Consider the following 225851-nt stretch of genomic DNA (forward strand, 5'->3'; position numbering starts at 1 on the left):
TTAGAAACTCAGACAGTAAATTTTTAGCAACCAGGATGTTTCAAATTCTGTGGAAACTTAGAAGGATAAAGAACAGCTTTCCAAGAGACATTTTTCGCGTGCTAGTACAGTCCCAACACACATGGACTATTGCGATGGAAAAATACGCCGGCTGCAAAGTAGAAATCCTGAAAAAGCTTCAAACCACACAGAACACAGCAGCAAATCACGCTACGATAAGGCAGCACCATTACTACAAAAGCTCCACTGCAACCCAATTATGGAATTTGAACCCTGATCTACCGAATAATCCATGGTATGGCCCGACCTATATGAGAAACCTGATTGACCTTCCACTCAGAAAAGTAAAAATAGGAGCCCGAACATATTTCTTTGGATTTGGGTTCCTGAACCTCCACTACCCAAGATGCCAGAAACTTCTTTACAAGACCATTCATTCAGCAGGCTTCTCATACCAAGGCAGGAGCCAATGGAACACCCTACCGAAAAACTTAAGATGCAATAGGTCAATACCTCGATTTTCACAGAGCATTTTCTTTAGAAAATTATATTATGAGGACCACAAATAATCTCAGGTTAACCCAGATTGATTGTTCTCTCAGTACCCGTCATGTACATTGACATTTGACCTTTCATGCCCCATCTTTATGAAGCTACCCGACTATCACTTAGTACCCCTCACTGCATATACTCTGCATATATGTCTGATGATGTAAGTTGGAATATTGTGGGGTACAAATGTTATTATAAGTAAATGAATGTGCAGCAATGCCTAAGAAAGTAAATAGAATGTTAGGAATTATTAGGAAAGCACTGGAGAACAAAAAGGAGGATGTTATAATGTCTTTGTATCGCTCCACGGTGCGACCGCACCTCAAATACCGTGTGCAACTCTGGTCCACAGCATCTCAAAAAAGACTCCTAACCACTGCTCACCTGTCCTGTCCTTTTTCCTCACCTCTTTATTCCCTTACCCTTAATTGTTCTGTCTGTCTGTCTTATCTAAATTGTAAGCTCTTTGAGCAGGGACTGTCTTTTGTGTATGGTGTACAGCGCTGTGTATGCCTTGTAGCGCTATAGAAATGATAAGTAGTAGTAGTACAGAGAAGGGCGATGAAAATCATAATGGGGGTGGGACGTCTTCCCTATGAGGAAAGGCTGAAACGGCATGGGCTCTTCAACTTGGAGAAAAGATGCTGAGGAGAGATATGATAGAGGTCTATAAAATAATGAGTGGAGAGGAATGGGTAGATGTGAATCACTTGTGCACTCTTTCCAAACATACTGGTTTTGGATCTTGCCATGTACTTGTGACCTGGATTGGTCACTGTTGGAAACAGGATGCTGGGCTTGATGGACCTTCGGTCTTTCCCAGTATGGCAAAGTTTAAGTTCTTAATGATCTTTAAATAAGGACTAGGGGCATGCAATGAAGCTACTAAGTAGTAAATTTAAAACAAAACAGAGAAAATATTTCTTCACTCAATGTGTAATTAAACTCTGGAATTAATTATGTGGTAAAAGCAATTAGCTTAGCTTAAAAAAAAGTTTTGGACAAGTTCCTAAAAGTCCATAAAACATTATTAAGATGGACTTGGGGAAAATCCATTGCTTATTTCTAGGATAAGCAGAATAAAATCTGTTTTACTCTTTTGGGATCTTGCCAAGTAGTTGTGACCTGGTTCGTCCACTGTTGGAAACAGGATTGTGGGCTTGAAGGACCTTCAGTCTGTCCCAGTATGGTGATGCTTATAGACTTATGTGCTTCTCCCTTATGACGTGAAGCTTCTAGATAACCCTCTCCACATCTGGCTACATACTCTCCTTTAAGTGTCTCTTGCGGCAGGCCTCGGTGAGCCCCCAGTCCTCTCCGCTCCGTACTGAGGTGGGTTTTCTTAACATGCTTGGTTCTAACCACAAGCCTCTGTTTCCTGAAGACTGTAAATGCCTTGAACATTTCTTCCCTTGGTAAAGAGCAGCAGCAGTGCAATGACAGGCTGTCGTGCCAGCCTTCCCCAGATGTTACTGGGAGTAAGTGTCAGGCTGCAGAAGCTGGGTGGGGGGTGGGCAGTGCTGGATTTTTTCTTCTGGATTTCCAACATTATGGAATATAGAGAGCACTTGCATCACTGCTGGGAAACTTTATGGCATGAGGTGAATCTTCTCTCACCCTCTAATTTACATTCTTAGCTTCTCTGGAAGGAAACTTACTTTGGTTTGGCTTGTAATTAGCTGACAATCGCAGAGCTAGAAGTGACCTCGGTTAGCAGCTAAAGAAGGGTTATCTCCTTAAAGTTATAATCACTCAGGAATCAGAGCTCCACCCTGGTAGAAACAGAACTTGGATGCAGTTCTGAAGCAGCGAAGAAAGAAAGCAGACGGGTTCTCATAGGTGGAAGGAATCAGCTGGCCTGTAGGCTTGAAAATATTGGCAAATTGTTCATTTGCAGAGCTGGAGGAGGGGCAAGGCCATGTGCCTGGGATATTCCCTTTGGACATGAGAGCTCTGATAAACAGATGCACAAGGAGAGAAAGGGGGAGCCAGGCCAGGCCCTACCTGACAAGTTTGGCTTAACTAAAAGGACCAGTCGTTAGCTGAGTGAAACTCCTGAGTACAGCCTGGGAAAAAAGGCTGAAAAGAGCAGTGGCGTAGCCAAGGGTGGGCCCATGCCCACCCACTTTGGGTTCAGGCCCACCCAGTAGCAGCTGACCTATGATGTGGCTGGCAGGGATTCCCAAGCCCCACCAGCTGAAAACTCCCAACAACTGTCCCTCCTGCATACCTTGTAAATAGCAGATCTTCACCTGAAGGAAGCAGCAACTGATACATACTGCTCGCACAGGCCTCACAGCCTTCCCTGTGATGTATGCGGAAACAGGAAGTTGCATCGGTGTGAGGCCAACATGAGCAGTGTGTATTAGTTGCTGCTCACTGCTGGTGAAAACCTGCTATTTAAATGGTATGCGGGAGAGGGTGGATGTTTGAGAGACCATATGGCATGCAGGTGAGAGAAGGAGAGACCAAATCACCTATGGGATGGGGCAGGGTTCTTCTGCCCACCCATCTTGGGCCCAAGCCCACCCAAAATTGGGTGTCTAGCTACGCCCCTGGTTCCATCCCCTTTATTATTTTGGTAGTCCTTCTTTGACCCTTTTTTAATTCCGCTATATCCTTTTTGAGATTCGGCAACCAGAATTGAATGCAATACTCAAGGTGAGGTTGCACCATGGGCCAATATAGAGGCATTAAAGTATTCTTGGCCTTATTTTCCATCCCTTTCCTAATAATTCCTAGTATCCTGTTTCCTTTTTTGGCTGCCACCGTACAATGGGCAGAAAACTTCAGTGTATTATCTACAACAACACCTAGATCTTTTTCTTGGGTGCTGCCCCCCAAGGTGGACCCTAGCATCAGTTAACTATGATTCAGATTCGTCTTCCCAATGTGCATCACTTTGCATTTGTACACATTCAATTTCATCTTCCAATTTCCTAATGTCTTCTTGAATTTTTCATAGTCTGCATGTGTTTTAACAGCCTTGAATAGTTTTGTTTCGTCTGCAAATTTAATCACCTCACTCGTCGTTCCGTTTTCCAGATCATTTACAAATATGTTAAATAGCACCGGTCCCAGTACACATCCCTGCGGAACTCCACTATTCACCCTGCTCCGTTGAGAGAAATGGCCATTTAACCGTGACCCTCTGTTTTCTGTCCAATAACCAATTCCTAATCCACAAGAGGACATTGCCTCCTACCCCATGACTCTTTCATTTTCCCAGAGACTTTCATGAGGAACTTTCTCAAAATCTTTCTGAAAATCTAGATACACTACAACTAGTTCACCTTTATCCACATGTTTATTCATGCCTTCAAAAAAATGAAGCAAATTGGTGAGACAAGACTTCCCTTGGCTGACTCTGTCCCAGTAAACCATGTTTGTCTTTGTGTTCCGTAATTTTATTCTTTATAATATTTTCCAGTATTTGGCCTGGCACTGAAGGCTGGCTTACCAGTGTAATTTCCCAGATCACCCCTGGAACCCTTTTGAAAAATCGGTATTACATCGGCCAAGAAAACTCCACTAACAAAAACAAAAAAAGATAACTTCCCCAAAACACTGATTTGATCGTTAAAACTGTATTACAAGTATATCCAGTCACAATAGTAATTATCCATTCAAGAATTATTCAACCCCGACTTTAAAAAGAAAAGCATAATAGCATAATGTCACTTATCTTTTCAAACTTGCCCTTCAAATTTCACACATCTGAACTGGATTCCTGTTTCGCAATCCAAGATGGCTGCCTCAGGGGAAGATCGGAGCTGTTATTCTCAAGACATCCGTGGCTCACAAAATGGCTGAAACAGAAAAGCTGACGTTTAAAATACAATGTCCTCAGGTTCCATTCACGTTCAACCACTCATTTTCTTATCATCGCAGCAGATGCGTTTAAACCCCTATGTATCACTATGTTTAACAAACCCAAGGTCTAATGCTACCTCGAACTTAAGATGGTATTAATTGCTCCAAAACTATACCTCAAAAAGAATTAAAATCATGTTTGTACTCCACACAATGAGCTACCAATGGTTCTGTCAATTTTTCTGTCCGAATACAGTGTCAATCTTCAATGAGTCTAATCTTCAGTTGTCCAGAAGTCTGTCCAACATAATAGAGTCTACATAGGCATCGCAACAGATGGATTACATTTTGCAATAAACAGGTGGTATTAGCCCACAAGGAGGGGCATAATCGAAAGGGACACCCAAGTTTTGCTGAGGACGTCCTCGCAAAACATCCCGGTAGAGGGGAGGGGAAACCCGTATTATCGAAACAAGATGGACATCCATCTTTCGTTTCGATAATACGGTCAGGGATGCTCAAATCCTGAAATTTAGGTCATTCTTAGAGATGGTCGTCCCTAGACTTGGTCGTTTCTGAATTTTGGCGATAATGGAAACCAAGGACGCCCATCTCAGAAACGACCAAATGCAAGTCCTTTGGTCGTGGGAGAAGCCAGCATTCGTAGTGCACTGGTCCACCTGACATGCCAGGACACCAACCGGGCACCCTAGGGGGAACTGCAGTGGACTTCAGAAATTGCTCCCAGGTACATAGCTCCCTTACCTTGTGTGCTGAGCCCCCCAAATCCCCCCCAAAACCCACTACCCACAACTGTACACCACTACCATAGCCCTTACAGGTGAAGGGGGGCATCTAGATCTGGATACAGTGGGTTTGTGGTGGGTTTTGGAGGGCTCACATTTACCACCACAAGTGTAACAGGTAGGGGGGATGGGCCTGGGTCCGCTTGCCTGAAGTGCACTGCACCCACTAAAACTGCTCAAGGGACCTGCGTATTGCTGTGATGGACCTGAGTATGACATTTGAGGCTGGCAAAAAATATTTTTAAAGATTTTTTTTAGGGTGAGAGGGGGTTAGTGACCACTGGGGGAGTAAGGAGGGGTCATCCCCGATTCTCTCCAGTGGTCATCTGGTCAGTTCGGGCACCTTCTTGTGCCTTGCTCGTAAAAAAAACAGGACCAGGTAAAGTCATCCAAGTGCTCGTCAGGGACGCCCTTTTTTTTCCATTATGGGTAGAGGACGTCCATGTGTTAGGCACGCCCAAGTTCCGCCTTCGCTTTGCCTCTGACACGCCCCCATGAACTTTGGTCGTCCCCACGACGGAAAGCAGTTGGGGACGCCCAAAATCGGCTTTCAATTATACCGATTTGGGCGACCCTGTGAGGACGCACATCTTCCGATTTGTGTCGAAAGGTAGGTATCCTTCTCTTTCGAAAATGAGCCTGAAAGTGAAACACTGAATTGAATGCACATCATCTTCATCAAATTAATTTGATTCTAACATAATATTGCAAACAGAACAAGAGCCACATTTTTTATGACTACCTGTGACCTCCCTCCTCTTCCCTTCTCTGTTAAAACATAATCTACATAAGTACATAAGTATTGCGGTACAGGGACAGACCAAAGGTCCATCAAGCCCAGCATCCTGTTTCCAACAGTGGCCAATCCAGGTCACAAATACCTGGCAAGATCCCAAAAAAGTACAAAACATTTTATACTGCTTATCCCAGAAATTGTGGATTTTCCCCAAGTCCAATTTAATAATGGTCTATGGACTTTTTCTTTAGGAAGCCATCCAAACCTTTTTTTAAACTCTGCTAAGCTAACCGCCTTTACCACATTCTTTGGCAACAAATTCCAGAGTTTAATTACACGTTAGCAAAGTCCAAATCAAAAATACATAACATGCAAAGAGCAACCGAGGGAAAACTCATTGCTCTAACCTAAATAATACATAAAGCAAATCAGAATCAAAGACTTTTCTTCAAAGGTCTTCTTAAAGGGTTCTTGATGTCCACTGGGTTTGCCAAAATCAACCTGACAAAGGGTCCCTCATTTCGCTACTGCTGCATCAGAGTATCCACATTACTTTTCAGACAAATATGGCGTGACAGGAAGAGAGTAAAATGTTGAGGTCACAACAGCCAATTACATTCCCCATAAGTCCCACGTCATTGATGTCCCACATTCTTACATTCTAACATTATGCACGCAGTGAGGCAAAATGGCAGGATGTTAATCCTACTGCATCCCATGTTGTACAGGATCCCAGGCTCAGCCATGAGGCCCCTTGCAAGAGTTCAGATCATGCTGACTGCTTTTTCGGGCTTTTTTCAGATATTTTTCAACATTTCTTGCATTTCCGGGTAATTTTGTTGCTTGGTTTGTTGAAGGGAATTTTAGTAGATAAGAGACTGTTTGGTTCTGGTTTTATCACTTTAATATTAGAAGTTGAAAGGGCATGACACAGGGATCAATGGTTTCATAAGTAATACTGAAAAGGGGCGAGGTTTGCTTCTTCGTAGGCAACACCAAATTCCAGGGTAGGCACTGTGGAAGATGTGGATGAAGAGAAATTTAGCAAAGCTTGAGAAATGGTCTAGAGTTTGACAGCTAAGATTTCGTGCTAAAAAAGGCAGGGTCATGAATTTGGGCTGCTCAGATCGAATGGAGTGGTTGAGTATAGGGAGTGACATTCTTCTGAATACCTGGAGATGATCGTATCTGATGATCTTAAGATGGCCAAGTGAGTAGATAAGGTGATGGTAAAAACCAGAAAGATATTTAAGTGCAGAGGGAAAGGAATAGCCTGCAGGAAAAAGGAGGTGATAGTTGCCTCTGTATCAGTTTCTGATGAGACCCCATTTAGAGTACTGTGTACAATTCTGGAGATCACACTTTTCAAAAGATATAAACTGGATGGAGTCAATCCGGGGGGGGGGGGGGGGGTGGCTGCTGAAATGTTGAGCGATCTTCATCATAAAGCGTATGGGAACAGATGTATACTTTTGAACGTGGTGAAGGCGGTTAGCTTAGCAGAGTTTAAAAAGGGGTTAGACGGTTTCCTAAAGGACAAGTCCATAAACCGCTACTAAATGGATTTGGGAAAAATCCACAATTCCAGGAATAACATGTATAGAATGTTTGTATGTTTGGGAAGCTTGCCAGGTGCCCTTGGCCTGGATTGGCCGCTGTTGTGGACAGGATGCTGGGCTCGATGGACCCTTGGTCTTTTCCCAGTGTGGCATTACTTCTGAAGAAAGATGGAAGAAGGGAGATGTGACAGAGACATTTAAATACCTCCATGGCCTAAATGCACAGCAGGTGAGTCTCTTTCAATTGAAAGGAAGCTCTGGAACAAGAGGACATAGAATGAATGTGAAAAGGGACAGACTCAGAAGTAATCTAAGGAAATACTTTGCCATGGAAAGGGTGGCAAATGTGTGGAACAGCCTCACAGTAGAGGAGGTGGAGCTGAAAACATGGGACAAGCATATGAGATCTCTGGGGGAGAGGAAGGGATTGTAGAACTGAGCTGTTGGCGTGGATGGGCAGACTGGAGAGGTCGCATGGCCTACATTTGCTGTCATCTATGTTTCTGCGTGAAAGGGCCATCCTCCTCCACTCATAGCTCAGATCCCTGCACTTGAATATCTTCCAAAACGACACTGGGAATGATACTTCACATCCCTCCGCTGGGGGCTGCAGAAACGGAGCACCCTATCTTTGGAATGAGCTGTCTGAGGGGTTTGGTTCATTTCGTTGCTGGCGTCTAGGAGCTTCACTGGACTCTGCATCTTCCATTGGCCTGACTCCAAGACAAACAATCCCCCTGCCGGATTCTGTAAACAGGTCATTTTTAATGCTGCCTGGGAAAAAGAAAGCCCTAGCTGCCCTCTCTTTGAAAAGAAAGTTTATGGTCAGATTCCAGGTCCCTTGTGTCAGTCTCCATCAAACCCTCCCCCTCCAGGAATCGCTCTTGACTGCTTGTCTTGCAAGATGTTGATAAGTTTCTTCAGCCACAGAGACAGTCCTGCCTCTGAACAGGGTTCCAAACCCTCCTGACACATGCATTCTCATCATAGTAACATAGTAAATGACAGCAGATAAAGACCTGAACGGTCCATCCAATCTGCCCAACAAGATAAACTCATTTTACATGGTATGTGACACTTTATACCCGAGTTTGATTTGTCCTTGCCTTTCTCAGGGCACAGACCGTAGAAGTCTTGTACTAAATGTTCTGAAGCTAACGTCGAAGCCCCTTAAAATTTACACTCCAGCCCATCCCTATCTATTCAGTCATGATCAGGGTGTAGACCGTAGAAGTCTGCCCAGCACTGCTCTTGTACTAAAAGTACTGAAGATTCTGGAATCCCAATTAGTAGCAACATTCCATGTAGAATCCAAAGGAGTAACATAGTAAATGATGGCAGATAAAGACCTGAACGGTCCATCCAGTCTGCCCAACAAGATAAACTCATTTTACATGGTATGTGATACTTAATACCTGAGTTTGATTTGTCCTTGCCTTTCTCAGGGCATAGACCGTAGAAGTCTGCCCAGCACTGTTCTTGTACTAAAAGTTCTGAAGCTAACATTGAAGCCCCTTAAAATTTACACTCCAGCCCATCCATACAGTGGGGGAAATAAGTATTTGATCCCTTGCTGATTTTGTAAGTTTGCCCACTGACAAAGACATGAGCAGCCCATAATTGAAGGGTAGGTTATTGGTAACAGTGAGAGATAGCACATCACAAATTAAATCCGGAAAATCACATTGTGGAAAGTATATGAATTTATTTGCATTCTGCAGAGGGAAATAAGTATTTAATCCCTCTGGCAAACAAGACCTAATACTTGGTGGCAAAACCCTTGTTGGCAAGCACAGCGGTCAGACGTCTTCTGTAGTTGATGATGAGGTTTGCACACATGTCAGGAGGAATTTTGGTCCACTCCTCTTTGCAGATCATCTCTAAATCATTAAGAGTTCTGGGCTGTCGCTTGGCAACTCGCATCTTCAGCTCCCTCCATAAGTTTTCAATGGGATTAAGGTCTGGTGACTGGCTAGGCCACTCCATGACCCTAATGTGCTTCTTCCTGAGCCACTCCTTTGTTGCCTTGGCTGTATGTTTTGGGTCATTGTCGTGCTGGAAGACCCAGCCACGACCCATTTTTAAGGCCCTGGCGGAGGGAAGGAGGTTGTCACTCAGAATTGTACGGTACATGGCCCCATCCATTCTCCCATTGATGCGGTGAAGTAGTCCTGTGCCCTTAGCAGAGAAACACCCCCAAAACATAACATTTCCACCTCCATGCTTGACAGTGGGGACGGTGTTCTTTGGGTCATAGGCAGCATTTCTCTTCCTCCAAACACGGCGAGTTGAGTTCATGCCAAAGAGCTCAATTTTTGTCTCATCTGACCACAGCACCTTCTCCCAATCACTCTCGGCATCATCCAGGTGTTCACTGGCAAACTTCAGACGGGCCGTCACATGTGCCTTCCGGAGCAGGGGGACCTTGCGGGCACTGCAGGATTGCAATCCGTTATGTCGTAATGTGTTACCAATGGTTTTCGTGGTGACAGTGGTCCCAGCTGCCTTGAGATCATTGACAAGTTCCCCCCTTGTAGTTGTAGGCTGATTTCTAACCTTCCTCATGATCAAGGATACCCCACGAGGTGAGATTTTGCGTGGAGCCCCAGATCTTTGTCGATTGACAGTCATTTTGTACTTCTTCCATTTTCTTACTATGGCACCAACAGTTGTCTCCTTCTCGCCCAGCGTCTTACTGATGGTTTTGTAGCCCATTCCAGCCTTGTGCAGGTGTATGATCTTGTCCCTGACATCCTTAGACAGCTCCTTGCTCTTAGCCATTTTGTAGAGGTTAGAGTCTGACTGATTCACTGAGTCTGTGGACAGGTGTCTTTCATACAGGTGACCATTGCCGACAGCTGTCTGTCATGCAGGTAACGAGTTGATTTGGAGCATCTACCTGGTCTGTAGGGGCCAGATCTCTTACTGGTTGGTGGGGGATCAAATACTTATTTCCCTCTGCAGAATGCAAATAAATTCATATACTTTCCACAATGTGATTTTCCGGATTTAATTTGTGATGTGCTATCTCTCACTGTTACCAATAACCTACCCTTCAATTATGGGCTGCTCATGTCTTTGTCAGTGGGCAAACTTACAAAATCAGCAAGGGATCAAATACTTATTTCCCCCACTGTATCTATTCAATTCCAATCAGGGCAAAGACCGTAGAAGTCTGACCAGCACTGGTTTTGCTTCCAAATTACCAGCATTGCCACCCAATCTCCGCTAAGATTTTGTGGATCCATTCCTTCTAAAAAGGATTCCTTGGTGTTTATCCCACGCATGTTTGAATTCCATTACCGTTTTCATCTCCACCACCTCCCGTGGGTATTGGGGATACAGACCATACAAACCAAACAGGTTGACCTTATCAAATATAATATTTTGGGAATAGGGGGACCCTCAGGATGTCAATGCAGTCAACAGACACCAGAATTAACACAAGTGTCAAACGACTTCTTTCACAAGAGCACTGACCCAAGTTAAACTGTATAGCGCTGCGTAACCCTAGTAGCGCTCTAGAAATGTTAAGTAGTAGTAGTAATTATACATACCGTGCCTGCTCATGTCACACCATCGTCGGATCATCCTGTGTGTGATAAAGTGTTTTATAGTGTAAGTGAATTCATAGTCAAACAATAATGAAAAATGGTCTCAAAATCCACATTGGAGAACTGCATTCATTAAAAAATGCCCACAAGGAAATCTTTAAACCTGGTAAAAGCTAAATATTATAGTTCATAACATCAAAAAACTTATCTGAAATGAAATGATCAATGAAGTCATAAGGACTGCAGGGTTCTACAGAGCTCCGTTTCAGGAAAGCCCCTTCTTCAGGGACCCATATGACAAATATCACTACTGAAGTCACAAAACTGCGCTTAAGAGGTGGTAACAGCGCCATTTGGCTACAATACCACCACATAAAGAAATAGGAAGAATATACATTTTATCAACACTATTAATACATGACTGCTCATAACTGATAAGCAATACCTACAGTGGGGGAAATAAGTATTTGATCCCTTGCTGATTTTGTAAGTTTGCCCACTGACAAAGACATGAGCAGCCCATAATTGAAGGGTAGGTTATTGGTAACAGTGAGAGATAGCACATCACAAATTAAATCCGGAAAATCACATTGTGGAAAGTATATGAATTTATTTGCATTCTGCAGAGGGAAATAAGTATTTAATCCCTCTGGCAAACAAGACCTAATACTTGGTGGCAAAACCCTTGTTGGCAAGCACAGCGGTCAGACGTCTTCTGTAGTTGATGATGAGGTTTGCACACATGTCAGGAGGAATTTTGGTCCACTCCTCTTTGCAGATCATCTCTAAATCATTAAGAGTTCTGGGCTGTCGCTTGGCAACTCGCATCTTCAGCTCCCTCCATAAGTTTTCAATGGGATTAAGGTCTGGTGACTGGCTAGGCCACTCCATGACCCTAATGTGCTTCTTCCTGAGCCACTCCTTTGTTGCCTTGGCTGTATGTTTTGGGTCATTGTCGTGCTGGAAGACCCAGCCACGACCCATTTTAAGGCCCTGGCGGAGGGAAGGAGGTTGTCACTCAGAATTGTACGGTACATGGCCCCATCCATTCTCCCATTGATGCGGTGAAGTAGTCCTGTGCCCTTAGCAGAGAAACACCCCCAAAACATAACATTTCCACCTCCATGCTTGACAGTGGGGACGGTGTTCTTTGGGTCATAGGCAGCATTTCTCTTCCTCCAAACACGGCGAGTTGAGTTCATGCCAAAGAGCTCAATTTTTGTCTCATCTGACCACAGCACCTTCTCCCAATCACTCTCGGCATCATCCAGGTGTTCACTGGCAAACTTCAGACGGGCCGTCACATGTGCCTTCCGGAGCAGGGGGACCTTGCGGGCACTGCAGGATTGCAATCCGTTATGTCGTAATGTGTTACCAATGGTTTTCGTGGTGACAGTGGTCCCAGCTGCCTTGAGATCATTGACAAGTTCCCCCCTTGTAGTTGTAGGCTGATTTCTAACCTTCCTCATGATCAAGGATACCCCACGAGGTGAGATTTTGTGTGGAGCCCCAGATCTTTGTCGATTGACAGTCATTTTGTACTTCTTCCATTTTCTTACTATGGCACCAACAGTTGTCTCCTTCTCGCCCAGCGTCTTACTGATGGTTTTGTAGCCCATTCCAGCCTTGTGCAGGTGTATGATCTTGTCCCTGACATCCTTAGACAGCTCCTTGCTCTTAGCCATTTTGTAGAGGTTAGAGTCTGACTGATTCACTGAGTCTGTGGACAGGTGTCTTTCATACAGGTGACCATTGCCGACAGCTGTCTGTCATGCAGGTAACGAGTTGATTTGGAGCATCTACCTGGTCTGTAGGGGCCAGATCTCTTACTGGTTGGTGGGGGATCAAATACTTATTTCCCTCTGCAGAATGCAAATAAATTCATATACTTTCCACAATGTGATTTTCCGGATTTAATTTGTGATGTGCTATCTCTCACTGTTACCAATAACCTACCCTTCAATTATGGGCTGCTCATGTCTTTGTCAGTGGGCAAACTTACAAAATCAGCAAGGGATCAAATACTTATTTCCCCCACTGTACACTAGTAGCAAAACATGTGTATAGAAAGGAAAACTGTAGGCCAGGAGGGTTTGGATTTCTATTTAGTTCACACCTTTCTCAGTAATTGCTACATTCAGGCACATTAGGTATTTTCCTGTCCCTTGAGGGGCCATTATCTGCGTTTGTACCTGAGGCCAAAGATCACAAGGAGCTGCAGTGGGATTTGAACTCTCCCTGCAGCTCTTATCATTAGGCTACTCCTCCACTCCTGGTGAGATATTTCATGGGAGTACTTTACCCCAATAAAAAGGTATTTACCTCAGCTCAGCTGTGGACCTTTAGTATGAGGTATCTCAGGAAGGAGGGGCTGTCCCTTACACCCCCCCCCCCTTTTCTGAGATAGGACTGCATCGGAGGGAGGCATCTGGACATCCTCTCTTTCTCGGGAAAGTAACATTTTATGATGTATACACCAATGTTACTTCACCTATAAATATATAATAATATATTCAATATTATTCAGTTTTTGCAGTCCCAGGTTTGGAATCTGGATCTAGGAGTGGTCTAGAGGTTAACAGGCTGGCAACCAGGAGACTACAGTTCATTCCCTGTCAAACTGGTCACTTCACTTTCTTTCCCGTTGCCAATGTATATCAGAGGGGGAGGGGGAGATATCTTAAGGCTGAGACCAAGTCAAATGTCTGTTAGCAACATTGTTGGATTGGGTTTAATCACGTATTGACAATGACCGTGACTATACCATGGGTATGGACCCTAAAGTGACTGACTGGGTTAAGAACTGGTTAAGTGGAAGGAGACAGAGGGTAGTGGTGAATCATGGAGTTTGCTCCGAGGAAAGGGATGCTATCAGTGGTGTACTGCAGGGTTCGGTCCTTGGGCCGGCTCTTTTTAACATCTTTGTGAGTGATATTGCGGCATCTCTGGTAAAGTTTGCCTCTTTGCGGATGATACCAAACTCTGTAATAGGGTAGATACCCCAGAGAGTGAATATTCATGGTTAACGCTTAGAGGATAACCGGCTATAACTTGCAATATAGCCGGCTATCTACTAATATTCAGCGCATCACTGGCTAAGTTTGGTGGCCAAATTGGGCTGCCAAAATAGCAGGCCTATCTTTGGCTGGTGTCAACTGACCAAAAATAAACCAGATATTCAGTTCAGCATTGAATATCCAGGCTCAGCACCAACCACGGAAGTTAGCCAGGTAACTCCCGCAGTCTGAATATCAGAATAGGGGAAGAAGTCTGCTACATGTGCAACTGCAAATTAATGATTGTTAACGCCAATCATTGGTAGTTTTCACCAAGTATTTTCCAAGTTAGTATCAATTAGTTAATTATGTACTGCCCCTCTCCTATAACTGCAGGCCCAAGTGTACGTTTAAGTTTGGACGTCATTTTTAGAATTGGGGGAGTATGTACTTTTTTTGTAAAGAATCTGTTAACATTTTAATCCCCAAAACTTTATTGCTCTACAATTCAAGCCACTTTACTTTTAGTAAAACTAAATTTTGAAAATGACCGTCACTCATGTGAGTGTGCTTATGAGTCTTTAATCCACCACAGCTAGAAAGGTGTCCAACAACTGCATTATCAGGAAATGGATTGTTAAGTCTGATAAAAAGTTCCTTCAACTCAGGCCAGGCTGTAATGTTACTGATGCCTTTTAACTGGGTCTACAGGTGTGGGTCATAGGAATTTCTGTCTGAAACATTAAGGGGTCCTTTTACTAAGGTGCACTGAAAAAATGGCTTGCGGTAGTGTAGATGTGGGTTTTGGGCCTTTTAAAAAATGTTTTGCCAAAAATGGACATGTGGCAAAATCAAAATTGCCGTGCGTCTATTTTGGGTCTGCCACCTTACCACCAGCCTTTGACCTAGCAGTAAAGACTCACACGGTAACTGGGTGGTAATGACCTACGCGCATCAAATGCCACTTGGCGCACATCCGATATGCATGTGGCTCTTGCGGTAATTTCATTTTTGGCGCGCGTCCGATACATGCCTCCAATTAAAAATTATTTTTGGATACGTGTATCGGACACGCACCAAAAATGAAATTACCGCAAGAGCCACGCATTAGCCGGGTGGTAACTCCATTTTGGCCCGCTTTGGGCGTGTGTAGACCCTTACGTGGCTTAGTAAAAGGGCCCTTTACTTCCTTATAGCAAACAATGCTTTGTCATCATCGTTGTCGTTATCATCTGGATTAATAGCAGTGCTAATTCATCACTTGAATCTTCATCTTTGCTATCATTGTCTGTCCAATTAAAGAGAAGGCTTTCATAAAGTTGAAATCATTGTCTGTGGTCCTATTTTTTGTCTGATGTCAAACTCTGAATATCTTAGAAACATAGAAACATGATGGCAGATAAAGGCCATCCTGCTTATAATCGAACGAGAAAAATGCCCAAGTTCCGACCTAAATCGGGAGATGGACGTTTATCTCACAAAAACGAACAAAGCGGTATAATCGAAAGCCGATTTTTGGACGTTTTCAACTGCACTCCGTCGCGGATGCGGACAAAGTTAATGGGGGGCGTGTCAGAGGTGTGGCGAAGGCGGAACTGGGGCGTGGTTATCTGCCGAACAGAGATGGGCGCATTTCACCGATAATGGGAAAAAAGTATGCGTTTTTAGCTAGAATTTAGGACACTTTCCTGGACCCTGTTTTTTCACGAATAAGGCCCCAAAAAGTGCCCTAAATGACCAGATGACCACTGGAGGGAATCGGGGATGACCTCCCCTGACTCCCCCAGTGGTCACTAACCCCCTCCCACCACAAAAAATGAAGTTTCACAACTTTTTATTTTCACCCTCAAATGTCATACCCAGCTCCCTGACAGCAGTATGCAGGTCACTGGAGCAGTTGTTAGGGGGTGCAGTGGACTTCAGGCAGGTGGACCCAGGCCCATCCCCTCTACCTGTTACAATTGTGCTGCTTAATGCTTATTAGTCGTCCAACCCCCCCAAACCCACTGTACCCACATGTAGGTGCCCCCCTTCACCCCTTAGGGCTATAGTAGTGGTGTAGACTTGTGGGCAGTGGGTTTTGAGGGGGATTTGGGGGGCTCAATAGACAAGGGAAGGGTGCTATGCACCTGGGAGCTCTTTTACCTTTTTTTTTGGTTTTGTAAAAGTGCCCCCTAGGGTGCCCGGTTGATGTCCTGGCATGTGAGGGGGACCAGTGCACTACGAATCCTGGCCCCTCCCACGAACAAATGCCTTGGATTTATTCGTTTTTGAGCTGGGCGCTTTCATTTTCCATTATCGCTGAAAAACAAAAACGCCCAGCTCACACATTGTTGAATAAAACATGGACGTCTATTTTTTGTCGAAAATATGGTTCGGTCCGCCCCTTCACGGACCCGTTCTCGGAGATAAACGCCCATGGAGATAGACGTTTTTGTTCAATTATGCCCCTCTATATGTCCCATCCAGTCTGCCCATCCTCTGTAACCCTTAATTCTTCCTGTTCCTAAGCGATCCCACATGCTTATCCCATGCCTTTTGAAATTCTGGAACAGTCCTCGACTCCACCACCTCCACCGGGAGGCCATTCCACGCCTCCACCACCCTTTCTGTGAAATAATACTTCCTTAGGTTACTCCGTCCTAAGCCTATTCCCTCTTAACTTTGTCGTATGCCCCCTCATTCCAGAGCTCTCCTTCATTTGGAAAAAGGCTCTCTTCCTGTACATAAATGCCCTTGAGATATTTAAACGTTTCTATCATGTCTCCTCTCTCCCTCCTCTTTTCCAGCGTATACCTGTTGAGGTGCATAAGCCTGTCCCTATAATTTTTTTATTCAAGACCGCTTAGTAATTTCATATCTGCAAGAATGTCAAATCTATGGAAACTCTTCAGTCTCAAGGCCAGACAAGAAGACTATCAATCCAGTAGACTGTCATGCCAATGTAAAATTTTCTATTGGATGTCCAGCTTCAGCTTCATCTCCGCATCAAAGTGACCAACCTCATCACTCTTCTGATTGGAGAGTAGTAACCAATTCAACAAACATGGGCAACCCCCTGAGACGATCCACTGTTTGCGTGAGCGTGAGTGACAAGGTTTGCAATAGCAACATCCTGTTCCAGGTTTTGCTGTTTCATTTGGTTTACTGAGGAATCATCATTTAGGTCTCTCTGCCACTTTTACTTTTTACTTTGAATTATAAGCATCAGATGTAACTGAGTAAAAGTAGTAAAAATTGGTGAAATTATTACTTCGGTAAAAGTAAAAATGTTTCCTGTACTTCTTTACAAGTAAAAGTAACTAAACTTTTACTTAAGTATAATTACTAATTTTGATTTTTGCTGCATGTGCTGAAAAATGGACTGGCGCGCACGCAAAACCCACGCCTACACTACCGCAAGCCATTTTTCAGTTCACTTTTGTAAAAGGACCCCTTAACTACTATACAACACTGGGTAAGAGAGAGATCAATCTTGGGGGTTAAGAGAGAGCGGGAGGGGAAGAGAGACAGTGGGTTCCCTGGAAAAGGGCGAGTAAGAGGGTTGAGCCAGGAAAAAGAAAAAGAGATGGGAAGGAAGAATTGGGATTTATGCTGGGGGAATTCAGCACAAAAATAAAAAATATATATAAATTCTGTCTCTCTGAGTAATATTTTTTTCTGTATTGCATTTGAAGTTATTACTCAACCACAACGATTACATTGTGTTATTTGGGCAAATCAAGCATACAGAATTTAGCAACATTTTTAAGTACCATAATTTTTAATATTTTTGCCCAGAATTTTAAAATTTGTGTAGACTTTCCCCAACCAGTAAGAAATGCACCGCCCATGTAATCCTGCTGCCCACCCCCTCAAGAAATGTATTGTGGGATGGTATAGTGAGTACATTTTGCCCTTGACAGGTAATTCCCGAACAATGGTGATAAGGAGGGGGTGCCGGACTGGGCAGTGGTGCAGGGAGGAGGCCTTGCTGTTCAATTCTTGTGGCCCTCAAAGAGTTCAGACTTTCAGGCCTATGTTTAATCTAAGAATCCAGTTTGCATATAAAACACTGGAGGTGAGAACCATGAGATCCGAAGGACAAGCCCTGGAGCTCTTCCAAGTCCAGGCTTGGGTCTTTGAACATTTATTAACCTAACAAAGGTACAGAACAGCATCTACCTCACTGCCTTTGTGGGTTGTCTTTTAACTGGCAGTAATTAAATCTTGTTTCTGAGGCATCTTCCGGAGGAATGTGTGTTTCCTGAGATTCCTAAAGGAAGGCATGCGAGAGGAATCCAGGCTCAGTGACCCCAGCAAATGAGATTCCTTGAGCTTCACCATCCACAGCTCCCAGACATTCTCCATTAACCTCCACTGCCTTGACTTTGAATACTTTTTTAAATTTATTTATTGGGATTTATTAACCACCTTTATGAAGAGATTCACCCAAGGCGGTGTGCAGCAGGTACAGTTTAACATAAAACGTACATAACAATAGTAAAATAACCACATTGAGCCTGCAAATTGGTGGGAAAATGTGGAATACAAATGCAACAAATAAATAAATAAATAAATAAAATGACCAAGAATAAACATAAATACAATAAGAGGTCCTTTTACAAAGCTGTGGGAAAAAGGCCCTGCGGCAGCGGTGGGAGCCGTTTTTCCCTCGCGCCAGGACCTTTTTATCGCAACGGGTAAAAAGTCTCAAAAAAATGGCCTATGTGGTAAGATAACCCTTGCCGTGTGGCCATGCGGAGGGAGAACCCACTGCCACCCAATTACCACTGGGTTAGCACCACGCTAGAGAAAAAAAATTTTCTGGAGCGCCGGAAATGATGTGTGCTCCAGCTGGAACCACCACTGGCGACCACGTTGGGCCGGCAGTAGTCGCATTGGGCTTACAGCCACTTTGCAAAAGACCCCATTAATGAGGTAAACTTGAAAACAGTAAATTGAAACATAATAATGGAACTACCGTGAAACAGTATCAAAAATAAGAGTAGCCATACTGGGTCAGATCAATGGTCCATCTAGCCCAGCATCCTGCTTCCAACAGTGGGCAATCCAGGTCACAAGTACCTGACAGAACCCCAGTGAGTAGCAACATTCTATTCAGAATCCCAAAGAGTAACACGATTCCAGAATCCCAAATAGGAGCAACTTTCCATGCTACCGATCCCAGGGCCTGCAGTAGCTTCCCCATGTCTTCGTTTCATGGATGTTTGTTCTGCTTTGAATCCCTGGGCGTTAATGCCGTTATAGTACCTGAGTGTGTGGACAAGTTTTACAATGGAGGGACATGTGTTGGCCTTACTGAGGCTGCATCATTTTATGAGACAGGGTTTTAAAACATGTCCAGAATGTGCTGTTTGGAACAGCGCGGGGTTTTGATCATCTGTCTGTTAGGTACTTGTGATAACCCTCATGCTTTGGATTGATGGTCTGATGTTTGCAAAGGGATGAGTTGGATCTGAACATTATGTCCACCAGCCGCCATCTACCATTACAGAAACTTTCCTTTTCTGTCCCAGTTAAGTTTCAAGTTTATTTTGGACAAGCCGTGAAATCAAACATCCCTCCCTTTTCACCCCCTGCAGGAGTTACTGGGACTGAAACCAGCTAACAGCGGGATGAATTAAACTCCATCAAAGCGTAACCTCTAATGGCTTTCTTAGAATCTGTTGCCAATAAAATCACATCAGAGATGAAAATGGGCAGAGACTCAGGAGAACAGCGTTCTGGGTTCTGAGGATTCATTCTAAAGTTATGGATAGAATACAGCATTCAAATATCTGGAAATATTCAGACTGCGATTGCTGCTATGGGGAGTGGTCGAGCTAAGACGAGATTCTGTTGATGGTGTAGAACTTGTAGCACCCATGTCTTTGTATCTGAAGGATTTTACTGCGGCCCTTGCAGTAATATCTTTCTTCTGTACAAACTTGTCACTATGAGTGGGTTTGGAGATTTCATCAGCTCTCCTTATTAATTCCTCATTATTCTAGGTTCCTACTTTTTGTCCATTAGATGTGAAGTGATTCTCCATCATCTTTTTAAGGGTTCTGGGGATCCAAAATGAGAGTCGAGGTGCAGCCACTGTTGATTCAGATTTTGCAAGCCAGTGTTGATTTAATTCTAAGTAATTTGGGAGCAAAAGTAATTTTAAGAATAGAAATTGCATCAGATTCCATGACCAAGTTCTAAGCTATGACCAACCCCTGAGTCTGTGTCCAAGCTGGCGGCCAGTGACCCACCCCTGAGCCCGTGTACAACCTGGTAGCCAGTGACCCACCCCTGAACCTGTGTCCAAGCTGGTGGCCAGTGTCCCACCCCAGAGCCTATGTACAACCTGGTGGCCAGTGACCCACCCCTGAGCCTGTGTCCAACCTGGTGGCCAGTGACCCACCCCTGAGCCTGCATCCAAGCTGGCAGCCTCCGGCCCATCTCTGACTCTGTGTCCATGGTCTCTGCTTGATAAGGACAGCCTGATGTCTTTTGTCCTGTAGTATAAGGCTGAGGGCCTCCCACTATTTTCATCACGTGCCCTAACTGTACTGCCTTCTCAGGAGGAGACAGAAAGTGTGAGGACAGTTGGTCCTCAGTGTCACCAATGTATAAGCAGGGGAAGATGCTCATTGGCCTCTCTTGTAGTCCTTGTGGGGGCGGTGGGGGCTGCCTCTTGAACTTTTCTGTTCTATGTCCTGTTCCTCCTCCTGTGAGTCTGCCATTCCCTGCCCTGGATTTGGGCTGACAAGCCAAGGGTAAGTGTTTATTTGTTTAAGCTGTAGTCAGTGTGTTCTGGGAAGGCCTCCCACAGCCTCAGAAACTTTAATAAGGAGCTGATTTGTTTTGGCCTGGAGGCTGGAGCCTGTTTTGCATAGTTCAGGATTCTGGGAGCCCGAGCTTTCTGTACACCGTGTAATCCACCTAGAATGAATGCACAGAGTACATTTCAGACCAATAAACCCCCTCAGAATAAATGCAACTGTACTTAGGAAACACTGCGTTATGCTATGAACATATTACATGCAGTGCATCATGTGATGTACTTGTGTGTATGCTAGATACCCATGACACATTGTATAATCTGGGCAAGGTAATTGGTTTTCTGTCGCCATCGCTGGGCCAAGAATTAGACATTCTGTGATCCATTAACATAAATTAACATCGGTTTCATATTTCCTGATGTAAATAAACAAAGAGCCTTTACTGAAAATCCTTCTAATTTTGAACTTTGTTTTGAAAAGTGAGTAGTGAGTGGTTTTTAAAATACCAGCTGTGGCATTTTTAAAAACTCGCATAACTTCAGCCCGCTGTCCTCAGATCGAGCAGTGCTGAAAGTACACGGAGCGCTGGCTCTGCTCTCCGTATTGGCTGTACAGTGTAATATGTTGAGACAGCCTGTTTTGCAGGCCTCAATTAATCTGTGTCTGTACCGACAGCGACTGAACATTGGTAACTGTCTGGAGAGTGAAGTGGACGTCCCTTCTGTGCCCCCGCTCCACTTGGCACTGTCCAAATAGTCAAAAAAACTAAGAAAACATCCACACTTATAGCATAATAAACTCAAAGACTGTCAACACGCACACAGCTACTGTAACTAAACACCCAACCCAGAGCATCCGGCTCCTACCGCAGGGCTACAGCCAGCATCTACCATAGGCAACTATGGTGTATAAAGCGGAGTGGAGGAGTGGCCTAGCGGTTACAGCACCAGTCTTGCAATCCAGAGGTGGCCGGTTCAAATCCCACTGCTGCTCCTTGTGATCTTGGGCAAGTCACTTAACCCTCCGTTGCCTCAGGTACAAACTTAGATTGTGAGCCCTCCTAGGACAGAGAAATAGTGGAATTGGAAAAGGTGCAGAGAAGGGTGACTAAAATGATAGCGGGGATGGGACAACTTCCCTATGAAGAAAGACTAAGGAGGCTAGGGCTTTTCAGCTTGGAGAAGAGACGGCTGAGGGGAGACATGATAGAGGTATATAAAATAATGAGTGGAATAGAACAGGTGGATGTGAAGCATCTGTTCACACTTTCCAAAAATACTAGGACTAGGGGGCATGCGATGAAACTACAGTGTAGTAAATTTAAAACAAATCAGAGAAAAGTTTTCTTCACCCAACGCGTAATTAAACTCTGGAATTTGTTGCCGGAGAACATGGTGAAGGCGATTAGCTTGGCAGAGTTTAAAAAGGGGTTAGACGGTTTCCTAAAGGACAAGTCCATAAACCACCACTAAATGGACTTGGGAAAAATCCACAATTCCAGGAATAACATGTATAGAATGTTTGTAATTTTGGGAAGCTTGCCAGGTGCCCTTGGCCTGGATTGGCTGCTGTCGTGGACAGGATGCTGGGCTCGATGGACCCTTGGTCTTTTCCCAGTGTGGCATTGTGTACTTATGTACTAAATAACCAAAGCAACTGGACTATAAAACCCACGGGGCAAGGTCTGAACAGTATGCCCAGCTCCAAAACCAACCCCAAGCTTATCTTCAGGGTTCCACAAAGTCCTGAGGTGTTTCCAACAGGTGCACCAAGAATACCTGACAAGGGCCCCTTTTTTCGCTATTGCTGCGTTAGGGGAATAGGCACGTTTATAATGCTTTGGGGTTGTCTATGGTAGATGCTGGCTGAAGGCCTGCGGTAGGAGCTGGATGCTCTGTGTCTTTGAGTTTGTTATGCTGTAAGTCTGAATTTTTTCTTAGGTTTTTCTTTATTGTCCTGCACCCTCTTGACACTATCCAATCAGAGCCAGGATGGTCTGTAAAGAGCTTCACAGCGCAGGAGTGCCAGGGATAATCGGGCAGGGAGGTGTCTATTTGATGAAATACCAGCGCCGTTGTAGCAGTAATAAAGCCCACCTTAAGGTGCCCGAGAGCAGGTCTAAATGTTGGCGCCTAGAGGATGCAATGACATGCGAAATTAGCATATTTTTAGAATCACATGAGTGCTTCGTGACTTCGTCCGCGCTCTGCCCAGACCCCACTTCCAGCTGTGCCCACAGTGAAACCACATCTGTTCCCACCAACTGGTGCACTTTTCACCTGGCACAATTTTCTAAAAACCCTTTTACCTGCCTCTGTTTCTGTTCATCCTTTTGAATATCCTGCCCAAGATTTTGCTTGGTCCAGTCCTTTAGTCTTTTTTTTTAAGTTTTCCTTTGAATTTTCTTCCTTATTTTCTGTTTGTCTACATTTCATCCCTTTCTTATCCCTCGCACTTTCACCACAGCCTACCTCTCCCTCCGCTTTTGTTCGCCTCTCACCTCCCACCACTCCCGCATCCTATTCTTTCTTCCCTTCAGAAGTCTCACTCCCTCAGCTGTCCTCCTTTCCATCCATCTCTGAACGCCTCTCCTCCACTCTCTCTCCCACCATCTTGTGACTCCTGGCCTCCCTCCTTCCCACCATTCCTGCACTCTGTATCTCTTCGCTTGCCTCCACCACCACGACTGACCTCCTTCTAATGCAGCTCTCGGACTAGGTGGCCTGTAATACATTTGGAGTGTCCTTTTGGGATTGTGGTGAACTACGTAGAGGCAGAATGGGGCGAGACCACCTGGACACTAGTTTGCACAGCATTAGAATCTGCAGGAATTCTGCATCAGTCCAGGAGTTCTCATACAGATACATAGTAACATAGTAGATGACGGCAGGTAAAGTCCTGTACAGTCCATCCAGTCCAGACGTTTGTTGCTCTGCTGCCTCTGTGTCCAGATTCTGTGTCATGTAGGGGTTACAGCACCAGGTGACATAGTAGGAAACCCTCTGGTAGAAGAAATGTCAGAAGCATCATGGCTCACGCAGTGAGCAGGTGAGGGAAACCTGTTCGTACATTAGGTTTGCACAATATATCATTGCAAGCAGCGTGCTGGGAAAAAGTTAAATGGCTGATCCCACATATGAAAGGAAACCTGCTCCACCCGAGTATGGGAGACCTGCCCTGAATCCTAAACGCATTCAGTTATTCTGTACGTGGAAGGTGTTTGTCTATGGGACCAGCCCAGTCAGACAATGGACTTTGTCTAATGGTGGGAAAGCAAAGCACCATCCACGTCTCAGACAAAGTGCAAGCACATTTCATGTCATGACACGTAGAGCCTAGAACCAGCCTATACCTTTCAAGATACAGAGCCGAATCTCCAGCATGCCATGTACACACAGACGGCACATACAGCCTGCATTCATCAAACCGTAAAAGGTTAAAAATTGCAACATTATTCCAGTAGCCTGGGAGCATTGGGTCTCAAAGACGCAGCCTGATGCTCCCAGGCCCGATGGTGTTTCCCTTGACCCCCTCCCCCACTTCCCCCAAAGGGCACCTTACCATTATGGTGCTCCTAAAAGCCCAGAGGTGTTAGGGCAAGAGTGATCCCAGTCGCTCTTGCCCTGCCGGCACCGTTTCCAAGTCAGAACTGTTTAAATCTTTTGATTTTTAATCTAAATCAGATCAGAGGGAAATGACAACACAATACATCGGGAAGCACAAATATAAGTATGCTATAAATTAAAATCTCCATCTGTCAGAAGCTAAGTCTTATTTCTGGAGTGCGTTCAGACATTCTGCACCTGGAGTAGCTGCTACACACACTGCACAAAGGACTTGATTTGAGTTTAACCACCCAACTGACTAGTCTATACTACCCATCTGGTCTCCATCTATAGGTCTACACTTGGCCCCTCAGCTATATTGTAGCATTAGCACCATAGCTCTGATATTTGAATGTTCTAATGCATATTTATTAGGTGTTTGATTGGTATTATACTGGCATCATATCCATTATTTGCTTGTTCTTCCATGCTGTCTATTATGGTATTGTACCGGCATTGATCATATTGATATCGCCATTACCCGAGCTGCAAAGGTCTCAGACACAAATTAACCTACGCATCAAACTTCTCCTACATAAGCACACAACTATGGAATATACTTCCAAGGACTGTGAAATCAATTTACAACCATCTAGACTTCAGGAGATCATTAAAGACCTACCTATTCAGAAAAGCATCCCCCCCCCCCCCCCCCCCCACCAATCAAACCTAGATGCCTCCAATCTGCAACAGAGCAAATCTCAAGCTGTACTGGACAATACATATTACTTCCTATCCTTTATCCCTAGGCACCCGAATATACTAGTTTTACCCGACCCTAAAATCAAATTGTATTTATTTCCACACCGGTTTAGGGGATCGGTAAGATGTAACCCACATTGAGCCTGCAAATAGGTGGGGAAAATGTGGGATACAAATGCAACAAATAAATAAATAAATATTTATGGGATGGGACTTAAACTACTTTCTGTGTTTTTAATTTTTTGCAACTACATTCAAAGCGGTTTCCATATCTTCAGGTACTTATTTTGTACCAGGGGCAATGGAGGGTTAAGTGACTTGCCCAGAGTCACAAGGAGCTGCAGTGGGAATCGAACCCAGTTCCCCAGGATCAAAGTCCACTGCACTAACCACTAGGCTACTCCTCCACTCATTCCACCAATAAGAGCCAACCTCATCAGTGATGTCACAATGGCTCGATTGCCCAATACTTGGCTCACTTCTGATATTGTGATGTCATAAGGGAAAGGGGGAAAGGGAAATGGGACTTGATATACTGCCTTTCTGAGGTTTTTGCAACTACATTCAAAGCGGTTGACATATATACAGGTACTTAATTTGTACCAGGGGCAATGAAGGGTTAAGTGACTTGCCCAGAGTCACAAGGAGCTGCAGTGGGAATCAAACTCAGTTCCCCAGGATCACAGTCCACTGCACTAACCTCTAGGCTACTCCTCCACTCATTCCACCAATAAGAACCAACCTCATCAGTGATGTCACGATGGCTTGATTGCCCAATACAGTTCCCCAGGATCAGAGTCCACTGCACTAACCACTAGGCTACTCTCCACTTCCTGCCTCTTGAGGGTTTTTTTTGTTTTGTCTTGTTTTTTTTTTTAATACAGTTGAATTGTTTCAATGGATGTGTACGTGGTTTGGTGTTTGTAAGTGCATACCATGATATGTAATCCACTTTTCGGTTCAGGTGAAGCATTTCTTGTCAATAAAAGTAGCCACAGGCCCTTCCCTCAGGCCTCAGTCCCTTCACCACTGTGCCAGATTTATACTCCAAATGCATCAGGAGAAAAATCTCACTCTTTAGGATGGGCCAACCTTGGCGTCTCTACACTCTGGTCCGGCATTTTTCCTCCTTTCCCTTCTCCATTGGCTTCCTACCCCCCCCCCCCCCCTTCCACCCGCTCCACTGCTTCCAGCAAAACAAATAAACACATAAAAAAGCAGTATAGGTTGTGGAGCTGCTGTCTAGGCTCAAAGCTGATGGCTCCGATCGAAGGCCCTGCTTCTTCTGTCATGGACTTTTTTTTTAAGACGCAGAACCAGCAGAGTCATCACCAGCGTGACCTAAACAGCCTCAACGCCTTTATACTGCATTTGTTTCAGCAGAAAGCTGTTTGGCTAGCAAGGGGTTAAGGAAGCTGTGCTGCTAACCCTGGGGTGAGGGACCTCCAACCATTAAAGTTTGCCTAGGATCCCATAGGTGGTTAAAGTAGCCCTGGCCCCAAAAGCGAGATCTGAAACTCATTTTAATTGTAATGTTCCGTGTTGATCATCAGAATGAGATCTCAAAAGGCTGGCATGGGAGACGGGAAACCTAGTGTCTGAAGTGATGGTCTACTCTGATTTCTTGGTCTGTGTGGAGAACAGGACTAGGAGTTTGGTGGAGTTGCCCCAATGTTCTGGACTCTTTGCAGGTCTGCGATACTTCTTCCAGAACCAGATGTGGTCACCAGGAGCCTGACTGACTTAAGGGTCATGAGTTCCCCCCCAAAGCTACAAGGAACTCCTGTGGGATTTGAACCTGGGCCTCTTGGTTCACAGACCACTGCAGTAACCATTAGGCTACTCCTCTGCTCTGTGATACTTCCTAGTAGACCAATATTAGAAAACCCAAAGATGGTGGGATACTATAAACATTGGCTCTTCAAGTGGAGAAGGTGAGATCTGTCTTGTCCTGGAAGCTTCTATCCAACATTCTCTTTAGATAAATACCTTGTTGGTCTAGAGGGAGCCTGCAGAATCCGATTTCTCTACCACCAATGAGAAAGCAGCTCTGAATGAGGAGTCATAGGATGAGGGTGAAGGGGTGGGGGGGACTCAGGAGTAATTTAAGGAAATATTTCCTTAGGGAAAGGGTGGTGGGTATATGGAACGGCTTCCCAGCAGAAGTGGTGGAAATGAGGATAGATTACAGATTCAAGAAAGCATGAACGAAGCACAGAGCAGCTCCCCATAGGAGCCAACTTTTCAAAATTATTGGGGGTGCTAAGTCCAGTGGAAATAACCCTTCCTTGGATACATACAAGGAATTTTCTCAATATTGGGGTGCTAAAGCACCCACAGAGTCGGCTCCTATGCAGAAAGTGGTTTCAGAGACTGGGCTGCTGGTTCAGCTGGACTGACTGGATGGACTATGGCTTCCTGCTGCCGTCAGTCATTTTCTGCTTCTAGGTTTAAAAAAAAATGTATCATGACAACCTGAACCTGCTCAACAGAAAACCCAACCATTGGTCTTTTTTTTTCAGTTTGCAGATTTATTTCTGAATGACAATTTCTGTGAAAGTGGAATATGGTTCTGCTTCATCAATAAATATAAAATAAATTATTATTAAGTTTAAAATAAAAGTATAACACTGAGAGAAGAGCAGGAGCCTGTCCTTAAAGTGGAGACAGTTTAGGAGAGGGTGAAAAATGAGGCTCCAGAAGGAATAAATTAAATATGGGAAGAGACGGGTTTTATAGGCCACTCAGGGGCCAGAACTTGCAACACACACGATTTGCATATGTAAAGGCACTGATCTCCCCTTATAAAAATATTCAGATTCAAAACACTTTCCCTGGCTGCAGTCAGCTGTCTTTAAAATGACCTGCAAAAACAGTATACGTGAACTGCTTTATCTACAGAAAGACGGGGTACAGCCCAGCTGCTAAAGCTGAGAGGCAGGCACCCCCCCCCCCCCCCCCCCCCGTAAGTGCCCTCCATCTTTGATCTGCCCACTTCGTCAATGGCTAAGTCAGGGGAGCTGCAGGAACCCCAGCTAGCTCAAGGCCTAAGTAGCTACATACTCCACCGAGGTTCATTCAGTTACTGCTTGTTGGCAGTAGCCGTCCTCCTGCCTCCCCCCTCCACCGTCCTTAGGACACCACCCACGTAGCTGATCCAGGCCCAAACACACCCTGACAGATCAGAGATCCAGAACCACAGACCAGCCCCATTTGGGCTACCAGAAACATCTTTACAGGGAAAGCTTTCAGGTCCCCTAAGGATTTTTTTTTTTTGGGGGGGGGGGGGGGGGGGAGGGGGGGTAGTGATTTCCAGGCCCATTTGGGTTAGTACAGATCTTTGCCAGAATCTTTACTTTAAGGCACAGTGAAAGTCAGAATTCTGCACTAAAAAGGAAATTTTAAAAAAGGCACCAAAATTTCACATTTTTTTTTGTTTTTTACATTCAGAGTAATTTCTGATTTGGCCATTTAGAACAGTAATTTTACTGCAAATTTTAGCACGTTAAAACTCTTCCTTCATTGGGAGGAAGATTAGTGCCGGAAAATCAGAAGTAAACAGCCCGCTAACGGACAGCAGAGCCTCTCACATCAGCCCTTGAGTGTGACCTATTAAAAATGCTTCCGTAGGCAATAAGTCCCTCTGGCTGATGGAGGTTTTCCATCTAGGCCACTGGGCTCAAGATTCACTAATTCTTTTCTTTTTCTCTTATCCCAAAATCTTCAGGGACTAACGGTCATGTGTTTAGGGTGGACGGAGTAATTATGGGTAAGGGGGGGCCACTGTATCCCTAATAAGTTGGAGGTACATTTGGTCTAAAGGAAGCAACGCCTACGGCCCATTCTGACTCAGCCCTGATGGGGAAACGCGCCTGCGGTTGGGAAGATTGCAGACGCTGCTCACGGTACCGCACACGTTTTGCCAAAATGTTGAGCACCTTTGCCGCCTTTATGAGATAGGTGAGGCCCTGGAAACGCTCTGCACGGCTCTGGCATGTTTCACGGCAGAGCTGAAGGATGCGTAAATACACAACAAATAAGAAATACATTGCAATAAATAAACATCCAGTCCATGAAAGATATATAAAAACTGCTGTACAATCTATTCACAGAGAGGAGAAGGACCTCCTCGGAAGGCAGTGCTGGTGACCACTCTCGAGCGTTCCTGGCTCTTGGTTCTCCTCAGAGGCTCAAGGCCAACAGCCTGTGTAAACCTCCAACTATTCATTTCAAGTATTTCTTGTTCTTTTTAAGCATCCGCCTACGAGTCTGTTGCCACCTGGGTCGTGAGATTCCTTCGTGCTGATCCTCAGACGGCGAGCCCCATGGCGAAGGCCTGTTCCTTCAGGCCCAGGATGCTGAAAGCAATTCGTTTTTGATGTCCTGGTAACCGGATACCGATCTTCTTAATGTCCCTAGAAACCAAACACACAAGAAAAGGGATCAGACGTTTCCGAATGCCGACCTCAGACAGAGAGCTAGCAGGTGCCCTGTGCCAACAGTTCACTGTAACCTTAAGATAATCCTAGAAAAACCAGGGTCGAGCTTAGCAGGACATTATTCACTTTCTCTGTGGCCTTTATCCGTACACCTTCTCCTCTGGCCCTCATCAGGAGCCATTGTATATGCCTTCCCCTCTGGCTCTCATCAGGGAACCACCAGGTATTCCACCTCTTTACACTTTCCCCTCTAGCTCTCATCAGGGAACCACTGTGTGTGGTTTCTCTCTTTAAACCTTTCCTTCTGGTTCTCATCATGGAACCATTGTGACTTCTCTTTAGCTCTTCCACTCTGGCTCTCATCAGGGATCATCCACTAGTAATTTTCCCAAATGCTGCTTATTCCCAGCCTCCTCCTCTCCCAATGCAAACTCTGCTGCCTGTCTCATCTTCCGCCAGGGTTGCTTTACTCATACTACCCCTCTCCTCAAGACCCTTCACTGGCTCCCTATCCGTTTTCGCATCCTGTTCAAACTTCTTCTACTAACCTATAAATGTATTCACTCTGCTGCTCCCCAGTATCTCTCCACACTCGTCCTTCCCTACACCCCTTCCCGTGCACTCCGCTCCATGGATAAATCCTTCTTATCTGTTCCCTTCTCCACTACTGCCAACTCCAGACTTTGCACCTTCTGTCTCGCTGCACCCTAAGCCTGGAATAAACTTCCTGAGCCCCTACATCTTGCCCCATCCTTGGCCACCTTTAAATCTAGACTGAAAGCCCACCTCTTTAACATTGCTTTTGACTCGTAACCACTCGCCTCCACCTACCCTTCTCTCCTCCTTCCTGTACACATTAATTGATTTGATCTGCTTACTTTATTTTTTGTCTATTAGATTGTAAGCTCTTTGAGCAGGGACTGTCTTTCTTCTATGTTTGTGCAGCGCTGCGTACGCCTTGTAGCGCTATAGAAATGCTAAATAGTAGTAGTAGTAGTAGTATGTCTCCTTCCCTCCCACCCACTCCTCCCCCTCCATTTTTCACATCCAATTTGTGGTAGAACCAGAAGATTGGCAGTTCCACCTACGTCTGGAAACCATTTCCACCACGTGAAGGACTGCTCCCCTCCCCTGACTGAAAAGAAAGGTTCCCCCCTCTGATGGGTCTGAGTCCAGCACTGCCCGCTGCCCTGTTTCTTAACCTCAAACCTCCCAATCTGGAAAGAAAGGAAGCTGCGAATAAATGTTTAGACTAAGAGCCACCCACGAGAGTGTTTTACCCGTGAGCATGCCAACGTGCCATAGCTGCATGTAAAAACCCACTTAACCTACACAGCGTGTATTTGCAAAGAGGAGTGAACGCAGGGTACAGCACGGGCAGGACAGAGGCAGAGCTCCCTTACCCGCCCTGGAGCCTAAATGTCAGGTGCGTTAATACCTCGTTACACTAGAATTCTACCGTGCTCCCTCCGAATCTCTAATTCTAGGCACCCACAAGAGGTGCCACTCATTTTTTTTATTCCAGAAAGCATAACCCCATTGCCAATACCAAGTCCTAACCTTCCTCACATCGACTATACCCGCCTGACCACCGACTGTACCTACCTCGTCATGTACCCTTGTTCCAGCCTCATGATGCACCCTAGTCTTATCCCTCCCTTTGATTCCTTGAATCTGTACCCTCCCAGAATTGTATCCTTTTGTAATTTTGTAAGCCACATTGAGCCCGCTCTTGTGGGATAATGCGGGGTAGAAATGTACCAAAATAATAATAATGTCTCTATTACGCTCAGCTTAGAACCTCGTCTGGTGGAGAGAAACAGCACTGCTCTGTACACAGGCTGCTCTTTCTTACAGCTGGCTGGGGGTAGCGAGAGGGGGGGGGGGGGGTGACAGTGCCACTCTCTACACCAGCTGCCTTTCTTGTAGGCCACTTGTTGAGGGGTAGATGGAGCTTCTCTATAAAACTGTTTTCCTGCAGAAAGATTGGAGCTGCTCTTTGTACTATCACCCAGACAGGAAGTTTGGAGAGAGGGTCGCTGCTGGACGCTGCTAAGAATAGCAGAACCCACAAGGGGGGGGGGGGGGGGGGGGAAACAGGCTGCTTTTTAGGCTTCCAGCCCATACACGGGCTCTGAAGCTGCTGAGGGACGTGCTTGGAACCGTGAGCTCTTACTCTGACAGGGCCTGTGTATCATCGTCCTCCTCCTTCTCCTCCGCTGTGCTATGATGTGTTCACAAGCTCATTCCCAGCCACATTTCCTGGTAGTTTATTTCTATATTTTATTAGCCAAAAATGACGGTGTAATGCCACCATATTACGAGAGTAATGCGCTGACCAGGGCTCATCCATTTGTCCTTGATAAATACCTTGCAGCCTCTAAGAAGAAATTAGGTCTTACCTGATCATTTTCTTTTCATTACTCCTTCCCACCATTCCAGAAGCCGTGGGATAGTTGTGTCCATCAACCAACAGGTGGAGACAGAGAACTAAAAACTGAGCTGAGACATCTCTCTCTGCATCCAGTCCAGCTCGGTTGATGGACACAACTATCCCACAGCTTCTGGAATAGTGGGAAGCTATGAAATGGAAAATGGCTGTTGGCATGTCCAAAGGTCCTGGTCTTCCCACGGCACTTCCACTATCACCCATTATAGTACCTCACTTTCAGTTTATCCTCGCACACCTCGGTGACCACATGTCCTCCAAAGACCCAGGTACCAAAGCAAAGGGAAGCGTTGCCTTCTCCCTTCATTACTACATCCTTGGAGGGAACGTTTGCTAACTCAGTTTAAGAGGCGATTCACCTTTCCTGTTTTTTTAAACTCTGGTTTTGTTAGGACCAACATCCTGAGCAGAATGCCCCAATTGTTCACTGCTTACACAGTACCACAACAAGATAGGGGAATGGGGAATACTCACTCATTGCTCATCTGGATCACCTTCTCAATGGTTTTGAATGGAGAGTTCATGAAGTGCTCAGTATACTGCTGCATCTTAATGGACTCCAGCCACTCTGAAATGGTCCGGAAAGGCATCCCCTCCGACCCACTGGTACTAGGCAGACGGATAGATATCCTGCAACGCAAAGCAAATCACAACGTGATGAGGACAAAAGGCTCCTCAAGTCATTCATTTGTTTATTTGGATTTAGCGGACATCTTTTCAGTTGTAGTTCAAGGTAAGTTACACTCAAGCAGGTGAGGTTTTTTCCTAGTTGGGCCAATATTCAGACCGGGGAGTTAGCAGACTAACTCCCGCTATCGACATGAATGCTAGATATGCAATGCCAGGCCACTTCCGGTGACTGGCATTGAATATCCAGTTAGAACTTAACCAGCCAAGCCGATATTCGGCGCTGGCCAGTTAAATTCAAACTGGCCAAAAATATACAAGCTATGCATGCAGTCAAAGATGGCCGCCAAACCCATACTTAAAAAAAAAAATCAGCAGATAACCAGTTATATCACACAATATAACTGTCTAGCCGCTAACCAGAGATATTCAGCAGGAGATGCCAGTTATCCCCTGCTGGATATTGGCAGATAGCTGATTTGAGGGCATTTAACTGACCAGATGCTGATCCTAGACCTGCAAAGCTCAATTGGGGACCAGTTGACCAAGTGGACCAGGAGCAAAGCACTTGGAACCAGAGGCTAAAAAGTGTGCTCATCTACCTGCTGGAGAACCGAGGAGCTGGACTGGATGCCAAGAGAGATGTCTCAGTTCAGTTCTCTATCTCCACCTGCTGGTTGATGGACACAACTATCCCACAGGTTCTGGAATAGTGGGAAGCTACATAATGGAACAACCCATCTCACAGTGCGGACAAGATACATTGAACACTACTCCCCAGCTACTGCAGCACAAGATGGCTGCTCCCACCAATGACATGAAATCCTCCCCCCCTTACCAAAACTGCTGCAGTACAAACAAGATGGCCACTCCCACCAAAGAAAGCACCCTCCAACTGTTCCAGCACAAGATCAAGCTGCTCCACTAACATCATGACCCTCCTCCACCAAGATGGCTGCTCCCACCAGAGGCCTCTCCGATTTAGGAGAGCATCCAATCTGCTCAAATTAACATCTTAAGGTCCAAACAGAACAAAATAAGCTTCAAAGTTTTGGCTGCTATGATTTGTTAACTAGACCAGTGGTATTCTAGTCTTCAAGTGCCATAAATGGGTTGGGTTTTCTGGACACTCTAATGAACATGCATGAAATAACTTTGTATACAATACATATTCATCCCAGTATCCAGAACACCTGACCCATTTGTAGCCCTCAATACCACTTTCTACCCCTCCTCGCCTCTCCTCAGATTCGGCTCCAAACAAGGATGCCTACTGCAACCCCCACAACAAAACCAGCCCCCCCAGTCTAAACTGAACTGCAATGATTTTGCTGCATACTGCCAACAAAATTAAAAGTCTCCACCAGGATTTACAGGCAATCCCACCCAGTGCCAAACCAGTCAACCAGGGGTGCACAAACTCGCCCTAACAGAGACAGATGGAACACTTTTAACCTAATGACAGAGGAGAGCCTTGACAAACTCCTAAGAGACCTTCGACCAACTACCTGCTCCCTCGATCCCTGCCCATCAAAGATAGTGCAGCAGGCAAATATGGGCCTTATAGAAGGCGCCACAATAATTGTGAACACCTCTCTTTCAAAAGGGCAACTACCAACAGCATTAAAAAGGGCAGTGGTTCGCCCTCTGCTGAAGAAAAACAACCTTGACCAGGACAAACTTGAAAGTTACAGGCCAGTATCCAACATCCTGTTTCTAGGGAAACTCAGAGAACAAACAGTCTGTGTTCAACTTAATGAATGGCTAGAAAAGAGTAACTGGCTAGATCCATGTCAATCTGGATTCAGACCCGGTTATGGAACAAAAACGGTCCTCGTATCCCTGCTATATGATCTTCGCCTCGATGTTAGTACTGCTAGATTTCTCAGCAGCTTTTGACACTGTAGATCATGATATCTTGCTAGCACGACTGACAGATACAGGTGTCAATGGAACAGTACTTGCCTGGTTCAGATCCTCTCTACCAGACAGGTAACAATCCATAATGATTGGCAGCAACTCATCACCACCATGGACACTGACCTGCGGGGTACCACAAGGATCGATACTGTCACCTATACTATTCAATATCTACCTCAAGCCACTAGCTGAGCTGATTCGGTCAATGGACACTCAGTTCTACATCTATGCGGATGATGTGCAGCTACTCATACCCATTGAACTTGACTTACCTACAGCCCTGAATAAACTGATTAGCTAACATCAGTTCAAGAATGGGCTAAACACAACAAACTTTGCCTGAACCCAAGTAAAACCAAGCTTCTCTGGGTCCCTAACACAAGTGGATACATACCTGACATCAAAATCCCTTTTGGGAAGTACGAACTCCCCCTCAAATCACAAGTCAGGAACCTTGGAATACAGGTAGATTCAACACTTACTCTGATTCCCCAAATCCAAGCAACCTTCAAGAGCTGCTTCTACTATTTGCGACAGCTACGCTGCCTCTCTCCTTACATCAAGAAGGTAAATCTTATCCCAGTTGTGCATGCCATGGTAACATCAAGACTGGATTACTGCAATGCACTATACAATGGTCTGACTACACAGGGCCTGCACCAGCTCCAGTTGATACAGAATGCAGAAGCAAGACTCATAGAAGTGCAAGCGACGTGACCACATCACACCTTTTTTGCAAAAACTTCATTAGCTACCAGTACAATACAGGGCTAAATTTAAAACTCTATGTCTGATCTTCAAGGTCCTGAAAGGAAATGGCCCTGAGTATCTGAAGAAGAGGATGATCCTCCACTCACCGCCAAGGACACTAAGGTCCTCCCAAGGACTTTCACTAACTACACCCTCTCCAAAAGACATTACACAGTGTGATACCCACAAGTGAGCCTTCTCCGGAGTAGCCCCCACACGCTGGAATGCATTGCCTGAAAGGCTCCGCTTAGTAGTAAATTTAAAACGAATTGGAGAAAAGTTTTCTTCACCTCAATGTGTAATTAAACTCTGGAATTCGTTGAACGAGAATGTGGTAAAGGCGGTTAGCTTAGAGGGGTTTAAAAAAAAGGTTAGGCTGGTTTCCAAAGGAAAAGTCCATAGACCATTATTGGACTTGGGGAAAATCCACTATTTCTGGGATAAGCAGTATAGAATGTTTTGTACTTTTTGGGGATCTTGCCAGGCATTTGCGACCTGGTTGGCCACTGTTGGAAACATGATGCTGGGCTTAATGGACCTTTGGTCTGTCCCAGTGTAGCAATATTTATGTGAAAAGCTTGTGTTCTCTCTCACATCTGCCCAAAAGAAGACAAGAAACCCCAGAGTGCATTCACACTCAATATCATATCAGGCAGAGTGTGCAGACTTGGTCTTTATAGAAAAAGCTGCCATAGAAACAATTGATCCCCCCTCCCCCTGAGACTAACACTATGCAATGTTCCATAAGAGGACAGGGAATAAGTCAAATTACAGAGCAATCATACATAAGGTTTCATAAGTTTCAGTTTTTCATATAATCCTCATCACCCTTCTCTTACACATCCATGAGTTTCAATGACTTCGCCTTTCACCAGCCTCACACACGCAGCTCACTCACTCAATCCTCTCCTCACACACAGAGCCACGAGTCTCACTCATTCCTCCCCTCACCAGCCTCACACACGCAGCTCACTCACTCAATCCTCTCCTCACACACAGAGCCACGAGTCTCACTCATTCCTCCCCTCACCAGCCTCACACATGCAGCTCACTCACTCAATCCTCTCCTCACACAGAGCCACGAGTCTCACTCATTCCTCCCCTCACCAGCCTCACACATGCAGCTCACTCACTCAATCACAGAGCCACGAGTCTCACTCGTTCCTCCCCTCACCAGCCTCATGCACGTGTCCAACAATTTTCAAAGTGAAAGTATGATATTTCACGATGTGCTCAGACTTAATTGATGTGCATGATTTTGGAAATAAAACCTAAGCAAGCTGTTACAGTCCCTGCCCTAACCCCCCCCCCCCCCCCCCCCCCCCCCGGGGGCAATTCCTAAACTCAATGTGAGTAAAAGTGCTGGTCTTGGACTTTACCTGTAGGAAAGCTGGACACTTTTCAAATAATCCTTTTATTTGGCTGAACTAGCTTAGATTGGTTTAATCAAAATGTCTGTACAGGCTTCCATATCTATATCGAAGCATTTTAAAATTATAATACCAAGAGAGCAAGGGAAGCGGGGACAACAGGACACTGATTACAAGGGACAAATTCCTCCCTCACAGACTGGATTTTGTAAGAGTATCTCCACGTGTTATTATGATCTTTGCACATTTACTTTGTGTATCACTATAACACTAATTGTGTATTTTTGGTTTGCTGTAACTTTCCTTGAGCTTTTTGGCGAGGTGTGTCCTCAAAGTAAAGAAATCAAATTGCCTTGGAAAAGGAAACCCTGTATGGATGGACCAGGGTGTCAGGGCTGGTCCCAGCATGCTGAGAGGCCGAATTCCGTTACCTACCTCGGGTCGAAGTCCGCCAGAGTCTTCAGAGAGTCTGGCGCCCGGATAAGCTTGTCAAGAATACTGACAATGTCGGTGAACTTGGGCCTCCGGCTGCGATCCTGCTGCCAGCACTGCATCATGAGCTGGTAGATGGCGGACGGGCAGTCCATGGGGGTGGGAAGGCGAAACCCTTCATTAATAGCCTTCATCACCTGGCAGGGAAGAAGAAAGAGTCTGAGCTTCAAGCAGACAAAACCACAAGTGAAAGATAAAAACCTGGGCAGCACCAGAAACTGCAGAACCCAGAGAGAACTGCCCCACACAATAAGGACCTTCCTGCCCACCCTGGCACAATCCTACTGCAGGTTGAAGTGAAGGATGAGTGGCTCTTGGTGGTTCCTGCAGCTGTCCTGCATCAGATGGAAAAGCAGCCTCATACCCCGGCAGTGCTTTTCAGTGTGGATCAGACCCTGACGCAGGGGCGTAGCTACATGGGGCCACGGGGACATGGGCCCCCGTAGATTTGGCCCTGGCCCCCCTCGACCCCCCTCCCGCCGCTGGGTACCTTTACTGGTGGGGGACTCCAACCCACGCCAGCCGAGGTCCTCTTCTCCAGCACGGCTGATCTGCAAGGCTTCGTTCTGTTTCTGTGAGTCTGACCGACGTCAGACTCACAGAAACAGAATGAAGCCTTGCAGATCAGCCAGTAATGTGGCCGCGCCGGAGAAAAGGACTTCGGCTGGCGGGGGTTCCCTGCCAGCAAAGGTACCCGACGGTGATGGCGGGGGAGGGTTGGTGGTGGCAGGAAGGGGGGAGGTCGAAAGGGTTGGCGCCGGGGTGGGCTAAAATGTGCCCTCTCACCTCGGGCTCTGGACCCCCCTCCCGCCCTGACGTAGCATCATTGTACCTCGGGGTGCACACACGAGTGTAGAACAGATCTTACCCAAACTGAGTGCAAAATGCATGCCGTTCTATTCTCAAATACATCAGAGACAAACTTTTTGAAGCCCAAATGCTGTGCACATATGGCTCATCAGAAGGAAAGGATGATGGAAGCTGCCCTGCACAGGGCGAATGGCTAGGCATTCCCAGGCATGCGAGTGCATGCTCATTTGTGAGTACGTTCATGCCAGAGTAGACACTGGGGAGTCAGCTGGAATGCTAAATAGCATTGAGGGGCAGTGAAGTCTGTATGTTTACAATAAAAAGAACAAATTTCATTTACTGGGGTCAGAATTGCCTTGCAATTAGCTTAACTACGGCCATGTTTCCTGCCAATGCATTCCTTGCAGCTGCTGCTTGGCTGGCACCGGGTCTACACAGCCCAGACTTGGTTGTTGAAAGAGGCAGCCAGTTCATCTTCTCCCATCTTTCAGAGAAATCTCCCCCCACTGGGAGCACAGCCACTGACACTCTGGAGACAGGCCACAGTAGACTGCCCAGCAGTGTACAAAGGACTGGTACTTTCAGTGTTACCACCGGGATACAATGCTGGGATGCGAGACGTTTGGAGATAGACTCTTGCTTCTTGCCACTCTTTTATATAAATTTGGTGCTGCTGCACTTAGAGGAGCTACATCAGCAAAATACGTTCCTGAACCATTCAAAAGCCAGAGCAGTGTCTGAATTTGCTCCAGAACAGATTTTCCTGTTTGAAGTATGTAATCTGACAATCTCTCCCCCCCCCCCCCCCCCAACCATGAAGCTGCTGTATCACTGGTCAATAAGGTGCTGATGTGCTGTTCATGATCACTTTCCCTCTCCTGGCTGGTACAGCATCTCACCACTATATGTACAGGAAGATTAAAGCACCGGGAGCAGAAGAACAGAGCCTGTATGACCTTTTTAAAATTATAAAGTGGGTATAGATGCTTTGCAGAGAGCAGAATATCCAACTAAATTGCTAAGGGATCGATTACCAAATAATCAAACTGGTTCATTTCAAGTCTTAGGAGATGAAATGATCCCAATTAAAGTAACAAACAGAAATAAAGCAAAACAACAACAAAAAAAACAGGATATCATCTTTCTTACTAGACTAACGTTAGCACACGTTTGACTAGCTTTTGAAGGAATTGCGTTCTTCTTTGGGTCAGAAATAAACATTAGAATATACAAGTGAAATATAAAAGGTCTCTCTGGACAGCTGATGCCTAAAGGTGATTCAGATGATGATACTTTCCCCCATCTTGATTACTGTAATGTATTGTATTTGGGGTTAAGTTTTAAAAAGGTTCGACTTCTACAAAAAAGTGCTGCGGGATTAATTTTTGTAAGTGATTAGGTTTACTAGCATTTTGAGTTATATATTGGCGATGTTACATTGGCTTCTGGTAGCCGAGTGGATTTCATTTAAAGCTCTCTTGTTTATTATTTCAGATCACCTATGGTTCCACTTCAGAATCACTGATAAATATGGTTTCAAAATCCTTATTTGGTCGTTTTCTTAGGCTTATTCTCTGTCCTTTATCTTTTGATAAAACATGATTTTTTTTTAGGATACTTAATACCATCTTTGCTGTTATTGCCATAACCTTTATGGAATTCTCTTCAATTATTAGAGTTGAGAGAATTTATTTATAGTTACATAAACTGTTGAAAACAATATCTTTTATACTTAACTATAACATTTGTTATTACGCTAACTACTATGATATGCAACCTTAGGGCAGATTTTAACAGTACATCACATTGAGCCCTTGTTTTAGGGGGAACAGCAATTAATAAGTTCGACATTGACAATATAAAGGTCAGACCTGACTGTTGTTCTGAGCGACAGGAGGGAATACTAAGAAAGGAAAGACCCCTCGAATCCTCCCCCATCCTCTCTGAGGCAGTCACCCATCCCATGCCAGGGCTTGCTAGAACCCTCGTGTTCACCGAGACCTGCCACTCGCCGAAATGCTCACCTCATGGTTGGACAACTCCCAGTAGGGTCGCTCCCCATAGGACATGACCTCCCACATGACAATTCCATAGCTCCACACATCGCTGGCCGACGTGAACTTGCGGTACGAGATGGCTTCAGGAGCTGTCCATCGGATGGGGATCTTTCCGCCCTGTGAAAAGAACACAGCGTCTTTAGACCTTCTTCTGTGGATGGAGAAATATTCATGCCATAATATGGCTTCAACGGGATTAGAGTCCCATCGTATAAAGCTTCTGCGAAGTTATCATGCTAAGAACATGCTCTAGCACCATGAACACAACACAGACCCATTGGAGGATGTTGTAAGCTAGAAAACTGCTCCCCTACACGTCTCTGTCTTCAGACACACACATGCCAGCTCTGTACAGTGACTTGATGCAAGCTTCAGATCTTTGTTCTAGGTCCCTCCACCCTGTCCTACCCGAGACACATCTGCCACTCAGTGCGCTAATCCACTAGATACCAACACTCTGGTTTGGACGGCTTCCTGAAGGAAAAGGCCATAGAATGTTGTTAAATGGACATAGGGAAAAATCCACTATTCCTGGGACAAGCAGTACAAAATGCTTTGCTCCGTGGATCTTGTCGGGTGATTGGGACCTGGATTGGCCACTGTCGGAGACAGGGCGCTGGGCTAGATGGACCTTTGGTCTGTCCCAGTGTGGCGATGCTCATCTCTTCCTGTGTGAAAAGGATTCTGGACTTACTGCTGGACTGGTCACTGCTGGAAGCAGGATGCTGGGCTAGATGGACCTTTGGTCTGTCCCAGTGTGGCGATGCTTATGTCTTATGCTTGCAAATTACAAACCCTTTTAGAAAAGGCTTTCATGCTTGCAGCCACGTTTTTTTTTGTTACATTTGTACCCCGCGCTTTCCCACTCATGGCAGGCTCAATGCGGCTTACATATTGTATTCAGGTACTTATTTGTACCTGGGGCAATGGAGGGTTAAGTGACGTTGCAGAGTCTAGGGCATAACAGGGAATGAGTGGGTATCATGGTGCCCAAAAGCCACGTGCACTGCCACGTAGAAGGTCCCCAGTTCAGTCCCGAGCTTCACCACTCCAGCTGAGCTGGAATTATGGCTGCAGCGACAGCAACGAGATGGTACCAGAAAGAGAAAGGAGGAGGAAGCTGCCACTGCTCTGCTGTCAGTTACCCCAGGGTTTAGCTCTTTTGGTTAATACAACAGTTCAGACTTATCTAGTTTCAAAGCTTTCTGGGGCTTGTAGTCCTGGATTTTATAAGGAGAGAAGCAGAACTCTAAATCCCAGAATCCTTTGGGTTTCTGATTTCCAAACCCTGTCATTCTGAGTACCTGGGCCAGAATAAGAAGTTTCCAGATTGCGGCACCTCCCGTGACATCAGCAGAGTAGCACCACATTCTTACAGCCAATCACTGTGCAGAATTTGGTGACACTTCAATGCCTCACACCTTTTTGACAAGTCTGACCCTCTGAAAAGATGTTTCACTTCACTTGGGGTTTTTTTTTGAGCTTCCAACTGTGTTTTGGAAGCACAGCTGGGATTTAGCCTCAGTCATCACTTATATAACGAAAAAGCCATTCCATACAGCTGTGAGCCAAGCCTTTCCCCAGACCCTCCCCCCACATCATAGGCATATGCAAGTCACTTACGCTGGTGGTGTAGGTGGCCTCTGGGTCGTCCTCCAAGACCCGCGACAGGCCGAAATCGGACACCTTGCACACCAGCTGACTGTTAACCAGGATGTTGCGTGCGGCCAGATCCCGGTGTACGTAATTCATGTCTGAAAGGTACTTCATGCCGGCAGAGATACAACGCAGCATGCTCACCAGCTGGGTGACGCCAAATTCACTATCGTGATCCTGCCGAAGAGAGAAAGCGGAGTTAGATACAGCATGGTGGGTGTCCACTTAGCAGCAACTGACATCTCCTGCCAAGGAACAAAAGAGGTGCAGAAGCAAATTTGCAAGAGGAAGAAAAAAAAAAAAAAGTGTTACAACAGCAATGAGAGGCGAAAATGGTCTATTTTAAACTTTAGCTCTTTAAGTGTGACTTTCTGTGCTTCTGCAAGTGAGATGTGCATCTGTCTGGCTACAGGGAAATAAAAAAACTTTTAACTACTGCCCGCTCTGTATCACACAGCTCTGTGAAGGCAGCTCAATCCTACGAAAGTATTGCAATACCGGGACAGACCAAAGGTCCATCAAGTCCAGCATCCTGTTTCCAAGAGTGGCCAATCCAGGTCACAAGTACCTGGCAAGATCCCAAAAAAGTACAAAACATTTTATGCTGCTTATCCTAGAAATAAAGCAGTAGATTTTCCCCAAGTCCATTTTAACAATGGTCTATGGGCTTTTCCCTTTAGGAAGCTATTCAAACCTTTTTTTAAACCCCGCTAAGCTAACTGCTTTTACTACATTCTCTGGCAACAAATTCCAGAGTTTAATTACACGTCGAGTGAAGAAAAATTCTCTGATTAATTTTAAATTTACTACTTTGTAGCTTCATTGCGTGCCCCCTAGGTAGTATTTTTGGAAAGTGTAAACAGACGCTTTCCAACTCCACTCATTATTTTATAGACCTCTATCCTATCTCCCCTCAGCCGCCTTTTCTCCAACTGAAGAGCCCTAGCCGCTTTAGCCTTTCCTGATAGGGAAGTCGTCCCATCCCCTTTATCATTTTCGTCGCCCTTCTCTGCACCTTTTCTAATTCCACTATATCATCTTTTTTGAGATTCAATGACCAGAACTGCACACAATATTTGAGGTACAGTCGCACCATGGAGCGATGCACAGGCATTATAACATCCTCATTTTTTGTTTTCCAATACTGACACTCCCTCCACACAGATCTTTGAATGTACCTCAATCCTGATCCTGTGTTCTAAATTTTACAGTACTGAGACTCTCCTCACATAGCTCTGCCAATGCACCTTGGCCCTAACCCGCAGCACTCTCTTATTTTTCCAACACAGACTCCCCCACACCACTCTGTGAATGCACCTCGGTCCTGACCCGCAGCGCTCTATTTTTCCAGTAGGGAGACCCCTACCTCACACACATACAGCTCTGCCAGTGCACCTTATTCCTGCCTCAGAGCATCCCATTATTTCCGTGCAAAAGACACATACAGCTCTGCCAGTGAATCTCACTCCTACCATGCAATGAGTTCTTTAAAATTCCCCTAACTTGGTTCCTAGTTTGAAACTAAACTAAACGGGCGTCTAGGGCTGAAAGCATCTCACAAAGATAGACCCTACCAACTCCACTCAAAACTGCCCTTACGTGGAGGTCATTCACCGAGTGCACAGTCCACCCTTCAGTACCTGCCCCATGTGACTACAGTGTGAGAAGGCTCCATACACACCCTTAAGAACTTGTCCAGAGCACCGTTCTCCATGTATTCAGTAATTATCATCATCGGTTTATCTAGAAAATAAACAGAAAAAGAGGGGAAGTTGAAAAGAGAATCAGCCTCCAGCTGAAGAGTGTGACGGGGCCACCAGGAATGGAGTCACTTCAGAAGCTCCTGGGGCCCTGCACAGGAGTGAAATGAGGCGTAATGAAATGCACGTCATGTGTGAAACGGATCTCAGTAGGAGTACTGTCCTGGTCCTCCAGGATCATGTAACAAGCAGTGGACTGAGGCCATTCTCCCTCCTTCAAGCAAGCTGGACAGCACTGGGACGGGAAGGGAGGTCAGGCGATGCCTTTGGGGTACATATCGTGAAAAGGACCGTGAAGGAGGAGAAGTATTAATGTTTGTAGAACAGGAGAGAAATTTTCGAGCAAGCATATCAGTTGACCTCATGGCCGGGCTGCCAAGAAAGACAACCGAGCCCGGGGCAGGACCCCCCCCCCCCCCACCCATCTGGACTGCCACTGCGTCCACCTCCCCCACTCAGACCTCTGCTCCCGCCCTCTTACCTTCCTGTGTCTGCTCCCATGTGCCAGGATCTGGGTTATTGCGTTAATGCAATCATCCGGGTCCTGGAACAGGAGCAGGAGAGAGACAGATCTGGAAGCAGGCAAGGAAGAAGCTTCTGCTCCCTTGAAACCTCTCGGCGGCCCTGTCTCAAGGCAGGAAAGCTGTGGCCAGGGTGAGAGGAATACACAGAAAGAGACACAACCAGCCCCAGGGACGACTTTGCAAAAGGATAAGATTTAGTACAAGCAGTCTAGAAAATTAAGCCCCTAAATCTGTATACCCTGGACGAAAGGAGAGACTGAAAGGATATGACAGACAGACATTCTCATCCCTCAAAAGGTTTATAAATAATACACACGAGCCAAATCATTTTTCAGTGGAAAGTTCTATAACAAATGGTTAGGACGTGAGGCTCAAGAGTGAAGGAAATATTTCTTCACGAGATGGGGATAGATGCATGAACAATCCCCCATGAAGACCTGGGATCCCGAGTCATAAGGCCCTGAAGATAAAGTCAGAGATGGGGTAAGGTCTTTGATACATGGGGTAAACATGATGATCAAAAGGGGCTTTACCTGCTCTCAAATGCAAAATTCTTACACTAGGACAAAGCCTGGAGGGGATCAGTAGTTGGACAGAGAGAGGGGGAAAGGACGGGTATATTTGGAAAGCTTTTTAGGGAAGGGCTGTTCTTTCATTAGGACCAAAGCTGAGACAAAGCACCTCTCACATTTGAGCAGCTACTCGGGAAGGGCTGGTTCTCCCCGGTAGGCCAGATGTTGGGGGAGGGGGTGTAGAAAAGCGGGTTCTTCCGGTAAGCCAGGTGTTCTTACATTTGGAGATGACGCCCTCCAGACGGATGATGTTCTGATGGCAGAACTGTCCCATGATACTGGCCTCGCTCAGAAAGTCAATGCGCTGCTTCTCCGTGTATCCCACCTTCAGCGTTTTGATGGCTACAGGCACTTCCTTCTTCCCAGAGAGCTTGAGGACTCCCTTGTACACTTCCCCAAATTCACCTGCCAGCAAGAGAGAAGGATGAAGAAGGCCAGTGGTACAATGTTAACTCTTGAGAGGGCGATGCAGGTTTTTACTCTGTAACGCAGACTCTTATTCCCGTTCCCACGCTGCCATTTCGAAAAAAAAACGGCAGCATCTGACCTCACCTGGCGACTCCTGGGGTATCGCATGGGGTCAGGTAAGGGGCCCACAGCCATCAGGGTCATCTATGGGGTTGGGAATCATGGGGGAGGGGAGTGAGAAAGGCTTGGTGGGTCTGGTGTGTGTCAGCCAATTCCCGTTCATACGCTAATAGAGAGGGAGAAATTACTCACTATGCACCAAAAACAGCGGCATTTTACTGCTGTGGTGTCGCTATATATATATATATTTTTTGCACAGTTTTTATGTTTCAACATTTTTTTTATTAAAGGTATCGCAAAACAGCTCATCAACACATTCCAGTTACAACATAGTTTCAAAGCACTATCTCTAAACAGAGTGGAGGAGTGGCCTAGTGGTCAGGGTTGTGGACTTTGGTCCTGAGGTCACTTAACCCTCCATTGCCCCATGTAAGCCGCATTGAGCCTGCCATGAGTGGGAAAGCGCAGGGTACAAATGTAACAAAAATAAAATAGATACTATTGGAGCTTCTACATGGAATGTTGCTACTATTGGAGATTCTACATGGAATGTTGCTACTATTGGAGATTCTACGTGGAATGTTGCTATTCCACTAGCAACATTCCATGTAGAAGGCTGCGCAGGCTTCTGTTTCTGCGAGTCTGACATCCTGCAGGACGTCAGACTCACAGAAGCAGAAGCCTGTGCGGCCACATTGGTGATCTGCAAGGGCCGACTTCTACATGGAATGTTGCTAGTGGAATAGCAACATTTCATGTAGAATCTCCAATAGTAGCAACAGTGGAGGAGTGGCCTAGTGGTTAGGGTGGTGGACTTTGGTCCTGGGGAACTGAGGAACTGAGTTTGATTCCCACTTCAGGCAGCTCCTTGTAACTCTGGGCAAGTCACTTAACCCTCCATTGCCCCATATAAGCCGCATTGAGCCTGCCATGAGTGGGAAAGCGTGGGGTACAAATGTAACAAAAATAAAATAAAGTGTAATAGTGATAACCTCATTTTTTCGTAACATTATACTTCCTAACCCATCCCTCCCCTACTCCCAACATTGTTCCAACAGCTCTATGTAGTAAAGCCAAACGTATCAAAGAACATGAGCAATCTCTTTATAAAAGAAACTTAATAGCAAAACATACAGAATCACGGGACCGTGGCACCCTCTGTGCTGCACATTATTAGACTTCCAATTAAGGTACCATGCCGATGGCTTTGTTTCTTATAGCTGCCTTTCTCCCGGCTAGACCATATATGTACAACATTACCTTATATGGAAAACACTGCATATCCATCAAAAACGTCTTTTAAATTACATTACAGATCTAAGTTACCACTATACCCCATATACTAAAACTCTCCCCCCCCCCCCATGTCCCCCTTTTGCACAATTTTTGATGCAGTGCTAATTTGCATGCTGCTTCTTTAGGGTGGGGTGGTTGGTGCAGTGGTTCCACCCCTCGGTTGCACGCTGCAAGGCTCCCTGCACTCCCTTGCAGCGTGCAACCGAAGGGTGGAACCACTGCGCCAGGGGAGGAGGGTGCGCAGCGGCAATACGCCCTTGGTGGCTACAGACCTAGGACCACCACTGTTGCAGAGCAAAACCTTTGGGTTACACGTTAGTGTTAGAAACAGTGCACTGAGCTTGGGCTCACGGCTCTAACTGCTCAATAACTGTCCAGACACATTACACGACTTCCTGCTATCATCAGCCTGGACTACAGTAGAAGGCGTAGTGGCCTCACCTGCCCCGATGACTTTCTGTTGCAACACGCAAGATGGCGGGATCTCGACTGTGAACTTCAGCACAGCCTGATTGGGGTCTTCATAGGTGTGGGGGTCGACGTAGGTCTTTAGTGGCTTCAGTTGTTCTGCAAAGGAAAGGGGGAAGGTGTGGACGGTTATTAAAAAGAAGGGGGTGGGGGTTAGGAATGAGGTCAAAATAAGCCAATCACATTCCAGCATTCTACTCCAACCCTGTTCCCTACATAACATATCCAACCTCTGTATAGTCTCATCATGGACCACGACATAGCGATAGATTTGTTCTTTCTATTCTTTGCAATGCAACAAAGGGGGGGGTCGAGAAAGGCTGTCTGGGGGGGGCAAAAGAACTGTCTACAAATTTAACAGAATAGGATGAAAGCATGAGGGAAAATACAGTAAGAAGACAAAGAGTTTTAAAAAATGGGTCAGAACAGGCTGTAGCAGGGAAGTTTATTTATTTATTGGGATTTATTAACCGACTTTATAAAGAGATTCACCAAGGCAGGCGGTGTACAGCAGGTCCAGTTTAACATAAAACTTACAATTTTGTTAACAGCATAAACAATAGTAAAATAACCAAGAATAAAGATAAATACAATAAATGAGGTAAACTTGAAAACAGTAATTTGAAACCTAACGATAAAACTACCGTGAAATAGTATGAAATATTCGACTTACCAGACTTAGAGAAATAAACATCTTCTGAAGACTGCCGAGCTCGAGAACCTCGTTTCCTGTGAAGGAGGAATAAAGGAAACCTTTTCAAGCACGGCAGAAAGAGGAACACAAGCAACGCAAGCCAATATCCTGCACCCTCACTGCCCTAACACATCCCCCAGTCACATACGTATCAGGGGACATCTACGTACTGAGGATTTAATTGTGCTCTCTCTGATGAGTAAGTCAGACTCAAAGGGTCACCATAGATGTAACCATTTGGGTCAATATGGAAGATAAAACAAGGCAGACCTCGTAAAAAAACACAGTTTTTACTACTAGGTTGAAATGCCCGACATGGCCATGTTTCGCCAGTATAAAATGGCTGCGTCACTGTAAATAAAAATAAACTCATTCAGTATGAACGTATTAAGTACGGACACGGGCAACAAGGTGTGTCCTTACACATACACACTACGCGCTGTGTTCCAGGGCTGCATTTGCAATGTCTCCACACATTTTACAAAATACAGCGTGGACACGTGTGTTTGCCCGCGAGTTCAAACATTTAAATGTGCAAACATTCTAGGTGTTGACGTTGCCTATATTAAGTTATGCATAAAATAGATACATTGGGGGGGGGGGGGTGGAAGGAGAAGGGACGCAGGTTGAGAAAGGGCTTAGTTGGAGAAGGGAGGTCTGTCCTAATGGTTAGTGTAGCGGGTTGTGGATGTGGGGAACTGGGTTCGATTCCCCACTGCTGCCCGATGGCCAATAGTGGGTTGAGATCTTGGGGAACCGGGCTCAATTCCTGCTGCAGCTCCGTGTGACCTGGGCAAGTCACTTAACCCTCTGTTGCCCCAGGTACAACAGTAGTACAATGTACTTTCTAGACTGTGAGCTCTCTAGAGACAGTCCCAGCACCTGTAAAACGAAACTGTAAACCACTTAGGTCTAAGCAGTATCTAAATACTCAAATGAAATGAAAAAAGATCATAAGAAACAAGACCCCCTCTCCAATGGTTATTACGTGTGTCGAGAGGATTGTAGGGGAGGGGGGGAAGGCGGAGAAAGGTGATTTGAGGAGTAGGTATCTTGCAATGTTGCCCGTTCTAAGTCTTCTATAGTTGATATGTGATGCGTTTAATTCAATAAAAATGTTTTCAACATGAAAAACAGGCACATTTTCCACATTTATTTTAAGCATTTCACTCTAAATATCTTAAAATCCCTCTTAACTTAGCATGCAATTTTCAAACAAAGCACATATCTGTAAAGTCTTGCTCATTTAGTTCTGACCCCAGGGAGGAAGAGACTAAGTCAGTTCCCAGAAGCTCGTCACGAAGTGAATCAGTCCAATAAAACCACGTCACATTACGTTTTCCGGACTCTATATTTAAATGTAGTTCTAGTGCCACGGACTGTGGGGTTCCGTGGATTTTCAGTGGTACCGTCTACATAATGCCACTGGAAGTTATTTCAGGCTGCTCCGGTGCTATCCGGAGAGTGTCGAACGGTCTGGGGCACAGACTGGTGGGTAACTCAGGCCAGCAATAAAAAAAACTGTCCTTGGTTATCCGAGTTATTATCTATCATCATCCAAATAACGCTAGCATCAGCTCCGTTCCCGGATACACAGCACTGAACTCTGGATAAAGAGTTTCAAAAGAAATACTGACCGCACTGCTTGCTTTAATTTAATATTAGCTGTGGGCCAAGACACTAACCGTATTCTTTATCCAAAGAGGAAGCAATACGGGAAAAGCCAGCTGAGGGGTGGGTATCCATTCAGAACTCTGCTGCACGTCTTATATTCCGCCTGAACCGATATACTCATATCACCCCTCTCCTCAGGTCGCTTCACTGGCTTCCGATCAGATACCGCATACAGTTCAAGCTTCTCCTTCTCACCTACAAATGCACTCAGTCTGCTGCCCCTCATTACCTCTCCACCCTCATCTCCCCTTACGTTCCCGCCCGAAACCTCCGCTCACAGGACAAATCCCTCCTCTCAGTACCCTTCTCCACCACCGCCAACTCCAGGCTCCTCCCATTTTGCCTCACCTCACCCTATGCGCGGAATCAACTTCCTGAGGCCCTACGCCAAGCCCCCTCCCTACCCATCTTCAAATCCTTGCTCAAAGCCCACCTCTTCAATGTTGCCTTCGGCACCTAACCTGATACCTCTCAAGGAACCTAGACTGCCCCTATTTGACAGCCACTACTTGATTGTCTGTACATTTGTCCATTAGGTTGTAAGCTCTCAGAGCAGGGACTGTCCTTCTATGTTATATTGTACAGCGCTGCGTAACCCTAGTAGCGCTTTAGAAATGTCAAATAGTATTAGAGCTAATGTGCCCTGAACAGAGGGCTCTGCTTACCTGCGATGGATATAAAAAACCACGGACAGCAGTAGGATGAGTAAAACCACTCCTGCGATCGATCCTCCGATCACGGCCGCTCCACTCATTGGATCTGGGACTATAGAACAATAGGAAAGATCGTGAGCTTGGGAAAAACCCACTACCCAGTCCCACCCTCAAAGCAACCCGCAAGGGGGGAGGGGGTCTTTGTACTGCTGAGAGTGCAACCGTACTGGTGTCGCTTGTATTACCAACAAGACCTAAATGTGGTGATGCGACTTTTTTCAAAACGCGCAACTTATGTTTTGTAGAAAAAAAAGAAGTTCGGACGTACCCTGATGTCACTGACAACCCAAGAGAAAGAACCTATGTTTTATGTAGACAGTTTTGCTTTATTTTCTCCCTAGAACAGCCTTTATTGATCTGAGGATATTAATCAGTGTTAACATCCAGCTTGGAAGCCCTTTTACTAAAAGGTTGCCGTGTGGCAACCTAGAGCTACCACCAGCCCAACGCAGCCCCTGGCAGCAGTTCCCCCCCCCCCCCCCCCCCCCTCCAGCACTTCAGGCGCCGATGAAGTTCTTGAAAAATTTGGAATGAATAGTCGGGGGGGGGGGGGGGAGGGTTCTTGCGCGTTGAGCCTTTTTCTTTAATTAGCTTCTGCTGAGCTTTGGACTTGCCCCCCTCATTGTTCTGGTCTAAGGAAGACTGGTGAAAAGTTTCTCGTTCTTCCTTATATCTATCTATTTCTGGCAGAAACCCAAATAGTAGCAACATTTATGAAAAATAAGACCAAGAATAATAATGTGCCTCTGTATTGTTCCATGGTGGGACCTCACCTTGAGTACTGCGTTCAATTCTGGTCGCCGTATCTCAAAAAAGATATAGCGGAATTAGAAAAGGTTCAAAGAAGAGCGACCAAAACAATAGAGGGGATTGAACTGCTCTCATGTGAGGAAAGACTAAAGAGATTAGAGCTTTTCAGCTTGGAAAAGAGAAGGATGAGGGGAGACGTGATTGAGGTCTACAAAATCCTGAGTGGTGTAGAACGAGTAGAAGTAAATCGATTTTTTTACTCGTTCCAAAAGTACAAAGACTAGGGGACACTTGAGGAAGTTACATGAAAATACTTTTAAAACAAATAGGAGGAAATATTTTTTCACTCAACAAATAGTTAAGCTCTGGAACTCTTTGCTGGAGGAGGTGGTAACAGCAGTTAGCACAGCTGGGTTTAAAAAACGTTTTGGACAAATTCCTGGAGGAAAAGTCCATAGTCTTATTGAGGTGGACCTGGGAAAAGCCACTGCTTGCCCCGGGGTTGGTAGCACGGAATGTTGCTACTATCTGGGTTTCTGCCAGGTACTTGTGACCTGGATTGGCCACTGTTGGAAGCAGGATACTGGGCTGGATGGGCCACTGGTCTGATCCAGTATGGCTATTCTTATGTTCTGATTTCAGGGACAAAGTGGCTTCCCCATGTCCGTCTCAATAGCAGACTATGGACTTTTCTTCCATGAACTTGTCCAAACCTTTTTTTTAAACCTAGATAAGCTAACCACTGATACTACATCCACCGGCAACGAGTTCCAGAGCTTAACTATTCTTTGAGTTTGTAAACCTCTTCCTCATCCTCCAAGTTTCCAGCCTGTATTTCACTATGTTGCCACCAGCCTTCATCTGACATCCTGCGCAGTTTTTCCCTGTATTATATCCTCCTCTGTCTGTTCTCAGCTGAGGCCCTTAACTCTACGAAGCAGTACCGCTGCACGTTGCCTGGGATTCCTTTCCCCAGGGTCTGTGAGCACTGCTTCCATAGCAGCCACCCCCCCCCCCCCCCCCGAGGGAAAGACCTGAGCCAGGAATCAAAACCAGATCCTCTTATGACAGCAAGGACACGTGTCCAAGTTCTTATGCTTTTCTGTGGCCAGTGGGAGATAAGAGGCTAAAACTGTCAGCAGGTGGCCAAAACTATGGTCCTTCCAACCTATGCACTGCACTTCAGCGACATCTACAGGCCAGTGAAAGCAGTGCATGTATTTCTGTGGTGAGCTGCATCCTGTTCTTTGGGATATGGTGGGGGAGGGAAAAAGTGATGTAATTTGTACCCAAGCTCCCCCCCCCCTGGTGTGGAGGTGTTTAATAACTCTCTTTGAAGTCCAGCAGTTAATAACCAATAAAATTGTGAAAGCCATTCAGAGAATGAACTCACTCTCAGGGAGGGTCTCGAACTCATGCTCTATGCTGGAAGCGCCCTGGCCCTCCTGCGTCAGGGCCTGAACACGCACCACGTAAACTGTCCCAGGCACCAGCTTAGGGATAGTCACCGAATTCCCATCGCAGCGGTGGACAGAGTAGCTGTTCTCATCATTCTTTAAATAAAGAAAAATATATATTATTAAAGATTAACAGGTAAAAAAAAACCCTACCATAAACTACAGAGAAATGCACACAAACCATACGGGGAAGCAGATGGATTCAGGCTCATGTGCCAAGCCAGCAAGCAGTCGGCCACAATAACCAGTTACCTGCCAGAGTATGTCAGGAATGTTAACTGCTCACTTTGTCTCCAGGTAACACTGCAGCTAATTCCTGATTCTCATAAAATCTTTGCACAGAGCAAAGCTCTGGGGAACAAAATGTGACAGAGGCAGGTACCCTGTGCTTTTCTCATTCCCTGCATATTTGGCAGGAATAAGGCTGAACAATGTTGCACTCGCAATCCTCACTCCCCCTAGGACCCTGGATTGGCATGCCATGAGTAAAGTCTTGTCAATCATAAAGGATTATGTACACATACGGGGGGGGGGGAGAGAAACAGGCAATGTGGAACTCTTGTCAGTAAAAGGTCATATGTGCACACGTAGGGGAACACACAGTGTGGAATTCCATCACGGAGGAATCACCAATTACCAGGTGGATATATGGAGGGCAGATTTCTAACAGTTAAAGGACAGAAACACACAGTGTGAAGCTTCACTAACAAGGAGCTGCTGGTTACAAGAGCTTGCGTGTGCATGCACAGCGTGAAATGCACAGCGTGGAGCTCTGCTGCAGGGAGCTGCTGGTGAACGCAGGTTGCGTGTGCATGCACAGAGTAAAACGCACAGTGAGAAAATTCATACTACCTTCTTTCTGTAGGTGACTTCATACTTCCAGAAGCGGCTGTGCTGTCGAGGTACGACTATCCAGGACAGGCTCAGGGTGTTGGTGCTGCGGTCGTCCAAGTTCACGGCAGTCACTCTAGGGGGTTCTGTCAGAGAGAGGAGTTAGGTTGTCACACTTCACCTGCTCATTAGCTACCTCCGGAAAACTCTAATTAATTTGTTTTCTCCGAGTAAAGCAGACTTTTTAATAACACCCCCCTGCACCAGCCTCACAGTACAATCTCCTAATTTCCATGGTAAATATCACAAAGTCCTCTCCGCCTCAGGGCCGGTGCCAGGGTCTCTGCCCCCCCCCCCCCCCCCCCCTCTGGTCCAGCATCTCCTTTCTCACTTCTCCCTCCCTCCTTCTCCCATCTGACCCCTTTTTCATCCCAGTGCCTTAAAATGTGAAGAACAAAAGTTTTTTGTTTTTACTTGACAGCTTTATATTTGAAAGGTTCCCATATATATGTAGATATAAATATCATGAAATCAAATTGAATATCACTAAAACTGATAAAAAAAATTAATGTAGCTGGTAGAAACAGCATTAAAAGGCTGTATTTTATACTCATTTTTCTACACTGTTCTATACAATACAGTAATACATGGCCAAAATTCGTGAGGATATCCTGTTTACTGATGGGTTCATCTTAACTGTTGTAGTCTACCTTGGGAAGTCTGGTGTTATAAAGATTGGAAGTAAAATTAAAAACTCTCCTTTCATTGGGGCACATGGAATCACATCTTCACCTCATCTCTTTTGTACAAATGGATCATTCTGTTTTGAACATGTTTCAGGGACAAATGGTTTTCATAAGTCAAAATAATAAAATGCATATTTTCTTTCATGCATTTAAACATAACTAAATGAGCTATAAGCCCCTAATGCAGTCCATTGATTTTCTTATATTTTGTTCTGGTGATGAGTGTCTTATACTGTGCCAAACCCTCCCCCTCCCCCCCCCCCCCCCCACTGCCGCAGTTGTCACCGCTGTGACCATTCCCTTCCCACATACTACAGTCCTACCTTGAAGGCCCCGCCTGCCCACCCTGGTGATGTAATGGCCTCTGCGGCTGCAGGGGCAGGAAAAAATCCCACTCTTTCCTGCCCGCTGCCGCTACTCTGTCTCTGCTTTGCCACCACCATAAAATGGTTGCCGAAACTTCCGGCGGCAGTGGCCAGTGGAGAGCAGTGCAGTGGGTAAGCGTGGCAGTTTGAGGTGCCCCTCTGCCATGCATACCCTGCTTACCGTGTTCCGCTGGCCCTGCTCCGTCTCCTGTACTAACCCCCTGAAAGAGTTCAGTCTACACAGACCCCACAAGAATTCTGTAGAGTTTCTCACCAGTCTGATTAACGCTGATGCTGACAGTGCTGAGGCTGCGAGCAGAGCTGAAGGAGGACACGCCGTTCCTGGCTTCCACGGTAAACGAATAGTTAACATATGGCTCCAGGTCACTGATCTTCAGTGAAGTTTCCTTCAGGTCTTGAGGCCCATTTGAGTATCGAACACCGGGATCACAGGGCTGGCATTCCCCCACCTCTGGCCGGCACTGTTCGCACACCACACTGTACACAACATCCTTCCGGCCTCCCGTGTTGTGAGGTGGAGACCAGCGCAGGTGCACGCTGGCACCAAGGCCGATAGCAACGAGGTCACGGGGAGCAGTCGGAGGGCCTGAATGAAAGAAAGAACATGGAACCAAAACAGTTGCATAGCCAGACTTCACATTTTTTTTTTGGGGGGGGGGGGCGGGGGGAGTGGAGAGCCTGAGCAGAAAGTAGGGGAAGTACAAAACTTTCCCCTGCTCCCACCTTTCTCTCTGTGTTCCCATCCCCCCCAGCGATTCCTAAATACCTGAACAAATGGGAATCCCCAAGCTCTGCCAGCATAAAAGATCCTTCACCAGTGGCCTAGCAGTTGGCAGCTCTTTCCATAGGCCGCTGCCCCCCTCTCCCCCCCCCCCCCCCCCACACACATACTCAATTAACCCATGAATCTACCCCTTCGGATGCTAAGCCTCTGGACCATTTTTTAGATTTAAAGCTGGACACAGAGTGAAGGGCTTTCCCACTACCACGGGATGACAGAACAACAGATGATACAGGCCTCTCTCAATAAGGAAACCCCTCTCCCCCACCACCAGGATTCTGCAGCTAGTAGGAAATTATGGCAAAAGCCAGACGAATCACCAGATGGTAATCCTTACATCAGTGTCCAAATTCGGACAGAGCTTTGCAGCACCCCCCACCCCCACCCACTAAACAGGTCCCGTTCAAAGATCCCACGGTACTTACGGGTGCAGGGGAATGAGGCTGGATCCTCCGGGGCCCGAAAATAGCCTTCTTCACAGGGGCACAAGGCGGAACCTTTGGACGAGGGCCGGGTGTGCAGGGGACATTCTGAACAGCTGCTTCCAGAAATGTCCGACTTGAAGAAGCCAGCAGGACAGGCTGCGTGAAGAGAGGGGGACCCGGGTTAGGACACAGACAGAAGCAAGGGGACACTTACCTGCAGAATAAGCTAATCTGGGTCCCAGGCCCCTCTCTGTAAACTACTGCACTGGGCTTCATAGCCTGGGGAGGGAAACTTTCCAGAAACCAATGGTACAGGTGAAATTTACCCCCAGTTTCCAGAGGTGATTCCCAGGGCTGGAGTGATGCAGAGGGAAGCAAACAATGAATTTCCAAAACTGTGTGCAATTTTTGGGCCAGAAAAGTTTCCCCACAGAAAAGCAGGTACTTGATCCTTAGTATCCTCAGACATCCCTTTACGAATTCTGGCTAAATCCACTGCCATCTGCCCACCCTGACTGGTCTCTATAACTGCCCAGAGGTTACAAAGTCATGAAATGTGACCCTAAACAGAAGGTACAGCTGGATGCGTCAAGAGCTGAATCCGAAATCCCTTTCCTCCAATAGGAATGTGCGTTACAGAGCGGACTTGAAAGCAAATCACTGCCCCCCCCCCCCATCCCGGGAGGGGGACACAAAGGATTGCTGTCACCTTAAACAGACCGAGAAGAGCGGGGGGGGGGGGGGGGGGGGGGGGGGGAGGGGAGGGTGGTTTCTCTCTAAATATAAAGCCCTTCCAGTTAACCTGACAGCAGGTAGCAGCTGGTGCCCAGCATGGGGTGGGGGGAGGCTGGCGTCTGAATGCAGGAGTTGGGTTTCAGCAGGATCTTCTCACAGCCCCCCCTCCTCCCCTAGGGCAAAAGAAGCACCTGTTGTGACAACTTGGGGTCCTTTTCTGTTCCCACCTGATCCCATCCATCCCAGCGCACTTCTCCAGCTGAGCGAGCGCGGCGGGAGGTCAATCCCAGAGTCTCTATTTTCAGCCCTCCAGCCTTTGGGAGGAGGGGCGGGAACGGAGGGGGGGGGGGGTCTTATTACTGCCTTTTTCTGAGCAGAGTTCTGTGGTTAGTACTGGACTATTATCACCCACATGGACTTTACAGGAGTAAATCTTTTATTAGCAGGAGAAATCCACCCCCCCCCCCCATCCCGAGCTCAGAAATGTTTCACTACTGTGCACAAACAGGGAAAGGGGCTCAGGGTGGCAGAGGATACAGCCAGGTCTCAGAAAACTCATTCCCAGCGGGCTCTTTGCACAGTAACCTAGTGCAGGACGTATCAGCTCATCCTCCTGAGGAACTTAAGAACAAGGGGGCAGAGATGTGGATCAGATTTCCAGTGCAGGTGAGAGTTTAAGCAGGCACAGGATAGACACAAATACAGGCACATCCGGTGATCTTTCTGAACGTCCTACTTCAAACTAACTATAAATATTATGGCCCAGGAGATGGGCACAAACAGGCAGATTGCGGGGGCCAAGTGGTTCTTATCCTGGCAATTTCTTCAGTGCAACTCTGTTACCACCAAATGGGCAGCCCCAGGAAAACAGTGAGGGCTTAATGCAGGGCTTCTGGACCCAGTCCTGGGGGCACAACCGGCCAGTCTGGTTTTCAGGATATTTACAATGGCAATGCAGGAGCAGTGGCGTTCCTAGGGGGGCTGACACCCGGGGCGGATCGCCGATGTGCAGCGCCCCCCCCCCCCTGGCGAAAAGACACCTCCCGCGAAGGAACCCCCCCCCCCCCCCCCCCCCCGTGTGCACGCCTGTCCTCCGTTGTTCAATGCTTCTTCTCTGCCTCGGAACAGGAAGTAACCTGGTCCGAGGCAGAGAAGAAGCATGGAACGGAGGACAGGCACGCGCAGCACCCTCCCAGTGGCGTGCACCCGGGGCGGACGGCACCTACCGTCCCCCCCACCTAGGAACGCCACTGTGCAGGAGATAGATATACCTACCAAGGAGGCAATGCATACAAATAATTGCGGATATCCTGAAAACCTGACTGGCTGGGATGTCCCCAGGACCGGGTTGCAAACCATTGGCTTAAGATATAGAGAGAAAGGCGAAATCAGTATAGGTCATCGTCCGTCCTCCTGCGCCTGGTTTTCACATACAGGAAAAAAAAAATATTCCCCTTAGATAACGCTGGGACGGAGCTGCTGAACAAAAGAGGCCTCTCCATTCCTCCCCGGTGATTCACCAGCAAAAGGAAATTTTCCAAGAGAAAGCCTAGAAACTGCCTGGCATCCAGGAGGGGGGGGGGGGGGGGGGGGGAGGATGGCACAAGATACCAACGTAGAGGAGAAAAACAAAAGGTTTCCACAATTACACATTTTCCACCAGCTGGTAATTTAGCCCCCGACGCAGCCGTTTCAAGGCGAAACATGGCCATGTCGGGCACACGTGTGTAAATCTCTGGGAGCCTTTGGAAAACTGTTTATCTTCTTATTACGCCTGTCTTTTCTTTTTATCCTCTGTGTTGGATTTGGTGGAACGTTTGCCTTGTTTTTTCACAGACGAAGATACCATATGTTGGATGGAAACATCTAGTGGACTGGAAGATTAGAACCTGATCCCTGGCACCTGGTGTCTATAGCTGGACTCCACAGAGGACGTCATGCCACCAGGCTGTCATCGCAGAGATTGTCAGATGAGAGGGGAAAGAGGTTGTGGCAAGGCAGGGACTGGGGTAAGGAAGTGGGAAAGAGTGAGCAAAGTGGAAGAAAAATATGCAAACCAAAAAACCTGAAAAAAAAAAAAAAAAAAGAAAATATAGGAAAACACAGTAAAATGCTCAATGCACAGCGGCATTCAAGAAAGCCAAGCGAATGTTAAAAGGAATAGAGAACAAAACTGGAGAAGGTTATAATGTCTTTGTATTGTTCCATGGTGCGACCACACCTCGAATACTGTGTGCAATTCTGGTCGCATCTCAAAAAGATATAGCGGAATTAGAAAAAGTACAGAGAAGGGCGATGAAAATGATAAAGGGGATGGGATGACTTCCCTATGAAGAAAGGCTAGACAGATTAGGGCTCTTCAGCTTGGAGAAAAGATGAAAGACAGGATATGAGAGGTTTATAAAATACCGAGTGGAGTAGAATGGGTGGAGGTGAATCGCTTGTTTACTCTTTCCAAAAATACAAGGGCTAAGATGCACTCAAAGCTACTAAGTAGTAAATTTAAAACAAAATCGGAGAAAATTATTTTACCACTCAACATGTGGCAAAAGCAGTTAGCTTAGCAGGGTTTAAAAAAAAGGGTTGGATAAGTTTCTAAAAGAAAAGTCCATAGGAGGAAGGGGGAAAGGGGAAGGAATTTGATATACTGCCTTTCTGTGGTTTACATATTAGATACAAATACTTATGTAAGCCATTATGAAGATGGACAGGAAAATCCACTGCTTATTCCTGGGATAAGCAGCATAAAATCTGTTTCCACTCTTTTGGGATCTTGCCAGATATTTGTGACCTGGATTGGCCACTGTTGGAAACAGGAAACTGGATTTGATGGACCTTTGATCTGCCCCAGTACAGCAATGCTTATGTTCTCATAATTTCCCGGCTCCTAAATATTTTTCCAACTGCATGAATATGTTGGTACAATGTTTCCAGCACATCCTGACACTGAGAAATTCCCTTTACTCTGGTTATAAGTGCATAAGTGTTCCCATACTGGGACGGACCGAAGGTCCATCAAGCCCAGTATCCTGTTTCCAACAGTGGCCAATCCAGCTCACAAGTACCTGGCAAGATCCCAAAACAGTACATTTGCTATTTATCCCAGAAATAAGCAGTGGATTTTCCCCAAGTCCATTTCAATAATGACTTATGGACTTTTCTTTTAGGAAGATACGCAAACCCTTTTAAACTCCGCTAACTAACTGCTTTTACCACATTCTCTGGCAACAAATTCCAGAGTATAATTACACATTGAGTGAAGAAATATTTTCTCCGATTTTTTTTAATGTACTAGTTTGTAGCTTCATCACGTGCCCCCTATTCCTAGTATATTTTGGAAAGAATAAACATCGATTCACGTCTACCTGCTCCACTCCATTCATTATTTTATAGACTTCTATCATATCTCCCCTCAGCTGCCTTTTTCTCCAAGCTGAAGAGCCCTAGCCACTTTAGCCTTTCCTCATAGGAAAGTCGTCCCATTATCATTTTCGTCACCCTTCTCTGCACCTTTTCTAATTCCACTATATCTTCTTTGAAATGCGGTGACCAGAATTGAACACAGTATTCGAGGTGTGGTCGCACCATGGAGCGATACAAAGGCATTATAACATCCTCGTTTTTAAATTTTCCATTCCTTTCCTAATCATACCAAACATTCTATTTTTCCCTTTTCTCCAGCGCAGCACAGTGTGTAGATATGAGACTTTTGAAATGTAATATGTGTTAACAAGGATCTCTGATCCCAGTGAATACGCCGTTTCATTGTTTCTCAGGTCCGATTTAGTGGATTTGAAAGGTTACTTTTTTTCTCTTCTTTGAAATATTCCAATTTACAAGTTTATTCTTGGACAGTGAACTTTCTGGAAATGTGTCAAAATCCCAACAGGTGCTTCTGTAAAAGCTGCAGCCTCTGAATCACCTTGTTCAAGGGAGCCCACACCTCTCAACTCTTTTCACACCTGTCCTCCAGTCCTTTCCCCTTCCTGTTCAACCCACATGTAGGTACCCATACCCAGCGCAGCTATGCAAATCTAAGGACAACCATCACTAGCCTGCTTATCCCGTCTCCTCTGGGAGGGCTGATGGTGTCCTTCTCCTTGTTTTCGCACACCCCGAGACTGGGGATGCCGGGCCTGATGGACCAAGAGGTCTGGGATTTGCACAAGTGCAGGCCAGCAACAGAAGTCCAGTTAGTACACCGCTGAATAGGGACATCTGCTTATCACTAAAGGCCATGAACAGTGTCAGCCTATCAGATTCCTGCGTGCAACCATCTGATGACTGTAATAGGGTCCCAGGTGCCCCCTGGTGACATCAGGGTTTAAGAACATAAGAAAAGCCATGTTAGGTCAGACCAATGGTCCATTTCGCCCAGTATCCTACTTCCAGCAGTGGCCAATCCAGGTCATAAGTACCTGGCAGAATCCCAAAGAATAGCACCATTCCATGCTACCAATCCCGGGGCAAGCAGTGGCTTCCCTATGTCTGTCTCCATAGCAAACTAAGGACTTTTCCTCCAGGAACTTGTACAAACCCCTTTTTTTAAACCCAGATATGTTAACCGCCATTACCAATCCCAGGGCAAACAGTGGCTCCCCCCATGTCCATCTTAATAGCAGACTATAGCGTTTTCCTCCAGTAAAATCAGTCCACCCTTGCAGCACAGTTTGTAAGGAGAATCATTTGGGTTACATTTGGGGAGGGAGAATCAGAGTCCTTGGTTTTTCTTCTCTGGAAGTCAAATGTATTTCTTTGTAATCCTAAGGGACTCCATCCTTCCTATCCCCTCCCCCCACCCCAACTCTCAGTGAGCTTTCCTTAATCCAAGTGCCAGATTCCCAGAGACCCAGCTTTAAGGTGAATCTCTCTGAACACAGCTTAGAAGGAAAGACAGTAAAAGATAAAAAATGTGAAACCAGTACACAACATGCAAGAGACCCAACACAGTCTGGAGGGATGTGGAAATTTGGAAAATCCTTCTGGGTAGGCTTCCTCCTACCGTCTCCAGTCCCAGCTCCTGCAGGATGAGGGGATGGGAACTTGTGCTTCTCAGATATACAGAATGAGCCCAGCAGCAGCAACAATCCTAATGAAATCCTCAGGGAGTGCCCCAGCTCTTTGGGAGACAATCTGAAGGGGATTAAGAGGTCTTCTCTGCTCTGACCCCCCCTCCCCCGCCCTTGCACACACAATGTCTTCATTGAGTGCAGACAGTTAACGTGCTCAGAGTGGCACGCTGGGGATCCCGCGCCAGCCACCGCTTACTCTTTATCCTCTTTCAGTGAGGGGGGAGAGAGGTGCCTGAACCCCCTTTGCAGGGCCCGTTTTTCCCAGGACAGATTGGCAAAGAGGAGGGGTCGGCCAACTCTCTTGACCTTTCTTGCAAGAGAAAAAATCCACACAGCAAAAGAAAGCAATGTAAAAGCTGAAAGGAGATGCTTGCATGAAAGGAGGGGTTACAAAAGATGCTGGGGAGGGGGAGGGGGCGCGGGTGGCCCAGTGAGTGGCAGGGATTGTATGCCGGAGGCATCTGTCAGCATGAGAGGCGGGTGGGGCTTTCCCTGCACTCAGCAGCTATGACCACTGGCCCAGCTGGTATAATAGTCACTTTTAGGGATACCAGCGTTGGCTCTCCGTGTCCCCCTGGAAACCACCAGTCTGTGCAACGGCAGCCGATCGAGTCAGCAGAACCATTCTGTTCCAGTACCCCACGCAGGGCGACAGTGGTGCAAAAAAAATGAATAGGAGATATTTGATGTCACTGCAGGACTCCGGATTTGTGGACCACACATTAGAACATGTGGGTGTTTTGGGACCCCACTGGGAAGCACCAACTTAGACAGCATTGAACAGTGGTGATAAATATTTAGGACCAATATCTGCCTGCCTAATACCCAGGGCAATAAAAGATAAAGCGACCTGCCAAAGGTCACAAGGAGTGGGATTAAAAAAACAATGTAATAATGACAGACTCCTTGTGTGTGTGTGTGTGGGGGGGGGGGTGTTATAGGATGCTAGGACGCCCCTGGTTTGCAAAATGACACCCTAGTCAGCAAAATTTTGAGCCAAAGCCTGACTGGCAGCTGTGCCCATGAAATGCAGACAAGCCACATGGGGCCACAGTCAGCCTATGCATAGGAGCAAGCTCGGGGGGGGGGGGGGGTGCAGTGGATGCTCAACACCCCAATACTGAACAAGCTCCTCTTTTTGAGAGGGGCAGCTTGTATTGTATTTCACGCCCCAATCATTTTTGAAATGTTACCTACGATACAGCCCTAACGCTGACAGTGTCAGGGATACCCCCAGCTGTCTCATCTCATTCCACCATCACTGTACGTTCTCCCTGGTTTCCCGCCCCCCCCCCCCCAAGGAGGGCTCAAGACCACTGGCAGAGGAGTCACTCACTGCCACGAAACCCTATCTCAGACTTAACCATCCAACACTCTCCACATCACCAGCCAAGAGGAAGAACTGAAATCAATCCCACAGAAAGCCAAGTCCCTCCACCATCACAGCCCCACCAGTCCCTTAGCAATGTAGGATCTGAGGAGACATCGGACTCTCAGCAAAGAGCAAGGACATGAGCTAAGAGAGCGTAGCATGCAGTAATAACAGCCGTGACAGGTTGTAGACTGCACAAGGTCCCCAACCAAAAGACAGGACAACTGCCAGCTCAAAATATTAACCTGCACCTTTCTTGCTGGGTCCTATCCCCGCGTCTCTCCCTTTTAGATAAAGAATTTGTCCCCTTTGTGCGTAGCAGGCTCTGCTTCCATGGCACGTACATGAGAACCAGCATCACACCCTGAATCTGCTACAGTGTGCATGGAGAAGGGCGGGGACCTAAAGCTTTCAAAACCCACAAACCACCGCTGGCAAAGAAGTGGTCTAGTGGTTACAGCAATGGGCTGAGAACCGGAATGCCAGGTTCAAATCCTGCTTAGGGCCACTGATGCTCCCTGTCACTATTTCCCATTGCTTCAAATGCCCACGTTAGAGTGTAAGCTCTTGAGGGAAGGGACATATTGCCCTGTACAGAACTGCACACATCCAGTAAGGCTTCAAACATGATTAGTATATTAATGACATTTTTAAAAAAATACACAGAGGAGCAATCAGATATTCATCTTCAGCCCTTCAGTCCTCCTAACTTTCCTCCTCTCCCCCCTCACCACAGTTGTGAAATTACATTTTTGCCTTGAAAGCAAGAGGACAGTCAATAAACCTGTTTCCCAGTGTGACATCTGAGCAGCAGAGAATGGCAGATCCACATGCCACCTTCTCTGCTCTGAGAAGTTCATTAGCCCTTTGCTCTGCCTGGCTTGTAAAGTCATCAGCGACCCAATGGTCCATGGGGGGGGGAGTGCACTCAAGGGAACAGCTGGAAACATTTACAAAACTGCCCTAACCACAAGAGATTTCTGGGGCTAAGAAGAAGAGGAAGGCCTGAGCCATGAGCAGAGGACGGTGTCTTCTTGGCCAAGACTGAGAACTTGTACTACATGTGGGGGGAACTACCGACCCTTCTGAGGAAATGAAAACTGTGACCGGTCCAAAGCGAGGAAAGTTGTCAACGATGCCAACTCATGAACTGAAGTCAAGACCCCCTGTGCCCTGCATTCTTGTAAAGCGCAGGACCCTGGACCCTGCGTTTGTGAGTTTTCAGTTTCTACTAAATGCTGACATTATATTTCGTAAAACAGAAATCGTGTTCCAAAGGGCAGGAATTCCTGGCTCACTTTTCCCATTGTGGCAAGCACGAGGGATGAGCCAGAATTCTGTACAAGGAGTGGGGGCGGTCCGACTTCTCCGCCACTGAACAGTTTGCAAGCAGACAGGAAAACTTCCTGCTTGAACATGTGCAAAGCCAACAGACCTCAAAAGAATCCCCAGAAACCTCTCTGGGCTGGGGGTAAGAAGTGGAGAGAAGGAACTCAGGGCAAAGCGGTGAGAGTAATAACGTCAGGGACTGTCAAGCAGGGCTGCAGACAGGAACGCAACGTGGAGCCTTTCCTACAAGGATGTGACAAGTTCGTACTGGAACAGAAGCCAGGGAGTCCCACGGTGGCCGACTCTCCAAAGGAAAGAGTCAGAGGTCTTGTCCGGGTCATCCACGAGGAAATGTGATGGAAATCCGATGCTTCTGAACAGCAGCAGCTGAGCGCAGGCCTGCAGTCACAGGGCCAGGGTGTCCCCACAAAAAAACACAGTTAAAACTGCTGTCAGGGGCTTTCCGATGGACAATGATGTCGGACCCGAAACTGGCAGCACCACTAATGATCTGGCAGAGAGAACATTCCTTCCACTTCCGTCTTTCGCTTGCTTCTTGCGCTGTAGTTTTCAACTTCGGCCCTGGAAAGACAGAGGGAAAACACCCAGAGCCACACATGTACCTCTTTTCAGGCAGAGTTTAAATGTCCGTTTCTCATTCTCCGCCGGGACTTTCCCAGTGGGTGCCAGCACCCATTCTCCCACTGCTTCCGTGCCCAGAGCTTCGACTGATGTGTAGCAGGAAGCAGAGAGGCTAGCTGCACCCCAGACCCCTGAACTGCCAAGAAAAGAAGCCCAGGAGGCAAATCCTTGCTTGTCTCTGATTCCTCATCAACTGTGACCAGTTTTCCCAGTGCTAGGCTAAGCATGGCTGTGATTAAAAATGTAGCTCTCCACAGAGCTACTTCCAGTACTCTAAGTAAAAGCAGCATCATTAAGACTATGAGATGCAGCTGCCAGAGTTTTCTGTCCAAATCCACAGAAGTACATTGCCTCCCATGACTTTTTAATGTTCTCAGGAGTCTCATGAGGAACTCTGTCAAAAGCTTTCTGAAAAAAATCAAGATCAACAGGGCTCACCTTTATCCATATGTTTATTTACGCCTTCAAAGAAATGAAGGAAATTGGTGAGGCAAGACCTCCCTTGGCTGAACCCATGCTGACTCTGTCCCATTAAACCATGTTTGTCTATATGTTCCGTAATTATATTCTTTTTAATAGTTTCCACTATTTTCCCTGGCACTGAAGTCAGGCTTACCTGTCTGTAATTTCCCGGATCACCCCGGAACCCTTTTTAAAAATTGGCATTATATTGGCCACTCTCCAATCTTCAGATACTACGGACAATTTTAAATGATGTTACAGATCACTAACAGATCAGCAATTTCATGTTTGATATCTTTCAGTACCCTGGAATGTATACCATCTGGTCCAGGTGATTTATCACTCTTTTAACTTGTCAATTTGGCTCAGTAGATCTTCCAGGTTTACTGAGATTTCAGTTCCTCCACATTGTCACCCTTGAAAACCATTTCCTGTACAGCTACATCTCGTACATCTTCTTCCATAAAGACCGAAGCAAAGAATTAATTCAATCTATCCGCTAAAGGCCTTGTCCTCCGTGAGTGCCCCTTTTGCGCCTTCATGATATACCAGTCCCACGGATTCCCCTTGCAGGCTTCCTGTTTCCGATATACCTGAAAAGGTGTTACCATGAGTTTTTGTCTCCATGTCAAGTTTTCTTCATATCTCTTTTAGCCTTATCATTGCTTTGCATCTAGCTCAACACTGCTTATGTTGCTTCTTATTTTCTTCATTTGGATCCTTTTTTTTTTTTTTTGGTACCCCGCGCTTTCCCACTCATGGCAGGCTCAATGCGGCTTAGGTACTTATTTGTACCTGGGGCAATGGAGGGTTAAGTGACTTGCCAGAGTCCCAAGGAGCTGCAGTGGGAATCAAACTCAGTTCCCCAGGATCAAAGTCCACTGCACTAACCACTAGGCTACTCCTCCACTCATTCCACCAATAAGAGCCAACCTCATCAGTGATGTCACAATGGCTTGATTGGCCGATACTTGGCTCACTTCTGATATTGTGATGTCATAAGGGAAAGGGAAATGGGAGTTGATACACTGCCTTTCTGAGGTTTTTGCAACTACATTCAAAGTGGTTTACATATATTCAGGTACTTATTTTGTACCAGGGGCAATGGAGGGTTAAGTGACTTGCCCAGAGTCACAAGGAGCTACAATGGCAAACCAAACCCACTTCCCCAGGATCAAAGTCCACTGCACTAACCACTAGGTTACTCCTCCACTTTTTGCATTCTTTGAAGGATTCTATTTTGGCTCTAATAGCCTCTTTCACTTCACCTTTTAAATCAGGCTGGTTGTTTGCCCTTCTCTCCACCTTTGTTAATACGCAGAATACTTCTAGTCTGGGCTTCCATGATGGTATTTTTAAACAACGTCCATGCCCGATGTAAAAAGTCCTAACCTTTGCGGCCTTCTTTTTAACCATTTTCCTCATTTTGTCATATTAAATGCAGCCGCTACAACAGACTTCTTTAATGACTTCACAGAGTTATCCCACTTTTGCTCTCCTTGCCACCCCATCTCTCTATAAACTGCCAGCAGCCATCCCAAATGACCTCATGCACCTCCCTTTCTGGTCTGGGCTAAAACGTTACATAACTAACCACCCCTGTCCTTCCAAACTACTTCCCACCATGCTCCAGTCCCGATCTATTCGCAGGAGACCCACAAGGGCTTAAGTGACATACTCAGAGCAGCATCCCAATAACCCCAGGAAATGGAGAAAAACCCTGTTCCAGGGTATCTGGGATTCTAGTGGGGGGCTTTTACCCACATCACTAATGTGATGGGACACCCCAGGGCATTTTGGGACATATAAAGGAAAAGGGCTTGGAAGCAAAACTCTATTTATACATGCAGACTACATAAAGGCCAGTCCTTAAATAAACATGAAAGTAGCAAACTTTTGCAGCTCTTGGGGACATTACCTTTGAAGATGAATAGACAGAGCTACTGGTGGGAGGCATATTGTTCCTGGCAGTCTCATCCCCAGGCCAGATCCCATATGGACAGTGCTGGAAGGGTCTAGCCCAGGAGGGGTGGGCAGGACAGAGACATTTGATGCCTGAGCTTTAATGGGGCCCCCTCATCCCCACCCTAGCACTAGTGCAAGATTATCAGGGCTCTGTGTGCCACCGGCTGGCATGGTGGCAGCACTACAGCGGGTACAGTGTACAGTCCCAGGGATGCCAAGTGCAGATGAGAGGAAGGGAAATGAATAGAGAGTGGGGGGAGAGGGGTTTGGAATGCAGAAGAGATAAATACCCAGGTTTACATAAAAGACTGCAGCTCCTCTCCTGGCATAGAGAGGAAGGGTGTACTGGGGGGGGGGGGGGGGGGGGCAGTGTTAGGAGATAACCCATCCCAGATGGGGAGGCAGTGGGGGAGAGTCTGTGCTTACAATATCCTTGAGCCGTGTAAGCGTTATCAGTTCATTCAGGCCTGACATCCTGGGAGGAAAAACATGGCCCAGCCCAAGTGCAGGAAGGGACAGGGCAGATTCAGACAGAGTCTTTTAACAGCGTAGCTCCCCCCCCCCCCCCCCGCACTGTTCTTGCCTGGAATCTAGAACAAGTTCCTACCTAGCAAAGACTCCTGTCCAGATTTTCAGAAGGTGTTTGACAAAGTACCTCATGAAGGACTCCAGGAAAGAGGCGGGAGGAAGGATACATTAGAAGCCATCAGCGTCTACGATTCACAGAGATTCAGGGATGCCAACGGTGACCCACCGCAGCAGCCACAGACAGTGTTTTTTTTAACTTAATTTTTCCAGAAGTTTCCTCCCCCTCAACCAGAGCCGGCATCTGCTCACCTAGAAATGCCATAAGCCGTCACTACAATTATCTGGTAATGTGGGGGGAGGGGGGGGGGGACGACACATGTTACTCATTGTACGCCCAACTCAACCTGGCCACCGTGGTACAATATAGCCACAAGCTACAACCCAACTAACAAGAGATCTGAAGTTTTCCCTCCGATTGATGGCTGAGCCCCCACTCCCAGGGCCTGAAGCACCTCCGACCAATCTGGGGAACAGACGGCCTGACCCAGGAACTCAACCACTAAAAACCAGTATATTGGGCTAGCATTCTGCCAGTGCAACAAAGGCCCCAAACAGCCCTGGCTCAGTCCCATGACCCACATTCAGTTCCATTCCAGGGCGGGAGGGTGTGGAGCAAGGCAGGAATCCTGTTTCCCTGGCAGTGGGAAGGGTTGAAAAACACTCCACAGGTTGCAAAGCTGGCAATTCTCTGCCCCAAATTATACCTTCACACAGCCTCCCTCACCTGGGTGGGACCAGGGCAGAGTTTGAGATAGTAGGTCATCAGCTCTCACTATCCTTATTCCCCCTCAAAACCTTGTGTAAGACCCTCTGCGTCCTAGAAGAGAGCTGCAACCCCTGCGACGCTCCGAGCAGATGGAGAACAGACAAGAGTGGGATTGACAGGAGGAACGATAAAATCCTTTACCGACAAGCACTCAATCCCAAATTGTAAAATAAAAGTACACAAGTATAAAATAATGAGTGGAATGGATCGGGTGGATGTGAAGCGACTGTTCACGCTATCCAAAAATACTAGGACTAGAGGGCATGAGTTGAAGCTACAGTGTGGTAAATTTAAAACGAATCGGAGAAAATGTTTCTTCACCCAACGTGTAATTAGACTCGAATTCGTTGCCGGAGAACGTGGTACGGGCGGTTAGCTTGACGGAGTTTAAAAAGGGGTTAGATAGATTCCTAAAGGACAAGTCCATAGACCGCTATTAAATGGACTTGGAAAAATTCCGCATTTTTAGGTATAACTTGTCTGGAATGTTTTTACGTTTGGGGAGCGTGCCAGGTGCCCTTGACCTGGATTGGCCACTGTCGGTGACAGGATGCTGGGCTAGATGGACCTTTGGTCTTTCCCAGTATGGCACTACTTATGTACTTTTCATTAATATTTATATACCGCCCTTATCCAGATTGGTGCATGAACTTGATTGGAGGCAGACCCTGCAAGGGCTGTGTTTCAGCTAACAAGCCTTCATCTACCGTCCCCTATAACACAGTATATGACGACAGATAGAGCCCTTCCGAACAAGGTGGCCAGAGCCATACCCAGCCCTGTGCAGGTTACAGTCAATTTGCCATTCTTCCAACCACACATAGATAAATATGATGGCGTCTTGGGACAATATTGCTAACAGTATTTTACTTGCTATTTAAAATGTCTTCCCTCCCCCTTGAGTTGCACAGCACATGATAATAAAAGTGACAGACAATACTGGAGTTGCCAAATCTTCATCTGTCCTTTGCAGCAGTCTGCACTGGCCTTAGTTCCCTAATAACGCCTCAACAGCCATGTTGTGTTTCCATATTGAAGGTTTCAGGTGGCTTCACTGCTATAGAAATCCCACGTGGAATGCGGGGGGTACACTGGCCCCAGGAGGGGACAACAGGGCACAGGACATGGTTTGTACAGCAAGGTCAGATTAACAACAATTACGTTCTCTGGATTCAAAGAAAAAGGCTGCCCCCTCCCTCTTCATGAGATTACAGCCATGTCCATCTACCCCTGCTGTCTCGAAGGCACCGGATGACCCTCTTCACGGTGAAACAGTTTCCCTCACCCAAACTGAGACACACCTGCACCTCCCATGGATGTATTACCCTTGTCTCTACCCCTAACCTCCTTTTCGGAGGATCCGTGGGGGGGGGGGGGGTGAGGTTTAACTCACTGGTGCCCCCTAGCTATAGAGCCACTGGGGCAGCTCAACATAAAATCAAACATAAACAGCGAGTGACCGACAATCGCAAATACGCAGTAGAGACTTCCCTCTCTGTCCCGCCCCCGCGTCAAAACGTGATGGGGGCGGGACAGAGAGGGAAACTGCACCGCCGAGGTTGTTACCGCTCCCCCCCTCCACCCGGCCCTCTCTTCCCTTCTGAACTTACACATCCATTTGCCGAACGCAGCAACGCACATCAGCTGAGCTGCCCCTTCCTTCTCTGCCTGTGTCCCGCCCTCGCTGACCTTACGTCACAGGAGGGCGGGGCCACAGGCAGAGAAGGAAGGGGCAGCTCAGCTGATGTGCGTTGCTGCGTTCAGCAAATGGATGTGTAAGTTCAGAAGGGAAGAGAGGGCCTGGGCCGGGTGGAGGGGTGGCGGCAGCGACCTCGTGGGGGGGGGGGAAGGAAAACCCCAATACCAGCCCGTTTTTACGGGCTCAACGGCTAGAGAAAAATAAACTGCCTGAGCAGTGCAAAGTTCACAACCAGAAACAAAGAAATCACTTCAAACTGTACCACCATTCAGAAAGCAAAAGGGATTTCTTAGAAACCTAAGAGACAAAAGAGCTTTTTGATAATGAGGTGTTTAACTAGCAATGAATTCAATGCAAATAAGTTACACTGCAAGACAAAAGTTCATTTGTTGCAAATTTAGTCAAGCAGTAAATCAGATGTAATTTGCTGCTCTGTGATTACAGGACTCCACCATGAAACAAAGATTCAGCCAAGGGAGCCAGCGTTCCAAGCACAGCTCAAATCGTTCCACGCCGCCACTGCTGCATCAGCCCCCAGAGTCCCGCAAAGCGTCCCCTCCCTTTTTCTCCACTGGGGCCAGCAAGCCTCAACTAGGGGGCTCGGGTGAACCAGCGGCCCTGGAGCTCCTAAAATCAGGATTAATCCCAGGCCATGTTCGCACAGTATGTGAGGCAGTGAGCAAAACTCGTCCCTTGTCCAGTGGTCCTGCTTAATACATCCCTGGGGATCTCCAATTAAAACCTCAGTAATCTGAAGCTCAGTCCCAGGCCTGGGTAACAGAGGCTTACTATTACTAAAAGCCCCTGGGGGCTGCTCAAGTTGTTCTTCTCCTAGATCTCATTCCTTCCCCTCAGGGGAGAAATGCACCTTTCATTCCTCTCCCCAGATCCAGCGCCTGCCACCCAGCAAACCTGGAAACAGCCCATAACACCTCACTCCCTTTAACCGGCTCTAAAAACTGACACAACAGATGTGAAACAAAGCACATTTTACAAGGAACTGAAAGCAGAGACACATTTGTGCACTGGGATTACAAACGTGCACACCTCTCTGGATATCACATCTGGCCCATCTTATTCTCATCTCACTATAACACAGGCTTCAGGGACCATCCCTAAGCATTCCTATCCTTTCTATCTCACTTTATCACATGGTGCAGAGAATATGGACAATCCCCAGGCGTTTCTATGCTTTATCTCTCACTGTATATAAGAAGAAAGATGGGAGACACTCGAATTGCATTCAAACCTTTAAAATAAGGCACAGGAAATGGGAAAGAACGAACAGATGCAGAATGCCAACCTGGCTTGTCTGGACTGAAAAAGATTTTAGAAGTACCCACGTATCACTTATCACCTGCCAGAACTACAACCAAACTCCAGCTTCCCCACAAACCCTCCAGCACACTCCACCTGATCTGGCTTAAATCCTAGACAGCACCATTTCGTGCTCCTGACCATGGGGTTCTCCATCGTCAGCCTCACTGCCGGCCCATCTAGGACCACATTCCTCCTGGCTGCCGTAACCAGGGAGTTCCCAGCCCTACATCCATCTGCCACCCCCCAGATGAATCCTGGGAACGTCAGCATCATTGTTTGCAAGTCTGGGAATTCACCAGATCGGTTATTGCGCAGAGAGGGGCAGAGGTCATGGATCAGCAAAATAAAACCCCCACTCCTCAGCCGCTTACCCTCAAGATTTCCCGTTGCGAACACTTCATGATTCTTTAGCAAATGTGGACAATCATTACGCACAATGTTTTTTTTTTTTTTTGGGGGGGGGGGGGGGAGGATGCAAACAGAATGCTGGGGAACAAAATTAAGCAACACCTCACCACCCCCCGGACATTTCTAGGTTGGACGCTCCAATTCCTGACATTTTTTTGACTTAAGTGGTGGCATCGTGCCAGCCCTGCCCTCCCTCTCTCTCATTCACACTGAGGGCATAGCTTTGGTTGCCATAGTCATTGAATGGTAAAATCAGAGGGACAAACCCTTGACGTGCCAAGCTGCACACTAAGAGGCTGTCACTTGCTGAAACACATCTCCAACCATCAACAGTTTCACTTCTTCACCCATAGCCCACCCCACAAACAGTAATGCAGACTTACCTTGGCAGCTGTCCTCCACCTTCTCATAGCCAGCCTTACACATGCACTGCCCAATGGGCACAAGCCACTCCCCGTCGGTATTGCAGTGCATCATCGGCTCTTCGTTGGACACTGCATTCTCTACGCAAGTCCCTTGGACCTTGGCCAGTGACTGCGAGTCCGCACCTGCGATGGTTTCTGGGAAAGATGCCATGTTCTGTACCACCGATGGGCATTTTTTATAGTAAATGCGCACAGAGAGAAGCGCTACGCAGGCACCAATGTCCTGGAACGCCAGATAGAAACCTTTACGAGACAGTGGCCCCACTGAGCGCACCTCCACGTTCAGTTTCACATTGCGTGTGTCAAAGTCATCCTTGACCGTGATCTCGTCTGGTGCAATAGTACCGATCTTCTTGAACTGGCGTTTCTGGAAGTTGGTGCCATAGTCCACATCTGACTCAAAGTAGTAAAGGTTGAAAGTCTCCTTACAAGAGCCGGCACCCCCAGGGAAGCTGTTACAGTCCCGTACCGTGAACTGCAGCTCAATAAAGATGCGCTTGGCTTCGCTGCGGTAGATCCAGTTAGTACGCAGCCAGTTGTCCTGGTCTCCTTCCAGCACGTTGCACACAGAGTAGATGTAGATGAGGGATCCGTTCATGACGTTCTGGAGGAGGTCCCACTGTGGAGAGAAAAGATGAGATGGCAAGTCAAAACCTATCAAGAAATGTAGCAGCAGGCAAACGCCGCTCACCCCTCCCCCTTCCTCCAAGGCCATCATTTTACCCACAACCCAGTGCTCTCTTCACAGATAAGTTCATTCTAGTACTATGCCATGAGCTGACGAATACCTCGTTTCCTTCCACTCAACCCCAACTGTGGGCTAAGAAGCCTGGGAAGAAAATATGCCAGGAGAGCGCCACAGGAAACAGAGGAGAGGTAAAAGGAGGGAAGACGTAAATTCACGGGGTACCAGAGACAGAGATTTGAAGACCTCTGCAGACTCAAGCACCCGTAAAGCTCAACTGGGGACCTGTTGACCTAATGGACCAGAACAAATCGCTCGGAACCAGAGACTAAAAAGTGTGTCCATCCACCTGCTGGAGATAGAAAATACTGAAAAGCTGGAGTGGATGCCAAGAGAGATATATCTCAGCTTAGTTTTCAGGTCTCTATCTCCACCTGCTAGTTGATGCACACAACTATCCCAAAGGTTCTGGAATAGTGGGAAGCTACCTAATGGAAGGCCTCCATTTATTGCACTATTATCCAGTGATCACTCATTACCAGAGCCAGGATGCTGTGAAACGTCTGCACAATGCATGATTTGAGGGACCATGAGTCTCCTAGGGACCAAATTCTAAACCAGCAAGGAAGTCTCAAACTTGCCAAGACCATGTAAAGTTCTGGAAGTGCAACTGCTTGTCAAAGATAAGAGTCCTAAAACTCTGGGTGGGTTTAGCTCTGTGGATTATAACATGCGGAATTCAAGCTCTAAGAATGACAAGGCTGGATGGAGTAGCCTTGTGTAACCCTGAATAAAGGCCAGTCAGAAGGGGAGGGGGGAGGGGGCAGTGCCAAGCCATTCCCCTCCTCACTGACATATAAAACCAGAGCTAAAAGCAGAAAAGATTCTGCTTTAAATCCCCATCTGAGGGAAGCATTAACCTGAAATCCCAGGAGAGGAGACAGAGGGGTCAGAGTTGCAGAGGACATTGAGCCTGTTCCTTGTAAAACTGCAAAGGATTAACTTGTCATGGCTCCTTATCCTAGCAGAGGGCAGAACAAACACCAATTAACCTTTTGACACAGTACAGACAGGGTAGAAGAAACACAAAGCTCATTTACACCCTCTCCAAGAAGCAGAGCTGCCCAAGGAACAACCTGAAACCAGAGCTTCCCCAGATCCAATTGATCAAGAGCAGCCCTAAAGCAATGACCAGAACTCTCCAAGCCAGAGGAGTCCAAGGAACTACCAGAACCAATCAGCAAGGGTTGCTGAATTCATGACTCAGTCTGGCCCCATCAAGAGCTACCAAGAATGACCAGGATCTGGTGTGTGAAGACACATCATGGAAAACCTATTTCTCCACTCATATGCCCTGGGACAGGGCACCTCAGGCCATAAGACTGACTGACAAAGAGGGACACAGGTACAAAAACACTTGAAAAAAACAGATACGGGGACACAAACACTGCTCAGTCTGTGTGGGCTCATTCTGACTGTGTCAGAGCAGGAGGTGAGTGAGTGACCATTCAATGAGAACAGTCATGAGGACCAGACAAGGAGATATTTAAATTGTTAAAGGGAGACAATTACTGAGTGCTCGGGTGACCCGGCAGGGTATAGAGAGAGTGCAGTTCTAGCTTATGAAAATGCCCCACCCTGAGAGATTCCAGCTAGACTGCACACACAGTAGCCAGCTAAGGAGATTGCACAGGAACTGCTGAGGGTGGGCTGGACTAGTTCATGGCTCTTCAGATTTTCTCTCTGCCAGGGATTATTCAGTAACTTCTCTGCACTTACAAATCTTAATACCACGCTTCACTGAGTGTCCACTGTGGACCAACCACAGCCTGAGGAATCATCTGGAATCCTCATGATCTGCAATCTTCCACTCAGGGAAAAATGTTCTTGTCATGGACTCTGGATATCTCTCATCTCAACATCCAGCTCTATTTCCCTTCAGGTCACAGTTAGTCCCATACTGGTGATGGCCCTTGAGTGCTTAGAATGTAAGAATAGCCATATTGGGTCAGACCAGTGATCCATCTAGCCCAGCACCCTGCTTCCAACAGTAGCCACATTCCATGCTACCAGTCTCAGGAACAACAGTGGGTTCCTCATGTCTGTCTCAATAGTAGCCTATGGACTTTTCCTCCAGGAACTTGTCCAAACATTTTTTTAAATCCAGATACGCTAACCACTGTTACCACATCCTCCGGCAATTAGTTCTGGAGCTTAACTACCAAAACAATAAAATGTTTGAGTGGCATGACCAATCAGATAGATTTATGTATTTTTTTTTTTTTAGAGACATTTACTACACATAAAAAGGAGATCACAATGGTTTAGAAAGAAAAAAAGAAAAAAGACAAGCTGAACCAAGAACCACCACTTGACAATATTAGGGCTAGATGGACCCAGTATGGCTGTTCTTATGGTTGCTGAGAAAGCTGCAGGAGTTACTAATATACTCCCTTTCAATGTTACTGATCAAAGCAACTCGAAAACCATAAAACATATTAGGGAAAGAAACTAGAATATTAATGGAAAGCAGGACGAAAGAAGAGAGGCAGGATTTCAAAGTACAATCCCGCCCTGGACAGTAACCCAGACTGCTTTAAAATCCCAGGGGAAAGGCCAAAGTGAAAAGATGTGTCTTCAGGAAGGATCTGGATGGTGGAGGAGTGGCCTAGTGGTTAGAGCACCGGTCTTGCAATCCAGAGGTGGCCGGTTCAAATCCCACTGCTGCTCCTTGTGATCTTGGGCAAGTCACTTAACCCTCCATTGCCTCAGGTACAAACTTAGATTGTGAGCCCTCCTGGGACAGAGAAATATCCAGAGTACCTGAATGTAACTCACCTTGAGCTACTACTGAAAAAGGTGTGCGCAAAATCTAAATAAATAAATAGCAACAGGTATCGCGTTCCAAAGGAAAGGGACGCAAGAAAGGGGAAAAAAAAAAAGCTGAGTGGTGTGTGTATTTGAATGGGAGCGGTAGAAAGGAGGGACAGAGGATTGGCAGAGGCAGAACAGAGAGCACGGGACAGATGTAGGAGGTGATAACAGAGGATAGATCTAAAGGGAAACCCAGCTCTTCCAAGCCTGGGGGGTGAGCGGATAATCAGCGCATTAACTCAATGAGTCACCCCCTTCCCAAAGGATCCTAGAATATGGACATACTCACCCCTTTTCCACCATAGGGACTGGTCAGCCACCCAAGTTCTCCCTGGGCCTCTGCAAAGTCCAGCAGGACCACTGAAATACAAAGAAAAAAAACATTCTACATTTATTTATTTATAGCAATTATACTCCGCTCTTTCCCGCTTGATAGCAGGCTCAGTGCGGCTTACAAGCGATGGTAAATAAGTTACCAGGTAGCAGAAGAGTCAGAAGCCAGCTCGAAATCGCCATTCCAACTCCTCAGTTGCATTAAACTTAAGAACATAAGTATTGCCGTAGTGGGAAAGACCAAAGGTCCATCAAGCCCAGTATCCTGTTTCCAACAGTGGCCAATCCAGGTCACAAGTACCTGGCAAGATCCCAAAACAGTACATTTTATGCTGCTTATCCTAGAAATAAGCAGTGGATTTTCCAACGTCCGTCCGTCCGTCTTAATAATGGCTTAAGGACTTTCTTTTAGGAAATTATCCAGACCTTTTTTTAAACTCTAAGCTAAACTAACAGATTTTTTTTTCTGTTTCATTAAAATACAATGAGGCTGATATTCAGCCCACAGGAGGCAGCTGGCTAAGTCCCTCTATCTGCGTCGAGCCCAAGCATTCAATGCCGGGCTGTTTCCAGTGACAAGCACTGAATATCCGGGTGGGCTTTTGGCTGGCTTAAACTCAACTGGCCAAGTTAATATTCAGAGCTGGCCAGTTAAGTTTATAGAGGCCAAAGACAGGCTTTTAGGCCATAAAACGTAGCCGGCAAAGTGCTGAATATTAAGAACATAAGAATAGCAATACTGGGTCAGACCAATGGTCCATCTAGACCAGTATTCTGCTGGATGTCAAGTGGTCTGGTGGTCCCTGCGCGAAGGCTGCAGTATGGGGTCAAACAGATTACTATATCTCAGCATCGGCGAACGAAAAACTTTACCAATGTTCATTGAGGACATGTATGAATGCTCACAGAAAATTTCATCGAAATCCGTGATGGTCGCGCAGGGACCACCAGACCACTTGACATGGAATAACATAGTAGATGGCAGATACCTGTTCGGTCCATCCAGTCTGCCCAACAAGATAAACTCATATGTGTTACTTTATATGTATACCTGACCTTGATTTATCCTTGCCAAAGGGCACAGACCATAGAAGTTGAAAGCTCAGATACCACCGCAGCTGCCTTTCTGGACACGACAGTAACAGAGTAGCAACATTCCCTGCAGAATCCCAAAGAGTAACACGATTCCAGAATCCCAAAGAGTAGCAACATTCCAAGCTACCAATCCCAGGGCAAGCAGTGGTTTCCCCCATGTCCATCTCAATGGCAGACTATGGACTTTTCCTCCAGGAATTTGTCCAAACCTTTTTTTAAAGCTAGACACACTAACTGCTGTTACCACTTCCTCCAGCAGCAAGTTCCAGAGCTCAATTATTGAGTGAAAAAAATATTTCTTCCTAGTTTTTAACAACAGTATTTCCATGTAAGTTCCTTGGCGTGTTCTCTTACTGTTTGTTTGCATGACGGTGATTCTTTAATAAAAATTGTTAAAAAAAAAAAAACCAAATACAATTAAACTACTGGATGAAATTGTTCTCAGGCCTTGAATCATGGAAGAAAGTCTCCTTAGGAGAATCGGGAACAAGACTCAGCACAGAGTACCATAGGGCAGATAGTCAAAGCGATTTAAATGGCCAGAAACGGATTCTGGCTGATTAAATCCCTTCTCATGGGCTAACCAGGCATATTCAGTATTGCCACACTGGACCAGACCGAAGGGCCATCAAGCCCAGCAGTGGCCAATCCAGGTTACAAGTACCTGGCAAGATCTCAAAACAGTACAATACAGCACCTGGTTAGCGCCTAATGGATATTTTGTGGGCTTTTCCGGGGCAGGGAGGGGGGAGTCGGCAGTTATCCAGTTAAGAACTGATATTGGTCTGACCCAGTATCGCTATTCTTATGTTCGTGCCGGCTACATTTTATGGCCAAATCTATATGGGTCACCATAGCCACCTCTGTATACCCAGACATGACCTGGCACTGAATTTCCAGAGGTGGTAGCAGCGGCGTTCATCAAAACGAATAAACCACCCGTAATGACTAAGGACATCTGGCCTTATGGTCCCCCGCACAGACTGCCAGACAGACCAAGCTGCAGGGTCGCCTGTCTCTCTGCTGGAACTTCTGGTTGTTACAACACTTCCAGACACACAGATCCAGCTACCGGACTTCATTCTATCATCACAGGCTAAAGCGACACTCATCTCTGGCCAGACCAGCACCAGGAAGTCCAGTTTTACCAACGTTTGCAAGACACAATCTTGCAACAATAACCAGGAAGACGCATTTGATAGCAGAAGGTTCCCTTAGTTACCCTGACTTGTTTTGCAAGTTCTCTACAGAAAGGGTTGGGGAGCTGCTGATTTGAGGGGAAGGGGATGGATGGATGGAAGGAAGGAAATCCCAGCTACTTTCTTCCTGGCTTTTCAAGGACTTAGTTTCTGATAGAGCCTGGAGCGACTGACCCTGAGTCACTCTGCAAGCCGGGGGCGGAAAGTTCTGAAGCCGCTCCTAACAGCATTCCGGAAAATGGAACATGTGAACTGTACTCTGATTAAACGTTGCTTTAGGTTTACGATGGGGCATTTCCAGATGCCCTGGGACCACGAAAAAAAAAAAGGCCACGGGACAATAGCACAAGACAGACTTTACCTAAATTTGGGCACACAAATATCTCTACACTTATTTGACTGGGAGTTGATTATGGAACGCAAACTTTACAAGCAGTTAATTCGTGCTAACAAGCTATTTACAGAGCATAAGGTACTGGACGCTTACTTGGGGGGGGGGGGGGGGGGGGAAGGGCTGAAATACGCTAAGGTTAATAGGTGTTTATTAGTTGGGGCAAAATTCATTTCTAGATCTGGCACAAACAAGATCAAAGCTCAATGATGTAGGGCCTACAGTGGTCAGAAAATCCTCACTGTCTTTACATTTTTGTTACTTTGCTTCAGTTTAACTTTCTGGGTAAATCAATGTCAAAGGCTTGGCTTGTTTTCAGGTTTCCCTTCCTCTTTTGCTTCAAGGTCTCTGGCCTCTCCAGTCCTCCCGGGCAGTCGCCTGGACTCCCTCCTCACCCACCTTTCTGCCTGTACAGGTTACACCCGGGCAAAGCTCTGCATTCTGAAACCTCCCTTTCTTCTGTCCACTCATTCATCCCATTAGTAAGGAAAAAATGCGTTCAGGAAAATGCTAGTAAAAAAGAAAAAAAAACCACAGAGAGTGGCCGGTGGAAAGTGGCCAGCAGGAAGCCCTCAGGGGTGTTTACGCTGGTTTTCCTTCCCTGCTTATGCCAGGCTTTTGTGAATTCTGGGGCAGAGGCCTTTCATTTTCCAGCAGACATTTTTATATGTCCTCTCCCTGTCCAGTCCTACCACTTGAGCTGTCACAGCTGGACAGAAACAGGTCTTCTCCAACCAGGGTGAGGGCAGGAGGGCAGTGCAGGAGTCTCCTTCCACCTCAGGTCCCCCAGGAGCCAGGGGGGCTGAGCACAGAATCCCAACACTCTGCTGCCCCCCTAATCTAAGCACCTGGAACGTCATACACATCCTGTGGGAAACATTACGCACATTTCAAGAGTGTGAATCTCTCTCATATCCTCCACTCTCTCTCTCTCCTCCTTTAGGTCGCCTCATCTCATGGGGCTTTTGGTGTGACCCCGTTTCATTTGCACCAGAAGCCACAACGGACCATAATGTTCTGTGTGAGATGAGCACAGGGGTCATAACCTGGCCTACCACCTTATCAAGACACCCTATCGCTACCCCGAGATCCCTCATGCCTAAGGTCTCTCTCCTGGTCAGAGCAATCAGCTTTTTGCTCCTTGGGATTTCCACATCCCAAATTACCAAGTGTTACACGTCTACCTGGCCTCTCTTATGGCAGCTCCCTTCTGTCTACTCTCTGGTGCTATGTGTTCTTTAGATGAGAGCATTTTAGTCCACTTTTCCAAACAATGTTCTAAGCCGCTTATAGCATTTTTAGAATTCACAGAGAATAATCCCCTGCCCCAAAGAACTTACAATGCAACAGCAAGATTTACTAACACACATTCCATTATTGTCAATTGGGCCTTTACCAATAATGTGCTAAATCACGTGAACACATATGAATATGCAATAGAACGCACCTGTTCACTTATGTTATCTGATTACCTGAGGCAAGAGGGATAAAATGACTTCTCAAAGGTCACCAAGCCCTGTCAATGGAAGAAGCAGGATTTGAACCCTAGTTTCTCTGCTCTGATCACTAGACCACACATTTCCCATGCTAGCACCATCTACAAAAAAGAAAATTTCCTCCTAATTCCTCTGCCACACCAATCAGAACCGGCCCCAAGACCAGTCGCTCCCTCTTATCCTGACCGACAAGGTGTGAAACAGTTACCTTAAACCAGTGGTCTCAAAACCTGTCCTGGGGGAACCCCTAGCCTGTCAGGTTTTCAGGATATCCACAATTAATATTCATGAGAGAGATCTGCATGCACCGCTCCGTCATGAATATTCATTGTGGAAATCCTGAAAACCTGATTGGCTGGGGATTCCGGGGGGGGGGGGGGGGGGGGATGGGGTTGGAAACCACTGCCTTAAACAATGGTGCTAAAAGTGAAAGACCGTATCAGCAGTTTGCTACTTCATGTCAGGGGCGTAGCCAGACAGCCAATTTTGGGTGGGCCTGAGCCGAAAATGGATGGGCACGGAATTCAGCCCCTCCTGGCTGCCCTCAACTCTGCTCTCCCCCTACCCTCAAACACAAAATATTAAATACCCGAGCTGAACATTTCCTCCTCCTCGGGCAGCCGGTGCTCTTCCAAACAGCAGAATCAAGACACCGCCTGCCAGTACTCCGGACATGCTCAGGGCTTCCGCCTGGTGAAAACTGAGCACGTGCAGAGGGGCTGGTGTGTGGCAGAGCACTGGCTGCCTAAATCTTCAGCTGGTGGGGTTTGAGGATTCCCACCAGCCACAATTTTGGGTGGGCCTGGGTGCAAATTGGGTGGGCCACAGCCCACCCAGGCCCACCTGTAGCTAGTCACTGACTTCTTGTAATTCCTTTTTATAACTTTCAGTCCAGGTCACGCTATCCAGGCCCTCTGTATCCATGCTGAATTCATCATGAATAACCTCACAGGGCAATGCTCCTTATCTGTATTTACTCCCCACCCCCACACACAAAATCAAAATCACGAAATCCAGCAGGCTGACTCATATCCCTTCAGACATTTCCAGGGATCTGTACAGTGGCTCCTGCCACACATGCCTGAACATGTCTTGGTCCGGGATTCAACATCGCCCAGAACAGGGAGGCAAGGCCAAAGTCACTGTGGAGTCTGCACCTGGATCCCAGGGGTCAAAGGCCAGGAGCACCACACCTCACTGCCATACCTAGAGCTGTTCACTGGACTGTCCCGAGCTTAGCCTCCCTCCCTCTAAATAACAGGAAAGCGGGAAGGCAGCACCTTCCCTCCGACACCTTATCTTAAGCCTCTCTGTTTCAGTATATTTGCAGCAACAAGAAACAAACTACAGAATGACACAGGGCCCGTCTCCATCCCCACAGGTTCTGTCCCATCCCCGTGGGCTCTGTTCTCATCTGCAGAAGCCTCAAACACTTATGATTTTATATTTAATAAAAAGGAACAATATGCAGTGCAACCATTGGAAGCAGGATGTACAGGATCCCCCATGCAAATTTTGCTAGCTGTGGCCTGCACGTTTGCTTGTTTTTCCAAAAATAAAAATATTGTCATCATCTGCATCAAACAAAATAAATAATAGTCCAGTCAATTAACAGGCTTCAAAGTAGACAGTGATACGCGGGGACGAAGTTGGTCTCCGTCCTCATAGGCTCTGTCCCCGTCCCCATCCCCGTAGGCCTTGAAAACGACATACGACCACCTAAAATTCCGGAAATCACTAAAAACCAACCTGTTTAAAAAGGCAAACCCTACCGATCCAACTTAAATGCCTACTCTCTGCAACACAACCAAACTAGAGCACGTAAAGGACATAACACAACTCTTCCGTTCTCCGATTCCCTAATGTGACTTTGCCACATGAACTTGATCTTACCACGACAACACCTTGTATTTGTTCACACCGGAGCCTGCAAAGGCCTCTCCGGTACTATGTAAGCCACATTGAGCCTACAAATAGGTGGGAAAATGTGGGATAGAAATGTAAAAAATAAAAAAAAATAAAAAAAATAAAAAACTGTCCCCGCTCCATCCCCCTGTCATTCTCTAAAACAAAACAAACATATCCAACTTGATACATCAAGTTGCACATAAAAGAATGACAATGCTACAGTTTATATTAAGAAGAAACCAGAAATTAACAATTACCCACCTACCCTGACATTAATGTACCAAAGAGAAATCCAGAGGCCGGACTCTTGTACCTCTGGATATTTTCTATTAAACCTCTAAAAATAATAGTCCTACCCCACACTGAAAAGCCCTGGAGGCCGAGACTAAGAACACCAGAATCGGCAGCGACACACCCCTGTCCCCCCCTTCAGGACCAAAATCTAGAAGTGTGCTCCCTCTCTCCGTGGACTATTTTCAGAGGATGGGCAGGGCTGCGTTTAAGAATTTGGTACCCATAGGCAAGGTCCTAGAAAAGGGCGGTGGAGGATCCCAGGAAGGCCCAGCGGTGCAGCTGAACCCCTGGGCAGAGGGCACTAAAGGAAGTGGGTGCCGGCCCCCTCCTCAGCCTGACGATTTGGAGACTTTTACATTTTGGCATCCTGGGTAGTTGCCTTACATTGATTATGCCTACACTGGGTCAGATATGTCTCGCACCCAAAGCCAGTTCCACGTTCCTGCTAGTCCACCCTAACGGGCTCCACTCCTGGCTCTGGCAGGTTCTTTCTAGGGCTTCCTGCGTCTGTGTTTTGTATTTTCCAGGCTCAGGAAGCCCCGAGTTAGGAGCATGTCCTGTCTTAACAATCACTCAGCCATTCTCAGAAGCGCAAGGGCAGCCAAACCCTGCAGCTTCCTGCTCCCTCTTCCTCCTCCTGCCCTCCGCAGGATGGACCTGAAGGAGCGGGGGATTTGCTAGAGTACAGAAAGTTTTTGTGGATAAGGCAGAAGCACCAGTTTCAGCCAGTTAATACTAAATGTCACTCTAGGAGGGAGCGAAAAGGCGAGAACTTTCTTAGGAAGGGTAACTGTCATGTCATCTCACCTATAAGGACTGCAAACAGTGCTACAAAATTAGCATTTTTACTATCCTCAAAATAACCCATTCAGCCTTCCTAGTCACACATTCCACAGGCAGGGCTCTGTCTTACTAACAGGCAGTAAAGCAGCTCTGCTAACGTGGGTTCATGGACATTAATCTTAATTCTAGTTAAGGACACAAGCCACACGGCTGATAAAAAGGTCCCGCTGAGAATAAGAAGATCTACATTATCTAATGTGCATTACATCACATTAACGGACCTTGGTAAATAGAGCCTATATAGGTTGAAAAGTGGTGGCCCTGGGTGATGCAGAACTGCCCCATTCATTGGAAGCCAACTGCAAAGGAGGAATCAGTCTCCAAATGGTCCCACTTTCAGGTATGTTTCCTCCTTAGTAAGCCACAGATCCTTTAGCTGGTACCAGACATCTCTGGCTTAGAGTCAGCTACCTACTGAAAGGGAGAGCCACGTTAGCCTGGTGTAACAAAACTGACAGGGGCAGGTGGCACCCCAATACCTTGGTTAGTCTGTAAAGTGCCAGTTGCCTATGTCATATTTACAGAACAGAGGTCCAATCTGGTTTTCTTGTCTCTAGAACCACTGGATTTCAGCTCTGTGGCCATAAGATATAACCACTACCAAACTTGTCTTGAGCTAGAACCAAGTAGCTCTCCCTTAGGATGGATGTGGAGGGGGGGGGGGTGCTCTGAATGGAGGCCCTGCTTCACTCCTGACTCTACAGTCAGCTTCCTACCCTTCCAAAGATGGCAGCATAGGGGAGGAGGGGCTACCAGCAGTAGAGAGAGAAAGGGGTAGAGGGCGAAGGGGGGGGGGGGCAGAAAAGATGCTCCTATCAGAAGAGGAAGAGGGCCCACAGGAATCACAATCCCCTTTTTTAATGGTAAGTCACTAACAAGGACACAGCCACGTGGGCTGGACATCCGTGAATCAACATAGCAACAAGACTGAACCTGTGAACAGCCCCAGTCAGTCATCAAAGCTTCAAACTTAATTATAAATGACAAACTTCTGTGGGATAGGCACATGTGTGTTTATCGAAGTCATTCCATGAGTGAGAAAACAGCTTAATGAAGTTTATCTAATCAGTACACGCAATATTTAATCATCAAACCCCAATGACTGCTATTTTCCTGAAACCCAGAGCGATGACCCTTGAACTGAGCAGGGAAATCCAGTAAAGCCGCCAAACAGCCAATCATGGCCCTACCCCGTGGCTGGAAACGTTCACAAGAGGGACACTGGCATTTCAGACACTGCACCCAGATAAACAGCCCCTCACCCTACCTCCCCTCCCTGGTCTGCTCAGTCCACAGTTTTATTAACAGGACCTGCCCCCTTCCAGAACTAAATTCCCACCTCAGGAGGTGTTTGATATATTATAATATAGGCATATTTTCAAAGCACTTAGCCTTCCAAAGTTCCATAGAAACCTATGGAACTTTGGAAGGCTAAGTGCTTTGAAAATTGTCAGTTGAAGGGTCTCTCTCAAAGCCAAACACTGGTGCCTTTTCAAGATGTACGAGGAGAGACTTGCCGACCTGAACATGAATACCCTGGAGGAAAGGAGAAACAGGGGTGATATGATACAGACGTTCAAATATTTGAAAGGTATTAACCCGCAAACAAATCTTTTCCGGAGATGGGAAGGCGGCAGAACTAGAGGACATGAAATGAGATTGAAGGGGGGCAGACTCAGGAAAGATGTCAGGAAGTATTTTTTCACGGAAAGAGTGGTGGAATGCCCTCCCGCGGGAGGTGGTGAAGATGAAAACGGTAACAGAATTCAAAAATGCGTGGGATAAACGTAAAGGAATCCTGTTCAGAAGGAATGGATCCTCAGAAGCTTAGCGGAGATTGGGTGGCAGAGCCGGTGGGGGGGGGGGGGGGGGGGGCTAGTGGTGGGCAGACTTCTATGGTGTGTGCCCTGAAAATGGCAGATACAAATCAAGGTCAGGTATACACAAGAAGTAGCACATATGAGTATCTTGTTGGGCAGACTGGATGGACCGTGACGGTCTTTTTCTGCCATCATCTACTATATTACTATGTTACCAACGACTAGCTCAGGTACTAGCTCTCCACGTCAGCAAGGTCAAATGCCCGCAAGCCACCAACTCCATCAGCCAGACCGCAGTTGCGTGGGCCATGAACCAGGGTTTGGCTTGGACAACTCACTGTTAGATGTTAATGTTCGAATGGGTTTGTGATTGTAAACTTGTATCAACAGCTCATCCAAACTGTAACAGCAAGAAGTACCAGAGCGTGAGAAAATGTTTGACTCATACCCTACCCCTCCCCAGCCTCTGGACACCACGTCACACAATCTCAAGTTGTGTCCCGTCCACTTTGAACTCCCCAATTGGACAATCCTACCGCTTCATTTTCTGCCATACCTTCTCCTCAGCTCCCCCCTTCAACAATCCCCCATGCTCCCCCCCCCCCCCATATACATTCATCAGTTCCCAGCTACCCGTTAGGTTCAGTGGCTCAGAGAGAGCTCCATCGCCTCCTCTATTGATAGGGCGGGGGGAGGGAAGACTGGGGACCAGCTAGGTCTTAAATGCTCCACTTTTTGAGGATGAGGGTGAGTTACCTTAATAGGCCCTTAGAGCTCAAACACAACATGTTTCAGCCCATCTCAGTCTCACAAGGAATGACCAAGCTTAGGATCACAGAGAGCCTGGTTCAGTCCCCCCCACCCCTCCACATCGACCCCGGAACTACGGAAGCAACCAACGAACTCCTACCCTTCCGAAAGCTGCTGAAAATATACCTCTTCAAACAAGCCTATCCGAGCGACCCAACTTAATTTACTAACATTAACCATACCTCTATCCTGCCCCCGTTTCTTCATCCTACCATCCTCTACACAACTTGTTATCTCTATCATACTTTGTATCCATGCTTTGTAAGCCGCACTGAACCTGCTATTGAGCGGGAAAGAGCGGGGTATAAATGCTACAAATAAATAAAATACAGCTGGCAGGGCTACAGAAATAGCAAGGAGGAAGTTATCAAGGTGGGCTACTGTTAACTCAGGTTAATAGTGAAATAACCCATCTTATCAGTAGTTAGGTCTCCTTGCATAAAACGAGACCTGTGCTAAGTTACCATGAGGTTATGGCAAAATAGCCCCCATTGGTAACGTTCCCCCCAACTCTTCTAAGGTAAATTGTAAAGAATTTTGATGGAATAGTTTGGTTACATTGATGTAAGCTCCGAGAGGGATGTGTGTGGAGATAAGGGACAGATTTAAAGTTTTGGCACCAATAGGCAAGACTAGTCAGCAGATTCCCGGCAAAGGGTATATATGTGGGGTGGAGGGGGGGTCAGGTATCCCAAAGAGGAAGCCACAGCGCTGCCCCTTTCAAAGCAGAACCTGGCCCTGAAGCAACGGAATCGGCAGCAGCTCCTCTTTCAACCAGGTACTCGGCACCTTCAGAACCTACACCTAAATCCAGGCCTGGTGGAGATGGGAGGGGGCAGCATCTGAACACTGCATGGAGTTGTGTTGTTGAAAAGAACGGAAAAATGAATTTTTTTACACTTGGCATTAAGATCAAAGGACACATAATCACAGTCTGAAATCCTCTGAAGGTTACCACTGTATCAGGCATTTCCTAACAGTTCATGATCACAAAGGGTAACTGCCGAAGCTAGAAAAAAATGATTCAGAAAATATAACAGATCTTCCCTTAGGCACCTGTAACCCCAATTTATGATCCCTTCCCCACCCCCCTTTTAGAGAACAGCAAAAGTCACTTTCACAGCTGCAGCCCTGGGGCAGGCAAAAACCTTTATCCATTCTTCTCTTACAAAAAAACCTTCAGAGGATGTCAAAATAAATAAATTAATTAATTGACAGCCCTCCACAAACATTTTTCTCCTCAATCCACCTTTTATCTGGTCTGTTACTGTTTTACCCTAGAGCAAAGTTCAAGCCGCCTTTCATCACTCTCTGGATAGTATGACACACCTCCGTCCCCACCAGAGACGGCAGCTATTCTCCTGCCCCCAGTGCAGGATTGCAGGTGAAAACTGTATTCCCCCTCCCTTCAGGCTTACCTCTTCATTGCTTCCAACATGTAACTTAGCTCAGAGGGAGCCAGATTCTAGTGGAAATGAGCTACACTGGACAAGGGTTTGCAAAGCGGAAACTGGAGGGACCTCCAACTTAGTCAGGGTTTCAGGAGGTTCACAATGAATATTCATAAGATAAAACTGACAAGCAAAGAAAGCAGTGCATGCAAATTTCTCTCATGCATATTGATTATGTGTATATTTCAAATCCAGCTGGCCGTGGGTCCTCAAGGACCGGTTCTGGAACCAAAATCATCTGGGGATTCTATGCATCACACCAACAGCGCTTGGTTTCATTCTCACGCCCGCTGAAACCTAGTGCAAATGCCGGCACACACGTGTGTGCTGACCCCGTATTCCAGAACTATGTAACTTTTTGGAAGGCCCCCCCCCTTTTGAGATGGGCGCTATGGGAGTCGGGGACCCTGCCCGAGACAATAGTACGCAGCCAGATGTGCGGGGAAATTTTAACGGATGCCAGTCGACATGAATTATGGATGGTTCAAAGCTCGTTACTGAGGGGCCCCCTTTTACTAATGGGTTGGCGTGCTTCGTGCCAATCTGGAATTATCTCAGCAGCCCAGCGGTAGTTCCCACCTCCGGCGCTACAAAAATGTTTTCAATTTTGTAGCGCCGGTGTTTACTTGGTGGCAATCGGTTAACATGGGTTAGCGCAGGAGCCCTTACTGCTACCTCAACGGAGGGCGGTAAGTGCCCCCCCTCCCAAAATGGTCACACGGCAAGTGGTTCACTTACCGCACGGTCATTTCTTTTCCAGAACAGACTGATGCTAGCGCAGGCCCCCTTTTACCTCAATTAATTTGTGCATGTAAATCCGGGCAGAAGATTTATTTGTTACATTTGTATCCCACATTTTCCCACCTATTTGCAGGCTCAATATAGCTTACATAGTACCGTAAAGGCGATCGCCAATACCGGTATGAACAAATACAGAGTGATGTTTTGGTAGAGTAAAGTTCATGTGTGACAGACACATTTGGGAATCGCAAGGAGGAAGAGTTAAGTTACCGTATGTCCAGTATGAGCTTTGGTTTTGTTGTGTTGCTGGTTTAAGGCATTTAAGTTGGATCGTTAGGGTATGCCTTTTTGAACAGGTTAGTTTTCAGTAATTTCCGGAAGTTTAGGTGGGCATACGTTGTTTTTACGACTTTTGGCAGTGCTTTCCATAGTTGTGCGCTTAAATAGGAAAAGCTGGATGCATAAGTTGATTTGTATTTGATTCCTTTGCAGCTTGGGTAGTTGTTCGAGCTGATCCTATTGTGTTTCTGGTTGGCAGGTCCTTTCCTCATAAGGGAGCAGTTCCGTCCCCTCTATCATTTTGGTTGCTCTTCTTTGAACCTAATTCTGCTATATCTTTTTGGAAGATGGAACTATCACAGGATGAACACATGGGAATTTCCCAATGCTTCCCCTTTAGACACTTCTCTAAAGGCAGCCTTGGGGGGAGGGGAGACAACGAAGGCAATTACTCTGGGCCCTAAGTCTGCCCAATGCTGAAGGCCAGATAGTTCAAAGTTCTGTCTGGACCCAGTAGGTCTAACATGAGACCTGTCTGCAGAACTAAAATACAGATGGGCAGCTGTACAGGCCAGAGGCTTCAGACAGTGGGCCAGGTAGGGCCCAAGGCACGTACCGGGGTGTAATTCGGATTTATTTAATAAGAACTGGAACTAATACTAATCACAGGGGTCCGGCATCTCGGGGGGGGGAACCAGAGACACACACAAGCTGCAGAGCTGTAAAGTGAAATTTTACATCTACACCAGACTGGTGGCCGTGGGGCGATGAAGACCCCTGACAGCAGTGGCTAAAGAGCAGTGAGATCGGGGTCCGGATCTCAGACCCCAGGAACATTATTAAACTTACACCGAGAAGTCGACATAAGCAGATTTCCGTACCCCCCCCCCCCCTCCTCCCCGGGTCCCACTAATACGCAATCCTTAAGCAGGTTTTTTACATGGAAATAGATTTTCTCACTTCATGGCCAGACAGGTGCTTATGAATAACATGCATTAATTAATTAATAGCTCCAGTTCAAAACGAGTATGGTTACAAATCACCCTCCTAGAACCCGGCTTAAGTGCTAAAGCTATGTACTAAAACATTGTAGCGATCCCCCCTCCCTCCATGACTTAAGGTTGAAGCATAGGAGCAGGAGGAGGCTGCGCCCATCCTCGCTTCCTGCCCCGCATTCCTCGGCATGAATCAGCGCCTCCCTCCGCCCGATTCAGGAGCTGGAACTGACACATGTCTCCGGAACTCGGTCCTGCCCCGATCACCTCAAAAGCAAAAAATGCGGCCACCTCCTGCCACGGCGGGTTGCTGGGTTCAGCAGAGACGCGACTTAAGCGCACATTTAAATGCCCGTTTAGCTGATATGCGAGAGCGGGGGATAATCACAGCTACAAAGAACCAAAGCATTGCTTCTCACAGGTAACAAAAACCACCCCACGGAGGTGGGGGCAACATTTCAAAAGGAGCCACGTTTTTAGCCTGGGGTGGCCAACCATCCATCTCTTGCCAAGGGCACCAGCTTCCCAGAACGATTTCAAGCGGGCACCTCCGATCTCCCCCTCCCCCCCCCCCCCCCAAAAAAAAGCCCTATTAACTTGTAAAGCACCTTCTTACCTTCTTTGGTCTGTAGGGACATAAATAAGTTGCTGATAAATAAAGTGACGGTCAAGCCTCTCAATGCCATGGTGCCCACGTCGATTGCCCCGACTGCTCCCGCCACCCCGTCACCAACTTACTGCCAGATCTTACTCTCTGGTTCGCTACACTTCATTCATGCCTGTGGCTAGGGTCACTAGCTCCGCCCACCTAGAGCTATGAAGGGGGTAGGAGGAGGCAAAGAGGCGCAGGTCCCGCCCACCCTGAGGAACGCAGAGGGAAAGAGCTTAGACGACAGTCTCCGCCCACCCGGAACGTTGCAGAAGGGTGGGAAGGGCTAAAGAGGCGAGCCCCGCCCACCCGGAGGAACGCAGAGGGAAAGAGCTTAGACGACAGTCTCCGCCCACCCGGAACGTTGCAGAGGGGTGGGAAGGGCTAAAGAGGCGAGCCCCGCCCACCCGCTGGAATGCCGAGGGAGTGGGCGGGGATACATGGAAAAGCAGAGGCAGCAGGCGTGGCGAGAACTGAAGGGGGAGGTGACGGTGTGGGGTTGGGGGAGGGGAGACCAGACCCTTCTTCTTTGATCTCTCTTCCGAATTCCTGCATTTTATTGCTCGCCTGAGTCGCCCCACCCCGGACTTTGCAGCGGGGACCTGCTGTTCGTTTGCAGGCTGATTGGGGGGGGGTCGCTGCGGGCCCTTCCGCATCCCTTAACCCAAGGGGAGCAGCCCAGACACCTGCTGCTGCTCGAGCAGTGAAAGCGATTTCTTCCCCGAGCCAGAGCCCAAATGTGCCTTGTGATCTTGTAACCCCCATCCCGAGTCAGAAATCGGTCTCTAAGAGGCCAAAAGCTTCTGTTTCTCAGGGTAACTAGGATGCAAAAATCAAAGCAGAGCTTCTGAGATCAGAATGATGAAAGACCCTTGACTTTTTATAGAGGTGCAATGGAGTAGAATCAATGGGGGAGGGGAGGGGAGGGGAGGTTGAACCCAGCCAGCACATTCAGCTGCATCCCTAGAAGAGGCCCATAAATGAGTTGAAACAGGAAATCGCACCTACGGACCCAACTGTGCAGCTTTTTGCAAGATTGGGCTACAGAAGAGCAAGAACCTCAGATCAAACTGAACAAGAAAGGGGAGATCTCTCCTCCCCCCCCCCCCCCCATCAGAAATGTAAAGAAAATTAGAGAGAGATTGCAGGACTTGATAAGAACTAAGGTGGACGCAGCTCTGAGTCTGACTTCAGCTTCCATCCATAAGACCTGGAGATGGACCAAATAAAACCAAAAGCATAATCGGGATTTGCACCCACAGCCCACTGTGCTAACCATTAGGCAACTCATCCACTTCCGCTATCACCATAATGATGGCTGGTGTGGGGGAGGGGTGCTAAAGCCCTGAAATCTGGGCCTGGTGCTGGCAATGCAGAACAGGAAAGGGGTAACACATCGGATCGGGGATGTGAACTCTTCTCCTCCCATTAGCCCCAGGTAGCTCCGGCTGCCCAGCGGGGATTTATTCAGCTACAAATGACTCTTTCTGCCTGGCGGCCATGTGCGCATATTTGGCTCAGGAGGCTCCACCTCCACCTGACTCGTCGGAAAGTCCCTTTTGATTCCGAAAGGTTGACAACTTTGCAAAGAAATTGGGAATCCTAAACTCAACCACCCCCAGAACTGGTACCTCTGCTACCTTATGCCGAGCCAACTTTGCAAAATGAGTGGGGGCTGCTTAACCGAACGGAAACTACCTGGACTTAAGGGCTTTGCTTAATATTGGGGGTGCTTAAGCACGCACAGAGCTGACTTCTGTGTGTCTTTCCCTCTGATTAGGCAGCAGCAGCCCTGTCCTGTCCCACCCCCCAAGTTAAGTCTACTACTACTTATCGTCTCTGTACCACAGTACCCAGCGCTGTACACAAAACTCCATCTGCTTTGCTGCCCAGTGTCTATGGCAGCCCTGGATTAATACTTAGGACCCCAAGGGAAGGGGGCACCACAGAGTTACCCCCTTCCCTAGCTATCATGCCCTTAACGCAGTGGTAGCCAAACCTGGTCCTGGAGGCACACCAGCCAGTCAGGTTTTCAGGATATCCACAATGAATATTCAGGAGAGAGATTTGCATGCACTGTCTTCACTGCATGCAGATCTCTCTCATGAATATTCATTGTGGATATACTGAAAACTGGACTGGGGGGGGGGGGCTCCAGGACCAGGTTTTGGAACTACTGCCTTAACTCTTTCACTGTTGTCTGTCACAACCATGATCCAACATGAATTTCAATATTTTTCTAATCATTATAAATATATAGGATGTTGTCTTTTGTACAATAATGATATTTCTCAGTAGCCTAATGGTTAGTGTTGCAGGCTTTGAACCTGGTAACCTGGGTTCGATTCCCACTGCAGCTCCTTGTGACCTTGGGCAAGTCACTTAACCCTCCATTGCCTCAGGTACAAAAAACGTAGATTGTGAGCCCTCTAGGGACAGAGAAAGTAGCTGCATGTAATGTGTACAGTGCTGTGTACAATTAGTAGTAGTAGTAACCCATGGAAGGGCCAAGGGGCAGCATTGCTGGGCTGTGCTTAGGGCATCAATCGGCCTTAGTTTGGCCCAGGTCTATGGGGACGGCAGTACAGGTGTCCTGTTGGTCCCTTGAATGCCTGAAAGTGGAAGTCAACAGAACCTGTAAAGTGACAGATATGTTAACCCAATAAAACCGGATCTAGACTTTCTCAGCTGCCAACACAATGCATGAGAGAGAAAGCTCAGGCAACCAAGACCCTCTTTGAGTACAGGAAAGTTGGGTTTTAAATGTAATTACCTGATTGATGTGAGTTACATAGCCAGGTACCCTTGAAATGTCCTTGATTTAATAGCCTCATTTACTAATCTGCCTTGAATGCTGTCCCAATTAGCTTCAATGGGCCAATTTACTAATTATGCACTTAATTCAAGTTAGTAAATAAGGTTTTAGGTTTGCAGCTGAAGCAACAAGAGGTCAAGTGAAAAAGGAAGAAACTTCTGGGGGTTTTCCCAATGCCAATGTTATAAGGGGATTTGAACCCTGGCTCTCTCTCACACTGCTGCTCAAACCACTAAGTTTCATCTCCATTTAAGTTTCTTGTATTATGAGATTTAAAAAAAGTATCTACCCCTAAATCAGGAATCGGCTAAAGTCAGCTCAATTAAAATCAAGTCTGAAAATATTTTACAAAGTAACTCCTGGATTTGAAGCCAACCAAAAAAATGCCCATTAGGGCTGGTCTATAGGAGCCAACTTTTCAAAACAATTGCAGTGCTAAATTCCTCTTAAATTACCCTTCCCTAAACTTCCAAGTTACCCAGTCACAGGAGGGAGAGGTTAGGGCAAGTGGTGGATTTCTGACAACCTCAAAATGGTGCTTTATGAGACCTGGAGTACTGATTTTAATAGGTAGATTCAGGGGCTACACATACCACACTGTTTTGGGATGTGAGGTCAAAACTGGGTAAGGTGACAGGGTACAGTTAAGAATATTGCTAAATATTAGGGGCACCTACTACTACTACTACTACTATTTAACATTTCTAGAGCGCTACAAAGTGTACGCAGCGCTGTACAAACACAGAAGAAAGACAGTCCCTGCTCAAAGAGCTTACAATCTAATAGACAAAAAGTAAAGCATTTAAATTTAAAATATTTAAGCAGTCAACCACAAGAGAACAGTCACAGAAGGACTGAAGATGTTGAAGGGTGGTCAGTGTGATTAGGTGTAACTCTGGTTGGAGTAGTGGGAGAAGGTGATAGAAGAATAGAAATGGGTGAGGTAAAGTAATGAGTGGGTTGATAGGGAGGTTATATAAGACATGTCACTCTAGGGGTGGGTGGGTACAGGGGTAGGGTGGGCGGGATTAAGTCTAAAGCAGGAGAAGGTATTCTCTGCAGCCTCAGGGCTTGTCCCTCATGGTGGTCTGTATTTCATTACATTTGATTTTAGACAGCTCCTTGGTGCAGACTATTTACTGATTTTCCCCTGGCCTGAATACCTAACACTGGGAGTGAGTGACAGAGGTGAGACCAGCAGATTCCTGTCACTTTTCCCATCCATTCTCAGTTTCTGGTTCTGTCTCTTTTACTGAATCTGGGAGGAAAAAATCCCACAACATTCAACTGTCCCGACAAGGGCCGTGTTTCGGAGCAGACTGCACCTGCCTCAGAGGTCAAACTAATACTCTCGGCAATGAGAAAAAAAGATGCAAAAGGGTATTGAAAACAGCACTGCGTATTAGTAGCGAAACAGACCGCCATCTCTGGCGCTTTGTTGGAAGCCATTACTGCGTATGGACGCGCTTGGTCTGTTTCGCTGCTGTTTTGTATACCCTTTTGCATCTTTTTTTTTGTCATTGCCGAGAGTATTAGTTTGACCCCTGAGACAGACGCAGTGTATGCCGAAACACGGCCCGTGTCGGGTCAGTCGGATTAAAGGACTCTCCATTGCGCCCCTTTTGGTGTTCATTTTTTTACGCTGTTCTTTTGTGTTACTCGTACTGAATCTGGCACATTAAGGATCTCGCAAACTTCCTGAAAGATGTGTCATGCAAGCCTCACATTCCTCTTGGGAGAGTCCCTGTCACTTACCACTTGGAATCTATAATTTCCCCTCAGAAGCCTTTACCAGTCTTTCATTTCTTTTTAATAACATGCCTGGCTGGGTTCAGTAACTCTTCTCCCAGGGATCCTAACCTTTTAATGCAGCTGCTTCACTGGCTCTTAATAAGAGACTGCTGGAACGGGGTGGATCTTCTGCTGTCTTTGTGGCTGGGCTGTGAAACATTTGGGTGTTTTAATCTTCCATTGAACACTGGAATGTAGACCCTTTTCATCACTTTATCCCAGCATTTGGAATAGTGAACCTTTTACTCCTCATATATTTCAGTATCAAAAATGAGTCCCACAGTTGTAAAACAGGGCAGCGGCTTGTCCAGACCCCACCAGGTAACAGAGAGATGAGCCCAGGTGGACCCAGTTCACCGGAAGGGGGGTGGGTCGCACCCCTAAGGGCTTCTAAAGAAGCCAGGGTGGGTTCCCGTGGAAGCATTTAAAATTCCTTTGGGTAGGGGCACTGGATGGGGGAATTAAGCCAGTGCTTCAGAGATTCAAGATTTTTCCTGCTTCTCGGGGGGGGGGGGGGGGGGAGGCTTACTCACCCAGCCTGCCCTCTTTCTGATTGTTACTGTATTCATTTATGTACACAATTCGTTCTTGCGGGGGGGGGGGGGGGGGGGGAACCTGAGCTAAAGGTCATGTTCAAAAGAGGGGGGTCCCTTTGGAATAGGGCTTAAATTCACCAGGTGGTGAATATTAGGCTTAAGGCTGACTAGGGTTGGTATGGAGGTCCCATGTCTAGATCTGAAGGTCCAGCTTTTATGGCCAAGTACTGATAGGGCAATTTTCAGTTTTACTAGGACAGTTGCGCTGCTTGCTGTGGACGGCAGGTGGTCCGTTGCTTCTGGGCTTTTATATATTCATTTCTTTCATTCACTTGGTTTATCTGTGTGGTATTAAGTATTACAGCGTAACTGCTGTAATACTTAATACCACACAGATAAACCAAGTTGCGGCAATATCCCTACTCCATCAAGCTTGTCTGGTCTGATGATTACTTCATATTTTACTGAGAACAAAAAAGGGTCAAATAGCCAGTGTCCTTGAATGTAACTCACCTTGAGCTACTACTGAAAAAGGTGTGAGCAAAATCCAAATAAATAAGTTATCCTGTAGGGGGAGTTTGAAAGGTAATATCAAAGGATTAACTAGAATAGTAACATCAGAGAAAGGGGTGACTAGCAGGGGCAGACAGCAGATTTTGGGTGGGCCTAGTCAAGAAGTGGGTGGGCACCAAGTGTTCTCCTCCCCCCCCCCCCCCCCCCCATGTAATGAGGCCAGTATCAGCAGCTTAGGAAGCTTAGACTGCTGAAGTGAGCAGTGTTTTCAGCACCATCAGGGGGAGGGTCTTCAGCTGGCGGAGCTTGGGATCCCCACTAGCTAGCACTAAATATGTGCTGCTGTTGGGTGGGCCTGAGCCCTAAGTGGATGGGCCCAGGCCCACCTGTGGCTACGCCACTGTGACTAGTCTCATATCCTCTGTTAAAAGCAGCGGTTCTGTTCTGGTACCAAAGGTCGGAGCCTGAGCTGAGAAGGTTCTTTTTGGGCTCAGACTGAGCACATGGAGGGAGGGAAGGGGAGGTGTTAATATCTCGTGATTCAATCACCGAGTCCTGGCCAAAGTGTGGAAGGACCGTCTTCTGCAACCTGGTACAATCAATGGTACTCAGTCATCTAGACTACTGCAAATAATCAAGAAACTTCAGACAGCTCAGGACACAGCAGCTAGACTCATATTCGGTAAAACAAAATATGAAAGTGCGAAACCCCTACGAGAAAAGCTACACTGGCTCCCACTCAAAGAACGCATCACGTTCAAAATATGTACCCTAGTTCACAAATGGGCTTATTTTCAAAGCACTTAGCCTCCCAAAGTTCCATAGAAACCTATGGAACTTAGCCTCCCAAAGTGCTTTGAAAATATGCCTCAAAATCATTCACGGAGATGCCCCAGCATGTAAGTCAGACCTCATAGACTTACCACCCAGGAATGCTAAAAAAATCATCACGCACATTCCTTAATCTTCACTTCCCCAACTGTTAAGGTCTAAAATACAAACTAACGCATGCGTCAACCTTTTCCTACTTGAGCACACAATTCTGGAACGAGCTGCCACGCAGCTTGAAAACGATCTACGAATTAACTAACTTCCACAAACTACTGAAGACCCATCTCTTTAACAAGGCATTCCACAAAGATCAACAAATGTGAACTCCTACACATATATCCAGAATTGGCTTACAACATTTGCTTGTTACGCTACTATCATGTTTCATCACTATCATAGTACCCAAGATCCTTATGTTTGTTATACTAAATGTATATTCTCCTATACATTTCCATCATTCATGATGTATTGTAAGCCACATTGAGCCTGCAAAGAGGTGGGGAAATGTGGGGTACAAATGCAATAAATAAAAAATAAATAATAATGAGGAATCTTCTGTTTGAAACCAAACAAACTGATCAGTCAGTTGGTAGTTAAAATCCACCTTTTCCCCTTTGAGGTTTTATTTTAGGCCTGTGTTTTTGGAAACACCTCCCCTGCCTAATAGGGAGCTGAGTCTCAGCAGAAGGACACAGGTGAAGAACTGATCCCTGGAAAGAAAGAGTGCTGGATACAGAAGCTACATGAACTTGTACCTGTATTTTATCATTCCCACCTTAGTAATTCCCTTATCTCTTATTTGTCCTGGTTGTCTGTCCTAATTAGATTGTAAGCTCTGTCGAGCAGGGACTGTCTCTTCATGTTCAAGTGTATAGCGCTGCGTATGTCTAGTAGCGCTTTAGAAATGATAAGTAGCAGTAGTCGATATCCTTCATTTGAAAATCAGCATTCACAATACACCCTAGTCAAAATCCTCCTGCCCTCTCCTCATACATCATCCAAATTTGTATTGAGAGGAAAACAAAGGTATAAGTTATTGAGGAGGGGGGAACTAAAAAGAAAGGTGAGCTAGAAATAAGACCTAAATCACTTCTGCCTATTTCTTGGCTTTTTGGAAATGTATCTTTATGTATTGTGGGATAGAGCACCACTTGAAAGCTGAAACAATAATAAAAATAACAAGTCCTGGTGCTTGAAATGAACTGACTCCATTGCATGTTAGGTGGGAGAAGGGAAGGAAGATAGGAGAAGAAACAGATCCCCTCCCCCAGTCTATGCAGAGAGTCTGTGAGTGTGTCCAAACCTCCCCCCCCCCTTCTCAATTCACACAACTGAGTTGCCAAATTACCCAGTTCCAGGCTGAAGACTTTTTGACCAGTATGATTTTGAACTTAAACCCCAAAGCAATGTGGGAGTTGTAGTGCCTGATCTTGTCCATTGAAATCAGTTCTGCAAGTCCCATAATGCACCACGATAGGGTGGTCAGAAATCCAGGACTGTCCCAAAATCTCCAGTCTAGAACTGGGTGAGTTGACATCTGTGAATACACCCCTTCTACAAGGCATTGTAACCTGTGTAGTGAGGGGACAGAGAAAAAAAAAGACCCAAAACAATATTGGTCTAAAAATAATGTCAACAGTAAATCTGAGGAAATAACCTGTTACACTTTGTTACCAAATATCCAGACATACTGCCTGATCTGTTGTATTTGCAGTCACAGCCCTGAGCCCTAGCTGAGGCTCCTTTTTCTTTTCTCTTCCAGGTGGGTTCATCAGTTGTTTCCTAACTCCTGGTTGATCTCCTGGGATAACACAGTCTTTTAAAGAGCAGCCTTGGGCTTCCTGTAGGAAGAGTCCTGTCTGTAATCGTCTGCATTCTGTCAGTCTGTGGTTTCTTCTAAGTGCAACATGGCAGCCCTCACTTCCTGCCTGTGGGGAATCAGATTTCATGGATGCTGGAGAGCCTTTGAAGTGGGTTCTTTGGAAGTCTTGTTGCCCCTAAAAACAATGGTAACTGTAGCTGTGGAATTTCATGGGAGTCCCTGGCCCCACCTTTGTCAGTGGTGCCAGGGCTGCTGCTTATCCAGGGAGATGGGAAGAAGGTTAGGGCAGGTCCTTCCAACTTACACAACCCACCATCATTTGCCTCAATGATTATGGATGGTATAGCATTCAATATTATTCAAATGACATAACATTCTTGCTTCTTCTCAGACAAAAAAATAAAAAATTAGAAGCTCTATTTGCTTAGTGAACCCAACTAAGTTGGAAGGAGAGTGGTGTCATCCTTGATGGGGGGGGGGGGGTAACTGTTTCTCGAAAGATTTTAATGACCTCTTTGTTAATAACCAACCGTGACGTTCTGATTGTCACTGGTCATCAGAAAGGGCCAGTGGTCTGCAGACCACACTATCCTTCAAATGCCATCCAGATCAGCAGTTCCTAGCAAGCTTGAAGGTGTGGACTCGCTTTTCTTAAAGAACATTCTGAACCATGCAACGGGAGGAGAAAACCTTTCACTTCCCAGAGGTGATTTTCCTCTATCCAGGACCACTTTGTTTATCATTTTACAAGGAGAGTGGCAAATCGGTTCCAAATGACCCACCCACCATGGCATTAATCACCTTTTCAGAATTAGGAAAAGGGAATGGGTTAATATACTGCCTTTTTTTTTTTTTTGCAACTACATTCAAAGCGGTTTACATGGTATATACCACTTATTTGTACCTGGGGTGATGGAGGGTTAAGTGACTTACCCAGAGTCACAAGGAGCTGCAGTGGGAATTGAACCCAGTTCCCCAGGATCAAGGTCTGCTGCACTAACCACTAGGCTACTCCTCCACTAGCAACATTCCATGTAGAAGCCTGCCCTTGCAGATCACCAATGTGGCCGCACAGGCTTCTGCTTATGTGAGTCTGACGTCCTGCACATACGTGCAGGACGTCAGACTCACAGAAACAGAAGCCTGCGCAGCCTTCTACATGGAATGTTGCTAGTGGAATAGCAACATTCCATGTAGAATCTCCAATAGTAGCAACATTCCATCTAGAATCTCCAATAGTAGCAACAGAATCTCAAATAGTAGCAACATTCCCTGTAGAATCTCAGATAGGGAAAGGGAACTGGGACTTGATATACTGCCTTTCTGTATTTTTTTTTGCAACTACATTCAAAGCGGTTTACATAGTATATTCAGCTATTTATTTGTACCTGGAATGAGAGGGTTATGTGACTTATCCAGAGTCACAAGGTGCTGTAGTGGGAATCGAACCCAGTTCACCACTAGGCTACTCCTCCACTCAAGTCAGGACGGAGATTATAGGCCAGTCCTGGATTTTTTTTTTTAAGTTAAATCGATTTTTATGGAATTTTAAAATGAGAAAACAGTGGCTGAATTAGCCAATACACAATCAGAACAATAACAATAATTACCATCCTGGAAATAACAATTAACCATGTCACTTCAATAATGATATACGTGGTGAACAATGCGCATGAATAATGGCATGATTAGAAAACTAAAAAGAGAATAATGAAGGATAAAATGATGACAACCCCCAGGTGATGCACCTGTACATATCTCATCCTAGGTGCAGGGAAAAGGGGAAGGCAGGAAGGCAGGACCGACAGGAAGTATCAAGTGCTGAAACCCCCTAGAACCTGGGAACTTCCCAGGACGTCTCTGGGTCTGGTTTCAGAAATGCCTGGAAATGCCAGAGTTGAGCTCAAGAGAAATAAGAGGTAACCTCCTGTCTTCTTCTTCTCGTAATTCTCTTTCCAAAAGAATAACTGGATTATTTGCAGATATTCTGGCTGAGCTGGGTCCTTTTCTGAGATAATCTCTGGATCCTGATTAGCAGAGCTAATCAGTGTCTCAGTTTTCATAAATGAATACTTGGAGAACATTTCTGCAATCCCACAGTTCCCTTAAACACATGAGTGGAAGGGCCATAGTGACTGGCTTTGGTGTGTTCTTTAGAACAGACCTGTAGATAAAGTCATTAAGGACCATTTGCCCCCCTCTTCATGCACTGTTGTCCTCATCTTTCCTCATCCTTACCACCAGCCTCTCCCAACTCTGCCCCACACAAGCTTGACCACCTGCTGGACTTCAAGGCTCCTCCTTTTTGGCCTTAGCTGTTATGTATCTGAGCTAAACATGACATCCTTTCTGCAAAGCTTCACTGGTTACCAGTAAAATACAGAGCTAAATTTAAAACTGGGTCTGATTTGCACAGCCCTTTAAAAGTAATGGGCGGAGTAGTTAAGGACAGGATAAATACCTCCCCCCCCCCCTGTTATTTCTGAAGGTGCTCCCCATCACTCTATATTGGCTTATCTTGCTGTCTCTTCCCTGAGACCTTATATCGCTGGTCTAGGCAAGTCAGCTGGGTTATATTTCCCTTTGGGACCTTCTCATTCCAGATAGACAAACAGAGGCAGGTCTTGTGACCTGGACTGGCCTCTACTGGAAACAGGATACTGGGTCAGCTGGACCTTTGGTCTGACCCAATAATAGGGAATTTGTGTTCTATGTTAAACCTTTTTATTGAAGAATTCAATAGACAAGCAAACACACAATATAGTGATTCAAGTTTAAACTTTCAAAACAAATCCAACCCCTAACGAAATCTCTCCCCACCCCGTCCCCTAAACTAAATGAAGGCATTTAGTAAAAAAAAATATATAGCATGTCAGAGAACCATTGTTTGCATCGTAATGGATGCACAAATCCACCTCCGAAATTTTCTTTTCCAGGTCTATCGTAAGTCAGTAATTGTGAGTATTCAACAGTAAGGAATAAAAACAAAACTGTGCAAATTATGAAGAGAACAAACATCGCAGGACTAAGCAAAATGGCAGTAACCATTAGTCAGTGTCACTAAGCCCTACATTTGCCAGAGTTGATACTATATCGGCTCCAGTAAAATATGCGCTATATTGGCTTATTTTTTTAATTTATCCGTTTTGAATAACGTTCAAGTATATACTTGTACAGAAAAGTTTGTTCGGTTTCATTATACAATATATAAAATCAACATCTTACATATTTAATAAGAACATATTTTCCCCAAACCAATCTCAAGTCCACAATTAGAGAAACAAAACAATGTTGCCAACTGCTTATTAAACATAATCACTGTCTAAATATCCCATCACTAATGTGCCCCAATGTTCCCTTCCCTACAACAACGAATGCCTTTCGATCCAAATAATCAAGCCAGTTCTTGTTCTAATTTTCAACACCCCATTTCTTGTACTATGCTCCTCCCCTTTTCTTGCTCTCTCAGTTCTCCCCTGATTTTGGTTAACAGCGCCTCTGCTGGTGGTAGGTGGCATCTGCACTCTCACAATGAGCAGTTTTTCTCCTCCATAAACTAGCCAAGGTCTCCCAGGGCTGGTTTATAACAGCAAGTCTGGGACCTTACTTGAGCTTTGTTTGGCACAGACAGGCCCTGGTTTTGGAAGAAAAAGCTGCAGGCAGTGAACAGTAGACAGAATTGATTGGTTTGTGTCTCTGCAGAACAAACTGGTATGTGAGAGGGCAATTTGAAGGGATCGTGTAGAAAAATTGGAAAGAATTTTGAAAAAAAAAGATAAAACAGATGATAAATTACAATGGAGACGTGCAATAAGAGTATGAAGAGTATAAGTCAAGCTGAAAAGACCTATTTTTCAAAAGTTAATAAGCAATGACGTCTTAAATACAGAACGTCTCTTTACTGTGGTAAATAGTTTACTTGACATATGAAGTAATCGCTACATCTTGGGATTCTCCAGCTACCGCTACTCAATTGGCACATTAAAGATAAGATCTCCAAGCTTAGGTAGCAGTTCGTAGGCTGTACTGATGAGCAGCCACTGCAATTTTACATCCGTGACAAAGATGCAGCTTCATCAGATATGATTTGGTATCATTTTCAACCTGTTCAGTGGCCCGAGATCAATCATCTAATTAATGGCCAACTCGATGATTGCCCTACTGGTTTTATAAGATCTGCCCTTCTTCATTTTAGACTCAAGATATTTGATTGGATGACCACATGGAAGAGAAGTGGTCATCCAATCAAATATCTTGAGTTTGGAATTAAGGCCAATGGTCTGTAATTGTTCACAATCGCCCGTGACTCCTTCTTATTTTTCAATATGGGATTAAGAGTAATTTTCATGGGCGATTGTGAACAATTATAGACCATTGGCCTCAATTCCAAACTCATGGAAGGTCTAATTACCATTCAATTGAGTTATCTTGATAGATTTGATGTTTTACATTATTGTGGGCACTCCCAAATGTACACACGGGTGGTTATAGAATATGGTCCAGTGCGTGCAAATCTACACGTGGGGATTTACGCCACATTTTCATTGATGTAAATGGAGACGCATAGTTTTAGGCGCTGAGATATCAACTAATGATAGCGGGGATGGGACGACTTCCCTATGAAGAAAGACTAAGGAGGCTAGGGCTTTTCAGCTTGGAGAAGAGACGGCTGAGGGGAGACATGATAGAGGTATATAAAATAATGAGTGGAGTGGAACAGGTGGATGTGAAGCGTCTGTTCACGCTTTCCAAAAATACTAGGACTAGGGGGCATGCGATGAAACTACAGTGTAGTAAATTTAAAACAAATCGGAGAAAATTTGTCTTCACCCAACGCGTAATTAAACTCTGGAATTCGTTGCCGGAGAACGTGGTGAAGGCGGTTACCAATCCCAGGGCAAGCAGTGGCTTCCCCATGTCCATCTCAATAACTGACTATGGACTTTTCCTCCAGGAAATTATCCAAACCCTTTTTAAATCCACATATGCTAACCACTGTTACCACATCCTCCAGCAGCAAGTTCCACAGCGTAACTATTCTTTGAGTGAAAAATATTTCCTCCAATATGTTTTAAAAGTATTTGCATGTAACTTCATTAAGTGTCCCTTAGTCTTTGTACTTTTTAAAAGAGTAAAAAAAAATCAATTCTATTCTACCCGTTCTACACTGCTCAGGATTTTGTAGACCTCAATGATATCCCCATCCCCCCTCATCCGTCTCTTTTCCAAGCTGAAGAACCCTAACCTCTTTAGCCTTTCCTCATGAGAGGAATTCCGTCCCCTTTATCATTTTGGTCACTGTTCTTTGAAACTTTTCTAATTCCTCTATATCTTTTTTGAGATACGGCCACCAGAATTGAACACAATACTCAGGTGAGGTCGCACCATGGAGTGATACAGAGGCCTTATAGTATTCTTGGCCTTATTCACCATCCTTTTCCTAATAATTCCTAGCATCCTGTTTGCTTTTTTGGCCGCCACCGCACACTGGGCAGAAGATTCCAGCGCATTGTCTACCATGACCCCTGGATCTTGGGTGCTGACCCCCAAGGTGGACTCTAGCATCAGGTAACTATGATTCGGATTAATCTTTCCAACGTGCATCACTTTGCATTTGTACATATACAATTTCATCTGCCATTTGGATGCCCAGTCTTCCAATTTCCTAAGCTCTTCCTGCAATTTTTCACAGTCTGCATGTGTTTTAACAACCTTGAATAGTTTTTTGTCACCTGCGAATTTAATCACCTCTTTCGTCGTTACGATTTCCATTTCATTTATAAATATGTTAAATAGCACCGGTCCCAGTACAGACCCTTGCAGAACTCCACTATTCACCGTCCTCCATTATGAAAAATTGCCATTGAACCCTACCCTCTGTTTTCTGTCCAATAACCAATTCCTAATCCACAACAGAACATTGCCTCCTGTTCCATTATTTTTTAAAATTTCCTCAGGAGTCTCTCATAAGGAATTTTGTCAAAAGCTTTCTGAAAATCCAGATCCACTACATCAACCGGCTCACCTTTATCCTCATACATCCACAAGTATCTGTATATAATATATGTAAACCACTTTGATAGTACCACAGAAAAGCAGTACATGAAATCCCATTACCCTTTGACCTTTAAAGAGGAGATGTTGGGCAGGGAAAGCGTTAGAGGTTTCCCTAGGGTGCCTAATCCCCTTGTACTGGCTCAGTCTTCCTGACCTGAGAAAGTTATTTAACCTTCCTCTGTCTCAGTTTATTAAAGTGTAATTAGGTAACAATGATAAGATTCTACGTCCTTTCAACTTGTTCAGTGTTACACGTTGGGGTTCCCACGCCATCCTGGTGCTGACAGAGCTGTCCTGGCCTCCACTCCATACTTCAAATGAGTGTGTGTGTTGTTGCAACCCTATTTGAATTAGAGGTGTTATATAAATGGAAGTGAATTTTATTTAAGGAAACTGGTGATGCCAGATATGCTGCCATAGAAATGTATCTGGCAGTTATGAATTCCCATTAAGCACTGTATCGCTGTATTAGAAAAATTGAAAGATTAAAGACAAGGTCTCAGAGCATTATTATTTTATTATTTTTTGCATATGTATCCCACATTTTCCCACCTTTTTGCGGGCTCAGTGTGGCTTACAATACATTATGATTGGTGGAAATACAATATGTTACAATTCAGGTTATGGATTACATTGAGGAATTAAACGTGGCAAAATCAAAATCAATAAGGAATAAATCAATTGAAAAGAAGATTGGGACATTGGAAGGGAACAACAGGAAATTAAGGGCGTTTTCTGTGAGTAGAGGTATGAGTGTGGTGAGATTAGGGGTTGAGGGTTATAAGTGGATTTGTTGATGTATTAATGAGCAGTGAGTGTGAGCTTTAGGTGTTTTGGTTCTTTCCATAGATTTTATCAAAAAGATGTGTGCATTGTGTGTAAGAGGAATAATCATTGACTCTCAGGCAGGGGCGTAGCTAGGTGGGGCCACGGGGACATGGGCCCCCACAGATTAAGCCCTGGCCCCCTCTACTTTGGACCCCCCTCCTGCCGCCGACCCTCCCCCGTCTCCGCCAGGTACCTTTGCTAGCGGGGGTCCCCAACCCCTGCCAGTCGAAGTCTTCTTCAGCGCCGGTCGACTCCGGTGCTTTCGCTGATGATCTGTTTCTGACTCCTGACGTCCTGCGTGCACGTCCTGCACGGGGCTACATACAGGACGTGCATGGAGGACGTCAGAAGTCAGAAACAGATCAACAGCGAAGGCGCCGGAGTCGACCGGCGCTGAAGACGACTTCGGCTGGCAGGGCTTGGGGACCCCGCCAGCAAAGGTACCTGGCAGCAGCAGTGATGGGGGAGGGTCGGCGGAGACGGTGGGAGGGGGGTCCAAAGTGGCGGGGGGGGGGGGGGTTGGTGGCTGGGGGAGGTGTCCTAAACTGTGCCCCCCCCCCCCACCTTGGGCTCTGGACCCGCCGCGGTCTGGCTGTGCCTCTGCCAGGGCCCAATGCTCAAAGCAAACCGAGCTTGCAACGTTTCATTTAGACTGGTTTTAGCCAGTCTAAATGAAACGTTACTTCGAGGGCAATGCACAGAGAAACGGCGCACGGAAAACCCCTGCCCTACGGACTAGAAACTAGTCCTTATATGGTACTTGGGCCCCTCCCATTGCATCCCAGGATGCACAGAGCAGGTGCTGGGTGCCTCCATTTGGACAAGGGTGGTCCCAGAGACAGGAGACAGTAGATGTTCTCCTGCCCCCAACTAAAGGTATGAGGAGGGGTCTGGGCTGTGGGATTTCACTAGACTACCTGGGACACTGTTCAGTGGGGGGGGGGGGGGCGGTGGGCCCACTGGACCATCAGGCTATTTCTTGGGGGGGGGGAGAGGTCAACCATACCCCTGCACCTCTCTGCCTCAGCTTTAGCCTGTTTACTTGCTGAGTCCCGGTCTCAGCTCTGCACAGCTTGCAAAGTGGGGCACCCTTTACCTCTTCGCTTTCACTCTACCACCTGCCATCCAACAGGCCAGCACCCCTGGTAACTCAATACATGTCTTTAGAACTGGCCCCGTTCACATAGCTAATTCCTTGGGTTTCCTCCGCCACCGTTTGCTCTATTGGACTCTGAGCTGTCCTAGCTTAAGCGCGCCCTGGGCAGGAGAGTGTTCAAAGCCTTTTAGCTGAGTAAATAGTAACTTCCACAAATACATCTATTACATTTCTTTGAAGGGGTGAACAAACATGTGGGTAAAGGTGAGTCAGTCGATATTGTGTATCTGGATTTTCAAAAAGCATTTGACAAAGTACCTGATGAAAGACTCCAGAGGAAATTAGAAAGTCATGGGACAGGAGGTAATGTCTTATTGTGGATTAAGAACTGGTTAAAAGATAGAAAACAATGAGTAGGGTTAAATGGTCAGTATTCCCAACGAAGAAGGGTAACATAGTAGTTGACAGCAGCAGATAAAGACCTGCATGGTCCATCCAGTCTGCCCAACAAGATAAACTCATAGCCTAAGGTATGATGTGATACTACAAATGGATACTTGACCTTGATTTGTCCTTGCCATTTTCAGGACAGGACAGTAGAAGTCTGCTCAGCATTGGCCTTGTTCTCCAACTACTGAAGCTAAATCTGTCCAGCCACCATGAGGGCACAGCCCATAGAAATAAGTTTCCAGCCAGTGGTGTAGCCAAGGGTGGGCCTGGGTGGGCCCAGGCTCACCCACGTTGGGCTCAGGCCCACCCAGTAACAGCACACCTATGATGTGGTTGGCAGGGATCCCCAAGCCCCACCAGCCAAAAACTCCCAACAACTGTCCCTCCTGCATAACTTGTAAATAGCAGATCTTCGCCTGCAGTGAGCGACGACTGATATATACTGCTCGCACCGGCCCCACAGCCTTCCCTCCGATGTATTCCCACATATGCAAAAACAGGAAGTTTCATCAGAGGGATGGCTGTGGGGCCAACATGAGCAGTGTGTATTAGTTACTGCTCGCTGTCGATGAAAATCTGCTATTTAAAAGGTATGCACGGGAGGGGAGGATGTTTGAGAGACCATATGGCAGAGAGAGAGAGAGACCATCTTAGGCCCAGGCCCACCCAAAATTGGGTGTCTGGCTACGCCCCTTGATTCCCAATTACTGGTGTTGCCACCTAATCACTGCTAAGCTTCTTTGGATCCCACTCCTTGTAAACAGGATTCATTTGTGTTTATCCCACGAAATTTTTTAATTCCACTACCGTTTTCATCTCCACCACCTCCCACGGGAAGGCGTTCTTGGTATCTACCACCCTCTTCATGAAAAAGTACTTCCTAACATTATTCCTGAGTCGGCCCCCCTGCAACCTCAATTCATATCTTCTAGTTCAACCTCCTTCCCATCTCTGGAAAAGGTTTGTTTGTAGATTAATACCTTTCAAATATTTGAATGTCTGTAGTTAGTGGGGTTCCCCAGGGCTCTGTGCTGGGACCGCTGCTTTTTAACATATTTATAAATGACCTAGAGATGGGAGTAAATAGTGAAGGAATTAAATTTGCTGATGACACAAAGTTATTCAAAGTTGTTAAATCACGAGAGGATTGTGAAAATTTACAAGCGGACCTTACGAGACTGGGAGACTAGGCATCTAAATGGCAGATGACGTTCAGGGCCGCCGAGAGGGGGGGGCAGGGGGGACAAAATTCCACGGGCCCGGGCCTCTAAGGGGGACCCGGCGCCGGGGTCAGGCTGCCGGCGTTGCAGTCCCTGGTCTCAACTGCCTGCCTCCTCGGCTCTGGGCCACCCGGCCACCTGCATTCGAAGCGGCAGTCACAGATCGCCTCCCTTCGGGCCTTCCCTCCCTGTGTCCCACCCTCACGAAAACCGGAAGTTACATCTGACGAGGGTGGGACACAGGGAGGGAAGGCCCAAAGAGAGGCGATCTGTGATTACCACTTTGAATGCAAGGGGCCTGGAGCTGTGGAGGCAGGCAAGTGAGACTGGGGACTGCAGTGGCGGGGCAGCGACGGGGGGGTTGGCAGCAGCAGGGGGAGCGACAGGGGCATGGGGGGCGGAGGCGGGCGGCCTTGCCCTGGGCCCAGCCTAGTCTCTCAGTGGCACTGATGACGTATAATGTGATCAAGTTCAAAGTGATGCATGTGGGAAAGAGGAACACGAATTATAGCTATGTAATGCAAGGTTCCACATTAGGAGTCACCAACCAGGAAAGGGATCTAGGCGTCATCGTTGATGATACTTTGAAACCCTCCGTTCAATGGGCGGCGGCGGCTAAGAAAGCAAATAGAATGTTACGTATTATTAGGAAAGGAATGGAAAACAAAATGAGGATGTTTTTTTAATGCCTTTGTATCACTCCATGGTGCGACCACACCTCAAATATTGTGTTCAATTCTGGTCACCGCATCACAAAAAAGATATAGTGGAATTAGAAAAGATACAGAGAAGGGCAACGAAAATGATAAAAGGGGATGGGATGACTTCCCTATGAGGAAAGGCTAAAGTGGCTAGGGCTCTTCAGTTTGGAGAAAAGACGGCTTAGGGGAGATATGATGAGGTCTATAAAATACTGAGTGGAATGGAACAGGTAGATATGAATCGCATTTTTACTCTTTCCAAAAATACTAAGACTAGGGAGCATGCAATAAAACCACTAAGTAGTAAATTTAAAACAAACTGGAAAAAATATTTCTTCACTCAATGTGTAATTAAACTCTGGAATTCATTGCCAGAGAATGTGGTAAAAGCAGTTAGCTTAGCAGGGTTTAAAAAAAGGTTTGGCTAATTTCCTAAAAGAAAAATCTATAAGCCATTATTAAGCTGGACTTAGGCAACACAAAATCTGTTTTACTGTTCTGGGATCTTGCCAGGTACTTGTGACCTGAACTGGCCACTGTTGGAAACAGGGCTTGATGGACCTTCGGTCTTTCCCAGTATGGCAACACTTATGTTCTTACATCTTCTACCTGACCCTGCCCTCACTTTCTACCACAATAAATTTTGGCAGGCGTTTCTCTGGGTGTATTTGGGTAGGATCAGAAAGTTAACATACCTCAATTGTATTTTCATGGCGCCATGTTATTTTCCATAGAATATCTTCTCACACAAAAAGTAAGTACAAATGTTCACAGGGATAATTTTTTTTTTTAATTGTATAAAAAAATGTCAAAACATGTCACAAATAAATGAAAGAATTTTATCCATTACACAAGGAATTTTCTAGCCATGTCAAAGTCCCCGGATAAGAAGAAATACCTGTAGATTTTGTCACAGTCCAAAGTGTGTGAAAGTTGTCCTCGATATGTTGGAAAGAACCTGGAAAACAAAATACCCAGTTTTTAGCAAACAGAAGCCTCAATATTCAAAACAGACACGTGAACGTGTCGGTTCAACAGAATAACTGGAGGCCTTGAGCATTTGCCAAACCTCTCCTGAACCATAATAACTGCCTACAGCGACCAAACTTTCCGGATAGGTATATCTGTATAAAAGCCAGAAACCAGTGTAATGTCTTCCCATGAAACTTATGTATCTAATCCAAAACTGTCAAAACCATTAAAGTCATATAAAACGTGATCCCCTGCTTTTCCTTGTTTTGAAATCATTGCTTCTGACTTGTACCCACTGGGGCTCCCAGTCTGATTTTCAGACCTGGAAAGTATGCAATATTAACCAGAGTTTTGGGCCCAAAGTAGGCAAATTACAGTTCCTAAGCTGTCACTGTGGTTAGCTGAAGGTTACAGGCTTCGAGAAGTGACAGGATCAGCCACTTGGACTAAGGTTTTCCGCCAAAGTTACTTTGTTACTCTACACAGTAAACAAACATTTGTCATTATCTCAATCCTTTAAGAGAAACAGGACACCTCGGTTACGATCTGCAGCTTTACAGATAAAAATAGAACAAATTAAGACAAATAAAGCAGGGGGCATAGCCAGACCTCAATGTGTGGGGGGGTCCGGAGCCCAAAGTCAGTGGGGGGCACAGTTTGGCCCGCCTTCCTGCCGCAACCCCACATACCTTGGCTGGCGGGGGCTGAAGCCTTTCTATGCGCATTGCTTGCCCGGCTTCCCCTCACGTCCTGTGCACACTCGGTTTTAGATTGGATTAACCCTGTCCGTGACAGTGGCGTAGCCACAGGTGGGCTTGGGTGGGCCAGGGCCCACCCATTTATGGCTCAGGCCCACCCAACAGTAGCACATGGTTAGTGGTAACTGGTGGGAATCCTAAGCTCCGCCAGCTGAAGATTTCCCCCTGATGGTAACAAAAGCGCTACTCTCCACGACACCTGCACCTGTGCATGCGCAGTTTTCAGTGCATTCCTGCTGTCAAGGCAGAAAGAAGCGTTTTCCCACCAGCTGAGATTTTTTTTTTGGGGGGGGGGGGGGGGAGAACACTTGGTGCCCACCCAATTCTTGCCTGGGCCCACCCAAAATCTGTTGTCTGGCTGCGCCCCTGGTCCGTGAACCTGAATCCACTTTGCAGCCTTATTCTCAGGGGAAGCAAAAAAAATACAAAAGGGGAAAAGAAAATATCCCACTGCAGACAAAAATCTGCTAGAAAAGGTGGAGTGTCTACAGGTGTATGGAGGAGGAGTGGGCTAATGGTCAGTGCAGCAGGCTTTGATCCTGGCAACCTGGCTTTGATTCCCACTTGTGACCTTGGGCAAGTCACTTAACCCTCCATTGCCTCAAGTATAAAAAACTTAGATTGTGAGCCCTCAAGGGACAGAGAAAGTATCTGCATATAACATGTACAGCGTTGCACACATCTAGTAGCACTATAGAAATGATTAGTAGTAGCATAGTAAATGACGGCAGATAAAGACCTTATGGTCCATCCAGTCTGCCCAACAAGATAAACTCATTTTACATGGTATGTGATACCTTATACCCGAGTTTGATTTGTCCTTGCCATTCTCAGGGCACAGACCGTAGAAGTCTTGTACTAAATGTTCTGAAGCTAACGTCGAAGCCCCTTAAAATTTACACTCCAGCCCATCCCTATCTATTCAGTCATGATCAGGGTGTAGACCGTAGAAGTCTTCCCAGCACTGCTCTTGTACTAAAAGTTCTGAAGATTCTGGAATCCTAAAGAGTTACAAGATTCCGGAATCCCAATTAGTAGCAACATTCCATGTAGAACCCCAAAGAGTAACATAGTAACATAGTAAATGATGGCAGATAAAGACCTGAACGGTCTATCCAGTCTGCCAAACAAAATAAACTGTTTTACATGGTATGTGATACTTTATATGTATACCTGAGTTTGATTTGTCCTTGCCATTCTCAGGGCACAGACCGTAGAAGTCTGCCCAGCACTGTACCCGTACCAAGTTCTGACGCTAACGTCAAAGCCCCTTAAAATTTACACTCCAGCCCATCCCTATCTATTCAGTCATGATCAGGGCACAGACCGTAGAAGTCTGCCCAGCACTGTTATTGTACTAAAAGTTCTGAAGATTCTGGAATCCTAAAGAGTTACAAGATTCCAGAATCCCAATTAGTAGCAATATTCCATGTAGAACCCCAAAGAGTAACATAGTAAATGACGGCAGATAAAGACCTTATGGTCCATCCAGTCTGCCCAACAAGATAAACTCATTTTACATGGTATGTGATACTTTATACCCGAGTTTGATTTGTCCTTGCCATTCTCAGGGCACAGACCGTAGAAGTCTTGTACTAAATGTTCTGAAGCTAACGTCGAAGCCCCTTAAAATTTACACTCCAGCCCATCCCTATCTATTCAGTCATGATCAGGGTGTAGACCGTAGACGTCTTCCCAGCACTGCTCTTGTACTAAAAGTTCTGAAGATTCTGGAATCCTAAAGAGTTACAAGATTCCGGAATCCCAATTAGTAGCAACATTCCATGTAGAACCCCAAAGAGTAACATAGTAACATAGTAAATGATGGCAGATAAAGACCTGAACGGTCTATCCAGTCTGCCAAACAAGATAAACTGTTTTACATGGTATGTGATACTTTATATGTATACCTGAGTTTGATTTGTCCTTGCCATTCTCAGGGCACAGACCGTAGAAGTCTGCCCAGCACTGTACCCGTACCAAGTTCTGACGCTAACGTCAAAGCCCCTTAAAATTTACACTCCAGCCCATCCCTATCTATTCAGTCATGATCAGGGCACAGACCGTAGAAGTCTGCCCAGCACTGTTATTGTACTAAAAGTTCTGAAGATTCTGGAATCCTAAAGAGTTACAAGATTCCAGAATCCCAATTAGTAGCAATATTCCATGTAGAACCCCAAAGAGTAACATAGTAAATGACGGCAGATAAAGACCTTATGGTCCATCCAGTCTGCCCAACAAGATAAACTCATTTTACATGGTATGTGATACTTTATACCCGAGTTTGATTTGTCCCTTGCCATTCTCAGGGCACAGACCGTAGAAGTCTTGTACTAAATGTTCTGAAGCTAACGTCGAAGCCCCTTAAAATTTACACTCCAGCCCATCCCTATCTATTCAGTCATGATCAGGGTGTAGACCGTAGAAGTCTTCCCAGCACTGCTCTTGTACTAAAAGTTCTGAAGATTCTGGAATCCTAAAGAGTTACAAGATTCCGGAATCCCAATTAGTAGCAACATTCCATGTAGAACCCAAAGAGTAACATAGTAACATAGTAAATGATGGCAGATAAAGACCTGAACGGTCTATCCAGTCTGCCAAACAAGATAAACTGTTTTACATGGTATGTGATACTTTATATGTATACCTGAGTTTGATTTGTCCTTGCCATTCTCAGGGCACAGACCGTAGAAGTCTGCCCAGCACTGTACCCGTACCAAGTTCTGACGCTAACGTCAAAGCCCCTTAAAATTTACACTCCAGCCCATCCCTATCTATTCAGTCATGATCAGGGCACAGACCGTAGAAGTCTGCCCAGCACTGTTATTGTACTAAAAGTTCTGAAGATTCTGGAATCCTAAAGAGTTACAAGATTCCAGAATCCCAATTAGTAGCAATATTCCATGTAGAACCCCAAAGAGTAACATAGTAAATGACGGCAGATAAAGACCTTACGGTCCATCCAGTCTGCCCAACAAGATAAACTCATTTTACATGGTATGTGATACTTTATACCCGAGTTTGATTTGTCCTTGCCATTCTCAGGGCACAGACCGTAGAAGTCTGCCCAGCACTGTACCCGTACCAAGTTCTGACGCTAACGTCCCTTAAAATTTACATTCCAGCCCATCCCTATCTATTCAGTCACAATCAGGGCGTAGACCGTAGAAGTCTGCCCAGCTCCCATTTTGTTTCCAATTACCGGCGTCGCCACTCAATCTCCACTAAGATAGTAGTAGCAGCAGCCTATAACATGGCACCATACATCTGGAACAGCCAACACTCAGAAGACCATTGAGCTGCCCAGGGCTGGTGTGGCAAAATGTTCTGCCACAACCTGGACACCCTGCTGAGGGGGAGATGCTCAAGACAGGAGTTTAAAGCCCCTTTCTGGACAATAGCGCCATTATGGCAGCCATGAGAGAGGGGGCTTGAGGCCCACCCTCCTGCCCTTTAGCATTGTTTTGTAAACTGCTCACCAGTATGGTCAGTGGTTTATCACGTGCCTGGAAATAGCATGTAAATACAGTTCCTCACGTATGTAATGCGTCGCAGCTGAGTGTCTGGCGCTAGTACTCAAGCCTGGTTTCTTGATGTCGTGCACTACAGGGGGAATTCCAATGTAAAAGATGCCCAATGGCCTGCACGGTGTGACTTCTACACAGGCCGTTCCGCACAATACAAGCTTTATAGAATCCTAGCTTCATGCTCATGTCACACATAAGTTTTGGGTGTCAGCTGCATTTCTACCTGACAAAGACAATATTTGTGTACTTATGACTGGCGTCGAGTCTTTTATTCATCAATAAGCAAGTATTTTTAAGATCCATCTCTCCAGGTCTTGTATTTCAATGGTCAAACATCCCACTTTCTTCCATACCTGTGTTCTCCCGTGGGGCGTTCGAGCTCTCTGCTGAACAGCGGATTTTTTGGGCGCCCGACTAATGACAGTTATTTATTTATTTAGAACACAGTTTATAGACCAAACCATCCTAGGTGGGTTACACAAAAACATTCGCAATCCAATTAAAACTCAAAACTATAATAAGAAGACCAGTCCATAAAATGTGAATCATATCCTGATGCGCAAGTACCAAAATTCTGGGAACGCCCCTTCACACATGCTCCTCCCCGGGCCACACCCCCTGTGCAGTCACGCTATGAAAATTAGGCATGCATGTTGTACAATGAGGTGTAAGACAGATCCATGCGCAACTCTTAATGACTGTCAATTATACAGAAGCCCACCCATGTGTAGTGACTGGTGCTGTTGGGACAGCTACACCTGGGATGGACCCCTTGCCCCTTCTCGGGACACAGACCAGAGTACTCCAGCCGACACTGGCCTTATATCCCTTCTACTGGAGTTGCCGTCGAATCCCCACTCCAGCCCATCCTGATCTTTTTGCCATTTTCAGGACACAGACCGTAGAAGTCTGCCTGACCCTGACCCTGACCTTACTACTGGAGTTGCAATCTAAGTACCAGCTCCTGCCCATCATAACACAAAACAGCCATGGGGTCATTTAAGCTTTGCTTTGATACTCTATTCTTTCTATCTACGGATCCTCCGTGTTTATCCTACACGTTTGAATTCTGTCATTGTTTTTGCTCCACCATCTCCCCTGGGAGGCCATTTTAGGCATCTACCTCCCTCTCTGTGAAAAAATTATTTTCTGATGCTACGCCTAAGTCTACCTCATGTCCTCTAGTTGTACCACTTCCTTCTCTCTGGAGAAGACTTGTTTGTATATTAATACCTCTCAAGTATTTCAACGTCTGTAGCATATCTCCCTAACCTCCTCTCCTTCAGGTCTTGAACTCTCTTCTCATACATCTTTTGACACAAACCCTATACCATTTCTGTCACCTTCCTCTGAACCACTTCCAGTCTTATTACGTCCTTAGTGAGTGAGATGCGACATCTAAAACGGAACACAAAACTCCAAGGGAGGCCTCACCGGTGGCTTATACAGGGGCATCAAAACCTTCTTTCTTCTGCTGGTTGCCTTGGTCACATTGTTTCATCGTCTTCAAATTCTCAGCAATATCTCCCAAGGCCCCTCTCCCAACCTTTCCCCCACCCCTAGAACATGCTGCTCCTTTGGATTTCCGCACCCTACATGCAAAAATGCATTTCTTTGCATTAAATTTTAGCTGTCATACATTACACCATCCGTATAATTTTTGTAGATGTCTTCTCATGTTGGCCACTCCCTCACAGGTGTCCACCCATGTGAATCTTCATGTCATATGCGAAAAGGCAAACTTTTCCTTCTAACCCTCTGGCAATGTTACTCACAAATATACTGAATAGAATTGTCGCTGGTACTAATCCTTGAGGCTCTCCACTATTTACCCTTCTTGCCTCTCATTTACCATCATCCGTTGTTTGTCAGTACTCCCGTTTCTAATCCAGTTCACCACTTTGGGTCCTAACTTCAGCCCATTCACTTTATTTATGAGCTTTCTGTGAGGAACTGGCTGAAAGACTTTGCTGAAGTTTGAGTGAACTACATCTAGTGCAGGCCCTTGATTCAAACCCCTACTTGCCTAGTAGAAGAAATCAATCAGATGGTAAAACCATGTTGTATTGGATCCTATAACTCATTTGATTTTAGGAAGTGAACCGTTCTTTCAGCATAACCTCCATTACTTTTCCAACCACCAAAGTGAGACTTAAGGGCCTGTAGTTTTCCATTTCTTCTCTGTCACCATGTTTGTCATCTTTTCCAAGCTCATGGAACTTCTCCTGTCTCCAAGGAATTATTTTAACAAATCTCTGAGAGGACTCACCAGAACCCTCAATTTTCTGGGATGTATCTGATCCAGCCCCATGGCTTTAGTCTACTTTCATTTTTTTAAAGTTTTTCATAAACACGTGAACAGTGAGATCTGTACTCCGTTCCCAAATATACTTGGACGGCCAACCAAGGTCCTTCTGTTCCATGTCAGCGCATCCATGTTTTCCTCATCACTCTTCTTTTCAAAATCCTGATAATCATACACAAAGACTCCTTCCTTCATCAGGGGAGAGGTATTACTGTTAGTACTTTCATGCTATTTGGTGAAGAAGTATTTCCTTACTTTACTGTACCCCTCTGTCTACTCTTTTACAGTTGCATATCCATTGACAATATGTGCTTCTGAATCAATAATATCTTTGAAGTAACACATCATAGGAACATAAGAGTAGCAGTATCCTGTTTTCCAAACAGTGGCCAAGCTAGGTCACAAGTACCTGGCAGAAACCCAAATTGTGGCAACACTCCATAGTACAAATCCCAGGGCAAACAGTTGCTTCCCAGACTATGGACTTTTCCTCCAGGAATTTGTCCAAACCTTTTTTAAACCCAGATTCGCTAGCCGCAGTTACCACATCTTCCAGCAAAGAGTTCCAGAGGTTAACTATTCTTTGAGTGAAAAAAATATTTCCACGTAACTTCCTCAAGTGTCCCCTAGTCTTTATACTTTTGGAACGAGTAAAAAATCGATTAACTTCTACTCGTTCTACACCACTCAGGATTTTGTAGACCTCAATCATATCTCCCCTCATCCGTCTCTTTTCCAAGCTGAAGAGCCCTAACCTTTTTAGCCTTTCCTCATACGAGAGGAGTTCCATCATTTTGGTTGCTCTTCTTTGAACCTTTCTAATTCCGCTATATCTTTTTTGAGATACGGTGACCAGAACTGAACTCTCTTCTGGGGTAGAAACATGAAGATTTACGTCATATTTTGTAGAACCTGTGCTGTGAAGTATGTTCTATTTTGGTAGACCTTGTCTAGACTGCTTCCACCCTGTCTACATCTTTTTGGAGAAAGTGTGTGTGTGTGTGGGGGGGGGGGGGGGGGGGGGTTAATCTTCAGCAGAGTGTAGTTGGGTACATAAGTCCTTAAGTATTGTCAAACTAGGAAAGACCAAAGATCCATCAAGCCCAGCATTCTGTTTCCAACAGTGGACCAATCCAGATCACAAATACCTGGCAAGATCCCCCAAAAGTACAAACATTTTATACTGCTTATTCCAGAAATAGTGGATTTTCCTCAAGTCCATTTAATAACGGTCTATGGACTTTTCCTTTAGGAAGCCGTCCAAACCTTTTTTAAACTCCGTTAAACTAACCGCTTTACCACATTCTCTGGCAACGAATTCCAGAGTTTAATTACACGTTGAGTGAAGAAAAAGTTTCTCCGATTCGTTTTAAATTTACTACATTGTAGCTTCATCGCATGCCCCCTAGTCCTAGTACTTTTGGAAAGCGTAGACAGACGCTTCACATGTACCCGTTCCACTCCACGCATTATTGTATAGACCTCTATCATAGACCTCAGCCGCCTTTTCTCCAAGCTGAAGAGCCCTAGCCGCTTTAGCCTTTCCTCATAGGGAAGTCGTTCCATCCCCTTTATCATTTTCGTCGCCCCTTCTGTGCACCTTTTCTAATTCCACTATATCTTTTTTGAGATACGGTGACCAGTTCTAATCCGGATTTTACAGTGACATTTACCCAGAGAGTGCTGTTGAAAATTGATGCACACCACCTTGACATTATCTAGGCAGAGCCAGTGGGGGATGGGGGGGAGGCTTTCAGAGGAGGAGTCTGGGCAGAGTTGGGAGTTAACCAGGCACTGGTGATATTCAGTGGCTTTTTTATGGAGTGGACAGCCACCCACCTACCCTGTTCATTTCGCACAGAGGAAAGGCCAACATACACTAACAAATAGTTCTCCAGCTTTGGGAAGCTCGCCAGGTGCCCTTGGCCTGGATTGGCCGCTGTCGTGGACAGGATGCTGGGCTCGATGGACCCTTGGTCTTTTCCCAGTGTGGCATTACTTATGTACTTATGTACTTATCTGGTGTCCCCACTGAATATAAGTGGTACCCCGGTATCTCTTGGCGGCTCTTAATGCCCAGATATTCAATGCTGGTATCCAGGTAGAACCCACTGCGGAATGTCGAGGTGTAGAAAAGTCTGTGATGCCACTGACTGCTGTGGACTCAATATTTACCCAATGTGGAAGCCAGAACTGGACTTGAGATGTTTACCTGTGATCTATATAAAAACGTCTGTCCACTGGTAATACCTCTCCCTGTGCCTGGTAACAGTAAAGGGTAATGAACTGGACAAAGGGAACCAGCATCTGAGTGAAACTGTAAAAGAAAATGCAAGAGAGCCTTGAATAAGTGCACAGAGGGTTCTCATGGGAGGCCAGGTCCTTTCCATGCCCTCTCTCTTGTTTGTGAGGTTGAGGTTGAGGGTGGGGAGTAGAGACTTACCTACAGTCCCAGAATGGAACGCGCCTTGAACTATTACTGGAAAGGCGTGAGCTGACCACTGAATACTATATTTAAGACTGCGTGGTTGGAATGCTCTTGTATGTTAATGTGGATGTGGATAGGTGTTTATGAATGGGAAATGTAGTATGAAAGTCTGTGTATTGTTATTTTTTACCTCTGTTTTGAGGTTTATATCATACTCTGCTTTGTTGATGGGTGTCGAAAGATGGACTTCAGATTTGTAATTCAGCTTAAGGGAATGCCGGGGATGCGTTTTGGAGCACTGCCTCTGAATGGGACATTCAGGTTATCTGCTGCCACTGAGGCCCCTGTTACTCACTAGCTTCTGCCTTTAGAAAATTAGCTGGTTGCTTGATGGCATAGATTAATTTTACACAAAATAGTCACTCAACCAATTAGAAAGCAATGGAGGTTACAAGTTACCAGTTACATGAACTAGTTCCTTTAACAGCGGTTTCAGTGGGCTTCTACTGAAAGGCCTACCCCAGGGCCTTCCCCCTTCCCTCTAATCAGGCCTCCCTTCAGCTCAAACAGCTGCAAACTCTATATGGGCAGATAGGAAGTGTTTATATTCCTTGTCAAACCATTTCACACCAATTAACCAATACACCACTTTGTGACCTTCCCTCCTATGCTCCAGCTTTCAAGTCCAGAGCTGCCCTGAGCTGGTGAAAAGTTGGCAACACTTTGCTTGTTTTCAAACTGTCCCTAGGACAGGAGGCAGGGAAGGCCTGGGGCTGGGGGAAGGTAGGATACCAGCTGTCTACCCATGAATTTGCATCTACTGAATGGCTGCCAGTTAGTTTGGGTCAGTGGGTAAGGTCTGTTGGAGGAGAAACTCCTTGTTGTGTCTCATTCATCTGTTCTCATCCTGAGGATGGGGAAAAGGGAGGTTGAACGGTCTAGGCCACTGAGCTGACGACACTTCCAGTTGGGAGATACAGGTTGGAAAATAGGAAGATATCAAAGACACACATTTCCCAAAGCTGAGGAAGGAATCAAGGTTTCCGCAAGAGAAACTCTTGAGTAATCCTGGGGATAGAGAGAGAAAGCAGCTATACAGGCAAAATATGCTATGTCCTGCCAGCAAGTAAGAAATGCATTTATTGTAAATGATTCCTCTGCATTTGTGAAACTGCCACTGCATGCCCAGATAGGTCTGAGTGATGGGTGGCAGGAGGACAGATCCTGGCACATATCCACATTCCTCCAAAGCTTCAGACTTTGGCAGCACTTTTACCCCAAAAGCATTCTAATACCTGGAGCCCCAGACCCGCCTGCTGAGTCCATCCTGGACTTTAAACCTCTGTTTGAAGGTATTTCAAGAATGTGTAATCCTGCTCTTCTACAGAGAAAGGCAGAGAGGATTACAGAGCACTAAATACACAGTGCCAGCCCCAGTGGCTATAATTAGGAAAGGGGCACCTGACCTCTGCAGCTCCGAGCCTTGGCTTACCCACAGCAGCAAAGTTCACTTGTGGGCCGATGCGCAAAACCTAACAGTGGCACTAGAGGCGATTAGCGCCGGACTAGGACCAGCGTTAATGTGCACAACATGCTCAAAAAGGTTCTAGCGCTGGAAACGTCACAGCAAAGATAGCGAAAATTGCATTAAAATGCATGTAAATGAGATCATTTGTTATTCCTTTCCCAATAATCAGAGAAACAACGCACAAAAACACCCTGCCCCTAACACTGGAAACCTACCGCCAGCTCCGAGGACGCGTAGAGGGGTTAGAGAATTTCTCATCGTTTTCCTTTTAAAATCTGCCGGGTTTTATTTTAATTTGAAAGAGAAAAAGAAGCCTGCACAAGCCTCTGAGCACCGGTGGCGAGGAACAAACATGCGGGAGTCCGACAGCGGAAGCACACGTTGGCCCCTGTTTTCTGCGCTTAGATGTAAGCTTTTCAAGTGAAAAAAAAACCCAAACCCATTCAAAATCTTATATTAAGGAGCAGAAGAGCAGCAGCGCTGATGTGAGGCTGCATTTCAAGGTTTGAGTGATGCACACAAGGGCTGTGCTTACCACAAAACTCTCGTACACATGTGCCAGGCACGTTCCTGCACAACACGCATATAATTTGCATGCTGTTAACGTTGAGCATTGCCCGGCCCATTGAATATGTAGAAATGAGCATCAAACAAGGTGAGGACAATATCACTCCATTGGACTAACCCAGTAGGTCTGTGCCTGCATTTAAGCTTCCAGCTGTCACGGGCAAGAGGACAGATGGAGCAGAGTTTGGGGGGGTCTTTAGAATTTGGTGCCTCAGGCATAAGGTTACCATATTTGGTCCCCCAAAAAGAGGACACATGCCCTGCCCTGCCACACACCCCGCCCCTTTAACACCCCACCCCCTGTCACATATCACCCCACCCCTTTCACCCCCCCGTCACACCCCCCTAAGGGTGTCCCTAGATTCCCCTCCCCTTACCTTACTCTACTGCCCTGGTGGTCTAGTGACCTCTTCGGGGCAGGAAAGAGCCCCTCTTTCTTTCCTGGAGCGCTGCCCTGCATTCTGTTCCTGGCGCTTCAAAATGGCCGCCGAGAGTTGAAGCAGCTTTGCTTGGTGGCCATTTTGAAGCAGCACCGGGCCCGGGACTGTCAGCACTCAGCATTGCAAGGGGAACAGAAAAATGCAGGGCAGCGCTCCGGACAGGAAAGAAGAGGGGGCTCTTTCCCGCCCCAAAGAGTTCACTAGACCACCAGGGCAGTAGAGTAAGGTAATGGGAGGGGAGGCTAGAGTTGGACACCATTAGGCCCACCCGCCCCGCCAGCCTGCCCAGTTGTCTGGAAATCCGGACCAACTGGCAGGCTGGCAAAACCCACCCGGTTGCCCAGCCATGTCCTCAAAAAGAGGACATGTCTGGGTAAAACCAGACATATGGTAACCCTACTCAGGCAGGTGCCTAGGTTGTACATGTCTATGCTCCCTCTTCTCAGGGCAGTGAGAAGTGGATTCCCTGTTACAGGTTTTACTACTGGACAGGGGTTTCCCCTCCTTCCAGCCCTGCTCTTTTTTTTCCAGCTTTCAGCTTGTGCATTGGGAGGTCAGCAGGAATGAAGTGTGTATTGAGGGTTTACAGAGGGTCATTGCTTGGTGTTAGGACATAATCTGTGGGGACCTGTAAGTGTTTACAACAGCTGGAGGACTATAAACATCTGCAACTGAGCCTGAGGGTCCTGAAAGCTCTTCCTGGGTCTGTCTTCCTCCCCCTCCCCCCATGTTCCAGAGTCCCTTAAATTCAGGCCACATCACTGCTTAAGTGCCAGCATCAACAGCCCTTTACAATCAGGTTTTCCTGTTTTTATAGTCTAAACTGTTCTTTAAAAGGTCTGAAGCCAACACAACAATAATTCCAGAAAGCTTAGGAGGTGGCCTGTTTGATAGGGGCAGTCAGGAAGTGTGAGCTCTGGGGGAGGGTGTGAAAAGGAACAAACAGTCCTCAATGACTGAGGCTCCTTCACACCTTCTTCCCCTGCAGCCTCTTTGACCCTCTGTTGAATGACCAGGAGCAGAGGAGGGGGAGGCGTCTCTACAGAAACCTGCATCCAGCCTGGTCACTATAACCAGCTACCAAGGGGACTGCCAAGAAATCAAAGAGAGAAAATAAATGCACCATTAATCCTGATTCACAGTTCGGTTTCCAAGTGATTGGACACTGAGGTTAAGAGCATTCCAGGATGGCTAAATTCAAGACCCTGTTTATGGATCTGGCAGTTTCTTTCCCAGCACTATTGGGATGAGGGCCGGAATCTGGTACCCTGAGATTTGGGAGGGAGGGTCCCTGATGGCCACTCCCTTCAAGAACTATGCATTGCATGCTAACTATCTCTCACTCTTCACCTCACCCAAATGCAGTCAGGTCCAGTCCGGGTTCTCACAGGATAATTCAGGGGTGTAGCCAGACAACAGATTTTAGGTGGGCCTAGGCAAGAAGTGGGTGGGCAGCAAGTGTTCTCCACAACCACCAGCACCACCAAAAAAATATCTAAGCTGGCAGGAAAACGCTTCTTTCCACCTTGGCACTGTGCAGAAGGCATGCGCTGAAAACTGAGCATGCGCAGGTTCCGGTATCGTTGAGAGTAGCATTTTTGTTACCATTAGACGGAAGTCTTCAGCTGACGGAGCTTTGGATCCCCACCAGCTTACCGCTAAATGTGTGCTACTGTTGGGTGGGCCTGAGCCCGAAGTGGGTGGGCCCCGGCCCACCAGGCCCACCTGTGGCTACGCCACTGATTCAGTTCTCTTCAGAGCTGGTGTAACCACTAAGCAGACACGGCAATTGCCAAGGGCAGCAGCTTCTGGGAGGTAGCAAAACGCAAAAAGAGAAAAGTCCTCTCAGCGCCGCAAACTCTAGGAATCATCAGCCTGTACTTTAAACTTGTAGGAAGACTTTTAGATTTCAAATACCTTATGTTACTAGCAGACACGTCCAGTTCCAGGCTGGAGATTTTGGGACAGTCCCGGTTTTTAACTTACTTCCCATAGCAGTGTGGGATTTGTAGTGCCTGATCCTGCCTATTTAATCAGTGCTGCATCAAGATAGGGTGGTCAGAAATCCAGGACTGTGCCAAAATCTCCAGCCTGGAACTGGGTAACTTAGCATTTCTGTACTAGCGGAGATAGCGTTCGGAAAGGTTCTGCATTTTTTACAGGACCGTTTCTGGGAAACATGCTTTGGGATGAACATGATTGAGTTGTATTATCAAAACGTCAGGAGGGGTCCCAAAACACGATAGTTAATTGGTAGGGGGAAGAGGGGCGCAAGGCGCAAGGTTCACCCCCTAGGTGCCTCAAAGCCTGGCCTTGACCCTGGTTATCTTCAAGACAACAATAATTAGAAAAGTGTTGCAGAACAGGGAGGAGCGGAGCAGCAGAAAGAGCTTTTGAACGTTCACATACTCGATTCTTTCTGAAAATATACAAACTATTGACAACGGATACCAATCTTGTGAGGCTGCACTTGGAGTAACTGTGTTCAGTTTTGGGGGCCAAGGACATGAAAGGACCCGAAGTGGTACAGAGGAAAGTGACCATAATAGGGTGGGGTCCGAGTCAGAAGACCTGAATGTGTGTACTCTAGAGCAGGGATGTCAACCTCGCCATCGCCAGTTGGGTTTTCAGGATTTCCCCAATGAATACAATGGGAGCAGTGCATGCAACTAGATCTCATGCATATTCATTGGGTAAATCCTAAAAACCCGACTGGATTGTGGCGCTTGAGGACTGAGGTTGGACAACTGTACCTAGAGGTAAGGAGAGAGAGAGGTGATATGATACAGATGTTTAAGTACTTAAAAGATAATGAACAAACAAATCTTTCCCAAAACAGACTATAGATCTAGAGGATATGAAATGAAGCTGTAAGGTGGGGAAATTGAAAGCAATATGAGGAAATGTTTTTTCATGGAGAGAGTAGTGGGTGCTTGAAATGCTGTTTCATGGGAAGTGGTGGGGGTGGAACTGGTAAAGAATTCAAAAAGGTGTGAGATATATAAATAATAAATAAATAAATAAAATAAATATACACAGAGGATCCCTATATGGGAAGAGGATGGAATAAAATTACACAGTATTTCCATTCAAAGTAAAAACATAAATAACTTGCACAAATAAAAGGAAAAAAAAAAAAGAGAGAGAGGGAGCATGTGGGGGGGGGGGGGGGGAACCGCAGGGAGCAGCAGCTGCAATCCAAGGAGGTTAGAATTGAGAACAGGAGAGGGCATGAGCCCATCTAGGCCGTTATGGGGGGGGAGCTGAAGCCAGTAAGGCAGAGCTTGCCGCCATTTTAGTTCACCCAAAACAATGGCAAAGTCCATCTGTAAAAAGTCTAAAGCTGTTCCAGTAGGATAGGCCAGTGCCTTAAAAAATGGAGGATAAGGGATTTTTTACAAATTTATTTGAAAGCTTCACATAATGTGAGTAAGCTTGGGATATCGCTTCACACTTATGTAAGGTGGTTGTATGACTACTTTTAGGGGTTCACTTTGCTCTTTACCCCTATTAGGTTTTTGTACCCCTGATGCAGCCTGAGGGCGAAACGTGGCCACGTTGGGTAACTTTGTAATAAACCACTTCTTCTGTTACCCTCTTGTTCTATTTTTTTGCTTTCTTGATCATTTTTTTTTTTTCCTTTGGTTTACAGTAATACATAAGTTCATAAGTGTTGCCATACTGGGAAAGACCAAAGGTCCATCAAGCCCTGCATCCTGTTTCCAACAGTGGCCAATCCAGGTCACAAATACCTGGCAAGATCCCAGAAAAGTACAAAACATTTTATACTGCTTATCCCAGAAATAGTGGATTTTCCCCAAGTCCATTTAATATCGGTCTATGGACTTTTCCTTTAGGAAGTCATCCAAACCTTTTTTTAAACTCCACTAAGCTAACCGCCATTACACATTCTCTGGCAATGCATTCCAAAGCAGTGGCGTACCAAGGGGGGGCGGTGGGGGCGGTCTGCCCCGGGTGCATGCCGCTGGGGGGTGCCGTGGCGCGCGCCTGCTGCGAGAGTTCGCTAACTTCTCTCGTTCGCTGCAGCTCCCTCTGCCCCGGAACAGGTTACTTCCTGTTCCGGGGCAGAGGGAAGCTGCAGCGAACGAGCAAAGTTAGTAAACTCGCAGCAGGCGCGCGCTGCGGCACCCCCCCCCCCAGCGGCATGCACCGGGGGGGGCTCTTTCGGGGGGGTCCTTTCGCCGGGGGGGGGGGGTCCGCGCTGCATCGGGGGGGGCGTTGAGTGAAGAAATTTTTCTCCAATTCGTTTTAAATTTACTACATTGTAAATTCATCGCTTGCCCCCTAGTCCTAGTATTTTTGGAAAGCGTGAACAGACACTCACATCTACCCATTCAACTCCACTCAGTATTTTATAGACCTCTATCATATCTCCCCTCAGCCGCCTTTTCTCCAAGCTAAACAGCCCTAGCCGCTTTAGCCTTTCCTCATAGAGAAGTCGTCTCATCCCCTTTATCATTTTCGTCTCCTTTCTCTGCACCTTTTCTAATTCCACTATATCTTTTTGAGATGCAGCGACCAGAATTGAACACAATATTCGAGGTGCGGTCACACCATGGAGCAATACAAAGGCATTATAACATCCTCATTTTGTTTTCCATTCCTTTCCTAATAATACCTAACATTCTATTTGCTTTCTTAGCCGCAGCAACACACTGAGCAGAAGGTTTCAACGTATCATCAACAACGACACCTAGATCCCTTTCTTGGTCCGTGACTCCTAACGTGGAACCTTGCATGATGTAGCTATAATTCAGGTTCCTCTTTCCCACATGCATCACTTTGCACTTGCTCACATAAATGTCATCTGCCATTTTAAACGCCCAGTCTCCCAGTCTCGTGAGGTCCTCTTGTATTGTTCACAATCCTCCCGCGATTAACGACTTTGAATAACTTTGTGTCATCAGCAAATTTAATTACCTCACTAGTTACTTCCATCTCTACGTCATTTATAAATATGTTAAAAGCAGCAGTCCCAGCACAGATCCCTGGGGAACCCCCACTAACTACCCTTCTCCATTGAGAATACTGACCATTTAACCCTACTCTCTGTTTTCTATCTTTTAACCAGTTTTTAATCCACAATAGAACACTACCTCCTATCCCATGACTCTCCAATTTCCTCTGGAGTCTTTCATGAGGTACTTTGTCAAACGCCTTTTGAAATCCAGATACACAATATCAACCGGCTCACCTTTATTCACATGTTTGTTCACCCCTTCAAAGAAATGTAGTAGATTGGTGAGGCAAGATTTCCCTTCACTAAATCCATGTTGACTTTGTCTCATTAATCCATTATTTTGAATATGCTCTGTAATTTTGTTCTTCATAATAGTCTCTACCATTTTTGCCCGGCACCGACTTCAGACTCACCGGTCTATAATTCCCGGATATCTCCTCTGGAACCTTTTTTAAAAATCGGCGTTAACATTGGCCACCCTCCAGTCTTCTGGTACCACGGCTCGATTTTAAGGTAGATTACATATTACTAACCAATAGCTCCACCAAGCTCATTTTGAGTTCTTCAGTACTCTGGGATGAATACCATCCGGTCCAGGAGATTTGCTATTCTTCATTTGTAGAATCTGCCCCATCACCTTACCTCCAGGTTTACAGAGAATTCATTAAGTTTCTCGACCGTCAGCTTCGAATACCATTTCCGGCCCCACCGGTATCCCATCCAAATCTTACACGATGAAGAACCGAACGCAAGGAATTAATTTAATCCTTCCGCTACGGCTTTGTCTTCCCTGATCACCCTTTTTTTACTCCTCGGTCATTCTAGCGGGCCAAACCGGATTATTTTGCCCGGCTCCTGCTTTAATATACCTAAAAAACATTTTTTACTATATGTTTTTGCCTCCATGTAAATTTCAGTGAGGATATCCTGTTCATGATGGGTTCATCTTAACAGTTGCTGTAATCTACCTTGGGAAAGCCCATGTTATAAAGATGAAATATATTGAAATTAAATGGAAGTTAAATTAAACTCTCATTCATTGGGGCTCATGAAATCACATCTTCACCTCATCTCTTCTGTAGAAGTTTAAATTGTAGGTACACAAACGGATTACTCTGTTTTGATTATGTTTCAGGGACAAGTGTTTTTTTTAGTCAAAATAATAAAAATAAATATTTTGGCTCACGCAGATCTCTTTTGTTAAACATTACTAAATGGGCTCTAAGCCCCTAATGCAGTCCATGGTTTTCTTACATTTTGTTCTGTGCTAAACTGAAAACTTTTTATCTCTTCTATCTGGTCAATAATAAAAGGCGTCATGTGAACACTATCCACCCTAACAGGTTGTTTTCTGGCTGTAAATGCGCAATTTCAATACCATATATATAATTTTTTATTGGAAGTTGAAACACAGTTTCTGGGTTTTTTTTTTAATGTTAGGAGTCACTTTCTCTGGTCTGTGTGACCCTGGGGGGGGGGTCTGTTTATCCCCCTTGTGCCTCAGTCACCAACGCTCTGTAATCCTGGTGGAGCCATGTAGCTACTTTTAACTGGGTAATAACAGCAGGAGCAGTAAAGAGTCTTTGATACATGTGTATATTACATTTTGGCATTTTCCCTCTTTCTTTCCCCCCTTCAGCGGCAGTGGGTCTGGGTCAGAGAGAGCTCTACCACAGACGCTTTGAATTCAACCCTCATTATTCTGGAGCAATTAAAGGATGTGACATTGAATAATACGGAAGAGGTAACTAAACCAGTGTACAATACACAAGCTGTTTTCAGGAATGCCATACACTGCACTTAAGCAACTAGGAACATGTCCTGGTGTGTGAGGAGAGAAACCAGCTGCTGGCTGCTTCCTCCCATCCACCCCTCTCTCATTCCCACCAGGTACATTTCAGGCCATTGAGACCAGGACATGTGTATTTACAAAAGGCTCTGGCAAATATAGATTATTTTGTATAATACCTAGGTGGGCGTCAGAAAGCACACATGTATTTGCTGGGGAAGTGATTTTACAAACGTACAAGCAGTGCTTTCACCTGGAGTTATGCATGTAAGCAGTGATGCTTCACACATGTCGGCCGTGACCTGTACATGTCTATGTGCCAGTTTACACAACACTGCAGGTTCCGTCTGGTGCCTGTATGCGTAGGCGACTGATTTTAGAAACCCACATGTCCAAGCGGAGCTAGTTAAAAAGAGGGGTGAAATAACGCATGCAGCAGAGAGTTTGAGGTGGTGGTAGACCCCATAGAGGTTGAACATTGCCCTCCATCAGTGGTGGAGTCACCAGGTCCAAGAAGCAGGTTGAGACAAAAACACATATTTTGATTGGTTGCAATTTTTTTTATCCATAATAAAAAATGTTTTAACATTAAAGGTATTTATAGATTCCCATTATAAAATGGGACAGTACATGCATACTTTTGCAGCCTGCCCAAACTCCGCTCAGCCCCTCCCCCACCCCAAATCTCTGCATCTGACCATCAACACCACAGCTTTCTACAATTGTCATTTAGCTGTACAGCCAATCTCTGTGTGCAAGCGCTGCAGTTTTCCATGTGTAGCCAGAAATTACAATGTTTTTTTTTGGGGGGGTGGGAGAGGAGGAGAAAGGTTAACTGAGTGGGCACTTGGCTCTGAACATCCCATTACTTTCTTTTTCCTCTTCTCCCCTCCTCCTCTCCAAAGTAATGGTATTGACGTGGGCTTTTCCCCTTCCTTGGTATCTGCTTTGTATCAATAGGTGTCATTCAGGGTAAGGAAGAGGACAAGAAAAACATGAATCCAATCTAGTATAACATAGTAAATGACAGCAGAGAAAACGGAGCATGGCCCATCTTGCTTGCCCAAAAGGTGGCTAGAATTGTACCTGGCTTTCATGCCCCTCCCCTACACACCTTTTTTCTTTTCTTTTGGGGTTTTTTTTTTAAGTTGTTGTACCTGTTGCTCTTGCAGGTTGCCCCCCCCCCCCCCCACCCATGTCTTGTTTGAAAGTGTGAAAGTAATTTCTTTTTCCTTTGAGTAGAAATGCTTTATACTTTTATTCCATCCACCTGCTCCATAGGATCTTCTGTGTTTATCCCATACCTTTTGGAATTCGGCCTTGTTTTTGTCCCCACCAGCTCCCACAGAAGAACATTCCAGGCATCCACCATACTTCTGTGAAAAAAGTGTTTTCTGATGTATTTCAGTGAAGCAGAATAATCCCCCTCCGCCCCCCCCCCCCCCTACACACACTCACATGTCTTAACGTGTCCCAGAAGAAAGCTTTTGAACTTCTCCACCAGGCATCCAGTGGAAAGAAGGAAAGATCAGAACATGGCTGCCTCAGGTTCTTCTCACACCTAATCTGCTTTCCTCAAATTTTTTCTGTAAACCCCAGAAGCGCATTTACACCTCTTCCTGTTTTTTCTTTTTTACCTCGCATCCCAAACGTTCCTATGGCCTTCATTGTTCAATTGAATGGTGCTAAGGTAAAACAGAAGCATAGTAATGATGGCGGCTAAAGACCATCCACACCAACTGCTAAGTTCCAACAATCCCTTCCTCTCACTCAGAGATCTATGTGCTTGTCCAAGCTTTACTAAATTAATAATATAGTTCTTGCCTCCACCACCCAAGGTCGTAACAAACGATAATTGCGCCCTACTCCTCCCAGAGCATCTGTCCCCTCCCAAAGAGTCTCCTTCCTGAAAGCCCCCTCCCACCTGAGTTCATCCCTTTTCCCTAGCCTAGGGTTAGTACTGTGGACTTTGATCTGAGGAATGGGTTCAATTCCCACTGCAGCTTCTTGTGACCTTGGGCCAGTCCCTTAACCCTCCATTGCCCCATGGTACAATAAGTACCTCTATATACCATGAGTAAACTGCTTTTGAATGTACTTGCAAAAACCACATTCAAGTCTCATTCCCTTTTCCTTTCCCCCCAACACACACAATGCAGCACCTCCATCTTCTCCCTTTCCAATCCCCCTCTATAGAGGTCTATAAAATAATGAGTGAAGTGGAATGGGTAGACGTGAAGCATCTGTTTACGCTTTCCAAGAATACTAGGACTAGGGACATGCGATGAAGCTTCAAAGTAGTAAATTAAAACGAATCGGAGAAAAATGTTTCTTCACTCAACGTGTAATTCAACTCTTGGAATTCATTGCCAGAAATGTGGTAAAGGCGGTTAGTTTAGCAGAGTTTTAACAAGGTTTGGACAGCTTCCTAAAGGAAAAGTCCATAGACCATTATTAAATTGGACTTGGGGAAAATCCACTATTTCTGGGATAAGCAACATAACATGTTTTGTACTTTTTGGGATCTTTGCCAGGTATTTGTGACCTGGATTGGCCACTGTTGGAAACAGGATGCTGGGCTGATGGACCTTTGGTCTGTCCCAGTCTGGCGATTACTTATGCAATAATATGTGCTCCCCTTCACAGTGGTCCATAGTTTCCACCCAAGGGGATGAAAGTACGGACATGGGAGGGGTGGCGTCAGGAGGGCATTGCACCAGGACGTATACAAGCTGAGGTCATAGCTAGGTTAAGGAGGCCCAGAGGGAAGCAGCAACGCCCCCGGCATTACACCTCTACCACCTATGTCCTTAATTCTTTTTGAAAACTTTTTTTTTATTATGCTCAATCCAGATGTCCCTTGATGATAACAATGACCCTATTACATCATGAATATAAACCCAACAACATAACGGGTGATGCATACATAGGTTTCATCTGTATTCTTCCATTACTCACACCTCACACCTTCAATCACCTCACAATGCATTAACTACTATGAATACAATCATTTTCTATCCACTTAACTAAGTTCCTCTCATCTCACACTATGCTTTGTATAAACAAATGTTTTTTAGCTCTTCTTGAACTGCTTTTACATCCTGGATTTTTTTCTTAACCTTGATGATAAGCTGTTCCACATTGAGGAACTCGCTACGTAAAAATAGATGATCAAAATTCATTTAGCTTCACCAAACGTTTTGTGTGACGGTGCATAAAGTATTAATTGATCAGCAGATCTCTATGAAACTTCATCATTAACCCAGCTACTTTTGAGGCCAGGACCCGTGACAGTCTTGAAGACTAAGCATAAGATCTTAAACTTAATATGGTACCTACAGGGAGCCAATGTAAACGTTTCAACACTGGAGATGTGTGTTCATTGTAAGCTGGAGTAATAGGGATAGTGGGAATCCCAATGGGGATGGATCCAGGTCCACCTGATCCCAGGGGGGATGGACCAGGTCCTGCGGGGTCCTGCGGAGTGTAGGTGAGCCGAGCTTTGTCTTCCCTCCCCCCGAGTCTCAGGATTGCCCTCTCCAAATGTACCTCAGTACACGCTGGTGTTCTAGAGCTATCCTAGAGACATTGTAGGTGGGGTCTGATGAGTGTGTACTATAAAAACATGGGGACAACTGGAAATTTGTGTGACACAGGGATATTCTAGGAACTTCGTTTATTAATGCTTGTGTACATGTATAACAGGTGCATTTTTTTTGCAGGGTCCAAAACTTGGATGCCGCGATCAGCATGGGCTCACAGGTCGGCCACGCGGCCTCCCGACTCCGGGTGCTCCTCCTTCGCCGCTCCGCTCAGTCTCAGCGGGTATCAGCTGCTTGGCGCTCAGCCATTCGGCGCTCCCTCACCTCGGAACGTGTGCAGAGGAGCCACCTCCCGCCTCCGATATTGGGTCAAAGGAGGCGCCGCTGCCAAAGCCGTGCTCCAGTTCTGGGCCGGCCGGAAGCAGTCTCCGACATCCACCTGCCTGAGGAGGACCGTCGGATAGACATCCATGACCTCTCATCACTGGGCTCTTGGGTGACAGCCACGAGGCGGTTGGGAGCCGTGCCCCAATGCCGAAGTGCCCGCACTGGAACCCACTGGATGTCCCGGGGTGTCCGGCACCAGCGACACTCTCCATGCATGGCTGGATAACCGCTCGGCTCCAATCGTGGTCGCACTCCATTCGAGTTCACTGGTCAGCGGACCATCTTGTCGGCAGCCATCTTATGTCATGTCAAATCGCCAAGCCAATAAATTGCATCTGAATAGTAATCTGATTAGTTTAACCTTAAAAGTCTATATGTTGCTGGATTTTATAAAGGTTTCTGAATTCTTCAGCATCTGATTATAAAATTATTGATTGTAGTTGTCAGAGCCCCAAAAAGCACTCTTCCTCCTCCCCAACCCCCATGTCACTTTGGAGTTGATCTTGTATTTATGTGACTGATTCTGGTCTTTAACATCTGGCCTTGCCTGCAGATAAGAAGCCCGAGACCCATCCAGCCTGCCTGATTCACCTCCTGGTGCAATGCCAGGTTGTTATAATGTCAGCCATGTTCTTCATCAAGTTTGTATAAACAGCCCGTCATTTTATATCAAGTCCTCCCTAGGTTTCTTTTCTGATATTCATCAACTACTAAACACTGTTCCATCTCTGTCACCTTTCTTTTGAGTCAACCACTGACCTCTTCTTGTCTAAGTCTTGGCACCTTCCCATATAACGATGGTCTTTCACATACCCAACAAACACCCTGTTCTGTCCAATGACTGCCTCTCTTTTACCCACTGACACCTACAGATCTTACCACTACATCTCCGTATCAGAGTCAGTGGAATTCCCTTATCCAACCGCATCTTCCTACCCTCTCCTTTAACGCTGGACTGTATACACTGATAGAAGTGTAAATCTTGGGACCTGCCATGTGGGAGCTTTCAGTGACCAGCGGGAATTAAAGAGTACGATTAGAGAGTTTCTAGGGTTTCTTTCAGTTATGAGGACGAAGGTTAGATGGAGGTGACTCGGACGACTCCATGGATACTGATTGCTTCACCTTCTGTTCAATGCTTTTACTTTATCTCCCAAAATCATGATAGAACTGGTCATTGGGTCAGTTATTTCTGATATTTTGCAGATGATACCAAAATGTGAAATAGGGTAGACAACCTGGAAGGTGGGAGCAATATGAAGAGGGTCTAGTGAAACTTGAAAAATAGTCCAGAATTTGGCAGCTAAAGTTGAATGCTACATACAAACTGGCAAGGTCATGGCATGTGAGCTGCAAACATTCAAGGGAGTGGTACAATGTAGGAGGTGATCTATTTAATTTTAAATGTTGTGCCAGCACCTGGTTCCATCCCGGTTAGATGGAGCCCATCTTTCTGGAATATGCTCCCCCTTTCCCAGAATGTAGCCCAGTTCCTAACAAATCTAAAAATACCATCTTGGAAGCCCAGACCAGATGCATTCCACGTATTTGCAAAGTTGAAAAAGAGAAAACGACGGCCAGCATAGTTAAAATGTGAACTGAAAGAGGCTATTAGAGTCAAAAGAACGTCCTTCAAAGAATGGAAAAAGGACCCAAATGAAGAAAATAGGAAGCAACATAAGCACTGGCAAGTCAGATGCAAAGCATTAATAAAGAAGGCTAAGAGAGAATATAAAGACAAAACAATTAGATTGTATACATAAAAGCCCCGAGGGAAAAAACATGCTGAATGATTGTAGCTATTTTGGGTTCTGAGATTCAATCCCTGAATATCTGAATGTCCCATCTTGTTCATTTTCTTTTTTAAAATGGTGGACGTCTCAGGGCCCCTTATGGTGCTGCCTTTGGAAGGAAGTTAATTGGAGAGATCAGATAAGGTTACAGTCCTACCTCACCATAATCTGTAAGGTGGAAAGCACCATTTCTGTACTAGTGGGGCTGAAAGGAATCCAAGGCTCATCTAGTCTCACTTGCAGGAAAGTTTCCCCATATCTCCATCATTCTTAGACAAATGTTTATTTAACTTGCTTTTGAAAACCTTCAAGGACAGATTCCACCATCTCCCTGCTCCAGTGCTCGACTCCCTTCCTTTCATAAGCTGCAATCGGATCGCATAGCTCATGCCCTTAGTACTGTGTATTGTGCATGGACCGCTGTTGACCTGTTTACTTTGCTTTGAAGCTGGGTAGATATCAGTGTATAAACCAGGCCAGTCATACAAGGCTGGAGTGGTTTGTAACAATTAAATGTAAAGATGTAATATAATTAGGACCCCCCCCCCCCCTTAATGGATTACATATTTGTTGCCCTGTTTTTTTCATTTAGATATGGGCCAGCCATTTATACTCACAACCAGCCATACTATGGGGGGATGGGGGATGGAAACAGTAACTATCTCTACCCCTACCCCACAAAAATGCCCTGGTGGTCCACGGGTCCCAGACACCCACCACCACCAATGCGCCTCAAAACAGTGGCCTGGTTTCCATTGGGCCCTGTACCTTATGACCCACCTGACCACCCATGGACCTCTCCCCCAACCCAGAGCTATCTAGTCAAAGGCATCTATGGCCTGGGCATCTGGGTCAGGGCCCTCAACTAGAGGACATTTTGAGCACCCCCACCCAGCCACCTCGAAAACTGGGAGGCAGATTAAAATTCCTTCGACAGAACATAAATCAAGAAATTGTGCGCAAGGTATTGAAGCCCCTTTAGTAGCCCACCCCACTGCCTTGTCTCTTGCTGCTTCCCCTGCAATACCTTTGCTGGCAGGGATCCCCAACCCCCGCCAGCGAAGCCTTCTTCAGCGCCGCTCTCCGGCGCAGCTGCATTGGCTGCCCTGCTCTTCTTTCTTCTTGCTCCTCCTGTGCACGCTGACGCTCCTTCTCAGTTTCACGTAAAGGAGCGTCAGCGTCCACAGGAGGAGCAAGAAGAAAGAAGAGCAGGGCAGCGAACGCGGCTGCGCCAGAGACTGGCGCTGAAGAAGGCTTCGGCTGGCAGGGGTTGGGGACTCCCGCCAGCCAAACCAGGGGCCCTGACAAAATTTGCAGGGGCCCAGACCCCCATGGCCCCCCGTAGCTACGCCCCTGGTGTGATGTCAGCATGTTTCCTGATGCTGGGCTTGTATGCGGGACTCGACTGTAGGTGGTACAGGGTCCCTTTTGCCTGCATCCTTCGTGCATCAGTTATGAACTACAGCCCAGCTACCGTGTGGCCTGGGCAGTAATTTCTTTTGTTTTTTAATTGAAAGCAGTCTTATTCAAGTATGAGAGAACAGACAAAATGCTAACAATTAAGCATTGACACATGATAGAGTGTCATTAGCAATGATTTTCAAACTCGTAACATCCAGGAGTTTATAATAAACTTCAGTATTTTAAGATTTAGTACAGGTATCCCCACCTCCCCCCACCCCACTACTAAACAAAGAAGAAAGAAATTAGTCAAATGCGAAAGATGTGTATTTTACAAAAGGCTCTGCCAAATAGAGATTCTTTGTATAATACCTAGGTGGGCGTCAGAAAGCACACATGTATTTGCTGGAATACCAAACGGGGGGGAAGTGATTTTACAAACGTAACAAGCAGTGCTTTCACCTGGGAGTTATGCATGTAAAGCAGTGATGCTTCACACATGTCGGCCGTGACCTGTAACATGTCTATGTGCCAGTTTACACAACAACTGCAGGTTCTGTCTGGTGCCTGTATGCGTAGGCAGCTGATTTTAGAAACCCACATGTCCAAGCGGAGCTAGTTAAAAAGAGGGGTGAAATAACGCATGCAGCAGAGGGTTTGAGGTGGTGGTAGACCCCATAGAGGTTTGAACATTGCCCTCCATCAGTGGTGGAGTCATCAGGTCCAAAGAAGCAGGTTGCCAGCACTTCTCGCATGCCTTGAAGCTAGTTCAAATGCCGATGTAGATGTTTTAAGAGGTATTTGTACACAAGCCCAGCTCTTTCGGGCAGGGGGTGTACAACGCCTCTGTGCCTTGTGCGGTGGAGAGGACAACACATTCGCTCATGCTCAAAGGAAATGCAGGAAAATGAAATTGTTTTGGTTGGAGCTGGTCCGTTATTGGACTTCTACTCTTGGGCTTGAATGAATGTGGCCTTCTCCGTAGCACCGCTGTTGCTAGACAACCAGGGTGTTTTTTGAGGGTGTTCCAAGGAAGTACGCTACTAATTAGGAAATTAGTTTCCTCACACAGAAGTGCGTAATGCAACATTGGACAGCATTGGACCCTACTACTCTTAACATTTCCTAGAGCGCTACTAGGTTACGCAGCGCTGTACAGTTTAACAAAGAAGGACAGTCCCTGCTCGAAGGAGCTTACAATCTAAAGGATGAAATGTCAAGTTGGGGGTAGTCTAGATTTCCTGAATAGAGGTAAAGTGGTTAGGTGCCGAAGGCGACATTGAAGAGGTGGGCTTTGAGTAAGGATTTGAAAGATGGGCAGGGAGGGAGCCTGGCATATGGGCTCAGGGAGTTTATTCCAAGCATGGGGTGAGGCGAGGCAGAAATGGTGGAGCCTGGAGTTGGCGGTGGTGGAGAAGGTACTGAATGGAGGGATTTGTCTTGAAAGCAGAGGTTACGGGTAGGAACGTAAGGGAAAAGAGAATGCCCCCCTCACCCCCCTTCCTTTTCCTCCATCACGCATCCACTAGTGCGACGGAAATTTTCCGGGCTTGGCGCTAACCGGCCAGTAGTTGGTATTGTATGTGCATAGGCCATTACCACCCGGTTAACACGTGAGACCTTACTGCTAGGTCAATGGTGGCAGTAAGAATCTCAAGCCCCTCAGGCCCAAAATTGGCGGGGAGCCAATTTTTATTTTGCCGCACGTCCATTTTCCAGCCCCCCCCCCCCCAAAAAAATGGCCTTTTTTGCAGGTGCGCTAAAAATGGACCTGCGCACGTCCAATACACACAACTACAACAGTGCAGGTAATTATTCAGCGCACCTGCATAAAAGGACCCCACCTTGTTGCCCAATCTTGGTTTGTTTGTTTTTTTAGGGCTGCATTCCGATTAAAATGTTTGAGCCATTAAAGGTATTTTAAGAAGTGTGAGAGAGGAAAAGTATTCTTGATCTGAAATATGGAGCTGTGGGTGTTAAGTGCCTGAGAAGAAAAGGCGGGCCTTTGTAGCTTCAGTGTATTTGCACAGGTGTTACTCCTGTTTGATTCTTCTCAAGGCGAAAGAGGATTACAAAGCATATTTAAGAAAGGCAGCCAGAGTGAAAGGCTATGAAACTGGATTTCCCTGCTTGAAAGAGTTTTCAGGAACTGATCTGACTTTCTTCTGGAAGCTTTGGCTCTCCTAACAGTCAGAGAAAAGGATCTTGTGTGACACAGTCCCTCTGATATTCAGCCGGCAGCGCTGTTTCAGTGGCATAGCCAAGGGTGGGCCTGGATGGGCCCAGGCCCACCCAATAGCAGCACACCTATGAAGTGTCTGGCAGGGATTCCCAAGCCCCACCAGCTGAAAATTCCTGTCCTTCCTGCATACCAGCCTTCCCTCTGATGTATTCCCCGCCTATGCGGAAACAGGAAGTTGCATCATAGGGAAGGCTGTGGAGCCAACATGAGCAGTGTGCATTATTTGCTGCTTGTTGCCAGTGAAAATCTGCTATTTAAAAGGTATGGGGGGAGGGGGATGTTTGAGAGACCATATGGCAATGGCATGCAGGTGAGAGAGGGAGAGACCAAATCACTTGTAGGACAGGGCGGAGTTCTTCTGCCCACCCATCTTGGGCCCAGGCCCACCCAAAATTGGGTGTCTGGCTACGCCCCTGCTGTTAATGTTTGCTGTTGGCATCGAACCCGGATATTGAATGCTGGGATTTATCAAGTCGCCAGCATTGAGTATCTGGGTTTTTTTTAAAAGCTGTCCTTGCACTTGCCCGGTTAACTCGATATTCAAAGCTAACCGGCCATGTTTTAGTGCATAAACGATATAGGACAGCTATTAGCTGTCCTATTTATGCACTAATACTGGCCGGTTGGCTCTGAATATTGGGAGTTAACTGGACTCCACCCCTGAAATAAGAACATAGGAACATAAAAATAGCCATAATGGGTCAGACCAATGGTCCATCTAGCCCAATATCCTGCTTCCAGCAGTGGCCAATCCAGGTCACAAGTACCTGGCAGAAACCCAATTAGTAGAACCATTCCATGCTACCAATCCCAGGGCAAGCAGTGGCTTCCCCATGTCTGTCTCAATGGCAGACTATGGACTTTTCCTCCAGGAACTTGTCCATTCCTTATTTAAGCCCAGATACGCTAACTGCTGTTACTGCATTCTCTGGCAAAGCGTTCTAGAGCTTAATTATTTGTTGCGTGACAAAATATTTCCTCTTATTTGTTTTAAAAGTATTTCCATTGATTTCATTGAGTGCCCCTTAGTCTTTTCACTTTTTGAAAGAGTGAAAAAACAATTCGCTTCTACCCATTCCACACCACTCAGGATTTTTCAGACCTCAATCATATCCCCCCTCATCCGTCTCTTATCCAAGCTGAAGAGCCCTAACCTCTTTAGCCTTTCCTCATACGAGAGGAGTTCCATCCCCTTTATCATTTTTGCGCCCTTCGTTGAACCTTTTCTAATTCCGATATATCTTTTTTAAGATATGGCGACCAGGATTGCACACAATACTCAAGGTGAAGTCGCACTGTGTAGCGATACAAGGCATTACAATATTCTTGTCTTATTTTCTATCCCTTTCCTAGCATTCCTCTTTGCTTTCTTGGGCGAAGCCACATACTGGGCAGAAGATTTTAGTATATTGTCTATACCACTACCTAGATCTTTTTCTTGAGTGCTGACTCCTAAAGTGGACCCTAGCATCAGATAACTATGATATAGATTATTCTTCCCAATGTGCATCACTTTGCATTGTCCACATTAAGTTTCATCTGCCATTTGGATGCCCGGTCTTCCAATTTCCTAAAGTCTTCCTGCAATTTTTCACAATCCGAATGCATTCTAACAACGTTGAATAATGGCAACAAGACTCCCATATCACCATCCAAAAGAATACCATTGTCCCTTCTCCTCACCTTCCATTGAAAATGGCCACCCACCGTACCCTAGTCTTATTGAGACCCCCTCCCCACAATCTTCTTGCCATTAGTGGGAAACCTCTGCACTCCCACTCTCAGGAAACAACTTCCCGTGAATCAAGCTTACTCCAAATAAAAGCCACCCCTCAGTCAAACCCCTTCCCCAGCACACTCCCATCCCTCCCCACCTTCAACTCTCATACATCCCAGTCTCAACAGCTCTCTCCAAACCCATTTATACCACATACAGTCCAAGAGTTTTGTAACCCATAGGTCAAAAAGACCTTTCCCACTTCAGTAGACGCAAAATCCATGTCAACTCATGGGATGAACGTCTTTTACTGGTCCTAGTCCCACAGATTGTCTGGTGTCTTTGTTGTGGTCCTTCTCCATCCGCTGCCATTAAATCCAGCAGTTGACGCACAGTTAGTGAAACAGCAATGTAAGCTAAGCATGTTCCTATCTGTTTTGGAAATACCGGTGCTGTTATTTTAGTTTAGTGCATGGACATATATTTATATTTTTGAACAACTTTTTCAGTCAACAGATATCATCTTATTTTGTTTATACAGATTCCAAAGGAACTTTTTTACAATTTTTGTTTGATAAAAAATGTAAAATAAAAGAAATAAAACTAAGGGAAACAAAAATTAGGCGTATTAGGGCCCGTTTTACTAAGCCTCCTATGTGCCTACGTGCACCGAATGCGCACCAAGTTGGAGTTACCGCCCGGTTACCGCGTGGCCCTTGCGGTAATTTCAATTTTGGCGCGCACACTGAAAAATATATTTTATTTTCTGGCGCACGTAATGGACGCACGCCAAGTGGCATCTGACGCGCATAGGTCATTACCACCCAGATTCTTTACCACTAGGTCTATGGCTGGCGGTAAGGTCTCAGACCCAAAATAGACACGTGGCAATTTTGATTTTGCCGGACGTCCGTTTTTGGCAAAAATAAAAGACGCCTTTTTTTACAGGCACACTGAAAAATGGATAGGCGCACGCCTAAAACCTGCGCCTAACACTACTGCAATCCATTTTTCAGCGCGCCTTTTTTAAAAGGACCCCTTAATGATGTATAGAGCTTTTTACGGGGCTCTTGTACTAAAGATTAGGTTGAGATCAGCAGGGCCCATTTTATTCCTAGGCTGCAGATAACTTGAGGTAATCTTTACTACTACAAATCATTTCTATAGCGCTTCCAGTCGTACTCAGCGCTTCACAATTGAACATGAAGAAAAGACAGTCCCTGCTCAAAAGAGCTTACAATCTAAATCAGGACAAATAGTAGAAGACCCCTAAGTGAGCCGAATCTTCAGCTAAACTCACTGAGATTAAGCTCGGCTGTGGTTACAGCCTATACTGAATTCTCCATTGTTCCCTTTTAAAACAAAAAACATTTTCAGTTTGTTGTGTGAATAAGACACTCTGATATGATCATACAATTCCCTAGGCTTCTGATTGATATGATACATATATATATCATACCAACGTTTTTAACGTCTTTGTGAGCGATATTGTGGAAGGGCTGTCTGGTAAGGTCTCTTTCTTTGCGGACGATACTAAACTCTGCAACAGGGTGGACACCCTGGAGGGTGTGAATGACATGAGGAAGGAACTAGCAAAGCTGGAGGAATGGACCAATATTTGGCAACTTAAGGTTTAATCCCAAAAAATGCAGGGTCATGCACTTGGGTCGCAAGAATCCGAGGGAACGGTACAATATAGGGGGTGAAGTGCTTCAGTATATGAAGGAAGAGCGGGACTTGGGGGTGATTGTGTCTACCAAACAGGTAGAAAAAGCGACGGCCAAAGCCAGAAGGATGCTTGGGTGCATAAAGAGAGGCATGACCAGCAGGAAAAAGGAGTTGATAGTGCTGTTGTATAAGTCTCTGGTGAGGCCTCATTTGGAGTACTGCGTGCAGTTCTGGAGACCGCACCTACGGAAAGATATAAACAGGATGGAGTCGGTCCAGAGGGCGGCTACGAAATTAGTAAGCGGTCTTGAATGCAAAATTTATAGGGACAGGCTTATGAACCTCAACATGTATAAGCTGGAAGAGAGGAGGGAGAGAGGAGACATGATAAAAACGTTAAAATATCTCAAGGGCATTTATGTACAGGAAGTGAGCGTTTTCCAAATGAAGGAGAGCTCTGGAATGAGGGGGCATATGACAAAGTTAAGAGGGAATAGGCTTAGGAGTAACCTAAGGAAGTATTATTTCACAGAAAGGGTGGTGGAGGTGTGGAATAACCTCCGGATGGAGGTGGTGGAGTCGAGGACTGTTCCAGAATTTCAAAAGACATGGGATAAGCATGTGGGATCGCTTAGGAACAGGAAGAATTAGGGTTACAGAGGATGGGCAGACTGGATGGGTCATATGGCCTTTATCTGCCCTCATGTTTCTATATACATACATACATTTTGTATTGTGGGATCGACTGTGTTTTTGTGACTTTTGCATATTTTTTTGCCTCTCAGTTGGGGGGGGTTCTTGCTTTTCTTAGTTGTAGAATGGCAGGCATTTTAATGTACGAGTTTGTTAAATCAGATTTAATTAAGATCAGTAACTTCCGAGTTCATAGTTCAGCTTCCTATATAAATCCGGGCGCCATATTTGAACGCAGCATAATTTAGATAGTAGCTGTTTTCGTTCAGTAAGGGCTCCTTTTACTAAGCGGCGCTAAGCCCAACGAGGCTTATCGCTCGCTATACAGGAAGTAGCGCCGGGCTACCGTAGCAGCCCAGTGATACTTCCCACCCCTAGTGTGCTGTCATTTCCGGTGCTACAAATATTTTTGTTCTTGTGTAAAGGAGGGTAAACACCAATTGTAACTGTGAATTTAAAAATTTCTATTTTGTGGGTAATTCTACATTTTATTCATAGGCACAAATGTACACCACGTTAAACTGCAGGTTAGCTCTTTAATCTCGGTAACAAGGCACTGAGATAGAGGCTCCCGACGAAGCCAAGGTCGATGAAACGGACAGCTCCGTTGAGCCCAAGAGACTACACCAGCCTAAAGATAAGTGTTCAGCTTCTGTGGATTACTATCAGGTGAATTTTTGAAAGAGAAGGGTGCCCATCTTTCGACACAAATCGGGAGATGGGCGTCCTTCTCTCAGGGTCGCCCAAATCGGCATAATCGAAAGGCGATTTTGGGCGTCCTCAACTGCTTTCCGTCGCGGGGACGACCAAAGTTCCCGGGGGCTTGTCGGCAGCATACCGAAGGCGGGACGGGGGCGTGCTTAAGAGATGGGCATCCTCGGCCGATAATGGAAAAAAGAAGGGCGTCCCTGACGAGCATTTGGCCAACTTTACTTGGTCCCTTTTTTTCACATCCAAGCCTCAAAAAGGTGCCCGAACTGACCAGATGACCACCGGAGGGAATCGGGGATGACCTCCCCTCTATGCCAGCCTCAAATGTCATACCCAGCTCCATCACAGCAGTATGCAGGTCCCTGGAGCAGTTTTTACTGGGTGCAGTGCACTTCAGGCAGGCAGACCCAGGCCCATTTCCCCCCCCTACCTGTTACACTTGTGGTGATAAATGGGAGCCCTCCAAAACCCACCCAAAATCCACTGTACCCACATGTAGGTGCCCCCGTTCATCCCTGAGGGCTATGGTAGTGGTGTACAGTTGTGGGGAGTGGGTTTTGGGGGGGGGTTAAGGGGCTCAGCACCCAAGATAAGGGAGCTATGCACCTGGGAGCAATTTGTGAAGTCCACTGCAGTGCTCCCTAGGGTGCCCAGTTGGTGTCCTGGCATATCAGAGGGAGCAGTGCACTACAAATGCTGGCTCCTCCCACGACCAAATGGCTTGGATTTGGTCGTTTTTGAGATGGGCTTCCTCGGTTTCTATTATTGGCGAAAACCAAGGTCGCCCATCTCTAAGGTCAACCATCTCAACATTTACGTTGACCATCTCTAAGGTCAACCTAAATGTTGACATTTGGGTATCTCCGACCGTATTATCAAAACGAAAGATGGACGCTCATCTTGTTTCAATAATACGGGATGCCCCGCCCCACCCCTTCACAGGGACGTCCTCAGAGATGGGTGCCCCTAGAGATGGTCGTCCTCATTCGATTATGCCCCTCTATGTGGATTATTATGTGATACAATTAGTAGCAAACTGATAAAACACATTGAGATGCTCAATAATATTGTGATGCTGGTGAAATTTATAATAATAATAAGAAATTGGTATAAGGTTAATTCACAAGTGTATAAGAAAAAGAGGGGTTTTCAGACTGATGATGGTGATGTTATTCTGAGGTTCTTCCACATGTTCCATATTTGTAGCCCCGAGCCACTGAGTTCTTTTCTTTCGAAGCACCAAACGACTCTGTGGGTGCTGTGGGTGCTTGAGCACCCCCAATATTAAGAAAAGTCATTGTATGTTTCCAGGGAAGGGTTATTTCTACTGAGCTTAGCACCCCCAATAATTTTGAAAAGTTGGCTCCTATGTAATCAATAATGGCATTAGTGATATGATTAGATTCACAGATAGTTGAACAGAATTCAATATTGTGTGAGGTATTATTACCACTTTACATTGTATTCTGGGCCCCCAACATTTTGGATAGTACTCTCTATAGTATTACCATACCAAATATCCAAATATTTCTACGTATGTGGTGTTCATTGAAATGGAAACATAAGTACATAAGTACATAAGTAGTGCCATACTGGGAAAGACCAAAGGTCCATCTAGCCCAGCATCCTGTCACCGACAGTGGCCAATCCAGGTCAAGGGCACCTGGCACGCTCCCCAAACGTAAAAACATTCCAGACAAGTTATACCTAAAAATGCGGAATTTTTCCAAGTCCATTTAATAGCGGTCTATGGACTTGTCCTTTAGGAATCTATCTAACCCCTTTTTAAACTCCGTCAAGCTAACCGCCCGTACCACGTTCTCCGGCAACGAATTCCAGAGTCTAATTACACGTTGGGTGAAGAAAAATTTTCTCTGATTCGTTTAAATTTACCACACTGTAGCTTCAACTCATGCCCTCTAGTCCTAGTATTTTTGGATAGCGTGAACAGTCGCTTCACATCCACCCGATCCATTCCACTCATTATTTTATACACTTCTATCATATCTCCCCTCAGCCGTCTCTTCTCCAAGCTGAAAAGCCCTAGCCTTCTCAGCCTCTCTTCATAGGAAAGTCGTCCCATCCCCACTATCATTTTCGTCGCCCTTCGCTGTACCTTTTCCAATTCTACTATATCTTTTTTGAGATACGGAGACCAGTACTGAACACAATACTCCAGGTGCGGTCGCACCATGGAGCGATACAACGGCATTATAACATCCGCACACCTGGACTCCATACCCTTCCTAATAACACCCAACATTCTATTCGCTTTCCTAGCCGCAGCAGCACACTGAGCAGAAGGTTTCAGCGTATCATCGACGACGACGACACCCAGATCCCTTTCTTGATCCGTAACTCCTCATCTAATGGTGCCGATTCACATGTACATTATGGGACATTACTAGAGACTTCTATGTCCCTGTAGGTCTCCACTATATACTTCTGTCTGCCTAGCCTCCAAAGATGGACTTGTTGTCTGAAAATCAGGATCTCTTTGTCATCATTACATCAAAAAGCCATAGACATGTAAGAACTGCCTGGTTCACCTTGCTTGTCCATTGATATTACCAATTAGGCTGTCACACCCAGAACCTGCTGTCTTTTCTAAGGAGATGAATTTGTTAGTACTCATTCAGTTAATTAACATGCCTTAAACATTTTAGCATAGGCAAAATTGATTTAACATGCATTAACCTATAAATTAATGCGTATACAATTGATTTGCATGCTTTCAAAGGTTCTAGTGTGCCTGATAAAAGAGTTATTCAAATTAATGTGTGAAATGAACTTTAAAAATGACCACAAAAGTCAGGAAAAAAGGAAAAAGAACTGAACTGAGATTAAAAAAAAAAAATCTTTTGGCCTATGCACACCCCTCTGTGCCACTGACCTGTCCCAAACTGGCCTGGATTTCCTTGGTCCCTCTACTGAACATGCAGATCTTCTGCCCTGTTCTCATTCTTCTGGAATGACTCTGTGCTTGAGCGATTCCATCACTTCTGTCAGGTGGTCAGGGCAGGATATAACAGGAAGAATTCCAGCAACACCCAGGCAGATAATCCCTGCAAAGGAAGGGAAGGGATTTGGATTTAGCTCACACCTTTTCCCCCTAGTAGCTCAGGATGAGTTATATTCAGGTCTACAAGGTATTTCTCTGTCCCCTGAGGGCTCGCAGTCTGAGGCAATGGAAGGTTAAATGACGACCAAAGTCACAAGGATTGAACTCTGGCTTTCCAGCTTCTCAACCTGCCACTCTAACCATCGTGGGGGGGGGGGGGGGGGGACTCATTTTACTCTCATGCAGAAACATAACCATCAGATGACAAAAGAAACACCTTTCATGAACTGTTGGGCACTGAAGGGCTTTTCAATGGCTGGTGCATTTCCTTTTGCACGTTGGTGCGATGGGACACTTTTGTAAGAACATAGGTTGAGATTGTCAGGGTACAGTAGATTGAACCATCTTGCTCTGGCACCCCACAAGAAATTAACATAATGGTATAGTCCAGGGGGCTGATCAGTGGACCTCTAGATAATTCTAATCAGAGAGTTAGGAGCGAGAGGAAAAGCCTGTCTCTCACTTCTACTGTCCAGTCCCTGATGCAGATGACCATGAACTGTGATGCTACTGCTATTTAACTGAAGTAGCTCTTCCTGAGGGATCCATCTGGACCAGAGAGTGTCCCTGCTCTGAAGGTATAAATCTCTCACACTGGGTCTATTTCTTCTTCTTAGTTTTTTTTTTTTTTTTATTTCAACCCAGGTATAAATAATGTCACAACGTAAAAGCTACAACACAGAAAAGAAACAGTCTCAACACTGGTCTCATAGCAAACAAAAGCAAGTGAAACTTCTAGGCTTTAAGGGGCCCTTTTACTAAGCCAAATAGGTGCCAACGTTCACCCAATGAGTGCCCAATACGTGTCAATTTGAAACTACCGCATGGCCCAGGCATTGATTTAATTTTTTACGCACATCGACTATGTGCGCCGGAAAATAATTTTTATTTTCCAGCGTGGGCCGCTAACTGGGCGGTAAAAGGCATTCTACACGCATAGACCATTACTGCTCAGTTAATGCACGAGAGACCTTACCGCTAAGTCAATGGATGGCGGTAAGGTCTCAGACCCAAAATGGACGCGCATCAATTTTCATTTTGCCGCATGTCCATTTTCAGCCAAAATAAAGAAAAGGCATTTTTTTACAGGTGCGCTGAAAAATGGATCTGCGCACGTCCAAAACACGCGCCTACACCAGGACGTCAGACTCACAGAAACAGAAGCCTGCGCGGCCGTGTTGCTGATCTGCAAGGGCAGGCTTCTACATGGAATGTTGCTAGTGGAGGAGTAGCCTAGTGGTTAGTGCAGTGGACTTTCCATTTTTAGATTGTCAGCTCTTTGAGCAGGGACTGTCTTTTCATGTATGGTGTACAGCGCTGCGTATGCCTTGTAGCGCTATAGAAGTGATAAGTAGTAGTAGTAGACTCAGCCCTGGAATCGCACACATGCTGGATAAACCAGTGGCGTAATTAGATGGGGCCACGCGGGCCTGGGCCCCCTCCCAAATTTGCTCTGAGCCCCTAGTTGGCTGGAGGGGGTCCCTAACCCCTGCCAGCTGAAGATTTTGTCCAGCACTGGTCTGCGGAGCAGTTTCACTAAATGAAGCGTGCCGGACGTGAGGGGAAGAGGGAGCAGAGCACTGGAGACCAACGCTGGACAAAGTCTGCAGCTGGCGGGGGTTGGGGACCCCCGCCAGCCAAGATGTTACAGCGGCAGCAGAGGGAGGCAGCGAGGCGGCATAGGGGGGGCGGCAGCAGGGCAGCGACCAAAATGTGCCCCCACACCTTGGGCTCTGGCCCCCTCTCACCTCGAGGTCTGGCTACGCCCCCTGGAATAAACATACTTCAGATTTACTGTACATGTTTCAGCAAAAGGGACTGCATTCTCCACAATTTATAGAGCTCCTGAGACTGCAAAACCCACCTACAGCCACTGTGCCCAGAAGGCAAGAAGACCAAGCCTTAGGCAAAGGGGGAAGGAACGTCTGTCAGTCCAAAAGGAAACAGATGCTGAAAACAGCCCTTTGTCCAGCAATGGCCTTGGAGCCCACTGCCCCTCCAGCCCTGTATCTTTGGAGATCACTCTGCCTGTCCTTCTGCATTGCAAGAGAGTGAAGTCATATTTCTCTCTGAATGGGTCTCCAACCTACAGATTCACTGCCTGGGCCTGAACTAGGGAGTGTGCAGGTCTGCAGTCCTAATTAATCTTCCCCTATGTGAGACCAAGCTGGCACACACATGTAATTAGAAGGCTGACAGTATCAAGGGAAAGGAATCTGTGAGTGTGGCTGGTGCTGGTGGAAACAGGCAGGGTGCTGGGGGCGAGAAGAAAGAGAAAAGAAAGACAGAGGTAAACAAGATATGAAGATAAGAGAGAGAGAGAGGGAAGGAAAAGCTTTTCAAAAGAGATCAAAGCCCTGAAAGCATGAAAGGACAAGGAAAATGCACCTCCTATACTGACTAGCACTGGTGGTTCAAAGAAGAGAGACCAAAATGATAAAGAGGGTGGAATTCCTCCCCTATGAGGAAAGGCTAAAGGGGTTAGGGCTCATCAGCTTGGAAACAAGATGGCTGAGGTCTACAAAATCCTGAGTGGGGTTGAATGGGTAAAAGTGAATCCATTTTTTTACTCTTTCAAAAAGTACAAAGACCAGGGGACGTTCAATGAAATTACATGGAAATACTTTTAAAACAAATAGGAAGAAATATTTTTTTTCTCTCAAAGAATACTTAAGTTCTGGGTTTAAAAAAAGGTTTGGACAAGTTCCCGGAGGAAAAGTCCATAGTCTGTTATTGAGATAGACATGGGGGAAGCCACTTCTTGCCCTGGGATTGGTAGCATGGAATGTTGCTACTATCTGGGTTTCTGCCAGGTACTTGTGACCTGGATTGGCCACTGTTGGAAGCAGGATACTGGTCTAGATGGACCATTGGTCTGACCCAGTATGGCTATTCTTATGCTCTTATGAGAGGAGAGAGTGCCACTGACAGACAGGGAGAGGACAGTGGCAAGGGACCATCTTCTTCTTCTATTGGTCCTGGACAAGAAATGGCCTTGAAATCTCATTTTCAAATTGATCCAATAAGAAACAAAGTATTGTGACTTTGTATTCCAGTGCATTCTGGTCTCTGTAGTCCTGTTTCTTCATTTTACACCACTATCTCAGGTTCCAACACGCATTTTCATAGGCATGGGCAATAGGTGCGGACTAAAGAGGCAGAGGCGCTTTAAGAGAATGTGTCTAGCAGCAGCTAAAAGTGTTATTGCAAACCACTGGAAGAAGGCGGAGGCGCCATCTGAGCAAGACTGGATTTTGAAATTATCCCTCATTGGGGAAATGAAAAAACTCAGGGACAAAAGAGTGAGCAGATACAGCACAACATCTGAGCTATGGACTCAGCTTAGGGGATTGACCCAAATGACTTAGTAATAAGTGGAGGGAGGGGGGGGGGGGAGTAAAAGATTTTGTAAAGTTTATATTTGTTGCACAACTTTGAGTTTGTTAATAAAAATGTAAAGTTTAAAAAAAAAAGTTGGCACTAGCTTTATGTGTCCCTGGGTGAGGTCCTGCTCTGCCCCCTCTTCCCTGGCTCCAGGAGCTCAGCTTTTTCTTCTTTTTTTTGTTACACTTGTACCCCGCGCTTTCCCACTCATGGCAGGCTCAATGCGGCAGGCAATGGAGGGTTAAGTGACTTGCCCAGAGTCACAAGGAGCTGCCTGTGCCTGAAGTGGGAATCCAACTCAGTTCCTCAGTTCCCCAGGACCAAAGTCCACCACCCTAACCACTAGGCCACTCCTCCACTGTTGCTACTATTTGAGATTCTACATGGAATGTTGCTATTCCACTAGCAACATTACATGTAGAAGTCGGCCCTTGCATATCACCAATGTGGCCGCGCAGGCTTCTGCTTCTGTGAGTCTGACGTACGTGCAGGACGTCAGACTCACAGAAACAGAAGCCTGCGCAGGCTTCTACATGGAATGTTGCTAGTGGAATAGCAACATTCCATGTAGAATCTCCAATAGTATCTATTTTATTTTTGTTACATTTGTACCCTGCGCTTTCCCACTCATGGCAGGCTCAATGCGGCTTACATGGGGCAATGGAGGGTTAAGTGACCTCAGGACCAAAGTCCACCACCCTAACCACTAGGCCACTCCTCCACTGTTGCTACTATTTGAGATTCTACATGGAATGTTGCTATTCCACTAGCAACATTACATGTAGAAGTCGGCCCTTGCAGATCACCAATGTGGCCGCGCAGGCTTCTGCTTCTGTGAGTCTGACGTACGTGCAGGACGTCAGACTCACAGAAACAGAAGCCTGCGCAGGCTTCTACATGGAATGTTGCTAGTGGAATAGCAACATTCCATGTAGAATCTCCAATAGTAGCAACAGAATCTCAATAGTAGCAACATTCCATGTAGAATCTCCAATAGTAGCAACATTACATGTAGAATCTCCAATAGTATCTATTTTATTTTTGTTACATTTGTACCCTGCGCTTTCCTACTCATGGCAGGCTCGATGCGGCTTACATGGGGCAATGGAGGGTTAAGTGACTTGCCCAGAGTCACAAGGAGCTGCCTGTGCCTGAAGTGGGAATCGAACTCATTTCCTCAGGACCAAAGTCCACCACCCTAACCACTAGGCCACTCCTCCACTGTTTTTTTTCTAAAATTAACCTGGCTTAATTTCTCTCTGTGCCTTAAATTAGTGTCATACCTGCTAAAGAAATGTGACCCAACTTGTCACCTCTGGGATCATATGGCAGCCCAGGCCTCCTTTTTTCTACTCCTGCCAAGACTTTCAGTTCCAAACAAGGAGCTGGGCTGGCCGGCCAGGATTTCCTGCAGGTGAGGTGATTGAAAAGCTCTGGTGCTGACTCAGAGCAGCAGAATAGCCAAGAAAGCTTTTCTTCATCTCTGGACTACAGCTTCCTCCTAGTAACTTAGTGCTTCTGTAACAAACAGTGCACCTCAGTCAAAGGCTGGGGCCCACACCCATGGGAAAAATGCAGGGAACGCTGCGGCATTCTCCACTGTAAAAGGACCTCGGATGATCTCCGGTTAATACTTTACATGAAGCTTCCTTTTCAGCTTTTTAACATTTTTAACTGCTTCCAGGGACAAGTGAAGCAGACCTAGGGGAGCAGCTGTACAACTGGGGGAACTGCCACCAGGATGCAGAGCCCAGAGCTGCCATTAGGCCCTGGAAAACTTCACACTTATTTCAGTAGCAGGCCTGTTGGAGTCCAGAAGGGGGGTGGCAGCATGTTGAGTTCTGCCCAGGGTGATGGAAGTGGCACATTCTTGGCACTGCGGATGCAGGCTGGAAGGAGGCCTGTCTTTTGCCCATGCTGGCTGACTGTGCTTTTGGAAAGGAATTGCATCAGGAGGTAGAACAGGGAGGGGGCACTTACCTATCTACCTAGGGGTGGGAGAAACAGGCTGCTGCCACTGCAGGGGCAAGTGTTATTTGTTTTTAAAAAGTGTCTCCATGGCCTCATCATCAGGGGAGGGACCATCTCACTGGTGGGCTGTTTAGATCAGTTGCAGTCCTGTATCTTACCTACTCTTCTACCTGTGACTAGAGCAGTGCTTCTCAACGCAGTCCTCAGGAAACATCTAACCAGTCATGTTTTCAGGATACCCACCCTGAAGAAGCATGAAAGAGTCCTGCATAGCATGAAGGCAGTGCATGCAAAGTTCTCTCATGCATGTTCATGATGGGTATCCTGAAAACTGGTTAGATGCAACCAGAGGACTGGGTTGAGAACCCTTGGTCTAGAATGGAGTGGAGGAGTGGCCTAGTGGTTAGAGCACCAGTCTTGCAATCCAGAGGTGGCCAGTTCAAATCCCACTGCTGCTCCTTGTGATCTTGGGCAAGTCACTTAACCCTCCATTGCCTTAGGTACAAACTTAGATTGTGAGCCCTCCTGGGACAGAGAAATATCCAGAGTACCTGAATGTAACTCACCTTGAGCTACTACTGAAAAAGGTGTGAGCAAAATCTAAATAGATAGACAGACAGATAGAAACAAACTTGCTGACTGACTTACACAAAAAAGTGGTGATGGTGTCCTTGGTGAGGCCCCATATAGAGTACTGTGTGCAATTCTGCCACACCTACGAAAAAATATCAACAGGATGGAGTTGGCCCAGAGGGTGGCTACAAAGCTGGTCAGTGGTCTGTTCATAAAGGGCATGGGATCAGACTTATAGGTCTCAATGTGTATACTCTGGAAGAAAGGCAGGGGAGAGGGGATATGACAGACGTTTAAATACCTCAGTTGCATTAATGTACAGGAGATGAGCCTTTTTCAAATGAAGGAAAAAACTCTGAGCCTATGACCTCTTAACTTCATCCTATGCCCTCTCATTCCAGACATAATCTAAGAAAATGGCCTCCCGCTGGAGGTGGTGGTGATGAGGACTCTGTCTGAATTTGAGAAAGCATGGGACAGGCACGTGGGATCTCTTACGGAAAGGAGGAGATAGTGGTTGCTGTGGATGGACCTTTTGGCCCTTATCTGCCATCATGTTTCTATGACTAGGAAAAATAGATTACGTTTTTTTGTTTGAGGGTGTTTTATTTTGGTCAAAAAATCATGTTCCCCGTGATGTTGGGTGGGAAGACATTACTTTCCGATATTGCACAAATTTTCCTTCTAGTCCAAACCCAAGCAAGGACTGTCTACAGCTTTCAGACAATGGTCCCGAAGCAATTTATTTCAGAAGAAGATAGTGACTTGCTGATGGGCACCCAGAAGCAAGCTCAGCGCTCATGCCCCAGGTATTGTGAATCAAAATCCAGGCCCTAACTGCCAGGCCTCACCTTCTCAGAGAATATAGAACTCGGATAATAAAAGTTCCCATGAAATCACCGACATGATTGCTTAGCAGTCAACAAGATAGCTTTTCTGAGGGATGAATCATCTAATTTTATTTGTAATTTCAGTCCATGGTATGTGACTGATGGAATTCTGTTTTCTTCAGTGCCAGCCTGGACCTGTTTTACATCTACCTTAATTAGACTTTCAAAGGAGATTTTCCAGTTTGATGAGGAGCTGCTGCTGTTGCAGGGGACATGGAGGGGGTGTGGGGGTTTATAAGGACAGGTTCCTAATTTTAGCTGACTTGACCAATAGAGCAAGCTCTTGAATCCTCTTCCTGCCATCACCTGCCTCTGAGCATACCATCCTGTAGGAGTGTATCGGGACTGAGCACTACCATCTGGAAGATACCCAGCTCCATCCCGAAGCCGGGTCATCTATCCCCCAGGCCCATTGGGGTTGGGAATGCTACAGGTGCAGCCTGGATTTCTAGCACATGGGAGCAGTGAGTCCCAATCATTGCTTCAGAGGTGCAATAGGAGAGTCTACAGAGCACCAGAGGACCCCACTTGGGTTCCTAAGAGACTTCTGGAATTTTTCACACTAATTGCCAGCCTTTTCATTTGATTGTTATTTTGGAAGGATTCCTGTGAATCTGTACCTTTATATCATTTGCATCCATAACCAACGTGCTTTGAATGTGAAGATCTTTCATTGAGTGACTTTCTCCTGAGTTCTAGAGCAACAGCTGGAGAAGTGGGCTGCAAATCAAGGAAATCAGGATTCCAATCCCACTTTGTCCACTGAGACTTCTTGTGACCTCTGGTCCTTCAATACACCCTTTGACTATGAACTAAGCATTGTTCCCATAGACACAAAAGAGTTGAAGACTTTAGTATATCAGCACCTTAGTCTACAAGCTAACCAGGGAAATGCCAGTTGTATCTGATTATAACTCACCTTGAGCTCAGGTTTGGAAGCAAATATGAAATATAACATCTGATTAGATCATAAATCCTGGGCTTTTTTTGAGGGGGTACTGAGTACCGGCACCTTTTCCATTGTCTGCTAAAATTGACCCATGGTCCCCAGGTTTTAATGAAAGGTTTCAGGCTCTACACACTAATTCTGCCTTGCCATAGATTCTGTGACTGGTTGCAGCAGGGGGCCTGGCTATTGAGGGGTGGGTCTCTCTGAAGGGTGGTATGGCATTTGAGTACCGGCACCTTTTTCACTAGAAAAAATGCACTGCATAAATCTGTATCCAAGATGTCCCCCTCCCCAAGGATCTATTGAGTGTTGCCTAGCCTCAGTAATACCCACTATCCTTTTTGAACTTTGCAATATGCAGAATAGAAATGTTTTTAAATAAACGTGTCCTCGCTGAAGTGAAAGTCCTAAAAATAATGGTCATGTCTTCTTCTACCATTAGTGGAGGTGATGGGAGAAGTTTTTGAGCTGGTAATAAATTGGCACCTTAGGGTTTAAGCAGCAAGACAGAGAAATTGATGGCATTCAGACGCTGGATGATAAATGCAACTTGAAGGCCACAGGGTTGATCTGGCTTGATCAGTGAATGTATCCAGAAATTTATGGCCTGACTTAACTGATGGTCACTCCAAATTCAGATGTTCTATTGATAAGAAAACCCCAGTTCGAAAAGGTGGCCTGTGCCACTGTTGACCTACTGGCTATTTGTAAGCTTCTTTGGGTACATGAAGAGGTCTGATAGGATTAACATCATGCACGAGAGTCAGTAACCTAGCCGCAGGGGACCAGTGATTGTTCAGGATGTGTAGGATGAGAACGAGGGAAAAAGCAACAACTGGAAAAAATGGAGCCAGTTGAGAGGAAAGACGTACCAAATTAATTCTGCCAATGGCAGCTGTTGGGTGATGTGGGGCCATGTCCAGAAACTCAGTGTGGAGCCTTATTTGCAAAAGTCAATAGACCCCAGTTATCATCAATAATTGATAGTACCAATTAACAGCCAACGATGATAGTGACGTCTTAGTTAAAGTTTATTTAGGGGGGAGGTTCGGTGGATTGGGAGATAGGGTGGGTCTTTTAATTATATTGTGCTGAACGGTGGCTGTATTACTAACTAAAACCTTAATAAAATTGTGTTTATAAATAATAACCATCTCAGAGACAGGTAAGTTATAAAATCCATGAAAATTACAGACCAGGTTCTTGATAGGGTAAAGGATCTTTCATTTGATATTCTGCCTTTCCGCTCTACAACCAAAGCGATTTACTGTAATGCTCTATACAGTGGTCTGACTACAAAGGGCCTGCTCCAGCTCCAGTTGATTCAGAATGCAGCAGGAAGACTCAGAGAAGGTTGCAAGCGACGTGACCACATCACACCATTTTTGCAAAAACTTCACTGGCTACCAGTACAATAAAGGGCTAAATTTAAAATGCTATGTCTGATCTTCAAAGCCTTTAAAGGAATGGCCCCAAGAAGACCAGGATGACCCTCTACACACCTCCAAGGACACTAAGGTCCTCTCAAGGGGTTTCCCCAACCACACCCACTCCAAAAGACATTATAGGATGCGATACCGCAAGAGAGCCCTCCCCAGAGTAGCTCCCACACTCTGGAATGCACTGCCTGAAAGGCTCCGCTTAACACAAGACTATCTCTACTTCAGGAAGCAGGTGAAAGCTTGGCTCTTCAACCAAGCCTTTAATGGACGAAGTAACGAACTTGTTTAGTCTCACTCACACAAGGAGTGACTTGGGCTGCATATATCACAGCGGGACATGTTTATCCACTCCTACCCTAGCTGAGAATGGAGCCAACTTTTCAAAATTATTGGAGGGGTGCTAAGCCCAATGGAAATAACCCCTCCCTGGACATATACATAGAATTTTCTCAATATTGTAATCTCACCATAGCACCCGCAGAGTTGGCTCATATGGTGACATTTAATCATCTCTCTGACCTCATGTGCAACTTTATTTAAATTAGTCACCTTACTTTCTAGCTCTTCTTACTCTCTTACCTGTCTATATGTTCCATCTTTGCTTTACCCTTCACTACCAATTAAAATGTTCTATTACATATTGTGTTGACGTAAGTAGTAACTATAGTCCAAACAAAAAAAACAGCACCACGGGCCTTTAAAAATGGAACACATTTTGATACAGAAAGTGAAAGTGCCTTGGTGCTTTGTAGCTTTTACTACATGAGACGTGGGGTAAGGAATAATATATTGTAGAGGAATATATTCGAGTTATTCCCCAAGTTTTCCACGTCATCACTGTGACCCCTGACACAGGTGCTAGTCACCGAAACACGGCCCGTGTCGGGTCTTTTTGTCAAGGCTCATTCATTAAAGAACTGTGTTCCATTTTTAAAGGCCCGTGGTGCTGGTTTTTTTTGTTTGGACTTTAGTTTGTACTTTGTTCCCTCTCTTTTGTTACATCCAAGTAAGTAGTAACTATGCCATACTTTGTATTGTTGTTTGAATATTTTTGCTGCTGTAATTGTCTATTGCTCATGTTTGATCTATTCTTACTGTACACCACCTTGAGTGAGTGCCTTCAGAAAGACGGTAAATAAATTCTAATAAAATAAATTATTATTATTTACAGGTACTTTGTCCCTGGTGGGCCTGATATTCAGCAGGCAGCAATCAGCTGCTGCTGTTATCCCCCAGAAATTCAATACCGGGTCATTTCTGGGCTCCAGGACTGAATTTCCGGGTTTATGGGGCTGGCAAAACACATAGCCGGTAAAGTGCGATATTCAGTACTTAAACAGCATAAAGATAGGACTGACTTTTATGCGGTTACCTTGGCACTTTTGAAGACCCACTAGTTTGCCTTTAGGTTTCTGAAGACGTTCTCCGTCAAAGAATTATAACTTACCTCTGTGCTTCTCCTCTCCCCTCGCGCCACTGGAATGGCAGCTGGTGCACAGGTGTGTGGTACGACTGCACCAGTGAAAATAAATGAAGAGAAAGGAAAAGATAAGAGTGAAGGAGATGGAGGAGTCCAGGGAAGCTATGGGACAATACAGGAAGGAGGGTGGCGAGGGGAAGATCTTTGACGTGTCATCTGCTTTTTGGTCCACCAACCAGCAAGTCTCACAGTCTCCTCTTTCCTCTACCCTGTGCCACTGTGTCCCTTCCCCTCACCCCTTTTGTCTCTCTCCTCTCCCTGATCTTGCTGAGTTTTTACTGTTTTCCTTGGCTTCGGTGAGAGGAGAAGCCCTGCTGGGCGATGGACCAAAGAGCAAGAGTGATGAAATCATACCTCTCCTCTCTCACATGACCTGACTCTTCCATCTCTCTCTCTCCCTCTCCAGTCTCTCTCCCAGCGTGACTCTCGCCTCTCCTTGTCCTCTCACTCTTCCAGTATGGCTCCGTCATCTCTCTCTCTCTCGCTCTTCAGTCCTTCTCCCAACATGGCTCTCTCCACTCCTCCCACCAACATGACTTTCCTCTCCTTCTCTTCAGGTCCTCTCCCAGCTCCAGTCCCTCTCTCGGCATGACCTTCTCCTCTCCTCTTCCTCTCCAGTCCCTCTCCCAACATGGCTTTCTCCTCTCCCTCTCGCCTTTCACTTCCTCTACCACCAGCATCATAACTCTCCTCTCCTTCTCCCAGCAGGACTCTCATTGGCTCATACGTTCTCTGTCCTTTCCTTCCTTTTCCAGTACTGTGCTCAAGCTGAATAGTGAGTATATGGACCTGCTGAGGACTGTTTGTTTTCCCTTCATAAGTAACTAGTATTGGCCACCTGGACAAACAGATTTGCAATTCATTAAAGCAGTCCTTAGTCAATGCTGCTGCCATGGGTCACCACACCCTGCTAACTAAACATCAATGAAAGAAAATTAGATTATTTAGATTGAATCTGGGGCTTCCATTTTCAGATATTTTTATTTAACAAGGCTCAGAGCCCAAATGAGCTCAGCGCTGCCTCCATCTGGCTCCAAGCCTTGCCAATAAAAATTCCTGAAATATGAGGCACTAATTCTAAATTGTACATTTAATATGCTTTTGCACGCTGTGCTCTGCTGGCTGGGGGAATTTGCAAGGACAAACCGTGAGGCCTAAGATGCACTGTGAGATTCTTTGATTTGGGCTTTGCTAAGGTGCCCTGTAATTACAATAATATACAGTCTGAAGAGATCAGAGGAGATATTCAAGATCAACATTCCTGAGCAAATGTGCCTGGTCCTGCAGATGGGCATGCCAAGGAATGGGGCAGCCGCCACCTGCATCGGGGCATGTCATAGGGACTGTCCGGTCAATTGCTGCAACTCTGAGACAGGGATGGCTTGCATCTAATTCCTGGTGACCCTAAGAGGCTGACCTCCTTCTGATTTTCCCCTGTTGTTTCTAGGAAAGGCAGGACAACAAGCCCAATCACCAGGTGAGGCAGAGCCAGTATGTCAAAGGTTGAGATGAGACAGGTGGTAGTGCTAATATTGTGCCTTATTTTCCATTGTTTGGTTTTATTTATTAATCTTTAAAGCAGTGGCATAGCTATGTGGGGCCATGGGGGCCTGAGCCCCCGTAGATTTGGCCCAGGACCCCCCTGCCGATGACCCTCTCAACCCCCCCTCCCCCCACCGTCTGCTACCTTTGCTGGTGGGGGACCCCAACCCCTGCCAGCCGAGGTCCTCTTCTTCCGGCACAAGGCTTCGTTCTGTTTCAGTGAGTCTGACATCCTGCACAAAAATCTAGATACCCTACATCAGCCAGTTCACCTTTATCCAAATGTTTATTCACGTCTTCAAAGAAATAAAGCAAATTGGTGAGGCAAGACTTACTTTGGCAACTAATCTGTCCCATTAAACCATGTTTGTCTGTGTGTTCTGTAATTTTATTCTTTATAATAGTTTCTACTATTTTGCCCACCACTGACATCAGATTTACTGGTCTGTAATTTCCTGGATCACCCCTGCAACCCTTTTTAAAAATCAGTGTCACATTGGCCACCCTCCAATCTTCAGGTACTAGGGACGATTTTTATGACAGGTTACACATTACTAACAGCAGATCAGCAATTTCATGCTTGAGTTCTTTGAGTACCCTTGGATGTATACCGTCCGGTCCAGGTGATTTAGTACTCTTTAATTTATCAATTTAGCGAAGTACATCTTCCAGGTTCACCAAGATTTCTTTCAGTTCCTCCGAATCATCACCCTTGAAAACCATTTCCAGTATAGGTAGATCGCTTCCATAAAGACCGAAGCAAAGAATTCATTCAATTTATCCACTATGGCCTTGTCCTCCCTGAGCACCCCTTTTGCCAGACACCAAATTTTCCGCCCCTGCCCTACAGGTGATTTGGTCTCTCCCTCTCTTGGCCACCCACATGCATGTCATACGGTCTCTCAAACCGTAGCTCCTCCTCTCCTCCCCTCCCCCCCCCCCCCCGGCATACTGGCCCCACAGCCTTCCCTCTGACACCGCTTCCTGTTTCCGCATAGGCAGGAGTATGTCAGAGGGAAGACGGTGGGGCCTTGTGTGAACAGTGTGTATCAGTTGCTGCTCACTGCGGCAAAGATCTGCTATTTAAAAGGTACACGGGAGGGAGAATTGTTGGGAGTTTTTGGCTGGCAGGGCTTGGTGATCCCTGCCAGGCACATCAGAGGCATGCTGCTATTGGGTGGGCTTGGGCCCACTCTAGCCCACCCATGGCTATGCCACTGGTGTGAGCTATGGTGAGCCAGGAGATGACTTCTGTAGTAGGATTTTATTCAGCCATGGTGCCTTGGGGCAAAGGAATGTATTTGTTAATTTTGGGATATCCAAAAGTTTTTGACCTATTTTACACTGGTATGTAGAGAGGTGTGGTAGCCGAGTTAGTCCACTCTTAAAGGTTATCAATAGAAATCAAACAAATAAAACATGGAAAAGAAAATAAGATGATACCTTTTTTATTGGACATAACTTAATACATTTCTTGATTAGCTTTCAAAGGTTGCCCTTCTTCATCAGATCGGAAACTGATATGTAAAATGAGTTTGTCTTGTTGGGCAGACTGGATGGACCGTAAAGGTCTTTATCTGCCGTCATTTACTATGTTACTATGTTACTATGACACTGAGATATCATTCTTTTGTTGAGACAATATTAGCCAGATATAAGATGGATATTGTTTGTTTTACTGCTAATCCCAGGATTCAGAAAAGGATCAAAGTACTAAACAGACTTAAAACAGAGGCTAAGCAATGTTCTGGGTTTTTTTTATTATTTTTATTACAATTGTATCCCGCGCTTTCCCACTCATGGCAGGCTCAATGCGGCTTACATGGGGCAATGGAAGGTTAAGTGACTTGCCCAGAGTCACAAGGAGCTGCCTGTGCCTGAAGTGGGAATTGAACTCAGTTCCTCAGTTCCCCAGGACCAAAGTCCACCACTCTAACCACTAGACCACTCCTCCACTGTTGCTACTATTTGAGATTCTACATGGAATGTTGCTATTCCACTAGAAGTCGGCCCTTGCAGATCACCAATGTGGCCGCGCAGGCTTCTGCTTCTGTGAGTCTGACGTCCTGCACGTAAGTCAGACTCACAGAAACAGAAGCCTGCGCAGCCTTCTACATGGAATGTTGCTAGTGGAATAGCAACATTCCATGTAGAATCTCCAATAGTAGCAACATTCCATGTAGAATCCCCAATAGTAGCAACAGAATCTCAACAGTAGCAACATTCCATGTAGAATCTCCAATAGTAGCAACATTCCATGTAGAATCTCCAATAGTATCTATTTTATTTTTGTTACATTTGTACCCTGCGCTTTCCCACTCATGGCAGGCTCAATGCGGCTTACATGGGGCAATGGAGGGTTAAGTGACTTGCCCAGAGTCACAAGGAGCTGCCTGTGCCTGAAGTGGGAATTGAACTCAGTTCCCCAGGACCAAAGTCCACCACCCTAACCACTAGGCCACTCCTCCACTTTGTAATGTTTGTCCTTTACACCCTCAGCCCCCTCTTCTTTACAACTCCTTCTCATTAACATTTCCTAAACTCAGAGCCCGACCAACACAGCAGAACGCAGGAGCCAGTCAATACTTAGCCAGTGCTTATTTACTGGCTGATATGGTCCAAGCCTGAGAATGCAGCCAAAATCCACATTTCATGTTATTTCAAGTTTGCACTAAAAGGGTCATGGATTTGATATACTGCCCTTCTGTGATATAATCAAAGTGGTTTACATGTATTACATTCACGTACTTTCTATGTCCCCAGTGGACTCACAGTCTAACTTTTTGTACCTGGAGCACTGGGAAGGTTAAGTGACTTGGCCAGAGAGTCAAGGAGTTGAAGTGGGAATTGAACCCGGTTCTCAGTCCATTCTTCCCCTGATCAGAAAAACTGATGAGACACCAGCTGGGCAATGCTGAGAAGAACAATATTCTCTGCTTCTCTCTCGCTTTATTTGTTCTTTAAGTATTTGACGGGCTTTGCTTATTTGTGTTGTTTTAAACCAGAGAAGTTGGTAACCCCAGTCTACACAAGTACATAAGTACATAAGTAGTGCCATACTGGGAAAGACCAAAGGTCCATCTAGCCCAGCATCCTGTCACCGACAGTGGCCAATCCAGGTCAAGGGCACCTGGCACGCTCCCCAAACGTAAAAACATTCCAGACAAGTTATACCTAAAAATGCGGAATTTTTCCAAGTCCATTTAATAGCGGTCTATGGACTTGTCCTTTAGGAATCTATCTAACCCCTTTTTAAACTCCGTCAAGCTAACCGCCCGTACCACGTTCTCCGGCAACGAATTCCAGAGTCTAATTACACGTTGGGTGAAGAAAAATTTTCTCCGATTCGTTTTAAATTTACCACACTGTAGCTTCAACTCATGCCCTCTAGTCCTAGTATTTTTGGATAGCGTGAACAGTCGCTTCACATCCACCCGATCCATTCCACTCATTATTTTATACACTTCTATCATATCTCCCCTCAGCCGTCTCTTCTCCAAGCTGAAAAGCCCTAGCCTTCTCAGCCTCTCTTCGTAGGAAAGTCGTCCCATCCCCACTATCATTTTCGTCGCCCTTCGCTGTACCTTTTCCAATTCTACTATATCTTTTTTGAGATACGGAGACCAGTACTGAACACAATACTCCAGGTGCGGCAACATAAGTGTTGCCATACTGGGGCAGACTGAAGGTCAATCAAGCCCAGCATCCTGTTTCCAACAGTGGCCAATCCAGGTCACAAATACCTGGCAAGATCCCAAAACAGTACAATACATTTTATGCTGCTTATTCTAGAAATAAGCAGTGCATTTTCCCCAAGGCCATGTAATAATGGTCTATGGACTTTTCCTTTAGGAAGCCATCCAAACTTTTTTAAAACCCCGCTAAGCTAACCGCTTTTACTAAATTCTCTGGCAATGAATTCCAGAGTTTAATTACACATTGAGTAAAGAAATATTTTCTCTGATTCGTTTTAAATGTACTACTTTGTAGCTTCATTGCGTGCAGTGGCATACCAAGGGGGAGCGGTCCAACCCGGGTGCACGCCGCTGGGGGGGGGGGTGCCGTGCGCCTGTCAGCTCCGCTTGTTCTGTGCTCCCTCTGCCCCAGAACAGGTTACTTCCTGTTCCGGGCCAGAGGGCGCATGGAACGAGCAAAGCCAAGAGGCACGCGGCACCCCCGCAGCAGATAAAAATGCACCCGGGGGGGGGGGGGGGGGGGCGCATAGTATTTTTGGAAAGAGTAAACAAGAAATTCACATCTATCTGTTCCACTCCACTCATTATTTTATAGACCTCTCTCATATCTCCCCTCGGCCACCTTTTCTTCAAGCTGGAGAGACCTAGCCGCTTTAGCCTTTCCTCATAGGGAAGGCGTCCCATCCTCTTTCATTTTCGTGGCCCTTCTCTGTACCTTTTCTAATTCCACTGAATTAGGAATAGTGACAGCAGCTAGAATAAAAGACTAGAACAAAACCAGTGTGCGTGAGTGGTGGAAGGGCTGCCGGCTGGCCCTAGACTCTCACTCATGGTCCATTTCCAGGTGAACTGCCTGAAGCACTGTCTGCTGAGGGCTGAATACCTGTTCTGGTTTCTAAGCTAAGTGTTTGTTAATCTCTCTGTACCTTTGGACCCAAACAGTCTTTTTATTAGCTTGGATGAATACCTTGTAACAGGGTAGAGCAGAGGTGACTCAGGGGAAGCTGGCTGATAAGGAGCCTGAGTGCCCTTCCTGCTGTCTGTGATCACAAGAGGAGGGGGTGTTTTGCGGCTAGAACACAGGGGTGTGAGTCAGGACTCCTGGGTGCTAGCCCAGTCCTGCCGCCACTCTGGCTGACCTTGGCTAAGTCATGCTCCCTCCCAGCAATAATAAAATACGACTCTTCCTTTCTCCCTTCGGTCCGGAAGCTGTCACACAGTGTGCAAACACTGAGAATAATCAGGGAAACATACGTCCCACAGGTAAGCAATGCCAACCGCGTTTTGAGATGGAAAGCACTGTACAAAATCCAGATGACGCCCAGTTCTGCCCTAGTGTTTTGTTTTGTTTTTTTAGAATGGGTCATCAGAAACCAGTAACACAGGTTGACAGCCAGTACAGTTGAAAAGACCCAAAGCCAATTCCCAGGCCCAGCTGGCCTAGAAATTGCTATGGCCACTGCCACCCAGCCCTTGCGCAGTACAGTGACACCCGATTGGCTAGAGCCAGGGTGCACATGACCCAAGTTCCAGAGGGAATCACAATCTGTGGCTTCCAGCAATGGACTGGGGCAGGGGAAAAGCCCAGCTCGTTTCCAGTGAAGCTCATGATGCCAGGTTGAGCTGGAAGCCTCCGCGTGAAAAATTACAGGGATAAGTCAAGATGGCATGGAAGCTGGGCCCAGGCTTCTGAGCTCTAGCCCAGTAGCAGAATCTGTTTGAACAGCTTATCCCTTGGTCAAGCGTAAAAGGAAAGAATCATATCTCTCCTCCTGAAAAGAGAGTCATCAGCTCAGACCCGAGTTACATGGATTTTACATGGAGAAGCCCCCACCTACATGAATCACCTTATCGACCTCCCAACCAGGAACAGTTTGACATCTTCCCATACTTACCTTAATCTACACCGCCGCAACTGCAAAGGTATTAAGTACAAATCCTTCTACGCATCCAATTTTTCCTTTTCAGGTAGCCAGCTTTGGAATGCTCTACCAAGACCTATCCCGTACCATCACTACTTAACATTTCTAAAGCGCTACTAGGGTTACGCAGCGCTGTACAATTTAACAAAGAAGGCCAGTCCCTGCTCATAGTTGCTTACAATCTAAAGGACAAAATGTGTACTCAATCAAGTTGGGGCAGCAGTCTAGATTTCCTAAATAGAGGTGACATGGTTAGGTGCCGAAGGCGACATTGAAGAGGTGGGCTTTGAGCAGGATTTGCAACAGCCTTATGCCCTTCGGAAAAGCACTGAAGACCCGTCTCTTCAAGATAGCCTACCCTAACGATTCAACCTAACCAAAGCTTGCCCACGTGATTCTTATTGACGATTGTTATACATCGACCATGTTTCCCATTATCCTTTTTGCTACCCCATAGCCATTCCTCTCCATTTTCCTACGCCTACCTCCCAACGCTCATTTCCTTCTGCACCCAATCCCTCCTATGTTCAAGTTCACTTATCCGTTAACCCCATTGTTGATAGAAAGGAGACTTATTTATATGAAGTTGTAATGTGAAGACGTTAAGTTCACTAGGATCTGGCAGTCTGCAGTTACTTTTAATTATAGCATAGGTGTTCTGTTTCTTGACATGAGGGAGCACTGATGGCTTTCTCAGCTAAGTGGTGGAGCAGGTGGGGGAAGAGAGGTTGGTGGTTGGGAGGCGAGGCTAGTGGAGGGCAGACTTATACGGTCTGTGCCAGAGCCGAAGATGGGAGGTGGGGCTGGTGGTTGGGAGGTGGGAAGTACTGCTGGGCAGACTTGTACGGTCTGTGCCCTGAAAAAGGCAGGTACAAATCAAGGTAAGGTATACACATAAGTTTATCTTGTTGGGCAGACTGGATGGACCATGCAGGTCTTTTTCTGCCGTCATCTACTATATTACTATGTAAGTGACATTTTTTTTGTGGGGGGGGGGTTGTTTTTGGAAGAGGGGGGCTTTTGTTTCCCCCCTTTTTTTTCTTGATAGATAATTGTTTTGGATTGCCAGGGACCCCTTTTTTCTCCATTTGGAGGCAGTTAGCAGCCAGCTTGAATTTAGGGATTTTTTTTCCCTTTTTTCTAGGTTTTATGTGTACTATTGTATCTTCACACTTTTTTTGAAAGTTAGATCTATTTTTAGATTCTCACATGTGCTTGTAGTTTATTCCGATTGTGTTGGGGAAGGGTTTTTTTTTTTTTTTTGAACCAGCAATTTTTCTCCCTTTGCAGGGGAGTTTTTTTGTGCTGGTTCTTTTTTCTCCCTTTACCCCGTTTTTGACCAATGATATTACTGGACTCCTGTATTTATCACTTTATGTGTTGCTCCTATCAGGAGATTTGAGGTCATGTTTATTTAATAATTTACTTAAGGGTAGGTTCCTTGTGAATTAGGTGCCAGCACCGTTAAAGTCATTTTCAAACTACATTTTCTCAGGTTTTTGTAGTTTGGTCCCTATATTTTGTAGAGGTTTATGGATCTGCCATTTTGCAGTCAAGAATGTCTCTACTTCCTGATTTTTTCTAAATCCAGGCTTCTTCAGGCCGTTCTTTTCATGACAGGAAGTTTTGGACTCCAAGACAAGCTTCTTTCTTAGGTGGTGGATTAATTTTGAGGGAGAGAAGTTGGTCATCAGCCCAGTTCTTCACATACTAAATCTCAACAGAATATGTGTTTTGTTAACGATTGTTTGTTCTCTCTCTTTTCCTATTTTTTAATACCCCATTGGTTCCTTGGATTTCCATTGTCTATGGGACAAATATTCATAGAAAGCCGTGCCCCTAAATTTATGCTTTTAAATTTGCGTCTCATTTTCAGCCAAACCGAGGAGCCTAAATTTTCAGTTGAACGTTCATCTTAATTTTTATTTGAAACGAGCAGTGCGGAAATATGTTCCATCTCACCAATCGCGATTGTTGATGTCCTGTGACAGCAGGGGTAGCCCAAGGCAATCTCCCGCCCCCACCCAATCTGATATCTGCCCCCCTTCCCTCCTAAATCCTCCTCCCCACATTTACCCGATTTTTTTTTTTGCTTTTCCAAAAGACAGCAGCAGCAGTGATTCCCATAGGTTGCCCTGCTCCAGTGGCACTGGTACCAGCCTCTTCACTGTACTGCATCCCGCCTCTGATGAAACAGGAAGTTACGTCAAGAGGCGGGACGCAGTAGAGAGAAGAGGCTGGTCCCTACTACTTATCATTTCTATAGCATTAGTAGACATTCACAGCGCTGTACACTGAATACATAAGAGACTGTAAGCTCTGTTGCGCAGGGACTATCTAATCAGGACAAATAAGAGATAAGGACAAAAAGAGTAGCAAGATTCCCTACAGAATCCCGAGTAGCAAGATTCCCTACAGAATCTCAAAGAGTAGCAAAATTCCGGAATCCCAGAGACTACAATCATTCCTATATCGTTAGTAGACATTCACAGCACTATACACTGAACATGTAAGAGACAATCCCTGCTCAACAGAGCTTACAATCTAATCAGGACAAACAGGACAAATAAGAGATAAGGACAAAGAGCAGCAAAATTCCGGAATCCCAGAGACTACTATTACTATTTGTATAGCGCTACTAAACGTACGCAGAGCTGTACACTTGAACATGAAGATACCGTCCCTGCTCAACAGAGCTTACAATCTAATCAGGACAGACAAACAGGACAAATAAGGGATAAGGACAAAGAATAGCAAGATTCTAGAATCCCAAATAGTTCCAAGATTCTGTGCAGAATCCCAAAGAATAGCAAGATTCCATACAGAATCTCAAAGAATAGCAAGATTTCGGAATCCCAAAGAGTAGCAAGATTCTGGAGCCCCCCAAAAGAAAGCACTGGCCACCAATGCCTAAGAGGAAGCTCAGAGAATCCCTGAAACCCTCCGGACCCCAGGTAAACTATTTTAAAATAATTTTACCTACAGGTTACATTGAGAAACTCAGATAGCAGTAGGTGCAGCATATAACTGCTCGGGGAGGGAAGTTGAGAGGGGGAGGTGGGGGAGGGAATATGATGAATGTAAGTTGTTTTGTCCTTGTCATAACCATTAATGGTTGTATTAATTTGGAAATTTTAATTAAAAAAATGTTTTCAATTAAAAGTAGCTTGGATGACTTCCTGGGGATTGAGGCTAAAATCCCAAAACATGCAAGAATCAGAGATTGCCATGGACACTTTCTGGGATTTTGACTTCAATCCCCAGGACAGCATCCCCGTTACGTATAAAAAAAAATCTTCTTCTCTACCAGCCCCTCTCCCAATGACATCCACCTACAAATCTATTCAGCTATTGTTTAAATATTTCCCACAGTTATTCTTGAAGAGTTTGCATTCTGCATCCTGTTCAGCGTGAGGCAAATAAACTGATCTATAATTCTCCCCGCTGCATAAATTGTCTGGAATTTAAGCAAAAGTGTTCTCTATTGCGGGGCCATGACTGCGGAATGGAATTCCCTGTTCAGCAAATTGATTGCTTCTACTTTATTCCTCTGTTGCTGACTGACCAGAGTGTCAATCTTACTCAGGGTTATGACATAAATCAAGTGGTTTTGCATCATCTAAGTGCTAAAGCCCACCACCACCTCGGACTTGTTTTTTGTCACTGTACTAGGAATTGCATTTGGTGACGTCCGCGTTTTGTCTTGCATTGGAACTAATATCTATGTAGTGATGTACATTACTCAGAGGTGTAACGATGGGCAATTTAACATCCCAATAAATGAAGTCATTCTGAATGTATGTATGTACATAAGTACATAAGTACATAAGTAGTGCCATACTGGGAAAGACCAAAGGTCCATCTAGCCCAGCATCCTGTCACCGACAGTGGCCAATCCAGGTCAAGGGCACCTGGCACGCTCCCCAAACGTAAAAACATTCCAGACAAGTTATACCTAAAAATGCGGAATTTTTCCAAGTCCATTTAATAGTGGTCTATGGACTTGTCCTTTAGGAATCTATCTAACCCCTTTTTAAACTCCGTCAAGCTAACCGCCCGTACCACGTTCTCTGGCAACGAATTCCAGAGTCTAATTACACGTTGGGTGAAGAAAAATTTTCTCCGATTCGTTTTAAATTTACCACACTGTAGCTTCAACTCATGCCCTCTAGTCCTAGTATTTTTGGATAGCGTGAACAGTCGCTTCACATCCACCCGATCCATTCCACTCATTATTTTATACACTTCTATCATATCTCCCCTCAGCCGTCTCTTCTCCAAGCTAAAAAGCCCTAGCCTTCTCAGCCTCTCTTCATAGGAAAGTCGTCCCATCCCCACTATCATTTCGTCGCCCTTCGCTGTACCTTTTCCAATTCTACTATATCTTTTTTGAGATACGGAGACCAGTACTGAACACAATACTCCAGGTGCGGTCGCACCATGGAGCGATACAACGGCATTATAACATCCGCACACCTGGACTCCATACCCTTCCTAATAACACCCAACATTCTATTCGCTTTCCTAGCCGCAGCAGCACACTGAGCAGAAGGTTTCAGCGTATCATCGACGACACCCAGATCCCTTTCTTGATCCGTAACTCCTAACGCGGAACCTTGCAAGAAGTAGCTATAATTCGGGTTCCTCTTACCCACATGCATCACTTTGCACTTGTCAACATTGAACTTCATCTGCCACTTGCACGCCCAATCTCCCAGTCTCGCAAGGTCCTCCTGTAATCGTTCACATTCCTCCTGCGACTTGACGACCCTGAATAATTTTGTGTCATCGGCGAATTTAATTACCTCACTAGTTATTCCCATCTCTAGGTCATTTATAAATACATTAAAAAGCAACGGACCCAGCACAGACCCCTGCGGGACCCCACTAACTACCCTCCTCCACTGAGAATACTGTCCACGCAATCCTACTCTCTGCTTCCTATCTTTCAACCAGTTCTTAATCCATAATAATACCCTACCTCCGATTCCATGACTCTGCAATTTCTTCAGGAGTCTTTCGTGCGGCACTTTGTCAAACGCCTTCTGAAAATCCAGATATACAATATCAACCGGCTCCCCATTGTCCACATGTTTGCTTACCCCCTCAAAAAAATGCATTAGATTGGTGAGGCAAGACTTCCCTTCACTAAATCCGTGCTGACTTTGTCTCATCAGTCCATGTTTTTGTATATGCTCTGCAATTTTATTCTTAATAATAGCCTCCACCATCTTGCCCGGCACCGACGTCAGACTCACCGGTCTATAATTTCCCGGATCTCCTCTGGAACCCTTCTTAAAAATCGGAGTAACATTGGCTACCCTCCAGTCTTCCGGTACTACACTCGATTTTAGGGACAGATTGCATATTTCTAACAGTAGCTCCGCAAGTTCATTTTTTAGTTCTATTAATACTCTGGGATGAATACCATCAGGTCCCGGTGATTTACTACTCTTCAGCTTGCTGAACTGACCCCATTACATCCTCCAAGGTTACAGAGAATTCGTTTAGTTTCTCCGACTTCCCCGCTTCAAATATTCTTTCCGGCACCGGTGTCCCCCCCAAATCCTCCTCGGTGAAGACCGAAGCAAAGAATCATTTAATTTCTCCGCTACGGCTTTGTCCTCCCTGATCGCCCCTTTAACACCATTTTCGTCCAGTGGCCCAACCGACTCTTTGGCCGGTTTCCTGCTTTTAATGTATCTAAAAAAATTTTTACTATGTATTTTTGCTTCCAACGCTAATTTCTTCTCAAAGTCCTTTTTTGCCCTCCTTATCTCCGCTTTGCATTTGGCTTGGCATTCCTTATGATCTATCCTGTTACTTTCAGTTGGTTCTCTTCTCCACTTTCTGAAGGATTGTTTTTTGGCTCTAATGACTTCCTTTATCTTACTGTTTAGCCACGCCGGCTGACGTTTAGTCTTTTTTCCCTTTTTTCTAATACGTGGAATATATTTGTCCTGAACCTCCAGGATGGTGTTTTTAAACAGCATCCACGCCTGACGCAAGTTTTTTACTCTGCGAGCTGCTCCTTTCAGTCTTTTTTTCACCATTTTTCTCATTTTGTCGTAATCACCTTTTCTATAGTTAAACGCTAGCGTACTTGATTTCCTAGTTTCACTTCCTTCAATGCCAATATCAAAACCGATCATATTATGATCACTGTTGTCAAGCGGCCCTCGTACCGTTACCCCCTGCACTAGATCATGAGCACCACTAAGGACTAAGTCTAGTATTTTTCCTTCTCTTGTCGGCTCCTGAACTAGCTGTTCCATGAAGCTGTCCTTGATTTCATCAAGAAATCTTATGTCCCTTGCGTGTACAGATGTTACATTAACCCAGTCTATATGCGGGTAATTGAAATCCCCCATTATTATTGTGTTGCCCAGTTTGTTTGCGTCCCTGATTTCCTTTAACATTTCCGCATCCGTCTGTTCGTCCTGGCCAGGCGGACGGTAGTACACTCCTATCACTATCCTTTTCCCCTTTGCACATGGAATTTCAATCCACAGTGATTCCAAGGAGTGTTTTGTTTCCTGCAGAATTTTCAATCTATTTGTGGTTAGTGTTAAAGCCTTGACTGACAACTGCTCTCAAGTTTATGCTAGTTTAACACTTAAAAATCCAGAAACGTTACAAAAACAAAAATAGACCTATGAGGAACCAAGAATTATCCAAGGCATGGCATGGATCAAGCATTTGATATACCATCTTTCTGTGGTTTACATTTATTATATGCAGGTACTTTCTCTGTCCCTAGAGGGCTCACAATCTACGTTTGTAGATGGGGCAATGGAGGGTTAAGTGACTTGCCCAGGGTCACAAGGAGCTGCAGTGGGAACTGAACCCAGTCTCCCAGCTTCTCAGCCCAGTGCACCAACCCTCCACTCCAGGAATGCAGGTTGCTTTGTTTGTAACATGCTCCCTCAGGGTTTTACAAAGCTATAGTGAGCAAATTAGCAGCAGGCCTAGTTTATTAACATGAGCCCATACTGTACATAAGTACGTAAGTAATGCCACACTGGGAAAAGACCAAGGGTCCATCAAGCCCAGCATCCTGTCCACGACAGCGGCCAATCCAGGCCAAGGGCACCTGGCGAGCTTCCCAAACGTACAAACATTCTATACAATCAAGCCATTGTGACATCACTAATGAGGTTGGCTCTTATTGGTGGAATGAGCCACTATGACATCACAATAGGTTAAATCACTGCTCTATGTAATAAAAGTGAGCCAAGTAGAGGACATAAGTACATAAGTAATGCCACACTGGGAAAAGACCAAGGGTCCATCGAGCCCAGCATCCTGTCCACGACAGCGGCCAATCCAGGCCAAGGGCACCTGGCGAGCTTCCCAAACGTACAAACATTCTATACAATCAAGCCATTGTGACATCACTAATGAGGTTGGCTCTTATTGGTGGAATGAGCCACTATGACATCACAATAGGTTAAATCACTGCTCTATGTAATAAAAGTGAGCCAAGTAGAGGACATAAGTACATAAGTAATGCCACACTGGGAAAAGACCAAGGGTCCATCGAGCCCAGCATCCTGTCCACGACAGCGGCCAATCCAGGCCAAGGGCACCTGGCAAGCTTCCCACTGGTACCATTATCCCACTGTACTCACAGAACGATCATTGCCATTGGGGACCCAGGGCACTGTATGCAATGCCCTGCACCTGGGATTTCAACTTGCATAGACACTACATTGATGAGTCATTAAGACATGCCTTGGCAAGGTCACGGACATAGCTGAGCCTGCAAACATGGGGTCATGGCCACAAGATATTTGAGCAGCCCTGCCCTATACCGGTGTAATCCCGTTAGGTTGGGGGATTATGAGAAAGTAAGTTCCATGGAGATAGTCGGTGGGGTGGGGGGGGAAGTGACTGGGAGGTCCCTGGGTGGGAGGAAGCCCAGGCCAAGGGGAGTAGTTTTGAAATAAAATGCAGAATGGGATGGAAGAGTGATGTGGTGGGGGGAGTTTGGAAGGAGATAAAGCTAAGGTTGTGCCAGGGAGGGGGGGGGTCGGTCTTTGGTTGCCTGATGGTCCCCTGCCACTGACATGGAGGAGTAAAGGGGAATCCCAAATAGAAGTGTGATCACTGGTTGTAAAGGGGAGCAGTGACAACTGTGAAGGAGGAGAAGCTACAGGTGGGCAGAGGAGAGACCCAGCCCAAGAACGTGGGGTCAGAGCCAGGGAGTGGCCATGCCAAGACCAGGGTGGATCCAAAGCAAAGGTCACCTTGGAGGAAGGTCATGCAACAGGGAGTCTGGACCTGTGAAACTGAAAGGAGCACAGCCTTTGGGACACAATTCTCTGGGATAGGCAGGGACAGGCGTCTGTCAAAAGTGTGCATAGTCCTGCTGAAAATATCCAAGGGAGGAGAATAGGAGTTCCCCTGGGGAATACCAGAAGGATTGTGGTTTTAAAAGACTTGGAGAGTTGATATGATTCAATGTTCCTGCTTGAATAAACAGTGAGTCTTTTTCATAAGCAGCTGACTCTAGCATGATCTTTGGACGTGAGAGTGTTTTTCCTGAACCCACAGAGCTCCATTCCGGAGCTGGACATCCCCCCCCCCCCCCCCCCAATATCCCGACCTGTGGGATTAGATGGCCAGTTTTGTTCACAGCAATTTCCCTTTTGGATTTGTCATCTCTTTTGGTTTCCTGGGGGAGGAAAGGATAATCCCCATCCACTAACCCTTCTTTCCCCAGGTGGAGGCACTGAGCATCAAGCCAGGAAGGACTGACAGACTGCCTTCGGGAGCCGGGTCGGACCCCGAATCCAGGAGTGCTCAATACAGGGGCATTACACCAGCAAGGAAATGGGAGCCCCTCAGCCCATTCACAGACAGTCCTCCCTCTGACTGCAAGAGGCACAGCCAGGGAGTCTGAACAGGGCAGGGCCCACAATCATGATAAAAATGGTGAGGGTCTTATCAAAGTGCTTCCTAAGGAAGGTAAAGTGGTTCTGTGTCCACCAGCATTGTCTGGCCTCAGATGTTACACAGGAGGAACTGGCCACCACTGCAGCTGGGCCTTTGAGCACTGGGAGGGGCAATGTGCTGCTCCCAAAGAAACCACAGGAACGTAGTGGTGGGCGATAGATGATCAGGATGAGAGGAAGTCAGTGCTTGTCAGACTTTGAAAGCCTTGTCCTCTCTTGCAGGATCTGAAATCTACAAAAAGCCATTTCATACTAAGTGAAAAGGCTCCTGACAGACATGTTCCTCTAGGTGAATACTAGGTGTTCAGGGGACCCTTTGACTAGCCTAACAGTTTCCCCAACTGTGTGCCGTGGCAAACTCTCATAGATGCTAAGAAAAATCCTGACCTCCTTCGCGCCACCATCCAAACCACCTCCTCTCTGCTCCCCCCCCCCCCCCCACCCCCCACCCCCACATACCCATCCCTGACGCTGCTGCTTCTCTAAATGGAACAGTGGCAGCGGCAAAACAAGCTGCAGGCCAGGCGGGGTCAGACTCTTTGTACACACGGCCGATGATCCTGCCCCCTTGAGCATCACTTCCTGTTCAGGGGCACAGCCGGCAGCGCGTGTACGTAGAATCCGATCCCACATGGCTGCAGCTTGTTTTACAAGTGCTGCTGCTCATCTAGAGAAAGAGCAGTGGCAGGGAGCCTGAAGTGGAGCTGGAGACTACAGAGAAGCCCCCCCTCCCCCAGGGCTGCTCTAGGTGAAGGTGAGCAGTGGAAAAAAATGTGTGGCGAGTGGGGGGGGGGGCAGTACAGAACTGTGTGACTGGGGGGTGGAGACCTACGTGTCCAGGGATGTGTGTATGGTTGGGAGGGGGAGACATACATGACTGGGGGGGGGGGGGTGCCACAAAAAAGTTTGGGAACCACTGACTGGATGAGCCTGAGAGATTAGTAGGAACATTTTAGAAGTTTTAGTATTATAGCCACAGACTGCCTCTGGGGTCACCCTGAACCAGTGGTGTGCTGGAGCAGGCTCTCACAGGCTCGCAAGTTTTTAAGAATTTTGGGAGCCGGTTGTTAAAGTAGGGCCCTCCATGGCTACTTTAACAACTGGCTCCCAAATGTGGGCTTGGGCCCTCTGCTGAATTATCTTTTACTTTGCTGGTGGGGATGCTGAGCCCTGCCAGCCAAGTAAATAGACTGCTGCTGCTCCCCACTCCTTGTTTCCAGCTCTGGGCAGCAGGCTGAGACTTCTTGAGCATGTGAGAGAAGTTCCAGCATGCTGCTCAGAGCAAGACGTTGGGAGTGGTAGCTGCCAACAAAGGTATGCCTAGCGTGCCCGCATGAAGGGAGGGAGGAGAGAGGCAAGTGTTGCTCCCCCCCCCCCCCCCCCCCCCCGGCCACCCCTGGCCCTTCCAACTGCAGAGCTGGCTACGTCCGGAGAAAGAGCCTGTTAAAAAATTTACCAGCACACCCCTGCCCTGAAGAACCCCACTTATCTGAGAGGTCCACTACAGATGCTTTGACAAACATTCCACAAATCTAAAAAGGTTAAGCCCTTCCCCTTCCCTACCAGGGTCCAGTATGCACAGAAACAGACCAATGGACTAGTGAGGCAACAGCTGGAGGTCTCTGGGAAGTGGGGAAATCCTTCCTGCAGTGCCATAACAGCAGAAAGAGAGTTACAGCACTAAAGCTGTCCTTCCCCAGCAGCTTCCCCAGCCAGCAGGATCCCTATCTGTAATTAGCACACGGCAGACTCCTTCCAGGGGACCTTTAGGAAGAAAGATCCACCCACTTCTACTTTCATGACAGCAGAAGTTGCTGAGGCAGAGGTTAAACATCTGGACTGCTTCTTAGGATTTTTACTTTACCGCTGCCCTTAAGGGATAACAGCAAAAAGGAATCAGGCTCTATAGGGAGTGAAAAGGGAAGAGAAACCTCCCGAGGGTAGGATGAACTGCAGTACAAAGGTTTGTTGCATGAGGCAAGCCGGTTTAAAAATAAGCAAATCACCAGCAGTCTTTAGCAGATAGCAGTGGACCACAGAACTGTAAAAGATTAAGATTCCAGTTCCACCACTGCTACCCACTTATCCTATGAGGTAGACTTGTCCTCGTAACCTTCGGAGATGGAGACCCAGTAACCATCGGCCTGGGGGGGAAGTACCAGAACTCCATAAAATATCAGCGAAAGGGATTTCGGAGTAGGAAGCCTCATACCAGCTGGGGAAACCTTTGTTACTTGCATACTGGACCAGACCAAAGGTCCAGCTAAGCCCAGTATCCCGTATCCAGCAGTGGCCAATCCAGGTCACAAGTACCTGGCAGAGTCCCAAAAATTATCAAGATTCCAAGCTATTTATCACATGGATAAACAAGTCTTCCCAGGTTTACCTCAATGTTTTGAGCATTAAAAAGTTTGGAAAAATTCCTGGAGGTAAACACAGCGTGATTAACTGCTTTTTACCACATCCTCCAGCAATGAGTTCCAGAGTTTAACTATATACTGAGTGAAAGAAAAAAAAAATTCCCCTATTCCTTTTAAAAGTATTACTATACAACTTCATGGAGCATCTCCTAGACTCTGCCCTTTTGAAAGAGTGAACAATTGCTTCATTCACCCTTTCCGCTCCACTTAGGATTTTATAGACGTATCTACATTGCATCATAGTAGATGATGGCAGATAAGGACTTGTGTGGTCCATCCACTCTGCCCAACATAGCATGTGTGGTTTTTGTGTTGTAAAATTTGCATTCTTGATTCTGCTCCATCTTAGCCATTTTCGGGACACAAACCATAGAGGTCTGCCCAGAACTGGCCTTAATTCACCCAAGCTGCAAAGGACTCAAATACAAATCAACCTATGCATCCAGCTTTTCCTATATAAGCACACACCTATGGAACGCATTACCAAAAGCCGTGAAAACAACCACCAACCACCTGAACTTCCGGAAACTACTAAAAGCTAACCTGTTCAAAAAGGCCTTAACCCTGCAACACAACGAAACCAAATCTCGTACTGGACATAACTCTTCCTTCTTACGATTCCCTAATGTGTGTCACACATGAACTGTACTCTACCACAACACCACTCTATTTGTTCATACCGGTATTGGCGATCGCCTTTACGGTACTATGTAAGACACATTGAGCCTGCAAATAGGTGAGAAAATGTGGGATACAAATGTAATAAATAAAAATAAAACTACTGGCATTTGCCATCTAAGCACTGTTAAGTTTTCATTCCATTCTCTTTTGATATATGGATCCTCTGTTTTTATCCCACCACCTCCCTTGCAGGCATCTACCACCCTCTCCATGAAAACGTTTTTCCTGGCATTACTTCTCAGTTGACCCCTCTGCAACATCAATTCATGGCCTCTGACTCTACCTCTTCCCTGCCTCTGAAAAAGTTTGGTTCGTATATTAATACCTTTCAAGTACTTAAACATCTGGTTTGTGTCTCCATCCCATCTCCCTTTTCCTCTAGGGTGGGGGGTTTCCAAACCTGTCCTGGGGGAACCCATCCAAGCAGCAGTGGAAGCAAGAGAATCCTGAGCACCAGAGGGTCATTTCTACTAGTTACCACAGCAACACGATGCCCAGGATTTGTTGAGCCCTGCCCTAGAAGGTTAAAGCAGAAAAAGAAGCTATGCAACCCCCCCCCCCCCTACAATCAAACAGCAGTCTCAGGGTGACCACAACTTTAAATGTTCCCAAAAATGCCAATCACTTTTCCAGCACCAGCCCAGAGCTTGGGGAACCTACTGGGCACCTCTTCTCCAACCTGGCCTGTGGGAGCAGCGGAGGCTCTCCTCCTCCTCCCCCCTCGGTTCTGAGCCACAAGAAAGATGAGCGTGTGGGGCAGCCCTAGAACTTGCAAGTGGATCCCACTCGCGGAATCTCTTCCAGTTTCTTTCCAGTTCTGCCGTGTGCCAAGAGGAGGGAAGAGCGCAACAGTAAAGGGCATGAGTGCAGACGGGGTGGACCTGGGCAGAGGCACCTCATGGGAGTCCATCATTACCTCATGAATGCGGCCTTCTGCCGAAAGCTCCGCTCCTCTAGAACTATACCGCCACCATTAAAGAGCTCTGTCAGATCAGGCCTATCCTTAGGAAGAACAAGGGCTGTGCCCATTGGGGGGTCTCCCACCATCACCCTAGCCCACTCCCAGCACTCTACAGAGCCAGGCCCTGTTGCGACCAATTCATCCCAGACCCAGATTCCTAAGGTCAGCTGGGCCTCAGGTACAGAAATCTCCTGGTTGTAATTACTGAGGTTTTCCAAAAACCTTCTAGAAAGCTCATCTTGTCTGTAAATCGACTGCTGCCAGTTCTACTTTTCCCTCTATTTTTATTTAGCAAATTTCTTAACCCCTCGCTGACGGGTCCTGATCACTGAGGTAGCAGAGGGATATGAAAGAGTTCCTTTATATTTGATCTACTCCCCATCGGCGAATACCATGGAAGCAGTTTACAATTTAAATAGCTAAAAAGGCAAAAAGAAACTGATTTCTTTTGGTTTTGTTTAGTTCTGTCTGTGCCCAAGGTCCTCCCTCCGCTGGGCAGTATTGAGAATTGAAACCAGCAGTGGGTCAGATTAACATTTCAAAAAAAAAAATTTGGATTATCAATCAGTCTTAAATGGACAAAGGGACAATTCTTTACTGAGACCCAGATGATACGGGACAAAAACTGCAGAACCAAGAAAGACACAACACAAAAACTCTTCTACTGACATTTCAGAGATTTAGAACAAGCTGGACTGAAGCTAAGACTGAGCCTCCTTTGAGAAGAGAGACACCTCCCCCATGTGCTAAAATAAAGCAAAATCAAGCAACCCCCCAAGCTTTGATGACAATCCTGAGCAGATATTAGAAGGAACCTGTCACCCAGAGAACTCGCACATAAATCCCCCTCGTGTGCCGATCGATCGTAAAACCCCACACACTCTCCCACCAGCAGGCATAAATCATGAACACAGAGGTGTAGCACGAACAGCTTCATTTCAAGGAGAAAATAGCTTCTATCCCGTAACAAGAACTGGCATATAAGAGCCAAATGCCCCTTCCACAGCAACCATTATCTCCGCCTTTCCCTAAGAGATCCCACGTGCCTGTCCCATGCTTTCTTAAATTCAGACACAGCAGGGGCGTAGCCAGACACCCAATTTTGGGTGGGCCTGGGCCCAGGATGGGTGGGCAGAATAACTTTGCCTTGTCCCACAAGTGATTTGGTCTCTCCCTCTCTCGCCTGCATGCCATTTGGTCTCTCAAACATCCCCCCTCTCCTGTATACCTTTTAAAAGCAGATTTAATTCAGCAGCGAGCAGCAACTAATACACACTGCTCATGACGACCCCACAGCCTTCCCTCTGATGCAACTTCCTGTTTCCGCATAGGTGGGAATACATCAGAGGGAAGGCTGTGGGGCTGGTGTGAATAGTATGCATCAGTTGCAGCTCGCTGCAGGCAAAGATCTGCTACTTACAAGGTATGCAGGAGGGACAGTTGTTGGGAGTTTTTGGCTGGTGAGGCTTAGGGATCCCTGCCAGCCAAATCATAGGTGTGCTGCTACTGGGTGGACCTGAGCCCAAAGTAGGTGGGCCTGGGCCCATCCAGGCCCACCCTTGGCTATGCCACTGAGACACAGGCCTACCAGGAGGCCATTCCACACAGCCACCACTCCTTCTGTGAAAGAGTATTTTCTTAGATTACTCCCGAGCCTATAACCTCTTAACTTCATCCTATGCCTTCTCATTCCAGAGTTTTCCTTCCTTTGAAAAAGGCTTATCACCTGTACATTAACGTAACCAAGATATTTCAACGTCTCTATCATATCTCCTCTCTCTCGCCTCTCTTCTACCGTATACATGAGCCTGTGCATGAGCTTGTTCTTATAAGCTGCATGACAGAGACCACGGACCAATTTTGTAGCCAACTCCATCCTGTTTATATCTTTCCGTTGTTGTGGTCTCCATAATTGCACACAATACTCTGATTGGGGTCTCACCAGAGACTTGTACAAGGGCACTATGGTTTCTTTTTTCCTGCTGGCCAATCCTCTCCTTATGCACTTGAGCATCCTTCTGGCTTTCACCGTCACCTTTTCAACCTGTTTGGCCACCTTGAGAGCATCAGACACAATCACCCCAAGTCTCGCTCTTCTTTCATACACATACCATAGTAGATGACGGTAGAAAAAGACCTGCATGGTCCACCCAGTCTGCCCAACAAGATAAAAACTCTTCTATTCACATAACCATCAAAATAAAAATAGAGGAAGGACAAGAGTGAAGAATAAGACCAGAAGTGGCGGCAGGGGGGGATGTGGAGGAAATCGACCTGATTCTGCAATTTCATCCCATCCTCCCATCTGCCAGTCTCTCGCTTCTTGAGATTGTGGCCATAGGAGAAGAGAGTTGATGCAACAGGCTCAAGGTTTACATTCAACCCGCTTTCCTTCAGGCGCTGAGACCGGAGTTGAGAACCAAAGAATGTAAACCATCCACTCACTGCCCTCACAGCCATTTTCTATACTGACACTCACTTATTTATATCAAACCTGTGTCTTGTGCCATTGCTGAGTGAATAAGAGGTCAAAATGAAACAAGAGTCCTCCCCCCTCCCCCAAGAAGGCTCAGAGTTAGGCAGAGGAAAGAATCTAGGCCAGGCTTGTTCAAGGGCTGCAAGTAGACCAGGTTTTTCCGTATCCCCTAGTATCTCAGCAAAGTCACTACCTGCTCCATACTTTCAGCTTCTGATCTAAGAGAAGTCGAAGCAGCAAGTCCCTGCCTGCACTGGATGATGTGACCCCACGCCTGTGGGTACAAAGCTGAAGACAGAACAAGGTGTAACGCAGTGGTTCCCAGACCTAGTCCCTGGAGGCACCCCAGCCAGGCAAGCTTTCGGGATATCCACAGTGGAGGCAGTGCATGCAAATCTCTCATGAATATTCATTGTGGATATCCTGAAAACCTGCCTGGCTCGGGTGCCTCCAGGGACTAGGTTTGGGAGCCCCTGGTGTAACCAAGATGAGGTGACTGCCAGTAGCCTAGAGCAGGGCTTCTCAACCCAGTCCTGGGTATACACCTATCCACTCAGGTTTTCAGGATACCCACTATGAATATGCATGAGATAAATTTGCATACAATGGAGGTAAGGCATGCAAATGTCTCATAGGCATAGTCACTGTAGGAATCCTAGAAACCTGACTGGCTGGTTGTGTCCCAAGGACTGGGTTGAGAACCTCTGGACTTGACAGTGAACTACTACAAAACCTTACAGAGGGTCTTCACAGCAGCAGCCCTCTGGCCAGGCTCTAGAAGAGCTTCCTTGAACTCAGGATGGCCTCCAGGTCAGAGTGGATGAAATCGGCTTTTCTGAAGTGATGGGTAAAGCAAATACATCTGGCTGTAGCCAGGGAATAATCAAAAGCCTTTTGCTATAGACCCCAGCCACAGGGTGACCCCCCCACCAAGGTTATTGTACTTCCCCTACACACAGATCGCAAGTTTAGTATAAGTTTCAGCTGTGTACATTAGTGATAAAGTGTCCTGCTTGTTTGTGACTTATTCCATCATGTTCTACTTTCCCCTTTCATGTGCAGATTTGGCTACGGTTTATCAATAGTGAAGTATAAAAAATGTTTGCTTGACTTGTCCGACATACATTTTATCATGTTAGTTGCGGCTGATTCTTTAATCTTTCCTGGCCTAGATGCTGTTCAGTGCAGAGAGATATCATTTATACAACACTCCTGTTCTGCTCAGCTGACCCAGAGGCAGTTGAACTGGTTATGAAGGTAGAGGGGGGGGGGAAGGCCATTGCTTAGCCCAACCCTTGGGTCTGTAGTATGAAATCTTGCCTCTTTAGGATTCTGGGATCGTGTTGCTCTTTGGGACTCTACCTGGAATGGCGGAAACAGGATACTGGGCTTGATGGACCTTTGGTCTGACCCAGTAGGAAGGTCATGTTCTTACCACCCTTCATGAACATCTGAAAGAGAGGCATCTGACAAGTTACCTATAATAGCCTTGCATGTGCACAGCAAGGGGGGGGGGGGGGGGGGGGTATCCTTTTGTTTAGACTAGACTAATGCACACAAGCAAACCTATGTGGACACCTGACCCTGTCCAACTTGCATATACAGCCCACCACCTACCACTCAATGAAGACTCAGCAGACTGGTGTGAGGGCTTGTGGGGAGGAAGTCCCTGCTTTTCTTATATTTCTTGCCCCCCGATTACCCAACACTACTCCTCCCAGAAGTGATCCTGGAATGCAGAATGGGACACCAGGGGCTCAGTATTCAAACTGAAACGTGGGCAGTTGCTCCAACACGGTTGTACACGGAATTTAGCACTAAAACCAAGTTTCAGCAGCATTATGAAGCCAGTGAGTTGTCAGGTGGGACTGGGGCTCCCCTGTGTAACCATCCACCTCTCCCTTCAAAATACAAACAAAGTTCAGTGCACAGCCCTAGTGCCAGCTGCAGGTGGCGCTGCTGAAGACAGACGGTTTGGATTCCAGTTAAGGGGTACAGACCGCCTAAGGATGATGCAGGCCAAGTGAGAACTCTAGATTGGCCATCAGACACATAACTGCACCTATAGAATAATCAGCCTAAGTCCGCAGTTATGCACAAGCACTCAATGAATCTCAGTGGCTGGTGTTTGCTTTCAGTTCTGGGGGCTTTCTATACCCTCCTCTCCAGTGCATTAAGTGCTAGGCATGCTCCTGACCTGCCTATGCCCCTCCTATATCCACACTGCCCCCCCCCCAACAGTTACATGCTAAAGGAATGTTATAATACCAAATGTAGTTAGGTGCATATCTGAAAATTAGCATCAACATGCAACTTGCAGTAATTTTGGGACCTGGAAGCACAATTTTACATGCTAAGCACAAAAATGGCTACACAAAATTGTGTTTTGAAATCATTTTTGTTGAAAGAAATATGTGGACTATACAGCTGTACTGGATCTATCACAAATTGGTAAAAAACAAAAACTCTATTGCAACCCTCCCCCCCCCAAAAAAAAAAAAAAAAAAAAACACAAAACCAAAGGAACAAAGTACTTAAGTAACCCATGCCCTCCCCCCCCCCCCCCACTACTTAGGGGGCTGTATTGAACAGAGGAGGAGGAAGGCACTGTGCTGGGCAGGAGCTCACTGGAACAGCCGCAGGGTGATGGATGGGCACTGGGGAGGGAGAAATGGAAAGACACCCAGAGGGGACACTGACTGTGATAAAGGCAAAAGAAAGAGAGGGGTTGTGGCTGGGGAGGTGAATTAAAACCGAACAGGGAGGGAGTTTGCTGCTTTTAACTCCCAACCCTTGGTCACTTGTTCAGAACCCTTATTTTATCATCCTCACTTTAATATTCCCTTTATCTCTTGTTTGTCCTGTTTGTCTGTCCTAATTAGATTGTAAGCTCTGTCGAGCAGGGACTGTCTCTTCATGTTCAAGTGTACAGCGCTGCGTATGTCTAGTAGCGCTATAGAAATGATAAGTAGTAGTAGTAGTAGTAGTTTCAACCATTACAGAGCTATGGCAGCCTGGTTTTAATCCCTTTTGAATCTAGCAGGGAACACAGACAAGTGTACCAGGCCCTTCAAGCAGGAAATATACACAGGCTTCTCCCAAGACTGTCAGCAGAGATTCCCACCAAATTGCATGTTTATGTTTCTATTCTTTTGGGGTTAGACCCTAGGTCAGGGTACTGGTTTATCATCCAAAAAAAGCAGCCAAGCCCCAGGGAGTTTAGGCCCCTGCCTCACCCCTCCAGATACAGCTGGTAGCTTCTGGTGCATTACATTCCCCCAGTGCTACAGTCAGTGACATCCACAACACGACCATCCCTACATTTAGGACAGCTTTCCAGCACAATAGAGGCCACAGAAGCATTTGTTGCCTAAGCTAGCACGGGGGGCAGAGCTCAGCACCCCCCCCCCCCCACTTTAAGAGATAAAGAGGCACCAGTGAGCCACAACTGCAGTGAAGTCAAGGTTAGCAAAAGGGGTAAAATGTGATTCAGTAATGTACTCAGAGCAGGGCCAGCTCAAGAGATTGTGGTGCCCGCTCAAGTCCCCCCCGCTGGTGATGAAGAGTACATCCTTGGGGGTGGGGGGTGGAGAAGAGATGCCAGCTGGGATTTTGTCATCTTCAGCCAATGCGTCACCTGGTCCATAAGTTGACCCAGCCGACAGAGCCGAATATAAACATTGATGGGGGTTAACTATTCTAGGCATCCATTATAAAATAAAAATCCTTCATATCACTGAATACACTGATTTTAATTTTCAGATTATAGGACCCCTCCCCTTTTTTTTATTTCCTGTTACTGAGCTTCTAACTCCTGGTCTGGCTCTGTAGCCCAGGGGCCAGGAAACGTAGGAGCCAACTTTTCAAAATGATTGAGGGGCTAAACGCAATACCTCTTCCTTGACATAGTCAAGAAGTTTGCTCAGTATTGGGGATGCTCCAGAGAACTGGCTCCTAAACCAGAGAAGCTGAACTTTCCAACATGCAGGAGACCCTAACCCGGACCAAAGCGGCTTGGTCTGTCAGCCTGAATGCAAGACACAGATCTTTGCTGACATCTAGTGGCCATACGAGGAAGTAGAGTTCAGCCAAACCCAAGCAAGCCCTGAAAAAGGACATGCGAGGGGCTGGGTCCATTCTTGGAGTACCCCTTGCCAGTCAGGTGTTCAGGATATTCACTGCCTCCGTTATATGCAAGTCTCTTTCATGCATATTCATTGTGGATATCCTGAACCTGACTGACCCTCCAGGACCGAACTTGGGAAACAGATACAATAGCTCCAGCCCTTCTCATTTAAGCCAACATCTGCCTTGAGATATTGCAAAGAGAATGAGAAGAACTCTTAGATCAGCGATTCACAACCCAGTCCTTGGGCTATACCCTGCCCAGCCAGGTTTTCAGAGTATCTTCTACAATGAGGGCAATTCATGCAGATTCATGGGCTCGTTGAGTGTGTTGAGAAGATCAGTTTTGGAAAAGGGAAGATTAATAGCAGCAGGAGCTGGTTATCACATCAATATTAGCACAAGAGCACATTAAAGAGGTAGCAATTTATTTAACTTCTAAACATTGTGGCACATTGATACCAAAGCTCAAGAGACGAATTATACCAATATGCTGACGATTAAAAACATTTGTCTCATGCATGTTAGACCTATAATTTATCAAATGTCCCTCCTCCCCCCCCCCCCCCAATTTCATTAAAGGATTCATCTTAAGTGATTAATTCTGAAGCCATCCAATTAGTGTGCCAGAGTCAGACAACGCAATCCCGCCAGACCAGGGCGCCAACATGTGGCTCATACCTGTCAATCTCAGGTTGGCAACATGCAGCTATGATTAGCATAAGTATTATATTGATGTAAAGCATGCAGAAAAGATTTAAATACACGGTTTTATCTCCTGGCATCAGGGTCAGACAAGCTCATTATACATCCTCCAGATTAACCTGCAGTAAGATACCTCTGACAGGCACTTGTTGGGCGCCATTAATAAAATCAGCCAATGCAAGGCTGAAAAGGACACTGCATAGAACTTATCTAGCACTCAGTGGAACTATCGCAGGCCTAACCCCCTCCCCCCACCTCATCCTATGAAGGCAATCCAGCTTCTCTAATTTTTCCATAACAGGTGTCTAATTAGACTTTTCTGGAAGGTGTCATCTACCTATAAAGCAGAAGTGGTGAGCACAACCCTTCCATTTCCTCCAGCTTCCCAAAACAGGGTCGGTACAGGCGGCAGTGGTGCAAGCTCTCTGCATACTGATGCACCCATATAAATCAGCTGTGCCCTGGACAGTTTCCTCTTAAGGTTAAAAAGTCTGCACCTACTCAGTCTTTGCCCTCAAGGCCAGTTGAACTGGGAGTTCTAGTCAAAGATCTTCATATACTAGGTCACGGCCTGCCAACTCAAGTGTTCATGGAGGACTTTAGTCACTCTCTACATCTCTTTCTCTCTCTGCTCTAGAAGCCAGTTCAGAGGAAACAAGTATTTTGGCCTATGCACACCCAAAACTACACAGGTGCGAGTCCCTACAGAACATACAGTAGCATCGTGCATGACAAGTCCTATAGGCTCCCTTCGTAAACCTTTGTGCCTGTGCCATTATACTGTTGAACAACCTCCTCCTCACCACCCCAATAGCAAATCATCATCTGATAAGTTCCCTGAATCAAGTGATTTACCCTTTGGACACTCGTATGGAAATATTTCTACTCCATCCATCCACAAGGCTAGACTGAGACTCCATGACACCAATCACAAAGGGAAGTCAGGAAAGGGAGAGACTTTGGACCATGTACAGACCCTAACAACAACGTGACATACAGGGGACAGGACTTCTGCATATTGGCAGTTGGGGACAAGTTCAGAGATGTCTTTGAGCAAACCAGGTAAGACAGGAGACAGTCCATTGACCCTCCAGCTTCAACCCACCAGCAGCAGGGACCAGTTTATAAGCAAAAATATGCCAGTTCACAATCGCACCCAACACTGCACGTGAATCTAGGACAGACGGGAGCTGTACCAATGAGCTTTCTACAGGATACTGCATTTGGATCTCTGCTCCAACTTAAATTGTGTAGGTAGGCGAGAGCATAAGATTGAGGTTATTATGCATCCACTAGCTAATGAGGCAAATGATGATTCTATCACCTACGAATTGTTCGATTGTGTGGTTTTCTAGTCATCGCCCTCATGCTGTGGAGTGCAACAATCTCCACCTGTAGACAAGAACTGACAGTTTGGGAATCCTTAATACAATTTGAGCAATTGTGTAAACCAGAATCATCTCTTCTCAGGACAAGTTGATAATGCCCAACGACTGGACTGATGCACCAACCTTCACTCCGGGAGCAGCACCTCTTCGGTTCAGAAGTGCGTGATGAGATGCAGGAGAAAGGGAAAAACCGGTCCCGGATTAGTAGGTTAGGCTGTGTTGCAGTACATGAGACAGACGGGGCAGGTTGCTTGTAGATGTGTCATCTGAAGAAGGGACCTATGTAATATTAAATTCTCATACGAGAAAGAAAAAAAATAAAAAAAAGTTAAATGGACCTATATGAGGCATCACAGCTTACAGAGATTCCACATTCCCAAGTGACAGCAGAGACACTAAAATGACCTATCCAAAAACCTGCCTCCAATGCAAATTCCCATGTGGAACCCAACATGCAGACCCCTGCCCTAACCCATCAGCGCTTCAACTATTGCGCTGCAGCTACCCCGAGGATTCTCGAGTTCACTTTGTGGGGGAGAAGATTCTGTAATTGTTATTTTTGACCACCTCCTCTGGGAGAACACCCAACACCCTTCCCAATCTGGCACGTTCCCGGCTAAGGTTTAGTCATACTTATTCTGCACCAATGGAAACCCTTCTCGACAGTTAACAATATTTAATACACAAAGATGATAAAATGAAATATAACATTTAACAGGCTAGCTGAGATGCTTGTCCTTTGAGGTATTAGCTCAAGACTTCTTGTTTATGAAATAAAACCAAGGAACTTGGCAAAATTTCTCCTCACCCCATGCCTCCCTCCCCTGCATACCTAGTGCCACCTTCTCCCCAGCCCCTGCTCACCCCCACCCGCTCTCATTCTTGGGTGATCAAGTGTCCCATTGTGTATAATCAAGTCACTTTTGTTCTTCCTTACAAAAGAAACCACACCCGAGCTTCAGAAGTATAATTTAGATAAGCATCACGGATTTCCTGCAGTCTTCTCTGGCTACGGCCACTGAAGATCAATGCAGACCAACCTGGAACTAGCCAGATAATGCTGGGACCAAGACTATGATCAGCACCAGTTTTGGATAACTATCCGGTAAGATAAGTTAGCCTTTTGCCGTCCTCATGTAGAAAGACAGACTTATCTGGAGTCTAGTCCTGCCCCATTATATATCCAGACAGCAACCAGAACCAAATATTCAGGTATAATTCAAACACTCTGGCCTGTTATTTAAATGAAATGATGGCCAGAATCTGAATATTGACCCAATAATGCTTGATTGTCTTTTTTCACTTTGTCCATACACAGGAAAGGACCAGACAGCTGTCCAGGGCATGGGGGAGGAATGACTACAGATGGCAACACATCCTCCTCTTTCCTTTAGCTTCTTCCAGAATTTTACTCCCTACCCACCCCAAAGATGCTCTTCAGCCTCCTTCCTTATTCCTTTCCCATTAGGCTCTTCTCTCCCCTGACCTGCAAGATGTCTTAAAGGTGGCAGAATTCTGGGGTCAGCAAATGCTTTGTCTTCTAGACCTTAAATAAGTCTACGTTCTTGACTTGCTATTTCACCCTCCTTCCCCCAAAGCTGGTCTTATGATTCTGCTAATTTCAGCAAACAGCAAGGTTTAGCTCTGGACTCTTGAGGAGGAGGCAGAGAGAAGGATTAGCACCTAGGAAGCAGACTGCAAAAATCAGCAATGACCCTTTCATTCTTCACTTGCAGCAAAATCACAGCAGTACAAGGAACTTGGGAAATTTCTCCCACCCCAGCCCTCAACTTCCAGAAGATATACAGCCATGGAAGTGGTATAGGAGTGGCTGCAGATATTGGGAAGGCATGCTCACTGTGCCTGTTGCCAGTCTGACACCACCACTGGCAATAGAAGAGAGTAGGTCATGGAGGCCATGACACAATCAAAATTTTACCCAAACAAAGCAACTAAAGAGCTTGGGTGCTCACACTGATTGAGTGGCAGTGCAGGTCACTCTAATTCAGTATTCTCAGGATGCGTCCGCTACCCTGTCTCCTCTGAAAGGAAATAGTTCATTTTCCTAGCACACCAACTGTCCTTGAACTCACCTTGGATCACTTGGACAATGCAGAGGACACCTGGTTGGAAATCAACAAAACCCACTGCTGTTTCTCAGTCCTAGAGGAGTAAAAGGCTCAGGTTGAAATGTTGAGCGGATTAACGTCAAATTAAAATTAAAAATTGGTGGCCTAGTCCACACAGCAGCTGTGCTCCTCATGGCCAGCAGCACTCCTAGCCTATTGAACCTTCCACAAACACTTGTCTCTCATTACACTGAATTTGTTAGTTAGGAGTAACCTAATGGTTACAACAGCAGGTTCAGAATCCAGGATTTGAACCCTAGCTTCCCTACACTCCTTCTGATCTTGGACAAATCACTTAACCATCCACTGTCTCATGTACAGACTCTGTAAGCCCTCTGGGGCCAGGGAGATACCCTACTGCAGCCAAAATGCAACTTGGCTTCAGCTACAAGTAGAAAAGGGATAGGCTAAGCATACATCTTTCTCTACTTTGCGATAGGCGATTAATCAAGCTTCAGTAAAAGGTCCTCAGTAACGTTTGGTGTTATGTCTGGATTTCAGCTTTCCGTGTCCTCTTCAGGACATCCCAGGCCTTCTGAGCTGTATCTCCTAGCATACTTCAAAAAATGGGGACAGGGAGACCTCAGATCTTCTGGGATTAGAACACAGGTTGTGGATGATAGGACCTGCCTTTTCATGGATGCATCCATTATCCAACAAACCCATAATGAGTTTAATGTCAGGTGCTTTAGGCAGGAGCCAAACCTCTGGCTTTTCAGCCTTTACCTATGGGGATTGGCTAGAAAGAAAGGGTAAAGTGATAGCTCAGATACCTACAGGCTACCTGTAGTCAGGAGGTATTTGCTGCAGATGCCCTTGTGGTTCTGTATCAGGCACAGGAGGAACGATGTGTCTGGCAGCACTGGGACCGTGATGGGTTCAACCTTCACATGGCAAATTTGGGCATAATCCTGAACTGAGAACCGTCCATCCCTGTGGAGAGAGAGAAAGATGGCATCACCCAAAAGGTTTCAAAAGCTAATCAATAAAATAACATTATACCAATATAAATCACCCACCCAATCTACCATCTATGAAATTTGTTGTTCATCTGGGTAAATAAAATCCACAGCGTCCAAAGCTCATGGTCTGCAGCAATCCTGACTCTTTAGTGGACCATATAATGGTGGATCAAACTAGGTTTGTGTTGACCAGAATTTATCCCTTGACTCTGCTCAATGCTGTAAGAGCCTCTATTTCTTTTGAGGAATTTAAGACGCACAAGAAAAGTATTTTGAATTTGAGCAGTTCAGATTATTGGTAGTGTCGTTGCTTTTGTCCAATTTGGACTACTGTAATCTTATCTATTTGGATGCGCCTAGACAGTTCTGGTGATTGCAAACACATCAGAACACTGCGATCTGATTAATTTTTTTGCTTCAGAAGTTTCTTCATATTTTGTTGAATTACATTGGTTGCCTATAGAAGCAAGGATGATATTCAAATTCTTTTGCTTTCTATACAACATCCTAAATGGTGAATGACTAATTTATATAATGGATCATATGGAATTTGTTTCCAATAATAGGGATAGAAGATCCATTTCACAATTTTCGTCCTCCCATCTATTATGGATGTAAAGACTTCTTGCAGTTCAAGCATTGAGGTCCTGGAGCGATTTTAATATCTGTTTTGCTAACTGAGCAGTCTTTTTTCTTATTCAAGAAAAATGCAAAAAAAGTTTGTTAAAATTAGTTATTGAATAAGATTCTGTTTTTTTTGTTTTTCTTTTATTTTGAACTTCTCAAGAGACTGTTGTGTTTTTTTAATTATTGTAAACCTCTAAGAACCCGAAGGTACTGCATCAGCTGTATAGAAGTATATTGTAATGTAATGCAATGCGTTGACCAATGAAACCAACATTGTAATCTCCAAAGTATCTGCTTGCCTTTTGCCCAGACTAACAAGACAGTTTAACCTGTCTGAACAGAAGCTCCAAAACCTGGCCAAATTTCCTATTTGTAATTTCCAATAGAAGATCCTAGAAATTTAGCATTAAGTCTTTCCTTTCACTGAATCAAAGGGGGACCTTTAAATCCCAAAACATATACAGCTCCCACAGGAGCACTGAAGCCCCCAGCTCAACCCCCAGGGGTGACGACTTCTGTCCTTTGTGCAAAGCGAGCAGCAGCTTGCTGCTTACACTCATTAACATCGCCCTAGACCCAAAACTTGGGTGCTTTTGGAAAGCCAGACCCTGAAAGCTGGGAGAGGAGCTGGGGACCAAAGGGATCCATTTCCTCCATCTGCAGACTCCCTGCTCAGAAGCCCTCCAGGCTGGCAGAGCCTCTCAGTGCCAAAGGCAGAGTGATGGGCACATACAGACTGTGAAAAGGACTGCAGAACATAGGACAATCTAATTCTGTAGTTGGGACAACAAATAATGGAAGGTATGGCAACATCAGATAAACTACAAAAAAAAAAAAAAAAACCTACCAGAAATCACCACATTGGCAGCTATTTTGAAGAAGTGGTTGTAGCGGTAGCAGGCAGGAAAAGAGTGGGGTTCTTTCTGCTTTGAAAAGGCCACTAGACCACCAGGGTGCAGCCCAGCCCACTCCACACAATAGCCAGGCCAGCCAAGGGAGGGAGGGAAGGGTTGATGCTCAAGTAATGCCAGTTGCTTCCTTGCAGCTGATTGGGCCTGAACTTCTAGTTGCAAGCTCAGCTGATTTTGGGACCAGAAGTTCAGACCCAATCAGCTGCAAGATGAAATGGAAGATACTAATACAGCTTATTTGTAACGAGTTACAAGAAAAAAAGTAACTTGTCACAAGTAAAAGTACTGCCAGTTGTACTTAAGTACTGTAATGAAGTACAAGTACTTCACTACTACCCATCTCTGGTGTTAATACAGTGTTATGGGGGAGGGAAGATGAGAACTTAAGAGAAGTTGCCTGATGATCAACTAGCCTAAGCCCAGAAGTGTGGCAGATTCTGAGGTCTTCAGGTACAGGATAGTTAAAGTAGCATATCCCAACCAGTAAAGCACAACCGACCAGGTCACTATTTATTTATTTAGATTTAGATTTTGCTGACACCTTTTCAGTAGTAGCTCAAGGTGAGTTACATTCAGGTACTCTGGATATTTCTCTGTCCCAGGAGGGCTCACAATCTAACTTTGTACCTGAGGCAATGGAGGGTTAAGTGACTTGCCCAAGATCACAAGGAGCAGCAGTGGGATTTGAACCAGCCACCTCTGGATTGCAAGACCGGTGCTCTAACCACTAGGCCACTCCTCCACTCCTATAGTTTATGCTTATTAAGCTCGTGATGCATTTTGGGAAGAATAATCCAAATCAGTTATTTGATGCTGGGGTCCACCTTAGGAGTCAACAGTCAAGAAAAAGATCTAGGTATCATTGTAGACAATACTCTGAAATCTTCTGCCCGGTGTGCGGCAGCAGCCAAAGGAAAAAAGCAGGATACTAGGAATTATTAGGAGAGGGATGCAAAATAAGAGCAAGAACATTATAATGCCTCTGTATTGCTCCAGGGTGCGACCTTACCTTTTATTGCGTTCAATTCTGGTCGCTATTAAAAAAAAATTAGAAAAAGGTTCAAAGAAGAGCGACCAGATTGATAGAGGAGGAGGAAAGGCTAAAGAGGTTAGGGCTCTTCAGCTTGGAAAAGAGACGGCTGAGGTGGGGGGGGGGGGGGGAAGAGACATGATTGAGGTCTTTAAAATCCCGAGGAGTCGCATGGAGCAGGTAGAAGTGAATTGATTTTTACTCTTTCAAGAAATACAAAGACTAGGGTACACTCAATGAACTTACAGGGAAATACTTTTAAAACAAATAGGAGGAAATATTTTTTCACTCAGCAAATAGTTAAGCTCTGGAACTTGTTTCCGGAGGATGTGGTAACAGCTGTTAGTGTACCTGGGTTTTAAAAAAGGTTTGGACAGTTCCTGGAGGAAAAGTCCATAGTCTGCTATTGAGATTCCACATGGAATGCTGCAGTCAGTCTTTAGGAGAGCATAGAACTGGGGAAAGGATTGAGAATGAATGTTGGGTAGATTCCACCACAGTGCAAGGGTGCAACAGAGGTGATTACCAAACAAGGAACGGAGTGTACGAGGAGGATGGTAAGGAGTAATGAGAGTGGCCAGGTAAGAAGGAAAGCCAAAATAGAGGACCTCATGAGCAATGGTGAGAGAAGCCAGCAATATTGCTACTAGGCACCTCCGTTCCTCTGCATCTAGTTCACTCTGGCTACTCCCTCGCTCTGTTGTCCGCCTTGATGTCACTCATTCCACAGCTTTGGAATATGCTTCCTGATGCGCTAATCATCCTACACAAAATTTAAAACAGCTTTAAAAACTCATCTCTTTACTACAGTTTATGGTTCAAATTAGTACTAAATACACAAGGGTAGAAGAATGCCAACAAGTCCAAAAATGACCACTTCTGAAACCGTGGTTTCAGAAGTGGTCATTTTTGGACTTGTTGGCATTCTTCCACCCTTGTGTTTTTTTGATCCTTCTGGTTTGTGGAAGCATTGGACCCCCTCCCCACTTTTTCAAATTAGTACTAATGTATAGCCCAACTGTACTTTACTTTGTGATGGTAGTAAATTGTAACTTGTTTTTATTGTAAACCACATGGATGCCATTTTGGCTCTTTGTGGTACATCAAGTTTCTGTAAATAAATAAAATTGATAGGCACGGGCCAGAATATGGACAGAGGTGTTCTGGATTATTTGAAGTCTCTTTAGCACAATGGCTGGAAGCCCAGCATCAACGATGTTACAGTAGTCTAGTAGCATAACTCACATCTTCCAAATAAGGGTGGGTAGAGTGAATAAGATGCAGTGAGTAGAAACAGGAACGGACAACCAAAGAGATCTGTGACTAGAAAGAAAGTGTGGAGTCTAAGCCTACACACAAATATTTAGAAGAGTCAACAAATGGGATGGGGGAACCATGCAAGGAAGGGCTGGACAGGTGGCCTGTCACCTACAGGAAAACAGGTCTTCTGCGGGTTGAAAGACAAGTGATGTTGAGAAAGCTAAGTCTTCTCAAGACAAGCCCAAAGAGGAGAAAGTTTCAGAGTATATGGGTCAGGAGAGGAAACTAGATCATCATTAGTTACACTGCAGCTAAATACTGGCCTCTGCATGATTTTTAATTATTTAAAATATATAATAGCCATGCTGGGTTAGGCCAACACTGACCAGTGTGAGTTGTTTGAAAGTATCAGTCGGATCCCAATAGGAACGTTCCATTTTGCTCCTTCCTAGAAGTAAAATGTTGGAGACTTTCCAATCTGTCTGGCTGACGATTATTCTTGGACCTCTCTTCCAGTAACTTGTCCAGACCTTTTTGTGGTGGTCTTAACTCAGCTATTCTATACGTCTTGACCACATTTCTAGCAGAATTAATTCTGGAGTTTGCATGTTGGCTCAAAACATGATTTCCTAAATATACTGCTGGATAGTTTCATTGGAGCATCTTCTAGTCTTAGTACTGATAGTATAAATAACTTGTTCACACTGTACAGAATTTTATAGACCTCTGTTGGTATCAGCTGTCCCTTGTTTCTTCTCCTAACCAGTTGAGCCTTTCTTTTTATAAGAGGACTGATCAGCCCTATAATCATTTTTCTCATCATTCTGCTGTTTTGAGGTGCAGCTACCCAGAACTGCTTGCAGTTCTTAAGTTGTGGCTTCATCATAAGGAGTCTTTCATGTTGCCAAGTGCCTTCTGAAAATCCATATACAATATATTGACCGTCTTGCTTTAAGATTTTTATTTACACATCTTACTGGAATATTACTGCCCCATCCTTGACCATCTTTAAATCTAGATTGAAAGCCCTTCTCTTTAACATTGCTTTTGACTTGTAACCACTCCCCCACATTAATTGATTTGCTTGCTTTATTTTTGTCTATTAGATTGTAAGCTCTTTGAGCAGGGACTGTCTTTCTTCTATGTTTGTGAAGCGCTGTGTACACTTTGTAGGGCTCTAGAAATGCTAAATAGTAGTAGTAGTAGTATAAATATAGCACCAAATACAGGACTCCTGGAGAGTTGCCAGGGGGACTACGAAAGATATTAAAACACAAAAAAGTGAAAAACACAGAGCCCTGAGGAACACCACACGTAAGGGGATTGGGAGAAGACCTAGATGCTTCTAAAGAAACCCAAAAGATCAATGACAAAAGAAGAGAACCAGTTTAAAACTGTACCAGCAATACCAATAGAGGAAAGCCTGGAAAGAAGAAGAGTGACTCATCACATCAAAGGCAGCGGAGACACAAGAAGAACTGGACCATGATTTAAGGAGGAGTGATAGTCATTGAGTAAAGCCCAAGTTTCATATCTAGTCCAGCAGCATCTTCAGCACAGTCACACATAGATAGAGCACATGCCCTGGTTATGTGGGATTTAAAATGGGCAGCCTGTGTGGTACCACAAGCTGGGCCCTGCCCATGGCATCTCCTGTCCCCTCCTGCCCCCAAGCCTCCTTCAAGTCCTTTGACCCCTGTCTTCTCCCTGGCTGAAAAAGACGTGGAACTCAAGTCCAAATGTTGGATCAGCAGCAGAGAAGCTCTGGCAGCCACATACCACAACCAAGGTACCCAAGCCCTCCTCTCTTGTAGGCTTCTATATAGAGACTCTCGGTTCCCTGACCTTTATCTTAAAGGTTTAAGAGACGTTGGCTTTTTGGACTCTTCTAGTTAGAAGATAGACTTACTCCCTCTTCCTGGAGAGCAGCAGCAGGTCACTGAAGAGGTGAAGGTGGCAGGGCTTTGATGACAGTCGAGGTTTGTGTCCCACACCACCGTCCAGAACCAAGGTGTGCACGAGTTCTCCCTGCCTGACCAGCCAGCGTCCCCGAGAGATGAGAGGGATGGACTGTGGCAGAAAAAAAGGTGTCAGCATCTCTAACAAGACAACCTCCTTCCAAGTCACTCCTGCCAGAAGGCTGGTGCAAATGCACATAGAAATCATTGCCAATCAGCCCCTCCAGTCCTACCATGAATGAAGCAGACACACAAATATCCCATCCTTAGACTCAGGTTGCAAGGGGAGAAGATATGCCGATACCTCATACTCCCTGCAACTTATGCCATGGACTGATGTACACAACCTGCATCCCCCACCCCACACTGTGTTCCATACATCACCTTGATTTCCAGAAACTCCATTTGCTTTTCCAGTAGAACCAGTTCCTCTGTCTGCTTCATACATCTCACATTCTCATTACACTCCGAGACAATCTGGGGATGGAAAGGGGAAAAAAAAGGGGAGGGATAAAAATTTCTCTCAGACTAATGAATCTGTGACAGACCTATGAACTGCTAGAGGGTCAAGGATACTGTGGACAGTGTTCACTACATGTGGGACAAGTAATAACATACTACAGCGACACCTAGTGGTAGATTTAGGAGACCCTGTCTGTGGTCCATTGCATGGTCGCTGCAATGACTTGATATACTTTCCTAACTCAGTCTAGGAGAAGTGTCCTAGACTTAATTCAGCAGAAGAAATTAAAGTCAAAATAAAAAAAAATTTCCCCAAGTACAAGAGACCTCTTCCTTGCCCCTTCTTCTGCAGCATAACTGTGAGAAGGAGCCACCACCTCAACAGAATAACACCAAATTGTTCCAGAGCAGAATTACACCTGTCCTAGGATGTGGGAGGTTCACATGTTTTCAGCCAGTAGACTGGCCAGTACTCCTGCGAGGACAACTTGCTGTGTTACTAAGCAGCCCAGGATATAAGCTACTGGTCCCAGCCAGTTCAAAGTCTTTTGTTGGGTCAGTTTCCCAGCATACCCGTTTGGTATTCTTAAATCTTATGTTCCCCTTATCTCTCTATGTTCAAATATAGGAGTTGGATTCTTCCAGACATAACTAGCACCGAGTATTGGTCTTTCAGGTCACTCTCTCTCATATCCCAGTCCCAATCTAGAGACCGGTATGAATTCTGGCCTTAAAAGATTACTCTCAGCCTCATACCAGCATAAAGTCATAAGTACATAAGCACCGCCACACTGGGAAAAGACCAAAGGTCCATCAAGCCCAGCACTCCGTCTCCGACAGCGGCCAATCCAGGCCCCAAGAACCTGGCAAAACCCCAAAATTTAATAATGATCAATGGACTTTTCCTTCTTGGATTTTATTACATTTGTATCCCACATTTTCTCGCATAGCAGTAGGCTCAAGGTGGCTTACAGGTTCCGGAGAGGAGAGTACCAACTCCGGGAATATATACAGAGTGGAAAGTAAAGTAGAGTAACACCAGGTGTAAGGAAGCTGATAAGGTTCCAGAAAAGAGAATACAACTCTGGGACGAATATATAGAAGCATATAGAGAGAAGTAATCCCAATGAGGCTGATTAGTCTCCGGGGATGGGACTACAGCATTAATATTAGAAACCAGCATCTGTCCACATCTAAACCATATCCACATAGAAACAAAATCAAGAGATTGAATACAAGCCACCAGTGGGCATTTGTGATCTCTCTCCTCTACCCCCAGGATGTCTACCCGTTATCCACCTTTCCCATGCCCAGGTTTGATTGGAGTTCAGATCATTTTAGCTGTGAGACCCAGTTTTGATCTGGGCTCTCCCCTCCGTATGCCCAACACACAGAAGTTAGGGTTTAGATGGCAAGGCCCCAGATGAATCCTTAAGGGGTGTCTGGTGAGCTCCCCGCTACTGAAGTTTCCACACAGTTGTATGTATGTGTGAAAGTGAGAGACTAGCAGAACATCTGGATGGAAGAGAACTACAGATGTTGAACTGGTGAAGAGCTCCCTTCAGCCGAGTGCTGAGAAGGATGAATTAGACTCGGACCTCATGGAAGAATGGGCAACAACTTTCAAACTCAAACGACTAATTCAAAACCAAAATTCCTAGCACTATCCAGCTCACACAACCCCACATCCTACCAAAAATTCACAATCAACCAACATTCATACCACATCAAAACACAAGGAATCATTCTCAAACACACGCTGGACAATCAAATATCAGCAGTAACATCAAAATGCTTCAGAACACTCTGGAAACTGAGAAGAATAAGAGACTATTTCCCTAGACAATCTTTCCAAATACTGGTCCGATCAAAGATACTCTCTCAACTAGATTACTGCCTCTACTATGTCTACCTGCCAAAACACTACCATGTTTTCTCACTATCATGCATAGGCGTAGTTTGACTGTTTCATTTGGGGGGGCAAAGAATGGGCGGAGCATATTAGCATATCATTTGCATATATACATATGCAAATGAATATGCTAATGTGGAGGAAGGAATTGAAATTTACAGGCAAAATATCACAGATGCACATTTCAAAAAGCTGACACATTTCAATTAATAAATTATGAATAAAATACTTTTATCTACCTTTGTTGTCTGATCATTTAGTTTTTCTATACGCTTTGGTCCCAGTGTCTTCTGTTTTATTCAGTGTCTTCTTTCCAGTAGGCTTCCCTCTGTTCCCCACCCTCCCAGTCCCATCCATCTCTTGCTCCTTCCCTCTGCTGTGCCTGACCTCTCCCAATCCCATCCATCTCCTGGTCCATCCCTCTGCTCCCCACCCCTCGCAGTCCCATCCATCTCTTGCTCCTTCCCTCTGCTCCCCACCCCTCCCAGTCCCATCCATCTCTTGCTCCTTCCTTCTGCTCCCCACCCCTTGCAGTCCCATCCATCTCTTGCTCCTTCCTTCTGCTCCCCACCCCTCCCAGTCCCATCCATCTCTTGCTCCTTCCCTCTGCTCCCCACCTCTCCCAGTCCCATCCATCTTCTGTTCCTTCCCTCTGCTCACCATCCCTCCGTCCCATCCATCTTCTGCTCCTTCCCTCTGCTGTGCCTGACCTCTCCCAATCTCATCCATCTCCTGGTCCATCCCTCTGCTCCCCCACCCCTCCCAGTACCATCCATCTTCCCTCTGCTCCCCCCCCCCCCCGCGAGGTCCAAGATGGTGACTCCGTTTACCCCCTTTCTTCCTCCCTCCCTCCGGCGCAGGCAACAGTCTTCAGCTTTTTCAGCGTTCCTGGCAGCGGTAGCGATGTACACGCTGCCTTCGGTCTGCCCCGGAAGCCTTCTCTTCAAGTTCCTGTTCCCACCTATGCGGGAACAGGAACTTGAAGAGAAGGCTTCATGGCAGAGCCGAAGGCAGCGTGTACAATGCTACCGCTGCCAGGAACGCTGGAAAACACTGCTGCCTGCGGCGGAGGGAGGGAGGAAGAGAGAGGGGTAGACGGACACGCTCCTCTCCGTCCGCTACTCTGCTTGGCTTCCCTGCCCTCTCTGTCTGCGTGTGTCCCACCTTCCTCTGACGTCAAAGGAAGGCGGGACGCAGACAGAGAGAGCAGGGAAGCCAAGCGGATGGAGAGGAGCGCGTGCGTGCATGTGTTTTTAAATTTTTTTAACTAATGGCGCGGCGGCGCCTCATCGTCGTTTGGGGGGGCATTGCCCCCCCTCGCCCCCCCCCCAGTCTACGCCTATGCTATCATGGTACCCCAAGATCCTTTAGCTACTACTAAATGTATCTTTTCTTATATAACTCTTATATTTCTTAAATACTTCTTAATATGTTTGTTTGTTAATACACTATCGTGTTTTATCATTATCATGCTACCCAAAATCCTTCAGTTATCACTAAATGTCTACTTTTTTATACAGCTCTTATATATTTCTTAAATTACTTCTTCTTATGTTTGTTTGTTTGTTAATACACTATCATGTTTTATCATTATCATGCTACCCAAAATCCTTCAGTTATCACTAAATGTCTACTTTTTTATACAGCTCTTATATATTTCTTAAATTACTTCTTCTTATGTTTGTTTGTTTGTTAATACACTATCATGTTTTATCATTATCATGCTACCCAAAATCCTTCAGTTATCACTAAATGTCTACTTTTTTATACAGCTCTTATATATTTCTTAAATTACTTCTTCTTATGTTTGTTTGTTTGTTAATACACTATCGTGTTTTATCATTATCATGCTACCCAAAATCCTTCAGTTATCACTAAATATATACTTTTTCATGTACTTCTGTTACTCATGATGTATTGTAAGCCACATTGAGCCTGCAAAGAGGTGGGAAAACGTGGGATACAAATGCAACAAATACTAAATACTGCAATGCAGCATACGTAGGGTGCAAGGAAAACACACTTAAAATCGCTGCAAACTGTCCAAAACACGGCAGCAAGACTGATTTTCAAGAAATCGAAATATGAAAAAGAGCAACCCCACTGCTTGAAACACTACATTGGCTACCAGTCAAGGCAAGAATAAATTTTTCAAAGCGAGCACCCTAATTTTCAAGATACTATTCAGAATGTCACCCAAATACATGCTTAACATGATTGAACTATCCTCAAGAAATGTCAGCCCAGAAAATACTACCTACTCCTATCTACACAGCAGGATTTAGCTACCTGGGTTCCAAATGGTGGAACTCGATACCAAAAACCATAAGCAGCATCACAAATCTCTTTCAATTCAGAAAAGAAAATGAAAACCTACAGCTAATCGCAAAGATATTGTCGCCTTCCTTTCAAATCTACCTCTTCAAAAACTCTATGAATATCACCAAAGGTCTACAATTGAACACAAAAGCTACCACTACCGTTTCCACTTCAAATCTCTCTGAATAACCACACAAAGTGTAGATGCCCTCCCAACATTGCACAGCACAACACTATTGTAACTCCAGTTCACCAATATGTAAATTGTAAGCCACTTTGAACTTGTTTTTGGATAATAGTGGGATACAAGAACGCATAAATAAGACTTGAAAGGCCCAGTTACATTCATTGAAATAGGAAAATGTGCAAGTCAAAGGACATGTATGGGTTTAGACATTTATGGAGGATCTGGCACTATACAGTAGAAGCGACCCCCCCCCCCTCTCCTCCCCCAATTAAAAAAAATAAAACAGCTGTTTATCTCAAAAGAAACTTAGTGATGGGTGAAGAGGTACTCCACACAAGTAACCTCTCGGTGGATGACCTGGCTATTACTAAGACTTTACAAACCTCCATTGAAGTTACTCTCCTCTGTTCAGTCCAGACAGGGATTAAACCTTCAAGTTATTAAATAAGGAAGATTAGTTTATAGGTTGAAAACATATTTTCCTCCAGGTATTTAAGGGGAAAATGCTCTTTTTTTTTTTTTTTTTACAGCATCCAGAACTGTCAGCAGGGGAGGGGGAAGTTCTTCTGGGACCCCCCCCCCCCCCAAATAAATGCCAGGCACCAAGTACAGCTTGGATCCTAGTTGTAAGAGAAGGTTTGGGCAGGACCCACCTTCAGCAAGTCCGTGGGTTGGGATTTATATGGTAACTGCAGAGTTGGAATGGCCTGCATATATCTTGTTTTCTTGCTTTTTCTTTCTACCTTCAAGAGATTTGCCTGTGGATAGGAGCTGAGTGGACTCACTGCTGTTTCTTTTCCCTTTTATACACAATGGACTATTTCGTTCAAGTGATTTACTTGTATATATGGTGAACATATAGAAAAGGTAAACTGGTTTGCTTTTCCTGGAGTGAAGTTCAGGGGCTGCAGGGGAGGGGCACACAGGACTTACAGTGAGGCTTGTTTTGCTCCTCCGCAGCCTGCACATACCTGGGCAATTGTCTGCAGGGCATTGTCAACAGCTTGTGACAATCCAGAGTCCGACAGTGCCAGCGCCAGCTTTAAGATAGCCTGAAAGAAAATGGAACCAAAGTTAGAATGATGGCAAAGTTGGTCAGTGATTCTGTCAGGAAGGCTGCTTTTTTTTTGGGGGGGGGGGGGGTAGGAAACAAGCAGATGCCGATGGTCCAGTATCACCAGGAATGGACAGTGACAACCAGGCATTGTGGGGATTGGGACTCAACACAATTCCAGGGGCAGGACAGAGATTGCACACAGAGTACCTGAAGGAAAATTAACAATGGGACAGTGGCGTAGCCAAGGGTGGGCTACTTTGGGCTCAAGCTCACCCAGTACCAGCATAGCTATAATGTGGCTGGCAGGGATCCCTAAGCCCCACCAGCCGAAAACTCCCAACAACTGTCCCTCCTGCATACCTTGTAAATAGCAGATCTTCGCCTGAAGTGAGCAGTGACTGATGCATACTGCTCACACCGGCCCCATAGCCTTCGCTCCGATGTATTCTTGCCTAGGCGGAAACAGGAAGTTGCATCAGAGGGAAGGGTATGGAGCCAACATCAGCAGTGTGTGTATTACTTGCTGCCTGTTGCCGGTGAAAATCTGCTATTTAAAAGGTATGCGGGAGAGGGAGGATATTTGAGATACCATATGGCATGCAGGTGAGAGGAGAGGCCACATCATCTGTGGAATGAGGCGGGGTTCTTCTGCCCACCCATCTTGGGTCCAGGCCCACCCAAAATTGGGTGTCTGGCTACGCCCCTACAATGGGAGCCACATAATATAAATTAGGAGAGATGGGGGTTGAATAAGGAAAGGGTGCAAAACCAAAATAATCTTAAGTGTAGCTTACGCATCCTCTTCCCTCCCGTCATACATAGGAAAGGAGCTGGTTCCAGTTGTGCCAGTACACACTGGGAAGAAGCTAAGCAAGCATGAGATATACCAACAGCCCTAGGAAAGAGCAATCCCAGACGCAGCAGCAGCCCACCGAGCCTCACCTGCAGAAGGATCTTCAGGCGGGTTATTCTCTGGAAAGGCAGCACCAGAAATGACTTTAGCGGCTGTCGTTGGCATATTGGCTGCTCTTCAAGCTGTCTGAGCACCTGCGGGAACTTTGCATTCTCACGCCTGCGGACAGAAGGACACACCAATGCCAGCATCATCTGGTTTATAACTTGTTCTATAGCGAGGATTGGGTAGAAGAGGAGGTTGCTTCCCTACCATCCTTTTCAGGCTTCTGTGCTCAGATTTGTAGTCCAAGGAGGCAAAAATACCAAGAGGGAGCCATTTTGCCCCTGCCCGATTCTGCTTATGGTCCACAGCCCACTCCACTCTGCCAGCATGACCAAACAGTTAACGTATTGGCCGCAACATCTGAAGTTGCTTACAACAGAGAAAACAAGAAACTGAGTAGTTGGCTCCCATCTCTCCCATGTTGCACAGGAGTCGGGAGACTTGCCAAATTTGAGGAGGGCAGCATGGCACGCCCACCTTTCCAAAAGTGTGAAGAGAAAGAGTGGGAGGTTGACCACGGATACCGAAGACTGTAGAGATGAACACTTATAATCAAACGTTTATTGATAAAAAGACTCGACACAAACGTTGTGTTTTGGCCACTAGGCCTGCATCAGGAGTCTACAAGAGAATATACACACATATATATAAAAAAATAAAAGGAATGACAATAAAATATGCTGTGTAGAGAAATAAAGAATATACATAAGAACAATGTTCATCACCACATCATTTAAATATATTAATAAAATGTTTTAAGAAATTATAAAATATGTGTAAAAAGATGAAAGTATACATAAAAAGTATAATTTATCTTGACAATTTAAATACAATTCAAAATAATACACATATATAGAAGATAAATATGGAAACATTGATGGTTGCACCTATCTTAACTACCAATTGTAAATTTGCATTGGAGCAATGTAATGAGGGTACATAAAAATGAATTAAAAATAGCAACAAAACAAACGGGCTCATAATTATGCTGTAAAAAAAAAAAAAAAAAAAAAAAGAGTGGTAGAAAACTTTAAAACTCAAAGAAAAATAAAATATTTACGAAAACGTTTACATAATGCAAAGTGTTCATCTCTTCAGTCTTTGGTGTCCGTGGTCAACCTCCCACTCTCTCTCGTCACACTTTTGTGTTTTTCCGTGGGGTGTTTGAGTTCTCCGCTTAGGCGGATTCTTCTGGACCCATTCCCACCTTCCCAACCTGAGCACAAGTGGAGAACTCACCTTCAACATGTAAAAATCAAACCGCTACCTACCAACCACCAGGGAGACAAGGGCCATTAAAAAAAAAAAAAAAGATTCCATTTTTCTGCCATCTTAACAAACTATAGACCACTGAATATCGAAGCGGCATCTGGAATTTATAATTTAACCTTTTTAGGTTTATATTACTACCTTGTCAGGCCATTCTTAAGGCCTGGTCTGCATGGCAACGTGCAACACTCCAATGGAAATTCAGGTGATGAAGTTCAATTCCCAACCAGGGATGTCAAAGATGGACCTTCCCAGAGAGTGATATTTACTACCCAAAAGAGAGACTTTTCAGATGCATCTGCTTTGCAAACGGAAAGAAAAATCCCCACAAAGCAGCAGCACAAAAGCTGCACCATTGACTCCTTTTCTTTGGACACCCTCCCTTTATATCCACAGCAGGAGTCTTCCCTTGGGACCGCGATATGCCATGTTTGCCTAATAATGCTGCATCAGGGGGTCAGTAGATGTTTATAAAAGGCACAAGAACAGTATGACAAAGCTCTACGAAAAAGGAACCTTAGCCATACACCGCTTTGTGCGTTATTCAGAAGGCAGTATATTAAGCTCTCAAAATGTAAAAGACAGACCTGTTCATGCTTTCCAAAAATACTAGGACTAGGGGGCATGCGATGAAACTACAGTGTAGTAAATTTAAAACAAATCGGAGAAACGTTTTCTTCACCCAACGCGTAATTAAACTCTGGAATTCGTTGCCAGAGAACGTAGTGAAGGCGGTTAGCTTGGCAGAGTTTAAAAAGGGGTTGGACGGTTTCCTAAAGGACAAGTCCATAAACCGCTACTAAATGGACTTGGGAAAAATCCACAATTCCAGGAACAACATGTATAGAATGTTTATACGTTTGGGAAGCTTGCCAGGTGCCCTGGGCCTGGATTGGCCGCTGTCATGGACAGGATGCTGGGCTCGATGGACCCTTGGGCTTTTCCCAGTGTGGCATTGCTTATGTACTTATGCTAGGGATGGGTTGTCTTTTGCAATACGTTAGAAGTGTCACAGGAAACTGAATATCCCATGTTAACAATCCCACAACAGAGAAATATGACGACATACTGTTCTGATAACAGTGCGCCCTCATGACATTGCTCCCAAAATGAAAATGAAGTGTAACAAAAATAAACAGTGCTGCACATGACATAGGAAAAGATAATGACAATTTGGGGGCTGCCCATCCCAAGTTCCTACCAGCAAAGGATAACGGAGCCACTTACATCAGCTGCTGTATGAGCTGCTCCTGATACATCTGGTTGGTGACATATGGGATGTAAACCTTCTGGAAGGCTGGACAGTGTCTCAGGATCAGCTCCCCAATCTCAGACAGGAAAACATCACTTTCTAGCTGATCTTCCAGGTCCAGGAGAAACCTATAAAAAAAACCAACGATTTGGAAAGACAAGGCTGAATGTTTGCTGCACATCAATAGGCTGCTGCTCCCCAAGCTGCAATACAAGGGAAATGTATTCCAATCTTCCCTCCTACGTAGAGCATTCAGCCTTCTAGAACAGGGTTCAACTGGGGCAGTTCCAGCACTTTTCCACCCAGTTTCAACCAGGCACAAGAATGGCCCAAGATCAGCAGTGTGCACTGTGCCACGAAGACCCCGTGACCTCCTCTCTGGGACCAGGAGTGCACCAGAGTCCCTCTTAATCGTGGTCTGACTGGACTAGGAGAACCAGGGAAACAAGAGGTAAAGAGGGATAGTGAAGATTCAGACAAAAGCGAAAAAAAAGGAAAGGAAAAACTGGACACATGACGGAGATGAGAAGTGGGCAACGAACACAATTGTTTGGATGTAGCTCACTCATTTTCAGTGCTAGGTCAAAGCAAGTTACATTCAGATACAGTAAACATTTTCCTGTCCCCAAACATTTCTACCTGAGGTAGTGGAAGGTTGTGACTTGCCCAAGATCACAAGGAGTGTCAGTGGGATTTGAACCCTGCTGCTGTAACCACTAGGTGGCGCCTCCTCTCTCAGAATATGAGTGGGGCAAGAAAAGGCTGAGTAGGAGACAACCACCACCTTTAAATTTCATTTGGGCCCGTGTTGAAGTGACAGACTTCGAACTGACTGGAGCCCTGATGGTATCCTGTGCAACTTGATAAGAGGAAGGAGGAAGCCTTTGGTTCCCCCCCCCAGCAGTGTTCTGCTGACTGAATGACCTAAATTCAGTCCTGGACAGACCTTTTAAGCAGTGGATGCTCTTACTGAGGGCCTCTCATCCTGGTGGCTTTCAGGATATCTACCATAAATATGCATGAGATTATTTGCATGAATTGGAAACCCATCACATGCAAATTCCTCAAGCGTATTCTTTGTGGATATTTAGAGAAGGACAATTTTTTTTAAATTAGTGCAACAGTTTATAATACATTTGGGAACTGGCTGTAGGGTCCCATGGACATGTTTGGGAATCTCTACATTAACCCATTAGTGCCCAATGTTCCCATAAGTGATTGGGCACTAATAGGTTAAAAAACAAAAAACCCCAGATTCCGACAGGAATAAAGAAACAACACACCCGCGCCTGCCGCCCTCCCCAACCGTGCCTTAATGTTACATGAGCTGCGTCCTGGTTGTGACAGTACCTTTCACTGACCTCCTTCACCTGCTGCAGGTTCGAGAACAGGGTGTGCATATCCCTGGGACCCAACAGCTGAAGAAGCTTGCTCGATTTCTGGAAGTGATTCACTGCGACCGAGAGGCTGCGCAGGTAGGAGGCTTCTGAAGTAATGACTTCAAATACAGTCTGCGAATGAGACGCCAAACCCATCACCGAGTAGTTCCCTTGTTAGCACCAAACCATCCGAATCCACTGCTGCCCAAAGCGGATTCGATTCCCAACAGTCACCTATGCCCACGAGCCCTTATAAATGCTATTAAAACCATGGGCCCGATTTTCAGCCAGCTACAATCAGGCTGTTGATGTTATTCCCAGAAATTCAATGTCAGGCCTCCTTCAGGCTCCGGCATTGAATTTCCAGTATACCTGAGCGACGAAAGCATATCCAGCTATGGTGAACCGCTTAAAGATAGGGCTGACTTATGTGGCTACATTGGCCCCAGGTACACCCTCCCCCCCCCCCCCCCCCCCCAAATATCTGGTTTTGAGTGGGGCACTAACTGAACATTTCCAGCAGCATCATCTGGTTAACTGCCGTTGAATAAATCTCGCTGGTTTGCCCCAGACAAAGCAATTTAAAAGGCCAGAAACCTCTCCTGGCTGTTTAAATTGTTTTAAATATCAGGCCCCACAGTCTTAAAACACAGATCTTTCACTAGACATTCAACACATGAACAGCAGAGCCTTGACCTCCTGTCTGCCACTTTCTTTCTGTTCTAGACTATTATATTTTTATAAAACGTTTCAATACAACTCTGGAAAGAGCGTTCTAGCAAGTACACATTGTAAGATTGTGTATCAGGCTGCCAAACAAGGTTCTCTGCACAGAACATTTTGACCTCTGCATCAAGAAGCTGCCCGTCAAACTGGAGCATGGGAGGAGTGTGGGGGGGGGGGGGTCTATTCCTGCCACTATGCTCAGTCAGGGCTGGCCTTGCCACGAGGGGAACTAAGCATGCCTACTAGGGCTGAAGTGGTGCACCAGGAAAGCATCTTCATCTCCCCTTCCCCACCCCGGTTCTGTAGCCAGTACCCACCCACTCCCCCTGCCATCACTGTTGCTCTACCTCTTTCCCAGGCCAGTCCACTTCCAGTAGAGAGTTCAGTGCTCCGAGACCATGTCCCACAATTCCCCCTCTTCCCCAATAGGAAATGCATTGAGGAGAGGCTACACCCTTTGGGTTTCTACTGCAAAGCCTGACAGTAATGCTGTGCAATTTGTAATGGCCTGAAAAGAGGTACAGCAACAGGAATGAAATATGATGGATACTGGACTTGGTTGAGGGGGAGGGGGGAGAGGAGGGAAATAGTAAAACAAAGAGGGGAGATACTAGACTATTGGGGGGGGGGGGGGTATGGGCTTCAGCCACTTCCGAAGGTGTAGGGTGGTAGAGAGGAGAAAGAGACTGCATGACTGAAGGTTAATCTAGGGTATAAATATACCCTTGGGTTAGTTCTGCCTACAGGCCTCATCAGGAAAAGGATCATATGTTGAGATGCAGTGGAAGTGGGCCGTGATGAGACCCAGAGAGAGAAGGTTGGACACATGGGCTGAAGCAGTGTAGCTCAGGGACTGCACTAACCCTACTATCCCCTAAAAACGTTCTAATGGCAACAGAGCCCACCCTTATCAAAACAAAGGACAGTGGCAGTGGATCCCCCTCCCCAGTAATTTTTCTTTTTTTTGGGGGGGGGGGGAGAATGATGAGAGCATCTTTTAAATATTGAGCCCTGGAAATGTGTTCCTGAAACCCCACCCTCTCTGTTCCTACAATAGGTCTAGGGATAACGGAGCCACCCGGCAGCCCTGTATCCTCACATTAAGATCCCCCATTACCTCCTGCAGCTGATGGCGCTGGGGGGAGATCTTTTCCAGTAGCCCCTTGGTCTTCACTTCTGGGATGTCCTGCCAAAAGGAGGTGTAGTCACGGGGCGACATCTGTGAGGAAGCACCAAGCAGGGAGGAGGAGATGAAACCGGCAATGGACAGAGGCGTTTCCACGCCAAACCTTTGTTCCTTAGGTTTCCCATCTGCAGTGGTATATGTGACCCAATATTCCTGATACAGAGGCTCTAGGAAAAAGTAGAGAGAACCAAAGGGATGCATCAATAAGGACCATGAATATCTGTGTTTCCACCTCATTTCCTGCACTAGACACCCTCCATATATGTCAACCAATACAGATTCCAAGAGCAGCACAGGATTCCGAAATATACATTTGTCAGCATAAAACCTCTACGCTAACTAAAAAGGGAGACAAGAGGCGATCACCAGCCTATGCATCCGACCTCCTGAAGCTTCAGCACCCCTGTTCTCCTCTGTTCAGTGTACAGGGGTCACTCATGCTGATCAAAACTCAACACAGTAGTTTCCTCTGGTTAGATTTTTAGAGCCCTTCACAATCAGCATTGACAGACAATGATTAGTCCACAAAAGATTTGTGTGCCCACTACCTCCATCGTAGGCAGTTCTCATGCATATTCATTAGGCCAGTTTAGCCCTCCAGGTCTAGAGTTTAAGGCCTCTGGTATAGGGTAATATCAAGTTAGGATGGAATTTGTGCATTTGATATACCGTAAAATTTATCCTGGATAGGTGACTAAGCAGTTCACGACACAATGAAATTCTAGTCTGATGATGGGAGGGGAGAGGAGGGGGAAAGAGGACATGAGAGGTAGGTAGAGAAGAGGGCAACTCCAGACTCCATTTCTTGCTGCACTGTAGACCTGGAATCAAATTTCTAAGTTGGTATGTTGTACTCCCGTCTCTGGTCCAGTTGAAATCCAGGCTAAATGCCCACTGTTAACCCCCTTAGTCATCCCAACAACAACTCCGTAGCCCCTTATTTGTCCTGTTTGTCTTGAATAGATTTACGCTCTTACGTGTGTACAGCGCTGTGCACATCTACTAGCGCTATGGAAATGAGAAACAGCAGTAGCTCAAGGAAGGGGCAGCATGTAAGCACATTGTATTAACTGAGTAGATTAATGTGTGCACAAGTCAAGTTTAAGAGCCGAGGTAGAAGCCCCCAGGAGTTCTCCCCATCTGTATAAACATGGGGATAAAAAAGTGAACCAGTTAATATAGTGTATTATTATTATTATTAACATTTGTATAGCGCTACCAGACGCACGCAGCGCTGAACACCTGACACAGAGAGACAGTCCCTGCTCGATAGAGCTTACAATCTAAAAATACAGACAGACAAGACAATTAAGGGCGAGGGAAGTACTGGGTGAGAAGGAACAAGGATAGGGGAATTGAGTAGTGGTTAGGAGCCAAAAGCAGTGGTGAAAAGGTGGGTTTTCAGCATAGATTTGAAAACAGGTACAGATGGAGCTAGACGTACAGGCTCAAGATTTTCAGAAAGATTTGACAAAGTTCCTCACGAGAGACTCCTGAGAAAATTAAGGAGTCAAGGGATAGGAGGCAGTGTTCTGATGTGGATTAGGAACTGGTTATTGGACAGAAAAAAAACAAACAAACAGAGGTTAGGGTTAAATAGCCATTTTTCTCATTGGAGGAGGGTGAATAGTGGAGTGCCACAGGGATCAGTAGTGGGACCGGTGCTATTTAACATTTTTATAAATGATCTGGAAATTGGAACGATGAATGAGGTGATTAAATTTGTAGACACAAAACTATTCAAGGTTCTTAAAACACATGCGGACTGTGAGGTATTGCAGGAAGACCTGGGCATCCAAATGGCAAGTTAAATTTATTTGGACAAAGAAAGCGATGCACATTGGGAAGAATAATCCAAATGATAATTATCTAATGCTAGGGTCTACCTTGAGGGTCAGCACCCAAGAGAGATCTAGGTGTCGTAGATAATATGCTGAAATTTTCTGCACAGTGTGTGACGGCGGCCAAAAAAGCAAAACAGGATGCCAGGAATTAAGAAAGGGATGCAAAATAAGACCAAGAATACTACAATGCTTCTGTATTGCTCCATGGTGCGACCTGCCTTGAGTATTGCACTCAGTTCTGGTCATCATATCTCAAAAATATATACTGCGGGATTAGAGAGAGCAACCAAAATGATAAAGGGGACGGAACTCTTCCCGTATGAGGAAAGGCTAAAGAGGTTAGGACTCTTCAGCTTGGAAAAACAGCTGAGGGGAGATTTGATTCAGGTCTACAAAGTTCTGAGTGGTATAGAATGAGTGGCAGTGAAATCAATTTTTTACTCTTTCAAAAAGTACAAAAGACTAGGGGACACTCAAGTTACATGGAAATACTTTTAAACCAAAAAAAAAAAGGAGGAAATATTTTGTCACACAAATAGTTAAGCTCTGGAACTTTGCCGGAAGATGTAGTAACAGCAGTTAGTATATCTGGGTTTAAAAAAATATTTAGACAAAATTCCTGGAGGAAAAAAGTCTATTGAGATAGACATGGGGAAGCAACTGCTTGCCCTGGGATTGGTAGCATCAGTGCATTTCTTCTAGCAAAAAAGGTGCTGGTACTCAAATACTAGGCCACCCTTCGGGGGCTCATTGAGGGACCCACCCCACAATAGACAGGCCCCCTGCAACCAGTCACAGAATCTATAACAAGGCTGGATTGGTGTGCAGAGCCTGAGCTCTTTCATTTAAAATTTGGGGTCCATGGGTCAATTTTAGCAGACAATGGAAAAGGTGCCGGTACTCAGTACCCCCAAGTACCCCCTCAAAAAAAAGCCCTGGGTAGCATGGAATGTTTTTACTATTTGGGTTTCTACCAGGCACTTGTGACCCGGATTGACTACTGTTGGAAACAGGATACAGGGCTGGATGTCCCATTGGTCTGACTCATATTTTTGAACTAGACCTCGGTAGCCAAATGTGTTTAGGACCAAGTGTTGTGGATGTCACAGTGTTCCTGATAGGAGGCACAGTCTGGGTCCTTGCATCAGAGTAATGCTAGAGATACTAATGAAGGGGTGGACTATTCTGTGAAGTAGCCCAGTGGCAGCAGATCCTTGAGTACTAGAGGGAAGTATAAAAATCAGAGTCTAGGGAGGAGTCTTTATTTTCTTCTTATTGCTTGATGTTCTGGGAATGTAGTCTAGATTGGGTCTCCCACTCTGGTGCTCAACAAGACCTTTAATCTTTTACTCAAGAGGCTAAGAAGCAGCCAAGAGAAGGGGAAGGCTGGGAGTGGAGCCTGTCCCTGGGGTTGTAAGTCTGAAAAGCAACTACACCCCAAGGCAGCCAGAAGGGATCACTGGATAGGAGAGTAAAAAAAGCTACCACCAGCTCCACGTCCAAATTGGGGAAAGGATTAACACCCAACAGTACTTGACCATAGCCTAGTCCAGACCGGTGGAGCATGTGTTAATGAGCAAAGAGAAAAGGGACCGAGGGTGACCCTAGGGGCTGGTTTACCAGTTTTGTAGGTATGCAGGGGTGTCTCCTGCTTTCCTATTCCAGAGAGACTGAGCATGAGGCGCTTACGTTAACAAAGAGAGAAGGGACTTGTCCAAGTATTATCAGGAGAGAGCAAAGATCAGGGTCAATCCTATGCCAAGAGAATTTGGAAGGCAATTGGGGCTGCTGAAGTCCTGAGAGTGAAAAGTCCCTTTCCAAGGAAGAGAGAGAAGGGTTACAGAAGGAATAGAGGAGCGCAAAGGATTGGAGCATGTTTGATACTTTTTGCCATCACTTTACTGTGTTTAGAGTCTTGAAGGGATAAATAAAAGGCAGTTTTTATTCTAATCCACACCAGCCTCCCTCAGTCATTTTTCTAGCTTGCTGTGTACCTGTCCAGACTAATCATAGGATGCACAGCTGGTGTACCAGCCTCTAGGGTCACCCTCACCACATCAAGGTCAAGCTGCACAAGTTAGAGCTGCCTAAGGAATTCCTCTGGCCCAGCTGCCCCATCTCTCCCACATATAGTCAGGAGGACATGAGTCTAGTGCTACTCATCCCATTACCAGCTGACTGGGAGGCAGGACCTGAAGAGGGAGGAGCTAGTTTACAGGCCTGGAGCACATAAATCGTTTTATACTTACGGGAGTGGATATATTTCGATTCCCTCCGCTTGCATTTTTTGGCTTCTTTTGTGCCCCTTTTTGAAAGGTTCCCTAAAAAACTAAGATATAAAATATATATTCAAAATTTCTTACCGTGCAGGTCACAACATGCGATATCCCTATATTCAGTACTCCATATTCTTACAGTACCTCCTGCTGGCAGAACTGTGAGCTTCCCCCACAGCCAGCACCGCGATATAATAGCCTCTGACAATAGCCCTATCCATTGAGAAAGCAGAACAAAAGGAACACAAACTACAAATTGCAGACCTGTAATATGAAGGCAAACTAAATTGGAAAGTTGGAATAGATTTATACATTATATTGAAAATGCTCTTCCACACTAATCAACTCAATCATACACACAAACTCTACACCAGCAAAAATCATACAAAATTTTTTTTTTATACACAGACTTTTCTACAAATAATCTCATATACCACAATGAGGCTCATTTTCAAAGCACTTAGCCTCCCAAACTGCTTTGAAAATATGCCTCTTGGTATCCTATAAATGTTCTTATTTCTACCATATCCTAGACTATTCCTATGACTATCTTCTTAATTTTTTATCCTAATCTCTGGATAATTAAATAAACCAGTGTTAACCCCGAGAAGCGCTTCTCTGGTCCTTTTTTTCTTTATTTCAGTCTAAATAAGTTTTATCCGCTGTCCAGCTCTTAAGATATCGATTGGGAGGAATTGGATTGTGTAAGTAGTGTGGACCGTGATTAGAGACTCTGGAGGCCACACGAACAAGCACAAACACCAGCCATTCAATGTCCTCATCCTTCACAAATTTCCATAATAGTCTGGTGAACCTACATACACCATCATATACATCGATTCACTGCTGATATACTGCCCAATCTGAATTTATAGGATAATAATTTCTAAAACATAGTAGCTGAGAATTTATTCAAGGGAATCAATTTCATCAAACAACCCCAAATCTTGATAAAATTGTTTTACCATAAAACACTCCTTCATGTCCTAGAGAAACTTATTCTGTAAAAATAGCATTCTGCCACTCAATTCCATGTGTCTTCCCCACATATAATTCACAAATAAATTCAGGAGCAGAACAGGTAAAATACTCAAGGGGTAGGCCCTTTTGTCGGGGGTTATTTGTCAGGGGCTTTGTCAGGGCTAATTTGTGTTGCGGTTTTTTTTTTTACCTGGTACCACCACTCCCTACAGCCCCCCCCTGCTGGGAGAACATGGGACTGCAGATGAAAGAAGAATGGTTAAAAAAAAAATCTGAGAACTGAAGGGTGGCCTAGTGGTTAGGGTGGTGGACTTTGGTCCTGGGGAACTGAGGAACTGAGTTGGATTCCCACTTCAGGCACAGGCAGCTCCTTGTGACTCTGGGCAAGTCACTTAACCCTCCATTGCCCCATGTAAGCCGCATTGAGCTTGCCATGAGTGGGAAAGCGCAGGGTACAAATGTAACAAAACAAAACAAAAAAAAGGGTGCTGCCAATAAGCTTCCAGAGGGGAGGTGTGCACCGCATCTAGTAGTGTAATAGAAATAAGTAGTAGCCTGAGATGATATCAGTGAAACTGCCATAGTGTGACCTGCCAATATTCTTGTACCTTGCCTCAGGGCATGCAGATTTCACAGAGGTAGGTTCTGTGGCAGATGGCTGAGCTTTAACTGCACCCCTTGGGAAAGTGGCACAGAGCAGGGCTGCAGGGCTAGTAACCTCTGGACCCTCCCTTCCTGCAGCTGTGTTGGTAAAACAACTGGAATCCACCAAAGCAGCCACATCACTGTTAGAAGGCTCTGTAAGGCAATACAGAGAGAATTTATGAAGACGGCAGTCAGACAAGCTGTTGTACAAAACTTAAAACAGAAAGTCAGTCAGCCATTGAACATATTCAGTGTCATAGAACCAGAACTGCAGCATCCAAGACATCCAGCCTGCTTTGTTAAAAATAAATGTAGCTTCTGTTGATTCAGTCCTGTTCTGGTGACTTTACCAATTACCATTTGTTGTAGTCCTAATCGGCCACTTACCTCAAATCACCAGACAAATCTGAATAGCAGGGCACATTAGACTAACCAGGTTCTTTTAGTTCTAAACCAAAAGGAAAACAAAGGATTACGAATCAATAACCAGTTAGACGGGACTCTCTCTATCAGAGGTCAAAGTTAACGGCTATGCGGAGAGGGTCCGTGATGGCTTTCACCAAGATTTGGACACTATATGAACAGTATTGCTGATCAGGTTCATTCACCACCGGGGAAGGGAAGGGGGGTAAGAGTTGGGGAAAGGGATTTATTTGTTAAGAAGCAACATGTAAAACGTGGATTTGGCTGTTTGCTGTTTTGTATTCGATAAAAATTTCAATTAAAAAAAAACCCAGTTAGATGTTACAGCAGTCTAGGAACTTTTTAAACTAAACAAAAATTGTTAATTGCTTTTAAACAGCTTCACTTTATAACACTTTTCCTTTTACAAGTAAAACTGTACATTCCCATCAACAGGGCAAAGAATCAGAATATCAGATAAGTATGATTCAATTAATTATTTTCAGTTTTTTTTGTTAACTTTGAAAATGCATTTATCTAAAGACTCTGTGGCCAATTTTTGTCTTTCATACCTCTGTAGATCTGGGTCTTCCCTATCAGGTAAGTCTACTGTCTCAGTGTATCTTCTTTCTTTTCCAAGTGTGTGAATACACTTATCTATAGAAAGTGTGGGCTTTCTCGAGTCTTCTCTCTTCACCTTGCTTGAACCGTGGGGCCCTTTGCTTCACACCTGCTCCGATAAAGACTATGGAACCTTGTCCTACTGCCCTGAATTTAAACTCCTCAAAAACAAAGTCTATCTTCATGTTCCTGGCTTATTTCAAGTTATTCTAAGAGGAAAGAGTTCATTTGGGCCTCTAACTATTAAAGAAAAAAAAAATCAATAGTTGAGGTCCTTAAAAAGACCTATCTTGTCACTTTCATCCCTATACTAAGAAGGGTACAGGTAACTTTCCAGAATACTCTCTCACTCATCCAATTTTCCACACACACTTGTACTTTCCTTTTAGGCCAACACCTATGCTTGTGAGCCCTAGGCCTTTACACTCAGGCAGTTGTACTGAAGAAAATTGCTTTTAAAATAAATCCCTCCTTCTCAGGATTGCACTTTACTTCTGAATAAAGCTCCAGTGGCCTCACCCATTCGCACCTATATGAGTATATAGCATCCTAATCACGGATACTACCAGGCCAGTAAACCAGCACTTGGGCCTTGTAGGCCAAATCCAACCAACCATTCTGAAAAGAAAATTTTTTTTTCGTACTGTGACCTCACTCCCACATTAAAATTGAACACCTGTCACAGTTCCCATTCCTTTCACACTCTCTCATAACACTTCCCTAAGTAGCAGAATATTATTTTTCCTGAAAGGAAATTACTTCTAGCCTGAACACCAGATCTCCCTTAAACCCACAAGGTCAGGAATGCTAAATTTAAAATCAGCCGACAGCCCTTTAGTCCAAAATCTCTCTTAAACAGAGCTGTCATACATGCATCCAACCATGGGCGTAGTTTGACTGTTTCATTTGGGGGAGGGGGAGGGGGGCATGGCACATTAGTATATTCATTTGCATACATACATCTTATACATATACATTATGTTTATTCAAAACACACAGAAGCCTAAAACACTGAATTATATATATATATATATATATATATTTTTTTTTTTTTTCTTTTTACTGAAATAAGCCAGCACCATGGGAAAATTTCTCTCATTATCCCTCCTCTCACATTCACATAGCATCAAGCACACCTACTGGAAAACTGAACAGGCCAGACTACTACATACTGATCCCTGCATAGGTGTTCAATGCTAGCAGAATACCTGGTCTCTTCCACACACGCAGATAAACCTTCACCAAATATAGAATATGTAATTACAGACTAAAAATAGAAATATGTGGACAAAAATTAAACTCCCAAGCAGCCAGACTTTGCACTCAATACACCAGAAAAACAGTAATGTGTTCTCTGATCCTGTGCAAAATATAAAGACAGCAGGGTTAAATTTCAAACACCTGACATATTCTATATACTACATTACAAATTAAGGGGGTCCATTTTTACTAAGCTGTGCTAATGGATTGAGCACAAGCTAAATGCTAAGATGACCATTTTATAGCTATGGGCTTCTTAACATTTATCACACACTAATCAGTGTGTCCTAAATCTATTAGCATACCTTATTTTATTTTTTTTTTATTTTTGTTACATTTGTACCCCGCACTTTCCCACTCATGGCAGGCTCAATGAGGCTTACATGGGGCAATGGAGGGTTAAGTGACTTGCCCAGAGTCACAAGGAGCTGCCTGTGCCTGAAGTGGGAATCAAACTCAGTTCCTCAGTTCCCCAGGACCAGAGTCCACCACCCTAACCACTAGGCCACTCCTCCACTCCATCCTTAGTAGAGGGACCCCTAAGCATGGTATACTGTCCAAACCAGAAGAAGGTGGTTTAGGCTTTTGAAAGCTAACTGAAAGATGTATTCATTTAGTCCAATAGAAACTATTACCTTATTTTCCACTTTGCACTGTTCATAATGTTAGTTTTTAAATTAAAAATATTTTGTTTTTCTACCTGTGTGGTCTAGTCATTTAATGTTTCTAATCGTTTTGATTCCAGTCTCTGGTTTCTGCTAACTCTCTTGCCAAGATTTCCTTTTCCATGCCATTTCTCTCTCTCCAGTCTGCTTCACTTTCTTTATTACATCCATATCCCGCATTGATCTTTTCCTTCCAGTTTCTTCCACTTATTTTTCTGCCTTTGTCCAGAGATTTCATTACTAACCAGTCTTCAATTTCCCTGTTGTTACTACATCTGCCTACAAGTTCCATCTCTTTCCTTCACCCCTGCCCCCTTATACATATTCCCCAGACTTTCACTAACTCTGCCCTCTCCTTCCATCCTCTCTCCCCTTATTCCATCCTGTTTCTTTCCATCCCCTTCCCCCTTCTATCCAGCATCTCTCTCTTCCTTTCCATCATGTTCTCTTCCCCCTTCCATTCAACATCTCCCCCCCTCTCCCCCCTTTGCAGAATCTTCCATCTCTCTCTCACTCCTTTCCATCCAGCATCTCCCCTTCATCCCTCCCATCAAGCATCTCCCCTTTCTATCCAATGTCTCCACTCCCCCTTACCTCCAGCCATCTCCCATCTCTCTCATTCCTTTCCATCCAGTATCTCCCCCTCTCTCCTCCTCCTCCTTCCATTGCCTCCCCCTTTCATTCATTGTCTCCCCCCTCTCTATCCTCTTCCATTCACTGCCTCTCCAGGCTTTCCCTGTTCCATCCAGTCTCTCTCCCTTCCATCCAGATTGTCCTCCCTCACTCCCCTTCCCTGAGTCACCTGTCCTCTCACTCACTCTACCCCCCCCCCCCCCCAGCAAGGTTAGGGACATAAGCGCCAACCTACTAGCTACTCCTCCCAGCTACTGCTGTGGCAGCTGGAGGAACTGCGAGCTTCTGAGCTTTACCCTTCCCTGCTTCTCTCTCGCCATTCCCCCCCGCACCCGACGCCGATACAAAACAAAATAAAAACGTGTGCAGGACTGTACTCCTGCTGTGCGTGCCGCTGCCAGCTTCCCTCCTTTCTCCGGAAACAGGAACTTACATTATGAGGCGGGTGAGGGAGGAGTACGGCCCCGCACACGCAGTGTGTTTTTTCTAGTGAAAAAGGTGCCGGGACTCAAATACCAGGCCACCCTTCAGGAATGGGGTGATCACTGAGGGACCCACCCTACAATAGCCAGGCCCCCTGCAACCAGTCACAGAATCTATGACAAGGCAGAATTGGTGTGTAGAGTCTGAGCTCTTTCATTAAAACTTGGGAACCAGGAGGTTTCGGTAAGGGCAGCTTGTTTGGGGGGGGCACTGCCCCCCTCGCCCCCCCCCCAAACTATGCCCATGCATCCAACCTTTCTTAGAACTTCAGTCCCTCTGACAACAGTCTGAGCATCTGAGCAGCTGACTCGGAGTCACCAGCTGACCTCTGTGGCCAATCCAATAACACAAAAATTTGAAAAGTCATGGAACTTAACTGAAAAGTCCAGAGACTCCATTTTGATCCCATAGAAAATAACAGGGAAACAAAACCCCACATTTTTACCCAAACACAAAAATTTTCACAAAATTCACTCAAAAGGTCCTGTTACGCTACAGCCCATCAAGTCCCACAGTCCATATTTTTAGCATAAACTTTGCTCGTTTACAGACATTAACATTTTGTTCCCCAAATATTACCCCCCAAAACCAGAGCCGTCCAATCCAAAAACATGCAGTTCTGCTCCATTGACACCTGCCAAAAAAAAAAAAAAAACCCCACAAATACCTCAAACTAAAACCTTATTCTATTAAAATGATTTTTGCCAAAACTTTAAAAGTTCTAATCCTCCTTAAGAGGTTCTCAGAAACTCAATACTACCTTTACATTTTACCAAAAAATTAACCCCTTAGCTCCCAGCCAAAAACTGCAATTAAATAAAACTTTAAAAAAAAATAAAAAAAAAACCTTGGCTACCAGACCCCTTACCTTAACCCCTGAAGGTTCCTCCTTGACCTGCACCAGCAAAATAAGTCCCGATGGACCTCCAACAACTGTGGGAAAAACACCTCAAAAATAGCGGAACTGAAGCTGGTACACCCAAAAATTGAGGCCCCAGCTGCAGTTTGTGCCTAGATGTGTCCCTGGAGACCTGACCAGGCCCAGACCGGCCATTTTCCTGAGTGCTCCTGGCCCGAGAAACTTCATTTCCTGGCTGGGCAGCGTTGCGGAAGGTCACATCTTCCTTCTACAGGCCCTCAAAACTCCTACTTGCTGGCCACCAATGAAGCACACGGCCACCAATACCCAATTCGGGCCACAGAAGCAGCTCCAGAACCAAGTAAACATTTTAAAAAATTAAACCCATCCCCTCCAAAGGGACACCACCTTGTAATGGTAGAGGGGCTTCTGTGTTTCAATGACTCAGAAGGCTATGCTGAAGGGTTACCCATATCAGACAGGCCTCTGAGGAGAAACCAAAGAGTGTCCCAAACTGGGAGAGTGGTGAGATGGTGACCTGGAGTTCGTATGCCCAATGGCCCAGCTGCCCTCTAAAGTTCTGTCTTCTTTATGTAAATTTCCTCTCTGCAATTGCACTTTCCTTAACTGAGAGGAAGGGAACAACCGGCAGTCAGCCACTGATGACTGGCGTTTTGTCCCCTGAGCAGCAAGTGCGGGACCGCTGCACATCAAACTGCCCACAGATGAAAGGGTTGGCGAGTCCTTTGATTAGCGCCGGTGAAGGAGCATCGATGCTCTTGAACCTGGAAAAACAACTCCAGCGCTCCCGAATTATTCAACCACCATGCCCAAAGGAGTGGAGGAGTGAGTTAGAGGCATATGCTGAAACGGAGGACGTTTACAGCAGAACCCAAATCGGCGGAACCACTCCTAAACACCTCAACAGAAATCATCTTGGAGTTTTTGGCTTCCATGGAGGTTACATTGAATACCATCTGGAAGGCGCTTCGGGACCTAACGGCGGAAGTAAATATCTTTGTTTCAGATATCTTATTGGAGAGTTGCATGGACAATTTGAACCTTTTGAGAGTGAAAAATTGATATGATAGATGAAGTTCTGCACAAGCAAGAAGTGGTTATGATCTTGAAAATGATAATGGACCAGAAACTTTGAATAATAAGGTGGATGTTATTGTGGATGATTAATGTCGAAATTGTTTTTCCCCAAAGTTCCAGGTATGACTCCTAAAGTTTCTCAGAAATATTTCCTTAATAATTACTTCGAAAGGAGTGAAGCCTGTGAAAACTGGGATTGCTTTAATCAATGGGATTTGAATTAGAGACTTGAGTATATGTATCGTTAAATAATTTCTGGTTTTTAAAAGAGAGAGAATGTAATCAGATGTATTATTTCTAACTAAAACCTGGACAATAAGTATGTTCTCAATGAAATTAATTGACTATACGCTGTATTTGGTCTTGAGGAAGCCAACCAGATGATCAATGTGGAATAATGAATTAGATGAGTAATATCTGGGGATAATCAGGTTAATACCATGTTTTCTTTTTTTCTGTTTACTGTTTAATTGATCTCCTTGTCTTATCTCACTCTCCCTATTTTTCTTCACTTTGTGGTCTAAGAAAGAGAAAGATTGTATATAATCCATATATCTAGTTGGGATTGTTTTCTTCTTATCTTGTATTAATGTGCAGTCATCTCTGTATTACTGTTTGCAATTGACCCTTGTAAAATGAAAAATTATAAATAAGTGATTTAATTAAAAAAAAAAATAAACCCATTGGTTACATAAATAAAACAAAAACCCCTGTAACTCACAGAAACTTCCTATCCCTGTTTCCAAGTCCAAAAACCCCTCACATGTTCCACCAACCTACAGTACTCTGCCTATCCTAGGATTCAGCCCTACAGTCATGTGCAGAGCCCCTTGCCAGTGCAAGAGAACATCAATGATGTTGGACATTCACTATTAATAAAATGAAGCTTTGCAAAGCTCATACACAGTCTAGCCCAACATCTTCATTACTGCTTTGAATTGTATGTTCAGGTAGCTTCCAGACAGAGGTCCTCAGGGAAGGTCAACACATCTTACATAATGCAATTTCCAAATGCTCATTCATACAACTTCCTTCAGGAGACCACTTACCCCCCATACTCCCACTGTCAGGATACTGGTGTGTGCTCGGTGAGCTCAGACAGCAGAGGTGGACATCATCATACGAGGCCCACTTAATTGAGGAGAGCGCTTTCCTTGGTTTCTTGGCCCGGAAGAAGGCAGGAAGAAGCAGACGCCGCTGCTCAGGCAACCTTTCCTGGGTAATGGAGGTCTTCTGGGTGTCTGGGCAGGAGGCACATCTCTTCACCAGAACAGTGGGCTGTGGGGGAGAGTCTAGGCAGCCAGGTTTCCTACAGAAGAGGTCCATGGACTGTATCCTAACCAAAGGGGAGAAAAAAACCAGGCCTGTGCATCAGAGCAATGTGGGGTTGCTACTTAATGACAGGAGTCAACGTGTTAAAAATGTTGTAGTTTTGTAGACACAATGTACTCCCACCTGGTCCTGGAGGCCCCCTAGCCAATCAGGTTTTCAGCATATCCACAATGAATATTCATGAAATAGATTTGCATGCAGTGGAGGCAGTGTGTGCAAATCTCCCTCATGCATATTCATTGTGGGCAGGGGTGTGCTGGTAAATTTTTAACAGGCTCTTTCTCCAGACATCTCCTACTCTGCAGTTGGAAGGGCCAGGGGTGGCCGGCGGGGGGGGGGGGGGAGGGGGAGCAACAGTTGTCTCTCTCTCCTCCCCACCTTCGTGCAGGCACACTAGGCATACCTTTGCTGGCAGCCAATAAACGGACTGCCACCACTCCCAAGGTCTTCCTCTGAGCAGCATGCTGGAACTTCTCACACATGCTCGAGAAATCCCAGCTTGCTGCTCAGAGCTGGAAACAAGGAACGGAGAGCAGCAGTAGTCTATTTACTTGGCTGGCAGGGCTCAGCATCCCCACCAGCAAAGTAAAAGAGAATTCAGCAGGGGGCCCAAGCCCACATTTTGGGAGCCAGTTGTTAAAGTAGCCATGGAGGGCCCTACTTTAACATCCGGCTCCCAAAATTCTTAAAAACTTAACAACCGGCTCTTGCGAGCCTGTGAAAGCCTGCTCCAGCACACCACTGATTGTGGGTATCCTGAAAACCTGACTAGTTGGGGTGCCTCCAAGGGACCAGGTTGGGGAACCACTGGGGTAGTTGAACAACAAGAGTACACAGTTTCAATGGCAACCTTTATAACCTGTTTCTCCTCTCAATCCCCCCACCCAGTTTCACCGGCTGCTCAACAATCTTCGGCCTCATTGTCTCCCCATTCCCCAGTGCATTCACTTATCTAAGGATGGAATAGCAGCTCCTCCTCAGTCTTCTCGCTATCCCAACACCCACAATTTCTGAACTGGAAGCTCCTTCCAGCCACTCAAAGGAGGAATCTGGGGCTCTGAGCTGCTAGCTGGCAGTGTGGGCACTGCGTGGTTTGACTTGCATCCGGTAGTGAACTGATAGTGGCTAGTTCTCAGTAAGTGGAATGGGTAGACGAGAATTGCTTGTTTATTCTATCCAAAAATACTAGGACTAGGGGGTACATAAGTATTGCCATACTGGGAAAGACCAAAGGTCCATCAAGCCCAGCATCCTGTTTCCAACAGTGGTCAATCCAGGTCACGAATACCTGGCAAGATCCCAATAAAGTACAAAGCATTTTATACTGCTTATCCCAGAAATAGTGGATTTTCCTCAAGTCCAATTTAATAATTGTCTATGGACTTTTCCTTTAGGAAGCCGTCCAAACCTTTTTTTAAACTCCGCTAAGCTAACCGCCTTTACCACATTCTCTGGCAATGAATTCCAGAGTTTAATTGCACGTTGAATGAAGACAAATTTTAAATTTACTACATTGTAGCTTCACCGCATGCCCCCTAGTCCTAGTATTTTTGAAAAGCGTAAACAGACGCTTCACATCTACCCGTTCCACTCCACTCATTATTTTATAGACCTCTATCATATATCCCCTCAGCCGCCTTTTCTCCAAGCTGAAGAGCCCTAGCTGCTTTAGCCTTTCCTCATAAGGAAGTCTTCCCATCCCCTTTTATCGTTTTCGTCGCCCTTCTCTGCACCTTTTCTAATTGCACTATATCTTTTTTGAGAAACAGCAACTAGAATTGAACACAATATTCGAGGTGCAGTCGCAATGAAGCTAAGGAGTACATTTAAAACAAACCAGAGAAAATATTTGTTCTCTCAACGTGTAATTAAACGCTGGAATTTGCTGCCAGAGAATGTGGTAAAAGTGGTTAGCTTATTGGGGTTTAAAAAAGGTTTGGATAACTTCCTAAAAGAAAAGTCCCTAAGCCATTATTAGGATGGTCTTGGGGAAAACCCACTGTTTATTTCTAAGTTAAGCAGCGATGAAATCTGTTTTACTGTGTTGGGATCTTGCCAGATACTTGTGACCTGGACCGGTCACTATTGGAAAAAGATTGTGGGCTTGATGGACCTTCGGTCTGTCCTAGTATGACAGTGTTAGGTTTTTTTCTGTTTGTTTTATTTTATTGAGAGACCAGCTGTTGGCAGAATCCTTGAACTGGCCTATGCAGTAACAGCCTCCTCTAACCCCCCCCCCCCTTCCCCACACCATCCAGGAGCTCCTCTTATCACAGTTTTAAGTCCCAGTAGAGTGCTTGTAGCAAACACATAACATTTTTGTAAAGTCTACTCTACGTTCTATGCAGATTAGGGGGGTGATGCCTGTTCAGGTTAATAAAATACCCTTTTTTTAGTGAGCTAGATCAACAGGTGAAAACAAGACATGCAGTGAGGCATTGGTAGCTGTGTTTGTAGAATGATAAGGCAAAATAATAAAATTTTCTGGTAGTGCATAAAACACACCATCAAAGCCTATTACGCATCAATGACTACTAAGGGAAAAATTCAGATCCAGGGCGCCTAGAACAGTAAGGGAAGTTAAGCTGGGTCTTTTTAATAGACACTTTATACCTCCAACCTTATAGCTTTAAAGGGTTCAGTCTACCCCCAGCATTATCCCCCACCCCACAGCCAGGTCTGGTGCAAGTTACGGATGTCCTAGGTGGCTTTTCAGGCTTGTACCTGTCCTCTTCCACAAATCTTTCAGAGCCCATCTTACTCCTTAAGACTTTTGAACTTATTACCCCCCCCCCCCAAAAAAAAAAAAAAACATTACCTCCTCCCAGAACAATCCTATAAAAAATGATTAGCCGAACAATCTTAGCATACATGAGAGAAACAACTTAATATGTAAAAGTCATTCAGTTGTTTGAAATTGCAGACCCTCCCTGCAGGTCCTGAGGTTTTCCTGCTTATCAGGACCTATTGGTCTACTTTGAATGCAGCTGCTGGTCACCATCCCTCAAACTGCCACTCTGGGCAGCTACCTGGTCTGCCCTGGTAATTAAACCAGCCCTGACTGTAACCCTCAGTGATTAATCCTGTATGTTCAGGTGATTCATTTTTTTGCTCTGACCTGTTAATATTTGGTCAAACAAAAACCACACAAACCAATAAGCTACAAAGTTAACAATATAAAGTTTGGCCTAAATAAGAATATAATTTGGCCAATAGAAGCATCAGCTTTATATTTTTCCATGCATGGTTGGTCAACTTATTCCCACACGATCTCCTTTTACAAATTAAGGATTCCTTCCTTAAGAATCTCTTTTGTGGGACTTTTCCTGATTGCTGAAGGAGTTTCCTCAGGTTTAAGCAAGAGAAAATTCCTGGATGTGGTTAACTAAAGCAATTTCTAATTAACTATTCATACAGCTCAACTTAATCCTCCACAAATTTTTTTTTAAAAATGCAGGTATTATAACAACTCAAAAGTAGACTCAGGAAACAGAAGGGACATATTACTCACCCCTAAGCACTCATAGGACCTCCCCAAAGCAAGACAGGGAGGTTAAAAGCACATCAAATGCAACCCCCCCAACCCAAATTTCCATTTAATACTATTTTTCACTTGTTTATATTGTTTTAAATAAGTTTACCCTTACTTATAGGCTGCTTACCTGAGGAGAGCCAGAAGCAAGGACTGGAAGAAGCCTCACACCTGATACTTAATAAGTTCCAATAAATCCCGTATCTGCCCAGCCAGCTCTTAAAGGGGAAGTGCACATGCTCTGGAAACTCCTTAGAGAACAGGGGCTGCACAACACCCATAGGTCTGGCTTTCGTGCAGATTGGGTAGTAAGGCTTGGAAGTCTTCTACAATAAAATACTTCTCTTATAGCCCCTCCCCCCCAAAAGGAGGGCAATGCTGGCAAAAAGCCAGTGAATATATCGTAGGAATAATCAGCCAGACAGGTTTTCAGGATACCCACAATAATAATAAATAAAATGAATATTTAGATGTATTTATTTGAGATTTTGTTATTGCACATGTCATGGTATCCTATGTACTTCTTTCTTTTTTCTTAATTTTTTTCTTAACTTTCTTTAAGTTCTTTATTTATTTTTTTAGTGGGAGGCGGGGCTGGAGGTTGGGAGGCGGGGATAGTGCGGGGCAGACTTATACGGTCTGTGCCAGAGCCAGTGGTTGGGAGGCGGGGCTAGTGCTGGGCAGACTTATACGGTCTGTGCCAGAGCCGGTGGTGGGAGGCGGGGATAGTGCGGGGCAGACTTATACGGTCTGTGCCAGAGCCGGTGGTGGGAGGCAGGACTGGAGGTTGGGAGGCAGGGATAGCGCTGGGCAGACTTTTACGGTCTATGCCAGAGCCAGTGGTTGGGAGGCGGGGCTAGTGCTGGGCAGACTTATACGGTCTGTGCCAGAGCCGGTGGTGGGAGGCGGGGATAGTGCGGGGCAGACTTATACGGTCTGTGCCAGAGCCAGTGGTGGGAGGCAGGACTGGAGGTTGGGAGGCAGGGATAGCGCTGGGCAGACTTTTACGGTCTATGCCAGAGCCAGTGGTTGGGAGGCGGGGCTAGTGCTGGGCAGACTTATACGGTCTGTGCAAGAGCCGGTGGTGGGAGACAGGGATAGTGCTGGGCAGACTTATACGGTCAGTGCCAGAGCCGGTGGTGGGAGGCGGGGATAGTGCTGGGCAGACTTATACGGTCTGTGCCAGAACCGGTGGTGGGAGGCGGGACTGGTGGTTGGGAGGCGGGGATAGTGCTGGGCAGACTTATACGGTCTGTGCCCTGAAGAGCACAGGTACAAATCAAAGTAGGGTATACACAAAAAGTAGCACACATGAGTTGTCTTGTTGGGCAGACTGGATGGACCGTGCAGGTCTTTTTCTGCCGTCATCTACTATGTTACTATGTTACTATATATATTATGAGTGGTGTTATATATGTTGTTAATTCATTTATTTTATTACTGTTTGTTATTTTAGAGCCCCTGACGCGGCCCTTATGGGCGAAACACAGTCTGTGTCGGGCGATTATTTCTCCAATAAAAGTCTTATTAATACCACCTAGTGATCTGCTTTTTTGTTTGTACCCACAATGAATATGCATGACTTAGCTTTGCATCCACTGCTTCCATTGTACACTGATCTATCTCATGCATTTTCATTCTGGATGTTCCAAAACCCCAAGCGGCCAGGGGCATCTCATCCCAAAGACTGGATGAGAACTACTGCTATGCAGGTGTCCTGAAAACTGGATCCCCTTTTTTACTGCTAGGCCCGGGTTATTTTGTGGTTCCATGCCTGTAGGGGAGCTTGAGTCAGTCCTGGTTTGACTTGTAGAAACACCTAGTTACAATCTGTCAATAGGCCTGCTTGCATGGATGGCTGAAAACTGAGGACTGGCTTACTACACAGGACTGGATCTGAGCTACTGACTGATTTCAGGTTTTCGGGAAAACAGACCGAATGGTCCATTCTGCCTTTTCCCTAATGCCACAGTTGTCCAACCTCGGTCCTCGCCAGGTCAGGTTTTCAGGATTTCCCCAATGAATATGTATAAGATCTATTTGCATACAAGGGAAGCAGTGCATGCAAATAGATCTCATGCCATATTCATTGGGGAAATCCTGAAAACCCGACTGGATTGCGGCCCTCAAGGACTTAAGTGGAAGAAGAGCCCTAGTGTGGTGCTTCTCAACCCGGTCCTTGAGGCACACCGTTCCATCAGGTTTTCAGGATATCCATAATGAATATGCATGTGATGGACATGTAAATCTATCTCATGCATAGGCATTGTGGATATCCTGAAAATCTGGTGGGCCTAGGTGTGCATCAAGGACTGGGTTGAGAAGCACTGGCCTTGTGCAGGGGTTCCCACACCTGCTCCTGGAGGCACCCCAGCAGGTTTTCTGGATATCCACAATTAATATTCATGAGAGACATTTGCATGCCCTGCCTCCACCGCGTGCACATCTATCTTATTGTTTATCGTTTATTTATTTTGTTATTCCATCGCTTATTGCCAGGCAAATCAGAACGGTTTACAATACAGGTAGCATTAGGCTACTCCCTCTACTCCAGTATTCGATCAGCCAGTTCAACATGTAGAAAAGTCCAATATTCCTTATCCCTGCTGGTCAGGATATTGTTTAGGACATAAGCACCACAATGGTGGTAACCAGGCTTCTGAGTGAACTTGATACTGTCCTTGAGGAAGGTCACTTTTCGTCAGTGGTTTCTCTTCATCATCAGGGTTTCTCATACCAGTCCTCAGAACACACCCAGTCAGCCTGGTTTTCAGGATACCCACAATGATTATTCATGAGAGAGATTTGCATGCACCACCTCCATTGTATCTCATGCGTATTCATTGTGGGTATCCTGACAGGCTGGGGTGCCTCCAGGACCATGTTGGGAACCACTGACATAGCCACTTAAGTTGATATTCAGCACTTAAGCAGCCATGGGGTTAC

General features: G+C 45.7%; 2 protein-coding genes across 9 annotated transcripts; both read right to left on the bottom strand.

Annotated features, from left to right (window-relative positions):
* Positions 1 to 28358: 28358 nt before the first annotated feature.
* On the bottom strand, positions 28359 to 90044 carry EPHA2 (EPH receptor A2). The gene is made up of 17 exons (XM_030222245.1): positions 89867 to 90044; positions 75885 to 75955; positions 71995 to 72655; positions 55254 to 55409; positions 54301 to 54633; positions 52937 to 53061; positions 52021 to 52180; positions 49830 to 49929; positions 47470 to 47525; positions 46770 to 46895; positions 44724 to 44909; positions 43330 to 43391; positions 41616 to 41825; positions 39960 to 40109; positions 37069 to 37262; positions 32441 to 32596; positions 28359 to 29493 (listed from the first exon to the last, which is right to left on the bottom strand). Exons 1-17 carry the CDS (start codon positions 89934 to 89936, stop codon positions 29388 to 29390), a joined length of 2922 nt encoding a protein of 973 aa, XP_030078105.1. The 5' UTR covers positions 89937 to 90044; the 3' UTR covers positions 28359 to 29387.
* Positions 90045 to 109430: 19386 nt separating this feature from the next.
* Positions 109431 to 223122, bottom strand: LOC115456858 (rho guanine nucleotide exchange factor 19-like). 8 transcript variants are annotated; one of them, XR_003939932.1, is made up of 15 exons: positions 223036 to 223122; positions 219091 to 219377; positions 211984 to 212173; positions 210368 to 210447; positions 206206 to 206441; positions 204334 to 204494; positions 202959 to 203111; positions 200447 to 200576; positions 199419 to 199499; positions 193952 to 194044; positions 193519 to 193679; positions 187597 to 187752; positions 186784 to 186853; positions 184814 to 184986; positions 109431 to 109517 (listed from the first exon to the last, which is right to left on the bottom strand). XR_003939932.1 is itself a non-coding variant. In XM_030186207.1 (14 exons), the coding sequence occupies exons 2-13, from the start codon at positions 219365 to 219367 to the stop codon at positions 186825 to 186827; spliced, it is 1740 nt and encodes a 579-aa protein (XP_030042067.1). In that variant the 5' UTR covers positions 219368 to 219377; positions 223036 to 223122; the 3' UTR covers positions 183179 to 184956; positions 186784 to 186824. The 8 variants fall into 8 exon arrangements, 7 of the variants coding, with proteins under 7 accessions (XP_030042067.1, XP_030042066.1, XP_030042064.1 ...); XM_030186207.1 differs by lacking the exon at positions 109431 to 109517 and having other exon boundaries at positions 183179 to 184956; positions 187604 to 187752; XM_030186206.1 differs by lacking the exon at positions 109431 to 109517 and having other exon boundaries at positions 183179 to 184969; positions 187604 to 187752.
* Between the last annotated feature and the right edge of the window lie 2729 nt (positions 223123 to 225851).

Source organism: Microcaecilia unicolor, chromosome 13, assembly GCF_901765095.1.
Source record: "Microcaecilia unicolor chromosome 13, aMicUni1.1, whole genome shotgun sequence".
Lineage (NCBI taxonomy): Eukaryota > Metazoa > Chordata > Amphibia > Gymnophiona > Siphonopidae > Microcaecilia > Microcaecilia unicolor.

Bases quoted from the DNA above. Each gene is read 5' to 3' on its own strand.
- EPHA2 (XM_030222245.1), bottom strand. From the start codon at position 89,936: ATGGCATTGAGAGGCTTGACCGTCACTTTATTTATCAGCAACTTATTT. The intron at 54,634-55,253 runs GTAAGTACCGTG...TCTTTCATTCAG, and splicing joins AGCCTCATTCCCCTGCACCC to GCCCTCCGACTGCTCCCCGT. The intron at 44,910-46,769 runs GTGAGGCCACTA...TCTTGCTGGCAG, and splicing joins ACAGAAAGTCATCGGGGCAG to GTGAATTTGGGGAAGTGTAC.
- LOC115456858 (XM_030186203.1), bottom strand. From the start codon at position 219,367: ATGGACCTCTTCTGTAGGAAACCTGGCTGCCTAGACTCTCCCCCACAG. The intron at 204,495-206,205 runs GTAATGGGGGAT...TCTCATTCGCAG, and splicing joins AGCGCCATCAGCTGCAGGAG to ACTGTATTTGAAGTCATTAC. The intron at 203,112-204,333 runs GTACTGTCACAA...TTTTTTTTATAG, and splicing joins GTGAAGGAGGTCAGTGAAAG to GTTTCTCCTGGACCTGGAAG.